The following is a 224,617-nucleotide window of genomic DNA, read 5'->3' as shown; positions in this document are numbered from 1 at the left end:
GGCCACCCCGGCCGGCACCTATAATTGTGGAAAGATGTAAGTTAACGCGGGTTAGGAAGAACATCTCCGTAATATTCGGATACAGCATTAATAGTGTCCTGTTTGACACAGTCAAGTCGTTTAAATATCCCGGCGTAACGTTGAAAAGCGATATGAAATGGAACGAGCATTGTGGGAAAAGCGAATGGTCGACTTCCATTTATTGGAAGAAGTCTAGCGAAGAGTGGTTCATCCGTAACGGAGACAGCATACAAGACACTAGTCCGACCTATTCTTGAGTACTGCTCGAGTGTTTCGGATCTGAGCCAGGTCGGATTAAATGAAAACATCGAAGCAGTTCATAGGCGGGCTGCCATATTTGTTACTGATGGGTTCGAACAACACGTAAGTGTGACGGGGATACGTCGGGAACTCAAATGGGAATCCCTCCAGTGAAGGCGAAGTTCTTTTCGAGAAACGCTATTGAGAAAATTTAGAGAATCGGCATTTGAAGCTGACTGCCGAACGATTCCACTGCTGCGAACATATATCGCGCGTAGGGGCCACGAGGGCAACATACGAGAAATTAGGGCTCATACGGAGGCATATAGCTAGTCGTTTTTCCCTCGCTATATTTGCGAGAAGAATAGGAAAGGAAATGAAGTACTGGTAGAGGGTACCCTCCGCCACGCACCGTACGGTCGCTTGCGGAGTATCTACACTACTGGCCATTAATATTGCTACACCACGAAGATGACGTGCTACAGACGCGAAATTAAACCGACAGAAAGATGATGCTGTGATATGCAAATGACTAACTTTTCAGAGCATTCACACAAGGTTGGCGCCGGTGGCGACACCTACAACGTGCCGACACGACGAAAGTTTCCAACCGATTTCTCATACACAAACAGCAGTTGACCGGCGTTGCCTGGTGAAACGTTGTTGTGGTGCCTCGTGTAAGGAGGAGAAATGCGTACCATCACGTTTCCGACTTTGATAAAGGTCGGATTGTAGCCTATCGCGATTGCGGTTTATCGTATCGCGACATTGCTGCTTGCGTTGGTCGAGATCCAATGACTGTTAGCAGAATATGGAATCGGTGGGTTCAGGGGGGTAATACGGGCCGGCCGAAGTGGCCGTGCGGTTAAAGGCGCTGCAGTCTGGAACCGCAAGACCGCTACGGTCGCAGGTTCGAATCCTGCCTCGGGCATGGATGTTTGTGATGTCCTTAGGTTAGTTAGGTTTAACTAGTTCTAAGTTCTAGGGGACTAATGACCTCAGCAGTTGAGTCCCATAGTGCTCAGAGCCATTTGAACCATTTTGGTAATACGGAACGTCGTGCTGGATCCCAACGGCCTCGTATCACTACCAGTCGAGATGACAGGCATCTTATCCGCATGGCTTTAACGAATCGTGTAGCCACGTCTGGATCCCTGAGTTAACAGATGGGGACGTTTGCAAGACAACAACCATCTGCACGAACAGTTCGACGACGTTGGCAGCAGCATGGACTATCAGTTCGGAGACCGTGGCTGCGGTTACCCTTGACGCTGCATCACAGGCAGGAGCTCCTGCGATGGTGTACTCAACGACGAACCTGGGTGCACGAATGGCAAAACGTCACTTTTTCGGATGAATCCAGGTTCTGTTTACAGCATCATGATGGTCGCATCCGTGTTTGGCGACATCGCGGTGAATGGGTGCATAGAGCCTGAGAAATCGCGATAGGCTACAATCCGACCTTTATCAAAGTCGGAAACGCGATGGTACGCATTTCTGCTCCTTACACGAGGCACCACAACAACGTTTCACCAGGCAACGCTGGTCAACTGCTGTTTGTGTATGAGAAATCGGTTAGAAACTTTCCTCATGTCAGCACGTTGTAGGTGTCGCCACCGGCGCCAGCCTTGTGTGAATGCTCTGAAAAGCTAATCATTTGCATATCACAGCATCTTCTTCCTGTCGGTTAAATTTCACGTCTGTAGCACGTCATCTTCGTGGTGTAGCAATTTTAATGGCCAGTAGTGTAGTTTTGTCCATGTCGGAGCTAAGTGAATTCGAGAGTGGGCAAATTGTGCTCACACGATGGGCGCTTCCGTAGCCGAGGTAACCGAAGTGTTCAGCGTTTCAAGAGGCGCCATTTCAATGATTTATACCGCATTTAAGGAGAGCGGAAAAACATCATCATCAAGTCACAGTGCAGAGTAAAGTGTGCATTGAGTGAACGTGTCGGATGGTCGTTGAAGAGTATTGTAGTCAGACATTTTAACCACTAGGCCACGATAAGAGTGGAACAAGGCGGGGGTTCGGTGATAATATGGGCAGCCGTTTCGTTGTGCTGCATGGACGCCTTGGTTACTCTGTAAGATCGCATTACTGCCAAGGACTACGTGACCATTTCGACTGATCTGGTCCACCCCATGGTACAATGTTTGTTCTCCGATAATAATGCTGTGTTCAAACACTGTAGGGCTCCTTTTCACACAATTCGCATCGTCCGGGGATCGTTATGCGAGCACGTGGACGAATTATCGAATTTCTCCTGGCCACCACAGTCGCCAGGTTTTAACTTTATTGAGCCTTGGAGGGAGGGTTGTGTGATCGCTGTTCACCATCAAACATCGCCACCGGAACTTCCCACTATTTTGCAGGATGAATGGTTTCAGATTCCCTTGAAAACTGCGCAGGACCTATGTTTATCCATTCCGAGACGCATGGAAGTTGTTTAGAATGGCAGCGGATTTCCTAAACCGTAATAGATGTGGTAATGCGTTGCGTTTCTTGTGTTTCCATAATTTTGTCCACTCCCTGTATGTACAATGTAACTTTTAATCCGTCTTGATTGCAAAGTGTTTGCCGGCCGGTGTGGCCGTGCGGTTCTTGGCGCTTCAGTCTGGAACCGCGTGACCGCTACGGTCGCAGGTTCGAATCCTGCCTCGGGCATGGATGTGTGTGATGTCCTTAGGTTAGTTAGGTTTAAGTGGTTCTAAGTTCTAGGGGACTGATGACCGCAGAAGTTAAGTCTCATAGTGCTGAGAGCCATTTGAATCATTTTTGCAAAGTGTTTATTCATATGACCGGTTTAGGTTCCATCTTCAGATCTGATATTTCGGTTACAGGAGTAACCCGTCCAAATACGGCAACTTTCAGTTGCTGCGTCACATGTCACATGTCACATCTGTCTGAAACCGATCATACGAATAAACACTTTGCAGTCAAGACGGGTTAAAAGTTACATTGTAAAATCACTGATCGCGGCTATCCTATCAGACGTTATGTCTGTTTTTGCAAACCCTGTATGTACGCCTCTGTACACACTTCTTCACCCAAACATTTATTTTTTCTTAACTTTTTGCTTTTCGTCACGATTTTTCTTTAACAACGAAGACGGTGGCGGCTGTTCTACTTTTTAAGCACGATTATGTAAACATCCCGTTGCCTATCTCACGAGGCGATTCTAGTGGAAGTGCTTCTGCAAGTAACTGCAGCAAGTTGCTGAAATTAATTTGGCCAGGCGATGTGCAGAAATAAAGTGGCGCAAGTTTTTGTTCTCGTGTAAACGTCTCGGCAAGTGCTTGCAGAAGCTACTCGCCGAAGTTAGTAGCTAGTGGACACGCGCATGAAGTTAGTCGTCGCAGAAGCCGTCGGCCGGCAGCGAGGTCTCTCGTGACGGGAGCCGAGTATTCCCGCGAGGGGGAAAGTGTGGTTGTACTGGTAAGGAGCAATACCTGTGGTCCTTTTGTGCTCGCTTCACCTTTCTGCGGGGCACGGGCCCAAGACCCCGGTGTTACGTCAGAGCGCCACGCACGCGCACCTTCCCTTCTCCACACACACACATACACGTTCGTACACGTACCGGCTGGGGAAGCCTGCATCTGGACGGGTGGCAGAGCACCTGGTACAGCCAGTCGGAAGGAGGGGCCCGCGCAGATCTGAGCATAGCTGAGCTTCCGCGAGCAGAGCCTGCCATGATCGTGGTCGCCGCGTCTCCGCCGACACTGACGCTTTGCCTCAAGTTGCCTCTGTGAGTACCGCAGCACTGCGATGGGTGGGCGGCTGCGTCTCACCTGCCTGCCATGCGACTCGCAAGCGACACGTGCGGCCAACCGTCCTCAATTTTTGGCAGCGCTTCCGATTCTCGCAGGCCCCCTTATCCGCCGATCACCTTTTTGTTAACAAAGTGACTGCGTGGAGCCATTGAGTGCGTGCAACCATTACCGTGTTCGAAACTTTCAACGAAGGAGCAACAGAATGGAAATTCGATTGAAGTGATTACCTGACATCATTGCACTCAGGTTTTCTCGGCGTGATCGATCAGTGGTGTGCTTCCGGGTGTTCTGCCGAGTTCCATTTTATGCACAATATTTCATCGACCGATCCAGCCGTCTCCTTTACGTGCAGCAAGTTTCCGCTGTTGCGTGTACTCTCTGCCTGGATTTGAATTAGACTCTCGACTATTATTGTTGGTGTCGCGCCGCTGTTACTGGCCGGTTTTATTCACTCTTGTAAATGTTACAAGAAAAAGATGGTGTCGAAAACTCGTTGCTAGTTACAGACGTTGCTTACAAGGGAACCTCCCCATCGCACCCCCCACAGATTTAGTTATAAGTTGGCACAGTGGATAGGCCTTGAAAAACTGAACACAGATCAATCGAGAAAACAGGAACAAGTTGTGTGGAACTATGAAAAAAATAAGCAAAACATACAAACTGAGTAGTCCATGCGCAAGATAGGCAACATCCAGGATAGTCTAGGCTCAGGAGCGCCGTGGTCCCGTGGTTAGCGTGAGCAGCTGCGGAACGAAAGGTCCTTGGTTCAAGTTTTCCCTCGAGTGAAATGTTTAATTTTTATTTTCAGACAATTATCAGAGTTCAGGAACTCATACATAATCAACTTCGCTCTCCAAAATTCCAGGACATGTTCAGATTTGCTTGGACATATGCAGGATTTGACGGTGTACACACGGAAAAATTTGAAACCGTTAAAAACAGATGCTTTGACAGAGCACAGGGAAAACTGTGTGACTGTGAAACTGTCGCATTCATTTTTTGCTGTTTGTGTGACAAACTCTTATGTTTTCATCACTTTTTTGGGAGTGATTATCACATCCACAAGAAAACCTAAATCGGGCAAGGTAGAAGAATCTTTTTGCCCATTCGCCAAGAGCAGAAGTTAGGTTGGTCGACAACATATTCCTGTCGTGTGACGCACACGCCGTCACCAGTGTCGTATAGAATATATCAGACGTGTTTTCCTGTGGAAGAATCGGTTGACGTAGGACCTTGCGATCAAATGTTTTCAGTTCCCATTGGAGAGGCACCTCCCTTCGTCTACTAATCGCACGGTTTTGCGGTGCGGTCGCAAAACACAGACACTAAACTTATTACAGTGAACAGAGACGTCAATGAACGAACGGACAGATCACAACTTTGCGAAAATAAAAAAAGTAAACTTCTCAATCGAGGGAAGACTTGAACCAAGGACCTCTCGATCCGCAGTTGCTCACGCTAACCACAGGACCACGGCGATCCTCAGCTCACGCTATCCTTGATGTTGCATATCTTGCGCATGGACTACTCAGTTTGTATATTTTGCTTATTTTTTTCATAGTTCCACACAACTTCTTCCCCGTTTTCTCGATTGATCTGTGTTCAGTTTTTCAAGGCCTATCCACTGTGCCAACTCATAACTAAATCTGAGGGGGGGGGGGGGTTGCGATGGGGAGGTTTCCTTGTTCGAACTAACAAATTTAACATAATGTTAGGAACTAAACGTAACTGGAAAACGGTTTACAAACGTAAACGTAGGATGAATAAGAGGAACAAAGCTGGTGTTGAGCCTGTTAAGTCACGCCAAGGCTCAGCGCCACACACAGGTACTCCCGGCAATCTACACCACGCCGACTGTGTTCTTCAACCAATAGAGATAGTGCAGAGGTTAGTACACCGAACTCGCAATTGGTAGGACGGCGGTTCAAGCCCGCGTCAGCCATCCAGGTTTGGGTTTTCCGTAATTGCCCTAAATTGCTTGAGGCAAATGCCGTGATGGCTCCCTTAGAAGAGCATAGCTGATTTACTTCCCCATCGTTCCCTAATGCGAGCTTGTGCTCCGTCACTAATTATCTCGATGTCGACGGGACATCAAACACTAATCTCCTTCGTACCTCTGGTAGTCATATCCTGGAAAATCCTGAACCCGAATTCGATTTCCAAATCCCACTACGCCCTTCAAATGGTTCAAATGGCTCTGAGCACTATGCGACTTAACTTCTGAGGTCATCAGTCGCCTAGAACTTAGAACTAATTAAACCTAACTAACCTAAGGACATCACACACATCCATGCCCGAGGCAGGATTCGAACCTGCTACCGTAGCGGACGCTCGGCTCCAGATTGTAGCGCCTAGAACCGCACGGCCACAACGGACGACCACTACGCCTTTCGATCCTCTTTTGTTTTCACGAGTCCGCACTGATAGTTTGTGAGACGCAAATTCTCTCAGCGTTTCCTAGCTCTGGCGGATTTAACGGTCAGCGTGATTTTAATAAACTGAGTGCTGAATTCCAAGCCTTGTTTAAATTCGTACTTTCGTCCTTGTTTATTAGGCTTTCTGTCGTCTTTATTTCCACAGACTCTTTAATCATGCTGTTCCAGGAATTTTGCTTTCGCACTACGATACTGCTCTCGACGTATTTCATTTCATGATTATATTCGAGGCACTGTAATGTTAAAGACGATCTAATTCTCTTAACCGCTGGTGTGTATTGCGTTCCATGTAAACATGGTATATTTCTTACCTGTGGCAGACCATTGGAACAGTCTAGGGAGACGTAAAGAGCATCAGTGACACGCTCAAATAAAACAACCGAGCAAATCAGCAGTCGTCGAGCACTGCCTCGAACGTAATCACGAAATGAAATATGATGAATCCACTGTCGTGGTGTGCAAATGTCAAATTCTTGCGACAGCACAATTTAGAAGTCTATCGAAATAAATGTGTCAGGAAACCTAATAAGAAGGCGTGAACGTTTCAATTTAAATAACGCTCGGGTTGCGACAGTCAGTATATTCCGGCCATAACATCCACCAAAGCTGGAAAAAAAAAAAGAACAGAGAGAATATACGGTTCACGGAATATCTTTGCCAACTCTAAAAACAAAGGAGCATCAAAGGGTGCAATGGGCTTCGGGAATCGAACTCGGCTATAAACAGCGGCGCGAAGTCAACAATAGTTGACAGTCTGAGTAGGGAGTGTAGGCAGTGTGTACATAGTAACGGCAAAACTCTCAGCACCTGAAGAAGACGACTGGGTCGACGTCGCAATGTTGTACAGAAAATGGAGACAATAACTTGGCAGAACACCCGTAAGCACAGCAGTGACTCCGTTTCGTGCTGTCTGCTAGGAGGTGCTCACATGTTCGCTGTGACGAATTGGCGACAATGTGCGTTGGCCTATGACGGACAGTTGGCAAATTAACTGCTTGCGCGTGTGTACTGAAATGAGCTATGTTACGTGCGTTCGACGTAAGTCACCTTGCGAAATGTGGCACAGGACACTCTGCTATTATAATTTTTCTGCTTTCCTGTTTGAATCGCGAATGGTGTGTGGGAAGAAGGACTGTCGGCGAGACGGATTGCTGATGAATAATTCATGCGTCCGTTCTGACCGGTTGTTTGGCGATCGTTCTTTTGGGCGACCGAACGTGATGCACTTGTAGTAAAGACACAGCACTCGTTTTCAGAAAAAATTGAGTTCATATCCCGCCTGTCCTTCCAGATATAGGTTTTACCATTCTCTCCTAAACCACACAAAGTGGGGACAAGTTTTATAATTGCTTGCTGTTCAGAAGGCAATAATGCTCTGTAATTGTTATACATTATTAAAGCTTACGACGAAATGAATTGTAGGCATCAAAAGATAATCTAACAAACATAACCTAAGTTCAAATGGCTCTGATCACTATGGGACTTAACATCTATGGTCATCAGTCCCCTAGAACTTAGAACTACTTAAACCTAACTAACCTAAGGACAGCACACAACACCCAGGCATCACGAAGCAGAGAAAATCCCTGACCCCGCCGGGAATCGAACCCGGGACCCCGGGCGTGGGAAGCGAGAACGCTACCGCACGACCACGAGATGCGGGCATAACCTAAGTCATACGCATATTCATAGTTACTGTCTAATTATAATATGCTTAAATCTTAATAGTTAGTAAATAGAACACAACACTTGCTTAGGTAACTACACATAGCTTTCAATATTCAGTTATTCATCCCACTATACTTCTGCATCCTTTTAAGTTTAAGAGGTTATAGAATTCCGAAGAACTATATTTCAGATTAACTTTCACCAGCATTATTTCTTTCAAAGTGTCTACTTTCATTTCAGTTTTGATGTCCGTTACTTATTCATCAAAGAAAATGCGCGCTTGACTGTTGTAACTGAAATACGTGACACAAACTCCACAATGTTAGAAATATTTTCATAAGATATATGTCTGACCGTGAAGTGCTGGAACATTTGTAGCCAGTGTGTATCAGTGTCAGTTTTTTCAGTGCTCTATTTCTCTATTTACTGAGGTGTGACAAACTGCTGCATATTAACGCGCTCTCTGAGCAAATCTTTATCATTAATTTTGCAGTTTGGTAACACATTTTAAGAGACTCGTAGCATTTTTGTACCTAATCCCATATAGGTAAATAGCGCAAAAGAAACCATATGTAGTCTGAAAAAACATTAAATGATCCGTACAGCGTTCGATGTATTGTGCACTGCCATCGTAAAATTCACACACGGTTTCAGTGAACTTAATAACGTTTATACTCGCTAAGATTCAAGTTTGCTTAAAGCATTTCATGTAACATGTGGAATGAATCTAGTTTTTCGTTTTTCTGTCATGTTCATTCACGAATCATGAAGTGCTTCTCCGACCTCTAAAATTGAAACGTGTTGTCCATCTACCTTCAATACTGCCGCATGAAAGGCCTTTCACTACTCATCCAAACGGAATACACGCGAAAACATCAGAATTACCGCTAAGCAAATCCAGCTCAGTGACATCAACCTCAGTAACATCAACTTCGCTTCATATAAGCACATGAAAAAAGTTTTACATCACCTCGGTTCTGAGAGTTCCGGAACCTGTACAGAAAATTGGAATAGAGAGCAACATAAACATCATTTCCGCCCTTTTTATTGCTCATGAAAACCACGCATTGCATGTTGCACCACCATAAAGCGAGACCTTCAGAGGTGGTGGTCCAGTTTGCTGTATACACCAATACCTCTAATACCCAGTAGCAATCCTGTATTCGTCGTGGAATACTACCCACAAGTTCATCAAGGCACTGTTGGTCCAGATTGTCCCCTCCTTAACGGCGATTAGGCGTAGATCCCTCGGAGTGATTGGTGGGTCACGTCGTCCATAAGCAGCCCTTTTCAATCTAACCCAGGCATGTTCGATAGGGTTCATGTCTGGAGAACATGCTCTCTAATCGAGCGATGTCGTTATCCTGAAGGAAATCGTTCACAAGATGTACACGATGGGGCCGCGAATTGTCGTCCATAAAGACAAATGCCTCGACAATAAGCTGTCGATATGGTTCACTATCGGTCGGAGGATGGCATTCACGTATCGTACAGCCGTTACGGCGCCTTCCATGACCACCAGCGGCGTACGTCGGCATCACATAAAGCCACCCCTTACAGCAGGGAACCTCCACCTCGCTGCACTCGCTGGGTAGTGTGTCTAAGGCGTTCAGCCTGACCGGGATGCCTCCAAACACGTCTCCGACGATCGTTTGGTTGAAGGCATATGCGACACTCATCGGTGAACAGAACGTGATGCCAATCCTGAGCGGTCCATTAGGCATGTTGTTGGACCCATCTGTACCGCGCTGCATGGTTCAAAATGGTTCAAATGGCTCTGAGCACTATGGGACTTAACTGCTGAGGTCATCAGTCCCCTAGAACTTAGAACTACTTAAACCTAACTAACCTAAGGACTTCACACACATCCATGCCCGTGGCAGGATTCGAACCTGCGACCGTAGCGGTCGCGCGGTTCCAGACTGAAGCGCCTAGAACCGCTCGGCCACACCGGCCGGCGCGCTGCATGGTATCATGGTTGCAAAGATGGACCTCGCCATGGACATCAGGAGTGAAGTTTCGCATCATGCAGCCTATTGCGCACAGTTTGAGTCGTAACACGACGTCCTGTGGCTGCACGAAAAGCATTATTCAACATGGTGGCGTTGCTGTCAGGGTTCCTCCGAGCCATAATCCGTAGGTAGCAGTCATCCACTTGAGTTGTAGCCCTTGCGCGGCCTGAGCGAGGTATGTCATCGATAGATCCTGTCTCTCTGTATCTCCTCCATGTCCGAACAACATCGCTTTGGTTCACTCCGAGACGCCTGGACACTTCCCTTGTTGAGAGTCCTTCCTGGCACAAAGTAACAATGCGGACGCGGTCGAACCGCGGTATTGACCATCTAGGCATGGTTGAACTACAGACAACACGCGCTGTGTAGCCCCTTCCTGGCGGAATGACTAGAACTGATCGGCTGTCGGATCCCCTCCGTCTAATAGGCGCTGTTCATGCATGGTTGTTTGCATCTTTGGGCAGGTTTAGTGACATCTCTGAACAGTCAAAGGGACTGTGTCTGTGATCAAATATCCACAGTCAACGTCTGGGAACCGGGGTGATGCAAAACTTTTGTTGATGTGTGTGTTGCGAAAGATCTCGATCTTCAATGAGTGATGAAGCAGGTCGTGTCAACGCATTTCGTAATAATGTATAGCGCTTCATGCGATACGATATTGAAATAAAGTATAGATACTTGCTAGAAATATAAAAAGTTAGATGTTGAAGCCGCACATTGAAGAGAATTTGATATGATTTCTAAAAACCGGAACATTTAGGCGTCCCAGCAGAACCCGATGGGACAAGGGGACTTCACTCAAAAAATCGGAACTGTTCAGGCCAAATTAGAACGTGTGGTCACTTTAGACAAGCTAAAGCCAACATGGTTCCGGTCGACTTCTGTCGCCAAGCTTCTTCAATGTGAGCTTGTCCTCCGTTTCCATTATCCCCATCGTCGACAACAGTTTAAAAGCTAATCTTCCTTTTTCCGCCGCATTGGACATGCTATATATCGCTTTCCAGGCACAATGGAATGTTTTGTAGTCGTATGCCGTATTTAAACGATTAGTATAGTACTGATCCTGCAGCCTTCCTGATTTTTTATATTTATTTACTTTAACAACACCTCTAGCTGCCCGGGTGTTTAGCCAGCTATATTGTTATTTAATACTTTTATGAAGTTTATAATTATTTCTTACGGGTAGATTGAGTTTCCCTTATGTCGCTGTCGTCGTAATTACAAATTTCGGCCTGTTGTTCTTCGTCCGTCGTGCTTCAACGCTCGCTGACGATTTGCAGGTAACTGGCTGGCTAGATTCCCGTTTCCTGCAATTGATTTTCACAAGTAGGTCTACAAAGTTCTTAAATATACAGTACAAACTGAGCCTTTTTCTTCCAAGATTTAATTACACTAATTGTTACATCAGATTTTATATCCAAAAAGATTAGAAATTATCGACTATTAAACCCATTTAAAAGAGTAGGAACACAGCAACATCAGTAATCAATGTATTTAGGGACGGCTTCAATCTCTAGCCGTGTAAGTCATGCATCAAAGTTCACAAGTGCACGTGATATTTCTGTGGTAGTGTTATTATATACTATTTTATATAATCCACAATTTTCCATGTAGATCGTCATCCTTTTTTTTAAGTTCTAAATTTGTTAGTGTTAACTGTTCATGTCGCTTGAACAGAGCTAACATATTTTTGATATATTCACTATTTAGACTCTGTTCTAGTGCCTGAATATGATTTAAAAATACGTCGTTACTTACTACTGGCTCAGAAAGTAGTATACCAGAAGTTTGACACACCACATGGGCGTCAACCGCCCCAAAACGCAATTCCTGGAGTTAAGGTAATATTCGAGTTCTGTTAATCTTTTTGTAAATTAAGAAATTTTTTCCCGTCTTCGTGCAGCACTATGCAAATGGAACTTTGTCTATGCCATTACTTCTGATACAGACGAGTAATTTTCAGGAACAACCTATGTTCCAAAAATCTGTTTTTCCACTGTTGCTTATCTGAGCTTGGGCGACATCCAGCATCACGCTTACGATAATTCACCGGTACTCGTTATTAAGTTCGTTAAAATACGTAGTCCCAAATGCCACGTACTATATACTACTAGGACTGCTACTTTTGTTGAGCATGTTCATGACTGCGATCCTTGTGTTACTCATTGTAAGTCTTTAAGGGGTTCATCATTACAGGTAAATAACTTGCAAAAACTAGCGATTAACGCTGTGAATACAGCTAATCAGTTAATGATTAAATTACTCCTCAGTTAGACGTAGCCAAATGCCCCCTCTGTTTCTTATTCTGGCATCAGTTGACCAATGTGCTCCTGCCTTGAAGTCAAACAAATACCTAGGTACTGTGGACAGGGTTTTCCCATCTCGGAATTTACAATTTTTTAAAAATATTTTTGGATTTTGGTCTAGATTTTCGGCTGTCGAACAAGGTTCTTAAGGGTCGAGGAATTCTTTCGGAGCTTTGCCTTCTGGCTAACACAACGATAATAGCCGAGAATTATGTGGTTTAGATCTACCGGTTATGAAAGGAGATGTGTGCTGTATAGAGAGATTAAAAAATGGTTCAAATGGCTCTGAGCACTACGGAACTTAACATCTTCTACATCTATACTCCGCGAGCCACCTTACGGTGTGTGGCGGAGGGTACTTATTGTACCACTATCTGATCCCCCCTTCCCTGTTCCATTCACGAATTGTGCGTGGGAAGAACGACTGCTTGTAAGTCTCCGTATTTGCTCTAATTTCTCGGATCTTTTCGTTGTGATCATTACGCGAGATATATGTGGGCGGTAGTAATATGTTGCCCATCTCTTCCCGGAATGTGCTCTCTCGTAATTTCGATAATAAACCTCTCCGTATTGCGTAACGCCTTTCTTGAAGTGTCCGCCACTGGAGCTTGTTCAGCATCTCCGTAACGCTCTCGCGCTGACTAAATGTCCCCATGACGAATCGCGCTGCTTTTCGCTGGATCATGTCTATCTCTTCTATTAATCCAACCTGGTAAGGGTCCCATACTGATGAGCAATACTCAAGAATCGGACGAACAAGCGTTTTGTAAGCTACTTCTTTCGTCGATGAGTCACATTTTCTTAGAATTCTTCCTATGAATCTCAACCTGGCGCCTGCTTTTCCCACTATTTGTTTTATGTGATCATTCCACTTCAGATCGCTCCGGATAGTAACTCCTAAGTATTTTACGGTCGTTACCGCTTCCAATGATTTACCACCTATGGCATAATCGTACTGGAATGGATTTCTGCCCCTATGTATGCGCATTACATTACATTTATCTACGTTTAGGGAAAGCTGCCAGCTGTCGCACCATGCAGTAATCCTCTGCATCTTAAGTCATCAGTCACCTAGAACTTAGAACTACTTAAACCTAACTAACCTAAGGACACCACACACATCCATGCCCGAGGCAGGATTCGAACCTGCGACCGTAGCAGTCCCGCGGTTCCGGACTGCAGCGCCTAGAACCGCACGGCCACCGCGGCCGGCTGAGAGGTTAAAATTTTGATTCTTTAGAGATGTACAGAGTAACTCTCGTGCTGATTTTGTCTTCTTGTTATTGGAGTTATTTTATGTCGGAGATGTTTGAACTCTTGAGTACCGTGTTATTTTAGTAATGAGCGCCTGAATGACTGCAAATTACCGTCGTTTCCTGATGGTACCATTTTCTAAGTCAACAACAAAGCAGCAGTTGTGAGGGTACAGTTATCTTTTTTGAGTCATAGACGAGCATTTGAATACCGTTCGTACCCTCCATTTCAAACTATGTTTTGCCAAAATATAGCTGTTGTTCGCAAGTTAAAATATTAGTGTATGGCTGGATTTGTTCGGCGTCAATTTCATGTTCGAAATACTGCTGGGACGTCGTGCTGTGACGCGAGATCTGTATTCCTTTCCCCTATTTCAGTTAAACGTTCCCGAATGCTCTCTCTGTTATTTTCAGCAACCTCTGAATCCTTTAATTTATCCAATCCCATCTTCATAATTTGCTATATTTTTGCAATTCCTTCAGTTTTAATCTACAGTTCATAACTAATAAATTATGATCAGAGCCTACATCTGTCCCTGGAAATGTCTTACAGTTTAAAATCTGGTTTCGAAATCTCTGCTTTACCATTGTATTAGCGATAGTAAATCTTCCAGTGTTTCCATGCGCCTTCCACGTATACATCCTTCTTACATCATTCTTTAACCAAACGTAAGCAGTGATTAAATTATGTGCTGTGAAAAATTTCTCTTTCACTTCTTTTTGAGAGTTCGTGTTCACGCAGTAGTTTTCCTTCTCTTTCCTTTTCTACCATCGAATTCCAGTGACGCCTCACAACTAACTTTGCTCCTTAACTATATGACTAATTCCTTGTATCTCATCGCACTTTCTTTCAATCTCTTCATTATCTGAGAAACTAGTTCGCACGTAAACTTTTAATACTGCGCCACGATAATGATATTATTATTCTGTTGATAGCAGCTTATCCGGATACCTATTTCTCACACATTATCAGACCTACTCCCGCATTACCGCTGTTCAGTTTTCTGTTTATAACCCTGCACTCACTTGATCAGAAGTCATTTTCGTCCTGCCACCGAACTTCATTAATCCCCGCCAATCTAAAATTAACCTATCTATTTCCGTTTTAAATTCTCAAATCTACTTACCCGATTATGAGATCTAACAGTCCTCGCCCCGACCCGTACAATTCTAGTTCTCCTTCTCCTGATGTCGACGTCCTCTTGATTAGTCCCCACCCGGAGATCTGAATGGGTTACTACTTTACCTCTGGAATTCCTTTCCAAGGGAAGGCCTCCATCGTATAGTCACACGATACAGCTGCATGTCCTTGAGATAAATAACGACTGTAGTTTTCCCTTGCTTTCGCAATGCCAGCACAGCAGGGCCATATTGACTGGTATTACAAGGCAAGATCAGCCAGTCATCCAAACTGTAGCCCCTACAACCAAAGAAAAGGCCCCGATTTGGGAACCGCATGTTACTCTGGCCTTTCCACAGATACCTCTCACCAGTGGTTGCATCTACGGTGCATCTATCTATATCGTTGGAGTACGCAAGCCACACCAACCCGACAAGGTCAATTGTTCATAGAGGGGGGGGGGGGGGGGGGGAGGGGGTGCTGTAGTTTCTCAACATGCCTATTACAGTCTTCTGTGGCACCCCTCTTGACAAAAACTCAGTATTCAGCTTCCTCTATAGCCCAAACCTGGTGTGAATCTCATAGACTGTGGCAAGATTTACGCAATACATGGCACAAATACTTTATAATCAGTCTATCCAGACACAAAATTGCGCTTCCCAATATTATATCAATGACTCAAATTATAACGCTTCCTTTCCCAATTACAGAAGCAGTGCAATCGTTCACATCCTTAGCTGATGGTTCTCACTACCAGATATTTCTGACTCATTAAATTTGAAGTGACACGAAGCAAAAAGCTCGTATTCTCGTTCTTGCCCAATTACAGTCAGTTGCCACTTTTTGTCCCAGGATAAGCTCGAAAAATGCCTGTTTGGGTATTCTTTCAATTCAGTTCTAATATATTTTTTTATGATAAACAGCGATATCATCTTCTAGCAGTAATTGTATGTAACTACACTGTTTAACAACGAACGATGTATAGCTTACCTTGGCTTCCAGAGACGCGTCATCTAGGTTTACGTATTGTTATTCTGTCTTTCCTTTGGAACAAAATACATTTCTGATTCTGCGTATCGGGGATCCAACAGTTTGTTGGAAGGTTTGTGGATGTATGTGGCGTGAGATGTCTACTCACAGGTCACGTTATTCGTATAAATAACGGGCCGCTGATGTGCGTACACGGTGATGGCGCCCGATAGCGACCCAGGTGGGTTCCACAGTGTTTACATCAGGCGAATTTGGTCGCCTAGACATGCCATCTATCCTACTTTACAGAGCAAACAAGTCCCGAAACCCCACGTTCTGTGGAGAGTCTTAGACGTCCAACCACAATCGCCTAGCTGTAGTTTCGCTGTTCTGCCTCTTTCCGTAGATGCTCACGACAGTATCACGTGAACATTCGACCAGGATCGCCGTTCATAGGCTGTGTGTAATAATAATCTGCTGTATGTCAAAGTCGCTTGTCTCAATGGATTCCACTATTTGCAGCCCATATCTTCCCTAGCCCCCCCCCCCCCCTCCCATGAGCCATGGACCTTGCCGTTGGTGAGGAGGCTTGCGTGCCTCAGTGATACAGATAGCCGCGTACCGTAGGTGCAACCACAACGGAGGGGTGTCTGTTGAGAGGCTAGAGAAACGTATGGTTCCTGAAGAGGGGCAGCAGCCTTTTCAGTAGTTGCAGGGGCTACAGTCTGGATGATTGACTGATCTGGCCTTTTAACACTAACCAAATCGACCTTGCTGTGCTGGTACTGGGAACGGCTGAAAGCAAGGGGAAACTACAACCGTAATTTTTCCCGAGAGCATACAAAGGGATCGCTTGGTAGTACATATTCTGAGGCATCAACGGATCACAAATTTAGTATTGGAGGGCAGCGTGGAGGGCTAAAATCGTAGAGGGAGACCAAGAGATGAATACACTAAACAGATTCAGAAGGATGTAGGTCGCAGTAAGTACTGGGAGATGAAGAAGCTTGGACAAGAGAGTAGCATGGAGAGCTGCATCAAACCAGTCTCTGGACTGCAGACCACAACATCATCTTCCCTAGGGTAATCCCCCGTCCGTGTCTGCCGCGCTTACGTACTTTTCTTACCGCGTCACGTGTCCGTAACGCCACCAGGTAGCATCCAACGTCGCTATGGGCAGTGGTCATAGTGTTTTGCCTTATCAGTGTATAACATCGACGTATTTGCTTTATTAATATTAAATTGTCTAAACGACGTGAGAGTGGATCGACATATCGGTGTCTCGCACAAAATCATGTATGGAAATTAGGAAACTAGTTCGTTTATGAATAGCTTGAAACTCAATAATAATATGTTTCATTTTTTGTGTAGTGAAAAGCATGTGCGATTCTTACATCAGAGTAATTTCCACTTTTAACGGTACGATTGCTGACTGCACCACACGCATTAATGCTGTGGCTAACTTAGTTTCTTATTGCCAGTACAAAACCCAACATGTTTCAATCTCTTGTCGGGTAGCCATTCTATTGTATCCATTCTTTCAAACGCTGCAGCATGTTACAAAGACCTTTTTTTAATAGTCAGTACATAGACCGTCCCAATCTCCTTTTAATCGATGCTTCAAAGGTACTTTGGAAGATTTGGTGTTTTTCCAGCTCTCAGTAGGGTAAATGTGTGGTGGTTGAGGTGGTGCCAGTAAGACTTTCAGGAGATTGTGCAGCAAATATTCCTGCACAAAGCGAGATTTATGTTCCGGGTCATTGCTCTGGTAAAACTAGAAAGTGTTTGATATCCCATTTTTCAGCACTTTTGCGTAAATTGTTCTTTTAAATATGTTCAGATGACCTATTTGCCCATAATCCTGTCGATGAACACTAATTCCCCCGGTTCAAATGTGGATATACACCCCCAGACAAGAACACTCCCACCTCTATGATCAACAGCAGGCGACTTTAAATTCTTCATTCTCCTTCCACCACACCATCCTTCCTCCATCCGATCCAAAAATATTAAATTTACTTTCGTCAGTAAATAAACTCTCTAGCAAAGTCCAATCTCTCCTTTCGGTTCTGTTAATGTACATACGGTTTCACCCTTGCCGCTCTTCCATTGTAACCATTATCTTACAACACTGTGAATCGTTTGAGGATGTACCTTCTTTCGACTTGCTCATTTGGGTGCGCTGAGTTTAGGATCTTTCTTTATTTTTCTCATTGGATTCCTCTCGTCCCGTGCACACAACTTCTTTGATTGGCCCTTTTGAAATGTCGTCTATATAGTCCTCATTTTTGAATCGTCTAACGATATCTGCCACAGTACTCGTACTAATATTGAGCAACTAAGGACTTTGGCTACATGATTTACATTTCGCCTTGTGGAAAATCACAAGTTGTCGTATATCAAAATTGGTATTAGTTTTGCGTGGCATTGCACCGTCTGGACAGCCGGCAGCACATGTAAAAAAAAAAAAAATAAATAAATAAATAAATAATAATAATAAAAATTTTAAAAATCAAACAGAGTTTTATTTAAATCGTATTACGTAACAAGTGTTATAAGTTGTGTAAGAAAAGTTCATGCTGTTAAGTACTGGACATCTACACTGAAGGACCAAATAAACTGGTACACCTGTCTAATACCTTATAGGGCGCCCGCGAACACGCAGAGCTGCCGCAACACGACGTGGCATGGACTCGACTAATGTCTGAAGTAGTGCTGGAGGGAACTGACACCGTGAATCTTGCAGGGCTGTCCATAAATCCTTAACAGTAGGAGGGGGTGGAGATCAGTTCCGAAAAGCACGTTGCAAGGCATCCCAGATATGCTCAATAACGTTCATGTCCGAGAGTTTGGTGGCCAGCGGAAGTGTTTAATCTCAGAAGAGTGTTCCTGAAGCCACTCTGTAGCAGTTCTGGACGTGTGGGGTGTCGAGTTGTCCTGCTGCCCAAGTCAGCCGGAATGCACAATGGACATGAATGGATGCAGATGATCAGACAGGATGCTCACGTAAGTGTCACCTGTCAGGGTCGTATATAGACGTATCAGGGGTGCCATATCACTCCAACTGCACACGCCCCACATCATTACAGAGTCTGCACCAGCTTGTACAGTCTCTGCTGAGATGCAGGGTCCATGGATTCATGAGGTTGTCTCCATACCGGTACACGTCCATCCGCTCGATACAGTTTGAAACGAGACTCGTCCAGAAATTAACAGTCCAAAGTCGGCGTTGACGGGCCCAAGTAAGGCGTAAAGCTTTGTGTCGTGCAGTCATCAAGGGTACACGGCTCCGAAAGCCCATATCGATGATGTTTCGTTGAATGGTTCGCACGCTGACACTTATTTGTGGCCCAGCATTGAAATCTGCAAAAAAATAGTTCAAATGGCTCTGAACACTATGGGACTTAACTTCTAAGGTCATCAGTCCCCTACAACTTAGAACTACTTAAACCTAACTAACCTAAGGACATCACACACATCCATGCCCGAGGTAGGATTCGAACCTGCGACCGTAGTGAAATCTGCAGCAGTTCGCACTTCTGTCATGTTGAACGGCTCTCTTCAGTCGTCGTTGGTCCCGTTCCTGCAGGATTCTTTTCCTGCTGCAGCGATGTCGGAGATTTGATGTTTTACCGGACTCCTGATCTTCACGATACACTCATGAAATGGTCGTACGGGAAAATCCCCACTTCATCGCTACCACGGACGTGCTGTGTCGCATCGCTCGTGCGCCGACTTTTAACACCACGTACAAACTCACTTAAACCTAGATAACTTGCCATTGTAGCAACAGTAACCGATCTAACAACAGTGCCAGACACTTGTCTTATATAGGCCTTGCCGACAGCAGCGTCGTACTCTGCCTGTTTACATATCTCTTGTATTCGATTACGCATGCCTATTCCAGTTTCTTTGGGGCTTTAGTGTACCTTAATATAATACTTTTTTTTTAATTTTACTTTGTTAAGAATGAATTTCTGATGTTACGAACCAAATATCTCATAGAGCCTACGGAATATCAACCCAGCTGTGTGGCTGGATTGAAGAGTTTTTAGCAAACAGAACACAGCACGCTGTTCTCAATGGAGAGATGTCTACAGACGTTAAAGTAACCTCTGGCGTGCCACAGGGGAGTGTTATGGGGCCATTACTTTTCACAATATATATAAATGACCTAGTAGATAGTGCCGGAAGTTCCATGCGGCTTTTCGCGGATGATGCTGTAGTACACAGAGAAGTTGCAGTATTAGAAAATTGCAGCAAAATGCAGGAAGATCTGCAGCGGATAGGCACTTGGTGCAGGGAGTGGCAACTCACCGATAACGTAGACAAATGTAATGTATTGGGAATACATAGAAAGAAGGATCCTTTATTGTATGATTATATAATAGCGGAACAAACACTGGTAGCAGTTACTTCTGTAAAATATATGGGAGTATGCGTACGGAACGATTTGAAGTGGAATGATCATGTAAAATTAATTATTGGTAAGGCGGGTGCCAGGTTGAGATTAATTGGGAGAGTCCTTAGAAAATGTAGTCCATCAACAAAGGAGGTGGCTTACAAAACACTCGTTCGACCTACACTTGAGTATTGCTCACCAGTGTGGGATCCGTACCAGGTCGGGTTGACGGAGGAGATAGAGAAGATCCAACGTCACAGGGTTATTTGGTAAGCGTGATAGCGTTACGGAGATGTTTAACAAACTCAAGTGGCAGACTCTGCAAGAGAGGGGCTCTGCATCGCGGTGTAGCTTGCTGTCCAGGTTTCGAGAGAGTGCGTTTCTGGATGAGGTATCGAATATATTGCTTCCCCCTACTTATACCTCCCGAGGAGATCACGAATGTAAAATTAGAGAGATTCGAGCCAGCACGGAGGCTTTCCGTCTGTCGTTCTTCCCGCGAACCATACGCGCCTGGAAGAGGAAAGGGAGGTAATGACAGTGGCACGTAAAGTGCCCTACGGCACACACCGTTGGGTGGCTTGCGGAGTATAAATGTAGATGTAGATGTAGTGTCCGAATATTAACGTTGTATGTATTGTGTGTTAACCGCGGTCCTAGAAACGACGGAGAGGCTCCGTCCCCGCCGCAGCCGAAGTGGTCCACAACCCCACGACGACTACCGCAGTCCACTTCGCTCCTCCGCCGCTCCACACCGAACCGAGGGCGGAATAAGGGGAACCAGCCGCATTCGCCGACGGGCGGAATCGTGCCGGGGACCAGGCGCTCCTTCCTGCCCGGGAAGCCGTGCGTTAGACCACTCGGCTAACCGGGCGGGCCAATATTAACGTTACTCACTGTATGTTTAGTCCCAGTTCGACCGAGCTATGCTACTTGGCCGTGATACACCTAACGAAAGTTACTTTCAACTACAAGTTTTGCCTACGCCTCTATTAGGAACGCATCTGTTCGCTGACCAGATCTGATATTACTGTAGTTTGTAAATCGGATAACTGCGTCGTCTGTGAAGAGTTGTGCACTGATGGCTTGCCAAGAACCCTGCGTGTCGAAGCGCAACCCCGCGACCGCAGCCGGCAGCAAACCTGCCCGTATGGTTTTTTGTCGTAGCAGCTTCCGCTGCTGCAAAAGCGCTTCCCGCGGTAACCTCCCCCTGGCCGTGGGAAGTCCGGGGAGGCGCTCCTTCCGCTGAGAAACCAGTCCAGCCTGCCGCTTAGGCCGGGCCAGGGCACCGCCTGCTACTGGCGTTCCCGGACACCCCTCATACATATGTAGCGCCGCGACTCTTTACCTGCCCACATGCCGGTCACTCGCAAAGTTTTTACTTTCCCGTCCTGTGTATCGGTCGTTATCTTTTATTGACGTGCAGTTCTAACTTATCCCGAGCTGTTAGAAGAGTGAAGAAAGAAAGGAAGAAGTGTGTCTAACTTCCCGTTGGCGTCGTCGACGACGGCGTTATTAGAGACGGTGAACGAGCGCTGGGTGGGGACGGATGGGAAAGCAGAAAGGCCGTGCCTTTTTCGAATTCCCGTCAAGCAATTAAGGGGAAGTGTAGGAAACCTAAATCCCGATGGCCAAAAGGCGATTTTATACCTGCACCTCCCCAATGAGAGTCCAGTGTTGAAAGTAGTTAATTTGTTTTTGTTGTATGGCAATGTGTAGTTATATTTACTGGTATTTTGTCTGAGTGGTAATGTGAAGTTGAGCTCGTGATTCAAAAATGGTTCAAATGGCTCTGAGCAACATGGCACTTAACATCTATGGTCATGAGTCCCCTAGAACTTAGAACTACTTAAACCTAACTAACCTAAGGACATCACACAACACGCTCGTGATTAGATAAACAGTCAAGTTCGTATTTAAGTTCGTAAGTAATCTCGTAATTCTTGAAAAGTGATGAGCAATGCAAAACTCAATCAGAAATGCAACATTAAACTGTGTACTGCAACTCCCTGTGCGAGAGTACAGTCAGTTCTGTTAAATTTAAGAAAACTGTCCTGTTAGCAATACTACAAGCAATCTGCGAAAAAAATATGAAATACAAATAACTACCAAAATGGCCTGTCTCAAAAGTATGTCATTGTAGAAATGTTAATTGTATCACAAGTTGTGCAACGAATAAATGCTTTGCTGCTGCTACCTCCAAACTACTACTGCAGCAGCTGCTGCTACCTCCAAACTACTACTGCAGCAGCTGCTGCTATGCTAGTTAAAAAATAAAAACTCAAACTACTAGCAACACTATATGCATTGTGTGATTGAAACTATAGAGACATCCACAAAACTTCTGTGCTAATAAATCTCTTAACTGCAATGATCACTGTCAATTAAAGTTCTGTCACTGAGAAGCTAAGGAAAGCAAAATTATATATGTGAAACTTGAAATAAAGAGACGAATGCTGATTGATGAAAAAACAATGAAGTAACTGTATTAACAAAACTTTACATCACTCAGACAAAATATTTTAACATTTGAAATATTAAAAATTCACTTTTACGTTAATAGTGGAAAAACCTGAACAGATTTTCCTTACTTTCTTAAAAACACGACGTATGCTATCCAGCTTTAAAAAATCAGTTAATCACACATTGTTATGTTATCATAAAAATCTCCTATTCTAAATCCCTGACTAAATTAATTAATGCCCTTGGATGTCTCGGCAAACGCGCTATTTACAAAGTATCTCACCATAAATAAAAAATAGTATAAGAAAATTTATGCTCGCACACAGCACCGCCTAAACAGTCTTACTCCATCACAAGATACAACTCGTCTCCTCTCTCTCTCTCTCTCACTCTCTCTCTCTCTATCTGCAAGACTGCACTCCACTCATAAGCAAAGGTTCTACTAACAGTCTCTCGCAGCTCAACCTCTTCGGATGAGATGTTGCCCACTATTATTCGGATACTATTGAAGCTTTACTTTTCCGCGTGACATCCGGAATATTACCAAATTTATAATTTTCTGTATAAGACAAAACCCTTACAATGTCATAACCACCTAGCTTGGTGCTTTGAGTTGGATGACGGAACTAGGCGAATTAGTCCCATGACCTTATTTCCCAAGAAAATAGGTTACATGTTTTATAGTTGTAACGAATAATCATGTGTCTGTATTTTCTTATTAGCAATTAACTCCCTAGAGATTAACAGCGAAACTGCTTCGTCTTCTGCGCGCCAACCCTTTATCAGTTCCGGCTAAGAGCGATATCAGACTACGTTCACCGCTAGTTATTCTTCGTTTGGCGTGAAAATGTCTGTTCGCTGGATGGTCGAACATTCTTGTGTGACAAAATTCCTTCAGGTTTCAATCGCCAATAACTACAAAACTAATAATGCTTGAACAGTGGTTGACTCGACAATGGATAGATCATGATTGTTCATTTCATTCGCGCAGTGTCTGTTCTCCCAGTAACGTCATCTTACCAGTGTAGGCGCATTCGCGTCTTGTGTTGTGTCTTGTGTTAAGTTACAAATCGGTGTAGCGTGCAAACGCATTTATAGTGGCTCGGCCTAAGTTAATCCCTGACAGTTGCAGTGGGCTGGGCGCGACCATTTCGCGTGCCAGCCTCAACCAATAATGTAACGCGATTTTGTAAACGTCTTTATGGTCACGCCTCAGTGTTATCGCAGCTCTGTGAACGGCTACTTTTGTTGTCTGCAGCCGTTAGCACCTCGCAGTTGTCAGAAGGCAATAGCGCTGGGAGCTGTCAGGGATCTAGTTGCGATGTCTCGACTACAGCTAGAACACTGCTTCGAATATCGTGTGAAGAGCTTGTAGAGCTCTGCTAGGATCCCAATAAAAATATCCGCCGGTATATAATTGAAATTAAATTGAAAATTGCAAAATAATAAAAAATTCGACTTACACTGATCAGCCAGAACATTATGACCGCCGACCTGCTATCGATATAAACCCGTCCAGGCGACAGCACTGTCACCTGGCGAGGAATGACTGCTCGCAAGACACACGCACATTGCATGTAGTATTCAGTGAGCATGCTATACGCGTGTAGAATGGGGAAGGCGAGCGATCCATCTGCGTTTGACCGAGGGCAGATTGTGATGCCCCGGAGGCTCGGCACGAGCATTTCGGAAACTCACGACTTGTCGGGTGTTCGAGGAGTGATGTAATTGCACTGAATGCTTTCTCAGAAAATAATTTTGAACAATTAGTTCATGAGCCCACTCGAAGCGTAAATGGCTGCGAAAGCATACTTGACCTTTTAGCAACAAATAATCCTGGACAAATAGTGAGTATTGTGACGAATACAGGGATTACCGACCACAAGGCAGTTGCTGCTAGGCTGAATACCGTAACACCTACAACCATCAAAAAGAAACGCAAAGTATAATATCTATTTAAAAAAGGTGATAAAAATGCTCTTAACGCCTTTTTAAGAGACAGTCTTCACTCCTTCCGATCTGATCATGTAAGTGCAGAAAAGTTGTGGAATGTTTCCAAAGAGATAGTATCGACAACAATTGAGAGATATATACCACATAAATTAGTAAGTGATGGTACTAATCCCTCGTGGTCAGATCGCTGCTGCAGAATCAGCGAAAAAAACACGCCAAATTTAAAACAACGCAAAATTCCCAAGATGGGCAAAGTTGCACAGAAGTTCGAAATATGGCGCGTACTTCAATGCGAGATGCTTTTAATAATTTTCACAACGAAATTCTGTCTTGAAATTTGCTAGAAAACCCAAAGACATTCTGGTCATACATAAAGCACACCAGTGGCAAGACGCAATCAATACCTTCACTGCGCGATAACAGCGGTGAAGTCACTATAGCAGAGTTATTAAACGCAGTTTTCCGAAACTGCTTCACCAAAGAAGACCAAGTAAATATTCCTGAATTGCAATCAAGAACAACTGCCAAGATGAGAAACATAGAAGTAGATATCCTCGGGGTAACAACGCAGCTTAAATCACTTAATAAAGGCAAGGCTTCCGGTCCAGATTGTATACTAGTCAGGTTCTTCTCAGAGTATGCTGATAAAATAGCTCCATATTTAGCAATTATATACAACCACTCGCTCACAGAAAGATCCGTACCTAAAGACTGGAAAATTGCTCAAGTCACACCAATACCCAGAAAGGGAAGTAGGAGTAATCCGCCGAATTACAAACCTATATCACTAACATCGATTTGCAGTGGGATTTTGGAACATACACTGTACTCGAACATTGTGAAGTACCTCGAAGAAAACGATTTCTTGACACATAGTCAGCACGGATTCAGAAAATATCGTTCTTGTGAAACACAACTAGCTCTTTACACTCGTGTAGCAATAAGTGCTATCGACAGGGGATGTCAAACTGATTCCATATTTTTTGATTTCCAGAAGGCTTTCGACACCGCTCCTCACAAGCTTCTTCTAACCAAACTGCGTGCCTACGGAGTATCGCCTCAGTTGTGCGACTGGATTCGTGATTTCCTGCCAGAAAGGTCACAGTTCGTATTAATAGACGGAAAGTCATCGAGTAAAACAGAAGTAATATCCGGCGTTCCCGAAGGAAGTGTTATAGGCCCTCTATTGTTCCTGATCTATATTACCGACAGGAGACAATCTGAGTAGCCGTTTTAGATTGTCTGCAGATGACGCTGTCATTTACCGTCTTGTAAAGCCATCAGATGATCGAAACGACTTGCAAAATGATTTAGATAAGATATCTGTATGGTACGAAAAGTGGCAATTGACCCTGAATCGTCCGCAGCTCGTGGTCGTGCGGTAGCGTTCTCGCTTCCCATGTCCGGGTTCCCGGGTTCGATTCCCGGCGGGGTCAGGGATTTTCTGTGCCTCGTGTTGTGTGCTGTCCTTAGGTTAGTTAGGTTTAAGTAGTTCTAAGTTCTAGGGGTCTGATGACCATAGATGTTAAGTCCCATAGTGTTCAGAGCCATTTGAGCGATTTGACCCTGAATAAGGAAAAGTGTGAAGTTATCCACATGAGTACTACAAGAAAACAGATAAATTTCGATTAAGCGATAAGTCACACAAATCCGAAGGCTGTAAATTCGACTAAATACTTAGGGATTACAATTACAAATAACCTACATTGGAACGATCACATAGATAATATTGTGCGTAGAGCAAACCAAAGACTGCGATTCATTGGCAGAACACTTAGAAGGCGTAACAGGTCTACCAAAGAGACTGCTTACACCACGCTTGTCCGCCCTATTCTGGAGTATTGCTGTGCGGTGTGGGATCCGCATCAGGTGGAATTGACGGATGACATCGAAAAAGTACAAACAAGGGCAGCTCGTTTTGTATTGTCGCGAAATAGGGGAGATAGTGTCACAGACATAATACGTGAATTGGAGTGGCAATCAGTGAAACAAAGGCGTTTTTCGTTGCGACGGGATCTTCTCATGAAATTTCAATCACCACTTTTCTCCTCCAACATTCTGTTGGCACACACCTACATAGGGAGAAATTATCATCACGATAAAATAAGAGAAATCAGGGCTCGCACAGAAAAATTTAAGTGCTCGTTTTTCCCACGTGCCGTTCGAGAGTGAAACGGTTGAGAGACAGCTCGAAGGTGGTTCATTGTACCCTCTGCCAGGCTATTGTGAATAGCAAAGTAATCATGTAGATGTATATGTAGATGTAGATGTGGTGAGTATCTTCAACACGTAGCGAAACCAAGGTGAAACCACGTACAGAATTCGTGGGGTTGGGCGTTCACTGCTCATTACAGATGTCAGACGTCGCAGGCCGGACAGACCGGTAAAACAGAACAGTCAGCGAACTGTGGCAGAATTAACATCAGACTTTAATGCTGCGCAAAGTGCAAGTGTGTCTGAACACACAGTGCACATAATATCCCCAACGATGGGCCTCCGCAGCCGACGATCCATGCATGTGCCAACGTTACACCACAACATCGACGACTTCGACTGAAATTGGCTCGTGATCATCGACATCGGACGCTGGCGTAGTGGCAGAGCGTTGCATGGTCTGGCGAATCCCAATACCTTCTTCATCATGCCGATGAGATGGCGCGAATTCATCGTCTTCCAGGGGAACAGCTCCTTGACACCTGCACTGTGGGAGAGAGACAAGCCGTCGCCGGCTCCGTTATGCTCTAGGAAACATTCACGTGGTCATCCAAGGAGCCACTGGAGCTGACGGCCAAGGAGTGTCGTGCACAGGTTGCGGATCACGTGCACTCCTTCATGACGATCATGTTTCCCGACGGCAGTTGCATTTTTCAACAAGACAATGCGCCATTTCACAAGGCCAGGATGTGCTGCCTCCCGCCCCCCCCCCCCCCCACCTCAACTCTCCGCATCTGACCACGTTCGAACACATCTGGGATGTGATTGAACGCGGCGTCAGCGCTCATCGCCCTCTCCCCGGAATTTATGGGAATTACGTGACTTGTGTGTGCAGATGTGGTGCCAACTCCCTCCACCGACCTACCAAGGCCCGACTGCTTCCATGATACGACGCGCCGCCACTGTTATCCGTGGCAAAGGTCGACATATCGGCTACTAGGAAACTGGTCATAATGATCTGACTGACCAGTGGATATCGCTCGCACATACTCCAGGGATTAAAGAAACCGCAAGTGAGAAGAAATTTCACATCGAAAGGAATCAAATGGCAAATGGTTCAAATGGCTCTGAGCACTATGCGACTTAACTTCTGAGGTCATCAGTCGCCAAGAACTTAGAACTAATTAAACCTAACTAACCCAAGGACAACCCGTACATCCATGCCGGAGGCAGGATTCGAACCTGCGACCGTAACGGTCCCTCGGTTCCAGACTGTAGCGCCTAGAACCGCACGGCCACTCCGGTCGGCTCGAAAGGAATCAAGAAAGCGATTATGTAGATTATGTAGACTTGCAAACCTAAGGTGTGGTACAGGTACGTCGATGATACTTTCGTGGTGTGGAGCCATGGTGAAGAACAGCTCGGTGAATTCCTGAGACACTTGAACAGCCTCCATGCCAACATAACATTTACCATGGAAGTAGAAAAGGACAAGAAATTGCCATTTCTAGAAGTGCTGGTCACAAGGGACGGCGAAAACCTGGGACACAGCGTGTATCGAAAACCGACACACATGGACCCATACCTGCACAAACTGTCAAACCACCACCCGAGCCAGAAAAGAGGCATGATTAGTACGCTCGTAACGAGAGCAGGACGAATATGTGAGCCGCAGCACCTCAAACGAGAAATGCAACACCTGGAAACTGTTCTGAGGAGCAATGGGTACTCCACAAATTACATTAGAAGTGTAACAGAGCCAAACACTCGGCGAAGTAAGGAACCAGAAAAAGGAATGTCGGGTACGGCCTTTCTGCCAGACATTCCCAGAGTGACGGACAGCATCGGCCGTATATTGCGCAAACACGGCGTAAAGACGATTTTCAAACCGACAAGGAAGATCAAAGAGTGTCTTAGATCGGCGAAGGAGAAAAGAGACCCACTTGCAATGTCGGGAATATACCGTATACCATGCACATGCGGAAAAGTTTATGTCGGAATGACTGGACGATCAATTAACACCAGGATCAAAGAGCATAAGCGACATTGCAGGTTGGGGCAGGTGGAGAAATCGGCCGTGGTAGAGCACACACTGAATGAGACCGACCACGTAATAAAATTCGCCGATACGGAAGTTCTGGCTGTAGAGAAACACTATCACACGCGCTTATTCAGAGAAGCGGTAGAAATCCAAAAACACGCGAACAGTTTCAACAAGAAAGAGGAAAGCCTTAAGGTAAACGGATCCTGTCTTCCCGTACTGCAGCGAAGGACCGTCGCGGATAGCAAGAGGAGAACCGCACCGGAAATGACCGCGGAGGAGCCCTCGGACATTGGCGCGCCAGGTACATATAGTCTGCGGCCGCGAGCTCGCCTCCAGTTCACCACCGGCAATGGAGGGTGAAGCTTTGACAATGCCAGCCACTCGTGCTAGCGAAACGTCAGAAAAATCACTAGATGAACGTCGGCCGAAGAACCCGAGACAGAAGCCAATAGGCAGTTTGTCAATACCCTATTTGACCATTTAATTGTCTGCGTCGTCCAAATCCGATTCGCAGTCTGTTCAGTGTAGTCCAATGTTTGGCAGGTCAAATCCCGCCTCTTGCTGCCGGCCGATGTGGCCGAGCGGTTCTAGGCACTTCAGTCCGGAACCGCTCGACCGCTACGGTCGCAGTCTCGAATCCTGCCTCGGGCATGGATGTGTGTGATGTCCTTAGGTTAGTTAGGTTTAAGTAGTTCTAAGTTCTAGGGGACTGATGACCTCAAAAGTTAAGTCCCATAGTGCTCAGAGCCATTTTGAACCGGCTCTTGCACTGTTGGGTCAGGCAACGGACTGCTGTTCATCACGGCTATTCCCTGGCACCCTTCTCTCCAACCGGTCTTCGAATCCTTGGGTATTACTTCATCCGTCTTAAACGGTTTTCCAGATTTGAGAAAATATTGGTGTATGGGTAGGGTATGATTGTCTCTGACTGATTTAGCTAACCGATGAGGTGCTGTTTGTCGTCGGATACTTGGAGGGTTAATACGTGCTACAACTGGAAGCCAAGGAATGGTGCTTATACCAGTGGTCCCGAGATTACCCCCATGGTTTCATGGAACTGGATGTCAACCTTTTCTGTGTGGATACGCCTGGCCCACACTAGCGCACAGTACTCACCAACACTATGTACAAGAGCCAACGCTGAACTGCGTAACGTAGCCGCTGAGCTGCCCCAGATTGTTCCTGCTAGCTTTTCTATTATATTATTTCTTGTTTTCATTTTCAGGACTACGTCTTCCAAGAGGCAGAGCTCAGTCGTGTCTAATTGCTTAGACCATTGCATTTAGATTTAGTTCTCTGTTTGCTTTCCTTTTGTTTAGGTGCATTACTATAATTACAATTTTTGTTGGGTTGATGATTAAATGCCACTCACTGTAGTATTTTGCAAGGGTTTCGACATCAGGGTTTCTGCATGAGCGTTAAGTAATTCTTCTAATTTCTCGAAAGACTTTGCTTGTACTGCTGTTTCGTCGTATGCAAAGATCTGTGAATTTAAAACTATGATGTCAGACATATAGAGACTGAAGAGAGATGTTGCAAAAACTGACCCTTGCGGTATTCCATTTTTCAGAACCTTGTGATGGCTCACTCTCCCATTTAGTTCTACTGTAAATTTCCGTTCTCTTATTCCATGCTACTTTACACACACCTATTTTTACGTACGCTAGTCTATGCTGTGCAGACGTCTTCTTGCAATCTGCATCCATCTGAGTCCGTTTACTGCATTCAAATCTCGGTCTCCCTTCACAGTTTTTTGCCACACTCACACACACGCTGCTTTCCTTTCCTTTCTGAACTGACGATTCCTTGATGCCTCAGAACGTGTCCTATCTACCGATTCCTTCTTTTAGTCAGATTGCTCCATAAATTCCTTTTGCCCCTGTTCGACTCAGTATCTGCTCACTAGTTGTTCGATCTCTCCATCTAATCTTAACTATTATAGTGTTGTTGTGGTCTCCAGTCCTGAGACTGGTTTGATGCAGCTCTCCATGCTACTCTATCCTGTGCAAGCTTCTTCATCTCCCAATACTTACTGCAACCTACATCCTTCTGAATCTGCATAGTGTAATCATCTCTTGGTCTCCCTCTACGATTTTTACCCTCCACGCTGCCCTTCAATACTAAATTGGTGATCCCTTGATGCCTCAGAACATGTCCTACCAACCGATCCCTTCTTCTAGTCAAGTTGTGCCACTAACTCCTCTTCCCCCCAATTCTATCCAATACCTCCTCATTAGTTATGTGATCTACCCATCTTATCTTCAGCATTCTCCTGTAGCACCACATTTCGAAAGCTTCTATTCTCTACTTTTCTAAACTATTTATCGTCCATGTTTCACTTCCATACATGGCCACACTCCATACAAATACTTTCAGAAACGACCTCCTGACACTTAAATCTATACTCGATGTTAACAAATTTCTCTTCTTCAGAAACGCTTTCCTTGCCGTTGCCAGTCTACATTTTATATCCTCTCTACTTCGGCCATCATCAGCTATTTTGCTCCCCAAATAGCAAAACTCCTTTACTACTTTAAGTGTCTCGTTTCCTAATCTAATTCCCTCAGCATCACCCGATTTAATTCGACTACATTCCATTACCCTCGTTTTGCTTTTGTTGATGTTCATCTTATATCCTCCGTTCAAGACACTGTCCATTCCGTTCAACTGCTCTTCCAAGTCCTTTGCTGTCTGTGACAGAATTACAATGTCATCGGCGAACCTCAACGTTTTTATTTCTTCTCCATGGATTTTAATACCTATTCCGAATTTTTCTTTTCTTTCCTTTACTGCTTGCTCAATATACAGATTGAATAACATCGGGGAGAGGCTACAACCCTGTCTCACTCCCTTCCCAACCACTGCTTCCCTTTCATGCCCCTCGACTCTTATAACTGCCATCTGGTTTCTGTACAAATTGTAGCACCACATTTCAAAAGCTTTTATTTTCTTCCTTCCTTGAACTGTTTATGGTACACCTTTACCTCGCGTACAACCCTACATTCCAGAGAAATACCTTTAGAAAAGAACCGCGTTTTCAGCCAGTCGGCAGACAGCTGCCGGTTTAGGTTGCCGGCCCGTTGCATTTGTTTTCAGTCGTTCTGTGTGGTGACGCCCGACACTTCAGCCCCTACCCGTGGTCCCACCGTCCTCCAACCGCTTTCCATATATGAGAAGGCACTAAGATGTTGGCTGTCAAGCCTCATCACAGAAAGCGGATGTTGGAGACTTGCCAGCTCTGCAAAGCAGGACAGAATGTAATCTGTGCTATATGGACGGCCGAGTACAACGATGGTGCAGGCGCAAGTCTTTTAGAGCACGTCGTTCAGTACACACTGTGGAACATGAGGCTCTGCAGCAGACGAAGAACGTCTGCACAGAGGGGACTGAAGAGAACCGCAACGTGCAGCTGCACGCTATTCCGCGCACGGCGCAACTCTGAAATGAGAAACTGCAGGTGCCGTGTGCTAGCTCGGAGGAAAGGAAATACGTTTGGTCGCAGCGGAGTATCTTTTGGCTACACTCGGCTTGTCGGCCACAGATTCAAACTCAGAGGAAGATGTGGTTCTCCATTAATGAACACGAATGAGAAAACGAAGAAAATTCTTGATTCGTCAGTTCATCCAAACAAACATAAACTGAAGGAGATGTAACAGACAGATTCGAAATTCATAACAATTTATCGAATGACTGAACACTGTTACAGGGATTTGGCACAGTTGATATTCTCCGCTATAGCAAGCATTTACTTCTACACTGCTCAGCGAAAGTTTAAATACTATCGTAAAATGTAGTCTACTTTACCAGAGGTCTCATTGACCTAGGCACTTCATGCATCATCCAGTTAGAGCCCATAAACTGGATGGTGTTTACTACTGATATGATGGGAGTAGACAACATCCCATTATAACTAATGATAGCCTTGGGAGAACCAGGCCTAACAAAACTCTACCATCTACTGAGCAAGATGTATGAGACAGACGAAATACCCTCAGACTTCAAGAAAAATATAATAATTACAATCCCAAAGAAAGCAGGTGTTGACAGTTGTGAAAATTACCCAACTATCAGTTTAATAAGCCACGGCTGCAAAATACTAACACGAATTCTTTACAGACGAATGGAAAAACTGGAAAATAGATTAAGGAAAGACAAACCTACGTTTCTAGCATTTGTAGACTTAGAGAAAGCTTTTGACAGTGTTGACTGGAATACTCTCTTTCAAATTCTGAGGGTGACAGGGGTAAAATACACGGAGCGAAAGGCTATTTACAATTTGTACAGAAACCAGATAGCAGTTACAAGAGTCGAGGGACATGAAAGGGAAGCAGTGCTTGGGAAGGGAGTGAGACAGGGTTGTAGCCTATCCCCGATATTTTTCAATCTGTATATTGAGCAAGCAGTAAAGGAAACAAAAGAAAAATTCGAAATAGGAATTAAAATCCATGGAGAAGAAATAAAAAATTTGAGGTTCGCCGACGACATTGTAATTCTGTCAGAGACAGCAAAGGACCTGGAGGAGCAGTTGAACGGAATGGACAGTGTCTTGAAAGGAGGGTATAAGATGAACATCAACAAAAGCAAAACGAGGATCATGGAATGTAGTCGAATTAAATCGGGTGATGCTGAGGGAATTAGATTAGGAAATGAGACACTTAAAGTAGTAAAGGAGTTTTGCTATTTGGGGAGCAAAATAACTGATGATGGTCGGAGTAGAGAGGATATAAAATGTAGACTGGCAATGGCAAGGAAAGCGTTTCTGAAGAAGAGAAATTTGTTAACATCGAGTATAGATTTAAGTGTCAGGAAGTCGTTTCTGAAAGTATTTGTGTAGAGTGTAGCCATGTATGGAAGTGAAACGTGGACGATAAATAGTTTAGGCAAGAAGAGAATAGAAGCTCTCGAAATGTGGTGCTACAGAAGAACGCTGAAGATTAGATGGGTAGATCACATAAATAATGAGGAGGTATTGAATGGAATTGGAGAGAAAAGAAATTTGTGGCACAACTTGACTAGAAGAAGTGATCGACTGGTAGGGCATATTCTGAGGCATCAAGGGATCACCAATTTAGTATTGTAGGGCAGCGCGGAGAGTAAAAATCGTAGAGGTAGACCAAGAGATGAATACACTAAACAGATTCAGAAGGATGTAGGTTGCAGTAGGTACTGGGAAATGAAGAAGCTTGCACAGGATAGAGAAGCATGGAGAGCTGGATCAAACCAGTCTCTGGACTGCAGACCACAACAACAACATGCTTTGTGGCCGTTTCCCAGGCATGTAAACATAGTGCTGCCGCAGCAACACACGGAGAACAGTCCAGTATCAAAAAACAGCTTCATTCAGTTTGTGTTCACGACTGCAGTAGCATGCCACGTAGAGCCATGCAACACTTCGATAGAGTCCAGATAGCGGCTTTACTTTCAGCAGGTCATACACAGCAAAGTGCAGCCCATCGGTTAGATGTCAGTCAAAGCGGTGTATTTAAGGTGTGAAGAAAGTACAGAGAGGCGAGAAATGTGAACGACAGACCTCACAGTGGTCGTCCTCGTATGACAACACTAATGCAGGATCGTTTCCTCCAATTGTCGGCTCGCAGCCGCCCAACACCAACTGCCAGAAATATTGGAAATGAATTGACCCGGGCAACAGAGATTCGTATCTCAGTCCAAACAGTGCGTAGAAGATTTCACCAGGGTGGACTTCATTCCAGAAGACCAATGAACATTGGACCACAGCAAAATGGAGTAATTTCATGTTTGCTGACGAGACAAGGATTGGTCTGCGGCCGGACACAAGACATGTTAGGATTCGGAGAAGTCCTAGACGACCCAGGAACGCCGATACGTTCAGGAAGTCCACCCGTTTGCAGGTGGAAGTGTAATGTTCTGGGCGGCAATAATGATGAGACGGCAGACCCCGCTAATTCCCATGTACGGCAATCTGACTGGTCCATAATACATCCAAGAGGTCCTCCAAACGATTGTAAGGCCCTACAGACGTGAAATCGGAGACAACTTGATCCTAGTCGATGGCAATGCGAGGTCTCGGTATCTTCAAAGAAGCAACATCAACCGAATGCATTGGCCTGCACAGTCCCCAGCCATGACTTCAATTGAGCACACATGGGACCTATTGAAGGTGCTCACTGCAGAGCGTCCGAATCCACCTGAGAATCTTCAGGACCTCAGTGAAGCTGCCATTGAGGAGTGCGACCTCACACCTTAAGATACAGTTGATGGCCTCATCCAGAGCTTGCCTCACTGAGTGGAAGAACTCATCCGTGAGTGAGGAGGATACTCACTACTAGAGACTGGTAATCGTCATCATGAGATAAAGATTTTCACTGTTTTTGTTTCCAAGATGTACACTTGGGAGAGAGGCTGCTTTGTTTCGTAATGATTTTTTGTAGCTAACCAAAATCTTTCTTCTTTTCGGAGGGAATTATGTTTAATTTGTTAATAAGGTACTGTAGAAACCTCAATGGATGTGCTATAAGAAGTCGTTGTAGTAAACTGTATGTTATTTCAAAATGGTTCAAATTGCTCTAAGCACTACAAGACTTAACATCTGAGGTCATGAGTCCCCTAGACTTAGAACTACTTAAACCGACCTAACCAAAGGACATCACACAAATCCATGCCCGAGGCAGGATTCGAACCTGCGACCGTAGCAGCAGCGCGGTTCAGGACTGAAGCGCTTAGAACCGCTCGGCTACAGCGGCCGACTATGTTATTTCAAACTTTTATTGCGTATTTTAAAGAACCAAATATCTTGAGACTTATATACACGGAAGTGTGCTGATGCTTTGTGCACGTTAAATCATTTGTATGTCAGCACGATTGTGCTGACAGGTACTGGAGATCTGAGCCTTTTCTGTTGCTCTTCGGCTATTTCCACTGTTCGTATTGACAATGTTAATTTTACAGAACGACATACGCTGCTAGTCGCGCAAAAGAATACTCCAAGTATTATTTATATTTTTTATACGTTTGCTCCCATTTTATTTTGAACAGTAGATGTACAATACACCACATACGTGTCGCCCGCCCGGTTTGCCGAACGGTCTAACGCACCGCTTTCTGGAGCGGGAAGGAGCGCCTGGTCCCCGGCACGAATCCGCTCGGCGGACTTGTGTCGAGATCCGATGAGCCGGCCAGTCTGTGGATGGCTTTTAGGCGGTTTCCAGTCTGCCTCGGCGAATGCGGGCTGGTTCCCCTTATTCCGCCTCAGCTACACTACGTCGGCGATTGCTGCGCAAACAAGTTCTCCACGTACGCGTACACCACCATTACTCTACCACGCAAACATAGGGGTTACACTCGTCTGGTGTGAGACGTTCCCTGGGGGTGTCCACCGGGAGCCGAACCGCACAATAACCCTGGGTTCGGTGTGGGGCGGCGGAGGGGTGAAGTGGACTGTGGTAGTCGTCGTGGGGTTATGGACCACTGCGGCTGCGGCGGGGACGGAGCCTCTCCCTCGTTTCTAGTTCCCCGGTTAACATACAACAACATACGTGTCACATGAAATTCATTTCCCACTTCACACCACACTTTCTCTGTCAAATATTTCCTGCATTAGCCTCGGAACTCGCAGTTGTGTAAAGTGGGGCGTTTGTCCACTTCCAGCGCAAAGCTAATGCTCACAACCGGCTCGTTCAACTTCGAATCAAATAAAATACAGCTGTGCTCGAAGACTCGAGGCAACTCAGATCGCTTGGCAACGTGGCCTCCGAGTCGCTGTCAGCTGGTTGGCAACGCGTCGCAAGCGATTTAACTGGTGAGTCACCTTGCATTCGCGCCGTTGGCGGGTACCTGTTTAACTACACGGAAAAAGATTCGCAGTCGGCCGCTTACCAACTCGCATCGGCTATGGGTTTCATTTGAGTCGCTCCGTTTGAGGAGAGCCTAAAATTACCATATTGACCCACCTATATCGTCAGTTATGGTTGCCTTATCGTAAAGGGAGACCTAGAGATGAATACACTAAGCAGATTCAGAAGGATGTAGGCTGCAGTAGGTACTGGGAGATGAAGAAGCTTGCACAGGATAGAGTAGCATGGAGAGCTGCGTCAAACCAGTCTCAGGACTGAAGACCACAACAACAACAACATGGTTGCCTTGGGCATGGGATCATCGACATTGAACCGTAGACCAATGGAAAGTGGCGCCTGATGAATCACGTTTATCGTTACACTGCTTCGATTGTCGTGTTAGGATACATCGTCACCCAGGAGAACGGCTGCTCCATACACCCTCCACTCCACGGACGCAGGCTGGCGAGTACAGTGTTATGTTATGGTGGATATACAACTGTGTCACCATGGGACCTGTGGACTGCGTGAACATTACTGCGGACCATTTGTATCCTTGATGTCGGCGATGGCATCGTCCAGCAGGTTAATTGTCCGTGTAATAGGCCAGAATCGTGCGCCAACGGTTTGAGGAACATGACAGACAATTTATATTGTTGTCTTGGCAAGCAAATTCGCCTGATGTAAACCCAGGGATGAGATCTGGGACGAAATCTGGTGCCAGCTGCGTGCCCACAGACCACGTGTCCATAATTTGGAGTGATTGCGTGAACTGTGTGTACACAACAACTGGTGCCAAGTAGCTCCAACAACCAACAACGACTTGCGGAATTGCTGCCACGCAAAATCGCTGCTCTAATGGGTTCGAGAAGTGGACTAACACGCACTTTGACTCGTCCACGTACTAAATACACACTTTACATCCTAAATATATGCAGAACAAAGGAAAAAAAGAAAGAAAGCAACCTCATAATAAGGTCGCAGCAGGTAGGGGACACAAAATCGCTCGAAGTTTATCACACAACACTATGGGGGGAATGCTCTGTTGTGGAGCTACAATCATAAAACTGCAACCAATTAGCGACGATTTCGAGGAAGTCAGACTTTGTGAAGAGCTGGTAGCAAGATGGTGGAGGCCGCTCCGCGACAAACATTCGCATAACGCCAGGAGGACGTTTAATCACGGATACAATCGTTCTGACGATGTTGGAAGCAAAAATTCAAGTATTTACCCTAAAAAATAAGAGTATTTAAAAGTTAATTTGTGTTTCATTTTTCATCATTGTCTTAGATTGTACTTTGTTATCTACTTCGTAGACTCAAGGTTCAGTCGTGTACCCTGCATCTACATCTACGTCTACGTGATTAGTCTGCTATTCACAGTGAAGTACCTGGCAGAGGGTTCAATGAACCACCTTCAAGCTGTCTCTACCGTTCCACTCTCGAACGGCACGCGGGAAAAACGAGCACTTAAATTTTTCTGTGCGAGCCCTGATTTCTCTTATTTTATCGTGATGATCATTTCTCCCTATGTAGGTTGGTGCCAACAGAATGTCTTCGCAATCGGAGGAGACAACTGGCGATTGAAATTTCACGAGGAGATCCCGTCGCAACGAAAAACGCCTTTGTTTTAATTTTTGCCACTCCAGTTCACGTGTCGTATCTGTGGCTCTATCTCGCCTATTTCGAGGTGATACAAAACGAGCTGCCCTTCTTTGAACTTTTTCGATGTCATCCGCCAGTCCCACCTGATGCGGATCCCACACCGCACCGCAATACTCCAGAATAGGGCGGACAAGCGTGGTGTAAGCAGTCTCTTTAGTAGACCTGTTGCACCTTCTAAGTGTTCTACCAATGAATAGCAGTCTTAGGTTTGCTCCACCCACAACATTATCTATGTCATCGTTCCAATTTAAGTTATCACCAACTGGAATTAAAACACGTGACCTCCAGATATCATCTTCATAAACTTCGTACCTTACAGTTCCATATGTCGAGCGCCTTACGGTGGTGCTCTTTTCCAAGTGAATGTTAACGACTTAATGGCGTTATGGCTTAATGCTGTTGATTAAAAAAAAAATGGATCAAATGGCTCCGAGCACTATGGGACTTAACATCTGAGGTCATCAGTCCCCTAGAACTTAGAACTACTTAAACCTAACTAACCTAAGGACATCACACACATCCATGCCCGGGGCAGGATTCGAACCTGCGGCCGTAGCGGTCGCGCGGTTCCACACTGAAGCGCCTAGAACCGCTCGGCCACATCGGCCGGCCTGTTGATTAAATAGTCGAGCTCTACCCATTATAAATCACAGAAAAATGCGTCCAACAAAATCAGCCGTGGATAGGAATTTAAAGTTTGATTCTCTTTGACGATTTAGACTGAACAATTAAAATGAGTTAATCTGAACAGTTATGTAGTAGTTGGAGGAAGCTGGATTAAATGCACATTTCTAACGCCGTTATGTGACTGTAAGCGAAATATGGATTCACCGTCGCACCCTGGTGACAAAACTACAGTCACAGTGGCAAGCGAAAAGAACATTTAGATTCCAAGCTTGCTATGGAGCAACATTCCATTTATCTGGTAACGTTAATCGCCATAACGCGAAAACTTGGGGCACTGAACGTCCTCATTAAATTGTGGCGCATGAACGCGATTCGCCGAAGTAAATGTTTTCTGTGCAGTGTCACAGAAGATGCTATATAGGCCGTTTTTCTCCTATAACGGGTACCTCCTATCTTAATATGTTCCAGATGCGGTTGTTTTCACGACGGACTGCTGATTACGAGACTTTAATCTTCCTTCAAGACAGGCCACACTCTCATTGGAGCATCGATTAAAAAATATATATACACTCCTGGAAATGGAAAAAAGAACACATTGACACCGGTGTGTCAGACCCACCATACTTGCTCCGGACACTGCGAGAGGGCTGTACAAGCAATGATCACACGCACGGCATAGCGGACACACCAGGAACCGCGGTGTTGGCCGTCGAATGGCGCTAGCTGCGCAGCATTTGTGCACCGCCGCCGTCAGTGTCAGCCAGTTTGCCGTGGCATACGGAGCTCCATCGCAGTCTTTAACACTGGTAGCATGCCGCGACAGCGTGGACGTGAACCGTATGTGCAGTTGACGGACTTTGAGCGAGGGCGTATAGTGGGCATGCGGGAGGCCGGGTGCACTTACCGCCGAATTGCTCAACACGTGGGGCGTGAGTTCTCCACAGTACATCGATGTTGTCGCCAGTGGTCGGCGGAAGGTGCACGTGCCCGTCGACCTGGGACCGGACCGCAGCGACGCACGGATGCACGCCAAGACCATAGGATCCTACGCAGTGCCGTAGGGGACTGCACCGCCACTTCCCAGCAAATTAGGGACACTGTTGCTCCTGGGGTATCGGCGAGGACCATTCGCAACCGTCTCCATGAAGCTGGGCTACGGTCCCGCACATCGTTAGGCCGTCTTCCGCTCACGCCCCAACATCGTGCAGCCCGCCTCCAGCGGTGTCGCGACAGGCGTGAATGGAGGGACGAATGGAGACGTGTCGTCTTCAGCGATGAGAGTCGCTTCTGCCTTGGTGCCAATGATGGTCGTATGCGTGTTTGGCGCTGTGCAGGTGAGCGCCACAATCAGGACTGCATACGACCGAGGCACACAGGGCCAACACCCGGCATCATGGTGTGGGGAGCGATCTCCTACACTGGCCGTACACCACTGGTGATCGTCGAGGGGACACTGAATAGTGCACGGCACATCCAAACCGTCATCGAACCCATCGTTCTACCATTCCTAGACCGGCAAGGAAACTTGCTGTTCCAACAGGACAATGCACGTCCGCATGTATCCCGTGCCACCCAACGTGCTCTAGAAGGTGTACGTCAACTACCCTGGCCAGCAAGATCTCCGGATCTGTCCCCCATTGAGCATGTTTGGGACTGGATGAAGCGTCGTCTCACGCGGTCTGCACGTCCAGCACGAACGCTGGTCCAACTGAGGCGCCAGGTGGAAATGGCATGGCAAGCCGTTCCACAGGACTACATCCAGCATCTCTACGATCGTCTCCATGGGAGAATAGCAGCCTCCATTGCTGCGAAAGGTGGATATACACTGTACTGGTGCCGACATTGTGCATGCTCTGTTGCCTGTGTCTATGTGCCTGTGGTTCTGTCAGTGTGATCATGTGATGTATCTGACCCCAGGAATGTGTCAATAAAGTTTCCCCTTCCTGGGACAATGAATTCACGGTGTTCTTATTTCAATTTCCAGGAGTGTATTTATTGGCATTCAGGACGTTTCCATACAGCCATATCAACTGTGGAATGTCAGTTATGACGATAGGAACGTAAGGACGACACAACACCCAGTCCGCGAGCGGTGAAAATCTCCGACGCGATCGGGAGTCAAACCCGGAACCCTTCGGCAGGCAATCCAGTGCGCTGACCGCGCAGCTACCGAGGCGGACTAGCACCGATGTTCGTCGCTACCTAAACGACGAACTTCCGCATCACTGGATTGGGCGTAGCGGTGACGATGATGTGACTCTAATCCCTTCTCCGCCCAGGTCGTCTGCCCTTACGTCTTGTGACTTTTCCCTTCAGTGGTACATTAAGGACTGTGCTCATGTATCCCCACTGCTGTGAGCACTGGAACACGTCAGAGAAACTGCTAACAAGACGGAAAACCCGGTAAAGTGAATAACCGAACTGTGATAACAGGATTGTTGAGAGGACATTGTGCATTTCTCAGTGGAGTGCGTAATATGTGACAAAGAGCAAAACACGGAAGGAAATTCTTGGTCACTCTCCCAATGGTTAGTTCTAAGTTCTTTGAACAATCGATGGTGACTCTACCGCTAGCTCAAAATAGTAACCATTTGGCTAGAGTGAGTGTTCACGTGAAGGAGAGAATGGGAATAATTTCAGGAGAATGGAGGCCCACACAGTGCGTACGATTTCCTGACCTAGCGCACAACGAACTCCCCAGATTTAGAAAATAATGCATAAAACGATAAGATCAAGAACAAACGCGAACTTACCATATCAAGATCTCATAGGCATTAACCGCATGAAATTCGCATCCCCAGTAAGCCAAACAAGCGAATCACTAAGGACTTGGGCTAAGAAGAAGATCTAAGTACAGGAAGACGTACGAATCGTTGTCTTGCGACGACCTAACTTGCAGGACGTGAGGCTTCAGTCTCACGATATACTGTAGGTAGCATGAAGAGAATGAGGACAGGAGTGGGCACACGTGTAGCATCTACATCTGCATCTGCATACATACTCCACAAGCTATCATTCTGCGCATGACGGAAGGTTCCTTGTACCACTACCAGTTGTTCCCTTTCCTCTACCGCTGTGGCCGAGTCCGCAACCGCGCAGCTGCTACGGTCGCAGGTTCGAAGCCTGCCTCGGGCATGGATGTGTGTCATGTCCTTAGGTTAGTTAGGTTTAAGTAGTTCTAAGTCTAGCGGACTGATGACCTCAGATGTTAAGTCCCATAGTGCTTTGGGTCATTTGAACCCTTTCCTGTCTCACTCGCAAACGGAGAGAGGAAAATACGACTGCCTCTGCTCCTCCGTACGAGCTCTAATTTCTGTTATCTTGTCTAAGCGGTCCTTAAGCATAATGGCGGCAGTTTCTAGTTTCCTTGACAGTATTTCGCGAAAAGAACGTCTTCTTCCTTCCAGGGCTCCCCACCTAAGTTCACAGAACATTCCTGTAATACTCACTTGTTGATCAAATCTACCGGTAACAAATCTAGCAGCCCGGCTTCGATGTCTTCCTTTAATCCGACCCGCTGGGGATCCCAAACACTCGAGCAGTACTAGAGTGTGAGTCGCACAAGTGTTCTATGCGCCGACTCCTTTATACATGGGTTACTCTTTCCTAAAACTCTCCCAAGAAAGGGAATTCGACAATTTGCCTTCCCTACAACCGACCTTATGAGCTCCTAACTTTTCTAATCGCTTTGCCACTATTCCAACATTACAGGGCTGTTTTCCCACTCAGCTGCTTTAATTTACATTATCTCATATTTGGAGCATGCTGCCACTCAGCACACCAAATAGAAATTGTGTTCAAATCATCCTGTACCCTCCTATAGTTACCCAAAGATGACACTTTGCCATACGCTACGGCATCACCAGCAAACAGCCGCAGGTGGTTGTTCATCCCGTCCGGGAGACCTTTTATGTACGAGGTCTATTCAAAAAAATCCGGATCATTTGTAATTTCGCACCGATGATGCGTCGCAGCGAAATGCGGTTGACATCCCTGCATACGCCTGTGTTTAATGTGTAACTGCCGGAAGTTTCATTGTTGTATGTCTGTTAGCTATCGTTCAGTGCTGTATTGAGCAGAACGTCGTGTCGCAACAGTTTGCGAATTTCGAGATGGCAGAGTCAGAGGAGCAACGGGTCTGCATTAAATTTTGTGTGAATCTCAAGAAAACCTTTACAGAGACACACCAAATGATGCAGAAAACCTACGGTGATGAGTGCTTAAACCGTTCAATCTTCACAATACGTCAGGAAAGGTTCACCAAGACGAAAAAAAATTCGTCAGGTCAGGTCAGGTCAAAAGTCAAGGCCTTCCTGATAGTCTTCTTTGACTTTGAAGGATTAGTTCATCATGAATTCGTGCCACAGGGACGAACTTAATCGATGGTACTATCGGGACGAGTTGCGACGCCTGCGAGAAAATGTGAGAAGGAAACGGCCTGAAATGTGGCGAGACAATTCGCGGCTCTTGCATCACGATAACGCACCACGCGCATTCGTCCCTGCTGGTGCGTGACTATTGAACTGAATACAAAATCACCGTGTTTCCTCATCCTCCGTACCCTCCAGATCTGGAGTGGTTTCCAAAGCTGGAAACCCACTGGAGAGACGAAGATTTCCATCCATAGAGGAGACAAAAGATAATTCGCGGACGCTGCTTCGCGCGATCCAGCAAGAGGCATACCAAAACTGCTTCCGGAAGTGGAAACGGCTTTGGGGGCGTTGTAGCAATTGTGGAGAGCATTTCGAAGGAGACCATACGCAATAAGTAAAAGGTAAGCGTAGAAAAAGTTTCGGAATTTTTCGAGTAGACCTCGGATACAGAGAATTAGAGCGGTACTATCGCACTTCCCTGGGCCACTCCTGATAATACCCCTATGTCTGATGAACACTCGACGTCCAAGACAATGTACTAGGTTCTATTGAAATGGAAAAGAAGACCCTTGCTTCTTAACAGAGCGTAGGGGAACGATGCGGGAGACCCGCACCGCTTTACTAGGCAACGTCCTAGTGGAGGTGGTTTGCCATTGCCTTCCTCCGACCGTAATGGGGATGAATGATGATGATGATGAAGACGACACAACAACACCCAGTCATCTCGAGGCAGGAAAAATCCCTGACCCCGCCGGGGATGGAACCCAGGACCCCGTGTTCGGGACCCTAGCGGACGGTAGGTTCTGTTCCAGGTACTTAAAAATCCTCGAGCCACTCATATAGCGCAGACTCTATTCCGTATACTGGGGGCTTTGTTAACAGTCTGCAGTGCTGCATTACGGCAAAACGCTTTATGGAATCTGTCTGTTGTTCTTCATCCATAATTTGCACGGTATCGTCCAAAAGGACAAAAGCTTTTCAGTTGAAGGAAGTTTATTACATTCGAACTTCTAATATGCCTAAGAATTCTGCATAAAATCGACATTAACCGAATTGGGTGGAAAAAAATTAGTGCAATAGTATAGAACTAGAGGGTCTTTGTTTCACCGTTCTGTCTTTAATGATGTACTGCATGCTTTGTGAGATACATGTGACGCTGAATAGGTGCCATCTATGCTGTATTTGTTTTCTCTATCAGCCACACAAATGTACTTCCTTCGAATGGAAGCAAGGAAGAAAGGCTGCAGCATAGACGATTCGCCTAGTCAAACTTACCCTTTGAGTTCCGGCTTATCGTTGCAGTTATTCACTCTGTTGTGAGGTCCTTCTCGTGTGTGCACAGTCGCTAGGAGAGGAGGCCTTAGCGGTTTTCTTGTCGCGGACCTCTGCGATAAGAACCCAGCGCTGATATTCGAGCGGACGAGCTGGCAGACGACGGGCTATAAGTTCCTGCTGTGTTCTCGCTACACTGCTACAGCAGCGCTTCAGCGCTAAGCTGGCGCCTCATGAAAACACTCCACTATGCGCTGTACCTGAGATCATACGGGGACGCAGCATACTCCTCGTTTCATAGGATGTTCTCCTTGCGACTGGAAAGCATCTCCAGTGCATCATCCAGGTATGTAGTCAAAGCGCTTGTTTTGTCCTGAGGCGTTTGCGTCAATGAATCATCTGACGGCGGTCGAGAGCGACAATTCGAGATATTCCAGCAATTTCACACTTTCCAGTTTGGTCTCTGTGTAAATGTTCAACTAGAAGTGAAGAAAACGTGATGAACCGTAATGAAACTCTCGTGACAAATAAGAAAGTCTGCTAGACTGCATCCCCCGCTCTTCGTAGCCGTCGCCTCCTCTATTGGGCTATCTGATCCCAAATGCCTATCGCTTTCACTGTCACTGCTGTTTCCTCCTATTACTTCCGAACATCACGGCCAGAGGTTCTCCCACAGGGTGTGTGGGAATAGCGCGACTGGGGGAATAGATTATGTGGGGATGATATGATAAAACTGGTCTGAAATACCGAGTCTGTAATTTATTGAAATAATCAGCAACCAGACGACAAAAAAATTATTTCCTTGCCCGGTTTCAGGCATTTAGTGCTCTTCTTCAGAAGGATACACAGGAAAGTATACCACAAATAAGTAGAAGTTGGATAAGAATATTAAAATTTAGGAACGAAAAGTTTAAAAATTCTAAACATTTAAAGATAAAAAATTGTATATACTTATACACATCACATCATTTGCGAGTGTCATAAATAAGATGCATGCAATATACTGCTGTGGTCCTAAAAAAATACAAGAACCACATGTAATACAATAATGAATCCCTTAATGCAAATAGAGCTCGTAAATGCTTACATGTAGTTCATAGTGCCCGTACAGAAATGGTATAAGGAGGCCAAAGTACAAGTGCAGACATCGTGGACTCCGAGTGGGAGTAAAAGTACGACAAAATAATCAAACAAAACCTTACACAACCATAGTCGTCATAAAGCATAAACGAGAATGTAAGGGCGCCTAAGCAACATAATAAGTAATACATTAAAACCTAATGATAAATAATGATGTCTGCATTTGTTGTTTGGCTTCCATTTTTGTTCAGACACTATACACCACACGTAATCATTTACGAGCTCTTTTTGTATTAATGGATTCATTACTGTATTTCATGCAGTACTTGTATTTTTTAAGGACCGCAGCAATACACAGCACGTTTCTTATTTTTGACACTCGCAAATAATGCTATAGTTACAAGTGTGTACCATTTTTGTTCTAAATTTAAAAAATTAAGTATTTCGTTCCTATTAAGTATTTCGTTCCTAAGTTTTAATATTGTTGGCTACCTTCTACTTATTTGTGGCATATATTTCTGTACAGCCTTCTGAAGAAGGGCACTAATTGCCTGAAACCGGTTAAGGAAATAAAATTTATTTTGTGCAACTGGTTGTTGATTATTTCAATGAATACAACTACAGTTGTGGAAGATGGATAAAATACTGAACCGGTAGTGTAACGAACATTTAGTGACAAATGAAAACTTGTGCCAGACTCCATTCACTTCATTAAAATTAATTTAATTCAACCTTAAATTGTATCTGTCGATCTTTGTCCTCTCTCTTCATTGCGTTTTCTGTTTGCGTAATTCATTTGAACAGTATAACATATGTCATAAATTCTGTAGGTCTACTGATCTAGGTATCTAGAGAAGTGGCACGTTGGTGATACACAGGATTCGCAGTGGGGTGGTCTACTACGGTTCAAATCTTCGTCCGGCCATTAGGATTAAAGTTTACCGTAATTTCCCCAAATTATTTTAGAGCGATGTCGGGACTGCTCTTTTCTTATCGTTCATCAGTCCGAGCGTAAGCTCCGTCTCAAGTTACCTGGTCGTCGAAGAGACGTTAGATTTTAATCTTCCTTTCCGAACGTTGTGGTGGAGTGTTTACGATATTACATTCACATTCAGGATCTCGTGGAGTTTAAATCCACGTAGAAGTACAGAGTTTTTTCTTTTCTTGTAGCCTTCCTAATTGCCTACCTTCCTATTAAGCTCCTATGACCTGCTCGCTGACGAGACGTTAAACCGTAATTTCCTATTTCCTTTCGAAATCCAGTCCAGAACTTCAGATGCTGCGAGATATGCAGTCTGGACCTAAGTCATAATTACGAAATTAAGTGTTTTAAGAAAATAATTATTGTACCGTTTCATACAAACATTTTCCGCTCTCGGCTCCAAGGTTTTTATGTACAATACTTCTGTATTCCGCAAAACACTTTCAAACATTTTCTGGAGGTCGTGAAATGTTAAGTCATAATTACGAAATTAAGTGTTTTAAGAAAATAATTATTGTACCGTTTCATACAAACATTTTCCGCTCTCGGCTCCAAGGTTTTTATGTACAATACTTCTGTATTCCGCAAAACACTTTCAAACATTTTCTGGAGGTCGTGAAATGTTTGGTAAAGAAACATTGGAATTACTGTCCTGTTGCACAGAACAATATAGAGGAGAAAGTGCAAATATGGGCTACTTATTTTGTTTCTGACTCAGAGACACTTTCTTTCGGAAAAATTCCAGCTTTTTGATTTTCATTAACAACTATAACAAGTTTACTAAAAGATACGAGATAATTAATATCAGTTATTTATATTTGAAAAAGAAGTTTCGCAAAAGACTCGCAAAATAGCATTAAAAGAATGCTGTGCAAATGTGGACCCTCCCCAAAAGTCACAAAAATCTTTTTAAATGTGTTAATAAAACTGAATAAGGCGATAAAAACGGTATACTAATTTACAGAGAGCATCTTGCATATAAATATTTTTTAATGAACGTCAAATCAAAAATTATTTACAGAAACTTCAAACGTAAACTGCTCTTTCAGCCCCGGTGCATTGTTTAGTGTTCTCACATACTTAACCTGCATTTCTCCGCATCTTGAGAGAATTTTTCATCACTAAACATACAAGTTGCATGCCTCGTGTCTGGTGTGCCCACATCGTTGGTATCCAGGTCATTATTACTGGCTACACGAAGAGGGTCGTGGGAGACTGATGAAGAATCTTATCTTTCCGTGCGTTGAATTTTTCTTTTTCTGAAGGCCTTTGATTTTCCCAATCCTGCCCTTAGCGGGCCTCCAACCACGGAAAGACTCATCTGTCAGTTGAGGCCTCTATTTGAATGCGCTTTTGTCAAGCGGCTTGTTCAACTTACGGCGTTACCGTGATGATGCTTTGGATCCTCAAGTGTTTCTCTTCTTAATATTAGGGACAGCAGAAACGTCGAACGGAGAAACTGCATCTCAAGTCCCCAGGGAATACTGCGCTGTTTAAATAGTGGCCCATATTTACACCAGCCCCACCTAAGCAAGATGACTACCATCACATGTAACATAACGAAGTCCGTGACTGAAACCGTGTTTCTAAAAGTACCTTAGGATTCTAATTTCCTGGTGCCGCAATGTAATTACTTTAAATGAACACTAAGGAAATTGCAAGAAGACGATTTCACATACCCGCCAAAGGTTAGCAGTCGAGAACGAACACCATTTCGCATTATAACCGAAACTGCATCCACACTACTTGAAAGAAAGATGCCAACTGCTCGCTGCTGTATTCAGTCTACAAGCGGCACAGTCCTAGAGTCCTAGACGTCGGTCACCGCCGTCTCCCAGCAGCCCTGGGGACGGCTGCCCCACATGTACAGCTGTGTCCGTTTGTGCACCCCTCTCTCTAATTGTTGATAGCTGTGTCCGTTTGTGCACCCCTCTCTCTAATTGTTGATATGTATATACAGGGTGGTCCATTGATACTGACCGGGCCAAATATCTCATGAAATAAGCGTCAAACGAAAAAATTACAAAGAACGAAACTTGTCTAGCTTGAAGGGGGAAACCAGATGGCGCTATGGTTGGCCCGCTAGATGGCGCTGCCATAGGTCAAACGGATATCAACTGCGTGTTTTTTTTTTAATAGGGATCCACATTTTTATTACATATTCGTGTAGTACATAACGAAATATGAATGTTTAAGTTGGACCACTTTTTTCGCTTTGTGATAGATGGCGTTGTAATAGTCACCTATATGTCGCTCACAATTTTAGACGAACAGTTGGTAACAGTTAGCTTTTTTAAATTAAAATACAAAACGTAGGTACGTTTGAACATTTTATTTCGGTTGTTCCAATGTGATACATGTATCTTTGTATACTTATCATTTCTGAGAACGCATTCTGTTACAGCGTGATTACCTGTAAATGCAACATTAATGCAATAAATGCTCAAAATGAAGTCCGTCAACCTCAATGCATTTGGCAATACGTGTAACGACATTCCTCGCAACAGCGAGTAGTTCGCCTTCCGTAATGTTCGCACATGCATTGACAATGCGCTGACGCAGGCTGTCAGGCGTTGTCGGTGGATCACGATAGCTAATATCCTTCAAATTTCCCCACAGAAAGATATCCAGGGACGCCAGATCCGATGAACGTGCGGGCCATTATATGGTGCTTCGACGACCAATCCACCTGTCATGAAAGATGCAATTCAGTACAGCTTCAACCGCACGCGAGCCATGTGCTGAACATCCATCATGTTGGAAGTACATCGCATTCTGTCATGCAGTGAAAAATCTTGTAGTAACATCGGTAGAACAATACGTAGGAAATCAGCATACATGGCACCATTTAGATTGCCATCGATAAAATGGGGGCCAATTATCCTTCCTCCCATAATGCCGCACCATACATTAACCCGCTAAGGTCGCTGATGTTCCACTTGTCGCAGCCATCGTGGATTTTCCGTCGCTGCTGTTGGTGAATGACGCTTCGTTGCTAAATAGAACGCGTGCAAAAAATCTGTCATCGTCCCGTAATTTCTCTTGTACCCAGTGGCAGAACTGTACGCCATTCAAAGTCGTCGCCATGCAATTCCTGGTGCATAGAAATATGGTACGGGTGCAATCGATATTGATGTAGCATTCTCAACACCGACGTTTTTGAGATTCCCGATTCTCGCGCATTTTGTCTGTTACTGATGTGCGCATTAGCCGCGACAGCAGCTAAAACACCTACTTGGGCATTATCATTTGTTGCAGGTCGTGGTAGACGTTTCACATGTGGCTGAACCCTTCCTGTTTCCTTAAATAACGTAACTATCCGGCGAACGGTCCGGACACTGGATGATGTCGTCCAGGATACCGAGCAGCATACATAGCACATGCCCGTTGGGCACTTTGAGCACAATAACCATACATCAACATGATATCGACCTTTTCCGCAATTGGTAAACGATCTATTTTGACACGGGTAATGTATCACGAAGCAAATACCGTCGGCACTGGCGGAATGTTACGTGATACCACGTACTTATATAGACGTTTGTGACTATTAAAGCGACATCTATCACAAAGCGAAAAAAAAGTGGTCCAACTAAAACATTCATATTTCTTTACGTACTACACGAATCTGTAGTAAAAAATGGGAGTTCCTATTTAGAAAAAACGCAGTTGATATCCGTTTGACCGACGGCAGCGCCCTGTAGCGGGTCAACCATAGCGCCATCTGGTTTCCCACTTCAAGCTAGACGAGTTTCGTTCTTTGTAGTTTTTACGTTTGATGCTTACTTCGTGAGATATTTTTCCCGGTCACTATCAGTGGACCACCCTATGAAAATTGATTGACTCTGACAACCTTTACATGGTAGTTCGTATGTAACTAACAATCATTAGCAGCAGTTTCATGTAAAGAAAAACTGAAGTCTGTTTGTTGTACTAAATTTTTGCAGCGTTAACAACGGATATCAGTAAGCCCTACCGTTGTTATTTATTGTTATTATATTACTATTGAAGCCGGCAATGCTTCGCAATTGTTAAATACGTATGGGAATTAGATATACGTCCTAATCTCCTTCTCGCTTTATAACATTTTTGAATGTTCGGATAATAAGTTGCCGTCTCTTTATCTAAGTATAGATGATGAATGCAGCTGGCCGCTATCTCTGTGTAATGTCTTGTCTGTATAGACGTGTATCTGTTACCTTTAAGATCACTTCACCTTCACACATAAATCTATACAGTAAAGTAAGGCCCTCCCAGTTCTTGGCTGATCCGTGATAAGACAGGCGAAAAATTAGACTAATGGAGGATTATTAGTATTATCTCTATTTTCATTCGCTCTCTCTCTTTCTCTCCTTTATCTATGTACAGTTTTTAATATAATATTTCATTACGTGAAATCAGCCAAATAGGATCTTTGGTGGAGTCCTTCGTCTTGGTAATCAGCGGTTGGCTTGCTGTAAGAGATCTTTACATTTATTATTACTGTTAAACACTGCAGTCAGTCGGGAGAATCAATCGTTTGGACAATTTGTTCCTTTTACGAAAGATTGCGAATTCCGGATGTGTACGAAACCTTTTTGGACGATTTAACACAGACTCAGTGATTGCAGGCTCTCTTCGACACAGCTGAAACTTCCCCACTAATTACAGGGCCAACGTGATCATCAAATGATTCAGAAAAAACTCATTCGTTCATTCACTCCAGAACAAAAAAGTCACAAACCTTATTTATGGAGGAAATTGTGTATTAAATCCATCTCCATTACATGTCCAGATCTCCGGTGATTCCACGCCTTAATTATTTTCCGTTTACAGTATCTTTCTCTTCAAACAAACCGCTAGCGGCACAAATGTTAATTGGCTCGCTTTAGCGAGAAGAAAAGCAGAATATGTATCTTTCAGAAACACGTCAATCCCTCAACAGATACTCCAGAAGCTGTCCTAGTTACCACTCTTAACAACCATGGAGAATGTATATATGCATCCCTGTTATTTCAAAGAATAAACGCACTAGAAAATACTTTGGCATCGTCGAGCTGTCGCCGCATATATTACGAGAAAATCAGATCAGATAACTTTTTCAAAGTGAATGAATGTGGATGGTTTGATTGAAAATGATTAATTGGTGCGTGGTAGAGGGTATTTCTCTCTCTACCCATATCCGCGTCCTCCTTCTCTATGTCCATCTCGTCATCCTACCCCTCTCTCTGTCCATCACCCCCACCCACCCTCTCACATTCCATCACGTCCTTCCCTCTCCATCTCGCCCTTCCCATATCTACGTCCACCCCATCTTCATCCATCTCCTCTTCCCCCCCCCCCTCTCTCTCTCTCTCTCGCCGGCCTGTGGGCCGTGCGGTTCTAGGCGCTACAGTCTTGAACTGCGAGACCGCTACGGTCGCAGGTTCGAATCCTGCCTCGGTCATGGATGTGTGTGTGTCCTTAGGTTAGTTAGGTTTAAGTAGTTCTAAGTTCTAGGGGACTGATGACCTCAGATGTTAAGTGCCATAGTGCTCAGAGCCATTTGAACGCCCCTCTCTCTGAAATTGGCCCTTGTCTATAGTCATTGCGAACGAAACCTTGATTGCTAATCTAAGTCGCATGGAATGAATGCTTAAATCGGTTGCAGGGTATGAGAGAGAGCTCTCCACCTGCTGGATCTGTGAGGATAGTGGCTTCAGTGATATTTTTCGCATAGTTTTAATCTGCGAAGGCGTAGGATTATAAACTTTCGGAGGATCCCGATTCCATAGTAACAGCATTTTAATTAAATCTCGGTAATCCATAAACACAACGTTTCTGTATTCTGTTAAAACCGAATACCAGGAGGAAAACAAAACACCACATTCTTGAATGTACAATTTTTGTTTAAAATTATGTATAAGGAAAACGAATAGATACAAGAGAGAAACGATTTGTCTAATGGTTTAAACGGCCTGCTGTCATGGTGAAAACTGCGGAAATGAAAACGAAAACGCTCATTTTCACAGCACAGCATTTTGTTTCTCTCAGTTTGTTTTAACAGAAATCCAGTACATTTTTGCTCAAAAATGTATGGTCTGTGTCAGTCTGATTGTTTATTAGAGTATCGTGTAAAAACTTGAAGTAAATCGATCAAAAACTTTTCAAGATTCAGGTTACGTCAGCCCGAGCGTTTATTAGAGCATTGTGTATGTACTTGAAGTAAAGCAGGTAGGAACATTTTCGAGATTTTGGCTAACAATGTTTCCCTATTACATATACATTATATACGTCCAACTGACGGCGCTCCAGTAGGTATGTAAAACACGCGTGTATTTGAATGCAATATTGTGTCAAAATTTCAACGCAATCGGTGAAGAGCTTTGAAGATTTAAGATCTTCAAGAAACAAACGTTTGAATTCTTATTTATAGACCGTAAGATTACGATCCGTATATTAACAAGTAAGAACTGGCGGGTAATAATTATAATCTGTTCTTGTTAAATGTTAGCCTTCCTTACGGTGACCTCTCGTCGACAAATGGGGCACGAGGACGTAGGCTAGCTTTGGCTGCAGACTTCCGCATTGCTTTCGTGAATGAGGACACACAAAGGAAAGCGAATCAAGATCTCAGGACCCATTTCAGCGACTGTTTAATATTCCGTTCCATATACCAATTCTGATATGCTTATCTTATTGATACATGTAACATACATGTAAGATTTAGCAATGATTCGTATCAACACATTAAACATCTATAGGATAGAAGGATTTGTCAGCAAACAAAACCAATTCAGTTCTTTTAAATAAATTTTGTATGTATCACATATCCGTTTATCTTCAAAAGTGACACGATATCAGGAATAAATGATAACAGTTCGTAGCAAGTTCAACAATACATTCGTGCCAGTTTTGCTAGGATTTTCGTGTACCACAAAACACTACTTACAAAGACTTAATGGGTTTTATATTTGACATCAGGAATCTCAACGATTAGTAAGCGTATGTGTTTCATTTTTTCCTTGTTGAGAGGGGGAGGGAGAGGCAGAAACCCAATTAGTAATTTAATTTAATTAAATAAGTGTCGCCTCTCGTGACAGGTGTCTGTAAAAGAGGCACTTTGGAATTTGAATTAGGTGCGCACTTTCTTTCTCCAGATCACAGCCTCTTTCGCTCAAATGAATCTGGCGCGTTAAGATCTCGAGCTATCATTAAGTTTCCATCTCCTCAGACAGATCCCAGAGAACTGGGACTGGTACAGGAAAGGTCTCACGTGGAAATATCTGGCAGAGGATTTCAATTTGCGATAACCTGCCGTACAACAAAGGGAAACTTTCTGAAAACCTTATGCGGAATTGGGGGACTGGAGCGATTTTTTATCTAATAAAAGGGGTGTGGGTAGCTTAAAGTTTTAACGGAGTGGTTTGCACGTTTGAGAGTATGAAGTTGGTGATATGGTCGACATGTACCGAACTGCTCTTGCGAGTGGCTGTTGTTGAGGTTCGTACATGACAACTCCATCCGCACTGAAGCGCACTGCAAGGGAACTATTCACGTGCCACATGTAAGAGAAAGAAATGTTCAGTACGAAAGTGACTGGATAAATTAAACTTAATCATGAAAGACAACCATTATGTTTCTTCAGGTACTATCATAGGAACATTGGTAGACTATTCCTCAAGTGAACAAATAGAAGTAGTGTTTGTCTGACAACAGCAGATGCGAGGTGGAGCATTCTGCTTGCTCTGGAGATTCCTGTTTGTGTCTTTTCATTCCTTGCGAGAAGTGCCGCGTGTAGATGCGATTCGGAATCCAGCCTGTGACCACCGGAAGACAGCGCCACAGGTTGGCCAGTAAACCATGCTCACAGAATGAACAACTGTACTACGTTATTTTTTATTTTCTTCGTGAATCCGCCAGATTCCGCGGGCCCATGCGAACCATAGTTACTTACCTGATTATGAAATCACGAATAGTTTACAGAAAGCTAATTATAAAATTCATAAAGAGCAAAATTAAAGAATTAATGAAACAGAAAAGAAGTGTGAGAGAGTATATGAATAAATAACACATTACAGGGAAAAATTCTTATCTGCTACGACGAACTACTTAAGAGAATAGGAGAGTGCCACAATGAAACATTTTAGCTTCGATTTGAATAGTTGTGGTTTAACAATCACTTTTTAAGTTCTTCTGGAAGGCTATTCAAAGTTAAACCTGCTGAAGAGTTCCCACTTTTCTTATAATGCTTAAGTAAGTGTTATCCAAGTGCGAATGATATTTCCGTCTCGTGTTTACAATAAACGATTCAATTTGTTCCGAAACTATTAATATTTGAAAGAAGAGTAATGAGGAACATATGGGGACCAGTTTTAGATAACGGTGAATGGAGGAGGAGGAAAAACGATGAAATCTACCTTCTGATGCGACAACCAACTATCCTACAGAAGATAAAGAGCAAAAGAATACAATGGGTGGGCCATGTAGCCCGTATGCCAGATGGAAGACAGGCGAAGATAGCACTGGAGGGGAAGCCAAACACCAAACGCCCCATTGGACGACCAAGAGAGCGCTGGATGGACGACCTGGCGAAGGACCTAGCAGCCCTGGGAACTGAAGACACCTGGAAGAACCGGGCAAAAAACAGGAAGGAATGGAGGCAGTTTGTGGAAGCAGCAAGTGGTCTGCAGGGCCTGTGATCACTGGATATCTATCTGTTTGTTCTGAATGACTTAAATTTATCGATTTATGTTGGAGAACGATTTGTCTGGAACACAATGGCTAGTTCCGATTTTTGTATATTTCTACTGATTTCCACCCACATTATGACAGAAATGTTTCGGAATGCCATTTTGATTTGTTGCCATGCAGCTTGAAAACTAGGATTCATTTAAACGGTCAGAGTGTAGTGACATAATTTGAGTTATATCTGCTTGCAAGTTGTGAAAGAAGTCATAAGACAGAAAGGAGTTACCATTTTGTCCGCGAATTATAAATTTTGAGAAAGCTTTTGGCTCAATTTCAACGAAGTCAGTACTGACAGCCCACGGGAGACAAGGCACTGATTCAACCTGTGTTCATACACCAAAAAATACTTACGTTAATGTTACAGCTTCCATTATGAAACAGGACACAGACAGGGAACAATCGTGCCGCCAAAACTATTCTCGTTAGTCCTCAAGAAGGATCTGTGACCTTAAACTGCGAAACGGAGAAAGAAAACGTGTTAATGAAACATGTTTGTATCATCCTTGTTTTGCTATTCACTTTGTTTGCTTAACCCTAGAGCAGATAAACTCGAACAACGACTTAAGAGTTAATAGAGCAAGACTGAGAAGAGTCCTGAAAATCCATTATAATAAGACTAAAATAATGTATCTGAACTTATCAGAAAAGAAAATTGCACAAATTAAGAAGTAAGAGAACCAGGAGGATGAGTTTTTACATTTAGGGCAACTGAAAAAGGTGAGTGGATGGGTAGGAAACGAAATAAACGGAAGAGTAAAAATGACTTTGAGTAGTTTCGGTAAAACAAATAGGATTTTCAGATTTAAGGTACCAATGTGTATGAAAAAGAAAGGATATAACCGTTAAGTATTACCAGTTTTGAATTATGTGAGACAGGGGTTTAGGATCTGAAAAATATTGGAAAACGGGGTAGCTTAGATAGCCATGAAGCGATTCTTGTAAGAGCGACAGTAAGGAAAACGTGTGGTTCATAGAACAGTTTGGAGTGAAAGGCGTAATTTTGACAGTAATGAGATTCATGTACCCAGGACAGTGTGCGTTGGATGGACCGAGGATGTGTTTTGCTGGATTCCAACAAATAATACAAGACAGAGGCGACGTCCTAAAGGGAGATGGGAAGGTGGCATAAGAAAACACGCAAGAGCGACATGAACTACGTGTAGCTGATTACTGTAATGCATGGAAAAGTCTAGCGGAAGGGCGTTCAAATGGTTCCAATGGCTCTGAGCACTATGGGACTCAACTTCTGAGGTCATCAGTCCCCTAGAACTTAGAACTACTTAAACCTAACTAACCTAAGGACACACACACATCGATGCGCGAGGCAGGATTCGAACCTGCGACCGTAGCGGTCTCGCGGTTCCAGACTGTAGCGCCTAGAACCGCACGGCCACTACGGCCGGCAGCGGAAGAGCGTGAAAGGGTTAATGACGATTATTTATTTGTATCAGGCGAGATCATTCATGCAGCGGACGATGGCAGCGCACCCGGCAGCAATTCGCGTATCGCCCGAACATCCAGAATTCTGTGGTAACGGCGCAGGCGGGCGAGGGAGGACCAAGGAGCCGCGGCGGCTGTGTAGCGGGCGAAGGGAAAGTTGCTTGTCCGGTTTGTCCCGTACCCGGGTCCCTCTGCCCCTACCTGCTTAGGATTCTGCACTGCCGCCAAATGATGCCCGCCTCCCATCTATTTCTGCTACAGACAAACACCAAGCTTGTGTATATCGACCGGAGTAGTCTCGGCTACAGTTGTTTGCTGAAACAATTTCCGTGTAAAAATTCTGATTTTAAAAGTTTCTGGCAGATTAAAACTGAGTGGCGATCTGGGATTCGAACCCGGATTCGTGGTCGAGTGCGAGTCCAGCTTTGCTACCAAGTTTCAAAACAGTTTGCACTCCGCTGCAGGGTGAGAGACTCATTCTGAAAAATTCTGATATACGGTCTGATTATAACTACAGTTAAACTTTCAAAACGCTGTAGAAATAACACCAGTGGACAGAATGACGTCAAAGTGCAACGGAATATTATCGGAGGAGGGGGAAAACGTATGGCAGAAAAAAATAATTAGTTACAAAATGTAGCAATAGATAGCGTTGTAAGCGTCATAATTTAATAGTGGTCGACTACAAATGACAAATGAATCACACAACAATGCCTAATAGAGATGGGCAAACTGAAACACGTAACTGTTTCGAAACAAATGAAACAGTACAATATAATGTTTCTATACGCTGTTTCGAAACAATGAAACAGTTTGTGTTTTGTAATCTAATAAACCTAGGCATTTTATTATCTTGAATGTCTACTGTATAAGTATGTCCATATAAACACAAATGAGGTGCAAGAGCGCTAATCATATCGCAGAAAGCATGAAACTATCACTTAGGCGTCTTGGCAGTTTCGCATTCCCTGCAGCAAATACGCTGCTTTCGTGTCGTGTGACTTTCATACTTTTCAATTTTTTGAGGACAGAAGACAGAAGAACCACCACGAACGGAACTGGAGGTGGGAGCAAACTGCAGAAACAACGGATATGCTACTGGGATTCCCACATTCTGTTAGTATGGGTAAAATACCCATCCTGTTAATTTCCATTCACACAAAGGGAATCATTGTGGATAATAGGCAGAGTCACTATAGACTCACAAATAACGCCAAATAATTCGAATAAATAACAAAATATAACAGAAAAAAATTTTGTCTTTCAAGGTGTTTCGAACCGTTACTATAAATTCACCATGTTTCCCAGCCCTTCCCGTTCACCATTACACTATTTTTTTTTTTTTAAATCTCATTTTGTTCGTATTCGTCATTTTGTTCGATATAGTTCGTTGCGTTTGGTCGGGGCGGACGTCACAAGACATCCGTTCAAATTAATCGTTGGTTCCTTGACTCAGTTCTTTTTATTACAGAGAGCACGCAGCCCTCTGACCAAACACGCTGAGCTACCGTGCCGGCTATCAGTGATAGGTCAAACAGATTGCTTGCAATTATACCTACATCAAATTTATGTAGATGTCTAATAACTGTCACTCTACGCCTTTTTTTATTCAAAATGTTGTAGGCTTACTTGCGTTTCTTAATATGATTACTGTACATGAACAGAGGAGCGTATGTTATAAAAAAGTGTAATTTAACTGAATGATTTTCACATATTTATTATTTTGAATGTGAATAGTATGCGTTGTTTTATTGTTTGTTAGTGTTTATAAAGCAGATGTTACGCCATTTCGTAATAGGACAGTCAGCTAGAAACGAAGCTTTATTTTCGGATATCTTAAGCTTCATGAAGTGTTATGTTGTGTTTCAGTACCTGTGCCGAGCCCGAATCTCGTCCGACACAAAGCGGAATGAAACATCACTGTTTCGATACAATTAATCCGTTCCAAGCACAGGTGGACTGAAACAGCCTTATTTTGAAACAACGATACAGTTTCTATGTCTGGCTCGAGATCGAATCTGGTCCGGTTATCCGAGACAGGGGCGGAATGAAACACCACTGTTTCGAAACAGTGAACCACAGCCGTTCCGAAACACTGAAACAGTTCCACGTATCGATACATTCTATCGAAACATAGAAACAGTGGCCAAGTCTAATGCCTAAGGTGTACGTTTGACGTTAAACAAATCGTACTACACAGTGTGCGTGGGTGTACAGTTGCGATACTGTTAGTTACGTAAGCCCATCCACCACGACAAGGTCATATGATACCGGATGGGAAAATCGGTGAGACCGAAAAACGCATAAAATCCATCTCTCACGACGATTTTTTACTCTTCTGAGGCCAAAAACCACATAAAAGCATAAGTCACATCCGATTTTAATGGTCCTGAGGCCAAAAACCGCATAAAAAGCGTCAATCAAAATCAAATCGGATTACTAATTTCCGTCTGACTGGCCCAAAACATGTTCAGTATGCTGATCACCGTTTTCTGCAACAAGTTGAAATCGAGAAACAGCATGTTCCACAACTGATCGAGGTCTTTCTGGGATCACGTTCAGAATGTGTTGCGCAATTAGTGCCTTCAATACAGCTAAGTTTGCAATCGGAACACTGAATACATCTTTCAGATATAGTCCAGTGAAACTGTCAGAAAAAAAGCGTGTACCTTGCAAAAGGTGGGGTAGAAGATTTTATTTTTTTAACTCGTTCATATTGTTGGAAAGGTTAGAAAACCAAGTTTTGCCAAAAAAATTTCTCTTGGGAAAACTTTCTGCAGTCAAAAAACTTCGAAAATTTCGGACTTTTTTCAGTTTTTTCAAAATATCTCAGTTCAATTTGCTCCTATCGCTTTGACGTCTACTTTCTTATTTAAAGAGCACAAAATTCTCTACAAATTTGATTCTTACCATTTTTTTTCTACTCCCAGTATCTAAGGCGCTACAGCGCGTCAAAAAATACCAATTTTTCAAATTTCGAGCAAAGAATAGTTGGTGACAATTTCCACGATGTAAAGTTCCGTATAAAAGATAAAGTTGTGACTCTCCTTTCTGTGTTCAATTCTGTAAAAGCTGGGAGCACTAAAATTACTCCTGTTGATCCTTTAACTCTTTTCCAAAGGATTTGTTTAATGAAACAAAGTGAAGAAGAGTTAAAAGCCTTTATGAAATATGAACTTGCTCCTTACCCAATGTCCCTATTCTCAGAAAAAGGCATGTGAAAAGGAACAAAATCTTCATTCTACAATGCCTTCGTTCCACTGGAAGATGTGAAGTCAGGTGGACCGAGTAAATTTTTTGTCATTGATGGAGGGTACCTTATCCACAAAGTGACTTGGACTCGAAATGTTTGCTTCAAGTCAATAGCCCAAAGCTATGTTTCTTACCTGCAAAGTCATTTTGGATCTCAATTTGCTATTGTATTTGATGGGTATCCATGTGATGGAGACAAATGTAGCACAAAGTGTGCTGAGAGGATTCGTAGGTCCAAACAACATTCTTCGGTTGACGTTGCGGTTGAATCAGAGATGGTGAACCAAGTCCCTCAGGACAAGTTCTTGTACAACGAACGAAACAAGATGCGTTTGATCACACTTCTTAAAATGGAATTTCTGGAGTGTAGCATTGAAGTGCACCAGGTACAAGAAGATGCTGACATTATAATTTTAACATCTGCCATTTCAAGAACCAAAGATTTTGGAAGTGTCATTGTAGGAGAAGATATTGACCTGCTTGTGCTCATGACCGGTTTGGGGCAAGGCATTGAAAACTTATTTTTCTTAAAGCCAGGAAGAGGAAATGCAGAAGACAAGTGGTTTTCCTCTGTATCTTACAAGTTTGACAGTGAATATATTCTGTTCACTCACGCCTTTAGCGGATGTGATACATCTGATTTTTTTGGTCAAGGAAAAATTAAGTGCTGCAGTATTGTTGCGAAAAATGAACACCTAACCTCAGCACTTTGCACGTTCAATAAACCACATGCTACCCGTGAAGAAATAATAACTGCAGGAGAACAGGTTACTATCGCATTGTGTAGTGGAGGTGTCAGCAGTTCCCACACACTAGACCATTTGCGGTACCAGCTATTCGCCAAGTCTGCCACAAAAAGCAAACTGAATCTTGCACAGTTGCCACCTACACAAGATGCTGCACAACATCATTCGTTGCGGACTTACCAACAAGTCCAAAGTTGGATGGGAAACTGGGAACCTCCTGAGAAATGGGGCTGGAATCAGAGTGACCACGGTTCAATACCCGTTATAATGAGCCAAGATCCAGCACCTGAAGCACTTCTTCACATTGTTTCATGCTCATGCAAGCTGAACTGTGGCGGAGCGTGCTCCTGCAGAAAAGTGGGTTTGAAATGTTCTTCAATGTGCAAGAAATGTATTGGGGTCAACTGTGAAAACGTGCCAAAGTTTTTATATGAAGACAGTGAAGAAGATGTTATGAAGAATGTTGAAGAAACCGCTGACGAAACCAACGAACTTGCTGAGGCTGACTCGCTGTTTAAAGAAGAGGTCAATCTGGGATCAACTGTATGTACAGACCCTGAATCCGTAACTCAAGGTATTTCTGGTGACACTGAGGGACCTGGCCCATCAAAACGTTGGAAGTGATGCTCATATCTGTCTCAAGTGCGCTTAAGTGCAATATTACAAGTATTACACCCAGAACTGTCAGAATTTATAGTAACTGACAATGCATTTTAATTGTAACAAAGCTACTTATTTTTAATGTCAACTGTGTGGCTTTTATACACAAGAATAATTACCTACCTAATTAGGTTGCCTATTGCAGCTAATAATAGTTCAGTTTCCTGAGACAATTTATTTTGTGTGTGTGTGTGTGTGTGTGTGTGTGTGTGTGTGTGTGTGTGTGTGTGTGTGTGTGTTTATGTGTCTCTTAGGCCCATAGTGAACTTCAGGTAGTGATGCAAGAATCATAATAGTTGGGTGCCCAGCAATCCTCATGTTGCATACAGACAAATTGAATACCTGAAAGTGAGGTGGTAAATTCCAACTTATAACATGATGCATGATGTATTTATACTACACAAACAGAAACTGAAAAAAATAGTGTTCAAAAATAAGGTATCTTGCCACTATGCTCAAAATTTGAAAAATTGGTATTTTTTGAGGCGCTGTAGCGCCTTAGATATTGGGAGTAGAAAAAAATGGCAACAATCAAATTTGTAGAGAATTTTGTGCTCTTTAAAAAATAAAATAGACGTTAAAGCGATAGGAACAAATGAAACTGAGATATTTTGAAAAAACTGAAAAAAGTCCGACATTTTCGAAGTTTTTTGACTGCAGAAAGTTTTCCCAAGCGAAATTTTGTTGGTAAAACTCGGTTTTATAATCTTTCCAACCATATGAACGAGTTGAAAAAAATAAACTCTTCTACCCCACCTTTTGCAAGGTATATCTACTATTTGACTGGACTAATAGCCCCACAGCCAGAAGTCACACGGGTTAAGATCAGGTGATCGGGACGGCCAGGCTGTAGGGAAATGGCGGCTGATAATTCTAGCATTTCCGAAATGGCGCTTCAGCAGCTGCTTAATTGGATTTGCAATGTGCAGAGGTGCGCCATCTTGCATAGAAATGATCCCGTCCACACATCCACGCTGTTGGAGAGCTAGAATGACGTGGTTGCTCAAAAGACACTCATAGCGCTTACCAGTGACGGTACAGGTAACAGGACTGGGAGCACCTGTCTCTTCGTAAAAGTATGGCCCTATGATAAATGATGCCGTAAACCCGCACCACACAGTGACCTTGTCAGGATTAAGTGGTATTGGTTGATATTCGTGTGGATTTTCCGTTGCCCATCTCCGACAGTTCTGTGTATTGACACATCCTGTCAGATGGAAGTGGGCTTCGTCTCTCCACAAAATCTTCCTCAGGCAATCATTGTCCACTTACGTGCGAGCAATAAATTCTAAAGCAAAGGTCTCTCTTGCTGGCAGGTCAACAGGAAGCAACTAGTGCACATGGGTAATTTTGAAAGGATAGCAAACAAGGATGTTTCGTAGTATTTTACGCACCGTGCTCACGCGTATGTCCAATGTTTGGGCAATTCTCCGTGCACTACACGTTTGCACACCACCACTCGTCTCCTCCTGCACTGCTGTGGCCACTGCTTCCACTGACGTTGAATCAATTCGTTTCCTGCCTCTACCAGGTTGCACACCAAAAGAACCCGTCTTTTCGAATTTACGAATCATTTTTTCCAGACCCACGGCAGTCATCGGACCAACGCCTTTTTTTCAAAGCCTTCAGTGTCCGGAACTTCTGCAGAGTGACGTGTGCACAGTCATCATTCTTGTAATACAACTTTACAGAGCGCGATCCTGTATTGATACAGTCATGGCGAACGTCGCAGACGCGAAAGGAGGAAAAGCCGTGTACCCGGCGCGTTTATACCAACTTCAATGGGTCGTGCGCATGACATGTGTTTTCATTTGCGTATTCTGACACATACAGCGCCATCTGTTGATCAATTTTCACACTGTTTTTTCTTCTGCCATACGTTTTCGCCCTTCTCCGATAATATGCCGTTGAAATTTGACGTCATTCTGAGCAGTGGTGTTATTTCTACAGCGTTTTGAAAGTTTAACTTTAATTACAATCACTCGGTATATCGACCTTAGTTGTTTCGGGTACAACTGTTTGTTGAAACAATTCCGGTACAAAAAATTTGATTTGAAAACTTTCTGGCAGATTAAAATTGTGTGGCGATTTGGGATTCGAATCCGGGTTCGTGCTGGAGCCCCAGACCACTTCACAGTTCTGATCTGCCAGGAATTTTCAAAGCAGTGCGCACATCGCTACAGAGTGACAGATTCAGTCTGAAAAGCCGGCCGAAGTGGCCGTGCGGTTAAAGGCGCTGCAGTCTGGAACCGCAAGACCGCTACGGTCGCAGGTTCGAATCCTGCCTCGGGCATGGATGTTTGTGATGTCCTTAGGTTAGTTAGGTTTAACTAGTTCTAAGTTCTAGGGGACTAATGACCTCAGCAGTTGAGTCCCATAGTGCTCAGGGCCATTTGAACCATTCAGTCTGAAAAATTCTGATATTGCTAGTGGAATGATGGTAGCGGGAGCTCTTGGAGCAAGAAACTGGATCAAGTGAGAAAGGAATATTTAATTATAAAAAAACAGTAGAAGAGTTATGCAGTGTAGAAAGTGCAATAAGGAATAGAATTCTCTTGAATTAAACGCCACTGTCAAATAACTGACAATGAATAGACTGTTCAGCTGACAACAGAAGCAATTGAATCGATTATCTCTCAATATGAAGTTTCCATACGAAGAATTTTATGGCACAAGTGAACTGGAGTCACTGAATCAAATTAATAAATCGAGGGGGGGTGTAATCAGTGAAGGTCCAGTGACATCAAATGATTTCGTTGAAAACCGTTTGGAAATGTTGAACGCGCTACGCAATGAATATGTCTAGAATACAGCGTGACAAATGCAAATTAGTTCCAGATTTCACTCCAACTAACTCCAGTTTACACTCATGTTCAGAGAAAACAGAACACCGTGAACGACTAGAGGTAGGACGGTCATATTCACAGGACATGTACATTAGTACGTTGTGCAGAAAATATTGGGATTTCAGTCACCTCAGTTCAGCATGTGTCCTGTTACCTAGTACGCACAGGATCGGCCACGGGCCCTGAGAACTTGTTCTATGCGTGATGGCATCGTTGCGTATAAGGCGCGAATGGTGTCCTGTGGTAGAACCACCCATGCTGCATTCACCTGGTTCCAAAGCTCATCTGTGATGGTTGTCATTGGGCCACAACGCTGCACCTGTCGTTTTACCACATCCCACACATTTTCGATTGCCGACAAGTCTGGCGATCTGGCAGGCCAGGGCAAAAGGCTGACATCCTGTGACAACAGGAAGACACGTGTTCGCGCAACAACATGTGGTCGCGCAGGGTCTTTCTGAAAAATTGCGACTGGGATGTTGTTCAGAAAGGGTATGGCTACGGGTCGCAGGAGGTCGTTCACGTAGGTCACGCTGGTGACAGCGTTCTGTTCACGCACCAGTTGTGATTTATGGTTGTACCCAATAGCAGCCCACACTATAAGACCTTGAGTTGGCCCTGTATGTCTTGTGCGAATGCAGTCACTCTTATGTCGCTCCCACTGTCTGCGGCGTACCAAAACGCGACCATCATTTTCAAACAAACAGAACCTACATCCGTCCGAAAACACTGTTTGATGGCATTCCTGTCCCCAGCGATGGCGCCGGCCGCTGTGACGGAGCGGTTCTAGGCGCTTCAGTGCGGAGCCGCGCTGCTGCTACGATCGCAGGTTCAAATCCTGCCTCGAGCATGGATGTGTGTGATGTTCTTATGTTAGTTAGGTTTAAGCAGTTCTAAGCTCTAGGCGACTGATGACCTCAGAAGTTAAGTCCCATAGTGCTCAGAGCCATTTGAACCATTTTAACACAGCGATGGCATTCCATACACCATTGCCGTCTAGCATATACACTCCTGGAAATGGAAAAAAGAACACATTGACACCGGTGTGTCAGACCCACCATACTTGCTCCGGACACTGCGAGAGGGCTGTACAAGCAATGATCACACGCACGGCACAGCGGACACACCAGGAACCGCGGTGTTGGCCGTCGAATGGCGCTAGCTGCGCAGCATTTGTGCACCGCCGCCGTCAGTGTCAGCCAGTTTGCCGTGGCATACGGAGCTCCATCGCAGTCTTTAACACTGGTAGCATGCTGCGACAGCGTGGACGTGAACCGTATGTGCAGTTGACGGACTTTGAGCGAGGGCGTATAGTGGGCATGCGGGAGGCCGGGTGGACGTACCGCCGAATTGCTCAACACGTGGGGCGTGAGGTCTCCACAGTACATCGATGTTGTCGCCAGTGGTCGGCGGAAGGTGCAAGTGCCCGTCGACCTGGGACCGGACCGCAGCGACGCACAGATGCACGCCAAGACCGTAGGATCCTACGCAGTGCCGTAGGGGACCGCACCGCCATTTCCCAGCAAATTAGGGACACTGTTGCTCCTGGGGTATCGGCGAGGACCATTCGCAACCGTCTCCATGAAGCTGGGCTACGGTCCCGCACACCGTTAGGCCGTCTTCCGCTCACGCTCCAACATCGTGCAGCCCGCCTCCAGTGGTGTCGCGACAGGCGTGAATGGAGGGACGAATGGAGACGTGTCGTCTTCAGCGATGAGAGTCGCTTCTGCCTTGGTGCCAATGATGGTCGTATGCGTGTTTGGCGCCGTGCAGGTGAGCGCCACAATCAGGACTGCATACGACCGACGCACACAGGGCCAACACCCGGCATCATGGTGTGGGGAGCGATCTCCTACACTGGCCGTACACCACTGGTGATCGTCGAGGGGACACTGAATAGTGCACGGTACATCCAAACCGTCATCGAACCCATCGTTCAACCATTCCTAGACCAGCAAGGGAACTTGCTGTTCCAACAGGACAATGCACGTCCGCATGTATCCCGTGCCACCCAACGTGCTCTAGAAGGTGTAAGTCAACTACCCTGGCCAGCAAGATCTCCGGATCTGTCCCCCATTGAGCATGTTTGGGACTGGATGAAGCGTCGTCTCACGCGGTCTGCACGTCCAGCACGAACGCTGGTCCAACTGAGGCGCCAGGTGGAAATGGCATGGCAAGCCGTTCCACAGGACTACATCCAGCATCTCTACGATCGTTTCCATGGGAGAATAGCAGCCTGCATTGCTGCGAAAGGTGGATATACACTGTACTAGTGCCGACATTGTGCATGCTCTGTTGCCTGTGTCTATGTGCCTGTGGTTCTGTCAGTGTGATCATGTGATGTATCTGACCCCAGGAATGTGTCAATAAAGTTTCCCCTTCCTGGGACAATGAATTCACGGTGTTCTTATTTCAATTTCCAGGAGTGTATTTTTGCACATTCTTCAAAGGTAGACGGAGAAGTGGTTTTTGCACATTCTTCAAAGGTAGACGGAGAAGTGGACAATGGTCTTGTAACCCTGCCCTAACAGCGACGCACTGTCTTTCCTGATAGTGTACGATGTGTTACATTGTTCCGTCTCAGGCGCTGCAGTCAGGGACTGTGAAGCTGGTCCCGGCGGAGGTTCGAGTCCTCCCTCGGGCATGGGTGTGTGTGTTTGTCCTTAGGATAATTTAGGTTAAGTAGTGCGTAAGCTAAGGGACTGATGACCTTAGGAGTTAAGTCCCGTAAGATTTCACACACATGTTACACTGTTCCACTGCTGCGCCAGAGCCGAGGAGGACGCAGATCTGCCCTGCAATGCCATTCAGATGAAGTGTAGGTCTTCTCGATGGGTGGTCTGCGTGGTACGACGTGACCCATCTCGTCCTGTTCTACGGCCTTCCCTGAACCATTCTGTACACACCCGTTGCACTGCCACAACACTTCGTCCCACACGAACAGCAATTTCACGGAAAGATGCGTGACATTTTCTCCTGCCAATAATGCACCCTCTTTCAAACTCATCGATTCCACGGTACAGTTCGCGCATACGCTTGCGAGGCATCCTGAACGTCTGCGCAAGTCACACTGGTCCATTAACTTTGGTTTATAGCGGCAATGAGAGCTGCAGGCACGCTTTACCGGTAGGTGGTGTTGTGCCGCTATATCGATGTTGACCCTGAATCCGCGCGCCGACATAGTTCAAATGCTAATCATTTATGTAGAACATACTAATGTCCATGTCCTGTGAAGAAGAACGGTCGTCCAAGGGTTTCGGTTTTTTTTCTGTATATCCTAACATTAGTGGAATCCATACTCATCCACAAAATCTGATCTCCCACCCTACCTACGCCGTGGGAGAAGCTCTGACTGCGCCGGCCGAGGTGGCCGAGCGGTTCTAGGTGCTACAGTCTGGCACCGCGCGACCGCTACGGTCGCAGGCTCGAATCCTGCCTCGGGCATGGGTGAGTGTGATCTCCTTAGGTTAGGTTTAAGTAGTTAAGTCCCATAGTGCTCAGAGCGATTTAACCATTTGAAGCTCTCACTGCAGTGTTCAGATAACATAGGAGGATACGTCAGCAAAAATCGAAGTCTGAGTGAGACCTGAAGGCATACATGATCACGGCTACTGGTCACGATCAGCAGTGACCCAGGTTCTAATCCCAGTCTGGCACCAATTTTTCACTGTCACGACATTTTCAGTAATATTTTACAGTTGCCTTACTTCGGGAATTATACAGGGAGGTCTATTGATCGTGACCAGGGCACGTCCTCACGAAATAAGCGTCAAACGGAAAAGCTACAAAGAACGAAACTTGTCTAGCCTGAAGGGGGAAACCAGATGGCGCTATGGATGGCCCGCTAGATGGCGCTGCCATAGGTCAAACGGATATCAACTGCGTTTTCTTAAATAGAAACCCCCATTTTTTATTACATATTCGTTTAGTACCTAAGGAAATATGAATGTTTTAGTTGGGCCACTTCTTTCGCTTTGTGATACATGGCGCTGTAATAGTCACAAACATACCGCTCACAATTTTAGACGAACAGTTGGTAACCCGTAGGTTTTTTTAAATTAAAATACAGAACGTAGGTACGTTTGAACATTTTATTTCGGTTGTTCCAATGTGATATATGTAACTTTGTGAACTTATCGTTTCTGAGAACGCATGCTGTTACAGCGTGATTACTTGTAAATACCACATTAATGCAATAAATGTTCAAAATGATGTCCGTCAACCTCAATGCATTTTGCAATACGTGTAACGACATTCTTCTCAACAGCGAGTAGTTGGCCTTCCGTAATGTTCGCACATGCATTGACAATGCGCTGACGCAGGTTGTCAGGCGTTGTCGGTGGATCACGATAGCAAATATCCTTCAACTTTCCCTAGAGAAAGAAATCCGGGGACGTCAGATCCGGTGAGCGTGCTGGCCATGGTATGGTGCTTCGACGACCAATCCACCTGTTATGAAATATACTATTCAATACCGCTTCAACCGCACGCGAGCTATGTGCCGGACATCCATTGTGTTGGAAGTACATCGCCATTCTGTTATGCAGTGAAACATCTTGTAGTAACATCGGTAGAACATGACATCGAAAATCAGCATACATTGCACCATTTAGATTGCCATCGATAAAATGGGGGCCAGTTATCCTTCCTCCCATAATGCCGCACCATACAAGGTCGCTGATGTTCCACTTGTCGCAGCTATCGTGGATTTTCCGTTGCCCAATAGTGCATATTATGCCGGTTTACGTTACCGCGGTTGGTTTGGTTGGTTTGTTTTCGGGAAGGAGACCAGACAGCGAGGTCATCGGTCTCATCCGATTAGGGAAGGACGGGGAAGGAAGTCGGCCGTGCCCTTTGAAAGGAACCATCCCGGCATTTGCCTGGAGCGATTTAGGGAAATCACGGAAAACCTAAATCAGGACGGCCGGACGCGGGATTGAACCGTCGTCCTCCCGAAGGCGAGTCCAGTGTTTAACCACTGCACCACCTCGCTCGGTCCGCGGTTGGTGAATGACGCTTCGTCGCTAAATAGAACGCGTGCAAAAAATTTGTCATCGTCCCGTAATTTCTCTTGTGCCCAGTGGCAGAACTGTACCGACGTTCAAAGTCGTCGCCACGCAATTCCTGGTGCATAGAAATATGGAACGGGTGCAATCGATGTTGATGTAGCATTCTCAACACCGACGTTTTTGAGATTCCCGATTCTCGCGCAATTTGCCTGCTACTAATGTGCAGATTAGCCTCGACAGCAGCTAAAACACCTACTTGGGCATCATCATTTGTTGCAGGTCGTGGTTGACATTTCACATGTGGCTGAACACTTCCTGTTTTCTTAAATAACGTAACTATCCGGCAAACGGTCCGGACACTTGGATGACGTCGTCCAGGATACCGAGCAGCATACATAGCACACGCCCGTTGGGCATTTTGATCACAATAGCCATACATCAACACGATATCGACCTTTTCCGCAATTGGTAAACGGTCCATTTTAACACGGGTAATGTATCACGAAGCAAATACCGTCCGCACTGGCGGAATGTTACGTGATACCACGTACTTATACGTTTGTGACTATTACAGCGCCATCTATCACAAAGCAGAAAAAAATGGCCCAAATTAATCATTCATATTTCTTTACGTACTACACGAATATGTAATAAAAAATGGGGGTTCCTACTAAAAAAAAAACGCAGTTGATATCCGTTTGACCTTTGGCAGCGCCATTTAGCGGGCCATCCATAGCGCCATCTGGTTTTCCCCTTCAAGCTAGACAAGTTTCGCCCTTTGTAGTTTTTTCGTTTGACGCTTATTTCGTGAGATATTTGCCCCGGTCACTATCAATGAACCACCCTGTATATCCCTACATTAGGGGAAGCCATAGTCATCCACAAAATCTGATCTCCCAGTGATGCTAATCCTACCTACGCCGTGGGAGAACCTCCGATTGCAGTGTTCAAAAAATGGTTCAAATGGCTCTGAGCACTATGGGACTCAACTGCTGTGGTCATCAGTCCCCTAGAACTTAGAACTACTTAGACCTCACTAACCTAAGGACATCACACACATCCATGCCCGAGGCAGGATTCGAACTTGCGACCGCAGCAGTCGCACGGTTCCGGACTGCGCGCCTAGAACCGCGAGACCACCGCGGCCGGCTTGCAGTGTTCAGATAACATAGGAGGATACGTCAGTGAATATAAAAGTCTGAGTGAGGCCTGAAGGCATACATGGTTAAGGCAGGGAGTAAGGCACCAATTATTCACTGTCACGACATTTTCAGTACAATTTTACAGTTGCCTTACTTCGGGGATTACGTATGAACAAGAGATCTGCCCCAGCTTCGCACGGATAGCATCACTTACGTACAGCCAGACGACTTGTATGGCATAGTGTTAGTAAATTTTGCAGGGTGAACATTAATAATACCGACAAACTGCAGGGACGGAGTCCTGCCTGGAATTGGAGGAAAAAAGGCCATATGAAAATGTGTCCGGAAATGGACGGCGTGCGTGCAACGACAGCAAATCGTCCCAGAACACAGTAAGGAGCTGCATCGCATCCACGTCACAACAGATGCCGAAAGTGGCCCCAGTGGAACTGCAGGTGACAGGGACAGTGGCAGCTGTCATGCAGCATACAAATAATCGTACTTTGGCTTACACCACGTTGGCGGCCACTTGCCTGGAACTTGTACTTGGATTCGGCTCAATATCCTGTAGAAGCCGGTCCCCCACATCTGGTGTACGCACAGACCGCCACCTCCCTGCGCATTCGTCTGTCTGGAAGGACCCACGATCACACAAACGCCCAAAAAGGGCTTGAAATGTTGTGCGATGTAGTTGGTGTCTGTTAGGACACCTGTTTTGGTACAGCCGCGCTGCCTCTCGACCGTTTCCCTCTACTTGGCCGTAGACATACACCCGATTTGAATACCGGACCGTTCTGCTGCTTACAGTACGCTGTGTCAATCACACAGCCTGCAACACACAAGGGACACAAGACACGTGGTCAGAGGTACTTCCATTCGTCAGCCCTATTTACCGTGGTACGTGTTTCTGGACACGTCTTCCTACGACCCTTTTTCCTCCACTTCCAGTCATGAGTCCGTCCTTTCAGTTTGTCGTTTTCATTTATGTTCACCCTGTAAACACAAACCCTCCTTCTACATCTACATCTACATCTACATCTACATCTACATCCATACTCCGCAAGCCACCTGACGGTGTGTGGCGGAGGGTACCTTGAGTACCTCTATCGGTTCTCCCTTCTATTCCAGTCTCGTATTGCTCGTGGAAAGAAGGATTGACGGTATGCCTCTGTGTGGGCTCTAATCTCTCTGATTTTATCCTCATGGTCTCCTCGCGAGATATACGTAGGAGGGAGCAATATACTGCTTGACTCCTCGGTGAAGGTATGTTCTCGAAACTTCAACAAAAGCCCGTACCGAGCTACTGAGCGTCTCTCTTGCAGAGTCTTCCACTGGAGTTTATCTATCATCTCCGTAACGCTTTCGCGATTACTAAATGATCCTGTAACGAAGCGCGCTGCTCTCCGTTGAATCTTCTCTATCTCTTCTATCAACCCTATCTGGTACGGATCCCACACCGCTGAGCAGTATTCAAGCAGTGGGCGAACAAGCGTACTGTAACCTATTTCCTTTGTTTTCGGATTGCATTTCCTTAGGATTCTTCCAATGAATCTCAGTCTGGCATCTGCTTCACCGACGATCAACTTTATATTATCATTCTATTTTAAATCACTCCTAATGCGTACTCCCAGATAATTTATGGAATTAACTGCTTCCCATTGCTGACCTGCTATATTGTAGCTAAATGATAAAGGATCTTTCTTTCTATGTATTCGCAGCACATTACACTTGTCTACATTGAGATTCAATTGCCATTCCCTGCACCATGCGTCAATTCGCTGCAGATCCTCCTGCATTTCAGTACAATTTGCCATTGTTACAACCTCTCGATATACCACAGCATCATCCGCAAAAAGCCTCAGTGAACTTCCGATGTCATCCACAAGGTCATTTATGTATATTGTGAATAGCAAAGGTCCTACGACACTCCTCTGCGGCACACCTGAAATAACTCTTACTTCGGAAGACTTCTCTCCATTGAGAATGACATGCTGCGTTCTGTTATCTAGGAACTCTTCAATCCAATCACACAATTGGTCTGATAGTTCATATGCTCTTACTCTGTTCATTAAATGACTGTGGGGAACTGTATCGAACGCCTTGCGGAAGTCAAGAAACACGGCATCTACCTGGGAACCCGTGTCTATGGCCCTCTGAGTCTCGTGGACGAATAGCGCGAGCTGGGTTTCACACGATCGTCTTTTTCGAAACCCATGCTGATTCCTACAGAGTAGATTTCTAGTCTCCAGAAAAGTCATTATACTCGAACTCCTACTGGGCTTCCTCGTGAAGCATTCTGTTTGTGACAACCGTGTCAAAATCCCTTCAGTAATTTCTGAGAAGTAGCCTTCACATACAGACAGAAAGAGCCGCGTAGGGTTTATCTTATGTACAGATGGCAAGAAGAATAGGCCATGTCAAAAGTCAATAGGAAAAGACATTAGGTGCACGTGTAAGTTACAGTCCCAGCTAACTCCTGGTTTAAAGGCTGTCGCCTATCGAGGGGAACCATAACTACGTTTTGCAGAATAAGATTTGGTCAAGGCTGTTTCTCTCTCAAGCCTGTATAGACTTAGCATATAGGGAACGCCATTCTGTGATAATGTGCCGATCGAGGATATACGTCAGCGTTCTCATGTAGCAAACATAAAGCTGCTAGGAGACGTTCTTGCGACAACTGAGAGTATTACACGTTCAGTTGCCCCAAAGCGTCGATTTAATATTCAACCAGGGCAATTCCAAAGTTTTAACAGCATTTACTGGGCACCCATCAAGAGTTGTGTTTATGTGTAGTTTCAAATCCTTGTGTGACGTAGTCAGGAAAAATTAAAATGTATTATTTAAATATGTGTTACCATTTGCTTCGAATTTTAGTTGGCCTGTTGAGTAAAGTTTAATCGTAATGTAAATCTTAAAACATATTACGTAATCGTTGGAAACAGGAGAAATTTGCACAAGGAAGTAAAGTTCCAAGAGAGAAAAAAAAAATACTTTTTCAGGTTTGCCAATGAAGTTGTAATTCTGTCAAAGACGGCAAAAGATCTGGAAAAGCAGTTGAACGAAATTGATAATGTCTTGTTGTTACACACTTTATTCTTCTACTTGCTGGGAATTTTCCCTATTAATAAAATGTACAATATGTACGCAAGAATTTGTGTGTATCTTGTTTAATCTCCAGATCCAGAATTAAATTGTTGAAGAGGATACACATGTAAATTTACCAGGCACATTTTCAAATTCCAAGACTGTTAGATAAATGGTCGTTAAAAAATTTAGGATGCTTCTTCTGTATACAGACTGAAGCGGCGAGTGAGAACTTGTACCAAGGCCGGGAATCGAACCCGGGTTTTCTGCTTACTGTTAGCCAGTAGGCGATCTTGGCACAGCGGTTCACACAGCCTTGTTCTTCGTTCCATATTCTCACTACCGCCCCAGTCTGCTTTAAAGTCTCCCTTACACACGAACAGAATCCCCGAGGTTCTCAGAGTTGTGGAATAGCACCTCATCATCGAACGTAAATACGGGATCCAGACTGGAAACTAGGTGCAGATTTCAGAGACCTTACTGGTATCATACAGATATGATTTTGAGTGTGTAGACTCTTTTTTTTTTCTCAATGCAAACTGTTTCTGTAGCAGTTTGTTCATTACAGTTGTGTATTGTTTCAGAATTCCAGCATTCTTGCTTTGAATTTTCCCTTAATTTTCGTGTGGACAGAATGTAAAACACAGAAACAAAAATAACACGGTTTACACCAAAATTCAACATTAGCTTGCCTTTGCAGATTTTTCACGTTGTTACTATCAAACATTGTGTTAAGTGACTGCGTGCAAATTATCCAGATGCCCTCAGAAAGTCATGACACAATTGTAACCTAATTTATTTATAAATCTTAAAATACAGGTAGACATTCTAAATTCATTGTTTCTAGTTGCCTTGGGTATCGCTTTTATTTTTTTATCTGCTTCTCATCCAGCGTAAAATAAGACTTGCTTGTTACACTCTAGTTACAGTATTAGCGACATGTTACATGACTACCCCTCTCCAAATCCATTTCTCGAGTCGACCAATCATAACTAATCCGATTCACGAACGATGGCGATTGACTCAGGTCGAGCCCCGGTTAGGAATGAAATTGTTGACGGTTCCAAGCGACAGTTACGATACCCTAACAAACGTGCTTTGCGATTGAGGAAAGAGTGTATCCAGCATATCGTGTGCTTGTCTTGGCTTATGCAGAATTTGTCGCTTACAAGCATCATCAGCGATGACGATTTGTAACGAATGGAATAAAAAATAACTAAATTCGCTACGATCACATCTGATACTCGCATCGGCTACGACATTCACAGCAGTACGCTCCTTGGTTGTCAGGAAATGCGTGGCGTAGGTGCGCTGGAGGAGCCTGAACTCGGCCGCCATCGTTCGTGACCCCAACCAGTAAATTCATTATGTCAAATTATAATTTACGTGTTCCATCAGTATCAAATTCGATACAGACAATGAAGGATGTAACGGACAACAATGACAAAACACAAATTTTATTGTTTATCGTTGCACATGTTCTTTCTTCAAAAGTTTCAAGCTGCACCTTTAACTCAGAAAAATCACATATGCCACGACACACACTGAATTTCTTCACGCCGAAACTTCAGGTGTACTGTAAACGCGGTGTGGATGGTTCAGCTACACAAAATTAAGCGGTAAGTGCAATTCCATCGCGGTTATATTGAAACACACACCTCAATCAGAGAGATTAGAGCCCACACAGAGGCATACCGACAATCTCTTTCCACGAACAATACGAGACTGGAATAGAAGGGAGAACCGATAGAGGTACTCAAGGTACCCTCCGCCACACACCGTCAGGTGGCTTGCGGAGTATGGATGTAGATGTAGATGTAGATGTGGATGTCTTGAAAAGAGTTTAGAAGGTGAACATGGAGTAAAACGGGGGTAATCGATTGTAGTCGGAATAAGTTAGTTGAGTGTAGCAGAATTAGATCGGGAAGAAGAGTAGGAGAGTTGTGTTACTCTTGCAACGAAGTAACTGACGCCGATAGAAGAGGATCTAAAATGCAGGCTTAGAATAGCAAGAAAAGGTTTTCTGAAAACGAGAATTTCTTTGAAAGTACGACTGTCAGCCTGGAGTGTCGCTTTATATGAAGTCAAACAAGTACGACAATAAACTGTACATACAAAAGAGTCAGCTTTCGAAAAGTAGTTTTATAAAATAACTGTAAAGATTATGAGGGTACACCACATAGCTAATGAAGGGATGCTGAATCGAATAGGGGAGAAAATGAATTAATGGCACAATTGACTAAAAGAACAGATGAGTTGATAGGACATATCCTGAGGCGTGAAGTAACAGTTACTTTGTTAATGGAGAGAAGTGTGGAGGATAAAGATTTTTTGGGGTAGACTAAGGCTTGAATGCAAGAAGCAGGTTCAAAGTGACGTATGTTGCCATTACTATGCAGAGTTTAAAAGTATTGTGCAGGGCAGACTAGAATAAAGAAATGCATCAAAATTGTCTGTGGACTGAAGACCACAACAGCAATAGGATGACTGCAAGATCATCTAATTAATAAAAAAAATGTAAAGTCATAAATTTAAAAATATATATATATATATATGAAATGATCGTATGGCATTGCTGGCCGGGAGGCCCCATGCGGGGAAGTTCGGCCGCCGTATTGCAAGTCCTTTTAGTTGACGCCACTTCGGCGACTTGCGAGTCAATGATGATGAAATGATGATGGACACACAACATCCAGTCATCACGAGGTAGAGAAAATCCCTAACCCCGCCCCATATATATATATATATATATATATATATATATATATATATATATATATATATATATATTATTATTATTATTATTATTCACGTTTGGGCCCTACTGGACCACGCGAAGTACAATCACGGGGCATTCAGTTATTTTCTTTTAGACTTTCTCTCTGCCCAAATTGTTTTCATTCTCTCGGAATGAGCTCTTTTCCTTTCATCAGACCATGTGGTTCCAGTTTTCTTTGGTTTTTCAGCTTGACCAACTACCCAGTCATGAATTTTTTGCCTAAATAATTTTCTGTCTTGAATTTCATCTTGTTTTATATCTGCCTCTTTCATGTCCTCTTTTATAGCAGCAATCCATTTTATTGTCTCAAATTTAGCTTTACTTCGATTTTCGTAGAATTCCACTACTTGTTTAGTTAGTCTGGTAGCATCCATTCTTTTAATATGCCCATAAAATTTTAATCTGCGTTTTTTCATATCCGAATATATGCTGGTGTATTGTTGAATTTCACTATTTGCTCTTAGCCTGTATGTTCCTTCTTCAGTATATTTTGGACCTAGAATTTTTCTGATTACTTTTCTTTCTCTTTTTTGGATATATATATATATATATATATATATATATATATATATATATATATACGCGCTAGGCACCATGAATTTTTGCGTCCAAACGATTCGATATGAAACTGTTCCTTCTCTCTGAGCTGTGGAACTTAACTAATCTCGCCGTCACAATAAAGCTCTTCCTCATTTGAGTTTCCGCACCATATCCTGCTCAGGCTGTGAGTACTGTTAGCTGTTCCTTAATTGTGACTGAATGGAAATGCATAGACGTTTGAAAAACTCCACAGTAACCGTTCACACACGCTTATGTGCATGCGAGCGTCCTACGGCCCTTACCTCTTCCCACATTTAACCCTCCGCCTCTTCTATCCTTCCAGACGCCATCCTTTAAACCTCTGTTTTTCATGACAAAGCCCTTTTCTAACATGTTGGTAGTCGTCGTCTTTTTCTTTCTCTGTTGAAACAAGCATTATTTCACTCTCATCAGGAGGCACAACAGCTGAAGGCTGTGATCCACAGGGAGAATCTTAAGGAAAGAAGTGGCTTACGAAACACTTGTTCGAGCGATTCTCAAGTACTGATCATCAGTCTGGAACCATTACCAATTCGGACTATAAAAAGCGGTAGAGCAGACCCGACGAAAAGTAAGGTGTTTCTTCACGGGATCATTTAGAGCTCGCGAGAGTGTAGATTGTTTGCAGATGATGCTGTCATTTACCGTCTTGCAAAGCCATCAGATGATCAAAACGAATTACAAAATGATTTAGATAAGATATCTGTATGGTGCGAAAAGTGGCAATTGACCCTGAATAAGGAAAAGTGTGAAGTTATTCACATGAGTACTAAAAGAAATCAGCCAAATTTCGATTACGCGATAAGTCACACAAATCTGAAGGCTGTAAATTCAACTAAATACTTAGGGATTACAATTACAAATAACCTAAACTGGAACGATCACATGATACTATTGTGGGTAGAGCAAATCAAAGTCTGCAATTCATTGGCAGAACACTTGGAAGGTGCAACAGGACTACTAAAGAGACTGCTCACGCTACGCTTGTCCGCCCTATTCTGGAGTATTGCTGTGCGGTGTGGGATCCGCATCAGGTGGGACTGACGGATGATATCGAAAAGGTACAAAGAAGGGCAGCTCGTTTTGTATTATCTCGAAATAGGGGAGATAGTGTCACAGACATGATACGTAAATTGGAGTGGCAATCATTAAAACAAAGGCGTTTTTCGTTGCGATGGGATCTTCTCATGAAATTTCAATCACCAGTGTTTTCCTCCGATTGCGAAACATTCTGTTGGCACCCGCCTACACAGGAAGAAATGATCATCACGATAAAATAAGAGAAATCAGGGCTTGCACGGAAAATTTAAGCGCTCGTTTTTCCCGGGTGCCGTTCGAGAGTGGAACGGTAGAGGGACAGCGTGAAGGTGGTTCATTGAACCCTCTGCCAGGCACTTTATTGTGAATAGCACAGTAATCACGTAGACGTAGATGTAGATGAGTTTGAAGAGTCGGACAAATATCACTTCCTTCCAAATACGTCTCACTAGATAAGACGAGAAATAAGATAAATTTTGGCTGGTAAGGAGATTTAGTTGTAGCTGTTTTCCCTCCTCCCCATCCTCAAACACAGCAAGATGGCTTGCAGGGGGGGGGGGGGCGAGGAGAGGGAGAGAGAGGAGGGTTAGAAATAGTATTTACTCTCCTCCATGCGCCGTGCGGAGACATGCGAATTACAGATGTACAGAAGAGGGACAAAAACACGGAAACACGACAGACACAACACATAGCTATGTTTAATACGGCGTAGGAAAACCTTTGGCATTCAAAACAGCTTCCAGTCGCCTCAGAATGGATAAATACAGGCCCTCTACGGTTTTCAAATGAATCTAATACTGTTCTTCCTGCAAAATGGTGGCAACGATGATGGAGGTGGATTGCGATCACGCACCCCTCTCTCCAAAGTAGACCACACAACCTCAATAGTTTTATCTGGAGACTTTGGTAGCCATGGGGGATGCGACATGTCATTCTCGTGCTCACAAATCCAGTCCTGGGCGATGCAAGCTGTGTGACTGGGGGGCCTGTCGTGTTAGAACACAGCATTACCGTTCGGGAACAAACATTCTATCATGGGATGGACCTGATCAGCCAAAATTATCACATAATATTTGGCAGTAATGCGAACTTGCAGGGTAACCATGGGGCCCATACAGTACCACGGTATGACAGCCCAAATCATCACCGAACAGCTGCCATATTTCACTCTTGGGGCGTGAACTCGCCCAGAAGTTGGAAACAGTGTGAGAAAGGTTCATTCGATCAAATAGCTTCCTTCCATTACTCCTTAGTCTAGATTTTATGGCTTAGGCACCACGCTCTTCTGTTACGGGATTTTGCATCAGTGATAAGTGATTTGGAATTCCAGCATGAACTGCATTACCCTCTTTCTGGAACCCCCTTCTTCTTGTTTTCGTGTTGAGAGGATTCGCGAATGCGACATTTAATTCTGCAATGACTTTTGCAGTTGTTGTTCCCTTGTTTTTCGTTACAATCCTCTTCAATGACCGTTCGTCACGATCACTCAACGCACATTTTCGTTCGCGTTGTGGCTTGTCGGATGATGTTTTTCCGGTTTCCCTGTATGTGGTATAAATCTTCGATCGGTGCCTCTTGAAATACGTTAGGCTCTGGCTCCTTTGATTACGGAAGCACCCACCACATGAAACGGCTCCCTGTTTCCGAGCGGTCTAAGGCGCTGCAGTCACGGACTGTGCGGCTGGTCCCGGCGGAGGTTCGAGTCCTCCCTCGGGCATGGGTGTGCGTGTTTGTCCATAGGATAATTTAGGTTAAGTAGTGTGTAAGCTTAGGGACTGATGACCATAGCAGTTAAGTCCCATAAGATTTCACACACATTTGAACATTTTTTTTTGCTCCCTGTGTGCGTAAATGAATAAACGAACGTAATATTTGCTTCTTCCACTCGACTTCACTGGGTTCTCAGGGTACAGTGTGTATTGCTACAGCATACATTATTCGCTAACTAGGTAGTTAAACGCACAGTTCTGCAGTCTGTCAGTTTTCGTTTAAAGTGTTGTCTCGAAAAGTTCTTGCATTCACACTAAATAACTTGCATAGGCTTGTTTCGTAATTATTTACCAATGTTTATGTCAGCGGTCAGAGAAATTATTCCCTTGCAGTCGCTGCGAGTCGGTTCTCAAGAATGCGTGATACGCATCTGAATTTTCGTTGCGAATTATTATTCAGAACAAAAACTTAATGATTTGAAACTGTCTTTATCTTTTGCTTTAGTTCTTTTAGCACTGTATTTTGTTGAATTAATTCAATTTTGTAATTAAGCGCTTATTTGGGCAGAGACACTGCCTTCAAAGATTAAGTTTTCAAATTACTCAGAACACGAAAACACCACGAAATACTTTTCTGCAACATATTTGCACGAACTTCACTTCCAGTGATGTAAATTGCTCACACGAGCACGTGCATTTGACAAACGGCAGTACTAGCAATCGTACCAGTAACCGTAGTAGTAATAGTAGTCGAACACAATAACGTTAATAACGGCAGAAGCTTAACAATACGCTAACATAGGTTTATATGGTCCTCCAAAGAGTTTTATATTCAATATTCGGTTACTTTGAGCTTTATCATTTTTGTTAGTTAAGTTATTACTAAAATATTATTAAAGTCGCCCAAAAATTTAAAATAATTATAAAGAAAATGTACGTAAAAACTACACAGTAGCCCCCAATCACATAAAGTGTGGTTACACATGACCACCATCGATGTTCAGACTCACTAAGCTGTGCCATGATGCACTCACAACACAGAACGCTGTTCCGTCCACGAGTGACACCTGCAACGTATTGGGGGCATTACACAGGTGTCATTCGTGGTCAGACACAACAATGCAACCTGTAGGCTTGTCTAGCATCTGCATTTATGTTCAAGCATGCCGTTCTCGCGGTCTTTCCCTATTGGGCGTTGGGACTTGTGCACTCACACTGCCAAACTTACCTAGCACCTTGTGTAGAGGAAGTGGTTATCACTTACATTTTAAGATGTAACTCGAGTTCTGATGAACATGAATTAGTGAATGATGCACTAAACAATACTTCGGAGTGACCTGCTCTTCAGACCAACGTTGTGAACTGCAACATATTCTCACTTTTTGTTTCTTATTTAGGATTTAAGATAACAGTGGGAAATTGAAACAACTTAGAGGTGCGCTCTAAATTTGCGCTAGTCGTATAAACATTTAGATATTAAAGAAAAAATTCAGTAAAATTAACGAAAAACAATGAATTTACAAAAAACAACTTTAGAGACACTTCATAATGTACCTGAAAAATAATATGAGATATTTTTATTTTTAAATCGCTGTGGTTTGTCAAAAAATGTGGTCACGTAATGTAAACTATTCTATTTTCTTGTCTAAAGTCATAAAAATAATTTGTTATCAGTTCCTACACAAGCATTGTATGCTCACAGATCACGCATGATGCACACAACCCACATCTCTCTTTGCACGTCACCAAAAAACTTTGCTTCACAAAAAAATGTGCTGTGCTTCGTCAGTGTTTGGCTTTTTTTCCCAAAAAGGGAAGCCTGTATCATTCGTCATCAATGAGTGGCGAAACAGATTCATCTATCTCTGACTCATTTGAACTATCTTCTTGTTTTTTCGTCTATTTCCATTTGTATTTTTTTTCTCAATCTTAACTTTTTCTTGGGTTAGATTTCAAGTTCTTATTCAAACTTTATATTTCGCGAGGTTCGTTTCGTAGGATTAATAGACAGTTTTTTTTTTCAGGACTCTTTTCTAACATTGTTTTGTAAGGAGTGCCAGCCATTAGACAGATCGAACGCCTTTACGCCCTATGTTGCATTTTATTTTGTTTGTTTAGAAACGGTAGCAACGATGTAAGGCTTAACAGCCGATGAAGTAGACTTGTTTGGCAAAGGTTAATGAATTAAAGGAGTTGATACGTTAGATATTCCCAGCATAGGACTATGCGAAGTGGACGGATTATCTTGAGAAAGTTTTCCCCATCCCTATCTCTGGATACACGAATCGCCTTTGTCACTATCTGTTTCATTAAATTTCTTCCTCTTTCACTGCGGGATATACCGGGTGTACATAAATTCCGGGAACACTTTCAATTATTTATTGCACAAGAACTAAACATTGTACAGATGTCATACATATTGCATTTTGAAGAGGAAGTTTTATTTTTACAAACATTCGATATGCGAACCATGAGTGACCCGGCAAATGTCAATACGGTAATCGAATTCTTGCCACACCCGTCCCAGCATGGCATCGTCGACTGTGGCAGTCGCTACCCGTAATGTCTCCCGGAGCTCTGCTGCATCACGTGGTAGAGACGGTACATACACCAGATCTTTAATGTGTCCGCACAGAAGAATGTCACACGGAGTGAGATCTGGTGATCGTGGAGGCCATTTCATGAAACACCTGTCCCCTTCTGTAGCATGCCAATGTTTGCGACTAGTGCTGAATATCGGCAAATTACCACACCTGTCCCCTTCTGTAGCATGCCAATGTTTGCGACTAGTGCTGAATATCGGCAAATTACCAAACTACTCTGTGGAAGTATACATGAAAAAAAACTTTCAGGGTTTGTCTTCTAAATGACATACGTATGATATATGTACAATGTTTGGTTCTTGTGCAATAAATAATTGAAAGTGTTTCCCGACTTTTTGTACACCCTGTATTTCGGCTTTGTTCTCTGCACTCTAGCACGAAAACGGCACAGGATAGACATATTGACAAAATGGTTCAAAATGTGGCACAAGCCCAAACGTAGACCATACGCAATAGCCTGAATTTAGACCATTAACACAAAGTAACTTTTAGGTTAGTTACAAAATAACTAAAAATATTAAAGATTTAAACTAAAGATATTCTAAAAACTAAGATTACTCTTAACACGAATTACTATAGAGAAGACTATTCGCAAACACAGAGACTTAAGAAAAACTATGAATGAATATCTGCAAAAGTTTTAAGATATTCGAAATTGAGTTTGTATCGATTACAATCGCAAGCGACAATGAACTGTCGTAGTGGATTTACAGAATAACTGGCGGAACCTGAAGTGCTGTTTTACAGTGTTTCCGCTGGGATGCAACACCTCCCACTACGAAATGGCTAGTTAGCCCAAATTTAGGCCCTATCCGAAATCTGGACCACTTCCTCTAATATCCTAAGTGAAATAACTACAGATGACCCGAAACGGGTTAATCTAGCGAGGTGGCGCACTGGTAAGGCATTCGTCTCCCCTTCGAAAGGTCATCAGTTCAAATATCCTTTTGATCATCCAGCTTTAGGCTTTTTGTCGTATCCCTAAATCGATTAAACGCCAATGCTCGGATGATACCATTGAAAATGACATTGCCGCGCGGGATTAGCCGAGCGGTCTTAGGCGCTGCAGTCATGGACTGTGCGGCTGGTCCCGGCGGAGGTTCGAGTCCTCCCTCGCGCATGGGTGTGTGTATTTGTCCTTAGGATAATTTAGGTTAAGTTGTGTGTAAGCTTAGGGGCTGATGACCTTGGCAGTTAAGCCCCATAAGATTTCACACACATTTTTTTTTTTTTAAATGACATTTCCGATTTCCTTCCATATTTCTTCGCCCATTCCGAGTTTGCGCTTTGTTCCTTATGATCTCGTCGACAGCTCCATCCTTCGGTCTTCAAAAGGTACACTATTATTGAAACGTCGAATGAAATACGATGCGAGATTTATAAGAATTTAATTTATTCAGGTGAAAGTTAGCTAAGTGTTAATAAGTACATGCGCCACTGAGTCATTTATGCCTTTTTATTTTCTGAATGTTATTTGTGAATTAACGACCAAGGAAACCCGGCGTTGTCCAGGATTTATTTATATACGTGTCTCCACACAGCGTTTGGTCTTGTGTTTAATGTTTATGACTCCATATTTTCTGACCTGTGTGTCATACAAAGATATAATTTTGTGAGTACACTCAGTGTCGTATGTGGATACTGTCTGCAAAATTTCTTGCGAATGGAGTCAGTAGCAACGAAGTAATAAATTTAAACGTCATGCATGATGCAGCAGTTTTTCACTCATCTCAGTGTTTATGACGTCATATCTCCAGAACTATGTGTCGTACAATGATGTAATGTTGTAGGAACATTCAGCGGCGTATGTGGATACTGTACGCGAAATTTATTGCGAGTAGGTAGCAAAGGAATAATAAATTTTACTGCCATGCGTGACGTGGCAGTCACTCAGGTATCTCATTGTTTATAACGTCATATCTTCTGAACAATGTGTCTTCAAATGATAGCGTCGTGCAACATGCGGTGCTTTTACTGCAGGAACAGTGGAAAAGTAGTAAGCGATGAACTTTTTACCTTTCGTCATTTTGTAGGGGTTGTCAGTCAGAAAAAAATTCATAAAGGTTTGAGATAATGTGTAAAATTTGTTGCAAGACGCGAAGTGCTCTCATTCTTGAATAGTAGATGATTAAAGTCTCTGAATTCAGCTTCGCGGGCTTCAAACTTTTCCACTCCCACCCCAACCCCTTTGATAGGTAGATGGTTCTTACCCCCTCAGCGATTGTTGCCTGACAATAAAGTATGTGTGTACCAAGTTTGATTGATATCGGTCCTGTGGTTTAAGAGGAGATGTGGAACACACAAAAACACACATGCATTTTTGTAATGCGTGCGGATTTATCAGAAGTGCGTAATTGTAAGAACGCCACTAAAGAGCGTTACCAGTTTTACCACATGCTCAAATGTCGTCTCTTTGTGCTGGAACACGTTGTTTACTGAGTTAGGTTGTGGATGGAAAGTACATCATCACAGCGGTCCTTTTCTGCAGACTAATCGCTTGTGTCAACAGACTAGAGCGCTGCTAAACCAGCGAAATGCGTCCCTTGTCAATGGGGAAAATCCCAACATTAGGAGTAGAGAATGAAAACCAGACACCCTCCCTAATGTCCTGTCGGCGGGATCTGTGAGGTTAACTGGTGAACTGGGCCGTTAGGCCTTAGGCCGGCTCCCTGGAAACCTGGCTGGGAAATCCTGACAAACAACACAACTATTCGCACCACGTGAATGCAGTATTTCTTGATTTCAGAAAAGCACTTGGCACGGTGCCACACAAACATTTATTAAGAGAGCTACGTTGATGCAAAGAATAAAACAAAATCTGTATCTAGATTCTGGATGCAACATGTTATGTTCAATGATGATTCATCGGCAAATGTAGCAGTAACTTTAGACGGGTCCCAGAGAAGTGTACTGGGATCCCTGCTGTTCATGTTGTATATTAATAACCTTGCAAACAGTATTAATAGTAACCTCAGACTTTTCGTAGGTGATGCTTTTATTATAACGTCTGAAAAAAGAACTGCACAAATGTCAGACTTCTATAAAATTTTATAATGTAGTGCATTGACTGGCTACTTGCTTTAAATTTTCAGATATTTAGAACTACACACATCATAAAAATAAAAAAATAAAAACTTGGTATGCTATGGCTACAATAGCAGTGAGTCACAATTCGAATCAGTCAACTCATCACAAATACCTGTTGTAACAGGTTGTATGTACTGCGTTGGTGCATAAGTTCGTAGCTTCTTTCCATAAGTTTAATAAACACAAAAGATTCACATAACAGAGACTTTAGTCATGAATAAAATATTCTCCTTCACTATTTACTACAGTGTGCCAACGCTGGGGTAAATTACCCATTTCGCGATTGTAGAAATCGCGTGGTTTTGAGGCGATGAACTCGTCGAGCCAAGTTCGGAGCGCATTTTCATCCGGAACGAAAGTTCATTGAAGGTTGCTCGATAGAGAACGAAAAAAGTGGAAATTTGAGGGCGCAAGATCAGGTGAATAAGGTTAGGGAGGAATGACTTCGCAACTCAAGTCCTGTATAGCGTTTTTTGTCAGTCTAGCAGAATGCGGGCACGTGTTATCGTGTAGTAGTATCAGTGGTCGTTGTTCTTGGACTGTGTCTTCAAGATGTCTCAGTTGTTGACAACAAATGTCAGCAGTGATGGTTACATCTCGGGGAAGCACTTCATAGTATTCACATCGTCGCTGTTCTACCAGATGCACGCAGGTCTTCGTAAGGGAAGTTGCAGCTCCGTTTGGGCTCAGGCATTCCTTTCTTTTCATTATGTTAACACAAAGACACCATTTCTCGACACCAGTAACGATACAGGATAGAAATGGTCGGTGTCGTTCACGAACTAATTGATGACGAGCAAACAGAGCTGCACATATGGTCACCCGCTGATTTTGGCTTAGCGCAGGCAGCACCCATACATCCAATTTTTGAATCTGCCCCATTGGATGCAAATATATGATAACAGTTCATTACATTTGCCAGTGCTCGAGTACACCGACGTCGATCGTTGTTGATTAAGGCGTTTAAACGATCTTCATCAAACCCCGAAAATCTCTCTGAACGTGGAGAGTCACTAATATCAAAACGACCCTACTTAAAACGAGGAAACTATTTTCTTGTCGTTCTCTGTCCAATGGCATTATCCTCACGCACGGCGCAAATGCTTCAGGCTGCCTCCACTCCTGTCACCCCTCTATTGAAATCAAACACAAGAATATCTCGGAAATGTACCGATTTCTCCACTTGGCACGCCATTTTCTGGCAGCCACAGCCCTACTCACTATCTCCAAATGACAAAATGACAATAGGTAAACTCAGATAGCAACAATGAACTGCAGGTAAAAAACGATAATATATAAATACACCCGTAGCAGCCAGAATACCAATATGCAAAACAAAAACGCTACTAACTTACGCACCAGCCTAATAAGCGAAGCTGAATATTCGCGTAGGTTCACTCATAGATGAAACAGGTGGCAGAATTCGGTTCAGTGGCAGGATACTGGGAAAAGTTTAATCAGTCTATAAAGGAGACTGCTTACCCATCATTTGTATGTCCCATTTTAGAATATTACTCAGACGTGTGGGACTAACACGAGAAAGGAGTAACGTGGGGTATCGAAAGAATGCAAGGAAGGGCGGCATGAATGCTCACAGATTTATTTCACTCACGGTATAGCGTCACTGCGCTTTTGGAAAACTTGAATTTGCAGATACTTGAAGATGTATGCCAACTGCCCGGCAGCAGCCTACTTACAATGTTTCAAGAACGAGTATCACTCGAAGAATCTAGAAATATACTTCATCCAGCTACGTATCGCTTGTGTACGAACCGCGGAAACAAGAACAGACTAATCACAGCACCCATGGGATATTTAAGCAGTCATTCTTCCCGCGCTCCATGTGTGATGGGAACGGAAAGAAACCCTAATATATGATGCAATTCTGAAAACCATTTGCCATTCACTTGACAGTGATTTGCAGAGTATGTTTGTAGGTGCAAAACAAGAAGTTTGTTTGATTGATTTTCGGATTAATCACACCCATGTCTTCCCAACTTCATGAAAACTGCCGATAACTGCACCTGACACATTTGGAGAATGTACGTCTGTTCGAATACGTTTAACAACAGCTATCAACACATCAGAAAATACGGTCAACTCAACAGCGGCGAAAAGACTGGAAAAGTTCAATATTAATCCCCATTACAAAAAAAGGGATTTCGAAAGATTGTTCGAATCATGGCATAATCGCACTTATCTCACATGTCATGCTTACAATTTTACAAAATAGGATTCGCCAGTATATAGGCCGAGAGCTATGCGAACAACAAGCTGTATTTCGTAAATGAAGTGGGGCCAGAGGTCAAACTGCGAACATACGATGAATTATGGAGGTGGCAAGAGAATTCCAGAAAGATATCTATCTCTTCTTTACTCACTGCGTCTGTGATCCAAATAGAACCGCATTTTTCAGATAACTTGGGTGATTTTAACAGCCACCAAGAACAATGGAAATACCAAGACTGTGGTTCTAGTGGTGGTATCTTGCGTAAAATGGGCTGAAGATGAAGATCGTAAGATCGCTGTACTTTCAGATCTGCGGCATGGAGGCGTGAATATAATCCTGATCTATGCTGTAACTCAAGTCGGCCTCTGCGACTTTCCTTTCCTCACAACCAGCACTGTCCTGTTATTATAGAGACAGGTAGCCCAATTCCACTTGTGTCGTTTATACCTCGCCCTAGGTGGAATTTCAAAAAGGCAAACTGGCAGAAGTTCTCTAGAGATCTTGACAAATGCCGACGTTGGAGAACACAAATCTCGAAGCAGTTACAAGCACCACTAAGAAGCGCATTCCCAGGGGATACCGAAGGGAATATATGCCAGGATGGTCCGAAAACAGTGAAAGTTACCAAAGTTCCTTGAGTTGGGTGATCAACAAGCGGCAGACAAGCTTCTCCACAGCCTTGATGCTGCGAGACAACAGAAATTGCTGGAAACGGTGGAAAGTCTGAACTTTTAGACATCAAGCCGTCAGACATGGACTTCGCTAAGAAAATTAGGAAGCGGAACACCTACTCAACGGCAAAAACCAAACATCTCTCCAAATTTAAAAGAACGCAAAATCCCCAAGATTGGCAAAGTTTTATAGAAGTTCGAAATATGGCTCGTACTTCAATGCGAGATGCTTTCAATAATTTCCACAATGAAATTCAGTCTCAAAATTTTGGCAGAAAACCCAAAGAGATTCTGGTCATACATGAAGCACACCCGTGGCAAGAGACAATCAATACCTTCACTGCGCGATAACAAGGGTGAAGTCACTGATGATAGTGCCACTAAAGCAGAGTTATTAAACACGGTTTTCCGAAACTTCTTCATCAAAGAAGACGAAGAAAATATTCCTGAATTCCAATCAAGAACAACTGCCAAGATGAGAAACATTGAAGCCGATATCCTCGGTGTCGCAAAGCAGCTTAAATCACTTAATAAAGGCAAGGCCTCCGGTCCAGATTGTATACCAGTCAGGTTTCTCTCAGAGTATGCTGATAAAATAGCTCCATATTTAACAATTATATACAACCAATCGCTCACAGAAATATCTGTACCTAAAGACTGGAAAATTACTGAATTCACACCAATTCCCAAAAAGGGAAGTAGGAGTAATCCGCTGAATTACAGGCCTACATCACTAACGTCGATTTGCAGTAGTGTTTTGGAACATATACTGTATTCGAACATTATGAAGTACCTCGAAGAAAACGATTTATTGACACATAGTCAGCACGGATTCAGAAAATATCGTTCTTTCGAAGCACAACTAGCTCTTTATACTCATGAAGTAATACGTGCTATCGACAGGAGAAGTCAAACTGATTCCATATTTTTAGATTTCCAGAAGGCTTTCGACACCGTTCCTCACAAGCGTCTTCTAACCAAACTGCGTGCCTACGGAGTATCGCCTCTGTTGTGCGACTGCATTTGTGATTTCCTGGCCGGCCGAAGTGGCCGTGCGGTTAAAGGCGCTGCAGTCTGGAACCGCAAGACCGCTACGGTCGCAGGTTCGAATCCTGCCTCGGGCATGGATGTTTGTGATGTCCTTAGGTTAGTTAGGTTTAACTAGTTCTAAGTTCTAGGGGACTAATGACCTCAGCAGTTGAGTCCCATAGTGCTCAGAGCCATTTAAACCATTTGTGATTTCCTGTGAGAAAGGTCACAGTTCGTAGTAATAGACGGAAAGTCATCGAGTAAAACAGAAGTAATATCCGGCGTTCCCGAAGGAAGTGTTATAGGTCCTCTATTGTTCCTGATCTATATTAACGACGTAGGAGTCAATCTGAGTAGCCGTCTTAGATTGTTTGCAGATGATGCTGTCATTTACCGTCTTGTAAAGTCATCAGATGATCAAAACGACTTGCAAAATGATTTAGATAAGATATCTGTATGGTGCGAAAAGTGGCAATTGACCCCGAATAAGGAAAAATGTGAAATTATTCACATGAGTACTAAAAGAAATCAGCTAAATTTCGATTACGCGATAAGTCACACAAATCTGAAGGCTGTAATTTCAAATAAATACTTAGGGATTATAATTACAAATAACCTAAATTGGAATGGTCACATAGATAATATTGTGGGTAGAGCAAACCAAAGACTGCGATTCATTGGCAGAACACTTAGAAGGTGCAACAGGTCTACTAAAGAGACTGCTCACACTACGCTTGTCCGCCCTATTCTGGAGTACTGCTGTGCGGTGTGGGATCTGCATCAGGTGGGACTGACGGATGACATCGAAAAAGTACGAGGAAGGACAGTTAGCTTTGTATTATCGCGAAATAGGGGAGATAGTGTCACAGGCATGATACGTGAATTGGAGTGGCAATCATTAAAACAAAGGCGTTTTTCGTTGCGACGGGATCTTCTCAGAAATTTCAATCACCAGTTTTCTCCTCCGATTGCGAAAACATTCTGTTGACACCCACCTACGTAGGGAGAAAAGATCATCACGATAAAATAAGAGAAATCAGGGCTCGCACAGAAAAATTTAAGTGCTCGTTTTTCCCGCGTGCCGTTCGAGAGTGGAACGGTAGACAGACAGCTTGAAGGTGGTTCGTTGAACGCTCTGCCAGGCACTTTACTGTGAATAGCAGAGTAATCACGTAGATGTAGATGTAGATGAAATATCTTAGCCTCCCACTTAGTAGCAAAATCCAGAAAACCAAGAGACAAAGCACACACAGTAGAAATAAAACGTGAACTCAGAAATATGTGGAATCAGGCGACGGAGACTGAACATGCTCGCCCTTTCACACTTGAAGAAATCGGATCAGCGCTCAAGAATTTCACGCCGGGGAAAGCACCAAGATTTGACGACATCAACCCCGAATTCCTAATAAACTGTGGAAAACACGCAAAGCTCTGGCTGGTCAGGCTCTTCACCGACATCATCCGAACTGCTAATCTACCCAGAGAGTTCAACCGAACAAAGAGAATAGACATCCTAAAACCAGGGAAAGCAGCAAGCTTACCTGAGAGCTACAGCACTATTGTATTATTATCAGTAACATACAAGTTGTTACTTGAAAGGCTCATCTACAACAGAATTTCTCCGAAAATATTTAATGTAATACGAACCGAACAGGCAGGTTACAGACCAAAATGAAGCTATTTTGACTAAGTTCTCTCGCTTAAAAATTATATTGAAGCGGGATTTCAAAGAAAGCTTAAAACCTCTGCTGCTTTCATTGATTTATCAGCCGCCTACGACACTGCCTGGCGAGAAGGCATGACCTATAGATTACTTCGTGTGATTCGATGCAAACCAAGAGCTCGTTTGCTGACTGACGTGCTCAGTGAAAGGACATTTCAGTTATCATGGGATCCAACGAAAGCTCACCACGAAAACTCACGGCTGCCACAAGGATCGGTACTTGCATCACTCCTATTCCGCCTACATATCGCATACATTCCAGAGACGAGGTCTAAAAAGCACGGCTACGCTGGTGACTGGGTACTTGCAACCAGATGTAGCTCATTTGAAGAATCAGAGGAGGTCTTTACAGCTACCTGGAGAAGTTGGGAAGGTACTTCTGAAAATGGCACCTTCAACCAAACGCCAGCAAAACAGCTTTACATACATAATATTTGTAATACGCTGTTCTGCACAATCAACGCTTTTTACCTTGGGTACATTTCCACAGAGGATTGTGAAATAAGGCAGTATCGAAAGAAAGGAAACAACGTGTGTTAGAAACGCAGTAGGTAAATGCACTGAGAGAGATTTGGAAGTACGGGAGTTACTCAAAGTAATGAACGATCGGTCGTGAAATGGAAACTACAGTGACAATCCGATGAAGCTTTGTAGAGATGTGTTGGACAGTGTCTCTAGTACGTCTGTAGATAGCGTCAGGTCGTTCTTCTCAGTTCAGAGCGCACAGTGAACGACGCATAAAGATGCCTAGAAAATAGTGTCTCCCGCCAAGTATGGGAGGTTTCGCCTGATTTCATGCAACTCTGCATAACGTAAATGTCATGCAATTCCTTCGTCATGGCAGTTCTCGCCCGTACACTGCAGGAGTAATGAGGACGCTGCTGCAGCGGTTTTGACACGAAGTATTTGATCACTCATCATAGAGCCCCAACCTGGCTCCCTCTGATTTTCATTTCTGCTCAAATGAAGGCAATATTTGGCACAGAGAACGAATGGCAATCCAGCGTAGAAAATTGTCGAAAAGCACAGGAGCTTGCCTTGTATGATGAGGGTAACGGAAAATCGGTACAAGGCTGCCAAAGATGTCTAAGTCGGAGCAGCGACTATGTGCAGAATTAGCTGGAAGGTGTAACTAACTGTTGCAAATACACTGAAGCGCCAAAGAATCTGGTATAGGCATGCGTATTCAAATACAGAGATACGTAAACAGGTAGAATAAGGCGCTGCGGTCGGCAACGCCTATGTAAGACGAGACATGTCTGGTGCACTTGTTAGATCGTGACAGAAGTGCAACCCTTCCGTAAATTGCTGCAGATTTCAGTGCTGGGCCACCAACAAGTGTCAGTGTGCGAACCATTCAACGAAACATCATCGATATGGGCTTTCGGAGCCGAAGGCTCACCCATGTACCCTTGATGACTGCCAACACAAAGGTTTATGCCTCGCCTGGGTCCGTCAACACCGACATTGGACTGTTGATGACTGGAAACATGTTGCCTGGTCGGACGGGTCTCGTTTCAAATTGTACAGAGCAGATGGACGCGTACGGGTATGGAGACAACCTTATGAATCCATGGACCCTGCGTGCCAGCAGGGGACTGTTGAAGCTGGTGGAGGCTCTCTGTAATGGGGCGTCTGCAGTAGGAGTGATATAGGACCCCTGATACATCCAGATACGACTCTGACAGGTGACACATACGTGAGCATCCTGTCTGATCACCTGCATTCATCCATATCCATTGTGCACTCCGACGTACTTGGGCAATTTCAGCAGGACAATGCGACACCCCACACGTCCGGAATTGCTACAGAGTGGCTCCAGAAACACTCTTCGGAGTTTAAACACTTCCGCCGGCCACCAAACTCCCCAGGTATGAACATTATTGAGCATATCCGGGATGCCTTGCAACGTGCTGTTCAGAAGAGGTCTCCACCCCCTCGTACTCTTACGGGTTTATGGACAGCCCTGCAGGATTCATGGTGTCAGTTCAGACATTAGTCGAGTGCATGCCACGCCGTGTTGCGGCACTTCTGCGTGCTCGCGGGATCATTGCACGATATCTACTTATCTACATATATACTCCGCTAGCCACCAAGTGGTGTGTGGCGGAGGGCACAATTTGAACCAAAGTCATATTCCCCCCCTCATGTTCCATTCGCGGACCGCGTGAGGAAAAAACGACTGTCTGAACGCCTCAGTACGAGCTCTAATTTCCCTTATCTCTGAATGGTGATCATTGCGCGATTTGAAAGTTGGTAGTAATAATTGTTGTGAACTGGCAAGACAGCCAATCCACAGTGACGGGTAACCGAAAGGCACGCGCTTATACTCACGCAGGCTGGCGTGAGGTCTGAAACAGGATACGTAATGAATGATATAAAGAAAAGTACGTAGCTGCTGGAGTACTTAACTTTAATCCACAATTGGTGAACATTGGTCTTGTTGATACAGTATATGCGTCATTAGATACATAGCAAAGAATAAATGGCGCCTTGCTAGGTCGTAGCAATTGACTTAGCTGAAGGCTAGGCTAACTATCGTCTCGGCCATTGAGAGCGTAATTGTCAGTCATCCATCTCTGGAAAAGTCGGCTGTACAACTGGGGCGAGTGCCAGGACGTCTCTCTAGACCTGCCTTGTGGTGGCGCTCGGTCTGCGATCACTGACAGTGGCGACACGCGGGTCAGACGTATACTACCGGACCGCGGCCGATTTAAAAGGCCACCACCTAACAAGTGTGGTGTCTGGCGGTGACACCACAATAATGTATGCTCTACATCCACGGTGAAGATCGGATTTCGGAATTTAGTGAGTAGCGCCTTCCGTTTAGAGCGCCGTCTATCTGCAAGTCTGTCCCAAAAAATCAAATCGCTCTGAGCACTATGGGACTTACGTCTGAGGTCATCAGTCCCCTAGAACTTAGAACTACATAAACCTAACTAACCTAAGGACATCACACACAGCCACGCCCGAGGCAGGATTCGAACCTGCGACCGTATCGGTCGCACAGTTCCAGACTGAAGTACCTAGAACCGCTCGGCCACAGCGGCCGGCAAATGTGTCCCACTTCAAACTTTTTATGAGATTTGTAACGCTCTCGCGGTGGCTAAATGTACCAATCACGAATCTTGCCGCTCTTCTTTGGACCTTCTCAATCTCTTGAATCAGACCCATCTGGTAAGGGTCCCATACAGACGAACAATACTCCTAGATTGGACGAACTAACGTATTGTAGGCTATTTCCTTTGTTGAAAGACTGCATCGCTTCAGGATTCTACCAGTAAACCGCAATCTAGAGTTCGCCTTGCCCGTTACTTGTGTAATCTGATCATTCCATTTGAGATCATTTCGAATAGTTACACCCAGATACTTGACGGATGTTACCACTTCTAAAGACTGGGCATTTATTTTGTACTCGTACATTAATGGGGATTTTCGCCTTGTTACACGCAGTAGGTTACGCTTACTAATATTGAGAGATAACTGCCAGTCATTACACCACGTACTTATTTTCTCCAAATCCTCATTGATTTGTTCACAATTTTCGTGTGATACTACTTTCCTGTAGACTAAAGCATAATCGGCAAACAGTCTAATGCCGCTGTCAATACCATCAACCAGATCGTTTATGTAAATGGTAAAAAGCAGCGGACCTATTACGCTGCCCTGGGGCACACCTGAAGTTACGCTTGTTTCTGCTGAGGTCACCCCGAATACTGCTCCCTGTCTGTTAGAAAACTTTCTATCCAACAGCGTATGTCAAAGGATAGACCGTAAGCGCACACTTTTTGGAGCAAGCGACAGTGCGGAACTGAGTCAAACGCCTTTCGAAAGTCGAGAAATATGGCATCAACCTGGGAGCCGGTATCTAGAGCCTGTTGTATATCATGCACAAAGAGGGCCAGCTGTGTCTAGCATGACCTCTGTTTCCTAAAACGGTGCTGATTTCTGCAGATGAGCTTCTCAGAGTCTAGAAAGGTGATTATGTCGGAACAAAATATGTTCCATGATTCTACAACAAATCGATGTCAGTGAAATTGGCCGGTAATTATGTGCATCCGGTTTTCTACTCTTTTTATAGATTGCTATGACCTGGGCCTTCTTCCAGTCCCGTGGATACACTAAACAATATGTCAGCCATCCTTGCGTTTGTTCGATAGTTGAAAAGAGGAATGGTGCTGCAGTCCTCAACCGTAAACGAGTTTTTGAAAGTTAGGTTTAGAATTTCGGCCTTCAGTTTATCATCATCAGTTATATTACTCGTACTGTCAGCAAGAGAAGGTATTGAATTATTTGTAGCGTTCATAGATTTTACGTACGACCAAACTTTTTTGGGGTTATTTTTAGAATCTGCAGATAAAAGATTGCTTTCAAATTCGTTAAAAGAATCTCTCATTGTCCTTCTGACAGCTGCTTTCATTTTGCATAATTTCTGTTTGTCAGCGGGGCTGTGACTACGTTTAAAACGACTGTGCATAATTCTCTGCTTTCTCAGCTACTTCTTAATATGTTTGATGTACCAACGTGGATCCTTTCCCTCCCCTACATTTTTGCTAGGCACATATTTCTCTAGCACATGGTGGACTATTTAGATTCCGACCAAAGATGATCAATATCGTTGTGTCCCGTGGTGTTTCAGTTTCTTTGGCTCTTCAGTGTAAAACAGTTTGGATTTTCAGCGTGGTTTCCATTTCGCGACCGATCGTTGCTTACTGTTCGTATAGCCCTCGTACAAAGCAGGCAGGACTGAGTTTTTTGGTAATTTATCCAGACGCTGGTGCCATCTCAGTTTGTCATCCATTGGGATGCCTAGAAATTTCACACATGGAATTTCATTTACGATTGTTCTGAGCTTAAGACAGTCTACTCTATCATCAACAGGGGAAAGGCTCACAGAGGAGATGCGCCCTTGCTCGGTTATCTGTAACGGGATCTGTCGCAGCTCAGCATCCCTCTCCAGTGTGAAGAAGGGTCTTACAACACGTAGAGTCGCAGTGAGTCAGGCCTTTAACACGCTGCCTGCGACGACCGTTAAATGTCCGTACATGTCACGCTAATGACCTGAGAAGTCCGCACCACCACCAACACGTGGGGGTAGCTGCAGCGAGCATGCCTGCGGAGGCTGTGGGAGAATTTTGAAATCGAAGTTTCAACTGGTGACTGGTGCTTTATCATTTGCTCTGATCACTGATCACTCACTTGGCTGCAGTGTGCTCGTGTGCCCTTGCGACCGGCGATTGAAAAACTAAAGAACTTTTATTTTCTTTAAATTGTAATTTTTCTGTAATCCAGTATGTAGTATTTCCAAGAATACGCCGTACAGCAGAAGAGCTGGCTATATGGCACGCAGACGAATATTACGTTGTTGTACACCTACTGCCAGAAAACCGCCGTTCCCTATGACCCAAGCAGAGGAGGAAAGCGAGTGGTTACCTAATCGTGATTACCTTATCCAGACTCGTGTACCAATTAATTTACTATGCTGTGATTGAGTCCTGGATGCATTCAGCTGCTGTGAAAAGGGGGCTTCCTTAGGCCTCATTTTCTGTTACTGAAGCAGAAACTACAGTAATTGACAAATCGGTTTTGGGGAAGTTATGACTACTGTCTCTATAACAATGTATTGTACCTAACAAATTAGAATGTTGTCTCTGCTTATCTTAAGTACACTTGATACACTACCCCACCGTAGCTCCGTATAGGGACATTTGGAGCGAAGTTAATTATACGCTATTATATATGGATTTCGTTGACCAACCATGATTCTACTGCTTGCTACGAGACAAAATCTTGGCGAAATTAAAACAATTACTTTCACAATCGGTGGAACATCTTGGCAGTATAAATACTGCGGTTCCCCAAGGACGCCTGCCTAAATGTTGACTGTTTACGTGAGTTTCTGTAAGCTATATTCACATAGTACTTGTATGTTTATAGTCATTAAGTTAAACACACCCAAACACAACATAACAAATCCAAAAAATATTGTTCAGGATAATACGAGGGGGAGGGGGTTGGTAAGTTTGTAAAAAAACAAGAAAATATGTATACTTCGTAAGCAACTCACCTTACTTCTCGACATCGCGTCCTTAGAGTGATATATGTTTGGTCCAGCAATCCTCCTGCTTTTACATCCCATCGGAAAAATAGGTTCTGCCAAACTCTGCAAAATATGCTTTCAGTGCAGCTGCCATTTCATTTGATGAAAATTTCTTCCTAGCAAGGCAAAGTTTCAAGTTAGGGAACAGAAAAAGTCCCTTAGGCTAAATCTGGTCAATTGGATAGATGAGGAACCAATTCAATGCCCAGTTCATACACTTTTGCCATTGTTATCGCCGATGTGTGAGATGGTGCGTTATCCTGGTGAAATAGCACCTTTCTGCGTGTCAACCTCGGTCATTTTTCAGCCAGTGGAAGTTTCAAACGACCCAACAATGAAGCATAATAAGGTCCAGTTATGGTACTGCCTTTTTCCAAGTAATCTATTAGCAGGGGCAGTGAAAAGGGGGATGGCGTCATAGGGGCTATACCCCCCCCCCTCCCCAATGGAGCATAATACACTCCTGGAAATGGAAAAAAGAACACATTGACACCGGTGTGTCAGACCCACCATACTTGCTCCGGACACTGCGAGAGGGCTGTGCAAGCAACGATCACACGCACGGCACAGCGGACACACCAGGAACCGCGGTGTTGGCCGTCGAATGGCGCTAGCTGCGCATCATTTGTGCACCGCCGCCGTCAGTGTCAGCCAGTTTGCCGTGGCATACGGAGCTCCATCGCAGTCTTTAACACTGGTAGCATGCCGCGACAGCGTGGACGTGAACCGTATGTGCAGTTGACGGACTTTGAGCGAGGGCGCATAGTGGGCATGCGGGAGGCCGGGTGGATGTACCGCCGAATTGCTCAACACGTGGGGCGTGAGGTCTCCACAGTACATCGATGTTGTCGCCAGTGGTCGGCGGAAGGCGCACGTGCCCGTCGACCTGGGACCGGACCGCAGCGACGCACGGATGCACGCCAAGACCGTAGGATCCTACGCAGTGCCGTAGGGGACCGCACCGCCACTTCCCAGCAAATTAGGGACACTGTTGCTCCTGGGATATGGGCGAGGACCATTCGCAACCGTCTCCATGAAGCTGGGCTACGGTCCCGCACACCGTTAGGCCGTCTTCCGCTCACGCTCCAACATCGTGCAGCCCGCCTCCAGTGGTGTCGCGACAGGCGTGAATGGAGGGACGAATGGAGACGTGTCGTCTTCAGCGATGAGAGTCGCTTCTGCCTTGGTGCCAATGATGGTCGTATGCGTGTTTGGCGCCGTGCAGGTGAGCGCCACAATCAGGACTGCATACGACCGAGGCACACAGGGCCAACACCCGGCATCATGGTGTGGGGAGCGATCTCCTACACTGGCCGTACACCACTGGTGATCGTCGAGGGGACACTGAATATTGCACGGTACATCCAAACCGTCATCGAACCCATCGTTCTACCATTCCTAGATCGGCAAGGGAACTTGCTGTTCCAACAGGACAATGCACGTCCGCATGTATCCCGTGCCACCCAACGTGCTCTAGAAGGTGTAAGTCAACTACCCTGGCCAGCAAGATCTCCGGATCTGTCCCCCATTGAGCATGTTTGGGACTGGATAAAGCGTCGTCTCACGCGGTCTGCACGTCCAGCACGAACGCTGGTCCAACTGAGGCGCCAGGTGGAAATGGCATGGCAAGCCGTTCCACAGGACTACATCCAGCATCTCTACGATCGTCTCCACGGGAGAATAGCAGCCTGCATTGCTGCGAAAGGTGGATATACACTGTACTAGTGCCGACATTGTGCATGCTCTGTTGCCTGTGTCTATGTGCCTGTGGTTCTGTCAGTGTGATCATGTGATGTATCTGACCCCAGGAATGCGTCAATAAAGTTTCCCCTTCCTGGGACAATGAATTCACGGTGTTCTTATTTCAATTTCCAGGAGTGTATTACACTTCAGAAATCAGAGAATATATTACTCAACAGATTCATTCATTTTTTTATAATTATGTAGCAATATAGGTTGCAATGTATTTCAAACACATTTTAACAAAATGATAAGAGCAGCAAACAGCTTACTATCTAAACCAATAAATATCATTTAACTTAAAATGGGTGTCTTATTATTTATTAATACACATTTTTTACCCTGAACTTCAAAACAGTTACCAGAAACTACTTCAAGCAAAACCAAATTTTACCAGTTTGTCGGTGGAGGACCCGAAACTCCCCTTTTTTAAAGCGATATTCCATTCCCCCAAACTCCCCTTCCCCCCAACTTCTAGAATCGCCCCTGTCTATGAGGATTATTCCTTGGGAATCCCAAAAAAGGTGACCATCACCTTACCAACTGACAAAATGGTCTGTCTTCTTCGGTGCATTTTCAACAGCCTTTGCCCGTTGTTTTGACCGAAATATTGACTCTGATGGGTAACGATGGAGCCAGGTTTCATCAACAATCACAAATCCGTGCTGAAAGTCATTGCTAGACATTATACTGAAATATTGTGCCGAATGCACTTTTGGTCGACTGTAAGGAATTGCGGCACCCATCTCGCACACAGTTCCTTCATACCCAACTCTCTGTGCAGGACATTGAACAGTCGCTCAGTTGAGATGCCTACAGTGTCAGCAACCTCACGACATTTTATTCGACGATCTTGCATTACCATATCATCGATTTTGTCAACTGGACGGCCCGAGCGCGCTTCGTCTTTGGTGCTTGTCCGACCACATTTAAATTCGTTAGTAAAAAAAAAAAAAAAATAAATAAAAAATAAAAAAAAATCTTCAACGATGATGCAGACTTTGCGTGAAATTCATCCAATCCCGTTTTGACATGTGCGGCGCTTCAACCCTTCAAATGAGAGCAGTACGAAACTCGGTTTTCTCCATTTTCAATCGCCGTACACACACTGCCGACTTAAGACGGCTGCCAACAATGAAATGTACGCCGTACACTGTTGAAATTCTTTGTACGATTCTTGGAATAATGAAGCTTACCAACCACGAAGGCACAAAAAAAATGTTCCGCTCTTTCATGGAAATTTACCCGACTTATCAAACCACCCTCGCATGTATCAAGGAACAATTACTGTAACATTTTTAAACTTTCTATTACTGTCTGTAAAAAGACTTTAATTCATTAATAAGGAGTGATATATTTGTATGACTGTACGATGTGCCCCTTTCTATGTGAGATACATTGATTCACGATAAGCTGGGGTAATTTCTATTCCGAATTTTGTACTTATTAAGGGTGTTCTAGTTTTCAAATGCTGTCTTGTTGGTAACGACTAACTTTATAAGAATGTAAATGTGTTGCGAAGTTGCTGTCACTACGCCTATTTGTTTTAATAAATGTCTACATGTTAATGATCCGTAGGATGCCTAGCTTTACTAGCGGCCCGTCCCGAGCGGCCGACTTGTCTGGAGTAGCGGTAATACATTATGTACATAATCCTTCCTCGTGAATTGATCTGTCAGTGAAAACCGTATCGAAGTCCCTACAGTAGATCCTGAGATCATCCCTCACATACAGCCGACCGGAGTGGCCGAGCGGTTCTAGGCGCTACAGTCTGGAACCGCAAGACCGCTACGGTCGCAGGTTCGAATCGTGCCTCGGGCTTGGATGTGTGTGATGTCCTTAGGTTAGTTAGGTTTAAGTAGTTCTAAGTTCTAGGGGACTGATGACCTCAGAAGTTAAGTCCCATAGTGCTCAGAGCCATTTGAACCAACCCTCACATACAGACAGAAAAACGCGACGTTGGACTTTAATTTACTCAACAAAGTTCAGTCAATTTGCATGAAATATTTGCAGTAGACTCAGTATGGAAGAAAACGACAGGTATGGATTCTTGTAATAATAATTTCGTGTGAGTCAGTGACCTGCGCAAGTCTTTCAATTAGGTGCCACTTCGGCAACTTGCGTGTCCTTAACCTACCCCCGTTATACGACCGGTGAAAGGGGAACTCGCACCGTAAGGCGGGTTCCGAAACACGTGTTGTTTCTCTTCATCGAGAGGTGAGTCCGATTGGGACGTGACACTCCGACGCTTAGATTTCCAAGCACATGCTTTACTACAAGTCTACGTTTTATTCTTTTTCTTTCGTTCTATCTCTCTGCTTCTTTGTTATTTCTCTTCATCTGTTATGTACGCCTGTCGCATGTGAGACCCTCACAAATACTATCGATGCAAACTTCACTCTGTTTTTGTTTTTTTTCGATACAATATATATCTGAGCTACCGTGCAGCCTGTCCACCAGACTCGACGAAGATAATGATCAAGTTTGGCGGCAGCTGTTTGCTTACTTTACTGCTTCTCACGCCAGATATCGCCTCCTTTGTAGCTGACCAGCTCACTGCTACGATATGTCACATCAAACGCCTATTAAATATGGGACATGTAACGATACGTCTATTATACACTGATAGTTACTTAAAATGGCTCTGAGCACTATGGGACTCAACTTCTGAGGTCATTAGTCCTCTAGAACTTAGAACTAGTTAAACCTAACTAACCTAAGGACACCACACACATCCATGCCCGAGGCAGGATTCGAACCTGCGACCGCAGCGGTCTCGTGGTGCCAGACTGCAGCGCCTAGAACCGCACGGCCACTTCAGCCGGCGGTAGTTACTTAGCTATAATATAGACATAAATCTTCCTGGAGAATATTATATGTGTTAATGAAAACCGCATCAAAATCGCTACATTAATTGCTGAGAGTGGCCGTTAACGTACAGACAGAAACAGAGGCGGATGACTTTAACACTTTGGAGATGGAGCCGAGTCTCCCAAGCACGATGTTTTCATTTGTTAATTCTTTACTACTCGCTCTGTTAGCGCCAAGTTGTGCAGGCAGTATCCACATATACCACCGAATGCACCTGCAAAACTATATCATTGTACGACGCATAGTTCATGAGATATGGGTGAGACTCGGGCCCGACCCGAAAGTGTTAATTTTATAATATGTGTAGGCGTCCAATGAATATCTTTGTGTGAACGCAGAATTTCTGCGGAATAATATTCCGCATAACGTTCATGAATGAGACTATTCAAAGCAAACTGTGTATCCACAGAAATGACAGCAAGTCCCAAGAGTTAATAACAGACGCAAGCTTCACGAGCATAACAAGAGAAAAGTTACCACAGCACAACAGGCTTACAAAAAGTGTCACATGCTTGACGTCACGTGGAAAGAATCTTACCAGCCGGTGGTGCAGAGGGATGTCAGCCACGCGTAGGAAATAACATTGTAAACCGTAAATATTATTCAAAGCAAGAGTAAGAGGGGGATGAGGGTGACTGTCTGAAAAGGAAGAGACACATTACGTCATGAAGAGTCTATAGCAGGTCCAGAACACGAATTTACAACAGATGCCTCCCTCCATCCACTCGGCTTCTTGAAAAAGGGTGCGTAACTAGAGCCAAAGAGATAACAAGAGTCTTTCAACACTATGCCAAGTCAGAGACTGGCGAGGGCGAAGGATAAATTGATTAAAACTTGGGTGCAGGCGCTCCGAAGAGAGAGTGAAGAGAGTCATGACAGTTAGCGTCGACAGGAGCAGAGGACAGCTAGAACAGGAAGGTTCTAGTAGAAGTGGAAAGATAGCAGTATTGGCAGAAAGAGCCGAAGTTACTAGCCGAGCAGGGCTGTGCGGAGTTGTCTGCAGTAGTTCGGGACAGTAGATGGATTTCTAGCTGGGTAACTGAGGACTCCTGCTTGTTGTGTCGTAGGTGCAGACACGATTAGTACTGACAGGTTCTTTTACTAGACGAAACGGTGCTCTGTGTAAAGACTTGGTCTTTCGTGGATACAACTCATTTAGAACAGATGTATACTACGTTGAGTGTGTTCTCTGAATGAAGTCGTAAGTTGTAAAATACTCAGTGTTCGTCATTCAGCACTAATTCCAATCCTTGCCTATCGTAATAAGGAAATTTTAAGAACATAGTGAGGTCAAAACTGTCTCGCTAAGGCCAACCGACTATCCCCCATTCTCCCCGATCCCTGTCGCCTAATCACTCACGCTTGGGACGAGACAAAATCTGGACATTTTAATCATCAAAATGAGCAACGACAAGCAGAGCTTAAGTTGCTGAACGTAAGCGTGTACATTTTAGCTCTAACGCTGTTACTTCAACATCGGAGTCTTCCGTGGCATTAGCCAGTCTGCCTTTATCGAAATGACGCCGCTTGAATACCGAGAAGGTTTTATTCTGCATGTTCCTTTCTCGTGCGAAGCAGCAAGGAGTTGAAACTATTTAAACACATTACTTCAAATGAAATAAAACTCGATGCAGACATCAGTTTTTGATGCGCAACAAGAATTCTGACATTTAGATTTCGGGCACCGGCTCCGTGGACTTTATAACGGTGGCGTTTCCGGTCCTTTTGTTGGTGCTGTGGCGGCACTTCCAAGCAACCAGTTTTGCACAGTGGTATTTCCGACCAGATCTTCCCCCACTGTTGTGGCTTCCTTTTACGGTAGGAAGAGCCACGGCGAAAATATTTGTGGTCAGAAACACCACACTGACGTCACGGATCACAAAGTACACTGTCGGAAAGCCCACGACGTTGTGGTACCTGTGGACAACTTAGCGGTGTTAAAGTAGATCTGATATATTTGACAATTTACAGGTCTGGTAGCACAGTGGCTTCCGGCATTAGGGGATGTGTGGAGAATCCTCCGCCACACACCGTAAGATGGCTTGCAGACTGCAAATGTTTAGATTAGATACACTGCTCTTTGCAGTGCATTTCACATTTATAAATTAATGAATTTTTATAAAAATATATTTGACTGTAGCAGACCCTCCAGGCTCCTCTTAAAACGTACTTTGTTAGTAGGTAACTGTTTATGATTTCTGGCAAGCTGTTGAAAACAATTGTTCTTGAGAAATACACACCTTTCTGGACCAAAGTGATTGACCCTAAGTCTGCACCTAGATTGTTTTTGATCCTGGCTTGAGCCCTTTGACTGAGCTGTTGGTTCGAAAGACTGCTATATTTCTTACCACAAAATTAGTAACGAAAAAAAAGTACTGAGAAACGATAGTTGCTATACTGAGTTCTTCTAAAAGTCTTGTGCATGACAAATAATTCGTGTTATATAGATTAGACCAGGAAAACCTTAACCTAGCTTAATTTGTTATCGAAACTCGTTCAGACCTGAATTTTTTTTGCACGAAGGAAAATTTTTATTTATATTATAATGCTCTTATGTGATTTTTTAATGATCCTAGTTGCAAGATTTATACAGAAATGAGTACCTGTTTTCAGAATATACTTTTTACAAGTGGCTTCTTTTTAAAGATTAAAATAACCAATTTCGAACCATTTGCTGTTGAAATAAATACACTGATCATTCAGTGATTAATAAGCAAAGTAACAACTATAATATTGAGCTATACAGTGGAATGTAACTAACCAACGGCTTCCGTGTATTCTGGCGGTCACAAGATGCTGCGCATTGCTACATTGACTACTCGATATTTTTATAATGATGTCCAACTGTTGGCAGCACTTGTGCATGATGAAAAGGTTGAACATTCAGAAATGTGTACGAGGTTTCTACTGGGGAAAAATATTTCTGTTGCAGCTGAGACATAGTGAACATTAATATACACGATTGTAGCCCGTACATCTGAAACGGTTAATATACCGTCTGACGTTACGGAATGTATACCTTACGGAATCGTCTTCTAAACGTCCCCCAAAGCCGAAGTATACGCGTGGCAGCACGCCTTTTACACTCCCTGCAGCGATTAAATTCTGTATTAAATCTTCCTGAGAGTCGTACAGCAGAATTTAGGGTGGCGTATCACAATCGCTAAAACGGAGCCCTTGTAGGATCACTTTGTTGGTTGTCTGCCTATCTGTATGTTAAGACGCCTTTTTCCAGGAACGGGAAGAGGTATCAAGCTGAAATTTACGAGTATATCAAATACCAAGGTGTAAATACTTGGCGATGTAATAATTTAAGCTTCAGATTCAGTGCAGTCAAAAGATACAGCCGCATAACGTCACATATTTTCGTACTCGCAAGCTAACTCGTCAAAACCTACAGATGAACTGGGTATTTTGCATGCTGGGCTTGGTGGTCTAGCGGTGAAGCACGTTGCCGGATAGAATCTTGGTCAAACCATGGATTATCCCGTCTTCGTTCTAACCTGGCCTTCACCTCTTAAAGATGTGAGGAGTCGCCGGAAACAACACGTGGCTCAGATTCCACGTTAAACCGTAGCTCTCTTTTGCCAGGTTGGGTGAGTCAGGTTAGGGACATGCTAGTCGCAGAAACTGTGTCAAATAAAAAGACTTGCATCAGGCCATTGAACCACATGAAATTATATTATTATCTACGAGTATATGTTCGTACGGAACTCTCAGAGTGCGAGTCTGTTTTTTTTATATATATATATTTACTTACGTATGTACACGCATAACTTTCCTGTTGAACCTGTTACAATACAATATTGGCAAAGAATTGAGAGAGTAAAACGAGGAACATGGCCGCCGGGTGTGTGGAGTGGAGCGCAGCATTCCGGTGGCGGGAAGACTGGGACTGATGGTAGGGGAGAGTAGGGTGTTTTCGCGCGCGTCCAACCAGCCGTGCGGCTCTGTGCGCGCCAAAGCTGCTATGTAACGGCGTGGCGCGCGGAAAGCAGCAGGAGCCACTGCCCTGCCCTGGCCGCGTCGACGCCTTTTGGCGGGCTCTGGTCTGCTGGCGCCGTACATCGGTCGTCGATTCCTGAGAGACTGAGCAATACTTTCACACCGTTCTAGGGACTATAGGCGTCCTCAAGGGGGGTGCAGGATTCCCACATAGTCAGCTAAACGGAAATATAATAATGGAATTTAAGCTACATTCCCGCGCTTGCAGAAAACAATAATGAATTAAATGCAAGAATGCACACCTTTAATTTATTATTGAACTAGCTTAGAGCCGGCTGTTTCGCTCGCGAAAATCTATGCCTGCATAGATTTTTTGTTTTTTGTTTTTATTTAATCGAATCTTTGTGTTGTTCACAAATTGCAACACCTTCTAAACTTTTAATATAAGCATGGCCTTTTCCGAATGTACTTCTGACCGAAACACGATTACGATAGCTGGATTTCAAAGTTTTCTTTTTAAATCATGCTTTTATGCGTTCTTTGGAGATATTTCCATATAAACTTTTATCCTCTAACAAACATTTCTTTAGCTCTAACCGAGAAGTGAAATACCTGTTGTCATAGATTTAGTTTAAAATTAATTTTTAATGATACGTAATATTTTCTTAAAAATTTTCATCTCCTATTTCATCCCCTTGGCGGTTGAATTTCCATAAACACTGAAACACAGATTTTTTAAAAACATTTTTAACTGAGAAGTCAAATACCAGTTTTCGTAGATGTAGCTTCAAAAATGCTTTAGTGGTTCTTTTTTTCAGAAATACTTCCCACCTACTATTTTGCCCCCTTAGTTGTTGAATTTCCAAAAAATGCTCACTGAAGAAAACAAATATCAGTTTTCTTAGTTCTAGCTAAAAAATTGTGTTAATAGCGACGTACTTTCAAAAAGCTTTTCACTCCCTTAGGAGTGGAATTTCGGACGATACATTCTTAAGCCATGTATAAGATCTACAGCCTCTCAAAATTTCAAGTTTCTATCCATGGCGGTTTGGGTTGTGCCGTAATGAGCCAGTGAGTGATGATGATGATGATATTTGGTTTGTGGAGCGCTCAACTGCATGGTTACCAGCGCCGGTATAAAGTCCCAATCTTTTCACTGTCCAGTCTCGCAACTTTCCCGAATGATGATGAAATGATGGCGGCAACATAAACACACAGTCAGTGAGTGAGTCAGTCTGTCGGGACATCGCGTTTTACATATATATACAGATAAGACTGAACAGTTGAATGGTATGGTCTTTTGTTGATACACTTGTTATGCTGTACCTCAGCCGTTGCTGCTGTTTTTGTTATTGTGGTTGATGGTGGTGGTGGTAGTAGTAATAGTCGTTGTTTTTGTTGTCATGCTCTTCAGTCCGAAGAATGGTTTCATGCATCTCTCCAGGCTAGTCTATCCTCTACAAGCCTTTCGTTTGTTTATTAGTGCTGCAACCCACCTGAACATCCATTTGACCGTGCTTATAAACTTCCCCCCCCCCTCCCCCCTTCCCCCCTCCACACACAAACGCACTTTCCTTCATTAACAAACTGACAATTCTTTGATGCGCCAGGAAGTGTCCTAGCAACTGATCCCTTCTTTTTCAGCAAATTGTGCTGTAAATTTTTTTCTCTAACTAGATTTGGTATCTCTTCAGAAATAATCCAATCTATCCAACTAATTTTCAGAATTCTTCTGTAGTACCATATTTCAGAAGCTTCATTTCCTTTCTTCTTCATTTTTCTGACGAGTATTGTATTTGTTTGGCCTCTAGCTGGCCGACTCTGTAGCCAATGACATTGTTATTTAAAGCACAGTCGATATTCATTTGTTGCTTTAACAGTAAAGTTTCGATACATCTCACTACTTCTTAATTACATATACGAGTATACAAATATAACACGGAAATACAAACTTCGTTTTTCTTAGCATGAGAATGTTAATAATTTGCAATCAAGTTTCACTCGAACATGTTTTATGGGGTTGATCATTGGAAATAAGTAACTAATCGGGCAATCCATCAACACTATAAACAAGTGACCAATTATGAAATTACTGCAGATGACTTCTTCTTGTTCTTGCATCAAATTGCTGGTATACACCCCTGAAATCAAACAAGTATTGCCGGCTTTAGTGGCTGAACGGTTCTAGGCGCTACAGTCAGGAACCGCGCAACCACTGCGGTCGCAGGTTCGAATCCTGCCTCGGGCATGGATGTGTGTGATGTCCTTAGGTTAGTTAGGTTTAAGTAGTTCTAAGTTATAGGGGACTGATGACCTCAGAAGTTAAGTCCCATAGTGCTCAGAGCCATTTGAACCAAACAAGTATTGAGGGTAATGTGAATCGTTGTCTTCACTTAGAATTTAGGGTTGAATGTTTGTCTCTTGAAAGTATCTTGCAGTACTTACATAGATTCTTAGCTGTCGGGTTAAGCTGGTGGCACTGGTGGCTAGCGTAATTCCCAGTCCGACGACTGCCCTAAATCGATTCATCTGCTGATGCGTAGTGGGAACAGATGAATAACGTGATTTGGATCTCCCGGTTCTCACATGTGTTCTTCGCGATATGGAGAGATTAGAACACTGATTCTGTAGATCAAAGTTTCAACCTCTCCGTACTTCTGAAATCACAACTCAGAACTGCCTGATTTAAATCACCTATTACTTGGCTGTTTCAGCAGGCCAAGGCAATCGTCAAACTGGGAATTCTATTCTCTTCCTTTCTGAACTGTTTATCGTCCACTTTTCACCTTCGTACAAGGTAATCTTCAGAAAACACATCTTAACAGTTGCAGCAGTACTTAATAACAAATTCCTCCTCTTCAGAAACGTTTTTCTTGCTATTGTCAGTTTGCATTTTATGTCCTCGACCAGCGTCAGTTTCTTGCCGCTCAAGTAACAAAACTCTCCAACTGCTCTTAACATACAGGCTACTCCTCTGATGTGTGTTTGCAGAAAAACAACGTGGGAATTATGGCTCAGCCTTGATGCAAACTCTTTGTTGGTTATCCCCGAACAACTTTCAGCGGAAGTTCGCCATCATTACATTGACATAAAAAAAATAGGTTCAAATGGCTCTGAGCACTAAGGGACTTAACATCTTTGGTCATCAGTCCCCTAGAACTTATAACTACTTAAACCTAACTAACCTAAGGACAGCACACAACACCCAGTCATCACGAGGCAGAGAATTACATTGACATTCCCTACGTTAATAACGTGGGTTTACTGATATAACATTTCATGTGTTGGCGTAGATTTGCTTGGTAAACTCACAACAGTTTCGTGGAAGGGGCAACGGTGATGGAAACGAAGCAAAATTTTCCATAGGATAAACTCAAGCTTATTGAAAACCTGAGTTTGTTAATCCTGAACCAATGTATAATGTCACAGGTAACTACCACCTGCATTGTACTTCACTGAGGCAGTGTTTTTTGTATGAGACTTGTACGTATCATTTTTTCCGTCAGACAGGTAGCGTTCAGACACTTACGAATACTTTATATATTCACTTTTTAGACCTTTTAACACTGACTGACAATACGAGAAAAAGCAAAAATCTCATATCGAAAGCAGAGCGCTACTGAAAGCTATTGGAACGCAAAACCATCTCGCATTTCAGTTGTAAAGATAAGGGCGAACGGTGAAACAGTTTATTCATTTAGCGACAAATGGCTCTGGGTACACTTGCTACTACTTAAAATCCATCACGCCCTCTTGCTTTCTCCAGATTTTTTTTGAATTTTCTTCTTGTGCGGGTCCACAACCTCAATATGTTTTAAGAAAGGAGGCATGGCCCAAGCAGGCTGCAGCATATTTATTATCGGAGCTGTTAACTAATTTCGACCATCGGACATTTTCAAGCCGGCCGGAGTGGCCGAGTGCATCGAGGCGCTTCAGCTTGGAACCGCGCGACAGATACGGTCGCAGGTTCCAGTCCTGCCCCGGGCATGGATGTGTGTGATGTCCTTAGGTTAGTTAGGTTTAAGTAGTTCTAAGTTCTAGGGGACCGATGACCTCAGAAGTTAAGTTCCATTCGACACTTTCAAACGCCTCAAATACATCCACAAAAATTACGATATAACGTATGTCACAATTTTTGTGAGTTTATATGAGGTGCTTGAAGCTGACCGACGGTCCAACTTAGCTAACAGCAAAGACACTAAATAGATAACAGCCTGCTTGGACCACGTTTTCGATCTTTCTAGAAACCCATAGTGATTTGATAACATCTGTCTGTGGCGCAGAGACGGATGAAAGTGCCATCTGCGAAGATCCTACCGATAGTATTTTCCTATAGTAGGCGGCAGTTGCCATTACCCAGTCCCACGCTGCGTATGCCTTGCCAGTGTCATCACATTCTGACCCGTTCCCCACATCTGTGCGGAGCACCATATGGCTGTTAATACAAGCACTAATGTAGGTATTAAAATCCATGGAGAAGAAATAAAAACTTTGGGTTCGCCGATGACATTGTAATTCTGTCAGAGACAGCAAAGGACTTGGAAGAACAGTTGAACGGAATGGACAGTGTTTTGAAAGGAGGGTATAAGATGAACATCAACAAAAGCAAAACGAGGATCATGGAATGTAGTCGAATTAAGTCGGGTGATGCTGAGGGAATTAGATTAGGAAATGAGACACTTAAAGTAGTAAAGGAGTATTGCTATTTGGGGAGCAAAATAACTGATGGTGGTCGAAGTAGAGAGGATATAAAATGTAGACTGGCAATGGCAAGAAAAACGTTTCTGAAGAAGAAAAATTTGTTAACATCGAGTATATATTTAAATGTCAGGAAGTCGTTTCTGAAAGTATTTGTATGGAGTGTAGCCATGTATGAAAGTGAAACATGGACGATAAATAGTTTGGACAAGAAGAGAATAGAAGCTTTCGAAATGTGGTGCTACAGAAGAATGCTGAAGATTAGATGGGTAGATCACATAACTAATGAGGAAATATTGAATAGAATTGGAGAGAAGAGAAATTTGTTGCACAACTTGACTAGAAGAAGGGATCGGTTGGTAGGACATGTTCTGAGGCATCAAGGGATCACCAATTTAGCATTGGAGGGCAGCGCGGAGGATAAAAATCGTAGAGGGCGACCAAGAGATGAATACAGTAAGCAGATTCAGAGGGATGTAGGTTGCAGTAGGTACTGGGAGATGAACAGGCTTGCACAGGATAGAGTAGCATGGAGAGCTGCATTAAACCAGTCTCTGGACTGAAGACCACAACAACAATGTAATTTTTATGTAATTTTGGTAACTGGGGCATGTATTTTGTTATTTCTTGACGTTTAAAACCGCCTGTAAATTTTATTGTTGTTTTACCATTCTGTCCCTTTTTAATGTTCTATGGGGCAAAATGAGCTAGTCGCAAAATGATTGAAGTGTTTCTCTATAAAAACAAATCTGACAGAGAATTGCGTCGATAAATCATACTAGCAATCTCCTTCACAAATCTACAAATCGTAGAATGATGTTTAGGGGTATTTGAACTAAATGTAGCACAGAGGAGGATGGGATGCCTGGGACGTCTCTTTCGCAAGAATTTCAAGATTTTACAGTTCGCCAGCCGGTGTGGCCGAGCCGTTCTAGGCGCTACAGTCTGGAACCGCGCGACCGCTATGGTCGCAGGTTCGAATCCTGCCTCGGACATGGATGTGTGTGATGTCCGTAGGTTAGTTAGGTTTAAGTAGTTCTAAGTTGTAGGGGACTGATGACCTCAGAAGTTAAGTTCCATAGTGCTCAGAGCCATTTGAGCCATTTTTACAGTTCGTAGAACATCTAGCAGAAGTATGCAGGTAGACAATCAAGAGAGCAAGAAGTTAAAGGAGCTGTCGAAGGAACCAGTACTTCAGATTTTCTTTCCAAGAGTTCTTCCAAAAAGGATTTTCGCTAGATGGTAACAGCAAGTGTGACAACGACGCTGCACTCCGTTTGCAACACTTCCCCCCTACTACCGGTTACGGCGACCGCAGGGGAGCATGGTGCTCGTCTAATGTCCATGACGCCAGCAGGGACGCGGTGCCGTTATGTAAAGTCCGTAGCGGTGTGTGAGTCCCCCGTTGGAGATTCTCTTGAACCTTTCTGACCGATGTGGAGCAATCGATACGCTACGCTCAAGAAAGAAGTCTAAATACACTCCTGGAAATTGAAATAAGAACACCGTGAATTCATTGACCCAGGAAGGGGAAACTTTATTGACACATTCCTGGGGTCAGATACATCACATGATCACACTGACAGAACCACAGGCACATAGACACAGGCAACAGAGCATGCACAATGTCGGCACTAGTACAGTGTATATCCACCTTTCGCAGCAATGCAGGCTGCTATTCTCCCATGGAGACGATCGTTGAGATGCTGGATGTAGTCCTGTGGAACGGCTTGCCATGCCATTTCCACCTGGCGCCTCAGTTGGACCAGCGTTTGTGCTGGACGTGCAGACCGCGTGAGACGACGCTTCATCCAGTCCCAAACATGCTCAATGGGGGACAGATCCGGAGATCTTGCTGGCCAGGGTAGTTGACTTACACCTTCTAGAGCACGTTGGGTGGCACGGGATACATGCGGACGTGCATTGTCCTGTTGGAACAGCAAGTTCCCTTGCCGGTCTAGGAATGGTAGAACGATGGGTTCGACGACGGTTTGGATGTACCGTGCACTATTCAGTGTCCCCTCGACGATCACCAGTGGTGTACGGCCAGTGTAGGAGATCGCTCCCCACACCATGATGCCGGGTGTTGGCCCTGTGTGCCTCGGTCGTATGCAGTCCTGATTGTGGCGCTCACCTGCACGGCGCCAGACACACATACGACCATCATTGGCACCAAGGCAGAAGCGACTCTCATCGCTGAAGACGACACGTCTCCATTCGTCCCTTCATTCACGCCTGTCGCGACACCAGTGGAGGCGGGCTGCACGATGTTGGGGCGTGAGCGGCAGACGGCCTAACGGTGTGCGGGACCGTAGCCCAGCTTCATGGAGACGGTTGCGAATGGTCTTCGCCGATACCCCAGGAGCAACAGTGTCCCTAATTTGCTGGGAAGTGGCGGTGCGGTCCCCTACGGCACTGCGTAGGATCCTACGGTCTTGGCGTGCATCCGTGCGTCGCTGCGGTCCGATCCCAGGTCGACGGGCACGTGCACCTTCCGCCGACCACTGGCGACAACATCGATGTACTGTGGATACCTCACGCCCCACGTGTTGAGCAATTCGGCGGTACGTCCACCCGGCCTCCCGCATGCCCACTATACGCCCTCGCTCAAAGTCCGTCAGCTGCACATACGGTTCACGTCCACGCTGTCGCGGCATGCTACCAGTGTTAAAGACTGCGATGGAGCTCCGTATGCCACGGCAAACTGGCTGACACTGACGGTGGCGGTGCACAAATGCTGCGCAGCTAGCGCCATTCGACGGCCAACACCGCGGTTCCTGGTGTGTCCGCTGTGCCGTGCGTGTGATCATTGCTTGTACAGCCCTCTCGCAGTGTCCGGAGCAAGTATGGTGGGTCTGACACACCGGTGTCAATGTGTTCTTTTTTCAATTTCCAGGAGTGTATTATCACTTCGTCACTGAATCGCATGGAGTGCTTTATCGTTTTTGCCTAACGCACGCAGTTAGTCTCATAGGGAATATCTTCCTACGATCCGTTGAAGACCGAGGTTTTTTGAATTTTCATAGACATTCGTTCATTCGCAATCGTATTCGCTAAGTCCCTTCATGGAGGAGAGGCTTCAGGAATGTGGAACGAGCTATACATGAACAGGCCGAAGGAGCCATGGCAAGCTACTTCTTTAAGGTTGTCAACAACAAATTTGACTAAGCCCAGTTCACACAAAAATGGCGTAGAATGGATGTATGGCTGGGACGTTGCGCTGTATCGCGCCAACCTCCGTATTAACAAATGAAGCAATTGACACAGAGATGGCATGGCGGGAACGCGTCGCTTCGAGTTTCGCGCCATGTCCGTTTGTCGAAACGAGTTGCGCACGAAAGGGACGCGTGGCAGAGGCGTCCAAGTTGCGCTCAGCTGTTTTCATTAATTTGAAGTTACCCAGTGTGCCAAAAAAATTGTACGGAATGACTTCCCAACCCAACTTCTGTATAGAGTTTTTTGTCAGTCTAGCATAATGCGACCGGGCGTTATCATCACTTCACGGGATCTTCTTGCTCGTTATTATCGGATTGCGTCTGCAAGACGTCTCAGTTGTTAACAATAAATATCAGCAGTGATGATTACACCTCGGGGACGAGCACACTCGGCCACCCGCTGATATTTGTGATTTTGGTTTAGAGCATGCGGTAGTCACACACCCGATTGTTGAACCCGTTCTCATTTCATGCAAATGTCACACGATGGTGGAGTGATCACAGTTGATCACATTTGCCAGTTCTCGAGTACACGGACTTCGATAATTGTGGATTAAACGATCTTCATCAAACCGCGAAGGCCTTCCTGAACGTGGAGAGTCACTAATGTCAAAACGATCCTCCTTAAACCGAGATAACCTTTTTCTTACAGTGCTCTGTCCAGTGGCATTATCCCCATACAGGGCGCAAATGTTTCGGCTGCTTGTGCTGCTATTACTGCTCTTTAGAATTCGGACAGAAGGTTATGTCGGAGATGTTTCAGTTTCTCCACTTGGTACTCCATTTTCTAGCATCCACAGCTCCACTCACTACCTATAAATGGCAAAATGACAATATCTAAACTGAAACAGCAACAGTGAACTACAAGTACAAAAATGAGAATCGATAAATAAACCCATAGCAGCCAGAATACGTATATGCAAAACAAAAACGGTGGGAGGTAACGCACCAACCTAATATATGCTTGCCATTTTATGCTTACATATTTGGGCTTTCTTGACGCAGACAGTGTGTATGAGGTAAAACGCCATTTGCATATTCTGTAACAGTTACTACACAATTACTTATGTTATCTTCGAAAAAATTACACTACTTTTTTTTCTTGTCCTATGTGAACAATGTTGAGTTGGTGCAGTCACAACGCTGTGCTGCTGAAACACATTGGTTTTTCTGTTTGCTCATTAAAGAAATAGAAACCTTATTTTTAGAAAGTGCAACATAGATTAAAGTACATAATGTTTACCGCAGTTCAAATCTGCACAAGCACCATCAGAAGATACTACAAATGTAATACCATTCGTGTTGCAATTACGCTAATCATGTACAGTCAGCATTACATTTTTTGTCTTCAATCAGTGGGTTCTGCCAGATAGACGTGCAGATCCACTATTACTGATAGAAATACAATTTTTCAGGTGGGATATTCTATCATATATCAAGTAAGGTGTTCTTATTAGCACTTTTTACTGGCAGAATTTTATCACACAAGACGGAGAAAACCGTAATGTTACGTAGCGGAGGATTTCTTTTCCCAGCACCTCTCGGCTTCTTTACAATGCTTTGAAAAATCCATCGTTATGGCTGTTATGACTTTTCTTTCCCCTTATTGTAGTAGGGTTGTCGGACGAAATGTGTGCCAGACACACTCAGTTATTGTGAATGAGCCTCTGTGTAACCTGTGGGCTAGGTCGCTGAGGTCCCTGAAATCCTCTGGTTCCATCTTGCACACAAGAAATCTACTGTCCTTGGCATTGGCAATGACTGGAATCGATTTTCCTGGGTGAAAGGATATTTTGTTGCTCCCTATAAGGGCAAAATCTCTATCGCATGGTAGGAACCTATGCCCTGTAACGAGGCATTTCTGGTCTACAGCAGTAAAATAATCACGGATGATCAGATTTTGGAAAAGTATCGTAAATGTTTTGAACAGCTCTCACAAAATCAGCCATTTTTAGGCTTACGTTCATATGGAAATCATATGAGAAATAGGAATTGGGATCAAAACATTCCAGTTTCGTTGCTTTTCTCTGAATGCTTTCCTTCACTTTGTCTAACGCAACAGACATCTACATGTACATGGATATTCGGCAGATCACACGTAAGTGCGTGGCAGAGAGTTGGTCGAACCACCTTCACAATACATCTCTATTGTTTCACTCTGGAACAGCGCGCGGAAATAATGTTTCCGTCCGAGCTCTGATTTCCCTTCTTTATTGAGATGATCGTTTCTCCTATGTAGGTCGGCGCATTCGGAGGAGAAAGTTGGTGAATGAAATTTCGTGACAAGATTCCGTCGCAACGAGAAACATCTTTCTTTTAATGATGTCAACCCCAAACCTCAAATCATGTCAGTGACACTCTGTCCTCTATTTCGCAATAATGCAAAGCGTTCTGCAGTTCTTTGAACTTTCTCGATGTACTCCGTTAATCCTATTTGGTAAGGATCCCACACCGCACAGCAATACTCCAAAAGAGGACGGACAAGCGTAGTGTGGGCAGTCTCCTTAGTAGGTCTGTTACATTTTCTAAGTGTCCTGGCAATACAACGCAGTCTTTGGTTTGCTTTCCCCGCAGCATTTTGTATGTGTTCTTCCCAATTTACGTTGTTCGTAATTGTAATTCCTAGGTATTTAGTTGAATTGACGGCCTTTAGATTTGACTGATTTATCGTGTAACCGAAGTTCAACGGATTCCTTTTAACACTCGTGCGGGTTACCTCACACTTTTCATTGTTTAATGTCAATTGCCAAAATACAGATATCGTTTCTAAATGGTTTTGCAAGATATACTTTTGAGATATTCTGCAAAAATGCTGGAAACTTTCGGGATACATTTTTTCAGTTCTTTTTATTATACGTCAAATGTGCCCCATTTCATCCTTTTCTTCAACCCTTCGCTGCTCAACATTTTACGAGTTACAAATAAAAAAATGGTTCAAATGGCTCTGAGCACTATGGGACTTAACTTCTGAGGTTATCAGTCCCGTAGAACTTAGAACTACTGAAACCTAACTAACCTAAGGACATCACACACATCCATGCCCGAGGCAGGATTCGAACCGGCGACCGTAGCGGTCGCGCGGTTCCAGACTGCAGCGCCTAGAACCGCTCGGCCACCACGGCCAGCTACGAGTTACAAAAGATGCAGTTTATCGATATCTTCGTCTGACGAAGACAGTGTATTCAGATACATTCGTAACACGACGGTCGAACTGCTAACGTCCCGTCCGTGCCACGACCCTGACTCGCCGCCGCCAGGCGTCCGTGCCACGCCGTTCCTGTGTCAACTGGGCCTACGAGAAACCCTGTCCGCCTGCTTAGTTAGGGGGCACATTTTCAAAGTTCAGTTCGATTCCTTAACCTTATCTTCGTCCAAAGGTGGCCTTAACCTCATTAAGGTACACAAAAAATGTGTCACCCTGCTCCTAAATCGCATCAGGAAGGAGTTTCGTACCCGGAGGACCAGTATCATCACAAAACTCATTCAGCGGTGGAAGCCTCATAGCCGTGACCCACCCGTTAATATCGCCGGCATTCCACTTTCTTACCGACATGTGCGACTGTATTACATGGAAATGAGCTACATTCGACACAACATCGTCGATAACGGAAGCCTGACGAACAGGAAGCTTTATGACCTTCTCATGAGAACAAACCACAGGAATCGTCTCGAAAAAAAACATCCACATACACATTGGAGTATAGTATGGCGAAATGTGCACAGCGACATGTTACCATCACGCGCCATAGCCGACTGGTATCTAACAGTCAACGATAAAGTAGCAACGAATGAAAAGCTACATAAAATAGGCCTTCATCCAACGCCCAACTGTGCATGCGGAAGAGTCGATACGCTTATTCATAGGTTCACGTGCGGACATGCAGAAGAAATTACATTTCTTCGTCAACGATTGTCGGTGATAGACCGTACGACGCCCAGTGGTGTAGACCTTTTAGAGATCATTCAGCCACAAAAACTGAGATATCCCCGAGCAAAAACAACGTGGATCATGGGCCACACAGCATCGTTTATTATGCAGAATAGGCATGCTACTTTCCTAGACTATTATTCTTACATAGAAACTGAACACTTTAAAATGAGCCAACATTGTGACTAAAGGAGGATATTTGGAAATATGCTGAAAATCATAATTAACGGTTAAATGCTTCAAATACAATATTTCGGATAGCAAAGGTTGCCAGTGATCTGTACGTATGAATCCTATTTGCTTCCTGGGACTTAAGTTCTTGTCGGAATTTTAAGATACTATCCAGACGGTCACCAATGCAGAAGGCATTTTTTCTTTCCCATTTTCGTTTTAACATTTTCCTTCTCTCGCAGAGCAGCGGAGCAACTTTCCTTCAACAATGAAGTGATAGTCTTTTGTGCACCATAAAATTTTCTGTTTACTACTTGGCAAAAAAAAAGAAAAAAAAGCTGGGTGGTAACGTGCTTGCCTCCCATGCAAACGGTCCCGGGTTCGATTCCCGGCCGGCTTGGAGATTTTCTCCGCTCGTGGACTGGGTGTTGTCATCGTTTCATCCTCATTTAGGCGCGCAAGTCGCCTAATGTGGCGTCGAATGAAATAAGACTTGCACCTGGCGACCGAACTTCCCCGAATGGGGCCTCCCGGCCGACGATGCCATACGCTCATTTCCATTTTACGAGAAACCCTGAAGGAGAAACATCAGCCCGAAAAAATAACAGACTATGCCACGAAGCTCTTTACCAGAGTGGATCACTTAAAGGACGAGACACCCCCAGCTCCGATTAATAGGAACCATTCAACCCCGGCGCTGGCATAAGTACGAAGTGCCATTGGCCTTGGTCCGCTGGCACACGCCTTAACTTTGTTCTCAAATGGTTCAAATGGTTCTAAGCATTATGGGACTTAACATCTGTGGTCATCAGTCCCCTAGACTTAGAACTACTTAAACCTCACTAACCTAAGGACATCACACACAGCGATGGCCGAGGCAGAATTCGAACCTGCGACCGTAGCAGCAACGCGGTTCCGAACTGAAGCGCCTAGAACCGCTCGGCGACAACGGCCGGCTAACTTTGTGCACCAGTCATCGAAAAGCTGCGAGTGCCACTGCTCGTGGAACGAATTAAACAAAGGTCCCTACAATACTCAATACCCACATCGCAAGAAAAATGTTACCTAACTAGAGGAACGAAGTAGCCAATGAGCTCCCAGTTACCTCACGAATAGATAATAAATTGTTAAATAAAGAGAGATAAAATGTGTGTACCTTTCACCCACCAAGAATAAACTCCCAAAGGGAGTCACTCTTGTGGCCCCACTACCCGCAAAGAGAGAAAGAAAGAAGAAAAGGAACTAGGAAGACGGCGAACCCTGGAGGAAGAGAGGCTCGCGGTGGTACCATGTGACATTTTTCCGCGGAGATGTGAGCGACGCGCGGGCCGCCGTGTGCGGTCGGTATAGAGGACGTCGATACCACAGGTTAAATGCTTCGTCTGCAGTACTTTTCTTTAAGTGTATGAAAGATAGACTTTAAGAATAGAGAAAGAGACAAAATTGAAGTATTCGAGATGTGGGTTTGTAGGAGAATAGAGAAAATAGTATGGGTGGACAAAGTGGAGAACAGTGAAGTTCCCGAATCGGTAAACGGACAAAGAACTCGCCTAAACCTAGTCAACAAAACGAAGACGGGCTGGGTGGGATACACTAATGCCCATTAAAATTGCTACACCACGAAGATGTGCTACAGACGCGAAATTTAACCGACAGGAAGAAGATGCTGTGATGTGCAAATGATTCTGTCTTCAGAGCATTCACACAAGGTTGGCGCCGGTGGCGACACCTACAACGTGGTGACATGAGGAAAGTTTCCAACCAATTTCTCATACACAAACAGCAGTTGACTGGCGTTGCCTGGTGAAACGTTGTTGTGATGCCTCTTGTGAGGAGGAGAAATGCGTACCATCACGTTTCCGACTTTGATAAAGCTCGGATTGTAGCCTATCACGATTGCGGTTTATCGTATTGCGACATTGCTGCTCGCGTTGGTCAAGATCCAATTACTGTTAGCAGAATATGGAATCGGTGGGTTCAGGAGGGTAATACGGAACGCCGTGCTGGATCCCAACGGCCTCGTATCACTACCAGTCGAGATGTCAGGCATCTTACCCGCATGGCTGTAACGGATCGTGCAGCCACGTCACGATCCCTGAGCCAACAGATGGGGACGTTTGCAAGACAACAACCATCTGCACGAACAGTTCGACGACGTTTGCAGCAGCATGGACTATCAGCTCGGAGACCGTGGCTGCGGTTACCCTTGACGCTGCATCACAGACAGGAGCGCCTGCAATCGTGTACTCAACGACGAACCTGGCTGCACGAATGGCAAGATGTCGTTTTTTTCGGATGAATCCAGGTTCTGTTTACAGCATCATGATGGTCGCATCCGTGTTTGGCGACGTCGCGGTGAACGCACAATTGAAGCGTGTATTCGTCACGCCCTGCTGGCGTACCACCCGGCGTGATGACATGGGGTTCCATTGGTTACACGTCTCGGTCACCTCTTGTTCGCATTGACGGCACTTTGAACAGTGGACGTTACATTTCAGATGTGTTACGACCTGTGGCTCTACCCTTCATTCGATCCCTGCGAAACCCTACATTTCAGCAGGATAATGCACGACCGCATGTTGCAGGTCCTGTACGGGCCTTCCTGGATACAGAAAATGTTCGGCTGCTGCTCTGGCCAGTACATTCTCCAGATCTCTCACCAATTGAAAACGTGTGCCCAATGGTGGCCGAGCAACTGGCTTGTCACAATACGCCAGTCACTACTCTTGATGAACTGTGTTATCATGTTGAAATGCATGGGCAGCTGAACCTGTACACGCCATCCAAGCTCTGTTTGACCCAATGCCGAGGCGTATCAAGGCCGTTATTACGACCAGAGGTGGTTGTTCTGGGTACCGATTTCTCAGGATCTGTGCACCCAAAATGCGTGAAAATCTAATCACATGTCAGTTCTAGTATAATATATTTGTCCAATGAATACCCGTTTACCATCTGCATCTCTTCTTGGTGTAGAAATTTTAATGGCCAGTAGTGTACTTACTTCGATGAAAAGGATTTCTGACAACAGCTAACGAAGGTACACTGGAAGGGGAGAAGAAAATAGGGAAGGAAGGATAAAAATCCTAGATGAAATGGATAGAGGAAGATGTCAGTTTGTGAAGCAGTTGGCTTGCAACAGGAGCGGATTGAGTCAGCAAAGGTGCCAGGAAACTGCCAATGGGCACAACATGTACTGATAATGAGTATGAGAAAAGTAGCTACTCTGAAACCAGTAACTACTGTTCCTCTTACACTGTCCAGTTGCTGTTTTTATTTACTACTCCATTTCAGCCCAAGTTTTTATGCGTCTTTTTCTGATTTCAGAGGCCACTACTATCTATCAGTATTCTGCATAGTTAAAAATCCATATTTTGAGAACATCAATGGTAACTAGTATTTACGAGGAGCGTTCAATAAGTAATGCAACACTTCTTTTCTGAACTTTTTACGTTTTATTGAGGATTCCAACGCACCCAATTATTCTCCACTATTTTGGCTACAAAAGTCTATTTTTCAGCATAACGTCCGTTCATCAGTACAATGAAGTCTTGAGAGCTCCTTTCACATGTGCAGACTTGTGTGAGCCCTTGCGTCGGAGAAGGAGAAGTTCGTTTGCATTTTTGTGACGGCGAACACACTGAACTCGATTTTTCAATTTCCTGAGAGTAATACAGGAAAGCTGATCGTTGCATCATGGCGGAGTACATCAAACAGAATAACAACTTTAGAGTCGCAGAAAACCGTCTCCAAGACTTTAGCGGCTGTGGGTGCGGCTTTGCACTTCTTCTTCGGAGGGGAGGCGGTGCGGAGCCCCTCCATGGATTGCCGTTTTGTTTCAGGTAATGAGCCCAAGTTTCATCGTCTGTCTCAACGTTCGACGCTCTGCCTTGTAACGCGCAACCAGTTCCTCACGCATGACCCTTCCTTGCTCTTTATGGCATTGTTAGGCGGCGAGGAAACTAGACGGCACACACCTTTGTCTACCCCTCTGGAGGACGAGCGTCGGCATACTTCCTGTCTATGCTGAAATACACCCAACTCTTCGCAGAAAGAGAGTTGTTGTTATAAATCCCGTTTACAAAATATCGTTAGACGTGCATGTTTAACTAATTCACCATTAATATCCAAAAAATCGATCCAGGTATTTAGGTTCTATACACTAACTGAGCCTTTTGCGTTAACTTCTTGATATATTGGCCGGAGGTATACGTTCTGGGTTTTTTGCTGACGCGTGTTCGATTGGTTGTCTGACGTTTCGCCAACACGAGTGGATGGCGAAACGTTAATTCACCAATATGTCAGCCTTTGGCCGAAGATGGTGGATTTCTTTCTAACTGAAATTCAGTACCCCTCAAAAAGGGTAGCGCAGTAAATACTAGTATGTGCCAGGGGCGCTTTCAGGTTGTAGGGTTAGCAGCAATGGTGATATGAAGGCATTTGTGTCGCCAGGAGTGCCCCACGGAAGTGTGGCAGGATCGGTATTATTCTCTGTATGCATAAATAGTCTGACGGTCCGCCCGAGGTAGCTGAGTGGTCAGCGCGATGGAATGTCATACCTAACGGCCCGGGTTCGATTCCCGGCTGGGCCGGAGATTTTCTCCGATCAGGGACTGGGTGTTGTGTTGTACTGATCATCATCGTTTCATCCCCATCGACACGCAAGTCGCCGAAGTGGCGTCAAATCGAAAGACTTGCACCAGGCGAACGGTCTACCCGACGGGAGGCCCTAACCACAAGGCATTTCCATTTCCAATAGTCTGACGGACATTTGCGGCGGTTTGTTGATGACGCTGAGGTGTACGGGAAGATGTTGTCGTTGATTGACGGCAGGAGGATAGTAGATGACTTAACCAAGTTTCTAGTTGGCGGGATGAACGGCAGCTTGCTCTAAACGTAGAAAAATGTTAATAGTGTGCTGCTTGAAACAGTCATGCAGTTTGAATATCTCGACGTTGCAAAACGATATAAAATGGTACGAACACGGAACGACCATAATGAAAAGGCGAATGGTCGGCTTCGGTTTAGTGGGAGAATTTTAGGAAAGTGATGTTCATCTATGATGGAGGCTGCATATAGAATACTAGTGCGACCCATTCTTGAGTACTGTTGGAGTGTTTGGAATCCCCCCCCCCCCCAGAAGATTAAACAAAGAAATAGAATCAATTCAGAGGCGTGCTGCAAGATTTGTTACCGACAGGATCGATCGACATGCGAGTATTATGGAAATACTCTGTGAACTCAAATGGATATTGCTGGAGGGAAGAAGACATTCTTTTCGCGAAACTTTATTCTACTGAGAAAACTTCGAAAACTGGCATTTGAAGCTGACTGCAGGATTATTCTACTGCCGCCAACGTACATTTCATGTAAGCGCCACGAAAACAAGATAAGAGAAATTAGGGCTCCTATGGAGGCAGTCGTTTCTCCCTAGCTCTATTTGTAGATGGAACAGGAAAGGGGATGACTAGTGATGGTAGAAGGTAGCCTCTGCCATGCACCGTGCGACGACTTGCGGGGCATACAGGGTGTTTCCCTAAGAGCATGCAAAAATTTAACAGGACCTAGAGGACGCTCCACTAACAATTTGAGGCAGGAAACCTGGGGTCAGAGAAGCCACCTTAAGGGGATAACAGGAACAAAACCACGTTACTGTGTACTTTTTTACATACATTAGTTACAGTTAACTGCAAATACTATCACTGACGCAATGAACGTACCATTTGTACTGTATCTTACAGAATGTGCTGAAACTGACGGCCATCAACCTCAATGCAAGCGTGAAGTCGGCGAACAAGATTCTGACGCATCCTGACAAATATCCCTGGTGTGTTTCGAATCACTTCACAGGCAGCTACAATTCTCGCTACTAATTCCATCTCCATATCCACTGGGGTCTCATACAGAAGTGACTCTAGATAGCCCCATAAGAAATAATCAAGGGGATTCGATTCAGATCAGGTGATCTCCCCTTCCGCTGGCCGGTGTGGCCGTGCGGTTCTAGGCGCTTCAGTCTGGAACCGCGTGACCGCTACGGTCGCAGGTTCGAATCCTGCCTCGGGCATGGATGTGTGTGACGTCCTTAGGTTAGTTAGGTTTAAGTAGTTCTAAGTTCTAGGGGACTGATGACCACAGATGTTAAGTCCCATAGTTCTCAGAGCCATTTGAACCATTTGGACTAATGACCACAGATGTTAAGTCCCCATCGCACCCCCCTCAGATTTAGTTATAAGTTGGCACAGTGGATAGGCCTTGAAAACCTGAACACACATCAATCGAGAAAACATGAAGAAGTTGTGTGGAACTATGAAAAAATGAGCAAAATATATAAACTGAGTAGTCCATGTGCAAGATAAGCAACATCAAGGATAAGACAAACACAGGAGCGTCGTGGTCCCGTGGTTAGTGTGAGTAGCTGCGGAACCAGAGGTCCTTGGTTCAAGTCTTCCCTCTAGTGAAAAGTTTAATTTTTTATTTTCAGTTTATGTGACAAACTATTATGTTTTCATCAGTGTTTTGGGAGTGATTATCACATCCACAAGAAAACCTAAATCGGGCAAGGTAGAAGAATCTTTTTACCCATTCGCCAAGTGTACAAGTTGGGTGGGTCGACAACAAATTCCTGTCATGTGTCACACATGCCGTCACCAGTGTCGTATACAATATATCAGACGTGTTTTTCTGTGGAGGAATCGGTTGACCTATGACCTTGCGATCAAATGTTTTCGGTTCCCATTGGAGAGGCACGGCCTTTCGTCTACTAATCGCACGGTTTTGCGGTGCGGTCGCAAAACACAGACACTATACTTATTACAGTGAACAGTGACGTCAATGAACGAACGGACAGATCATAACTTTGCGAAAATAAAGAAATAAAATTTTTCACTGTAGGGAAGACTTGAACCAAGGACCTTTCGGTCCGCAGCTGCTCACGCTAACCACGAGACCATGGCTCTACTGTGCCTACAGTCTCTTTATATTATATATATTGCACATGGACTACTCTTTTTGTATATTTTGCTTATTTTTTCATACTTCCTCACAGCTTCTTCCTGTTTTCTCGATTGATGTGTGTTCAGTTTTTCAAGGCCTATCCACTGTGTCAACTTATAACTAAATCTGAGGGGGGTGCGATGGGGAGGTTCCCTTGTCAGAGCCATTTGAACCATTTGAACCTCCCCTTCCGATCCAGCGACCAGGAAGTACAGCACTCAGATGGTTGCGGAAATTCACACTGAAGTGAGGCGGTGCGCCGTCATGTTGTACCCACATCCTCTCACGAACAGCCAAGGATGCGTTCTCCACCAACTCAAGTGAACTCTTTGCACGAACCTCGGAAGTACAGGCGGTCATCAGACGGCCAGTTAGAAGATATGGCCCAATGAGACTGCCGCCTACAGTGCCGCCCCAGATCTTCACAGCAATATGTATTTGATTGTGTGACTCTCCTACAGCTTGAGGGTTTTCCTCGTCCTGCCACATATGGCTATTCCTGCTGTTCACGATCAAATGAGGCCTCGTCAGTGAACAGCACGATTTGGAGGAAATGTGGTCGATCAGTCCATTGTTGGAGCAACCACTGACACAATGCGGCTGTTGGTGCAAAATCAGTCACAAGCACTGCATGGAGTCGTTGTAGGTAATACGGGTGTAATTGTTGTTCGTAGAGTACTCGCCTCACGCTAGTTATGTGCAGTACGACGAATGCTTGTAATGGGGTCCGCTGCAAACGTTCCAGCACCTCCTCTTCAAAATCGGGTGTGCGAGTGGTCCTCATGTTGCCACGTCCATCGTTTCTCCTTTCCAATGAACCAGTCTCCCGCATTCGTCGATCGATAGGAATAAACACACGTCGTGACGGATAATGCCTGTTGGGAAATCGTTCCCCGTACAGTCTTTCAGCAGCGAGAGCACTGCAACGTACTTCGTCATACGCAAGGTGCACGTCAGTGAGTTCTGCGAAACTGTTTACCGGCACTGCTCCACCGTATTGTATTGTGCGTCCCTGAATATCACTGGGCAATGACGGGATCTATCGTTGGTTCGTAACACGTTCTGTCGTGGGATAATGTAAATACAAGAGAGCCACCTCATGGACAAGTAAAGTAAACGGATTTAAAGCTGTGAGGACGGGGCGTGAGTCGTGATTGGGTAGCTCTGCCCCAGAAAGCAAAGGTCCCGAGTTCGAGTCTCGGTCCGGCACACAGTTTTAATCTGCCAGGAATTTAAAAATTAAACAAAACCTGGATCATGACTTCCTAGTAATCAGGCTCGTCGTCCTCGTTTCCTTGCAGAAAATAAAGAATGTCCATGTAAATAAACAGCACAAAACCTGTAAACTTGAACGCATGTTAGTTGTAAATAAGCTGGAAAACAAGAACGCTAGACTAAGCGGTAGACAAGTTTACTTCACATCTCCTCCAGCTGGTTTCTCCGACCCCAGGTTCCCTACCTCAAATTGTCCACTGGAGCATTCTCTATGTCCTGTTACATTTTTGCACGCTCTTACGGAAACCACCTGTATACAATACGTAAATGTAGATGCGTATTTTTGAACATAGATGACCCATACTGTCCGGTTCAGTAGTTGAGAGGTCAGCGCGTCTGACTGTTGTGTGAAGGACGCGGGTTCAGTTCGCGGTACAGCCACGGATTTCTCCTCGGTGAGAGGTCTGGAACAGGGTGTACCTTTCCTCGTGAGGCCAGTCGAGGAGGTACCTGAGTCAGAAGCACGTGATCCAAGGCGGGCAGGCTGACAACAGCCGGGAGAGCGTGGTCACAGGCCCCAGCACACCACATCCAAATGACGTCATGTAGCAGAGGATGGCACGGCGGCATTGCTTGCTCCTCTGGGCCTCACCGTTGAGTCATTTCTATACGGTTAGCCTCCTTAACGTAGCGGTAGCGTTTCCGCCTACCATGCAGGGGGAAGAGCTCAAACCAGCTTGCACACAAATTTAAACTCAAAATCAGTGTGTCGATGCTACATATAAACTATTATGCCTGTCCTGCAATGTCCCCCCCCCCCCCCCACCCAAAAAAGACGACAAATAGCCATGTAAAAGGGTTCAAGGAACAACAATAAGAGAAAAACGAAAAAGAAAAGAACATACAAACGAAAACCTATAAAACGACAGTAATGTTAACCAACTCTAAAAATATAATAGGTTAATAGAAAGAAAAGTTTATTAAAATGTATCGTTGTTAATAATTTAAATAAATATATAAGGTTACAAAGAAAAAAGGTTCGATTCCCGGCAGGGGAGTGGGTGTTGTGTGTTCTTCATAATTTTCAACATCATTGACCCGCAAGTCGCCGAAGTGGCGTCAAATATAAAGAACTTCCAATACGGCGACCGAACTCCCCCGCCTGGGGCCTCCCGGCCAACAATGAGATACGCTCATTTCAATTTTTTTTTTTTATATACGATCCGTATTATACTGTAACAGATCTGTAGTAAAGATGTTAGGTTGGTGCGTGCATTAGTGGCGTTTTTGTTTTGCATGTTGGTATTCGCTCGCTATGGGTTTATTTATCGATTGTCATTTTTTATTTGTAGTTCACTGTCCCCGCCCGCCCCCCCCCCCCCCCCTTCCCCATGAACCATGGACCTTGCCGTTGGTGGGGAGGCTTGCGTGCCTCAACGATACAGATAGCCGTACCGTAGGTGCAACCACAACGGAGGGGTATCTGTTGAGAGGCCAGACAAACGTGTGGTTCCTGAAGAGGGGCAGCAGCCTTTTCAGTAGTTGCAGGGGCAACAGTCTGGATGATTGACTGATCTGGCCTTGTAACACTAACCAAAACGGCCTTGCTGTGCTGGTACTGCGAACGGCTGAAAGCAAGGGGAAACTACAGCCGTAATTTTTCCCGAGGGCACGCAGCTTTACTGTGTGGCTAAATAATGATGGCGTCCTCTTGGGTAAAATATTCCGGAGGTAAAATAGTCCCCCATTCGGATCTCCGGGCGGGGACTACTCAAGAGGACGTCGTTATCAGGAGAAAGAAAACTGGCGTTCTACGGATCGGGCCGTGGAATGTCAGATCCCTTAATCGGGCAGGTAGCTTAGAAAATTTAAAAAGGGAATTCAGAAGGATGTAGGTAGCAGTAGGTACTGGGAGATGAAGAAACTCGCACAGGATAGAGTAGCATGGAGAGCTACATCAAACCAGTCTCAGGACTGAAAACACAACAACAACAACAACAACAACAGTTCACTGTTGCTGATTGAGTTTACATATTGTCATTTTGTCATCTGAAGATACAGAGTGGAGCTATCGACGCTAGAATATGAAGTACCAAGTGGAGAAATCGGTACATTTTCGACATATTGGTTCAAATAGTTCAAATGGCTCTGAGCACTATGGGACTTAACATCTGTGGTCATCAGTCCCCTAGAACTTAGAACTACTTAAACCTAACTAACCTAAGAACATCACACACATCCATGCCCAAGGCAGGATTCGAACCTGCGACCGTAGCAGTCGCGCGGTTCGGGACTGAGCGCCTAGAACCGCTAGACCACCGCGGCCAGCCTTTCGACATATTCTTCGAGTTAAGTAGAGGAGTGACAGTATCGGAGGCAGCCAGAAGCATTTGCGGCGTTTACGGGGGATAATACGGCTGGAAAGAGCACGGCAAGAAAATAGTCTTCGCTTTTTAAGGAGGATTGTCTTGACAATAGTGACTCTCCACGTTCAGGAATACCACCGCGTTTGAAGAAGATCGTTTAGACTCATAAATCCGCGAAGATCCGCGTCAGTGTACTCGAGAACTGGCAAATGTGATGAAATGTGATCATCCCACCATCGTGAGATTTGCATGCAATAAGAAAGGTTCGAAAATCGGGTGTATGTGTACCGCATGGTCTAAGCCAAAATGACAAAAATCAGTGGGTGGCCATTCCTATACTGTATCGTTAGTGGTTTCCATGATTTCCCTAAATCGCTTAAGACAAATGCCAGGATTGTTCCTTCGAAAGGGCAGCACGGCCCCATTCCTTCTCCATCCTTCCCTAATCCGAGCTTGTGCTCCGTCTCTAATGACCTCGTTGTCGACGGGAAGATAAACGCTAATCTCCACCTCTGTCTCCTCCTCCTTTCTGGTGACGAGAAATGGTGTCTTTGTTCTAATATAAGGAAAAGAAAGGAATGGCTGACCCCAAACAAAGCAGCAACTCCCTGTAGACAGACCAGCACCATTCCCCAAAAGATGATGTTACGCATCTGGTGGAGCAGCGGTGGTGTGGTGTCGTACGAATTGCAACCCCGAGGTGTAACCGTCATTGCTGACATCTAGAGTCAACAACTGAGACGTCTTGCAGATGCAATGCGAGAATGACAACCAGGAAGACTGCGTGAAGTGATGTCACTCCATGACAACGCTCACCCGCATTGTGCTAGACTGGCAATAAACATTATACTGAAGTTGAGTTGGGTAGTCATTCCGCATCCGCCTTATTCACCTCATCTTGCACCCTCTGATTTTCACCTTTTTCACTCTCTGGCGAACAACCACCAAGGAACTTCCTTTCCGGATAAAAATACACTCAGAACATGGCTGGACGAGTTCTTCGCCTCAAAACCATGTTATTTCCACAGTCGCGGAATCCAAAAGTTACCCCAGCGTTAGCAGACTCTTGCAAATAGTGAAGGAGGATGTATTATTGATGACTTGAGTCTCTATTATGTGCATCTGTCGAGTTTATTAAATTTACGGAAAAACGCCACTAACTTATGTACCAACCCAGTATTTACGAAGCATTTGATAAAATGTTTGGAGCTTTGTTGGGGTACTTTTAGGACATGTTTTATGGAAGGTGGAGTGTGCTCGTTACCTTAAATAAAGTTTGTCAAAGGTCTCTGACTGTGTAATTAGGGGATAAGAAAATACCAGGAAATCTAGATTGCTAAACAAGTATCGTCATTGGTTTGGTAAGCGGCGTGTGGCTGAGAAAAAAGTGAGAAAGGGTGTATCATCATCATCATCATTTAAGACTGATTATGCCTTTCAGCGTTCAGTCTGGAGCATAGCCCCCCTTATACAGTTCCTCCATGATCCCCTATTCAGTGCTAACATTGGTGCCTCTAGGTGGTTCATGGTGTGGGTTCCTGTAGTCATGTCCTAGTTCATGAACCACGGGCAACGTATGAGTGGCCAAGTAAGTGGTCCCGACAGTCGGGATACCAGTTACTTTGGAATAAGGCTGGGCATCTCGGACATATTCTGAGTCGTGGTCACCTTTGTGCTCATACGGCAAAGACTACCAAATCCACCGGTTAGTCCCTCAGCCGTTAGGGGTAAAACCCAATGGGACTCGGGGCAAGTAAGGCTAGCAACCTGCTTCCCTGGTACTTTAAATATGATGCTAGCAACAATCAGAGAAAGGGTGTAGGTAATAAAAATAAGTTCGACTTTTGAACTGTCAGGACTAAGTACCTGGCACTGCGTCACCATCAGAATTCCATATTCAGATGTGGGCATCCCCTTTGATTTCTCCCAAAACAGTTTCCAGCGCTGACGCCGCTTCTCGAGGGTGGGTAATCAAATGATCGACAGGCTGGTGGGGTAAAGAAACCGGGCCCTCATGGAGTGGAAAAAACTGACCGGCTATGAGAAGGACCCGCTCACTGAGGGTTCCACACAAACTTAATGTCAATGAAAATATGCGTTTGGCTGGGGCGTGAGCTCTCCCCTGGTGCAAGTCTTTTTACTTGACGCCCTTTCGGCGACTTGCCCGTCGATGAGGATTAAAATGATGATGAAGACGGCACAGTACCCAGTCCACCAGACGAGAAAATCTCCGACCCGGCCGGGAATCGAAAACGGGTCCGTCAAGTGGAATTATGCCGCGCCGATCACTCAACCATGGAGGCGGACTGCAAATTTAATTATGTATGTAGACAGTTTATCCTTTCGGGTAATCGAGGATAATGACGACTTTTGCCTGTTATCGATGCTGATACTGGCAAAATATGGTCCTAGGGATTTCAAGATTTTCGAGACTGTTTTAATTTCAAGTCTGGAGTCGGACAATAAATTTTTCGTATGAGATAACTACAAATTAAGAATTCTAAAGTGAAACGACCACGTAAAACTAGTGGTGGGCAAGGCCAAGCTGATACCCTAAGGAAATGAAACTCTTGCCTGATAAAACTCTTGTTAGACCGACTTCTGAGTATTGATCGTCAGTCTGGCGTCGTACCAAGATTTGGACTAATAGAGGAAACAGAGAAGAGCTAAAGAAGAGTGGAGCGTTTTGAGATGAGTTCCTTTCGTAAGCGCGAGAGCGTTGTGAGATGTTCGTCACCTTTCTGTAGCAGACGCTACAAAAGAGGTATAGTGCATCATGGAGAGGATTACCGCTAAACCGATAGCGAACGCTGAAAGAAGAGTCCGGGAACTTATTATTTCTACCCATATACACTACTGGCCATTAAAATTGCTACACTAAAAGAAATGCAGATGATAAACGGGTATTCATTGGACAAATGTATTATACTAGAACTGACATGTGATTAAATTTTCACGCAATTTGGGTGCACAGATCCTGAGATATCGGTACCCAGAACAACCACCTCTGGCCGTAATAACGGCCTTGATACGCCTCGGCATTGAGTCAAACAGAGCTTGGATGCCGCGTACAGGTACAGCTGCCCACGCAGCTTTAATACGATACCACAGTTCATCAAGAGTAGTGACTGGCGTATTGTGACGAGCCAGTTGCTCGGCCACCATTGCCCAGACGTTTTCTATTGCTGAAAGATCTGGAGAATGTGCTGGCCAGGGCAGCAGTCGAACATTTTCTGTATCCAGAAAGGCCCGTACAGGACCTGCAACATGCGGTCGTGCATTATCCTGCTGAAATGTAGGGTTTCGCAGGGATCGAATGAAAGGTAGAGCCACGGGTCGCAACACATCTGAAATGTACTGTTCAAAGTGCCGTCAATGCGAACAAGAGGTGACCGAGATGTGTAACCAATGGCACCCCATACCATCACGCTGGGTGATACGCCAGTATGGCGATGACAAATACACGCTTCCAGTGTGCGTTCACCGCGATGTCGCCAAACACGGATGCGACCATCATGGTGCTGTAAACGGAACCTGAATTCATCCGAAAAAATGACGTTTTGCCGTTCGTGCACCCAGGTTCGTCGTTGAGTACGCCATTGCAGGCGCTCCTGTCTGTGATGCAGCGTCAAGGGTAACCGCAGCAATGGTCTCTGAGCTGATAGTCCGTGCTGCTGCAAACGTCGTCGAACTGTTGGTGTAGATGCCTGTTGTCTTGCAATCGTCCCCGTCTGTTGACTAGGGATCGAGACGTGGCTGCACGATCCGCTACAGGCATGCGGATAAGATGCCTGTAATCTCGACTGCTAGTGATACGAGGCCGTTGGGATCCAGCACGGCGTTCCGTATTACCCTCCTGAACCCACCGATTCCATGTTCTGCTAACAGTCATTGGATGTCTACCAACGCGAGCAGCAATGTCGCGATACGATAACCCGCAATTGCGATGGTCTACAATCCGACCTTTATTAAAGTCGGAAACGTGATGGTACGCATTTCTCCTCCTTACACGAGGCATCACAACAACGTTTCACCAGGCAACGCCGGTCAACTGCTGTTTGCGTCTGAAAAATCGGTTGGAAACTTTCCTCATGTCACCACGTTGTAGGTGTCGCCACTGGCGCCAACCTTGTGTGGTTGCTCTGAAAAGCCAATAATTTGCAATACATGAAACAGATTTAGAAGGACGAAGGTTGCAGTAGGTACTGGAAGATGAAGAAGCTTGCACAGGAAAGAGTAGCACGGAGAACTGCATCTCTGGACTGAAGAATACAACAACAACAACAACAACAAGCGTAAACAGTCGTTCCAAAACTTTCTTATTTCCACTTTACCTCAACATTGAGAGTCATTCCATATTGTATTACTTCATGTTCGGTAAAGCAACTTACACATAGTTGAGGAGCACAAGCTTGACAAAGCCACATGTACACACCCCAGTCAAGAAAACTGTAAATAGTCAAAGGAGAAATGTTATCTAATTTGTTCCGTGCGGTTAAAGGCGCTTCAGTCTGGAACCGCGTGACCGCTACGGTCGCAGGTTCGAATCCTGCCTCGGGCATGGATGTGTGTGATGTCCTTAGGTTAGTTAGGCGACTGATGACCTCAGAAGTTAAGTCGCATAGTGTTCAGAACCATTTTTTTATCTAATTTGTTGGTGAAATCTTTTCTTTGCTTTTATTTTCTTTACTTTAAACTGACGACTACGTATTGCTGCGAAGTAAATTTCATTTCCAAATGGTGAGAAGCTACCACCACAGAAGAAGCAACTTTCCTTCCTTTTTTTTTGCCTTTATCTGTCGTGAATAGCATCCACGCGCAACATTCATTTGAATATTAAAAGAAGAAAGCCACTTCATGAATGTGATATCCTCCGCATACTATGATGCACTCAAGCCGGGACAAAGGATCTTTCACAGCGTGACGCTCATAGTTCAGTGAAGATAAACAGAGAAACCCAAACTCGGGACACAAGAGTGTGGATACATATCTGAGACGAAAGGAAAAACCAAGAAAGTATCCTTCGCGGAAACCAACTTGAGGCTGGGATTTCTCATACAGCAAAGGCGAGCGTAGGCGGCTGCGGCTACACCCCATGCGGGAACAACACCCACCTGATCGACGACTGTCCCCCGTAAGAAGAAGCCTGGAGATGTACATCTCCTGCAGCGATTACGATCTTACAATTAAATAATAGAATAATGGAGTGAATAAGAAAGTCATGTACGTCTTTAAAAGTGTAGCCAGTCTGCTGTTGGCCACTCTAGAACGACTGACTTTCACTTGAATGGTATGAGTTGTAACATTTTTAACGTGGTCAGGCTCTGTAATACCGTTGGTGTGAATAAACCAACTTATATATAAGTTGGAAGAGTGCCAGATTGTCGTGCGAAAGGCCGGCCTGAGTGTCCGAGCGGTTGTAGGCGCTACAGTCTGGAACCGAGCGACCGCTACGGTCGTAGGTTCGAATCCTGCCTCGGGCATGGATGTATGTGATGTCCTTAGATTAGTTAGGTTTAATTAGTTCTAAGTTTTAGGGGACTGATGACCTCAGATGTTAAGTCCCAAAGTGCTCAGAGCCATTTGAACCTTTTTTTTTTTGTTTTTTTTTTTTTTTTTTTTCGTGCTAAAGATCCCGAGTTTGAAACCCACTGATAGTGATTTTTTTAACATATTGTAAGCGAAATTGTTACATGGGAGGACATTTTTCTGCCATGTAAAGGGACGTTTCGGGGTTTGTAGCAATGCTCTTTTGGCAGTCTGCTTTCGCTTCGTTAGCTGAAAGTAGCAAACCTATAGCGTACATTTGTATATATAACACCACACCTATCTATACAAATGTACTCTATAGGAACTCACAAAGACGGTTATCCGCTACTTCATAGTTTCTGGTGTTACTTTTAATTATCGTTTACGCATCTCCTATTGGACGACAGCACACAGCACGAAATAAATCGGTGTTGTATCGACACACAACGTTTAGTACCGATCTGGAGGTTTGTTAGCAACAACTGTACCAGTACGTTTATTCTACCGTCAGAGGTATCGCAAAGGTTTGTGCTTATAACTTTCGACTCGTTCGTTTCTGTCACAGGGACCCTTACCTTAAATTTATACATTTATTCTTCCCATCACCCTAGAAAGTCTGTTGCATAATCACGGGATCACTCTGTATATACACAACATTTACAGGGCGGCGCCTGTAATTTTGAAGCTCTGTAGCGTCGTTGGACGACATTTCGAGCATGGGTTTCTATTCAAAATATCATGTACTCACTCCCCTCTACAATTCCTACAAGTTTGTAACGGGTATTTCCGAACACCCTGTACACTGTAGATATAGATGAAATAGGCAGGACTGAAACGTGGAGTGGCAGCATATCGCCCGACTGTTAGGCAACCCTGCACAGTACCTTGCACCGCACATCAATTGTGACTACCCGTATCTGAGATTTACTTGTTCCCCGCTACAGCAATAGTTTTGGGTCTGTGTCGAGCACTATGCCTACATTAGGGTACTTTTTCGCCATATTTGTTTATTGCACCGGCGCACAATATATGTCAGCGAGTACTGTAATTAGCGGCACCCCGTCTTTCCTCCAGCGACAACAGTAACGAGTATTGTGTACGTGGTTGGAAACTGCACGGTCGTCACAGTCACTGACACAGGGCATCTTGGAGCAGACGGCTGAAGGGGCAGGAGGATGGGAAGGGGAGAGGGCGCCGGCGGAACCAGACGTCGTCCTCCGGGCCAAATGAATGAACTCTAAATTTACCGCCGCGCCGCGCTGCAGTTGACGCAGTCTGCAGGAGGCAGACAGCCGAGCACGCGCATGCGCACAAAAAACGAGAGCCGCCAGGCCCAGGAATGCTGCCGTTGGCTGAGCACCGCGCCTCTGCTACGCACGTGCCAGGCGTCGGCCCCACCTGACCGCGCGGGAGTGACGTGACGTGGGGCTGACGTCGTCGTGACGGCGCTGCTGTACTGCTGTTGTACTTCGCAAGATGCAGACAGCTCGCACTTCCTTGGCTTGTGTTTGAACGCGGTGTGTCACACCTCCGCGCTCACCCTTGGGGCTACATTTACTTGCAACACAACTTTCGGGTGGTTAAACTCGAATTTCGCCAAGCGATTTTCGCTCTCGTGTTTACACGTTGAATCGATTTTGCTAACACTGTCACATATCGGTTTTCCGAACGTCAGTTGTTTTACACGAATGCTGTCTCTAAATTACATTCCTACTTGGTCAGCACGGTGAAGTGAGGTTATCAGTTACTTCTCATTTTTGTTTTATTTAATAAAGTGATACTACAATTTCTCTATGGATGTCACTGAATTCGTAAGGAAGAGGAGCAAGAGGGCGCTCAGAAAGAGCTATTTAACAATTTTATCCGCGCCATTTAATTGCGCGCGAAACTACTTTGTCAGTCCCGCGTAGACCACGGACATTGTAGGAAAATGTGAGAAGCAACCGCTGATCGTACCCTAAACATATTGGAGACTAGCATTGGGTAGTAAACTTCCGAATGAGTGAAGACACACGCCATCTACACAGAATTAGCAAATGTTTGGTCAGCAGCCTTTGATTGTGTGCGAAAGCCTCGCCCACTAAAAAAGAATGGCTTTACAAATGTAAGGTTTTTGCCAAGCTGTTCGAGTGAGCTAATTCGGTAAAATATGCCTTAGCAAAAGAACTGGCAGAGAAACTGAGAAAATTTTTGTACTATGTAAAATCGCTAAGTGGGCCAAAGTCTTCCATCCAGTCACTTGTTAACCAGTCTGGTGTGGCAGTTGAAGGTAGCAAAACGAAAGCCAAAGTTCTAAAATTCACGTTCGCGACATCGTTTACGCAGGAAATCGTGCAAAAATTCCGTAGCTTGACTGTCGACCGGACTATCGTATGGACGACGTAGTAATAAGCATACCTGGCGTAGAGAAACATCTGGAGTTGAAAGCAAATAAGTCACATATCCGGATGGAATCCCAATTCGGTTTTTCAAAAAGCACTCTACGGCATTGGCCCCTTACTTAGCTTGTGTTTATCGCGAATCTTGTCGCCCAGTGCCAAGTCCCAAGCGACGGGAAAAGAAGCGTAGGTGACTTCTGTATATCAAAAGGGCAAAAGAACAGGCCCGCAAAATTACAGATCAATGTCCCTAACATCGGTTTGCTACAGAATCCTTGAGTATATTCTCAGTTCGAATATAACAAATTTTCTTGAGACTGAGAAGCTTATGTCCACGAATCAGTATGGTTTTAGAAGCCATCGATGCTGTGAAAAACAGCTTGCTTTTTACGCACATGATATACTGCGAACAATGAATGAAGCAGATTCCAGATTTCCGGAAAGCGGTGCCTCATTGCAGGTTGTTAAAGAAGATGTGATCATATGGAATAGGTTTACAGATATGTGAGTGGGTCGAAGGCTTCTTAAGTTATAGAGTCCAGTAGGCTGTCCTCGACGCGCGAGTGTTCATCAGAGACAAGGGTACCGTTAGAAGTGCCCCAGCGAAGGGCGATAGGACCGCTATTATCCTCCATGTACATAAATGATTTGGCAGACGGGATGGGCAGCAATCTGTGGTTGTTCTCTGATGATGTTGTGGTGTACGGTAAGGTGTCGAAGTTGGCTGACTTTGGGAGGATACAAGATGACTTAGACAAAATTTATAGTTGGTATCATGAACGGCAGCTAGCTCTAAATGTAGTAAAATGTAAATTAATGCGGATGAGTAGCAAAAAAACAGTAATGTTCGAATATAGCATTAATAGTGTCATGCTTGACAACAGTCGCGTCGTTTAAATATCTGGACGTAACGTTTCAAAGCGATATGAAATGGAACGAGCATATTACTGTAGGAAAGGCGAATGGTCGACTTCTGTTTATTGGAAGAATTCTAATGAAATGTGGTTCATATGTAAAGGAGACAACATACAGGATGTTAGTGCGACCTATTCTTGATTACTGCTCCATTGTTTGGGATCCGCACCAGGTCGGATTAAAGGGAAACATCGAGGCAATTCAGAGGCGGGCTGCCCGTTTTGTAACTTGGTGCCGGTCGGAGTGGCCGAGCGGTTCTAGGCGCTTCAGTCCGGAACCGCTCGACCGCTGCGGTCGCAGGTTCGAATCCTGCCTCAGGCATGGATGTGTGTGATGTCCTTAGGTTAGTTAGGTTTAAGTAGTTCTAAGTTCTAGGAGAATGATGACCTCCGATGTTAAGTCCCATAGTGCTCAAAGCCATTTGAACCATTTTTTTTTTTTTTCGTGTTACTTGGTGGGTTCAAACAACAGCAAGTAGCGATCGCTCGGTTCCAGACTGTAGTGCCTAAAACCGCATGGCCACTCCGGCCGGCAACAGCAAGTACTACGGAGATTCTTCGGGAACTCAAATGGGAGTCCTTCCTTTCGAGGAACACCATTGAGAAAGTTTAGGAGAACCGGCATTTGCAGCTGACTGCACAACGATTCTGTTGCCTCCAACACACATTGCGCTAAAGATTCGAGAAATGAGGCCTCTTACGGGGGCATGTAGACTGTCGTTTTTCCCTCGTTCTATTTGCGAGAGAAACAGGAAAGGAAGCGGTACGGGATACCCTCCGCCATGCGCCGCAAGGTGGATTGCGGAGTATCGATGCAGATGTAGATTAACAACATAATGTACAATATGTTTCTCTTCAGCTGGATAAAGGAAGTGAATAACTTCCTGGTCAGAGCAATAGTCTTATTTTCCTACAGTCCGTACACATTCACTTCTGCCACATGACCAACATTTTAAAAATCAAGTAGCAAGCTGACACAGCTCAATAAAAATTGAAATGCAGCAGATCGTTTACATGGAGCGAAAATCAACTGTGGGATCTGAAACTATATTTGGAGAATTGATTATCCAATGTTTATATTGTCAACCAGAAGCGGTTTTCAGAAATCGATTTACGGAAAACCGAATTTTACAGTCAATCTAAACATAGTATCAGACACTGCAGCGAACTTTGCCTGTGCTAGTTATAACGGTGTGTGTGTGTGTGTGTGTGTGTGTGTGTGTGTGTGTGTGTGTGTGTGTGTGTGTGTCCAGTGGGACGGGGTGGGGAGTAAGGAGTCGTTTCAGCTATCTCCTCGTGACTCATCTGAACGTGCTTCTGAGCCATTTCTGTACTTTTCACCATCTGCATGTTATTTTTCCCAGGTGGAAACGAGAAATCACCCAGCCACAATGAAAGTGTGTGACTGGTAAACGAGACGAAGCAGTCTCGCGGTTGTAGAATATGATTACGTGAAGGTAGGGAAGAGGGGACTGGTGTCCGAAAATTCCAGCGGGGACGTACGAGCTGATAAAGATGTGTTAGCTCGCTCAAAGACAGCATATAGAAACCTTGAGACCCATTTTTGAGCTTCGCCGGAACAAGTGGGTGCGTAACACTATCAGAGCGAAAAAAAAACCCTAAAAGGGTTTAATGTGATTCACGACGGTTGGTTGGTTGGTTTGGGGGAAGAGACCAAACAGCGAGGTCATCGGTCTCATCGTATTAGGGAAGGACGGAGAAGGAAGTCGGCCGTGCCCTTTCAAAGGAACCATCCCGGCATTTGCCTGGAGTGATTTAGGGAAATCACGGAAAACCTAAATCAGGATGGCCGGACGCGGGATTGAACCGTCGTCCTCCCGAATGCGAGTCCAGTGTGCTAGCCACTGCGCTACCTCGCTCGGTTTCACGACGGTGACGCCACTTTCCTACGGTCTGCTGATTCGAGCGGTTTACCCTAGAAGGAAGCTGTGAAATTTCTCGCGAAAAATTGCTTCAAATCCTGGTGGACTCAGCTGGAATAAATAGTTTTTAAATGATGCTGTTCCATCGTTGGTGAATATAGCCATAACTAATGCGTAATGTACGTAACATTATTACAAGAACTTGGGAGCAGAAACTGTATCCTTACAATTTGTTGCCAACCGTATATTTCGAAATAACTTTGGACATTATTTTCACTTTCCCGTAACAGACGAGATACGTCAGAAAAGCATGAGAAGTAACGATGAAGACTCCGCACACAGCCTGCTCACAAGACTTGTGAGATGGACAGGTTTACAGTACAAGACTAAAATTCCAGTTTTCGACAAAAATAAAGAAAAAAATCGTGGAATGTTTTAAGAAAGTGTAGAGAATCTCGTTCCTACTCGTGGAGGAAGACAATTATGATCTCCTATAATCTCGATTTTTACAGGAGCTGTGGTACGAAGGTACAGAGGTTGTGCTAGCGCCAGAAGTGCGTCGGAAAAATTGTTGAGTTTAAATTGACAAAACAGTTATTCCACCGAAACAAGCAGTGCAAATAACTGAAAATAGCTCTGTGGTCTTATTCATCTTTTGAAATGCTTAGTCTTGGGTCCCTTCACATCTACTCTGCTTATGCAAAACAATAAACATAAATATATGCCGATAAAGAAAATGCTCTGTCATGACACGGCATTGTAGGAACACATAGGAGTCCAATATTCGGATAAAAAACGTACGCAATTAACACAGAAGATAGAAGCAAATTTAAAAATAAGTTAAATGTATTAGTTATTAGGCTCTTTTTCTACGTGTTATCTGAGTTTCTGCTGTCACAAATGACTGTTAATAACGTATGCGAGAAAAAGGGATATGAAACAAAGACGCTGTAGCAAGGATTGAGCAAGGCAAAATGACTTTCTATAAAAATAAACAGCTACTAACCTCCAAAAATATATATGAAAACCTATGTCTGGAGCTCAGCTAAAAACTTTAATTCAAGGGATGATGGAATGGATAATGCAGAGGTACGCCTAGATGAGACCGCTACGGTCGCAGGTTCGAATCCTGCCTCGGGCATGGATTCGTGTGATGTCCTTAGGTTAGTTAGGCTTAAGTAGTTCTAAGTTCTAGGGGACTGATGACCTCAGCAGTTAAGTCCCATAGTGCTCAGAGTCATTTGAACCTGCGTAACTGTATTGCGGATGTCGTTGGCTGGGAAGCATTATATTCGCAATGGGTTATTTGCTCTCTTTCATTCGTTATTTATTTTTGGGTATGTATCTATTCCCTTTCGATAGAAGTGCACAGCACAATATAACTTGGCTGAAAAGAGCCGAGCTCCGTAATAGGCCGGATTTTAAACAGCTCGATTTTCACATTTTTGCAAGAAATTTCAGCTTTGTCCCATTCTGTGCTCCACGTTTTATTTCATATAGATCCAGCGGATGTTCATAAAAAGTGAAGAGATCTGTGTCATTTTAAACGAACTAGGAAGAAATTCAGGGAGTACAACAAGGTACGGAACATATGAAATGCAAATAAATTATAAATAAACGTCTAATTCTGCTTACAAGAATGGAACGATGTAAATGGCTGTAGCGATTTCGGACAAAACTCCGTGAGTATCCAGAGACGAGTTAGCATTTCGCGCGTTAAGCTGAAGCAGAGACTCATTTTATGCGTTTTATCGCAGAATTCACTGTCTAGCCTAGGCACAACATTCTATCGATGAACTTCTAACATTGTCCCGGCTCATTTCTTTTGTCATTTAGGATCAGTAATTTTATTTGTTCCCAAATTTAATGGAAAGCTTTATCCCGCTGTTAACGTTTGTCGGCCAGTAGCAGACTTTCCCGCCTGAGCTTAAAAACAAATGCGAACGATCAGCTGAGCGCCAGCTGACGAACTTACGCCGCGCTACGTTTCCACCAATCAGATACTGCACAGCTTCAAAATACATCCCCGTCTCTTTCTCTCCCCACCACAGCACTCGCCAGTGCCATAGCATTCTAACACAGCGCTGGTACGGCGTGGAGGTGAGGAGTGTGCTTGTATTTTCGTGTATGTTTGGTTGGGGTAAGGTTTTGTACCTTTTTTATTCAAATGTGGCTCAGTAAATAACACGACGGAAGTAAGGCTAACTACTTTATTAAAAATGGGATTATACTTTCATCGTTTGCATCATTACAAAAGTTACTAACGGTCGGCGTCTGCCGTGTAAGTATTTGTTTGGGAAATTATTAACACATTATTTTTTCTGTTATGCTTACGATGAGGTAGCTGGCTATAAACTAAGATTTTTGTAAATGTTATGTTTAAGAGTGCCTCTATATTAGTTCGTTTAGGCCCTTAATGCTTTCGTTGACTGTGTGTTTCTTCGTTGACAGTATTCAGGTTATTCATTAACACAGATAATCCTTCATGTAAGTTTCCAACCGTAATTGGACATTCTTTGTAAAATTAAGCAGCAGAACACTATTCATGGGTGTGAACATGTATAGTGTTTTCGCGCGCGATCCACGTATGGAGGGAAGACTTCCATTCTATCTGTGGTGCAATTTACAGGCTAATTAAGCTTTGAAATAAGTCATAGTTGGACCGGTTGTTATTTCAAGAACTTATTTTCTTTGAATATTGGGGAATATGTGATATAACTACAAAAGTGGCTAACATTGCTTAACTTCGTCACGACAAATGGCGTTGAGCACTTGGCGCCAGAATGTGGAATGTTTATGTTAAAATTTGCTGTATGTTGAGGAGGTTGATGGGTTTTACCATATAATTCGTTAGTAAAGACAACGTATTTCTAAATGTATCGTTAATGAATGTACAAACGAATTTGGAAGCACATTTTGGCGCCCATTTTTACGGTTTGCTACTTGGGGAATTCGTGGAGGAGAAGGATAGCTTTTTATAGCGGTAATTGGGCCTAAATAAACAAGTAAGCTTTTGTTCCGGCACAATTGTTTGTTAGAGGTATACGCTTTAGTTTGTGCTAATTCAGAAATAAAACCAGACAGTAATACGCTGTAAATGCACACCGGTAGGTAGGTGCTGCCGTAGTCGTTACAAATTGCTTTATTGGCGGTTTGATTCGTATCAATGTGTAAAAATGCATGGTATCTAGCCAGTAAGAAGAGTGCATTTTAGACCTGTAATGTCAAATATCTGCTTTTTTATGGTAGTGATATTTGTTCTGGTTCATTCCATTCAGAAGGAACATAACACCAGTTCTCACCCAAAATCCTTAGAGGCACTTTTTCTTATTCTTTCAAGCTTTAAGAAACAACGTATGAGAATGTTATTGTTACAATATGTGGTGGTGGTGTATAAACTGTTGAAGACAGACTTGTAGGACTTCTGTACTGACAAATCTTAAAGCAGAATTTTTCTCAAAAATTGATTTACACTACTGGTTTGTTAAAGACAGTTGTGTAAACTGGTTTGTATGATGCCAATGCCCAGCACTTAGTATAGGAAAACTCACTTCTTCATATTTTGACTGAATTGCAGATAGTGGAAGCCAATCTGTCCAGCTGCATCAATGAAATTGTGCTTGTTCTAAGATTAGATGGTATGTTCTGTTGGCCAACTTACTGGTGGCTCTATCCCATATGACTGTGAAAGTGTAGCTTGTGATGTGGTTTGTATGTAGGATGATTCACAAACTTCATGGTTCAAGAAAGACGGGGAAAGTAATGCTTTTGTTCTATAATAGTAATAAATTTCAGTATGTTGTGGGTGTTTTAAGTAGTAATCCACTACATGTTCCTGAAAGATTTTACAGTTTGTAAATGACACTAGTCTTAATGACAAAATTTTGTAAGTATGAGAGGAAATAGTAAATTGCCACTATCTACAAGAATAATTAACTTTACTAAGATTCTTCAGTGTGTAATGAAGTTTACCATCAATAAGTTGCTTGTCAGTAGCAAATTGTGCATTCTGCCTATGAATTGACTCTTACAATATTTTTAGTTTTTTGATAGTTGTCTTATTTCCCATCACTGCTGGAAACTCTGAATCTGTAAAAACATTTGTCCTTTCTTCAAGGGTCTTAATGATTAATAGGCTGTAAACCAATAAAATCGGGGCTGTATAGGATGCCAGAGAACCATGAAGCCTACTGCAGTTACTGCAAAATTTTCAGTGAAATACTGACCTCTTGTAATAAGAAGAAACTCCTTTTTTATGGTTATATGATTTAGAAATATGAAATCAGTTTTAGACTAACATTGTTGTGCAAACCAGTACAGTGTCTTTTTATTAATAGAGAACCACACCTAAAAACCTTGTGATGAAGACAGACCAGGACTTTACATCAGTAACATATGAAGGAATTGGCAAAAGTATGTGGTAACCCTCAGTTTTGTGAGGTTGTTTGATTTCACAGTCTGTTGTTGAGAGCATCACATGCTAGTTTGTAACAATCTGTTAGATTTATGCCACCAATGAAAACTACCAACAGTACAAATTTATCTTATTGCAGCTATGTTCTCGTCTTTAAAATTAAGCAGATACAGTGTGCAGTAACTCAAACTGCTGTTGTGGGTTAGGACTCGGTCTTCATATATAGGGTGTGGACAAAAATTTGGAAACACAAAAGACAACACATTATCATGCTTAATATGATGGAAGAAAAGCATTGCCGTTAGTTTCCACATAAATACATACTCTCTATGGCTTTCAAATGTCTTATACCATTCTTCCTGCAAAATAGTTGCAATTTTAAGCAACAATAATAGAAGTGGACAGCTGTCGCACACCCTTCTCTGCATAGACCACAAAGGTTCAGTAATATTGAGATCTGATGAGTGGTGGTAAGGGAAGATGCAAAAATTCATCCTTGTGCTCATGAAGTCAGTCCTGGAAAATGCAAGCTGTGTGAACAAGGGGCAATTTTTACAACAAACATTATACCATGGGATGGGCCTGATCAGCCAGAGTGGCAACGTGATCCTTGGCAGTGACGCCATCTTGCAGGCTAACCAATGTTGCCCCTGGAATACCGTGATCTGGCTGCCTAAATCATCACTGAACCCGCACCGTGTTTCACTCGTGGGGCATAAACTCGGCCAGGAGTTGAAAACAGTATGAAACGAGATTCATCAAACCAAATGATAGTCTTCCCTTGCTCCATAGTCCAGGTTTTATGGCTTCAGATCAATGTTTTTGGGCATTTGCATCACTGATTAGTGGTTTTGGAATTCCAATGTGTCCTGCAACTTCCTGCTTAGGGGGCTTCCTTTTTATTACCTTGGTGCTGACAGGGTTTGCAAGTGAGACATTCAGTTTTGCAGTGACTTTTGCAGCTGACTTCTTATTTATCATCACAATCCTCTTCAATGACTGTCTTTCATGGCCACTCAACATATGCTTCCATCTGTGTAGCAACTTAGCAGATGATGTTTTCTGCTTTCCCTGTGTGTGGTGGAAGTCTTTGACACAGTTCCTTGTGAATCATCAAACACTTTGGCTACATTGCTGACAAAAGCAACCACCATATGAGCACCAGAAATTTTGTACATCTTCTTAGTTCTCTTCTTTCATTGCCAGTTTCCTTATTTCACTTGCTGATGCGTTTCTTTGTGTGGTGTTACCGCCAGACACCACACTTGCTAGGTGGTAGCCTTGAAATCGGCCGCGGTCCGTTAGTATACGTCGGACCTGCGTGTCGCCACTATCAGTGATTGCAGACCGAGCGCAGCCACACGGCAGGTCTAGAGAGACTTCCTAGCACTCACCCCAGTTGTATAACCACTTTGCTAGCAATGGTTCACTGACAAAATACGCTCTCATTTGCTGAGACGATAGTTAGCATAGCCTTCAGCTACGTCATTTGCTACGACCTAGCATGGCGCCATTACCAGTTACTATTGATGCTGTAAAACATGTGCTGTCAAGAGCAATGTTCACCAATTATGGATTAAAGTTAAGTATTCCAGCAGCTACGTACGTTTTTTGTTAGTCTCATTTCCTTGACCTGTTCCAGACCTCACGCCAGCCTGTGTGAGCTAAAACTCGTGCCTTTCGGCTTCCTCTCATAGTGGGTTGGCTCTCTTGCCAATCCACAACACTTTGGACCATGAGAAATGGAATGATTATATGACATTGGTTGGGAGAGCATGTCTGGGGTTGTGTGGCCACCTGATAAGTCTATTTTGACACTACTGTGGCAACTTGCATTTGTGAAGGTGGGATGAAATGATTAGGGCAACACACACCCAGTCCCTGAGTGAAGAAAATCTCTGGTCCGTCTGGGAATTGATGCCAGTTCTCTGCACCTTCTGCAGAATGATGGGAACTAAACATATAGATGGGCATGAAGATATCTTTGTAGTGCTGCACACTTTGCAATTACATCAATATTGTGAATTGGACACTCCAGGCACAGGAGAAATTTGTGATACATTGTTCCATTGTTGGCCTCTGAAGAACAGTTTTACAGGAATGTTGAGAGAATTTTTTACAGATTGTTAGTCATTGTTGTACAAACTGTTAGTCTGTTCTGCCACACTTGGTGGAACACACATAATTAACATGGCACAATTTACAATAGTAGATGGCATATAGACAGATACAAACATACACAGAAGAGTTAACTACAGCTTTTCAGTCTTTTTTTTTTTTTACTAGAAATACCTACATCAACCATGGGACAGGTGCCCTTCTTCCACAAACAAAGCAGTATCTGGGTATTGCAAATGTCATCTTAAGCCAAAATTGTGGAAATCCATGTAAGCCTTTTTATGAATATCACATTATCATGTGAATTTGTTATCCTTGTTTGCGTGGAGGGTACTTGCCTCTTCACTATCTGATTTATTTCTTGGTTTGTTTACCCCTTGTTTCAAAAATATCAACAGGATCAAGCCTATGATGCGCTGTAATTCACTTCAGTAATTTTATCTTTTTCTTTTTTTCTGGACTAATGAAAAAAACATTTTTCTTGTTGCCGTCTTCAGTCTACTTCGATAGAGCTCACTGCATTACTCATCCTATGCAAGTCTCTTAATCTCTGCATAACTACCAAACCACTTGAACCTGCTTGCTGTAGTGAAAAATTGGTCTTCCTCTACAGTTTCTGCCTTTCCCCTGCCCCCCTCCCCTCCCTCGTCCCCACACTTCTCTCCATAACAAATATCTATTCTTTGATGTCTCATGATTTCAAGATAGTACCCCCTCCACTGAGTAGTCTCTGCGTGGAGATCCAAAGAAGGGACTATTTTACCTCTGGAATGTTTCTCCAGCAAGGATGCTGTCATTAAGCCATCTGTAGAACTGTATGTCCTTGCAAAATATAAGAGCTGCGTATAAGCTCGCTTCAGACTGTACGGTAGTACCCATACTGTAAGGCCCTGTTGACTGATGTTGCAAGACCAGATAAGTCGTCCAGACTTGACACTCTATAAAGTTTCACCAAAAGATGCTGCTGCTTTTTTTGTACCTGGCCTCTCAGGTACCCATCGGATGTGATGGGGTCAATGGAACTTTCACATACCAGGTATCAGTTTTGACCTGTTGTGTAATTATTTATTTGAATGTAGGTTCTGATGAGAGATTGATCTGTAGTGTACTGAGAGTTCTGTGTTGGGTTGAACAGTGACACCTTGTGAATTCCAGTGTGATTGCAGCTATGGTGTGATTTTTCTATAATGTTGTGCAAGCCATACTGCTGTCATGAGTCTCACGGTTATTTCACTTAAAATTAACATGGAATTGAAATATGGTGGGAATGACAGTTTCCTCACTTTTTTCGATCTGTTGAAGTGTGGTCGTGTAAATTTCAGTATTCATAGCTTTAGTGGAGATGCTTTCTTCTAAAATGTTTTTGATAATAATCCGTAATGCGTACAGGGAGAAGTACCAAGAATGCAGACGAGACAATATTGAGTAATAACACTTTATTAAGACAGAGCAGAATACAGCACAGCATGAGATCCTAGACCAAACTGTCTATGTGGTGTCACTTGGAGGTTCTTCACTCTCCTGCAGAGCCTCAATAGTCAGCGATATCGCTAATGCTGATGTCTCCAGAAATATGTCTGTATTTTCTTCATAAGGCTAATCTGAAAAAAATTTTGTTGTATTGTGCTTAATAGCTTATTAATACAAAACAGAACTAGACTATGAATTCGTAATTCATAAGTAAAATTATCTCTGGTATTTGAAATTATTATAGTTAGCTTTCTGTGCCCATGATAGAGAAGTTTAATTTCGCGTTGTAGAGTTTATTCTGTATGATTTCATTACTTAGTTTAGAAGAGGCATTTAACACTTAGTATGTGGTCCTTGCAATAACAGAGGTTTCCCTCTGTTTTTTTTTCTTCAGGCCAAAAATAGAATACTAACGAAGTATGAAGTTGTATATTGAATTCATAAGCTTTATTGCATGCATTAACATGTTCCGTTATGCCTGTATGTGTTTTTATATTTTTGGCCTCGTAATAAATATGCTGTCTTGTGCAGTGCAATTATAAGAGCACATACTCCATTGTGCCCTTTGATCTGTTTTCAAATAGAGATTTGAAATGTTGGTTTTTGATTTCACAAAGTATCGGCATGCTCTTGCAGTTTAGTTTGTGCCTAATTATCATTTTAACTGCTGGAAAAAGTTAGAGGCTGCTTATATTAGAGTTTTAAATGTGTCATTGTGGTGTTACGTAGCACATAAATTTCTAATTTATGATTTTGAATTTTTTATTGCAGGAATGCTCGACTGTCCATGATAGTTCCTTTCGTAGGACCATAAAAATTAGCAACAAACTAATCCAGAATGAGGTATGTGATAACTACATTCTGTGAAACATGCTACAATTGACAGAACTACTTTGATGGAAATTAGTAATGAAGGGGACAATGATAATCACCCGTTTTACATGTGGAAGTACAAAAAAAGTTGCTAATTTGTATTTAAGTGTAGTTGAAATGGGACAAAAACCCAATGCAGTGACAGTTACATATATATTCCACAGATAGTCTCAAGCAAACTCCTCTCCTACTTGCCACAGTTCATCCAGTTAACTTGATGCTTTCTCAGTTACCAAATCATAAATTTTGCTTTTGCAGTTAACCTGTACAGGCTTCAGCTGCCTTAAGACGTGTTAGATCAAAATTTAACACGCCTTTTTATATAAGTCATAAATAATACCTCAGTTATTCACCCACTGCATGTTTAAAATAAAAGAAGAAACATTAGAATTATTAGCCAGGAATTCAAATTCGCAAACCAGATCTGTCCAAACAAAATGCAAAAAAAAAAAGTGTAATCTTAGTTCCTCTAATGTAGTTCCTGTGAAGTATTATAGGTATGTTTGTCAAAACAGAACTAGCATTCTGTTTACTGTGGTATAATCTTTAATACAACAAGGAAAAAAGTATAAGTAAAATATTGGTTATAACTTGACCGATGTGTTATATTTAATTCCTGACTTATATTATAAATTTTTCTGATGTAGTTTATTGGAGCCTTCTGTTCTGTTGTCATACTTTTCTCCTACCTCTAGGGTGTGTTATTAAAATCAGTCCAGATGATGTTTCTGTCCAACACAATTGATGTGATTTATTTTTGTCTGTTGAGCACATTTGTTTTACAAAGTCTGTAATGAAACTTCGCAGAAAAGTGATTGAGACTGAGTGATATTGCAAATTGTACTCAATACCACGTGTCACTGAAAGAGTATGAACCTTCAATGCTCACCATTGAAACTGAAACACCATGAAGGTGTCATGCAAAAAAGTCAGATTAGTATAATGTGCACTACATGTTTGGATATAAAAATGATTGACATTTTAGTGCAGCCAGGCAAAGTAGGTAGGATTAGCTCAATCTGAATTCTGTGTATGAAGAAATATTGTATAGCGGGTTCCTTATTCAGAAATTACATTTGCATGTTTGTTGTCTGTGAGAAGACCATGTTTGCGAATATGTTGTTGAAGTGTCCAGGAGGGCGTGTGTGACCAGTGCCCAAAACAGCAGCTGTTGTACACTCATCTGAACAGTATTGTACGGCCATATCAAATCCTTTGAGTCAGGAAATGGGATTGTCTGTAGCAAGATAAGTATCTGCATGAACAGTGCGGTGATATGTGCAGCACTGTGCACTGCAACCATTGTTGTGGCATCATGATATCTTTTCGCACAGTTTCAGCTCTCCAGTCACCATGGTTGTATCCTCGTGTGGGGACTGACAGACCAAAAGTTTTCAGATTTTGTCAGTTGTAGGAGCTCTGCACTGAGCACAATGCTGTGGGGTGCCACTGGGTGTAAACTAAAACCACCTCTAACGTAACCTGTAATTTGGCCAACGAATGTTAAAATTCTGATTTGTGAAGGATGGTGGCTGTTCACATCTTAGAACTCTCTGTGAGATAATGTGTCTAAAAGATTGCATGTTGCCCTACCTTGATACAGATGGTGTTAGTGTAGGTGTGGCCAGCATATTGGTCAGAAGCACTTTGAAGTGATTCTGTTTAAGTGTGTGCATGTACAGAGGACAGATTACCTGATGCTCTCTGGGATATTCATTTTTGAGAATCTAGGTAGTTGTTAATCTGTTAAAGACAAATACCAAATATTTTGAACTCTAAATTATTGATCATTCCATAGTTTTGATCATTCCATAGTTAACTGTAAATTACTGGTTACTTCATTGGATTTTGAGCTGGTCTTGTGCAGTGGAAACAAATCTTAATGTTCAGTGCAGGCTTGTGGTTATTATGCACAGGAAAGAGGTTCTAATGTATTGTTCAGCATATCATTGGAGTAAATTTGTTTACTTAGCTTATATCCTGAGAGGAATTCATCAATAACAGTGTTATTCTGTATTTGAGAAAGTACTAAGGCATTGTTACATTGTTTCCTACTTCTTGTGATAATTTTTAATTTACAGATGTTGAGATTGTGGGAGTTGATAAAACTGTGAATATAGTGTGTGTGTGTGTGTGTGTGTGTGTGTGTGTGTGTGTGTGTGTGTGTGTGTGCGCCATACTTAATGGAATAGCATGTCTGTAAATGAGTGACTCCCTTGAAAACATTTCCCACTGGCAATTAAGCTCTAGATGTGTCCTAGTATGATAGGGCAAGCTGCAAAATAAATGTTTCCTGGGCCAGTTCATTATAAAAGGCAATGCTTATTTGTTTATACTCTTTAATATTGTGAAATGTTGCTTTTACAAAGCACAGCAACCACTGTAAATGAAAGATGATAAATAGTCAGCTTTTGGAATCAGGTATTCTTACACTTGATGAAAGAACATTACTATAGATAATGAGTCTCGCTTCATTATGTTTACTGATCATATCTCAAAGCTGAGAAAGGTATCAGAGCTTGATGAAAGCAACAAAAGTGCTTGTTTGACTGTCTTCTTTCTTAATGGGATTCTGTGTGATTACACATAATCAGTTTGGTACTTTTGGTTTCATGGCTGATAAGAGCTTATTAAAACAGAGGTCCTAATTATTGGCACAACTCTTAATTGATGCTCTGTTTACAATTAGAAGATACATGCTTTTTCCTATTTAGTAAGATTGTATTAGATTATATATTTTTGACATCTTCTTGGTTTTGCCATTCCTCTCACTAATGAAATTGTGAAAGTGGATGTGCATGTGGAGGTAAGTTAACTAGTTTTTGGGTAATAGGCTGGGATATACTATATTTAGGCAGGTGACTGAAATTGCAGAGAAGTCGAAATGTTAGGTTTTGTAATACATTAATGTAGTTAAGCAACTGTAGAAATGTCAAATTATTTTGCAGCTGCCACTCCACACGCCGCCCATCGTTACTGAAACGGAAGAGGACTCGTTCAGAAGATGAGGTAAATTTCTGGTATATCTTTCCTTTCAGTAACAAAGCGAATTGACTTCTTATGAACATTGTATTTCTCTTCTTTTCCCAGGATGTGGATAATGCAAAACCACTTTCATCAGGAACTAGTTTGGTGGAAGAGGTAAATACATAATGTCTGTTCAGGCATAATACGTATTAAGTTAACAGAGAATGTAGCATGCTCTTTATAGTAAGTAGAGTACAAAATAGGCAAAGTTCTTTAAATAAATTTTTTGAAAGTGAAAAGGTTCTTATTTTGAAGGCAGAAGAGTGTGAAGGGAAGAGTGTGAAAACTGATAAGGGTGTTATTCTTTATTCTTAGTGATATTTTTTTCCCCTGTGGTGAAAGTATTGTCAGTCAAAACATTTTCATGATACATACCAACCAAAATTGCATTCATTTAAATGATAAGTTATCCTTTACCATAACAAGGTTACATGATCTCAGATCCAATAAATGGTTATAATACTATATTTAAGTATGAGACACAATAACTTCAGTGCTTCCTTGAAAAAGTTGTGTGATGATTACCTTTATCACAAAAGTAACAACTCAATTTAGTGAAGTGCTTTGCTGTTCGAAGGCACTATACTCATATGTGTGCAACTGCATTAACATTGTGCCAGTAACAATTATTAATGACCTCAGAGATATATGTTGCGAAATAGTGCATGTGAATTTATACATCTGAGAACCAAAACACAAGTATTAAGAAAAAAAAAGTAAGATGCTGGTTGAAATGAGCTAACGAAAATGGAATGTTGTCATTAACAGAAAATATTGCCAGTTGAGGCAGAATTTTATCCTTTACTGTATTTATAACTTTTTAATTTGTTGTGATTTATGCAGATCCTATTTTGTGAATTTTATGTAAATTTTACAAGCATAATAGTCCATTCGTATTTCACTTGAAAGACTGGAATAAACAACCTGTTGGATTTTCAGCAAGGCCTGAACCATTGATTCGAATAGTTTGATAAACTTTATCGTCAAGAGTAAGAAATTTTAAACATTTTTAAATTCTCTTGTTACCTTAACAAATAAGAATTCATTCTTGTCAAGTGTGTGAAAGTCGACTAGGTTTTGAGTTAGCCTAAGATTTGATAAAAGCTGGATATCACAGTAATTTATACAGATTTGGGTGTTGTGTAGTCCTAGTGTACATTTTCTGTGCACTTTATTAAAATACCTCTTCATATTGCTTCCTGTAATCCATGATTGTGCTATAGTTAGTAATGAAGTGGTGTTAGATTTTATGGGGAATGTTGGGAAACTGTTCTGAATTTGTGGAAAACATAGCTGTACACCTTTTGGCTTCCAAATGTAATTTGTGAATTATTAGTTGGAGTTCATACTTTCCCTTATAAATATAATTTATCATTGAAATCGTACACATGGAATTAAATGGTACATTCTTTCCACAGAAATGCAAGACGCCAGAAGAGAACTACTTACTGAGCCCTGAAAGTATTGATACATGCCCTGGATCGGTGCTGAGCAATCAGCGTACGCCCTTAAGTGGTCATGAAACAGATCCAGAGCATAAGTGAGTAATTATGGATTTACGTAAACAATTTAAATGTTATCCATGTATGAATTCATCATATTTATGTATGTTGTGCATGATAATGATCAGTTGTTAGGAAAGAAAATTTGGCAACTTCACGTGTAATTTGAGATTCTTGTTTGTAAATATTTTTGCATTACTTTGAGAGATTCTGTGCTTGCTTTTTCACTATTCATGCTTGATACCTTTTGAGGTATCGGGAGGCATACATGTTAAATATGTTTAAGATTGTATTACAGAGTGTGTGTGTGTGTGTGTGTGTGTGTGTGTGTGTGTGTGTGTGTGTGGTTACAAGTCATTAAACACTTTGTTATATTGTGGGAGTGTCACAGTTAATGTGTGAAAGGACAACTGAATAATGCTTAACAAAGTAAAGCTGCTCACTATAAACTGACAGAACACAGGATAGAGAGGAGGCTGGTTAAATTTTAGTGATCGTACTCTGATTATTTTCAACATTTTCTCTGAATCTCACTAGTTATTAACTGTAGCATGGTAAATTGCCTGTGTACTATTACCAATCCTTGTCATGCTCAGTTAATGGACTCGTGCCCTGAACCCTTTAAAGAATAACTTTAAGCTACAACAATCAAGTTTTGAATTTTGCATGCAATTTTACTTTAACAGAATTTGGAGAGTTTGATGGTATTTAGTAGTCGTAATAGTTGATGGTATGTTACACTGCCTGTCTTAGCTAAACATGTTTGTCCTTAACTGACTCAAGAATCTTTCTCTCTTCAACTTTGTTTTTGTTTATTGGATTGTGGAAAAGTGTTTGAACAACTCACTCAAATGTCTGAACTGTGGTGAACAAAAAGTTTTACTGAGGTAATATCCAGAACATTTATTACAGCAATATGATGCAAATGGCTGAACTGTACAAATTTCATACTAATTACATCCATTAAGAATGAGCTTCCGTACTGGCAAGCCGTGGTCTCCCTCTAAAATATTCTCCTCCCTCCCCACTTTATTACCAAGTTGACTATTCTCTGATGATGGCTCAGGATGTGATCTCTTCTGGTAAAGTTGGGAAAAATTTCTTTTTATCCAGTATGACTCAGTAAGTCCTAACCATAGTCTTTTGCATCCTTCTATACCACCACAGTCCCAAAGCTTCTATTCTCATCTTATCTGAAATGCTTGTTGTCCATATGTTAGTTCTGCACTGAGTATGCACTTCAGACAAGTCTTTCAGAAAAGAGTTTAGAAGACTTAAATTTGAATCAGATGTTAACTTTTTCCCTCCAAGAAAGCTTTTCTCACTGTTTCAAGTGGGTGTTGGTTGCTCTCTTTACTTCAACATATACATGGATACTCTGCAATTCACATTTAAGTGCCTGGCAGATGTTATCAGTTATTTTGCCCCTCTCACTATCCTCCCTCCAACTCTTGTACTACTTTCAGTTTGTAATTATGTAATCTAATACCTTAACCATCGCCTGATTGTACTACATTCCATTTGATTCCAGTACCATGTATGTATGTATTGAAGTGGGGACCTAGAAATGGTGGAGAGGCTTTGTCCCCACTGTAACCCTCAGCAATACACCACCACACAACAGTTTACAGCGGTCCACTCAACCCCACTGCCACCCCATACCGAACCCAGGGTTATTGTGCAATTTGGCCCCCAATGTACACGTACATGGAGACAGTTTTTGCGCAGCAATTGCCAACATAGTGTAACTGATGCTGGAATAAGGGGAACCAGCCTGCATTTGTCGAGGCAGATGGAAAACTGCCTTAAATTTCTGAATCTATAGCTTGTTTCCAGGTTGTCAGTAAAGAAATAGTTTGGGAAGTAGGTGAGGGGTTAGGGGATGCGTGGTAAGAGGAACAGGGATTGAAATGGATGTGAGTTGCATGGAGGAAGGGATGTTAAGAGTTACCTGCATCTGAGATAAATCTTAAAAGTTAAGATACAAAGCTACATTTTTAGTGTGCTGCTAATGTACGCCTAGTTTACTTGTATTTAAACATTATATACTGCTTTTCAGTTATGAAGCATCTTTCCTGTCACCAATATCAGAAAGACTCACACCTTTGCCAATGTTAAGTTGGGCTGACCATAAAGTAGTTTGGGACCTCCTCTGCCACAAAGACGTGGCTTCCAAAAGTGATCGGGATGCGGAAATGTTTTCAAGGCACCCATGTCTCCAGTCAAGAATGAGATCAATTCTTCTGGATTGGTTAATAGAGGTTGGTATTTGATAGTTTCATGTTTCAGGTGTTACATCTAACAGATATAAATAATAAATACATATGTTAATTATGCAGGTTACAAAATGATTTAACAATGTTAAATTTTATTGTGGTTTGTCCATACTTTTCAGGTCTGTGAAGTCTATAATTTGCACAGAGAAACATACCATCTGACAATGGATTTCATTGACCGATACTTGTCGATCCAGAGCAATATCCCCAAACAACAGTTACAGTTAATAGGTGAGTTGAGAATCTTGAGGTAATATTATTAAAATGCATTAAAGTTTTTTAATGCATTTTATTACTTCTGCATTGCAAATATGGCAGTTTGTTTGGGAATTGTCAAGAGTTTGTTCAAAAGTGGTTGCTCTGTTATATCTTGTTTTCAGTTTTTCTCCTGTCTATTTCCCCATAAATGTTATACTTCATCCCCAGAAAACTGTTTCATCATTTCAAAGAAATTGTATTTCTTCTGGACTTGTTGCCTCAAATATTTATATTTAATGCATTAACTTCAACCCATTTAAGTCTGCTTGCATTTTGTGTAAAGTCTGATGTAGGGTTTATTATTCCAAGGCTTTATCTTCCCTCACTTCTCTAGTTAAGTTTTTTCCCCTTTGCAGCATTGTTGGTGTGGTTATTGAAAAAGCTTTCACTAATGTAAGAAATATTTATCTAAAAGAACATAACTTGTTGACTGAGAGAGAAGAAACAATGTCAGGCTTAAGAATTGCTTGAAAAGTGACGGATAATGGGACTTCGGAAAAGAGGCATTAGTTTTAGCTGTCGACGAGTTGTTAATAATATTATTTTGAAGATAGGTTGATCGTATAAATTAAGAAAGTTTGACATTGACACTATGTGAAACAAAGCGAAAGAAAACTAGGAAAATTAATCTTAGCCTGGGCTGTAGATGGTTAAGGTCTGCAAATGCCTATAATGGAGGGAAGGAACCTGATAGTGGTAGATTGTAAGAACAGTGGAGTTTCTGGAACCTGCTGCATTGTTCTGGGAAACAGCAGTACATCTGGAAAGGAAACTGTTAGAGACTAATTTGGCCAATTCTAGAGTTCTACTCCGTCGTTATCAAGTGGGCATAATGGATATTAAAAGAATTGAAAACAATTTGCTAGAATTGTAAACATATTGTTACAGTCCATATGAAAATGTAAGAGAAATCATTGCTGATGTGGGATACTTTGGAAGAAAGACTGCGCCAGTGAAACCCTGTTTGATGGGATGTAGAGAATTAGTATCGCAGGTGGAGATAAATTACTGCTGCTTCCATCACACATTATTGCTTAAAGATAATGACAGTAAGGTAAGGATTAGGATGTGTTCAGAGGATATGGGCAGTAATTCTACCAGGTTTCTAAGAATATAATAGCAAAGTATCACTAAAATTTGTAGGAGTACCCTTTGCCTTCACCCATACAGTGGCTTGGAGAGTATATGGAGATTTAGCTGTAAATACCAGGTCTACCAGTATGAAATGAGTGTTAAGATACAAATGTGTCGGTAGGGAACATTTGTTGTGAACGAGCCCTTTTTTTTTTGGTATGACATCTGTCAAAGATATTTAGTATACATCAAGCCATGGAACAAACATTGTATGTTTTCATCGTGTTAACAATGTCAAATTTTGTACCACAAAGTGATGATTTGCGGAAAGCATTAATTTCTTGTTTTCATTTGAAAAAAAGTGCTGCAGAGTGGCAACGAATGCTTGTCGAGGCATATGGTGATCATGCTCTATCAGAAGCAACATGCGAAAGATGGTTTCAGAGATTCAGAAATAATGATTTTGATGTAAGAAATGAAGAACCTGGAAGACCACCAAAAAAGTTCGAAGACACCGAATCGCAAGCAATATTGAATGAAGATGATACTTTGTCAGAGGCAAATGGCAGCAATGCTAAATGTTGCACACAATCAATTTATGACTGTTTGAAAGCTATGGGAAAGATCAAAAAGTTTGGAAAATGGGTGCCACATGAATTGAATGAAAGACAGACAGAAAACCGAAAAACCATTTGTCAAATCTTGCCTAAAAAACATTTAAAAAAATTAATTTTGCCTCGAATTGTTACTGGCGATGAAACATGGCTTTATCTTAAGAATCCTAAATGGGGAAAAATCATGGGTTAATCCGGGACAACCATCAGCATAGATTGCAAAACCAGAGCGATTCGGCAAGAAGACAATGCTCTGTGTTTGGTGGGATCAGAAAGGTGTGGTGTATCATGAGCTTCTAAAACCTGGTGAAACTGTGAATACTAATAGCTCCAGACAACAAATCGTCTATTTGAACTATGCATTGATTGAAAAAAGACCAGAATGGGCCAGAAGACATGGGAAAGTAATTTTTTTATACGACAATGCACCTGTGCACAAAGCAAAACTGGTTCAGGATACAATCAAAACACTTAGCTGGAAGGTGCTACCCCACCCGCCGTATTCACCAGGCTTGGCCCTTTCAGACTACCATTTGTTTTCATAATGGGACACACATTGGCTGAGGAACACTTCGATTCATACGAAGAAGTCGAAAATTGGGTGTCTGATTAGTTTGCTACAAAAGACGAACATTTCTATTGGTGTTGTCCACAAATTGCCAGAAAGGTGGTCAAAATGTATAGAAAGCAATGGTCAGTACTTTGAATAAAATGTTTTACTTTTCAATTCAAAATTAGTGTTTCATTTTCTCAAAAAAAAAGCTCATTTCATACCGGTACACCTGGTATAAGAAACAAAGTAGGATTGAAGACTATAGTGGGAGTTATATTCCACAGAGATATTGTAGTGGTGCCATGTTTGTGTTGACCACTGCAGACACAAGAGTGGACATTTTTGCTCCCAGAATGGCATGTGTGGGAGGCTGTGAGTATGTGATTATCCAGTACTGCAGTGAGTGTGGAACAAAATATGCTGAGTTGTTAACAGTTTTTATAATTGAATGGTTCTCATACAGGGGGTTGATGGCTGTGTCGCAGATGCTGACTGGTTGGTGGTACTGAGTTAAGTGAGGCAGTGGAATGCTGAGATACTGCAAGAACAAGCTGGTGACTACAGAATATGACGTTCCCCTTACCTGTTGATGCATTCGGTTCCACTTATCTTGGAGTCACCTACCTTGTGTTATGAAATAATGTGCTGAAAACTGACCTTAAAAAGAATAGTGCCAAATTACAAGTGCCACACAGTAGTTAAAAGTAATTGGTAGTGGTTCTTTCCCACTTTATTTGCACTATGAAGAATGATGGCCATTTCCAGTTGTACATTTCCAGTATTTACAGGTAAAGTGTTTAAACTCTCCTTCTATAATGTTGTCCACACTATAACTCAGTTATAATGCAACGGAAGTGTTCGTTGAACATTACATTGGGAACTTGACACAGTGGCAATACATCATCATAAACACAGTGCACATGTCGTCATGTAGAAAGTTGACAATATAATAAAAACATCCAATAAGTAGGTTTCATGAAAGTCAAACTTAGATTTGCGTGTTTACTATTGTGGCCAAGATTTTAAGATACATAGAAGTTTCTACAGTTACTTCCTGCTCGCAGACTTTTGCAAGTGAGTGAAACAAAGATGTTAAGTAGTAGGTATCATGGCCCAGATTTTTGCAGATGTGTTAATATGAAGAATGGACCCTGCAGGCTTTTCTCATACAGACACAGTTGTTTGTTGTATGAATGCTGGCAGAAGATAAGTGATTTTGGGGTGTAGTGGGCTATTAAGACTGGCTACAGATATTTATTTTAATTTTAATGCTATAAGTGGGCTGTACGGCAGGTTCTTAAACTGCTCCTACTTGGACTTGGTCATTACTGTTTGTGTGACCTTGGAGATTTGTAAATGCATTATCTTAAAGCAGAATCACTCCCTCTGCGAGTAGCCCAGACTCGTGATGTGGATAGTCAACCTTTTTTACCTACTGCCCACTTTTGCATTTCTGTTAGTAGTATTTTCAATCTGCTCACTGGTTACACAGTAATGGTGATTTATAAAGTAGGGAAACAACTTCATAAAACTTATACAGCAGAGTAACAGCAAGTTGGAACATCTAAAAATAATTACTCGCTATATCCTTTGTCAAAATTTTATGAGAACCTAACGAAAATATTTTTAAACTCGCATCACCCGCCATGCCAGTTGGAATGCCCACTGGTGGATGGTAGGACCAGGTAGGCCACCATTGCTCTTGATTGACTTGTATAGACTAAGACTTCTCTCACAGTACACATTACTGATAATGGTTTTTTCATGCCTGAGAAACTGCGTATCAGTCCTTGGGCATCGAAAAAGAAAGCGATTGTCGCCTTGCCTACTGAAGACACAGCTTTGAATTTTTTACGTGGAGGTGACGCCACTACATTTCCGCCCCTAGATGTCACACTGTTGTTCCACAGTGGCATATGCAAAATTCAGCCAGTCTAATTGTAACAATGTTTTGTACCTTTTCATTTGAACACTGCTTATAATTTTACATTATGAAAAATTATCCACAATCTTAATTAGTAGCCTAATTAAGTAGTGAGGGTGTCATTATTTGGAGAATTAACTACAAAAGTAATGTTAAAGTTTAAAATCTAAATAGCATTTAGGCAGAATCTGGTGTGGAAGGTGTAGCTGCTTTCGGACTTAAATATTAATTATCTTGGGAGCTAATTAGTTTCATGCAAAATAAGTTTACTGTTAAGTTGTGGTACCAGTCTTTATAACAGTGCCATGTTATTGAAATATTCTAATTAGGTCAGAGTTTTCCTGTTGTGTATTGTAGTATGACTTTGTTGGCACACAATTTTGTCTGCCATAACTTTAATTAATTGAGTGTGTGGTAAAATTAATTGCATTGCTGAAATCATTTCCTTCAGTGCAATCAACTGGATTGTAAATTTAAACAGGACATTGCCTCAACAACATTTTGTACTGTTCATGTACATGTTTCATATTCCCTGCCAAAGTTTATTGAAAACAGTGAAAAAATGGGAAAAATATTTGATTATTGATGGGAGTAGAGGACTTACCACATAGCGTGTTGGAAATGTGCTATGTCTCGGGTGGCCTCGCTGACTTGACATGGGTGATTGCACCGCACTATACCGCAGCACAGTGAGGAGACTGCTGGAGTGGCGTATTCTACCTCTAGCCTGAGGTGGTCGGCAGGGGCACACAGTCATGTTTGAACCTGCAATTTTCTAAGGCCGGCCAAAGTGTCAGATGGCGGCAGTTGGAGTGCTCACCTTGGCAGTTCCTGTTTCTGGCCAGCAGATTCGCCTAATCAGGGCTGCTGCTTGACAGAGCTGTTCAGCTGCCTCCCTGACAGACATGTGGTATGAAGAGTGTGCCGGACAAATGTGTGGTACTGATAGAATGAAGCTACCAACTGAGAACGTATATACTGGCTCTGGCTGGGTGTGTTGTGACAGATTTTGGTTCTTGTTACATAGATGGCTGTGGAACATTGCTTTACGCTGCAGAATATAGAAACCCAGCCCACTGCTTTTGTAGACTGCCGCATTGCAGAACGAAGAACAAGCATTAGTGCAATGCCCAGTTTCAAAAAGTATGCAGGTGGCTGGTCCTTGTATCCTTCGGATGGCTGCTGTATTCCGCTAGATGCTGATGGTGCAACAACATAGGAGATTCCAAAAAGGTTTACAGTCTGACACGGCAGTTCGGGCATACAAGTATCAATAATCGCCTAGGAACAGGGCTCGCAAACACCACAAGAGGGTGCTGTAGTCACAAGAGGGTGTCACTATACAAACATGGGTGGAGCAAGCGGAGACAGTTGCCATTAAGGCAGTGGAAGCATTGGAAATAACATGGCAAGCTACACGTACCACGAAATGACTAGGTGCATTCGCTTTATGTCGCAGCTAACTGCAGTGAATGAGAAGCTGTAAGATTGTATTGTGGGAAATATCCGGATAGAAAGGTGTTGTCACTTGTTATTCGCCATCCTGCTCGCCAAATGTACGAAACTGGCATGTTCTGTGTACACCAACCAGTTGCTGGCCGCCGACTAATGACATGGACAGTTGTGGTGGAAGAAAGCATTCTCGGAAGGACATAGTGCACACTGTGAGTGAGTGAGTGAGTGAGTACAGGTGTAGTATCGCTCACCACTGGTATCCCCCGAACCTCTACCTGGCACTTTGCACTCAATGAAGGGCGGCATCCCTTTCATTTCTTTTGCATCTGGGCACCAGAACTAGAGGATCACAACAAGTGTATGGGATTTGTATGGTGGTTTCTCCAGAAATTTGCTGCAGACCAAAGCTTCACAGTGAGTGCCTTCATTGGTGAGGCTGCATTCTCACTAGAGTGAGATGAACATTTACAACCTTCATATGTGGGTGGATGTGAACCTACAAGCTACATGTCCACATGCTAGACAACACAAATATACCCTTAGCATGTGGGTTAGCATGTCGGAGGCTGTTTCATTGGACTGTACATTCTCCCGGGCGCACTTGGTCATGCGTATCTTGTATTCCTGCAAGAGGTTTGTTGTCCATCCTTATTCGTCACTACATCAGATTGCACCAAGATGGAGCCCCTGTGCATTTCAGCAGACCCTGTCTGCTTCCAATGTGTGTTTTCCTGTGAGGGTATCTGAAGGGTCTTCTGTATGAAGCAGCTATTAGATCGCCAGAGGACCTAGTGGGCAAAATTGTTGCGATAGCAGGATATTTTAAGAGATACACCAGTTATCTTTGAGAGGGTATGCTGTTGACTGTGCCTTAGATGTCGGGCATGTCTCGATGCATCTGGACAAAACTTGAGAATCTCCTGTAGTGGGCATCTATTTGTAGCATGTGACTAAATAACTGCAACACCATTTAACCTTTGTGGTCCCAAATTCTTATGTGATTACTGATTCTTGTTGCAGGTGGACGTGCCGTGTCAGATAGTAAACATTTCTTTAAAAATTATATAGTTGCTTAAAGAGTTCTCGATCTTAGGAACTGATGTCGGTTCTCTGTTTTTAGTTCTTGCTTTACCAGAAAATTGTTGACACGTACGTTTATACTCCTACTGCTGGCACAATCACTAGTAAAGTGACATTAGCTACATTTTGATCAATATAGTGAAGCTGATATTTGTATCCAGAGTGGTTGCATAATATAGACTATTAAAGCATATTTGTGGCATGCTGAAATCTGAGGGTTAAAATCCTGTCAAGTACTTAAAAATTGGTTTATTCTCTCTTCATTGAAGTGACTTCGATCATTATTTTTATTCAGTTATATGGCCTAAATGTATGTTTTTTAAATTCTGAGTATTTTACTGTCTCATTTTAATCACCAATTTAACTTTTTTGTTTCTTCTCATTCTTTTTTCGTTTGGAATTTCTGTGCGAGTGATGACATGTATTTATATATATAAACTTAGTTTCAGTTTCTTCTGTATTTTCATCCATTTTATAGCATTCTTTATTTTGGTTGCTCATTTTCAGGGTTGCCACTGGGGAAATAGGGGAATATCAGGGAATTTCAAACGTGTTAGGGAAATATCAGGGAAATTTGAAAAAAAAACTATATTTTTCCAGTTTTTTCTTTCAGTAGATGAAATGGTTTGTTTACTGAGGTGTTGTGCATAAACACTGGCTAGGTGCAGCTGAGTGTGTGCACCGTTTCCCTACTCCCTCATTCCTATTGCTTCTTCCCTTCCTATTACCCCCCTCAACTTGCAGTCAGTGCTGTCACCACTTCTTGCCGCTAGCCTAGCAGCTGTAGACCAGAGGCAGGGAGGCATGAGGAATTTTTTATTTGGCTCTGATTTCTCAGACTGTAGACACAGTGGCTGGAGATGGTGGTCGTGTGTGCAGAAGTAGTTTCTGAGTACCATGTGAATGCGCGCGTGTATGCGTGTGAGCTCTGTCGTTTTCTGACAAAAGCTATGGCTGAAAAGTTAGTCGAGAGAATGTGATCGTCTTTATTATGTGCCTGTCCATGCAGTTCAGCCATCATCTTTATGGTGAGTTGCTGCCTGTCTTCATTATTATTGATTCTCAGAGTATTTGAACAAATTATGTGTTGCATGGATTGATCACTGTGGTCTCATTTCATCAACATGCTGTCCGTGGCTTGAGAGTAGCTGGCCACACGAGTGGATTTCTGTGACGGGCTAAAACTGTAGGCTGTTTCTGAGGATATCTGTAGTGGATCAGGCCTGCGGATCTGAAGCCATTCAGTTCCCACTAATATCCAGGCCCTGTCCATCAGATCTAGTCTCACTGATCTGGACGCAGGCCAGCTGTGCTTGTGTGTGGCGTAAATGGGCGATGGATTTCACGAATTGTGACTGTCTCACCACAAGTACATTGTACAGTGTGGTGTTTTATAGGCATTCTCTTTGTTCTAGTACTTTTTGGCACTTCAAAATTAGTTTATATGTTAGAAAGTAGGGATAATAAGAAGGAAATTGTCAGTAGCTGGCAGTTGTACGCTACATACTCATATATTTCTTGAAAGAAAAATTACACAAAACCTGTAAAATAATAGATGTAACACAGTGAATAATAACCAGCAATAACAAACATAGTAAAACCAACATTTTATTGGTGGTCACCTACAGTGTAGGTTTACACAATTCTTCCTCGCCTAGTACACTTCTTTCAAGAGGCCTACTTTTAACTGAGGTTATTTCTGAAATCAGTGAAGGTATTTTAAAACTGTCTTGCAACTCCAAGGAAATGCGTATTTTTGTCACCAAATGTTTCATTTTATTGAAATAAAATAACATCAGTGGTCTTAACGAAACGTGTATATCATTTGGCTTGCTTTCTGCATCTAAAAACAGTTCATTATAAAATATGTTGTTAGTTCTTGAGATTTTTGCTCACATCAGGAAATGCTATGTGCTTGCAAGCCTTTTTTAGATATTTCCTTGTTTGCACTGTTGTTTCTTGTACCATAGCTAAAAAGCCAGATTGTCAACTTACATCTTAACTAATCTTTGAGATCTCAAAATTTGTCAGGGAAAATTGCTAAAATTTGTCTGGAAATCGGGGAATTTCACTTGGGAAACTTACGGCAACCCTGATGTTGCTTATTTTGGTAAGTCTTCATCTGCATTACTTCGTCCTTAGTGCAACAAGAATTTGTGTTAAATGTTTGACTACCACCATCCAGAAGTTCTCGATTGTTAAGTTTCTTCATTTGTTAAACAAATTTGATTGTTGAATTGAAATATGTAATAAAACATAACATATATTTGCCGAATCAGTCATAGAATTGTAGAATGAAGTGCTCCCATTAACTTTTGAAAATGGTTGTGAAAATGGAATTGGGGTAAAAATTTTGCAGGCAAGTTGTGATGAAAATAATAAAGTTGTTTAAATCAATGGAAAATCCAGGATGGAATGTAATAGTATTAAGTTGTTTAAGGACTAATTATATAGGAAGTGGCAACAATCTCTGTGGGTGCCCTGAAAATACACATAAAACTGCTGGGAAATGTCATGATGGTTGGGTTGCTGTCTGTCCAGGTGCCAAAATAGTCAGCTGTGTCGAACGGTGTAGTTTCTGGATAGTGTCAGCAACTCGTGTAGTGGAAGTTGTGGTTAGAGTACAGCTTGGGTTTATATTTTAATATGTAACATTGCTGAGCATATTCTCTGCTTGGATCAGATGATAGTGTCAGCTGTCAGATTTCTGGATATGTGTTTTTGCAAATGAGAACCATTTCAGACATGTATTGTGTAACATTTCAATAATGGGCAAATTCAAATGAATCTTTGGAAGTACATTTCTGTGTATCTCTGGTGGGCTTGGAGTAGTTATAACCAACCTCCATATCATGAGAACAGAAGTGCTAAAAGATTGCCCTCAGACAGTGTGAGGATGGCTTTGGGAAAAGGCTGATATGTATTGAAAACATATTAATGTCACCTCCATAATTTTCATCGTCTTTAGTCTGATAAAATGCTAGAGTTTTCTAGAAATATTTAGAAAACAACAGTATTCTTTACAGTCTTCTATAAGGAACTAAAATGCAAGACATTTTTTATCCCCTTATGTTCTGGCACACTTCATAATTTTGATGATGAAGCTGCAGTACAAATACACAATTTTTGAACATTAAATATACACTGCCAATAAGTTACACATCATTGTAACTTTATGTGCATGTAGCGATGAAAGTGAGTGGATTACTAAAACAGTTGGAGAGGGGTAGACTTCTCATTTCTTGTGTTAGATTCCTTGAAGTTCTTGGTTGTGCCCATTTCTACTCCATAGGACACTGTATTTTTTTCTCCAGTGTTTCCTAGGAAACACACAAAGGGATAAAATGAGGAACAGAGAAACAGGTGATGCTAGTGTCTGTGAGAAGCCTGCTGCAGATCCTTCAAGTAAAATTGTTATGGATATGGTCATATAAAGAGAATATTTATCCACAGGACTCCCCATTTCTGGGATCAGAACAAGATGAACTTGAAGGTGCGAAAACATAGATTTTAAAGGACCCCAAACTATAACTCCAACTTCTTGGACGTGTGGACAAGATCTGTGGGTGGACGAAACAACGCATTTTTCATATACTAAACTTGAGCTTTTGCTATTGAAATTCTGAGACAAGGGTAGTGCAGTCTTAGTGTAACATGTTTGTTTACTTACACTGAATTTGAATCTGGCTTGTTTGAGTCTGTTTTCCAATATTATCCCCACTATCTTAGGGAATTATCATTTCTTGATATCTGGCTTTAAAATGTACAGTGCTCTCAACATTTCAAATTAGACAAAAAGTCCCATGCATTCCCAGGTTGTTTCACCTTTCTGTAGTTTAATTATTTGTCATGCAAAAAAGGAATTGGCACTTTTTGTACTCTTACAGGTATCACCTGCTTATTTATTGCTGCAAAAGTTGAGGAAATATATCCTCCAAAACTTACAGAATTCGCATATGTCACTGATGGGGCCTGTACAGAATCAGAGATTCTGGAAAAAGAACTGGCTATTTTGAAGGTATGTTCTGTAAAACAGTTCAGGTTTCTTCTTGTGTTTGCTGTGTTACATCCTGCTAAGATATTGGGGAACTACTTGTGATGTAGAAATAGAGCATTAAGTACTGTTAAATAATATGTAGACTCTTTCCCAGGGTAATGTGGACATTTGATATTTCATAAATTCTTTAAGGGGAAATATTGAACAAGCTGATATATAACCAGTGTGCTGCTTAATTGTCATAAAAATGGTGGACATATATTAGTCAGTGAATCAAATATGTGTAAAATGTTTACCACAATAAGAACTCTGGGTACTTTCTTGATACCACATTACTTAACTTCACAAATGCAACTTAATTCTTTTTCCAAGCTAACATTGACCTCAGGTTATGCCAAAGGTCATTCTAATGCAAGTCAAAAATATAGGAACAAAATATATATTGTCAGCGTTCGTTCTATGTATGTTTGCGCGATAGTCATTAAATCACTGGGATCAGAGCTGATATCCAGTATCAGTAAGTAAAACTTGTTGATTTCTTGTATGAGTACACTGTTTCCAAGAAATTACAGCATGGTGGTTAGTACTTGCTTCAACATCTTAGTAGATAAGAAAGGTATTTTCATGTAGAACTGCAGTGTTGTTAATGGTAAAACTGAAAAAGGAATACATTGGTAAAAAAATTATTCAGTGTTTCAGAAATGTTTTTTCTCAAAAATCGGCAGATAAAACCTATGTGAAGGCAGTGAATGTCACACCACCACTGTCCTAGGTTTCTGTGTGGAAATGGGCACCTTTATTTGTGCATGGCTTGAGCACTGATAATACATACTCTTGTTCAGTGGCTCTCTCACACTGGATGAATGAAAATAATTAGTACATGTGGAGTCCCTTCTGTGACTTTGTGATTGTTTCTTGTAATTTGTTGTGGGACCCATATGTTAATTTTTTTTTTACTTCTGATGCACATTATTCTTTTAAAATATTTCACCTGAATGCTGTATGGAATTGTTTGGATCTAGCTGTTTCCTTTGCATGCTTTTGTAAATAACTCAAAAGAAAAAACAATTTTCAGAAGTTGTTTGTCCATATTTTTTCCTCACATTTCTCTCACTTGTTTTTCAGACTTTAAATTGGAACCTTAATCCGGTGACTGCCAACAACTGGCTGAATATGTACCTGCAGTTATGTAGTGATCTAATGAAGAAGAGTATAATAGACAAAGCAGACAATTCATGTTATGGATTTTTGTTTCCTCGATATTCCGGACTGTCCTTCGTGCAAATTGCAAAATTGGTAGATTTCTGTATGCTGGATGAAGGGTCTCTGAGGTTTCCATATAGTGTAATAGCTGCATCTGCCCTGTATCATTTAGGAAGCAAGGAAGTAGCACTTCGTGTTTCTGGTAAGTTGCTTTAAATATTACCTTGTGAAGATTTTCTAGATTTTTAATAAAAAGCTAGAATGAGTAGAAAGAATGGTATGTTGGGGGGACAAATTGTGGCTGTTTGGTTTTTCTCAAAACTGTCTTTGGATTTGTATCTTCCTAGTTTCTAATTATCATGAAACACAAATTTATAATAAGAAAAACTTGAAATTACATACCCTCTCCTCTGCTAATGTAGGTGTCCTCCCTCTCCTCCTTGTTATATGTGAGCACAGCCATTTGATCTGTCAATAAGATTTGCATAGAAAATGAGCAGTATCTACAGCTTATACTTTTAATCATGTTCTATCTATTCTGCCTGTGAAGTCAGAAATACGTTGCACTTAAGTGTTGAACACTGACATTGGCTAGAAAAATAGGGAGCTTGAAGAATACATGTGCAAAGCCTGTCACTGTATAGTTTGTTTGGTCAAATAACAATGAAATTCATCTTTAACGAATTCTTGGGACTCAGATATTTTTATTAAATTTTAGTTTCTTAGTTAATGAATAAAGTAACTCAGTTACACTGCAGTACTGACCCAGAATCTGAATTGGAACATTCACGGGCTATACAAGTATTGTATAATTTAATCTCATATGTCTTATTTTTTCTGGCATTGTGAGGTAATGTTACAGGGTGGCATGTTAATCTAGATTTGACAATGTTAGTGGTGGAGGGTGGCCAGGTGCCTTTAGTGTTGGCACCCCTTAACCCCACCACCTCCTGTCCTGCCTTGAATTTGGGTATCCTAGATGTCTGTGACTAGTGTTATATACCACGTGAAAGTGAGAACAGTTCTGAATGTTTGTGACTTGGGTAATGGAGATGGGAGGAGAGTTCTGGCCCAGTGTTCATGTAGTTGGATGTGGGAAACTGCTAACAACCACATCCAGGCTAGCCAACACACTGGACCTCTTTGTTAATTCGCTGTGCAGATTCAGTCCAGGGCTGATGTGCATCCTTGCATCCCAGAAGAGATGTGCTAATGTGTGCAGCTATCTGGGCAAGTTGAATGTCACCTAAGAAATTAAAATACTGCTGGGTGTGAACTTACGAAGTTGCACTTTTAAGCCATGTGTAAAGTAACTAACTGGTGTCAACATCCAAATCAGGACTTTTTATTCAACTAATGACAAAGTATGTACACAACAGATGTTAAGGAAACTTCCTATATTTGTCCTTTCTTTTGTGTTTATTGTAAAAAGTAGCTTGTTGCTTCCTGCCAGGATAATTTAGTGACAGGAACTGTTGGTCCAGTTGATTGAACTGTGGAGAAATAGTTCCAAAGAACATAAATTCTTGCCCAACTGTAGGAATTCTCCTCTTAATTGTAGTCAGTGCTGTGTCACTGAAGCTGTACCACAGTTAGCACTTACAAAACCACTAGTCCGTTGTGTTTACCATTTCATGCAACAAAAACCATGCGCATAGGTTTTGTAGAGGTAATTATGCCCATTTTCAGACATACAGGCAACTTGTGTGGTGTTATAGCCCTTGAGAAATAATTTTACTTTTGGATACGGAGGGAATGATTAGTAACAATAATCTTTCCCCCACTACTCTGGTATTGGCATCTACACTTAATTCTTTCCAGTCATCTGTGCATTATTATTAAAGTGCTAAGCTGTTTTTTAAATTTTCAGTTTTTTCATTTTCCTCAGGGTTGATAGAAAAATCAAATTTTTGTCGTTCCCTGCTTGCTTCAGGGATATGTTCTTCCTAATAGATAAATTTCTTCTTCATTGGCACTACAGCCCGCGATAGGCCTCGGCTTCTTCAACAATCTGCCTTCATACATCTCTACTGTCTACTTCTTTCATCCTCTGAGCTCCATCTTGGTAAGACGAGCCAACATATTCAACCAGCCAGCTCTTAGCTGGCTATCCCTTCTGGTAGAATGCAATCCTTCTTTCATTATTCTTTTCAGGCTTCTGTGATCTGCCATAATGTCCTACCCAGTATATTCTTCGGGATTTATTAAACCTTTTCCTTGTATAAGACGTTGTTTTTCATTGTTGTACCTTACTCTCCAACCATCTGCCTCTGAGGCCCATAAACTTTTCATAGTATTTTTCTTTCAAATGCCCTTAAGTCCTTCACACCTGCATCTGTCATTGTCCACATTTCTGACTCATATGTAACAACCAGTTGTACAACGGAATAGCATACTATTATGATGTTATTGTAACCAGATAATTCTTACGTACCTGTAAGTTCACGTAATAGATTATATTTACTGCATGTCATGTCCATTCTCTAATATCATTAGTCAGTTCACTCATTACTGATTGCTGTGACCTCATTTCTTCATTAATTTCTTAAGTTGCTGTATGTTTGGTGAGAAGTCTTCATCCACAGCCATCTTCAGCTCTTCTTAATAAAATTTGCAGAGGCAGGTGGGTAATCTTCGCTGTATTCAACCGTTTACTTACTGTTCTTCCTTGTGGTCCTCTGTTTGATTTTGCCCTATCAAATTGACTTTCCTAAATTATTCCCTTGTCCTCTCAAACTGTGCCCGACTGGGAAGTATAGTTGACTGACAGGGGAAGGTAAACTTGTTATGCTAAGTTCTTCATAATTGGAAGCATTGGTTCTTCTTTCTGTCCTTGGTGTGCGTAATATCATCCACCAACACTAAATCTAGAAGGCATCAATTTGGCTAATGTCACTAGCTTTCCTGGTCCAGGCCTCACAATTGTACAAGAACACAAGGAGTACCAATGATTACACCAAGAGCATCTTCATTCTTTTGGATAGCCCTGGTTCTGCGAGTTCCTAGCAGAATTTAACCATTGCAGCTCTGCCAAGGAGGATTCTTCTTTCTATTTCTTTCGCACTTTCCTGTGTAACTGATCAGAAATCCTATATATACAATACTATTCACTACTTCTAGATCCTTTAAGCAAACTGTCAGTAATTGGATTTGATCTAAACCTTGGTGATCAGTAACCATTCCCTAGTATATTCTCATTATCTCTGGTTAAAGGGATCCTTAGATATTGGAAGCAGCTGATACTTTTCAAACATTTTTTAGAGGCTTTGAAGTCGTGTGTTGTTCTTCCAGCTTTAGAATTGTTCAATAGTGTTATTTTGTTTTGTTTTTTGTTTATAGTAAGTTCAATTTTTTGCCCCTCCTGCTTATTTTGTAAATTTCCTTAAGGCTGTTTAACTTCTTGCAGTGTCGCCTGCATATGCATATACCTGACTGTATTTCATTATTGTGATTGCTTTGTATCAGACTATGAAGTGCTAAGTTAAAAAGAATTGCAGAGAGACCAATACTTTGTTTCGCTCCACCTGGAAAAATAAAGCTCTTGGTCATTTTGTATACTTTTGCTTTTGGCTTTTTGTCCTACATTGGTAACTCAACTAACATCTAGTTAGTGATAAATGTCCAATTCTTTAAGGGTGTTATACAGTGGTCTTATCAGTATCAAAAACTTGTTTAAAATCAACAAATAGGAAGTAGTGAAGGCATACATCATATTCACAAGAGTTTTGCTTTATTTACCTAATAACAAACAACTGGTTGGGAGTGCCACTCTTTGGCCCAATACCACGTGAGTATTCTCAGAGGATATCTTCGGTGCACTTTTTTTTATCCTTTAATTTTCATCCTTTTTGTCCTTTCATTTGACACCCCATGAAAATCTTGTAGATTGTGTTCAACAAAGAAATGCCTTTATAATGTCCACAGGCTGACTCTTCTTGTTTCTTATACAAAGGAATATTATTCCAAATTTCCAGTCCTTTGGCAAGCTTTTGCTTTCCCATATTTTATTTATTAGTGCATGTATTTCATGTATTAAGATTGACCACCAAATTTTATAAGTTCTGACGCAATCCCATCTTCACCAGGTATAGGGTTATTTTTCAGTTTGTCACTGATTCCACCTTTTACATTGTTGGTCCCTTTCCTCTTCTTCCTCCATATTCTCCTCTTGTTATTACAGATATCTTGATAGCTGGTCTGAGTAGGTACTGAAAATTTCTTAATGTATGAGGGAAGTAAAACATTTAGGTGCTTTCATTCTCAAACCCTGAAATTTCAGTGCGATTACCTGCACATTCTCTTACAGTTAATTTTCACTTATTGGTGTTTTTCCGCTCCTGACACTGTTGAACCATGTTAGAAAGATGATTGAAATCTTTTTATTATGTGTAATTTTGTAAACCCTCGTAGCCAGTTTTGTAAAGGCCTCGTCGCTATTGCTGTGGAGTCTGAGTTGCCACTGTAGTTACGGTAGGCTGAGTTTGACAGTTCACAAAACGGCTTCTGGTGCTGTACACAGGGTGTATATGACCCAGGACAACTGGGAAATCTGGGAAAAACCTGCAAATTTTTTAGAATTTGGGAATTTTTCATTGTTCTTGTTTTCAGTTAAATTTTTGTAATTTTGACTGATAAGAACTGATACTGTAACAAAGGATATTACGGTATCCTGCTACTGCAGAATAATACTGCAGCAATAAAACATGAACAAGAGAAAAAACAAAAATAAAACTAAAATTGCAAAGGAAATGTGCCATATACAGCAACAAAACTGCTCATACATGCAGTTTGCCAACAGCAAAATGTGTTAAAGGATTTAGGAAGAATATGCAATGCTTAATAACAAAAAATTGCCTCCGATGTGAGGCCCAAGAGAAAGACAGGCCGCAGCGCGCACGTCACAAAGGTAGGCCTGAAATCGCTCCCTCAGCTCAGCAGAAAAAAATGTTTCTAGACCTGTTAACTCGCAGTGGGCTGTGTCTGTTCTAACAATAATTGCATCTTCTACTGGAATCTGCTTCTACGAAGCCGTACTGATTAACAATACAACAACAAAATTTAATTTAAGATCAATGCTCGATATAAATGGTAGCGGCTTCTTTATAGCATTTAGTCTCTTCTGCTTAACAGTCCTAATTTCATGCAAGAAGTGGTGCCGTACGCAAATGATAATCATTTTGGCATGATTTTAATTTTATTATACCCCAGTACAGCCGTAACAAAATATAAGCAGGCCTGTGGACTTCAGATGATTGTAGGACTAATAACAGTAAGACTCCATAATAGCGGATTCCAGTAGAAGCCACAATTCTCGTTTGTACGTACATGCCCAGCTGCGAGTTAACGGGTTTAGAAATGCAGTTTGTCTTCTGAACTGAGTTCACTCACTTACTCAGGCCTACCTTTGTAACGTACATGCCATGGCCTGTCTTTCTCGTAGGCCTCACTCCGATGAGCATGACATCACAACTATTTACATTAGATTTGTTTTAGCAGTCATGAGCAGGATCATGCGCATGCGCAGTTGAGTAGTACCTTCTCGTTCTCATGCTTCTGGCTACAGGAATGTGGCTGTTGGCCGTGTAAGCAGTCACAGCAAGCTGGGAAGAATTTTACTGGAGTGTCCAAGCTGCCAGATTCATGCATGTGCAGCAAGCCTAGATCTAGGAGGGGGCGGGGGGCAAATCCATATTCTTGAGGGAAAAACCTTGTTTCACAAAGCGCCTAGCATCCAGCGCACGTTAGTCTATAGATTATTCAAACAACTTTTGAAACAGTTTTTGAACACATTCTAAGTTGATTTCTGAATGAATCTTAAGTTGATTTGTGAATGCGTGCATAGTGTTCATGATTTCTGTCAGGGGAATACTCGTTGCATGTAAAAACAAATTCTCCTACAGACAGAATGGGCTATATGAGCTGAGCTGAGCGGAGTAAGGCCGAATGGATAAATGCCAACCGCTGTCCGATTGTGTGGAGCACTATCTAGTATTGCCTCAGTTCAGAAATACCGTAGATCCAGGGCTGATGTGCCACGTGTTTCCATTTAGTGATTCTGCTGTTTCTTCTTCGTTTACTGCTCTCACGTCAAATGAAAACAAAACCCGATTTCTATGGCCGGGAACTATCAAGTGAAGTAAAATACATTCACATAATTACGGAAGGCTAAAAGGTGTTATTAGTTTCAGATTTTATTTTATTCCCACCTTTCTGACAGTCGAGCATTAATTGCCTTGCAGAACTGTGAAGTTATTTTTGTCTGTTTGCTAAAGAAATTTGCTTTTATTAATCTTTTCTGCTAAGGAAGAAAATATATTTGAAACAAAGTGTTTAATTCCACACAATGTTCGCTGCATTTCAAGTGCACATTTTCAACTTCTAGCATGTATGGCATTATGCCATAATAAAGAACTAAGCATGAGACAACACAGTACTGGTACTCAAAGAAAATTTACATTCCGAAAACCACATTGAAAAGCTTAATATCAGGTCGTGGTCTACTTCATTGGGAATCTGGACATACAGGTGCGCACTTTAAATGTGCACATTTTAGTATGGGTCACAGAATTCCAATGCTCTTGGAGTATCCTCTGATGTCTTGTTTCTTTTATGACATAATCTAAGGCCTTTTAATCTTTTACATGTACGAACATACGGGCTTCCTACGATATCGTAGCTGTGCAAGCACAGCGACACCCGTCATCTGGCGCTCTCTGGCAACTACAGAAATAAACCTATTTCTAACAGGTCGTGGGAAAGTATTCCGAATGGTGGTTTGAAAAGCGTTGCTATTAAAGTAAATTTCCTTTTACGCAAGTTGAACTATGTGGAAGAATGTATGATGAATTTCTTAAATCACAGTGTGTTTGACTCTCATTTAAAAATAAACTCTTTAATGATGAGCCATTTAGATGAATTTCGAACCCAGAAGATCAGATATTTATGTCGTTATTAAAAATTTTACTGGCACATTTGTGCGATACATCTTACATTGTAACGATATCAATATAATGGAAGGAAACATTCCACGTGGGAAAAATTATATATAAAAAAAAAGTAAGTCACCTCATCTTTGTTTTTTTATATATAATCTTAAACTGTAATACGCGCATAAAAGACCAACGTTATATGTGAAAGGTTAGCTTCTCTTGCAGCATATTAATCTTAAGACCAATATTATATGTGAAAGCTTTACTTTTCGTGTAACAACACTATATATATTAATTTAAACCATTAACTTTTCTGTTTGTGTGTTTGCACTACGTAACAGTGATGTTGCTATTCGCTGACTGCGTCACGTGTCCTAAGCTGTGAATACCCGCTATCATTGGCTGGCGAGATCGCGTGACATGAGCTATGATTGGCTTAGAAAAGTGCATTGCGATCTCGATTTCAATGCTTCGGAAAGTAACATGCAGTATTTGGTGGAATTCGAATTTATACTTCTGTAATACGAAAATATGCAGTGTACATGTTGCTGCACATCAAAGATCTTTCCAAAACATGTTTTTTCCCTGGATTCTATTCCTGTGTATAAAACCATAACCATTCAAAGTGCTGGTAAGTTATACAGTTCTGAGAGAAAATTTACTGTCAGTTAATAGGGAAAAAGTATGTTTTCACCTGGGAGAAAATCTATTTTTAACTGTGAAATCTGGGAGAAAATTTATTTTTAACTGGGAAATGTGGGAGAAATCCAGGATTTTTTTTCCTTGTCCATGTATACATCCTGTGTATACTGCTAAGACAATTTCTCCCTGCCACTATTACACAGCTATGCTCCAGATTCAGATAACAGGATAGGAGAAGGGAGGTTCTAGAACACTCAAACAAATTAGTAACAATCATACAAATGAGTTCAAAGTTTACTTACCTTTGCGACTAATTGAATATACAAGTCTGCAACACTGCTTGTAATATAACACAAAAAAGGCCCTCAGTGGCTAAGTGTAAATAATTGTAGGTAAAATTCACAGTACATAGCAAATGTAACTACAACTGTCTGTTCACTTCTAAGAGTTTATTAAATAATGTTCCCTGTCGGTCAGCCCTGAATGATGATCCGTGACCAAGCGGGTGCGAGCTGCTTTTCTATCTTCAGAGTAGGCTTCTGTCTGTTGTTGTCCGGTCATTGGTGGGTTGTACTCGGCCGGTAATTGACAGAGGCAGAGTAGATATCTTCATCCTCAGCACCGCAGGTGGAATTCGCGCAAGTGGTGAGTGTCTATGGCACTAGCACCAGCTTGCATCTTTGCTCCTGTGGTGTTTTTGGTTTGGCTGTCTCTTGTTTGGATGGCACAGAACTGTAGTCATTTGAATGACCTAAGTAATTCCCAGTATACAGTGCAAAGGGTGTGGTGTCAAATAGTATTTCTTTGCTGTGTCAGTTTAAAGTTACATCCGTCAAACCCATGGCCATCTCACTATCAAATACTACCACCTTCAATGTCCTTGAGACCCCAAAGCAACATCATCATTCCTCATACACCATACTTGCACACTGCATCTCCTATGGGGGAATGTATGTAAACAAATCTGACACAGCCCTGGGCACCTGCATGTGACCCTTATATGCTCACCTTTTTATAGGTCATTTAGAGGAAACATTCCAAACTTCCCAAACCTCTTGTCTGTTTCAGGTTCATTGATTGTATCATAGTGATCTGGATTTGGGGCCAAGATGCCATATCCTCATTCCTACACCACCTGAACACCTTTCCTCCCAACCCCTTCACCTGCTTCTCCTCCACACAAATTGCAACCTTCCTAAATATTGAACTCCACTTCTGATGGCTTCGCCCACATCTGTCCACATTAAGCCCACCAACCACCTGCATTTTGACAACTGTCGCCCCTCCTACACCAAGAGTCATTCCCATAGTGTCTGGGTGCCCATGGATAACGTATCTGCAATGATGGGTTCTCGTGCCCGGTATGCTGAAGGTCTCATGAGGTCCCTCAGACAAGCACTATCCCCTCCCCCTACACATCCCTAAATCCCCCCCATCACCTACCAAGAATTAGCTACAAAGGAGTGCAACCCCCCTCCCCCAAAATCCTCCACTATCCTCCAGTATCACGCTGGACAAGAGCAACTGAACCATATCCTTCACCAGGGCTTTGATCATCTATGATCTTGCCTGGAAATGAGACATGGTACCTAACCAGGGTGTAGATGACCCGGGACAACTGGGAGATCCGGGAAAAACACGGGAATTTTTTCCTCCAGGAGAAAACTGGGAAAAACCCGGGATATTTTTAGAATTCCGGGAATTTTTCGTTGTTTTTACTCTAACAAAGGATATTACTTACCCCACTACTGCAGAATAATACGTCAACAATACAACATAAACGAGAGAAAAAAATGAAAATAACTTAAATTGCAAAGGAAATGTGCCATATACGACGACGACACACAGTGCTCATGCAAGTGTCTGCCAATTGAAAATGTGTCAAAGGCTTTAGGAAGACTATGCAGTGCTTCATAACAACAAATTGCCTCCAATCTACTGGGAGAAGGGGCGCCAAATTCATATTCTTGAGGAAAAAAATTTGTTTCACGAAGCGCTTAGCACCCAGCGAACATTTCTGTCGATTATTCATATGATTTTGAAACACTTCCCTGTTAGTTTTTGAATATTTTTGAACACATTTTAAGTTGATTTCTGAATGAATCATTAGTTGACTTATGAATGCATGCATAGTGTACATGATGTGTCTGTCAGGAGAATCCTTGTCGCATCTAGAAATAAACTTTCCGCAGACAAAAGGGGACAGGGCTATACGAGCTGAGGGAGAAAAGCCGAATGGATGAATGCCAATCGCTGTCTGATTATGTGGTTGTTTGGGTTTGCGAATGATCGGCATTGTTATAATTACTAGCAAAATCCGTATATTCAGACTACCAGAATGGAAATAAACGACTGACAGGAATAAAAGGTGAGAAAGATTACGTACTATCTTCTCGGTGTATCCAAGAAAATGATATTTTGACAGAAAACTTTTGGCCAGATCGCTATACTAGTAAGGACCAGTAGTACAGTCCCCGGCTAGCAGCTGCGTAAGTTCTATTCTGGAAGTAATGCGGAAAACGTGTCGTTCGAACACGTAATAACGCCCAACCGGAAAATAATCGCAGGATAACTAAACCTGTGATTCTGGCAGGGTTAGTGAAGTTAATCGGCGAACAAATTTTGACAGTGGCAGCAATAGCTACAGAACTGGTGACAAGATTGTTCGTTAGAACGAGGAAGGAGAAGAAACGGGGACATCACACAAATTATGGAAGAATAAGACGATTCCAAATTTATATAAAAATTTCGTAATACTACTTTTCAATCTCGTGCTTGAGAAGCTGGTGCGTATGAATGAAATGTGAAACTATTTCCTAACACAAAGCTTTTTGCTTGTAGTAGGCCTAATAGGCATTTGATATTGGTACTTCGTGGATTATATTCTGTCATGTTATAAGAATGGCCATTTATGCCAAAACAGTCTCGTTTATTTGGTGTGTTACAAAATTGCTGCCATATTAGAAAGGCCTATTTCGTTTTATCTAGCAGACAGTGACAAAATAGACGCAATCAGATCGAGAAGCCACACCAGTCTTGGGTATTATCTGTATTATCAGCATTTTCAGTATTGGATAATGACATTTTGATTTTTCATGTAGCAAAACGTTTGACGAACTTTGATGAGGTAATAGATTCTTTCGCAGAAAGGAAAGCATGCCATGTAAAGCTGTAGCAAGGTTAGAGAGAAAAAAATTCTAGGAGCTAAGGTTTGAAGAAATGTGTTATTTCTTGCTTAACTCTTGTCAGTATTGGTTTTATATATCCGATATTTAATTTTATGTCACACAAAACAAATAATCCTGTCTGCTATTAATTGAGATTTTTTTAAAGAGGGGCAGGCTGTCAAACGGGCCGACTGGGAGGAGGAGAGCCACCACAGGACATTTCAATTTCCACTCTCCTGAATATAGTTTGGACGTGCGGTAGAAAAATGCTATATGGAGAGTCGTGGCACTGCACTTTGGCATACTTAAGACCAAATAATATGTCTTACATTTCCTCGAATACATATGTTTTATGTTTCAGATTTTTCAGAAAGATGTTCGTTACAAGATGAACATATTTCGAAAATCCGATTTTTTTTTTTTTTTTTTTTTTTTTTTTTTTTTTTTTTTTTATAGTATTGACTCGGTTCTCAAATGCTGTAGATCCGGGGCTGATGCGCAGAGCAGTCTGAGTTATAGTGGGCAGTCTCCATGTGACCCGTGTTTACATTTAGTGATTTTGCTGTTTCCCCTTCATTTACTCTCGTGTCAAATGAAAACAAAACGAATATCTGTGGCCGGGAGCTCTCAAGTGAATTAAAACACATTCACATAATTACGGAAGGCTGAAATGTCATTAGTTTAAAAAAATGGTTCAAATGGCTTTGAGCATTATGGGACTTAACATCTATGGTCATCAGTCCCCTAGAACTTAGAACTACTTCAACCTAACTAACCTAAGGACATCACACAACACCCAGTCATCACGAGGCAGAGAAAATCCCTGACCCCGCCGGGAATCGAACCCGGGCGCGGGAAGTTAGAACACTACCGCACGACCACGAGCTGTGGACATTAGCTTCAGATTTTATTTTATTTTCATTTTTCTGATAGTCAAACATTAATTGCCTTGCGGAACAATGAAATTATTTTTGTCTGTTTGCCAAATAAATTTGAGTTTTGTTAATCTTTTCCGCAGAGGCAGTCAATGTATTTGAAATGAAATGTTTAAGTCCACAATACTGGCTAGTTTCAACTGTTTGCTGCATTTCAAGTGCGCGTTTTCATTTTCTAACACGTATGGCATTATGCCATAATAAAGAACCAAACATGATATAATACATTACTGGTGCTCCAAGAAAATTTACATACAGAAAACCACACTGAGAAGCTTAATATCAGGTCGAGGTCTACTTCATTGGGAGTAGGGACGTACGAATGTGCCCTTTGAGTATGCACTTTGAATGTGCACATTTTAAAATGGTTCACGAAATTCCGATGCTCTTGCAGTATCCCCTGATGTCTTGTTTCTTTTATGACATAATGTATGATCTTTCAATGTTTTACACGTACGTACATACGGGCTTTCTACGTCGTGATAGCCACCCAAGCGCGTGTCGCCTGTTATCTGCGCGCTCTGGCAACTGCTGAAACAAACCTATTTCTAACAGGTCGCGTGAAAATATTGCGAATGGTGGCTTGAAAAGTGTTAATTTAAAAGTAAATATCATTTTATGTAAGTTGAACTATGTGCAACAAGGTAGTGTGAATTTATTAAGTCACAGAGCGTTTGACACTCATTTAAAAATCAACTCTTTGATGATGAGCCATTTAGAATAATTTCGAACCCTGAAGATCAGACATTCATGTCATTAAAAATTTTACTGGCACATTTGTGTGATAGATCTTGAAGTGTGTAGTCGAATTAAGTTGGGTGATGCTGAGGGAATTAGATTAGGAAATGAGACACTTAAAGTAGTAAAGGAGTTTTTCTATTTGTGGAGCAAAATAACTGATGATGGTCGAAGTGGAGAGGATATAAATTGTAGACTGGCAATGGCAAGGAAAGTGTTTCTGAAGAAGAGAAATTTGTTAACATAGAGTATAGATTTAAGTGTCAGGAAGTCGTTTCTGAAAGTATTTGTATGGAGTGTAGCCATGTATGGAAGTGAAACATGGACGATAACTAGTTTGGACAAGAAAAGAATAGAAGCTTTCGAAATGTTGTGCTACAGAAGAATGCTGAAGATTAGATGGGTAGATCACATAACTAATGAGGAAATATTGAATAGAATTGGAGAGAAGAGAAATTTGTGGCACAACTTGACTAGAAGAAGAGATCGGTTGGTAGGACATGTTCTGAGGCATCAAGGGATCACAAAGTTAGCATTGGAGGGCAGCGTGGAGGGTAAAAATCGTAGAGGGCGACCAAGAGATGAATACACTAAACAGATTCCGAAGGATGTAGTTGCAGTAGGTACTGGGAGATGAACAAGCTTGCACAGGATAGAGTAGCATGGAGAGCCTCATCAAACCAGTCTCAGGACTGAAGTCGACGACGACGACGACGACGACGACAACAACCACATCTTGAACTGTAACACGCGCAAAAAAGATCAACAGCTTCTCTTGGAGCTTGAGACCAATATTATATGTGAAAGCTTTTCTTTTCTTGTAGTAACACTATGTATATTAATTTAAACTATCAACTTTCCCTGTTTGTGTTCATGCTATTTAAGTGATGTTGCTGTTGGCTGACTACATCGCGTGTCCTATGCTCTGAGTATCCGCTGTCATCGGCTGGTGAGAGCACGTGACATGAGCTACAAACAGCTTACAAAAGTGCATTGAAATCTTGATTTCAAAGATTCGGAAAGTAACATGCGGTGTTTGGTGGAATTCCAATGTATACTTTTGTAATACGAAAATACACAGCGTATGTGTTGCTGCACATCAGATATTTCCAAAACGTATCTTTTTCCCTGAGTTTCATTTTCTGAAGTGCCAGGAAATTGTACGCCCGTGTATAAAACCATAACCATCCAAAGGACTGATAAGGGAGAATATACTGTCACCCGGGAGAAAGTGTATTTTTAACTAGGAAATCCGGGAAAAATCCAGGATCTTTTTTCCTTGTCCACGTATACACCCTGCTAACACACTTCTCACCCCACTTAGTCATATTGTCACCCACTGAATGTCCTGGTCCATCCCTATGCCACTCCTTCTCCCAACCCATTGGAAAGGGTGTCAATCCTTTGGAAGATCACTTGTAAAAGAAGCTATGTCATCAACCAACTCTATTGCCTTCACTGCTTAGCTTTTGATGTCTGTGTGATATCCAACCATCTAGCTGTTCACCGTAATGAATAGCCACTACCCAATTGTGGCCAAGAACAAAGGTGACCACCTAGTGAATCGACATGCAGCTAAGCACAATATGCTAGAGTTCTGAACTATACAGATAGGAGTCACCCATGCAACACAGTCTTTGCTTTCTGAACCCTCCTGGCCCCAATCTCTGCTAAACCTCTCCCCCCCCACACCCACCACTTAATGTTTTCCCCTTCCTCTTCCTGTCACCCCCTCCCAATCCAAGCCTCCACATCTTCAAGCACTGCACCTTGCTGGCTCTGTTACCCATGTGTCACATGTCTAAACTGTGCACCTGCTATCCTTCCCTCCTGCATATCCAGCCAGCAACATTCTGCCTCACTCGAAGCTGCTAGCTACACATTCCCAACCCATCTTCTTGCCTCTCACCTTCTTTCTTTCTTTCTCACCCTCCCCATGCGACACAATCCTGACCCTGGTCCACCCTTCTCCAGTGGATGGTGGGTGATGCAAAAGAGATTTTACCTTAGCCTGTAGAAAGTGTCTTTAATATATATCACCACTATTGGTGTGATGACATTTCCTCAGTGTTACAAATTCCCAAACAGCAGTCCTCACATTTAACATACCAATCTTATGATAAAGCCAGTTGGAGATGGGTATTGTCTCATGAAACATGTTCCTCGCAAAATAATGTAAACAGAGATTGTGACTGGTAACAGCTAATCTTTTGACTTTAAAAATGACAACAGATCTTACAACCCTAACTCTAACAACCATTTTATAGCGAATAAAATAGAAACAATGAAGATTTTGTTGACCCGGATTTCTTGACAACTTCTGTGAAATCACTGAATTTCATGCAGGCATCCCTTCTCTTTGATATATAAGGGGTGTCATATTCACTAAGATAAGCAGCTGACTAAAAACTTTCTGTAATTTGAAACGAATTATGATCAAACATACCATGTATCCTGTTTTAGAATGGCACAGCACGCAAATATTCAAATATCTCATGAAAGTACTTGGTGCAATAAATGTGTGTAACAATACTAAAATTGTGTATTTATCATTGACAATCATTTTTGAATGTGTCACATATAAATATCTCTCTCTCTTCCCTGTGTATATGTGAACCACACAATAAAAAATGATGTATGGGACAAGTTTTTATAGTGTGGTTCTAGATTTTGTTTTTAACAGTTATGATTAAAATTGAACCCTATAAATTAATACTAGCAGTTGGATAACAAAATAATATCAATAATAAGTATGTAAAGTTGAACTAACAAAACAAAAAAACAGCCAAAAAATCAGTCCTTTTACATGTCAGAAAAATTTTCTGTAAAACTGTTTCACGTGTAAACAGTTAAAAGAAAAATTGTCGTTAGTGGGGTTTGAGTGTGTGACCTAGGGTATGATGACCGCATTACCCATGAGAGATTTGTGATACAATCACTGACGGGTATGGTTTTCTGTGCTCCATAGTTCTGGTGTTAATTAAAAGTAACGTATAAGCATGTTCTGCTGGACAACTGCACATAGCAAGAACTAAATTGTTTTGGTTGATACTTGAACGTACAACGTTTGGTACCGATCTGAGTGCCTGACATGTGGAGGTTACGGTTTTAGCTGTAAATAGCTGAGACCAACAATGCGTCAAGTCTGGTTGGAGTCCAGGCAGTGAGTAAGAGGGAATATTGTGCATAAAATGGAATAAACAACTCAGGAGAACCCCAGGAAGCATACTATCGATGGTGTGGTGGCATTATTTGAGAACACTGAATCACCAGTTTGAAGTTTCCAACTTTGAATGGAAAACAGATCTGTTTGTTTATTAAAAGAATCAATTGAGTTACTGACACTTATTGTATTATCATTTAACAGCACAAACTGCTTTAAAATGAAGGTAATTGCTCCAAATGGCTTGAAATGTGAAGAATGTCATCAAAGCTGGAGTAACTGGAAAACTCTTTATTTCTTCAAACTAACTTTTCCTTAAAGGGGCTTCGTTAAAAATGGAGTGCAATATAGTTGTTTTTAATGACAGGTTCTGTGGGATTGATAGAAATATTTGATAAAAACTGGAATTTCTTGGAAGTGGGTTTGTTAAAATAGGGTTCTGCTGCAGTTCAAAATTTCCCGAAACTAAGTTCTTATTTGTCGTGCATTGCCTTAGTCATCACATGTGATTTACACTATCTTTATTAGTGCAGTCTCCTTTTTTTAAATTTGAGTTTTATTGTAAGCTCTGTACTCTCACACTGGGAGGGAAAGCATTACATGCCATAACTTGTGAAACTCATTGCCACTCTGACTTGCTGTATTTGCCCCAATTGCTCGGGTACGCCATTTATGTGTGTGTGGCCGTTGTAACTGTAGTTGCTGTATAAATGCTTTAATTCTGTGATTTTTTTGTATGGGGACACAGTAATTTTTCAGACAGGAACTAAGGTTTTAACAGTATAAAATAACTTTTTTTCCACAAGTGTTAGGCTTTGTCTTTACATCATGTAGAACATGTGTAATATCCTGAAAATTTTTTAATGCTATTGATATAAGCTGATAAATTTAAATTTACCACGTACAGTGTAAGCTGTAAAATTATTGTTGCGTGTGCATGTGTAAAACTGTTCATCAGGGTGATAGATGTTAAACATTTTTTATTTCTGTGCACCAATGGAAGAAATTCATTCTGTTCCAGGAATGAAATGGAAAGATATAGACAGGTGTGTCCATTGGATGTCACCATTTGCCTTAACCCTCCGTGAAGAAGGTGTTTTACAGTCCGGCATGTGGAATGATCCAGCAGCATGTGTTATTGTTGGTGACACTCATCATACGCAAACACATTCAGTTGATGTCAAGATGCTTGTAAGTATTCCTGAATTTGTGCTGTAAGTATGTATCCAGGCACATCTCTATATTTCTCATCTCCTCCTTGTCTAAGGTGTTTGTTAATCTGATGGTATGAAATGTTTGGTTGATGAGTGCATTTCACATTTAGGAGGCCGCCCAGCAGCGTTTACTCCAGATGGATATAGAAGCTCTTCCAGTGTCTACTTGCCTTTTGACGCCTCCGGCTAGCAGTAAGAAAACTTCAAAATATACAAAAGACGCAGGAAATTTTACATAGTTTTTTAAAACTGTGAGGACATGAAGTCCAAGAAGTTACGAAGCTGCAAGAATTCTGTGATCAGAGGTGTTTCTATTTTACCTGTGGCCAGGAAAAAGTTTCTCACTGTAGCTCGGCTGACGAATTTTATGGAATGATGACTTATATCTTTGTCAGACGATTCATTTGTACAACAGTATGAAGTTATAGAATACTCAGTCTTTTAGGATATGAGAGATATGTTCAGAAATGTAATTTTATACATCTTTATAATGTTCGGTATTCTTTATGTTAATGAATTGTTTGGTTTTTTTTTTTTTTTTGAAGTTTACTTGAATGTAACAAACACTAATTATCAATTAATCCTGAAGTACAATGAAATAAGACGGTGAGAAGCCATGGTGATGATTTCATGTCTAAACCTTAAAAGTTTTAACATTTCTTTCCATTATTAATAGCAGCAGGCATGTTGGTCATTTAAATATATCTTTACGCTTTGCTATTCTAGTCTGAAGACTTCGCTATTTAGCGTAAGAATGAAATGGTGTACCAGTTAAAGGAGCTTTTTTCCTTGTTAGGAATGCTCCTTCCCCACTCCCCCACCTCCTACATTTTTTTATTGAATACAGCTTATATTCATTGCTGTATTTATTCAGAATTTTTTAAAAAATTATCAGTGTAGCAGTATTTTCATCTGCGTTGATCAAATAAGACTGATCATTTTACTCATGAGTCATACTGCCATTTTTCATTACTGCATTGTGTGTCATAAATATAGTTGACTTTGTAAAAAAAGAAAGTGCATATTGCTTCCAGTTCACTGCCAAAAGTCTTGATTGGAGGCTGTACTAATATACGCTCTGGTAGTGTGGATTTCAAACATTTGCCAACAGAGAGTTACAGAATGACATTGTCTTGTTATGGGTGTGTAAATAAGTGGCAATCATGATTTTGTCCAAATTAAGATAGTCAGGCACAGTTGGAGTTTGAGGTGTTTGGCCATTAGATAAGTTTTTGTTAAACTACTGGTATTTTTGTTCTTAAATTTTAAGTCTGAAAGTTATTGTGTGAAAATGTACATTTGCTGTTGATGTAAAATAAAGTACAGGTGACCCAAATTTAATGTGTTTGTATGTGAAAATTTCAAATATTTCCATATGAAACTATAAATTTTCATACTGTTTCAGACCTTGTGTTCATTACTGACACATGGTGATAATTAGATAGCGGAGAGATTTAAACATGTTAGTTTTAGATGCACGTAAGATACTAGCAGAGGTGGTGCCTGTACTACTTTGTTTACAATGCTATCAACCCCAGTAAGCAGTTGTGCAGTTATCTCTCTCTCTCTCTCTCTCTCTCTCTCTGTCTCTCTCTCTCTCTCTCTCCCCCCCCTCTCCTTCTCCTTCTCCCCCCCACTCTCCTTCTCCCCCCCCTCTCTCCTTCTCCCCCCCTCTCTCCTTCTCCCCCCCTCTCTCCTTCTCCCCCCCTCTCTCCTTCTCCCCCCCTCTCTCCTTCTCCCCCCCTCTCTCCTTCTCCCCCCCTCTCTCCTTCTCCCCCCCTCTCTCCTTCTCCCCCCCTCTCTCCTTCTCCCCCCCCTCTCTCCTTCTCCCCCCCTCTCTCCTTCTCCCCCCCTCTCTCCTTCTCCCCCCCTCTCTCCTTCTCCCCCCCTCTCTCCTTCTCCCCCCCTCTCTCCTTCTCCCCCCTCTCTCCTTCTCCCCCCCTCTCTCCTTCTCCCCCCCTCTCTCCTTCTCCCCCCCTCTCTCCTTCTCCCCCCCTCTCTCCTTCTCCCCCCCTCTCTCCTTCTCCCCCCCATCTCCTTCTCCCCCCCATCTCCTTCTCCCCCCCATCTCCTTCTCCCCCCCCCATCTCCTTCTCCCCCCCCCATCTCCTTCTCCCCCCCATCTCCTTCTCCCCCCCCCATCTCCTTCTCCCCCCCCCCCCCCATCTCCTTCTCCCCCCCCCATCTCCTTCTCTCCCCCCCCCCATCTCCTTCTCTCCCCCCCCCATCTCCTTCTCCCCCCCCCCATCTCCTTCTCCCCCCCCCCATCTCCTTCTCCCCCCCATCTCCTTCTCCCCCCCATCTCCTTCTCCCCCCCCCATCTCCTTCTCCCCCCCCCATCTCCTTCTCCCCCCCCCATCTCCTTCTCCCCCCCCATCTCCTTCTCCCCCCCCCATCTCCTTCTCCCCCCCCATCTCCTTCTCCCCCCCATCTCCTTCTCCCCCCCATCTCCTTCTCCCCCCCCATCTCCTTCTCCCCCCCCATCTCCTTCTCCCCCCCCATCTCCTTCTCCCCCCCATCTCCTTCTCCCCCCCCATCTCCTTCTCCCCCCCCATCTCCTTCTCCCCCCCCATCTCCTTCTCCCCCCCCATCTCCTTCTCCCCCCCATCTCCTTCTCCCCCCCCATCTCCTTCTCCCCCCCCATCTCCTTCTCCCCCCCCCCATCTCCTTCTCCCCCCCATCTCCTTCTCCCCCCCCCCATCTCCTTCTCCCCCCCCCCCCATCTCCTTCTCCCCCCCCCATCTCCTTCTCCCCCCCATCTCCTTCTCCCCCCCCATCACCTTCTCCCCCCCCCCCCATCACCTTCTCCCCCCCCCCATCTCCTTCTCCCCCCATCTCCTTCTCCCCCCATCTCCTTCTCCCCCCCATCTCCTTCTCCCCCCCATCTCCTTCTCCCCCCCATCACCTTCTCCCCCCCATCTCCTTCTCCCCCCCATCTCCTTCTCCCCCCCATCACCTTCTCCCCCCCCATCACCTTCTCCCCCCCCCATCACCTTCTCCCCCCCCCATCACCTTCTCCCCCCCCCATCACCTTCTCCCCCCCCCATCACCTTCTCCCCCCCATCACCTTCTCCCCCCCCCCCCCCCATCACCTTCTCCCCCCCCCCCCATCACCTTCTCCCCCCCCCCAATCACCTTCTCCCCCCCCCCCCAATCACCTTCTCCCCCCCCCCAATCACCTTCTCCCCCCCCCCAATCACCTTCTCCCCCCCCATCACCTTCTCCCCCCCCCATCACCTTCTCCCCCCCCCCCATCACCTTCTCCCCCCCCCATCACCTTCTCCCCCCCATCTCCTTCTCCCCCTATCTTCCCACCCCACCCCCTCTTTTGAAATGAATGCTGAGCCAAATCCTAGTCCATCATTGAGTTGGAGGAAGACTTTCATGACACCAGAAATGACCTGATATTGGTTAGGCTTTTGCAAAGATGCAACTTGGGTGTAGGCTGCCAGCCCTGCAAGAGGGAGGTGGGCTTGTCCCACTGTAGCTCTGCTCTCTTCATGGTCTCGGTTCTCAATAAAGTTGTTTGTGGACTCTGAAGTATTCCATACTGATATTGCATTATTTGGTTACATACAGGGTGACAATTATTTAAACTATACAAAAAACTTAAATTTGTTACAAACTACAGGGTGCGCACACTTTATTCAACATGTAAACATAACTACAGATATTTGGATGTAGATTATGCTTTGTTCTGTGTGCCTGCTATCGTAGGTGATGTGGCACAGACAAATAGTGAAATTCTGCATGACCCACTGCAGTGTCTGAAAATCAATGCTGTCGATGACCTCCTGAATGGCTGTTCTCATCTCGGCAGTGGTTTTGCAGTTATTGCTATACACTTTCTCTAATATAGTCCCGCAAAAAAAGTTGCAGGTGTGCAGATCTGGAGAATGTGGCAGCCAATCGAGGCACTTGACAATGGCCTCTGGGTACCCCAGAGCCAGAATGTGGTCCCCAAAGTGCTCCTCCAGGACATCACGCACTTTCCTGTTTCATGGGGGTTGAACTCCGTCTTGCATGAACCACATATTTTGAAAATCGGGATCACTTTGGGTAATGGGAATGAAATCATCTTCCAAAACCTTCACATACTGTTCGGTAGTCACTGTGTCGTCGAAGAATTTCACACAGATTATTCCGTGACTGCACACCCCAATCATACGTTGGGGGTGAAGAGACTTCATGATTGCGAAATGGGGATTCTCAGTCCCCCAATGCGCCAGTTTTGCTTATTGACAAACCCTTCCAAATGAAAGTGAGCTTTGTTGCTGATCCATACCGTGTTCACATCAAAGTCCTGTTCCTCAATTCTGTGGACAAATGTTGGCAAAAACACAACTGCTGTTCCATGGCCCTTGGTGCTTAATGGCTGATGTTTGAATTTTGTATGGGAAGAGATACAGGTCGTAAACAATAATTTGTCACAGTGCCTCTTCGTTGATTTCCACATGTTGTGCTGCTCATCCAATTAATTTCCTGGGGCTGGTTTGAAACCCAGAGCGTGTCTTCTCTATGTTTTCAGGCGTTTTCACCCTTTTTGGATGACCGACAATGACAACACTGTCATCACGAACACTACCTGTTCCTTCAAACTTGCAAATCAAATTCTTGATTGTTAGCACACTTGGACCAGTTGTCTTCAGATTGAACTCTGTTGCAAACTTCCTTTGAGCTGCAGTGGGGTTGTTATTGCTCACATAGTAGGCCTTCACAGATGCTGTATGCTCAGACAAGCTGTAACGTGAAATTTTCACGTGCAAATGGCCGACAAGGTGCATATGCATACTAATTCCAATCATGCCGCATGGCCAACTGTGCAGTTTGAATGTCCTAACGCAGACAATACAGAAATTATGACTTATTTCATGTACTTCAGTAATTGTCCCTTTTTTTTTTTTTAAAAAAAATCTAAGCCTCCTTACTGCAGCATGTACAGTCATGTGTTAAATTATACTATCATTCATTAATTTACTCTTTTCTTTATTAGTTTAATGTAGATCGCATCCATCCCATCTTTCTTCTCTTCCCCCTCCATCTACTTTCGTGGTTTAAGTGGACTGTTTATCTGACTTCATTTCTCACTCTGCCCTTTGCATTCCTGGACTGAAGCCGGCAGTGCTTACCCATGTATTATCTCTGATTATGTCGTCAGACACCTCCCCCCTACATCTTTGTTTCCTGTTGTCAACACACCTGGTGTGGGCTACAGTTGAGTGATTAAAAGTTCATAACATCTTTTAGCTTTGGTTTGTACATAATTTTACATCTGGCTATCAAAACATGAACATTTGTTGTGTGTAATTTGGGCTCTGAGATTGTCACACATGCACAAAAACAGGAGAAATATCATCTTAGGTGTACAGTATTCTACAGAAATTTCATGAAATTGGAATGGTATTACACATTTGCTGAATAGACATTTCAGTACAAAAGTGTGCTACATAAGATGCAAACATTTTTAATTTTTCAGTACATGCTAATGAGGTGAGTACTAGAAAGGAACATTAACTTCAGACCTATAAAACTACAGACACACTGAATAGCCAGACATCTACAACCAGGAGGAACAGGTGGTTCTGTCATCTTGGGGTCAGAATGACCTGCCACTTCTTTCTAAACTTGCCCCATCCATTCCTCTTACTTCCCCGAGAAACAAATGAGTGCCAAAAGCTAGGATTAGTGTTTCGTGTGTACTGGCATAACTGGAACTTTGCTTCAGAAGGTAAATACTGGCAGCCATTTTGACCTGCAAATTTCATAACTCATTTAAAACAAAAGATTACAGAAAAGTTTTGATTACTGAGACATTTTTCATGGGTGCAAATAAAAAGAAATTGAAATAGAGGACAATATTATGGAAAGGGAAGAAGCAGAGAATATGGGAGATGATAAACAGAGAGAATAACTTGACGGTACTAAACGACCAATGTTGAAACAAGACACCTGGAGTAGATGATACTAACTTCAGTTCTTCAGATGAACATAACATGACGAGCTATTGTAAATGGTATACAAAATAGGAGGCAGGTGAAATAATCTCAGGTTTAATGAAGAACGTAGTAGTTCCTACTAGAAAGAAGGTAGGTTCTGACAGATAAAAGAATAATGACCTGTCACTTTCGTAATCAATAACTGAAAATTACTGACATGAATTGTATGAAGTGCAATGGATAAAGTGGTAGAAACTAATGTGATGAGTCAGTTGTCGAAAGGCAAACCTACATTCATAGCAGTGTAAATTTAGAGAAAGTGAGTGATAGTTGACTGGAAGCCCTCTTTGAGATTGTGTAGCAGGGACAAAATGCAAGGGGTGATAGGTTGACGACAACTTGTACAGCAAACTGCAGAAAAATGTGAAAGTGAAGTGATAGGTGAGAAGGGAGTTAGATAAGGTAGCCTATCCCCAGTGTTGTTCAATCTGTGTGAAGCAAAATGTCGAATTTCTTGGTGGTTTCCTCCACAAGTGGGTTAAAGTACAAGGTGAAGAAAAAGATTTTAAGATTTGCTAATGAAATTGTAATTTAGAGATGGCAAAGGATTTGGAAAAGCAGTTGAACAGGATGGAAAGTGTCTTGAAGGTTATAAGAACATCTACAGAAGTAAAATGAGGGTAATTGAATGTAGTTACATCACGGGATACTGGAAGAGTTACATTAGGAAATAAAACAAATAGTAGTAGATGACTTTTGCTGTTTAGGCAGCAAAATAACTTACAATGGCTGAAGTATAGAAGATTGTATAACCAGTGGAGAGTTACTCAGTCTGGAGGCATCACGGAATTGTCAATTTGCTACTGGATGTGAAGTGGGGAAGTTTCGTTGGAGACCAAACCTTGGCTATAGTACGCTGGTGCAAATTAATGTAGGCTTTAGTAGTTATGCAGAGATAAAAAGGCACGCGCTAGATAGACTGGTGCGGACAGCTGCATCAAAGCCAGTTGTCGGGCTGAAGAAAACAATGTGGGTGCAAGAACGCCAAAATTCAGGCAACAAATGTTAGTTGTTGAATGGCAGATGATAAAATTATGTACAAACAAAGGACACTTATCTTCATAAATATAATTAAGCAGACATATATGTCTTGCCACATTGGTATAGGGTCAGATAGATCCCCAAGTTCCGTATTCGGAGGTCTTCTTTGACACTATAAAGCAGTGGCTGTGTTGTTGTCTTCAATCTGACAACTGGCTTTGATGCAGCTATCTACACTAGTCTATCCTGCATGAGCCTCTTCACCTCTCCATAACTACAACCTACAAAACAGCACTTTTGTTGCTCCAAAGTTTCAGTTGATATGATCTGCAATGTAAATGAAAAATAATTCAAGAATAAGCCATCTATGGTTGAATAACATTACAGAAGTCGTTATGCTTACAGACACTATACTCTGTTCATTTAAAGTGAACCCTCATGTAAACAAACTTGTGCTCTGAAGCTAGTCATCTACAGCATTGCTGAAGCATCTGGCATTTACACCACTGGAAGAAGGCTTTACTTAGAGATCATTGGTTGGAATTGTACTCCCCTAGCAAAATATTTATTCACCTTATGGCCTACATCCATTTGAACCAACTTACAAGAGTCATGCTTTGGTCTCCTGCAAGTCTCCCCCCACTTCCCCTCTATTAGCAAACTGACGATTCCTTGATGCCTCCAAATGTGGCCTATGATTAACTCTCCACTGGATAGCCAATCCACCCATCTAATTTTCAACAATTCTCCTTCATCCTCAGATTAAGAAAGCCATTAATCTCTTAGACAAACTGAGTGTTGTCCTGTTTTTACTTCTGTTCAAGTCTCGCTAACAGTTTTGCTTCCATGTTAATACATTTTTCTCTTTCAGAAATACATTTCTTACCATTGCCAGTCTGAATTTTATATCTTCTCTATTTTAGCCATTGTCAGTTATTTTGCTGCCCAAATAGCAAAATTCATCTACTATTTTTAGTTTTATTTCCTAATGTAACTTAACCTGTATTGCCTGATTTAATTACATTGTTAGCCTTGTTTTACTTTTTGCAATCCAGTCCTCTCCTTGAGTACTTTCTTCATCCAGCTGGTTTCAAAGGAAAATTTATTTTTGCAACCTAGAAAACATTGATCATAGCCTCTCAGCAAATGATGTCTATTTTATGCTCTTAGGTGCAGGACCCCCAATTTCTACCTATAGTGCATACTTTGATAGATCATTGCCGAGAACACCAACTGAGTACCAGATACCAGCAGCCTAGCGTATCGGATGTGGAAACATGATTGACTGGGAAAGGTGGATGGTGGCTATTTGATAATTAGAAACCTTTCAAGAAAGAAACTCATATGGCACAGGGGGAAAAAAAATAATAAATCAAGTCTATACACTCAGCAACAAAGAGACTTCAAGATGTTGCCTAGTTGAGATGCACTTAACTATGGTTAAGTTGTAAAGATATACACTTTCACCCTCCTGATATACAGACTCTAATTGCATTGTAAGATGAACCACTCAAAAATGATGGGAATATGATCTTCACTTACTGAAGCACATGTCAATATTCCAAGCAACTACTGAAGTTCTAGAGTGAAGGCTTTATTATTTTCTAAATGTTCTGCTTTCCTTTTGTAGTTGACCTTGAGCATAAGAAATTATCAAATAATGATACATAAGATGGTAGATAGATAGAAAAAATTGTTAGAGAACTCAATAGGAAAAAGGGTTGCTAGATTTGTCTTATTGCCTCATGATTAGAATACTTTGCAATCCTAGAAGTCCACTGATCCAATTCATTTTAAGTGATTTTGCTTCCCAGTCAAGGTTTACAGAATTTTTTTTTTTTGTAGAGAACTGAGGGGGGGAAAAATCGACAAAATTAAATATAGGTGGATGATCTGAACCCTTCTTTGTACTCAGGGCGGGGCAATCTGTTTCACGGGGATAGGAGGCTGAAACGTCCATGGTATAAATAAAAAGAAAAATAGACAAGAAATGTAGATCTGTGTTGTTTCCTTTTGGAAATGGAGGCAATACACTGTTGGTTTCGGCTGTTCCAGAAACTGATTTACTTAGTCTGCTATGATGTTATGGGGAGTGGGGAAATAAAATTTGACATGAAAACTGAACTGGACTGTGGTTCAGTTTCCCACACCACAGACCACCATCAGAGGGTACAACTCATCTCATGTCCCAGAAGTAATTGTAGAATCTGTTGGGATTACACCCTGAAACTTTGGATTTCCACTCTGACATTTAACAACTGAGCCACCAAGTGAATCATGGTTTGTCTTTTTTCTGGATTTGGCAATGTTAATGGTAGAGGGTGGAGAGATGCCCTTTCCTGCTGGGACAGAATCTGTGTACCTCATCTATGTGCGCCTTGTGTTATCCCTTGTGAAAGTGAGAGAACATTTTTCAAAATATTTGTCAATCATGTAACTGAGGTGGGATTTGGGTACCAGCCCAGTATTCACAATGTTGGTGGTGGGAAACCACCTAAAAACCTCATCCAGGCTGGCTGGCACACTGGCCCTTAGTGTTAATCTGCCAGACAGATTCGGTTCAGGACTGGTGCAGCTCTCTGAATCCGGGAAGTAGTGTGCTAATGCACACAGCTATTAGATTGTGTAAGCTAATTGTAGTTTATATTCTCATGTATTCCAGAGGAGTGTGTCCCAAACCAGTGCCGCCCCACCCATTTCCCCGGGGGGGGGGGGGGGGGGGGGGGATAATTTGTTACAGGTTACAGTTCAATTCCATATTGCCACAAAGTAAATAAAGTGTGTTGTTATTGAATATCAATATAAATACTGAATACCCCCCCTCCCCCCCAAATGTCATTTTCAGTAGGAGATGTAATCTGAATGAAGTATTAGCATAAGGTTTATAAACTAGTTGCAATATTCTGAAAGCCCTACAGATGATCTATGATGGGTACAAAGATTGGTAGCTTTCCCTAACTTAAGAAAAAGTAATGTATGTAGAAAGGTATTTATTAAAAAGGTTCACTTTGTTCTTTGCCACTGTGATTGGTTGTACAGATAACTTACTTTGTAAAACCACAAATTTTGCACATTACACTGATTTTTATTTCACTTGGTAACATTATGAATCTCTTTGTACATCAATTCTGAAAGAATGTGTTAAGCATCTGAAGGTGGGTCTTTTGGGATCAAACTGAATTGTGCTTTCTAATTAAAAAAAGAAAAAGCATTATGGTGGCTGAAGACAGATGCTTCTCTTCTGTATTTTAAAAATGTAAATCAGTTGCAGCTCGAAAAATAGTCTTATTAATAAGAAGTAGATAAAAGAAATCTGACTTTGTTTGACTGCACTATTGCAAGTGAAGAAATGAGTCAGTCACATATGTGTAACTATCCAGATTGGTTTAATGTGGAATGCCAAAATAAAAATAGTTGTAGAATACGCAGATACCAGACTGAGTTTCAGTAGAAAAATCATCAAGTTTTATGCTGGAGTAGCTCAGTTAGAAATTTTTAAAAATTGATTCTTGGTATTTTCAGTCACACTGGGGACCTTTATAAAGCTGGATTAACAGAAATCATTAAGGAAAAAGACCTTATCATAAAGAAGACACATTAAGTTGCAGACAGACACAATTAAAAGAGACATACATAAAGCTTCAACTGAGCAAGGTGGCTCCGTGGTTAGCACATTGGACTCACATTCAGGAGGACAAAGGTTCAAACCCGTGTCTGGTCATTCCGATTTAGGTTTTCTGTGATTTGCCAAAATTGCTTCAGACAAGTGCTGAAATAGTTCCCCCATCATTTCCTAATTTGATGTGACTGTTGACCTCACTGTTTGGGTCCCCAACCACAGCCTTCATCAGCAAAAGAGAAACGTGCACCATTCATAAACACAAGCAAGCACATCTCATGCACACGTGACCGCCATCTCCAATATTTTGGCTGGAGATTTGCGCATGAGGTGTGCTTGCTTATGTGTGCGAATGGTGTGACCGAAAGCATTTTGTGTCTTTTAATTGTGCCTGTCTGCAACTTCATGCGTCTTTTTTACGGTAAGTATCAATATGCCTTTTCCTACATTGTTGATATTTCTAATTGGAGTTTCCATTGTTAGAAATCATAGAGATTTAGAGAGAAGCCGAATACTTTGTCAAGCATTTCTGTGACAGTATTATGCTGAATGAACTTCAATGGAAAATACTCAAAGGAATATATGGCATTGCAAGGAAAAGTTAACTTCTGAAATTTCAAGACTGGACTTTCCATGACGAATAGAGAAACATGTTACTTCTTTCCACATATGTCCAATGTAATAACCACAATAGTACAAATACAGGTTCAAGCTTATAAAGAGAACCTGCTAATTGAATGTTATGTGTAGCAAATAATATGGTACACTACGTACCTTCCACCAAGCACTGGAAAATCATCATCCTGACATGTCTCAGCCCTGGAAAGACTGTTACTGTATAGTGTAAAATTAAAGTTTCTCTTCCATCTCTTCATAGGAAGTCTCAAAACACTTCTGCTGTTTGTTCTGTAGTTTAGAATTGCCTGTGCAAATCTTGTGTTGCACATCCAATTGACATTATAGCCATTTTCTTGATATGGTGTATATATCCCAAGATTAGTTATGGTTCTAGCTTATTGAGAATCTCCCTCTTTCTTTTTCTCTACCATTTCATACAGCCTTCCTATTGTTTGCTACATGAACTATGTTTCATTGGCGTTATTATGCTCTCATTCCTTTCACGTAAAATACTAACAATGTAGAGGTTTTGTATAGATGGATAGGGGTGTGTTTTTCTACAATATTTGGTTTGAATCTCTCTGGCAGATTAAAACTGTGTGACAGACTGGGACTCGAATCTGGTACCTTTGCCTTTTGTGAGCAAGTGCTCTAGTGACTGAGCTATCCAAGCATGATCATGACCTGTGCTTACAGCTTTGATTCTGTCAGTACTTCATCTTCTATCTTCCAATCTTCACAGAAACAGGCTGTGGTTAAGCCATTTTTTCACAATATCTTTTATTCGAGAAGTTGGAAGATAAGAGGTGAGGTACTGCCTGAAGTAAAACTGTGAGGGCATGTCATCAGTTGAGCAGGGATAGCTCAATCAGAAGAGCACATGCCCACAAAAGGCACAGGTCCCAGGTTCGAGTCCCAGTCAGGTACTGAGTTTAAATCTGCCAGCAAGTTTTAAGTTAGTGCACACTGCTGCAGACTGAAAAATTCATTTACTTTCATTACCTTGTTTATTATTTCCATAGAACTTTTAAATTTAATATTTTTTGTAGTTAAAATCAAACAATGAAACTCCAGGTAGAAATATCAACAATATAGGAAACAATAGACTGCTGCTTGTTGCAAAGATAACATGTTTCAAATACTGTGCACAGATGACAATTTGATCTAGCTGAAGATACAACAAGAATTTGATCGGGATGGAAACTGTTGGGTGGAGGGTGTGGGGACAGTATGTTACCATAGGTTGAGGCCGGGACAATTACAGAAACAGAGAATGTGTTGTAAGAATAACTCTCCCATCTGCACATTTCAGAAAAGCTGGTGGTGGAAGGAGGGATCCGGATAGCTCGGGTAGTGAAGCAGCCATTGAAATCAAGCGTATTATGTTCAGCTCCATGTTGTGACACAGGGTGGTCTACTGTGCTCTTGGCCACAGTTTGGCAGTGGCTGTTCACGCTAGTTGACAGCTGGTTCGTAATCATACCAATATAGAAAGTTGTGCAATGATTGTAGCAGAGCTGGTAAATGACATAGCTGCTTTCACAAGTGGCCCAACACCTGATAGCATAGGATAAACCTGTGACAGGTCTCTGTTTGCCGCCCTCTTCCAGTGCGCCTTCCCGTGTTTCCCCGCGTTTCTCCTTTTTCCCTACCTCACTGCCCCACAACCTCCTGATGCCGTGCCTGTTGGCATTCTAGTCCTTGCACACTTTGTCAGATAGCGCTCCTATCCCTTCTCACCCATACAGTTCTATTCCTTCCTCCCCCCCGACCCCTCCTTCCATATTGCTGCTGCCATCTGACCTGATAGCTGAATTCTGATCCGAGGTGCCAGAGTTTGTTGTGCACGTGCATGTGTGTGTGTGTGTGTGTGTGTGTGTGTGTGTGTGTGTGTGTGTGTGCGCGCGCGCGCGCGCGCGTTTTTTTTTTGTTTTTTTTTTTTTTTTTTGTTTTTTTTTTTTTACTGATGATGGCTCTGGCGAAAAGCTTTGTGCATGTCTCATAATTGTGCCTGTCTGCAACTTCAGTGTAATTTTTTTCTGTCGGTAGCAGTCTAGCTTTTCCTACATTCTTGATACTTTTTGTTGTTGTTGTTAAGAAATGATTGTTTAAAAACCAAAATATTTAAATTCTTTCACTCTTTCAAACATCTTGTTTTATCAGGTTTTTACTACAGAGGCCACGTTTTGGTTTTGTCAATCGACATTTTTAAGGTTACACATAGATCTTCGTAAATTACCTATGGTTCTTGCTTTTAGATTGTCAGCAAAAATTCTGTGCAACTAGGTGTAGCTTTCAAGTAACTGTGTTGTAGCTACATTTTGTTGATGATAAATATATTCTTATAAATTCCATCCTGAATTGTTCATTAGTAACACCTCTACTAAAATAGGTTGGAGAATCAGAGACATCATCAACATCAGTTATGCTGTTTCTGAACAACTTGGGCCTGCTTCAGTATCCATATTATGTCTTTTTTTTAGCACTGCTGGACAATGACTTGTGTAACTGCTAAATCATCATTTGGGACACTGAATGGTCTGGTGTAGGGTCTGTTCTAGCACATCACGTGAGATGGCCTTTTGGGACAATGAAAAGCCTACCTCTAGCCACTGTCAAACCATCAAAGACTATCCGATCTAGTTGTAAAAGAAAATTCCCGAGTTAATGCCGCAAGGTGCCATAAGGCACTTTGGTATTTGCCATTGCCAGTATTTCAGAATTATCTTTGTCTGCTTTGTGACAAATTCTTTGGAATGCATTTGGTGTTTTAGTAACACTGCCACAGTGATCTGTGTGCTGCTACCATGTCGAGCATTTGTATGCCTCTTGTGGCGAACTATACAATTATTTGGGCTGTGTTTGGTTTGTTATTCAGATTTTGCCTGTCTCCCCTGCTGTTGAACTCTTGCTTGGTTTATTTCATGTTTTGTACTGATTTTTATAAGGCGATAAACAATGAGCACTGTACAAAAGATTTCCCAGCCAGTGTCTGAGTTTGAACTGTTGCATTGAAAAAAGTCTATCTGACACACATGGAGAAATATCAAGAAGGGTACTTGGGCATCATCAAAGAAAGTTAGAAGGGACCAGATATACCATCTGATTATAGATAAATGTCACACACCAGATGTAATGAGAGTTAGTAGCTGTAGAGAGACAGTTCCATACTTATATGGGTCAGGTATAGACAGAAGGTAGGTATGCTAAGAAACAAAAAGAGTAAGGGAAGAACAAAGCACAATATATAAAGTCACCAAATCAGTGAAAAACAGAAAGAGTTCAAGAAGAAATTGGAAAAGATTACTGAGGCAAGAAAGAACACATGGAAGGAAGGGGGCGTGGAAACTAATTGGGGGATACTGAAAACAGACCTCAGTGTAGCCACACAATTAGTACTGGGTAGGGGACAGTAAAATGGTTCAATGAGGAGTAATCACTAGCAATCCAAAAGAGATAAGAAGTGAGACAAAGAATGTTGCAGACTTGTGGTGGAAGACTTAAGAGAGAAAAGAGCGGTTAAGTTATGCAGGAGAAAGACAGTGCAGTTGGGCAAAATGAGGGATAATAATGAGATACAAAAGTTTTGTTAAAGATAAAGAGAAAAGAAAGGAGTCCAGCTGAGAGTGGTCTTCTGTAAGGATAATGATAGAAGCAAAGCTTCGGGATTATGGCAAGAGTATTTTCCTGAGTATGGAAAGGAGGGAGGGAGGGAACAGAGGGAAAAACTTGAATGAGGAAGAGGAGGAACTGAATTTGGAATTAGCATCGGAAGCAGAGGTGCAAGAGGTTGAACCACTGGACTTAGAGGAAGTGAAGAATGAAATAAAAAATTTCAAGAATAATAAAGCAATAGAAGACAGCATAGAGACTGAGTTACTAAAATTTAGGGGGAAATGAGATGGAGACAGCTGTTAATGAACAGTGCCACTAAAAGAGAGTTATTTAACATGGTTTCCCGAAACTCCTTCACCAAACAAGACGAAGTAAATATACCTGAATTCCAATCAAGAACAACTGCGAAGATGAGAAACATAGAAGTAGATATCCTTGGTGTAGCAAAGCAGCTTAAATCATTCAATAAAGGCAAGGCCTCTGTTCCAGATTGTATTACCAGTCAGGTTCCTTTCAGAGTATGCTGATGCAATAGCTCCATATTTAGCAAATATATACAACCGCTCGCTCACAGAAAGTTTCGTACCTAGAGACTGGAAAATTGCTGAAGTCACACCAATACCCAAAAAGGGAAATAGGAGTAACCTGCTGAATTACAGGCGCATATCACTAACGTTGATTTGCAGTAGGGTTTTGGAACACGTACTGTGTTCGAACATTATGAAGTACCTCGAAGAAAACTATTTATTGACACACAGTCAGCACAGATTCAGGAAATGTCATTCTTGTGAAACACAATTAGCTCTTTATACTCATGAAGTAATGAGTGCTATCGACAGGGGATGTCAAATTGATTTAATATTTTTAGATTTCCAGAAGGCTTTCAACACTGTTCCTCACAAGGGTCTTCTAACCAAACTGCGTGCCTATGGAATATCGCCTCAGTTGTGCGATTGGATTTGTGATTTCCTGTCAGAAAGGTCACAGTTTGTAGTAATAGACAGAAAGTCATTGGATAAAACAGAAGTAATATCTGGCGTTCCCCAAGGAAGTGTTATAGGCCCTCTATTGTTCCTGATCTATATTAACGACATAGGAGACAATCTGAGTAGCCCTCTTAGATTACACAAGCCAACGAAAAATTTTTATTAAAAAAACTTTTTCTTTTACTTTGATAGCTGATCCTTATAGATTTTTATGAGCTGAATCCAAATCTAGCCTTAGTTTTTTTGTATCACCCATATTACATAGCATAAGAATCCTATGCTATACAGTAAATGCGGAGATTAATGAAACGCTTTGTTACAACAGAAGTATGGTTTGTATTTACAATAAGCTACTTAAAACAATGATGTGTGTTAATAGAGGTTTCACTTGTCAGCTGGAATTGGTTTGTGTATTCTTTCTCTTTTTTCTTTGAAGCTTCTTGTGTAGCTTTTTCTATGATGAGTCGCTTGCTGAACTTCTCAGTGAAGCGACCAACAGTAGTCCCCCATCATGTTGGTGTTCCAGCGGCCTTGGTAGCGTTTTTCCATCACTTGAATGTCCTGGTGAAAACACTCTCCTTGCTCCTCACCAACGTCTCCCATATTGTCCGGGAAGTAATCAAGGTGACTGTTCAAAAAGTGAACTTTCAGGCTCAATAAACATCCTAAAGTTTTAAACTTCTTTAACATTGTAACTCTAATAGAAACATATTCTGGGTTGTTTTGATGTTCTAAGAACTTTGTAACAACTTGCTTGAATGATACCCATGCTTCTTTCTTGTTTAAGGTCATTGTGGATTCAAAGTTAACATCAATTTTCTAACTTCAGGTCCAACAAAGATGCCTTCTTTTAGTTTAGCTTCTGCAAGGTGTGGAAACTTTTGGCAGAGATACTTAAAACATGGCCCATCTTTAGGCAAAGCCTTTACAAACTGTTTCATTAGGCCTAACTTTATACGTAGAGGTGGTAGGAGTATGTTTTTTGGGATCTACAGGGTTTTTGCATAGAATGTTCTTCTCACCAGATTTTAAAGACTCCCTCACAGGCCAGTTCTTCCTGCCCTGTGTTGATCCCTAACCCTACTGTCCCATTCACACAAGAAACATGGAAATTTGGCAAAGCCACCTTGAAGACCAAGGAGCATGCATGTTACTTTTAGATTGCCTCATATCATCCAACCATGAGCAGAACAGCCTATTTTATTTAGCACTATTTCTAGGTTTTCATAGCTTTCTTTCATATGTATAGAATGTCCAACAGGTATAGATGCATACATATTACCATTGTGTAATAAAACAGCCTTAAAACTAGTTTTGGATGAATCAATAAACAGCCTCCAGTCTTCCTTTTTGTATTCAGTACCTAACTCATTCATCAGACTGGGAATGTCTGAGCAGTACACTAACTCACCTTCTTGTTGAAAAAACTTGGAAAATTGCTGCTCTCTCTCTTTCTATACATGTATATGCTGGTTCCAACTGCCAATAAGTTTGTGGCTATAGCAACGGACCACGCACAGAAAACTCCAACTTATTACGATAGGACACTTTTATTAAGGTTCATGTAATTACAGAAAACACAAGAAAAAAAATGCAGAAATTCACGACACGTGTATCACTAAGTCAAGTCGTAGATGGGACTACCCTTGACTCTTGAGTCTCCACAGACCATATACTCTGCACTTTGCCGGTGATATTACTGGCGGTCGACTGTTGTCACAAGTTCTTTTCTTTTAATCTGTTGTCCAATGTACATGTCGGAAGCGGCCTTTCGGGATGTCAAATTTACCTAGACTGGGTTGTGCGTGCCTGCCGACTTTGCTGCGCTGGCACTGTAAACAAGCACCAGCCCAAGTACGACAATCCCCCTTCACACCTGGCCACACAAAGTGTTTTGTAACCAGGATGTGTCAGGTTATGTAAAGTTGTGAACACTTGACGACGCAGCGCAAGGGGAACAATAGGCCGGGCGGTGTCCATGGCTGTATCATGCCACAGTGGCCTGGCCGAGCCTGGTAGGTTGCACGAAACGATCTGAAGGGAAGTATCTCGGTGTCACTGTCCTGTAAGTGGGCAAATTCGTCGAAATTAATGGGGGACGAAATTGCAGTGATAGGTGATAGGTAGTCAGCCACCACATTTTCTGAACATCGAATGTAACGGATGTCTGTTGTGTATTTGCAAATTAAGTTCATTTTCCGGAACCTGCATGGGGGAGGAAAGTCAGCAGGAGCGTTACGGATAGCCTCCGTGAGGGGGCGATGGTCTGTGAAAATTGTTATAGTCCTTCCTTCGATGTCTGTGCAGAAATATTTTACAGCTTCATAAACTGCAAGCAATTCTCTGTCAAATGCTGACCATTTAAATTGAGCTGTAGATAGTTTTTTGGAAACAAACTGGAGTGGTTGTGTCGTGTCATTGACATGCTGTTGGAGGAATGCACCGATTGCAAAATCACTTGCATGCACTGTAATAGAGATGCAGGCATCTGGCAAAGAGGCTGTTGCCGACCTGCTGGCGGTTACAGGTCTTGGCCGCTAGATGGCTGCTGTTCCGTGTGCTGTCCATGATACGCACGCACCCGGCCTGTACTGCCCGACGGTGGAAGTATAATCACAGGATTACCAACCTCGGTGGTATTAGGCACTGTGCTGCGTGGAGGGAGGTGGCTTTGCCAAATAATGGTGTATGCCTGGTCTGCGAGCCATAGTTAATCCTCGAGTGATGCTGCGGTATGTGGAAGCAGATGTAACTGTAGTTCTTGCGGCAGCTTCACCAACCACAACGCCCAGAGCGCTAAGTTCAGCAAGATCTCGGTACCGACCTGCGCACGCAAGCGTCGCCACAGCTGTGAGGGTGTTCTGTAGCCTAAAGTCTCATCGTAAATTATTTTCTGAATCGTATCGGCTGGCAGACGAGAGAAGCGTTCGATGAGTAATGCACGAGCAGAGGCATATTTGTTGCTCTTGGGGTGGGTTCAGCAACAAGTCACTGATGAGATCAGGTTGATCGTGCAGGTGGTTCACTAAACACACAAAATGAGTGTTGTCGTCCGCAGTACCGTGTATGTCCAACATGTTGTCCACCAAGGTAAACCACGTCACTGGGTTGTCCGGTTGTAACGGCGGCAGCTTCGGAAAACGACCGGGGACCAGTGCTTGCGAGGCTGTAGGAAAGGAACGAAACGTACAAGGATTTTGCACGGTGTTCACTGGTGTGAACTGTGCCTCAGTGACGGGCGATGTATTGCGCTGAACGTCCGTTAGCTGTTTAGGCGAAACGTAGTATCCAGTCCTTGTAGGCTCTGGAGTCTGTACGGCCACACGACGAGCACGGCGTGGCAGGCGGGGAAGGATCAATCGCCGATGCAGCCGAAATCTCAAGCAGAGGCGTGAGATTGTGATTGAGCGCCGAGTGACGGGGCGGAACCAAGGCAGGTGCGTCGCCCGAGGTGTGCACGGGGCGGCAGGATGGATAGGTGTATAAATGGCCCGGTGCGGTTGGCGCGAGTGTCCCTTTGACTGGGGCGGAGGGGACACGTTAAATGGAGGGCCGCTCTGAGGAGCGGGCAGCCGTGCGTGTGGACCCCGTTACTGGACAGCTGCGTGGTCCATGTTGTGCAGTAGAAACTCGAGCGGGAGTTTCCGGGGTCTTGTGCTGGAGGAGCATTCTGTGGAACATAGAGTGCCATAGAAGGTGTCCGCGACGATGTGTACAGCACCCGGTGTGGTATGCCGGCAGAGGTTAGAGTCGTCCGGCCAAGCGAGACAAACACCGGAGATACGAACATTCCCGGTGTATTAGTAGCACACGGGGTAAAGCGTTGCGCTTCACAGTCAAATGTCCATTCTGCTGGAAAAACTGGAGGCTGCAACATTGTCTATTGGCACGAAACCGGTGATACACAGTGAGCTACTGCAATGTATTTTCACAACTCGGGGTCACCAATGTGTGTTTTTTGGCTATAGCGACGGACCATGCACAGAAAACTCCAACTTATTACGATAAGACACTTTTATTAAGGTTCGTATGATTACAGAAAACACAAGAAAAACAATGCAGATATTCACGACATGCGTATCACTCAGTCAAGTCGTAGACGAGACTACCAAAGACTCTCGAGTCTCCAAAGACCATTTACTCTGCAATTCGCCGGTGAAGTTACTGGTGGTTGACTGACGCCACAAGCTCTTTTCTTTTAATCTAGAGCCAAGCAATTCAGCTTTTTCTTTCGTTGTGCCCAGATCCCTAACCAAATTGTTAAGCTCAGTCTGAGTAAACAATTTGGGCTCTAGACTTTCTGTATTACAATGGAATTCATCATCATCTGGTTCATCTAAATCAGATTGTACATCAGAAAACACTTCTGTTGGAATAGAATTTAAAAAATTTCAGGAACTGGCAAATCTATACCATGCCCTCCTGGTCAGATGGTGGACGGAAGGCTAGGGTAGCTTATTACCTTCTTGTTTTTCGAATTATGGCCAGTAATATCAACACTGCAAAAGGAGCAATCGTCGGAATGATTTCTTGGCTCCCTCCGTATCATAGGAACAGCAAATCTAAAGGCTTTTTTCTCCTTTTTGGACCATTTTCTCGGATCTTCAACACACACTTAACATACCGTATGTGGTCTCAAAGATTTATCTTGATTACAAGTTTAGATCCAAAGTATGATAGTTAAACCTTTTTCACAAACTCTGTAATGCTTCTTCTTCTTTTGTGTTTTTTAATCACAAATTCGCCACAGATGTAACAAAAACTGTCAGCAGAGTTTTTACAATCACGATTACACATTGTACTGAGCACATGTACAGGAAACGGGAAAGTGAGGTTAGGTTGACAGTAAACAACACACCATCTGCTAACACAAAAATAGAATTGACCTTTTTTGCCAGCAGATGTTTTTCAGCAGTGCTACCAATGTCATCTACATTCATTACACCTCCTTTTTAAATTGTTTTAACTCTATAAAAGCTGTTAAATTCTTTAAAAATCGCTTAATTTAATAAATTTAACTGTAAAATATGAAGAAATGGTGGGTGATACATTATTTTAAGTATCATATTTGGATTACCCACCCTAAAAAAACGTAAGAATAGGTATTTTCAGCAAAAAAGTTTTTCCATCATTGGCCTGTGTTATTTGCAGATGATGCTGTCATTTACTGTTGTGTTAAGTCATCAGATGACCAAAATGAATTGCAAAATGATTTAGATAGGATATCTGGGTGGTGCAAAAAGTGGCACTGACCCTGAATAAAGAAAAGTACACGAGTACTAAAAGAAATCTGCTAAATTTCGATTATGTGATAAGTCACACAAATCTGAAGGCTGTAAAGTCAACTAAATACTTGGGATTACAATTACAAATAATCTAAATTGGAACGATCACATAGATAACGTTGTGGGTAGAGCAAATCAAAGACTGCGATTCATTGGCAGAACACTTATAAGGTGCAACAGATCTACTGAAGAGACTGCTTACACCACACTTGTCCACCCTATACTGGAGTATAGCTGTGTGGTGTGGGATCCGCATCAGGTGGGACTGACGGATGACATTGAAAAAGTTCAAAGAAGGGTGGCTCATTTTTTTTTTGCATTATCACAAAATAGGGGAGATAGTGCCACAGACATGATAACGTGAGTTGCAGTGGCAATGATTAAAACAAAGGTGTTTTTCGTTAACAACAGGATATTCTCATGAAATTTCAACCACCAGTTTTCTCTTCCAATTGCAAAAACATTATGTTGGCACCCACCTACATAGGGAGAAATGATCTTCACGAAAAAAATACGAGAAATTAGGGCTTGCACAGAAAAATTTAACTGTTCATTTAAATATGAGAAATTAGGGCTTGCACAGAAAAATTTAACTGTTCATTTTCCCCGCGCACTGTTCAAGAGTGGAACGGTAGAGAGACAGCTTGAAGGTGGTTCATTGAGTGCTCTGCCAGGCACTTAATTGTGAATAGCAGAGTAATCACATAGATGTAGAATAAAGTAAATTAGATAAAGGAAGAAATGCCTTAGGGTCTGAGCTTGGGAATAATCTGCCCAGTACATAAGAAAGGTGATAGGGCAATGCTGTGGTCTTATTCTCTTAGGTATAATGTATAAAAGCAAAACGAGGATATTGGAATGTAGTCGAATAAAGTCGGGTGATGCTGAAATTAGATTCGGAAATGAGACAGTTAAAGTAGTAAAGGAGTTTTGCTATTTGGGGAGCAAAATAGCTGATGATGGTCGAAGTAGAGAGGATATAAAATGTAGACTGGCAATGGCAAGGAAAATGTTTTGAGGAAGAGAAATTTGTTAACACCGAGCATAGATTTAAGTGTCAGGAAGTCGTTTCTGAAAGTATTTGTTTGGAGTGTAGCCATGTATGGAAGTGAAACGTGGACGATAAATAGTTTAGACAAAAAGAGGATAGAAGCTTTCGAAACGTGGTGCTACAGAAGAATGCTGAAGGTCAGATGGGTAGAGCACATAACTAATGAGGAGGTATTGAACAGAATTGGGGAGAAGAGAAATTTGTGGCACAACTTGACTAGAAGAAGGGATCGACTGGGAGGACATATTCTGAGGCATCAAGGGATCACCAATTTAGTACTGGGGGGCAGCGCGGAGGGTAAAAATCATAGAGGGAGACCAAGAGATGAGTACACTAAACAGATTCAGCAGGATGTAGGTTGCAGTAGGTACTGGGAGATGAAGAAGCTTGCACAGGATAAGAGTAGCTTGGAGAGCTGCATCAAACCAGTCTCTGGACTGAAGACCACCACCACAACAACAACAACAACACCAACAACAACAACAACAACAACAACAGTAAGATTTCAGCCTCTCGACTAGTATACTTGGTGGAAATAACACTAGGGGATCATTGGGCTGGATTTAGGAGAAATAAGTCCACAGTGGACCAGATATTTTTATTGAGACAAGTGATAGAGAAATGTTACAAATATGACAAGCAACTGCATTTGATTTTAAACAAGCATACAATAGCCTAGACAGGAATAAGATTCTCCAAAGTATGAAAGATATTAGATTGCTGCTAAAATTAGTGAGTCTGATGGAAATGATAGTGAGAGCAACAATTTGGAAGGTCAAAATAGAGCAAGAGTTGTCACGAGATTTCTATGTAGGAAGGGGTCTGTGGCAGGAAGATGTGGCCTCAGCACTAATATTTAACTAAGCACTAGAGAAGGTAATCAAATCCAGGGGCAGTAATATTTAATTGTCAGGTCCAGATGGTTGCATACACTTATGATGCAGCATGGAAGTTAGGAAAGGAATTGATAAAGCGAAAAAAACAAAGTCTATGATGAAAGGATATGTTGGTGGGGATAGAGAAGAGACTTCAGTAAAAATAAATGGGAAAGAGTACCAACGAGAGGAAAAATTTAAATATGTAGGTTCGATAATTACAGAAGATAAACAGTACAGTAGCAGAAATTCAAGAAAGGACAGCATGTTGGAAACCAATGTTGTTATTCCTTGCAGAATATATTCAAGTCCAGAAACATTAGTGGGAATAAAAAAACCAAATGACTATATTAAGACCTATAGGCTGGGTGATGACTACAAAGGAAGAAGGTGGTTATTGTCATGGGAAAGGAAGGTTTTGAGAAAAATTTTTGGGGCAGTGAGAGGGGAAGAAAGACGGAAAGTAAGGGTAAAAATCAGTACTACAGACACTTTTTGGACATATTAATAATATAATTAAAATCAAGCAAGAAAGAAAGAAAGAATAAGATGGGCTGGTCATGTACGGAGAATGCCAGAAACTCAAAATATTAAGGAAGTATTTATAAGAAAGTCCCAGGGGAGAAGGAGAAGAGGAAGACGCAGGGAAAGGTGTCTTGAAGATGTGGAGGAGGATTTGAAAGGAATGGACAGAGAAGAATGGGGGCAGGTGACAAAGAAGGCAAATGTTCTATGAGGACGGTAGTGCCAAGCAGTAAGTACCTTTTGTGATGACTGACATCTGTATGTCTCTTGTGACAAACTACACAATTGTTTGGGCTATATTTGGTTTGTTATTTGGACTCTTGCTTGGATTTGGATTGTGATAGATTTTCTTCTCATGAATTGTCTGTTTCCAGGTTTATGATGCCACAATTATATCATGCGCTTATACTGAGTTTCATATGGAAATAAATGCTGAATGCTGATGCAAAAGATTTCCCCACCAGTATCTGTGCCTTTGAACTGTTGCATTGATAAAAGAATGCCTGAAGCAATACGAGTCCAAGCCATTCATATAAATCAATGTAAATCTCATTATCATTTCCTCTTTGCAATACCAATTTACAAACTACATTTCCTTCACATCAGTCACTGTTTTCAGTATTTATTTAACACAGTGATTGTTGAATGCATAGTGATGGATGTTTCACTGCTAAGCCTGGTTAGTCCACAGAGTCAGGTGTGAGGCTCCACCGTGGCCACCTGTGGGCACATGGCATCAGGTATAAGGCACTTCTGTGGCTGCTGGTGACTTCATGGCGGTCAATATGTTAATTTCTACTTCTCCTGTGTTCACATCAATCTTTTTGTGTGTATTAAGATCTGATTGTATTTTCTGCCACCCTAACTTATATTTTGCATGCTTCTCTGTAGGTAACTGTCTAAACAGGTTTGAAGCAAAGCCACAGCTGTTTCCTTTCTATAGCCTCTCTAGCTGAGATTGTTTTTTCCTTAATGACTTTGATGAGATCCTTCATTTTTTGCCTTTTTTTCTCATTTCCCAGCTCATTATTAATACAACTGTGGAGCAATGTTACTTACGAGGACATTTCGACTGTAACAGGATGCTGTAAAAAAATAGAAGAGAACTGACTTTTGCAGCATCACATTTCAATTGTTTTTACATAAACCATAATGCTTGCCATACATATTTACTGAATTATCAAACTCTTGCCCATGTATATTCTCAATATTTAATTCAAATTCTGGTAAGAGTATATTCAGAAGCTAGCTACCTACTGTCTGAAACTTGATAAAAACCAAGAAAAAATTCTTAAACTGAGACTTCAGAATTTTCAATACTTGCAGCTGTGAATACAGACACGCGACCGCTCAGTCCAATTGTTGTCTGGCAAGCAAATAAGGGACACAGGAAAATTTTCTGCCTTTAACAGATTCTTTGATTTATGATCAGTTATTAACATAGACATAATTTAATTTTGGAAATGTCTTACACGATGAGACATGTCTTTCACGGCAGCCTGGGACCTCTTGCCTCTGATATGCTGTGAAATAATGAGGTCAAATCTACTAATATTCCTGTCATTTACTTCATCAAATTTACAACTGCTACTTATGAGAATTGTTATCTGTGGCTCAGAAGATGGTAAAGAATGCATTCTGCCAGAGAACGAGGTGCTGGGCAAGACTACACAACCTTTGTAGCTGCAGCAGGGATCTCTCACTTATTGCGGGTCAGCAGGCCAGCTATGGTCCACACTGGACAACCCCAAGCTCTGTTTAAAGGAGTATAAAATAGTGAGACCCTATGGAAGATGCAAGGCTGGTTTCAGGTTGCATGGGGTCAATAGCAGTGGTGACCGTGGGTGGCCTATTAGCAATATGCACTCACAGCATATCTATAGTTGTTACTGCAGAATACTTCCATGGTAATTTAGAGCAGCCGACAGACCCCTGAATGAAATTTTCAGTTATTTATGAGAAATATGCATGCATTATTCTGTTAGCTGTCAGAAAAGCAGAAACAGTAATTTGTGGATAGTTCACTACAGACTTCTTAAAAGGACAGACAGGAAAAATGAACTGGAATCATTATCTGAGTGTTTCAATCTTGTGTACAGCAAGCTGGCGATTGATAACATGTTTATAGACAGTGTTCAGTCTGAAACAATTCAGTGGGTAACCAACTGTTAATGGACTCTCTGATCATGATGCACAATTAATGGAACTAAACACTATAGCACTTTACAGTCCTTAGGCGGTTCATACAAAGCAGTGAGGCTTATTAATGAGAATAGTGTACAATGTTTTAAGAGTGAGTTAAAAGTGGTGACATGAGGTGAGGTATATATAGAAAGATATGCCAATGTCAAATGTAGTTTACTCCACAGTAAATTTGTATTGTAGTTTAAAGTTTATTGAGAACATCCATTAACAAAAAACTGAAGCCATGGATAATCAAGGGAATTAAAATCTTGTGTAAGATGAAGAGAGAAATATACACAAAGGCCAGAATAAGTAAAGATCTGACATTACTTGAATATTACAAAAAAATACAGTAATATTTTAAGGAAAGTCATTAAAATGTCAAGAAGTCTGTACATCCTGATAGAAATTGATAATGCATATAATAAGATTAAAACTATATGGGATGTTGTCAAATGGGAGACAGGACAGCCAGCCAATGTAGACGATATCATAACAATTAAACTAAAGGACAGTATTGTGATTCATAATTCTCAAATTGCAGGTACTTTTAACAGTAGCTTTCTAAATGTGGCACAAAAAAGGATTAAATGGTTCATTTGAAGAAGCAAGAGAATACAGTCATTAAAAATCAAACAATGGAAACGCCATGTTGGAATATCAACAATATAAGAGAAATAGGTTGCTACCTACCATAAAGATGGCATGTTATGTTGCAGACACTTACATAAAAGCTTTTGTCCACTGCCTTCATCAGAAAAAGGAAGAGAAATACACACCATTCATTCACACAAGCAAGCACACCTCACACACTGTCCAGAATGTCATGTCATTCAGATCCAAGCTGCTGGAGCTGGCGGTCGAGTGTACTTGCTTGTGTGAATGAATGATGAATGATTCTTTCTTTTTTTCTGGTGACGGCTGAAAGCTTATGTGTGTCTTAATTGTATGAACTTGCAGTATGCTCCAGGTGAAAAATGGGTCCCCAACTTGTTTTATAATAGAAATAAATGGTTGTAGGTTCGTCATGTTGTATTGGGAAATACCTTTTTTTTATTTCTCCAAGGTGACTAGTTTTGGACAACTGTGCCTATTTGCAAACCATCAGTATCATAAGTGTCACAGTACAGGTGATAGCCTATGTACAAAAACTGCCCCTGCAGTGACACAACTGCAACTTATGCTGGAGCTAAGGCCATTTATTCCTTTTAATTGTGTGTCTGCAATTTAAAGTGTAATCTTTAGGGTAAGTAGCAATCCATCTTTTCCTACATTGTTAATTATTAAAAATGTCATTCTACAAAACTTTAACCAATTAGAAGTATTGCCACCATTCTTCAGTAAAATTAACAGAATTGGAAAAACCCTAAAAAACAAAAGCTCGTACATAAGTGATGGAATTTCAAATAGAATTATGAAAAAACTTCTAAGTTAAATAGTAATGTCCTTACTGATCAGGGACCAATGACCGTAGCAGTCTGGTCCCTTTAATCCCCCAAACCAACCAACCTTACTGATCTATCATTGGTATAGAGAATTCTTCCACATGGATTAAAATAAGTAACACATTTTTTAAAAAATATTTGAAAAGTAAAATATTTAAGAGTAGGTTCACATTTAAGTGGAAACAATTTGCTCAGCATATCACTGTTTGGATTCCAGAAGGGTTGCTTGACTGAGAATGCCATTTAGACATCTTCTCATCAAATATTACAAGCCGTAAGTAATAAAATATCACCAGTTCAATGTTTTTGTGGTCCTTCCATAGCATTTAATTGTGTGAATCATACTACGCTCTTAAAAAAACTCAAGTTTTATGGAATTGACTACCTTACACACAACTGTTTTGAATTGCTGGTAAGCTGATAGCCCCAAAAAACACCTGGCATGGTTAAGACAAAAATATGATGTTAACACCCATCATGAATACATATCCTGTAAACTGACTCAGTCCATGATAAAAGAATCATTCAAATGATCTATGGAACATACAACTAACATATTATTTTACTGACAGAAAATACAGGGTGTATAAAAAAGAATCATCTGATTTGGCACGTCTATGTTTCTGAAACTACTAAACATCTACAATGAATTTTGTTTTTTGATGAACGGGGAACTCAGAAAGTTTTTTTTTTTTTTCCCCCCAAAGCTTTTAATAGGTGTTAAATATGCCCCCCCCCCCCTCCCACTCCCACTTGAGGTACGTGGATACATGGCATACATCAAAGCGGTATTCAACTTGTCCCGAGCATGTCTTGAGTTACTGCTGCTGTTACGTGATTATTTATTGTTGTTGTCAACAGAGACACATAAACAGTGTTTTATAAACCCCCACTAGAAATAATCACATGCAGTCAGGTCGGGTGAACTTTGAGGTCGGTAATGTAAGGCTCAATCACTTGGTCCAGTGTAAACGATGCATCAGTCAGTAAGCCTTTGATTTAAAAATTCCTGCACTTCTGGATGACAGTGTGGCGGTGCCCTACGTAAAACTCAAGAGATTGCTCTTTCCAACACTATGTTGTTATGAAAAGAAAAGTTGCTACTCACCATACAGCGGAGATGCTGAGTCAAGGATAGGCACAACAAAAACACATCAAAATACAAGCTTTCCGTCATCAAGGTCACTGTCAAAAATAGACGACAGACACACACTCATGAACACAAATGCAAAAGCAGCTTATATTGTGACAGTCTTTTCGATGTGCCTATCTGCGACTCAGCATCTCCACTATATGGTGAGTAGCAACTTTCCTTTTCATAACATTGTTACATTCCTTCCTGGATTTTCCGTTGTCTGATTTTCAACAGTATAATAGTTATGATTTTTTTTAAATCAGAAGATTTTTTTTTTGATACACCCTGTATTTAAAGGTAACATCTAATAATACTGTAAGTAACTGTTTTTGATGCTATCTGATGCTATGCATTTAAGTCATGTGACTTAGTGCTCTCATAAAGAATTTGCTTTACGCCACATGCAATACCATTTTCTGCTGCAATTCTCCAGATCCCTTCCTGAATTCAATGTTTACATTATAAAGACACATGCTGGACATGCTTCTACATGGGTTGGACAAAATATGGAAGCACCAAAAACATAACACATTACCATGTCTAATATGGCGAAGGAAAACGATTGGCATTCAAAACAGCTTCCAGTCATCTTGGAATGTATAAATACAGAACCTGCATGGTTATTAAGGGAATCTTGTACCATTCCTCCTGCAAAATGGGTCAAGTTCAGGTATTGGTGATGAAGGTGAATAAGCGATAGGACATACAACTCTCCCGGGTAGACCACAAAGGCTCAATAATATTGAGATCTGGTGACTATAGTGGCCAGGGGAAATGCAACAATTCATACTTGTGCTCAGAAAGCCAGTCATGGACAATGAGTTGTGTGAACAGGGATCCTGTCAACTTGAAAGTCAGCATTACCATTGGCGAACAGACATTGTACCACGGGATAGACATGATCAGCCAAAACGGTCACATAATCCTTGGCAGTAATGTGATCTTGCAGAGTAATCATGGAATACCATTTTATGGCTACCCAAATCATCATTGAACTCCCAAGTTTCACTCTTGAGACATAAGCTTGGCCAGAAGTTTGAAACGGTGTGAAAGAAGGCTCATCTGACCCAGTGGCTAGTTAGTTAGTTGGTTGTGTGTTCCATTGATCAATCGCACGGTATATTACAATACAGAGTTAAAGATTAATATTTATATTATTTACCCAATTCCCTTAAATGGCCCAAAATGCATAGACTATATTTATTTATTTATTCCTATTCAAGAATTCATCTATGGTATAGGAGTTGTCAAGGAGATATGATTTCAATTTATTTATTGAAGCTCTTACTGCTGTCTGTCGGACATTTTATTTCATCAAGTAACTTGTTGAAAATTTTTATAGAAGCATGTTTTACCCCTTTCTGTGCCAAAGATAGGTTGAGCAAAGGATAGTGTAAGTCTTTCTTTTTTCTGGTATTATAATCATGAATGTCATTGTTGTTTTTAAACTGGTCCATGTTGCTGAGAACAAATTTCATTAGTGAGTAGATGTATTGTGAGGCTACTGTAAGAATTCCCAATCTTTTAAAAAGATGCCTACAAGATGTGTGACTATGAACCCCACACATTATTCTAACCACTTTCTTTTGAGCAGTGAATACCTTTTTGTCTAAATGTTGAGTTACCCCAAAATATTATTCCCTATGACATCAGAGAGTGAAAGTATGCAAAGTATGTTAGCTTACTGATTTCTATATCCTCACAATTGGCAATTATTCTGATCACAAAAGTTGATGAACCTAGTTGCTTTAGGAGAGCCAAAATATGAATTTTCCAATTAAGATTCTCATGTATATGTACACCCAAAAACTTAGTATGCTCTACCCTGACTAGTGACTTCTGTTGATGTGTTATATTTATTGAAGGGACTGTACTTTTTGCAGCAGAAAATTGGATGTACTGTATTTTTTCAAAGTTTAGAGCAAGCCCATTTGCAGAAAACCAATTAATGACTTTTCCAAAGACCTTATTTGTACCATTTTCAATTGGACTTTCTTTTACTGGGTTAATAATGATGCCTGTATCATCAGCAAACAGTGTCAGTTCAGCTTCCTGTTTCAGATAGGAAGGGAGGTCGTTCACACATATCAAGAACAGAAGGGGAGCCATGATTGAACCCTGTGGAACACCTAATGTAATTTCACCCCAGTTAGATGACGTGGCAAACTTATTTAAATCACTTGACCCATATAAGGAAATTTTTTGCTTCCTGTTCTGTAGGTATGACTTAAACCACTCATATGCTATTCCATTTATACCATAGAATTGTAATTTCCATAACATAATGTCATGGTTCATACAATCAAATGCTTTGGCCAAGTCACAGAAAATTGTTATTGGTGACATTTTGCTATTTAAAGACTCTATTATGTGAACAGTGAAATTGTATATTGCTGTCTCAGTGGAACAGCATTTCTGAAATCCCAACTGTGATTCACTAAGTATCCCATTACTGTTGAGATGGCTAACCACTCTTGAGTACATTACTTTGTCAAAGATTTTTGAGAATGCTGTAAGCAAGGATACTGGCCGATAATTATTGACATCTGTGGTGTCCCCCTTTTTGTAAAGAGGCCTGACAATGGCATATTTTAACCTGTCTGGGAAAATACCTTGAGTTAGTGATGCATTACGTATGTGACTCAGAACATCAGCTGTAATTGCTCCACACTGTTTTAATACCTTATTAGAGATGTCATCTACTCCAACAGAACATTTATTTTTCAGAGATTTAATAATTTTACTTATTTCACAAGAGGTTTTTAGGTGAAACTTAATCTGACTAAATTGCTCCATGATGCAGGTTTTATGGCTTTGGCACCATACTTTCCTGTTAAGGACTTTTGCATCACTGATGAGTAGTTTTACAATTCCAGCTCACCCTGTGATTTCCAGCTTGTGGAACTCCCGTCATGTTTTGGTGCTGACAGGGTTTGCAAGTGCAACATTTAATTTTGCAGTGACTTTTGTAGCTGTCATCCTCATTTTTTTGTCACAATCCTCTTAAATGACCACCTGTCATGAAAACCCAACAAGCACTGTTGTCCACATTGACACTTAGCACATGATGTTTTTCCTGGCTTATCCGTATGCGGTGCCTCTTGAAACACCGAACACCTCTTACAACAATGGATATTAAGTGGAAAATTATGACGACTTAGATAAAATCTGTTACCAGTTTCTTAGACATAGAGTGTAAACAGATCTACATTAATACACTAGTGGGCACAGTCTTCTAAACAGAAACATTATGTTAAACAGCATCACAGATGAGGGTTAGGAATCTTTCACACTGGCCTAAAAACAGAAATTGAAAAAGTTATCTAATATAATTATTGGGATTCTCTATCTGGTGTGGTCCACATAGACTTCTCAGTCTGTGGTCAACAGGGGACAGTAGTAAGACTATCGCCTTGCATCCAAGAAGACAGTGGTTCAAATGTCAACTGACCATCCAGATTTAGGTTTTCTGTGGTTTCCCTAGATTTCGTAAGGAAAATCCCAGGATGATTACTTTGAAGAGGATATGGCCAATCTCCTTTTCTTCCTGTCCAATCTGATCAAGTGCCCTTCCTGTATTTACCTGTCACTTTTGGGACATCAAACAGCAATGTTCCTTCTTTCCTTTCTTCCTTGCTCAATAGCTGGTCCTGTGAATCACATTCGAAGTGCAACATGTTGCCAGAAACAGAAATGCATTTTACTAGAACTTGAAGTGTATTTCTTGTGTGACTCGGAAAGGTGCTCAAAAGTTTGTTTGGCACAACTGACAAATTTCGTAAAACAACTTCCGATATAGTGCATATGGACTTCTATTTATGTACATCACTACCCGACATAAAAGCATATTCTGAATGCCGTACCTTATTGATGTAGTCGATTAACACTGAAAGTGCTTGATGGTTGCAATGTGTCCAGCAAAAATTTGTGCCAGATGTGGGATTTACACATGGATCTCCAGCTTTTCACAACTGCTTGCCTTTACTAATAAGACCATCCAAGCACACTTCCCTGATCAACTCCAATTCTCAGTGTCATATTTCTTTGCTTCCAGTAACTCCGAATGAATGCTCAGCTCTCCAATACTTTAGAAATAGCACAATAAAGGAAATGGTTGGTAACAGGACAGGGTGTACTGCTGTTAAAGTGAACTTAATGTTCAAATTGAAGAATACTTCACATAAATTCAAAGAAAAGTTGAGGCAGACACATGGGATATCAAAACTGGAGTCAGACATTATGTTGCTCAAAAATGAAACAAAATTTTTGGAGCATTACCTACTGGTGCCTTGATACACTGAAACTGACCATGTGGTGCTGATGCTCTTACTACTATTTTCACTAAGAAGGCAGAGCGAGGTAACAAGTTTTCCAGGTTTTTACCATTGTTTGAGATAATGTCACACAGGCACTAACTAGTATAGACTACTTCAAAACTGATTATAAATGATTACACCTCACATTAAAAAGTAGGATATGACATACTATAAACTTATAACATTTAGAACCAGGACGGGACAAAATTTTATGACACATTATATAGTGTTATGCCATAGAGCCTAGAACATCAAATAAGGAAGAGTCGGAGCTTCCTAGAACTTCTCACATACAGCCTAAAGAGAAACATCTGCTAGGCACATTGAACATCAACACTTTATAAAGACTGGTAAACGTAAACAATTAACAGATGTGTTAAACAGACACAACATACTCATACTAGCACCTCAGGAAACCACATATGGTGATGAGAACGCATTGGAATCAGAGGGCTACAGGACCTATAAAGGAAAACCGACCCTAAAGAAGAAACACAAAGTCACTTTGTTTGGAACAGCTTTCATGATCAAACGGAAACCATAACAAATTTTGGGATTACAGAAGTATCCGATTCCACCTGTCTGCTTTGACCCATGACATCACCAATATGGCAGAAACGACCATTCACCATGACTTCAATATGGCTCCTATGACGCCATTAAGTAAACATGACAGCAAACACAAAAATAGATCGAAAAACCAACACACGTGTCTTCCTCCAAAAATATAATCAAACTAATGGGACAAGCGTGGGAAATTGGGTTTTTTTGGGTGGGGACAAACTAAATACAAACACATATAAGCACACACCACCATCCCAAACCACACAAAACAACAACCTAAATCGACAACACAAAATTCCCAAATTCTAGTACACTCTCAATATCCTCACGCATCGGTCACTTCACTTCACCTATATAGATCAACTGCAATTGTTGATACCACAGTATAGAACTCCAAAAATTACACCACCACCGCAACTACTGGTACCACAAAACCAAAACCTAAACAAACAAAATTGGAATTGACCACTTCCCTTGACCTACATAGGTCAACAGCAGCTCACGATACCAAAACACACATAGCTACAATGATGCAATGGAATTGGTCACTTTCCTTCACCTATAGAGGTCAACAGCAGCTCATGATACGAAACCACACATAGCTATCACAAAAGAGTTCGGGCAGTACACACAAGGTCAGACACCACAATCTCACACTCGCAGTCACACACACACACACACACACACACACACAAACAAACAAAAACAAAAAAAAAAAACCACAACCAAAACAAACTCCCAACCCACACACAACCTACCATCCCCTCCCCCCAAAATCAAAGATCCATCAACAAATAAAAACCAAAAAATAAACAAATCTCAATCACACACTACAACTCAAAAACAACTGCAACAAAACAGATCTACCTCCACAAACATTATCAACGACTACACCCCCCCCCCCCACCCCCACCCCTCCCCCGGCTTGAGCCACAGCCCCTCACCCTCACAACATATCCTTAACCAACCACCTTCAGCCTATACATTTTACTACTAGCCCTTAAAAAATGTGATAATGCTCTTCCGACTGAATGTTAGAACAGCTCCTCTTCCCCCTCCCAATAACTGACCTAACTGCCCCCAAACCCCCTCTATCATATTTGTACATGCCCCAGGCTCATAATTCTTGAATTCTAAACTATAGTCAACAACTAAATGATTATACCTCATCTGGCCCAACCCCCTGTAAGATGAAAAGGCATTGGAAACTATTGTGTTACCCTCCTCTATAAACTCCTCAATTAATCCCACCAATTCCCTTTTCTTGTGCCCCTCCAAAACCCTAAAAATACACTCTGAAAAACAACCCCCAGATACAACAGGCCCCCCACACCCATACCGAGCGAGGTGGCGCAGTGGTTAGCACACTGGACTCGCATTTGGGAGGACGACGGTTCAATCCCGTCTCCGGCCATCCTGATTTAGGTTTTCCGTGATTTCCCTACATCACTCCAGGCAAATGCCGGGATGGTTCCTCTGAAAGGGCACGGCCGGCTTCCTTCCCCATCCTTCCCTAATCCGATGAGACCGATGACCATGCTGTCTGGTCTCCTTCCCCAAACAACCAACCAACCACACCCATAAACCAACGGGAGACTTACCCCTCCCATACTCCCTCTTCCCAAGCTGTGACTTGTCAACCTCCACCACCACCCCACGCCCACCCAACTTACTGCTGTACTTAATATGTTCAGAACAAACTTCCCTACAAAACGAAAACCAGTCAAAAACCGTCCTCTCACTCACACCAGTCTCATGTGCACAAAAACTATGGGAGGATCTATAACAAAAACAATACATCATCAACACTATCTCTGTCATGCCCAACCTAGACCTCTTGAACCAGGTATTACACCTTATGGAGCATGGCACCACCACATGTAGCAGTCCCTGGTCTGAGACGCCGGAACTCTGGCCAACCGCATGTTCTGGCAACACATACCGCACTTCACCACTTCAGCCAACAGCCCGAATAATTGTAAGAATTTTATCTGGGACAACATATTGTCCCCCATTTCCACCCGCAAACAAGCACTATTATATTTATCCATCATATCCATACCTGTCAAAAGCAGCCACAAATTAAACAACTCATCACGTGACATCCAGCAAACAGCTCTACAATAACTTAGACACAACAAAAACTTAATTCTTAACTCAATGAAACAAATTTCTGTCAAAGAACAGTCACAAACAACATCTGAATAGATTAAGCAACAACACCAAAATAAACCCAAAACATCATCACATAACATGTAAACCTTAAACACACCACTGACCGCAACAAAATGACATCTACCAACACAACACACTCAAACTAAACTCCACGCTGTTGTGACGTCACACCACAACACACTTAAGTGACAGGTCAAAGCTGACAGGTGGGATCGGACGCCTCCATTGACCCCAATTTTTGCGTCCCCATCAGAGCAAATATATCTCATTTACATCAGCAAACAAGGGCTATACCATCAGAAATGCACCTGCATATACCAACAGCAACAACAGAAAAAATTAAAAATACCAAAGCACTAAGTAAAACTACTCGTAGGAGACTTCAACGCACAGATCAGCAGAGAAGAGAAATACTAGGCAATAGTAGGAAATTTTCCTACACACAATCATACCAATAACGATCAAGAAAGGCTCATCAACTTCTGCAGGCAATTTGACTTAATGTCAACCTTTTTCAGGAAATTACCACAGAGAAAGAAGAGCTGGTCCCTCCTAATGCACATTTAGGCTCATATAAACTGGATCATATGGCAACAACCAAACAGAACCATAGAGAAATCATGAACATATGGGTCAGAAGTCTAGGCACAGATTCAGACTACTTTCAACAGAAATCAAAGCCAATTTTCAATCTAGAAGACCAAACCCCAAAATTAAAAAAGTCCATAGAAATGACACAAAATTTTTGTCAGAGAACAGGAAGGAATTCATTAAAAAGCTTCACACAAAGAAGACGAGAAACTGGAATGGAATCAGAGAAGCAATTATAGAAATGGTGACAGAACTAGAACAACCACAGAGAAGAAGGAAACATAGGTGGTGGACTAAGAAATGTAACAAAGCAATAGAGCATAGACTAACTGCTTGGAAACAATGGAACACCTGCAAAAAGGAAAGAAACTGGAACACATTCATTGAGATCAGAAAACAGACCGCAAAAATTATTTGAACAGGGAAACAGAAATATGATGACAAAATTACAGGAAATAGATACAAATTTCAGACAGTACAACACTAGGGACTTCTACAAAGTTTTCAAAGAAGAAATAACAGGTTACAAGCCAATGAGCTTACACTTCAAAGATTCAACAGGCAAACTGATTACCAACGATGAAGACAATTGTGAGTCACTAGCAAAATATTTTAAAAATCTTCTAAGCTGTGAGGAACCAACACAATGACTAATTTTCAGTCAGCCTCAAAAGGAAAACCCACCTTCAGAACCACCATCACTGCATCAAACTGAACAATACATTGGCCAGCTGAAAAACAACAGTGGGGCAGGTGAAGATGGGATATTAGCTGAGGTGTGGAAACTGGAAGGGAAGCAGGCAGCTGAAACCACTTACGAGGTTATTAAAGATTTCTGGGAGAAAAGAAGTACCGAATGACTGCAAACAAGCCATAATCCATCTGCTACATGAAAAGGGTGACAGGACAGACACCAACAATTACTGACACATACCTCTACTTCCAGTCACCTACAAAATTTAGTTCAGAGCACTACGGAATAAGATAGAATATAAGCAGAACACACAACTGGCAAGTACTAAGTAGAGTTCAGAAAAAAAAAGATCGTGCCTAGCACAAATTTTTAACTTGAAAAATACCCTCAGGATCAGAACAATGTTAAATCTTAATACAGTTTTCCTTTTGAGGCTGACTGAAAATTAGTCATTGTGTTGGTTCCTCACAGTTTAGTAGATTTTTAAAGTATTTTGCTAGTAACTCAAAATTGAATGATTTCAAGAAAGCATACAGTTCTGTAGAATGATAGACACACAGACAGTGTTCCTAACAATTAGTCGAACAGACACTCACAGACACAACTTCAAAAATTAAATTTCTAGGAGAAGTTTCTGAACCCTTTAGAAGTAACACAGGTGTTCGACAGGGTGATGGGCTCTCATAGATTATCTTCAGTCTTGTATTAGACTAGGTCATGAGGAGTGGGATAAGGAACTATAAGACAAAAACATCGAAAGAATCCATCTAGGACAAGGAAGAGGAAGATTTGAGGTGAAACGTCTCATGTTTGCAGTAATTTCTAAGGACAAAACAAATGCAAAGATAACGATAGAAACACTTCACAAAACTGCAGCGAAAACCGGATTACTAATATCATATGAGAAAATAGAATAAATTGGAGATAAACACACAGAGAAAAATATATACAAACTCAACACAGAAATGCCAAAAGAGTTGATAAGTTTAAGTATTTGGGAGAATGGATACAATAAAATGGGTTAGGTAAAATCACGGGTAAGGAAAGATTGAAGAAAATGGAATTAGCATACAAACTCACCCAAAACCGATATAATAAAAGATCCCTACCATTCTGGGAAAAAGATTAAATACAACCCAATAGTAACGGAAACAGAAGCACTTTACAGATCTGAATGCCTGAAAAGCCCATAAGACCCAACAGTAGCGACCGGCTGCCGTGCCATCCTCAGCCCACAAGTGTCTTCGGGTGGGGATATGGTGGGACATGTGGTCAACACAGCACTCTCCTGGCTGTACGTCAGTTTACTAGACTGGAGCCGCTATTTCTCAATCAAGTAGCTCCTCAGTTTGCCTCACAAGGCCTGAGTGCACCCCACTTGCCAACAGTGTTCAGCAGACCGAATGGTCACCCATCCAAGTGCTAGCCCAGCCCGACAGTGCTTAACTTCAGTGATCTGATGGGAATCGGTGTTACAACTGCGGCAAGGTCATTGGCATCTGAATGCTTAACACTGAATAAAAGAGGTGAACAAGAAGAACTGGAAAAGAAAGAAAGGAAAATACTCAGAAAACTTTTAGGACCACAAAAGGTCAATGATAACAACTGGGCGGAGAGGAGAAATGAATATCTATATGGAAACAATGACAGACACAAGAAGAAAGAGGAGATTGAAATGTTATGGTCATATGTACAGAATGAATGTCAACAGGCTAATGAAGAAAGTTTTTAACTTCATTTCCAAATCAAAAAACACCACAGGATGGCTGGAAGAGACAAGAAAGGACTTGAGAAAACTTAACTTGGCACGAAAGACCATACAACCCAGGGAAAGTTTCAAGGTACTGATCAAAACTGCATTTCCTGCCCAACAACGAAGTTAACAATCTCAGAGGATGATGTCAAATGAATAGAAGCAACCCATCAGCCAATGGATGAAGTTCTGGTAAGATAAAAAGAAAAAGACTGTACCTTTGTCTTGGGTCCTAAGCAATCTACAACTGGTCATATTCTGTAATGAAAGAAGTGTCATACCATGCAGTATAATATCATGACACAAAAGCTGAGAAAGGCTGATCTGTATGGTACTTATCGGTGGAAGCTGGAAATCTAAAACTGCGTCATTTCGTGGGGGAAACTGAGGACATCAATGAGTCTGAATGGGTTCAACTTTGAAACGTGAACACTTCTGAGAAATGCTTCTAAACTTGGTAGACTCAGATGATATAAAGGCACACTGCAACTGAATTTACAATTAGTTAAAAGGTGACAAAAACATGTGAATCACTATCAGACTTTGGGAAAATTCTAGTTGTTATCAGTTTTGCTTAGTGACCAGAATCATGTGCACATAGTCCTAAGCAGTATAATTACCTTCAGTTCAAGGCTATCAGGGTTTAATTTCCCTAGAAAATCTGGACTGTGAAGTTGTGGGATTCATAATATTTGCTGTTTGGATAAACAGTCTCAGGGAATATGGAGTCTGTTGATTCTGTGAGAGATACTGCTTTATCCTCCTTTTTTCTGTCGCAATAGTGTGTTTTTTAGGATGGGAAAAAGAGGGCATCACTCATCAGCAATGAAAGCTGCTACCAAATAATTCAGTTGGAGGGAAGTAAAATATGAACTGTCCAATAAAAAGTAAGGACATAACCAGAGCATATATTTTTTAGGATACCAGGAGAGAGAAAATAATTCAGCATATTACTACTGCTATGATTGGTGCGAGATTTTTCAGCATCTGCTGGATGGTGGTTCAAGACTTTGACTGCAAGTGTAAACAATGGTACTCAAGAGTGACACAGCTGCCAGACACCTGGCCCACTGAGGACTTACCATAGACTGCACCCAAATGGTGCGGTCTCATGGTGTGTGTAGAGCATGAGTTACTCAATACAGCACCTCGTAATCATATGCACTAAAGAACCCCAGTGTAACACTACAACCTGCTGGTATTCTGTTTATCTCAAAGTCATTGATAAGTAACACCCAGGAAAGAGCCACTATAAGTATCATTAATAAAATTAGCATTTTATTGTTCTTAAATATTAGTTTGTGACTGAAATATTTTAGTTGTTCTGGTTTGAACAATTCAGTGTAAAGTATTAAGAAATTTTGTAAATGTAAACTATCATTAATTTAGCTTTACTCGACAATGGATGGAATGATTCCACAGCTGACTGGTGAGTGTGACTACCTCCCATATGGACGACCCAGGTTCGATTCTCACTATTTGTCACGGACTTTTCCTTTTTGGGAGAAATGGAATGTGGTGCACTCAGCCTCATGATACCAATTGAAAAACTACATACATAAGGATATAGCTAACTGTGAAAATAATCAATTATTGATACTATAATATAAATGGATAGATAACAAATGTTCTCACCCAGTGGCAGCAGGGAAACATACACAAGGACTTAACTTTTACAAGCTTTTGGAGCCAGTGGCTCCTTTTTCTGGCAGAAGAGTTGAAGGGGAAGGAAGAGGGGTGAAGGAAAAGGACTGGAGATGTTTAGGGGAAGGAGTACAGTTAAGACAAGTCACCCAGAACCACTGGTGAAAGGAGACTTTCCTTCTCATCCTGTCTGGTCAGTCTCCCCTGACCCGGGGTTCTGGGTGACTTTTCTGATCTGAACTCCTTCCCCTAAACGTCTCCAGTCCTTTTCCTTCACCCCTCTTCCTTCCCCTTCAACTCTTCTGCCAGAAGGAGGTGCCACTGGTTCCAAAAGCTTGTAAAAGTTATATCCTTTTGTGTGTGTGTTCCCCTGCCAACACCTGGTGAATAATTATTTTATCTCTCCATTTATATTATAATATAAGTAACTGAATGTATGAAAAATCTACTTACCAAGCGGCAGCAGAGAACACACAAAAGGTATTACAGTTTGCTAACTTTCAAAACCAGTGACTCCTTCTGGCAGAAGTGTTAAAGGGGAAGGAAGAGCGGTGAAGGAAAAGGCCTGGTGAGGTTTAGGAAAAGGGGTAGAGTCGGAAAAGTCAACAGAACCCTGTGTTGGGGAGACTTATCCATATTATCCAAGTCTTTCCTTCTCATCCATCTGGTATGTCTTCCCTGACCAGGGGTTCTGGGCGATTTTTCCGAACTATACCCCTCTTCGTAAAACTCACCAGACCTTTTCCTTCACCCCACTTCCTTCTCCTTCAACCTTCTGCCAGTAGAAGAAGCTGCTGGCACCAAAAGCTAGAAAATTATACGTTTTATTTGTGTGGTGTCCTGCTGCCGCTTGGTGGTTAGGTTTTTTAATCTATCCAATGTGGCTCTCATCATTCTTTTTGAAAACATGTTTTTACACTACCAAAACTAAGGTCTCACATTCTGTTTCTTGAACCCTGCTTGTCCCTTGGAGTTACTCTCAAAGGCTTAACAGTGAAAGTCTCCGTTTCTGGATGTAATCCCACTCTACACCAGCCTCT

At 42.5% G+C, this 224,617-nt stretch overlaps 1 protein-coding gene across 7 annotated transcripts; it reads left to right on the top strand.

Moving 5' to 3' along the window:
- Positions 1-3,947: 3,947 nt before the first annotated feature.
- Positions 3,948-184,861, top strand: LOC124615470 (G1/S-specific cyclin-E). Of its 7 annotated transcripts, XM_047143387.1 has the most exons (12): positions 141,006-141,180; positions 146,821-147,006; positions 147,673-147,744; positions 150,723-150,783; positions 150,865-150,915; positions 152,220-152,341; positions 154,363-154,564; positions 154,699-154,810; positions 165,425-165,555; positions 166,660-166,939; positions 183,333-183,502; positions 183,636-184,861. In XM_047143387.1, exons 3-12 carry the CDS (start codon positions 147,740-147,742, stop codon positions 183,762-183,764), a joined length of 1,263 nt encoding a protein of 420 aa, XP_046999343.1. In that variant the 5' UTR covers positions 141,006-141,180; positions 146,821-147,006; positions 147,673-147,739; the 3' UTR covers positions 183,765-184,861. The 7 variants fall into 7 exon arrangements, with proteins under 7 accessions (XP_046999346.1, XP_046999342.1, XP_046999341.1 ...); XM_047143390.1 differs by lacking the exons at positions 141,006-141,180; positions 146,821-147,006 and adding an exon at positions 3,948-4,006; XM_047143386.1 differs by lacking the exons at positions 141,006-141,180; positions 146,821-147,006 and adding an exon at positions 44,755-44,904.
- Positions 184,862-224,617: the final 39,756 nt, after the last annotated feature.

This window comes from Schistocerca americana, chromosome 5 (assembly GCF_021461395.2).
Source record: "Schistocerca americana isolate TAMUIC-IGC-003095 chromosome 5, iqSchAmer2.1, whole genome shotgun sequence".
Lineage (NCBI taxonomy): Eukaryota > Metazoa > Arthropoda > Insecta > Orthoptera > Acrididae > Schistocerca > Schistocerca americana.
The sequence above is the reverse complement of the archived record's forward strand: the minus strand, read 5'-3'. Positions and strand labels throughout refer to the sequence as shown.

What these genes read in the sequence shown, in the direction of transcription:
- LOC124615470 (XM_047143390.1), top strand. An exon ending in GAAACAGATCCAGAGCATAA is followed by an intron (nt 152,342 to 154,362) that starts GTGAGTAATTAT and finishes ACTGCTTTTCAG; the next exon opens with TTATGAAGCATCTTTCCTGT. An exon ending in ACAACAGTTACAGTTAATAG is followed by an intron (nt 154,811 to 165,424) that starts GTGAGTTGAGAA and finishes GTACTCTTACAG; the next exon opens with GTATCACCTGCTTATTTATT.